Source organism: Crinia signifera, chromosome 1 (assembly GCF_055691185.1).
Source record: "Crinia signifera chromosome 1, ASM5569118v1, whole genome shotgun sequence".
Lineage (NCBI taxonomy): Eukaryota > Metazoa > Chordata > Amphibia > Anura > Myobatrachidae > Crinia > Crinia signifera.
In genome coordinates this window covers 163,968,743-164,257,100 of record NC_139217.1, presented here as the reverse complement: position 1 = coordinate 164,257,100, position 288,358 = coordinate 163,968,743, and the positions used below count along the sequence as shown (strand labels likewise).

Here is a 288,358-nt window from a genome sequence, read left to right as displayed (position 1 = left end):
ATTCTTGATTCACAAACTGGATGGTTCTCACCGTCCTATCCTGGATCTGAAGTCGCTCACTATTTTTCTGCGAGTGCCGAAGTTTCGAATGGAGTCCCTGCGTTCGATCATTCTCTCACTTCAGCCAGGGGACTTCATGGCCTCGCTAGATATACTTCACATCCCCATCCGACAGGAACATCAGCACTTTGAGGTTCGCCCTTCGGGTCGAACACTTCCAGTTCAGGGCGCTACCTTTTGGTCTAACTACGGCTCCCAGGGTGTTCACCAAGGTGATGGCGGTCAGAGCTGCACACCTGCACCGGCTGGGGGTTCGGATGATTCCATACCTGGACGGCCCACTGATTTTGGAAAGTCCTCAGACCTACTACGGAGTCATTTGCAGGTCGTGATTACACTTCTGTTATCTCACGGTTGGAGGATAACCTGGAAGAAATCGTTTCTTACTCCTTCCCAAAGGACACTTCACTTGGGAGCTTGGCTGGGCACTCGGTTGTAGAGATTATATCTTCCAGAGGATAAGATCCACTCCCTTCAGAGGAAGATTCATTCCCTTATAGGTCACAGAAGGGTCTCAGTACACAAGTGTATGGTGGTGTCTTCGACATGGTAGAGTATACACAGTTTCACTCGCGCCCACTTCGGCTTTACACTCTCAGCCAGTGGACAGGAGATCATACTCGTCTAAGGAGTCAATTGATCACACTGCCCCCGAAGGTTCGCCTGTCTCTCACATGGTGGTTAAAGACAGACAACTTGTCTCAGGGCCGCCCGTTTTGGATTCCAACCTGAGTCTTGCTTACCACGGATGCCAGCCTACGGGGCTGGGGAGCGGTTTGCAATTCTCAATCTTTTCAGGGTCGCTGGACGGCTCAGGAGAGTCGCCTTCCGATCAATCTCCTGGAATTGAGAGCAATCCTTCTGGCTCTTCAGAGGTTGGGGTCCCTCATCCGAGGGTGTCCTGTAAAGATCCGGTCCGACAGCACCACGCCTGTGGCCTTTATCAACAGGCAGGGCGGGACATGCAGCAAAGGAGCGATAAAAGAAGTCTCCAAGATATTCAGATGGGCGGAGAAGCAGATTTCTGCAATCTCTGCAGTCTTCATCCCAGGGGTTCTCAATTTTGAGGCAGACTTTTTAAGTCGACAAGATAGTGTACGCATTCCCCCTGTTTCAACTCCTACTTCGCCTTCTGTGGAAGTTCAGGAAGGAGGGAGGAATGATGATCCTAGGGGCCCCAGATTGGACCCGTCGAGGTTGGTACGCGGATCTATGGAACCTGTTGGTAGCCTCTCCTCTGAGTCTACCTCTGCGTCCAGACCTAATTTCACAGGGGCCATTCCGACACCCGGACTTGAGTCGCCTGGCTTTGACGGGCTGGCTGTTGAGGTGTCCCTCTTTAGAGGTTTTCCGGGCACTTCAATCGTCTCCTTTCGAGCCTCTGGAGGAGGTGGATCTGAAATGGCTATCCTGGAAGGTGGCTTCTTGTTGGCTATTTCCTCAGCACGAAGGGGGTCTGACATGAGTGCATTATCATGGAAACCGTCTTTTCTGGTATTTCACCCGGACAGGGCGGTTCTTTGTACCAAACTGGATTTTCTTCCAAAGGTGGTGTCTGAGTTTCACCTTAACCAGGAAATAGTGGTGCCTTCTTTTCCAGGTTCTTCTGAAGCTGAAGCTTCTCTTGATGTAGTCTGTGCGTTGCAGATTTATCTTCGCAGGACTAAGTCAACTTGTAAGTCGGGTTCACTGTTTGTGCTTTATGGGGCCAATAAGAGGGGCTGGCCCGCTTCCAAACAGTCCTTGGCGAGATGGCTCAGATCAGTGGTTCGCCAAGCGTATCTTTCCGCACTGATTACTCCCCCGGAGGGGATTACTGCACATTCTAACAGGTCTGTGGGTACATCCTGGGCCGCTAATCGAGGCTCCTCGGCTGAACAGCTCTGTAAGGCGGCTACTTGGTCCTCTTCCCAGACCTTTATCAAGTTTTATGCATTTGATACCTTTGCATCGGCTAATGCACAGTTTGGTAGACATGTGCTTTCCGCAGTCCAGGAGCGTCCCCCACCCGTGAGGGGACAGCTTTAGGATGTCCCAGCGTGAACTCCTGTGCCCCCTAGTGGACGAAAAAGAAAAAAGGATTTATGGTCTTACCTTGATAAATCCCTTTCTTTGAGTCCATAGGGGGCACAGGACGCCCTCCCAGACGCACCTGGTAGCGGGGCTTCCTATGTAGGAAAGTTCCATGGCTTTAGGGCCTGTATGCTATGTGGGTGTGCGTTTGCTCTTCCTTCTTCTCTGGCTCTGCTCCTACCTTGGGCTTGCTAACGAAACTGGTGACCCAGGGTCAGGGGGCGGGTTATGAGGGAGAAGGGAGGCAGGGAGCATGCTGGGTACATTTTTGTAACCCTTTGGTGCACGCTCTGCTACCTCGCCTCTCATACCCAGCGTGAACTCCTGTGCCCCCTATGGACTCAAAGAAAGGGATTTATCAAGGTAAGACCATAAATCCTATTTTTTACATTGGTGTAATCTTCCATCTGTATCTCTACTGATTTTAACTGATTGTTCGATTCAAGGAATATTGTCTATTACCACTATTGTCATTATCTGGATATCAGGCCTAGTTTGGCCATGCCATGCCCCTGATGAAGTCGTGTAGACGAAACGCGTCGGGCTTCTAATAAAGAGTTGCTTTTATGATCGAGGTCTTCGTTGTCATTTTCAAGTTTATGAAATCTCTTTGGAGTGAATACAAGTGGTTGTTGGATCACGTCCATTCGATACTACGAGTTTGCGGCTAGGTGGTACTACAAGAGCACACTGGACACCCCCCCCCCCCCCCTTTTTATTTATATATATATATATATATATATATTTTTTTTTTCATTATTTGCTTTTTGTTAACATAGTGGGCTTCGCTTTACCACATAAAAATGTATTTTAACATCTAGAATTGCAAAATCATTATTATTAGTAGTAGTTTATAAAAATAATAATACTACAATAATTGCTGTTTTCTCGTCATTGTCTTTTGAAAATAAATCAACACAACTAAACTATTCAAAATGACACAATTCACTGCATGTCAGCCTTAAGGTGTTTACGCACTATGCGATTGCCTTGTGATTTAATCATACAGCAAGCAAAACGCATTCGATTTTGACTATATAGTACAGATCTGAACTACATCTGTACTATGGAAGCGGTACATCTGTCAGAATGAACTTAGGTCTACAGTCATTAGGTCGACCCCACTAGGTCGACCTGACTTAAGGTCGACATGGGCCAAGGTCGACATGACTTAAGGTCGAATTTGCATGAAGGTCGACTGGTCATAAGGTCGACATGGGTTTTTCACTGTTTTTTGATCCGAATGTCGACACAGTCGACATGGACACAGTTGGCAATGAGAATCGGACCCTCGCATCGCTCGCTTCGCTCGCAATGCTTCGGGCACACTATTTTATTCTCCCACCACGCCCAAGTGGATGGTAGGGCATGAAATACCGCCTGTCGGCACATGTCGGCTCAAAAAACAGTGAAAAACCCATGTCGACCGTATGACCAGTCGACCTTCCTCATGTCGACCTTTATGCAAATTCGACCTTAAGTCATGTCGACCTTGGCCCATGTCGACCTTAAGTCAGGTCGACCTTCCTGCCAGTCAACCTAGTGGGGTCGACCTAATGACTGTAGACCTAAGTTCATTCTGACAGATGACCGCATCCCCTGTACTATATAGTCTTGCCTGCACAGTCCATTTTGCTGTGCGATTTCCACAAAATGGGAGCATGCATTGGGATCGAATGCGGCTGAAACCATTTGATTGGTCAAAATCACACCGTGTGCACAGAGCAATAGTATAGACTACCAATGTGATTCACTTCTCTTTAGGGAAAAATATATTTAATGAGATAAGAAGATTAGAAATGCATACAGGAACACATTTGATTTAACAAGACCCTGAATTATAATGCTGAAAATAAATTCCATTAATTCCAAGCCTGTAATATGCATTAATTGCCACAATGCTGTCCTCAGCATTTTCTTTTACTTATTAGTTTGAAGTAATGAACACAGATTAAAAAATGATTCAAAAGTCTTATTGGAGGATTTGGACTGAATAATAAGAAAAGAAAATAGGAATTTTAATATAGTACTGATAAGTCAAACTACTTTAAAATAGAAACTGCCAGTCTTATATAGTTAATGAATTTTCATTTTATTAACAAATTATCAAACTTAATTGTAAAAACAAAAATAAAAGACCTAGATCCTGTGTTAGTGCATGGGAATAGAGCAGGGGTAGCCAACTCCAGTCCTCAAGAGCTACCAACAGTTGCAGCAGGTGCACAGGTGTATTTATTATTTATTGACATGTTAAATGATCCACAGGTGGCTTAATGTGTTTGCCAATAGATGGCGTGGCAATTTTCCCAGTTGTGCATGTGTAGTGAACGGCTTTGCCTCCGTTTCTGCATTCCTGGAAAGTTGTTTTGCGCGGTCGGATGCACGATGGATACCTCCAGATCAGCGCAAAGAGCTGTTGTCTGATTTCTTTGCACAGAAGGCGAGCATGCTTCAGAAATCTATCACAGGATGAAGGCGGTTTATGGAGAGCAGTGTCACAGTGCACCATATTCCAATGGTACTGATTCTGATGAATAAGGTCCTCCACAGCTGAAATTGTGCCAGGGTTGGTGACAATCTGCGCCTGCCTAGGCCGTGGCAAGTCCTTGATGCTTTTGCAAAAAACAACAACAACAAGTTGTCCACTAGGGACTTGACAGACGCTGATAGGGGTTAATTCCCAGCTGCTGTGTGGGGTGGGATAGTCAGGCCCACTAGAAAGAGGAAAAAAGCGATACAGTAACACTGCGCTACTTTGAGGAGAAATTAAATCTGTTTACCACCATGTGATAAAAACATATAAACATTTATTCATAGATACTTTGAAAAAACAAGGTACTCTTGTATTAATAATAAAACTAAAACCAAGTAAAATGGTTAATTAGCAGCATGTAGTTGGCACTTTCTTTAGAAATAAATACCGTCTTTGGATTACCAGTCTCTCTGGGGATAGATGATTTTGGATAATGTCCAAGTCCAGTTCCTTTAGTGACCTCCAATTGTATAAAGGATGTGGCCCAAGGCTGACTTTTTACACTCACTATATGTAGATCCTCACTCGCTAGGCATTCATGTTTTAAGCAAGGGGTATCCTGGAGTGAAAAGGGGTTGTAGCTCAGAGAGCTTTTTCGGCCCTTACTTAGGGCTCTGTGGGTCCTGAATCAATTGTATCGGTCTGGTCCGGGGCTGGAAATTGGCTGTGGATGGATCCAGTTCAAAATTGTATCCAAGAGAGGCTGATTGGTGGCGGTGCTGGTAAACCTTTGATAAAGCCAGTTGAACTGGCGAAACACGTTAGCTTTACCAGCACCGCCACCAATCAGCCTCTCTTGGATACAATTTTGAACTGGATTCATCCACAGCCAATTTCCAGCCCCGGACCGAGCTGCCACTGCGGAGGGGCCATAGAGCATACAGAAATGCGGTTAAAAACCCTGATAACTGGGTTTTTACCGCATTTCTGCTTTAGAGAATCTCCCCCAAAATCTGTCTGCATTTTTGCTTGCATGTCATAGGTACTAAACCAGGGCTGGGCAATTGCGGCCCTCCAGATGTTGAGGAACTACACATCCCAGGATGCTTTGCATTAGTTTTGCTATGTGGCCATGCTGAAACTGATGCAAGGCATGCTGGGATGTGTAGTTCGTCAACATCTGGAGGGCCGCAATTGCCCAGCCCTGCACTAAACTGTGTAACTGCTTTAGAGCTAATTTACAGCTGGACATAAGTTGATGTTGTGATGACTGAGCAGTACATGCCATCTTCAGCTCCTCGCACACTGGTGTAGCATTCATATTCTTCCTGCATTGCTTTTCAAAAGCATACATGTATGCATTATACCTGTGCTTTCTAACCAAAGTTATTACTCTGTTCCTTCCTAAGCTTTGATAGGCTCTCAAACCCCATCTGTAATAACAGGTGTAATATTCCCATTTTTTGTACGTTTCCAAGACATTTGGTGCTGTTCTTCATTTCATCTTCTATTGAAATGTATGATCTTCGCTAAAGGAATTTCCCTCAGCAACTTTCATACAAAGCTGTTCAGTTTTCTTCCAACTTGTGCAGTGTAACAATATTTTCTGTCAGAGGGATCATATCGGCTTTATTCCACATTGCCTGATGTAAGCTCAGTCTAGACACATAGGGATTCAATTGAAGTTAGATTCTTTTTTTTCGACTGGTCTTTAGTTTCAAGACACCTTTCACAGTTCTTTCTCCAACAAATATTTCTATGAATTTCTTCAGGGAATAACCAATTTTACAATGAAAACCATAGATTGTTCTTTTAGGATTTCTGTGGCTATAATATTCACCCATAACATTCTTTTTAGGTCCCAAATAAGGATTGTTATTGTGTACTGGACACCACAGATGGAAGGGTGGCTGTAATAATCACAGTCTGTTGCATCAAGAACCTGTTAACATTAATATTTTAAATTACCTGACAGACAGACAGGAGGTGGAACTAGTTTAACCCCTTGACCAGAGCCGGCCCTAGCCTAACTGATGCCCTAGGCAAGATTTTGGCTGGTGCCCCCTAGCACCGCCACTAGTTCCACCTCTGACCCTGCTCCCCTTTCCCAGCACCATCAATCCTCATCATAGCAGTCATCATTTTGGTGCTCCTACCCACAATATTTTAAATAGAAACAGTGCACACATTCGGTGCGCGCCCAAACAGGGGTGTGTTCTTGCTGGGAAGGGGCATGGCCACACAATAGTACCCCCAATTCAAATTATGCCACACAGTAGTGCAACTTTATTCACATTATATCATGCGATGGTGTCCCTTATTCACGTTACATCACACAGTAGTACCACTTTACCTTATATACATTACTCGTCACATTATTCACATTATACCCTTAGGGGAGGAGGCCCGAGGCCCCCACTGGGCCCTTCCATCAGACTTTGGCCTGGGTAATTTGTACCCCCTACCCCTTTCTCTCGGCACCCCTGATAATACCACACAGTAATGCCCCTTACACATGACACACATTATTAATGTCCATATAAAAATAATGCCCTTACACATTATGCCAAACTTTATTAATGCCCGTCATACACATAATGACACACATAATGCCCCTTACACATATGCTGCACATTATTAATGCCCTTATACACATGACACACATAATGCCTGTTACAAATGTCGCACATTATTAACGCATTTATACATGACACACATAATGCCCCTTACACATATGCCGAACACTATTGCATAACCAACCCACCCGCAGACAGCACTCGCACAGCCGCTAACACTGTGACCTCTGCTTGGATACAGATGTTTCCTCATACATCTTGCCTCAATAGGCCATGCAGCTCCTGGCCAGTTCTGCTAACGTTGGGTGCCTTTTTTGCTGAAAATTTGTCTTATTTGCATTATTATGACCAGCACACACAAGGAGCTTCCAATGATTAAAATAATATGTGGCATGCCTATATTCTGTGAGCGACTGTGGCTTTACCTGCATACAGAATGCTATGTTACAGTGATTTCCATGAATACACTATTTCATATGCAGATACAGCCTCACTCACACACAGAATATAGGCATGCTGCATATCATTTTAATCAGCAGAAGCTGCTGCTGCCCCCAGGCATTCCAAATGCCCTAGGCAATTGCCTAGTTGGCCTATGCCTAAGGCCGGCTCTGCCCTTGACTGGTGGGTTTTACTCCGGTGATTGTACGCCGGAGCTCCTGGTCCCTGCCGCTGCCCCAGCCGACGTTCACAACAGGTGGCAGGCTCTGGGATGTTTGGGGCAGACTCGGGCGCCTAAACTCTGCCGCGCCGAACATCCCCAAGCCTGCTGCCTGCTAACTGCGACTAATGGCGGAAGGGGAGCTCCGGCGTATGAGCGCTGGAGTGGAGAGGTGAGGGGGCGCGACGGGAGGGAAGAGGAGAGCGTCCCCTGTGGAAGGTGCTCGGACAGGTGATGCACAGCTGCATATTAGTGGTATGCCCTGAAATTCTCTGGGACAGCCCGTTGCAGCAGCCTGGAAAATGACCACTCAAGTGGTTAATTTATTTATTTATTAACAGTTTCTTATATAGCGCATACATATTCCGCAGCGCTTTACAGAGAGCATATTTTTAAACATTCACATCAGTCCCTGCCCCAGTGGAGCTTACGATCTATATTCCCTACCACATGTACACGCACACACAGACATTCTAGGGTTAATTTTGTTGAAAGCCAATTAGCCTACCAGTATATTTTTGGATTGTAGGAGGAAACCGGAGTGCCCAGAGGAAACCCACACAAGTACAGGGAGAATATACAAACTATGCACAGTTAGAGCCATGGTGGGAATCGAACCCATGACCTCAGTGCTGTTAGGCAGTAATGCTACCTATTAATGCTCATTTGGTTGTAAAGCCTGGCATATAATCCCAATCTCATAATTTATTGTGTGCCCCAAGGGGACATTTTTAAGAGTGTCCTAATAAGGATATGGGGAATCAGGTGAGTGGTTAATTTATTTATTAACATTTTGTAATATAGTGCAACATATTCCATTGTGCTATACAATTGGAAATAATAGTAATAGAACAGAACTGGGTTATAAAGATAGGAAGGCCCTGCTCATACATTTTTGATCTATAGTGGTTTTCCTATACAGTATATCAGGGCAGATTTAACAGTAAAGGTGCCCATACACGCACTGATCCCGGCGGTGCGATCTGTGCTTTGAGGTGCACGCTCCCACGGTACCTCATCGCACAGTACAAAAGGTATGTGCTGCACTTGCTTTTGCATTGCATACACAACGCATGCATAAGGCCTGTGATGCGATGCTATTTTAGCCCAGAACGCATGCCGAGATCGGTGCGTGTATGGGCACCTTAAGTGATATTCTTGTTCTCACTTTTTACTAATCATAAATGGTGCTCCAGCCAATCAGCTCCTGTCATGTGTTTGAAATATGGCAGTTATGATAAGTTGATAAGTTGCAGCAGCATCTATCATTAGTAACAAGTCACTCGATGCAGAATATGATATATGTGATTGACAGAATTATGCGCCTTATTCTAGTTCACTCTTAGAGGCAAATTCCTTCTCAGATGGAGAAAACCATGTGCACTGCAGGGGGGGGGGGCAGATGTAACAGGTGCAGATAGAATTAGATTTGGGTGAGTTATTTTGTTTCTGTGCATGAAAAATACTGACTGCTTTATTTTTACACTGCCACATAGATCTCACTATGAAGAAAAACCCCACCCAAATCTAACTCTCTCTGCACAAGTTATATCTGCCCCACCTGCAGTGCACATGGTTTTGTCCATCAAAGAAGGATTTAGCCTCTAAGAGTGAACTAGAATAAGGCCCTATGTCACTGACCTAGGAGACAGGCAAAGGAATGGAGAGTCACATGACTCTTGGGCTAAAAATGATCAAGAGCCTTGTCACGGACCCACCGGTCGCCTGCTCCGATACGTCAATCTGAGCAGCTCCGGCCGTGACTGGGGTTCACTTAGGACACTCGGGTCCTTTCCTTGAGGTACACTGCCACCAGCCAAAACCTGATTTTAGCGCTTGAAACTGCGCAAGGGGCGGCTTGGCTCGCACCTGACCGCACAATAAAATATACAAATGGTAACACGCTGGAGCGTTCTCTTCTGAGGCTAATGAGTCTTAAGAACACAGAACCAGGACTGAGAATATGTATTATTTATTCCTAGAAATACTACAGAGCTTTAGAAAATAGTTACAAGATTTTACAATGATTTTAAAAGTACACACGAGTTTTAAATGCAATTTCAGAAATAAAATAAAAAGGGAAAAATGACAGAACCGTAGCTTACACTTAAGTACCAATCCTGACGTGGGGGGGTTCTCCACAAGAAATCTCTCGTCGCTTACAGCCTGTTTGCTAGACCCCCAGGTAGTGACACTGACTATAGGGAGAAGGGTCTTAGTTATACCTTGAAGACTCCCTCATCCCTCCCACCCTTGGGATTTTTAACCATTCCCTTGCTGAGCCTAGTGAAGGTCCCTAGATATAGGATCTTTCCCATAAAGAATTTGTCCCTGCTTTGAAGTAGATTTTCTACATTCCTCAAGTGATAAGAGGTAATTTAGTGCAGGGCCAGAGCACCTTTGGCCTGTTGGCTGGACACTATTGCTCTCCCCCCCAATCTGGTTTATGAGGGTTCTCAGATCTTATCTTACATCCTATCTCCAGAGGAGTCCACAGATGGCTACACTCCCTGGGTCACCAATAGTCCACACACATAATACATGACATGTTCTGATCTCCCACATAATAATCACAGGCGGCATGATTTTACCAAACATACCAGACATACATTGATTGAACAGATAATCATAACAGGAGGCATACGTTAATTTGATCGATCACCTGATCTGATCGTTACAAGCCTATTGTGATAGGCTGTGGCATGACCAGTGCTGTGTGGGTGTGGCCAGTGCCATGTTTTAGTGTAAATCCCCTACACTGTCAGCCTAAATTATAATAGTGATAAAACTGCAGCATATCGTGAGCAAAAGAGAATCATTATTGGAATACTTACAATTTATGTCTGACATCATGCTATGATGAGGATGGGCCTAGTTTTATGTGTAGGCCTGGGAGTAGTCCCTAGGGGCTTAAAGAGCCATGCCGGGCTCCATAATAAACATGGGCATGGCCAAAAAAAAGGGTGTCTCCATACCCATTAAAAATAATTTCTAAATAAAATAATAATTGCAGGGCTGCAATACAGCCCTGCATGCTCCACAGGGGGCTTCAGTGTAATCTGGGGGGATGCAGGGCATTTGTTTCCTATGTTGCTTGTGGGGAGCAGTTCCCTCCTCAGCCATACCATCTTCCCAGTGACATTTGAGAATGTGGTGTATGTGCCCTATAGCATATACTACACAGTCTTTCAATATGTGGAATCTTCCTGTAGATATCACTGGGAAGATGGCACAGGCCCAAAGTATTTGTACAGTATACTCTAGGGAAGTGGGGGGTTCAGTGAACCTGGACCTCCAACAGGGTGATTAGTATCCATTGCCCCTTTCTCTGTGCCACTGTTAGTGCCATCCTCCCAACTGTAAAGGTGCGTACACACGGGAGTAGATATATTGCTCAGCAACATATTGCTAGCAATATATTGCTCAGTTTCTCCTTTGAAAGGATGAAAGGGAACCTCTGCCGGACGATGCCACAGAGGTAATCAGCTGGTCGCAAGAGCAAGCTCCTGCAACCAGAGTTTAGAACGGGGCTGAAAACGGGAGCGCGCACCCGGCTAATTTATCGCCAGGGCACACTCCCATCACTGGCAATATGGTCGTCAGCGACCATATTCCCAGCGATTTCAGCCCCTATCGCCCCCGTGTGTACACAGCTTTAGGGTCCTGAGGACCAAGTTAGAGAAGCTAGGCAATGCTAAAACTGTGGCAAAGCATGTTGGGATGTGTAGTTTCACAATGACTGGAGATCCACAGGTTGGAGCATGTTCCTGCGACCACTACGGGGGAAAAATGGGAGCGCGCACCCGGCGATCTATCGCCGGTGCACACTCCCATCGCGGCCAATATGGTAGCTCAGCGACTATATTTCCAGCGATATTTTGCAATAATCGCCCCCGTGTGTACGCACCTTTAGATGTGTATTCTACTTTACATGTGATGTTGCTATGGGTAATCAATCAGATCCTGTCTACTATCTTCTAGAGCAGGGCTGGGCAACACCGGCCCTCCAGATGTTGATGAACTACACATCCCAGCATGCCTTGCATCAGTTTCAGCATGGCCACATAGCAAAACTAATGCAAAGCATCCTGGGATGTGTAGTTCATCAACATCTGGAGGGCCGGTGTTGCCCAGCCCTGTTCTAGAGGGTGCTAAATAAATAAGAAGTAGATTCTGATTGGTTGCCCATAGCAAAATCACATGTGAAGTAGAATACACATCTTAGTAAATTTCCCTCAATGTGTGGGCTTCCCCATATTGGAAACTGAAGAAATAGATTTTATGAAAAAATAATTTTACCTTTAAATCTTGCAGTTGACTCATGTTCATCTCTCACTCTTGTGTTCTGCACAGATGACGACACCCTAATGGTGAATTCTTTATTTGTGCTTGTTCTGTTTCCCATCATGCTATGTGTTCTTTCAACTACTGTGTACCATATTAGACCATTTGGTACTTGTGAGTTATCCGGGCGTCCGATTTTTAAATCGGGTCGGATCGGGACATCGCATCGCATCGCATGCGACCATCGGATGCGATGCGATGCGATGACCCGATTTTTCCATAGGAATCAATGTTAAAATGGACTGAGTCCATTTTAACATGGAATTCAATGGGAAAAAGGGGTCCTTTTCATACCCCTACTATCCAAGTGGGCATGGAGTTGGATATAAACCTGTGGCGAGCGTAGCGAGCCACCGAGCCCGAAGCGTGGCGAGCGTAGCGAGCCCCGCGAGGGGACACGGAATACCGTCCCCTCGCGGGGCTCGCTTCGCTCGCCACGCTTCGGGCTCGGTGGCTCGCTACGCTCGCCACAGGTTTATATCCAACTCCATGCCCACTTGGATAGTAGGGGTATGAAAAGGACCCCTTTTTCCCATTGAATTCCATGTTAAAATGGACTCAGTCCATTTTAACATTGATTCCTATGGAAAAATCGGGTCATCGCATCCGATGGTCGCATGCGATGCGATGCGATATCGCATCGCATCGCATCTGATTGTATGCCTTAACTTAAGGCATACAATCAAAAAATCGGACGCCCAGATAACTCACAAGTACCGACCATTTTCCTTTTTATTTGTTTCCCCTTTGGTCTAGTATGGTAAATTCCAATAGCAGTGTGGATTGCTGTGCTGTTGTATCCGCTGACAATAGCTACATGTTAACAGAAGTGTTTAGTAATAAATGAGGCCTTTTCATCAACATGACAAGTTGAGAAAAGATGAAATCTTATCTTTATCTTGCAGCAGATAAGGAGAGACTGCAGTAGATGTTATAGCAGAGGATACTAAGCAGATCCACATTACCTGGTGTTTGATCTCTGCTCCATAGATATTCTAACATAACTATTGTACGCTATTAGGAAAATGGCTTCTTATAGGTCTATGGAGTTAAGCGAAGAGAGAATAAGTTTGCTTGGTTTTCCCAAATACCTACCACTTTGAGCAATCTATGCAAGGATAAGCTAAACCTGGTCCTTATACTATAAATGAACTTTTCACTTCTACATTCACCCACAAATACACTAAACACTTGCCGATGCTGGCGGGGGTGAAAGATGTACAGACAAGGGAGGGGGATTTTAAACGATAATGTGATAACTAAATGATATAATAAAAGATATCGCTCAGAAGGGCTCTTCTGAGCGATATCTTTTGCTATCTTGTCTGCTTTCTCTGGCTTCATGACCAGCCATCACTCCAGCTAAAATCTGCAGATAACTAATGATGGCCACACATCAGTCCAACTTTCCTCCAACCATCCAACTAGTTGGTTGGTTGGACTGAAAATCTGGTACTGTGTGGGGGCAAATGCCAATAAGCAATTTGCTCAAAAACGCAGGCGAGTGGACAAAAACATTCAGTAAAATTGTCCAACTACAGTACATTGTCTGAGTGACAGTTATTGTCCATTTTCAGATTTGGGAAACAAATGACTTAATTACAAATTACATTTGCTCCTATCCAGTACCAGGTTTTTATTCCATCCGATCAACTAGTTGGATGGTTGGAGGAAAGTTGGTCTGATGTGTGGCCAGCATAACACTTTGGAGAAGTGTATAAGTCATGGTTGCCTACCTGACCCTCTCCTTCAGGGAGAAAATGCTCTGTTCCTGGGATTCCCTGGTAATGTATGATTGCCATCAACTGTGGTGAAACACCTTTCTTATCAATTACCCAGCTCCCCACAGGTGATGGTAATCATACATTGCCAGGGAAGTCCAGGAACAGAGCATTTTCTCCCTGGAATATGTCAGGCCTGGGCAACCTGTGGTTCCCCATCTGTTATCTAAGTACAAGTCAAGGCATGCATTGGGCAGTATTCAATGAGAAAAATTCGCTGTGATTTCTGGAGAGTTTGTGCTTTTCACGCGGTGGAGAGAGGTTTTTTCTCTCCAAAGGCGAGCCACCCTATTCAATGTGAAATATTCTCCGTCTTTCTAAGTGATTCTCGCCGTCTCTCTCCGTGTAGAAATTCTCCATCTTTTGATGGAGAGCAGGAATGTGAACTTTTAAACTAAAAGGGTGTTTTTTTAATTTTGGTGTCAAAAAATCAGGGTTTTTTTTCTGTGAAGGGCCATGTTATTTTTATTCATGTGCCTATAGCACATCAATATATATTTTATTTAAAAAAAAAAAAAAAAATTTTTTTTTTTTTTTTTTTTTTACACAGTGCGAGCCGCTCATTAGATATTCATATATTCACTGCACCCGATGCACGTTCGGGTACAGTGAATACTGGGTCCCCCGCTGGCTATAGGGGGGGCAGCCTGTGCTGCCTGGGTCCAGGGGAGCCCTGCTCCCCTCCCCATATCCCCTGCAGCAGCCAAGAGAGACTTTAATCTCTCTTGGCTGCTACGTCCCCCGGCTCCCTGACAGCTCCCTGCCGCGGACGCTCGTCCGCTGCAGGGGTTAAGACTCGCCGCGAGTGGCGGCGAGTCTTTAACACGTTGAATAGGGGGAGCAGGAGGCTCCGGAACACGGAGAGTGCATGGCGAGAGAAAAAATCTCTCGCCATGCACGGAGAATATTTGACATTGAATACTGCCCACTGTCACAGTTTTGATTCTAGGACAGTGGTTCTCAAACTCTTTCCTCAGGACCACACACAGTTTGCGTTTTCCAGGTGCACAGGTGCATTCAATACTCACTGACACATTTGAAAAGATCCACAGGTGGAGCTAATTATTTCACTTTTGATTCTGTGAGGAGACCTGTAAAACATGCACTCTCTCAAGGGCCTTCACTTGAGTAGGTAAGCTTGGTATTGCTTTGTAAGGAGTGCACATATAAATAATAAATGTGCACTCATTAATACTCAATACTCATTTTGTTTCCCGGAGACTTATAATAATGCTGGGCTAAAAATATAAATGTATTGAGGTATATTTCTGTTTTCTCTCTCAGCCACTGAATCTGGGTCATTGTTGTCAAGTTAAGCATTTACAATGAAGAGAAGGAAAAGCAGTGCAAATGCCAAACATAGCCGGGGAATCACTTTACTTTTTTTTTCCCAGCGCAATGTGAAAACAGATGGATCAGTAACACTACTCTCCGAAAGTTATTGCACATTTAGGTAATGCATACTGTATTGCAGGGTTGCCTACCTGACCCTCTCCATGAGGGAGAAAATGCTCTGTTCCTGGTCTTCCCTGGTAATGTATGATTACCATCACATGTGGGGAGCTAGGTAATTGATAAGAAAAGTGTTTCACCACAAGTGATGGCAATCATACATTCCCTGAAGGAGAGAGTCAGGTAGGCAACCCTGACTGTATGTAAAACACCTTTGTGTACTAAGAAATGTGAAAAGTGTGGACAGCATTAGAACTATGATGCAAATGTTTTGTTTCATTGTTTTATTATTTATTTACAGTTTCTTATATAGCGTGGCGGATTTTGTTGCGCTTTACAATTGTAAACAGAGATAAAACAAACTGGGTAACAACAGACAGACTTGGGGCAGTATTCAATGCTCCCATTTCACTTTTTTCTGGCAAAGTTTTTTTGGTGAGAAGGCCAGTCCTTTCTCCAAAAATGTTCCTCGCCCTATTCAACGCTCTCTGTTTGCTAAAAAAAAGAGCAATTTGCCCTGTTCGCCACTTGGTCATCGCCAGTGGCGGCTCTTACCTTTGCGGAGGAGGGGGCTGCCACGATGCGGGCCCCCCTCCGCTGCCACCGCCACTGCCGTGCTCCCTGCTGCTGCCGCAAATAATTGCCGGTCCCAGCCACGGGTCCCCTGCACGGGGCCAGCACATGCGCAGTAACTTCTTACATACTACGCATGCTCTGGCCCCAGCCTCCATGGGCTGCCTTTGTAGCAGCCCCCGGAGGCACATTAAGGGTTCCGGATCCGGCGCATGCGCAGTATCATCCGTGGTACAGCACATGCACAGAACCCATTTTGGGGGCTGCCCCGCAGATGCGTATAGAGAGGCATCCTGGAAGGAGGGAGCACCTCCCAATGGGACTGCCTTAAGTGACTGGCAAGTCGGACTTCCAATAGAAAGTCACTGCCAGTCACAGTGAAGCCAGTGCAGTCTCACAGACTGCATCTGGCTTCACTTAGCACAGAACAGTGGTGGATTTTACCAGCCCATAGGTAAAAACCGCCACTGGTCATCGCTGTTGCTTTCTTATGGGAAATTTGTCTACCTCGCCCTTTGTATATTCAATGCAAAAATGTTTTTTTTTTATTTGGGTGAACTGAACTTATGTACTAATTATTTCCTTTTCCTTTTGATGTCTGCAAATTTATTTTTTTCATTATTTGAAGGATCTATATTATTTTTTTCTTTAGAAGTGCCATGACGTGGATAGTGGGGGTATGAAAAGGTCAGAGGATGCGTGCCGCTGCCCCTCGCGGGCTCGCGTCCGCGCTTCGGGTTTGCATTGACAGTGGGGGTGCATTTAACATTGTAAGCACCCATCAGGGTGCTTGTACAATTAAAAAACGCATTGCATCGTATGCAGCTATATTGCATGCGATGCCCTACGATGGACATCGGGGGACAGCGATCCCACCTTGAGCTGTCCAGGACCTTCCCGGGCAGCAGGATCACATGCGATCCCAGCCAAGCATGCCTGGCTCAGAAGCAATCGAAGAGATTGCTTGTGCGACTTGTGGGCTCTGGTGCAATGCGCACAAGACCTGCTGTCATTCACCTGGGGAGTGGGGAGGTGGGATGGATGCATTTTGTGTTTGCAAATAACTGAACACAGTAGTGTTTTCTGCCCATCTGTGGTATTGGGAATTCTTTTTATTATTGGCGCTGTCACTTATGCCAGTATGTGGAGTGCATTGAATCGGGTCAGGTCATGACATTGGGGTATCCACACCCTCAGGGGTATTTCTAGAGTGTATGTAAGTGCATTAATTGCCCCCTTACACCATTCCCTCCACACATCTAATAGTTTCCATGCACACATTGGGGGTTATTCTAGTCCATTCTTTCTGACAAAATCCTTCTTAGATGGACAAAACCATGTGCACTGCGGGTGGGGCAGATGTAACTTGTGCAGAGAGAATTAGATTTGGGTGGGGTTTTTCTTCAAAGTGAGATCTATATTGAAGTGTAAAATCATGCAGTCAGTATTTTCCCTGCACAGAAACAAAATAACTCACCCAAATCTAATTCTCTCTGCACATGTTACATCTGCTCCCCTGCAGTGCACATGGTTTTGTCCATCTAAGAAGGATTTTGTCAGAAAGAATGAACTAGAATAAACCCCATTGTGAGGCACCAGCAGCAGAGCACTAGTGACAAAAACTACTGTGGGGGGGGGGGGGGGGGGGGGTGTTTTGGATGTTGGAGGAGACCCCACAGCTTAGGACTTTCTATATGAAGTAGCTGCTGAGTAATTGCTGATTTTCGTCCATTGTATCAAGTAATTTAAAATCAGGGGTGGGGGGCTTTGGGTGGAGTAGACATGAACAAATCTGCCTAGAACTCTGTGGTCAGATGGTGTATTTTCACTTTAGCCCAGTGTTTTATGTTTGCTCCCTGATAGTACACTGCAGATATTTGAGGTTCCCAGAGATTCCTGCAAGTTACTTTCACTTTCTCCTGTCTGCCTGTCTGAGATACGCTGCGCCAGAGCCGGCCTTAGGCATAGGCAAACTAGGCAATTGCCTAGGGCATTTGGAATGCCTAGGGGCATCAACAGCTTCTGCTGATTAAAATGATATGCAGCATGCCTATATTCTGTGTGTGAGTGAGGCTGTATCTGCATATGAAATAGTGTATTCATGGAGATCACTGTAACATAGCATTCCGTATGCAGGTACAGCCACAGTGGCACACAGAATATAGGCATGCCGCATATCATTTTACTCATCGGAAGCTCCTTGTGTGTGCTGGGCATAACAACAAACTGTAAGCAGAACTGGCCAGGAGCTGCATGGCTTATTAAGTCAAGATGTAGGAGGAAACATCTGTATCCAAGCAAAGGCAGAGGTCATATGTGTAACAGGCATTATGTGTGTAATGTGTATAAGGGCATTAATAATGTGCAACATATATGTAATGGGCATTAGGTGTGTCATGTGTATAAGGGCATTAATAATGTGCAACATATGTGTAAGGGGCATTATGTGTGTCATTATGTGTATGAAGGGCATTAATAAAGGTTGGCATAATGTGTAAGGGGCATTATGGTTATAAGGACATTAATAATGTGTGTTATGTGTAAGGGGCATTACTGTGTGGTATTATCAGGGGTGCTGAGAGAAAGGGGTAGGGGGTACAAATTACCCAGGCCAAAGTCTGATGGAAGGGCCCAGTGGGGCGCCCCGGGCCCCCTCCCCGTAAGTGACAGCAGCAGCTCTTCTCCTCTGCCCAGCACACACTGCTCTGTGCTGGGTTGCAGTGTGGCCATGGAGGTGCTTAAAATACAATATTTTCTCAGGATTTTTTTCTAAGGGTATAATGTGAATAATGTGAGGAGTAATGTACATAAGGTAAAGTGGTACTTCTGTGTGATGTAACATGAATAAGGGACACCATCGCATGATATAATGTGAATAAAGTTGCACTACTGTGTGGCATAATTTGAATTGGGGGTACTATTGTGTGGCCATGCCCCTTCCCAGCAAGAACACACCCCTTTTTGGGTGCACAGAATGTGTGCACTGTTTCTATTTATAATATTGCGGGTAGGAGTACCAAAATGATGACTGCTATGATGAGGGTTGAAGGTGCTGGGAAAGGGGAGCAGGGTCAGAGGCGGAACTAGTGGCGGTGCCAGGGGGCACCAGCCAAAATCTTGCCTAGGGCGTCATTTAGGCTAGGGCCGGCTCTGCGCTGCGCGGCAACAGACAGGAGGGTCACTGGACAGAGCGGCAGGCAAAGCTGGCAAACAGCTTCCTGCTGCCTCTGTGTGACAGCAGTGAGAGCCGGGTGGCCAGGGTTACAAGCGGCGGGGAAGCCGGCGAACAGCTTCCTACTGCCGCTGTGTGACATCGAGATGGGCAAAACGGGTCACTAGCGAGAGCTTGGATCCAGCAGAGCAGTCAGCGAAAAGATCCGTGTCTTTTAGACGGGTCAACAGTTCACTTTGAAAGAAGGGGTAATTTGTTAATAAGCATATTTTGTCTTACAATCATTTATTCCCATTATTTTTTACTTAAAAAAACCATTGAGCTGAACAAATAAGAACACACATAACCGAGTAAAACACTGATCGATGGCTGGGTGCAGAATCGGCCATCGATGGCAACCATCGATGGCATCTGCACCGATGGCCATCCCTAGCAGCAGCAGCCTTATTAATCTTTCTTTTACTTGCAGTCACAGCACTGAACTCAGTCTCTGGAGTCATTACATCTCAGCTGCCACAGGTGGCAGTGCTGAGATCAGGAAAATGCATTATAATTAAAAACGAAACTGAAAGTAAAAGAACGACGGATCACCTTTTTGGGATCGCCGGCTCACTCGTTCTTTCATGGGATACGTTCAAAAGATTTGCTTCGTTCGCGAATGACCCATCTCTAGTGTGACAGCAGTGAGAGCCGGGTGGGCAGGGTTACAAGCGGCGGGGGAAGCTGGCGAACAGCTTCTTGCTGTTGCTGTGGGACGTCAGTGAAAGCCGGGGCGGCCAGGGTTTCCAGCAGCAGGCGAAGATGGCGAACAGCTTCCTGCTGCCGCTGTGGGATGGCAAGGAGAGCCGGGCATCCAGGGTTTCCAGGTACTCGGTGGCTGTGGGACTGGCCTGGCTGGCCGGCTTCAGTGATCGCTCAGAAGACCACTTCACAGCAGAAATGTGCAGGGCCTTCTGAGCGATCACTATGAATTTACAAGCAGGTCGTTATAGATCGGTAGTTATAGATCTGTGCTAAGCAATTTTGCTAAGCAATCTGACTAGATTTTGACTGCATCCACTGAGTTAGTTAGCAAGCGATATTTAATCTCTGGAGCATACACACGGAGAGATCTGTGCTTACTTTCTAAGCAATCTAGTCAGATTGCTTAGAAAATAGCACAAATTTGCTCCAGTGTGTATGCCCCTATACTGAGCGAGATAATAAAATTATGTAAAATCGCTCAGAAAGTGTCTGAATATCGCTGTGTGTGTAGGTCCCTTAAGTTGTGGACCCCAATTGAGTAGTCCTACAAGTGGAAGATAAGATACACTTAATTAACTAATTACACCATAATGGTACCCACACACTGGCCTTTATTCAGATCTGATCACAGTACAAATTTGTTTGGAAAATGGGCAAAACCATGTGTACTGCAGGTGGGGCAGATGTAACATGTATAGAGAGAGTTACATTTGGGTGAGTTATTTTGTTTCTGTGTAGGGTAAATGCCGGCTGCATTATTTTTACACTGCAATTTAGATTTCAGTTTCAACACACCCCACCCAAATTTAACTCTCTCTGCATATGTTACTTCTGCCCCACCTGCAGTGCACATGGTTTTGCCCATTTCCCAAACAAATTTGTACTGCGATCAGATCAGATAAGGCCCACTGTGAGATGTGTGCTAGGTGCGATTTGAGCTACATACGATTTGGACTAGACTACAATATGTAATTTATATATGTAAAGTTCATATCTCATGGAACTCCTTAAGGTGCCCATACACGTACCGATCCCGGCGGGTCCGATGTGTGCTTTGAGGTGCGCACTCCAGCGGCACCTCATCGCACAGTACAAAAAGTATGTGCTGCACATACTTTTTGTACTAGCGTTTCATCGCATCGCATCGTATTCACAAGGCATACGATGCGATTGATGCATGCTAGTTAAGCACAGAACGCACGCCGGGATCGGAGCGTGGATGGGCGGCATTACACAGGGTGTGATTCAAACTAGACAAGATGTAGTACAAATATACCTGCCTGCACATACTATCTAACCTTGCAATATGAACTACATGGGAGCGCATGCCATAGCAAAATAAACACAGTGCGATTTGAACTGAAAAGTTCAAATTGCATGCGAGAATCTTAAATTTTTAATATTGAGAAATAGGTCAGCAGTGCAATATACAGAAAAAATAATGACAAGATGCTACAGGTAAATACATCTAGGATGTCATAGCAAAACATAAAGGGGCTTTTTAAATTGGCAGTAAAGTACACAGAAGTATGTGTCTCTGCAAGATGACGGTTTGGGTGAAGACAATGGCATGCTTATGCTACATTTACATTTCTCTCTGCTTTCCTGTGAAGGTGAATGCCTGCTCAGACTTGATAATGTTATTTCTGAAAAAAGACCAACACAATTTAAATCTGCACTGTCAGCTGCTAACATGCACCACCTGAGGGTAATGAATGAACATGAAATATGTGGACAGGAGCCAAGTAAATCAATAGCCATGTGCTTCAGTGCATAGGGGTTATTAGAGAGATAAGGCCATGAATTGTTTTAACAGAACATTAAAATGCATCAGACAAAATCCCCCAACATCTGTTACACACAGCTACACATAGATACTCTAAAGGCCCATATACACTGGGTGATTTTTAGCTGAAAGCAGCTCAGTTTTGTCGTTTGAGTTGCTTTCAGCTCAAAAGCCTCCCAATGTGTACGGCCTAGTGATGTGCGCTGATGCACGCTCCCGCACCATCTCCGGCCGCCAGCAGCCATTCATCTGCTGGTATTAGACTGAATAGCTTTTCATAGCATCCTGCCACGAAAAGCCATTCACCAAATGTATTTTATTATTATTAATAGTTTCTTATGTAGCGCACACATATTCTGCAGCGCTTTCCAGAGAATATATGAACACTCACATCAGTCCCTGCCCCAGTGGAGCTTACAATCTATATTCCCTACAACATGTACATGCACACATTCACTCTTTATATTTATAATGGCCTATTTCATACCTCCCAACTTTGGCCGGGCAGTAGACGGGACGCTGCTGCTGCGCGCCGTAGGCGCGTTTAAATTTTTGGGGAGCATGACCTAATTTGGGGGCGTGGCCTATACGCGCGGCTCCCCCACGAGGCCACGCCCCCATTTTGCCGCTATGGGGGCATGACCCAGAGGCTCTGTGAGCCTCTAGCCATGCCCCCAGCCCCCTGGCTGCAGGAATAGACGCTGTGCGCATGCGCACAGCGTTTATTCCCCGCTGCTTAGCATCTGACGGGGGGACTCCCAACAGCCCCCCCACACCGCGGGACACTGCCACCCGCGGGTGGGACAGCGGGACAGGCCCTGACAATCGGGACTGTCCCGATAAAATCGGGACTGTTGGGAGGTATGCTATTTTGCTGCGGTCTGTGCATAGCATGCAGAAATTGTGGAAGCACAGATGGCAGCAAAATGTAATCTTTTTCCTCATGCACAACTAAAAGGAGTACAAAATCAAGAGTTTTGCCACATGCAATAGTTAAAATGTATCTGTGAGCGATGTGCAATACAATATATCCACAAAAAATGCCAGCATCCCTCACATTTGTGAAAGAAATCCAACTTATGATGCTTTCAGATCGCAAAATGCAGGGTTGCACGGGATTTTGAAACGGTTCAGTCCAGATGCGACCCTGTAATTTGCTCACTAAGTCCCAGAGACCCGGCAATATTGTTGGTTCACTGATCGCATGCCGGGTCTGGGAGGATTATCATCAGGGTGTGGGAGGTGGCAGCGGCAGCACTTGAAGCTGGCGCTGCTCCAAGCACTGCCTCCTCCATCAGAGTGAACGGGAATCGGGTTAACCTGTTCACACTGCACAGCAACCCAGCAACAAACCGGTAAAACCCATTCTTTTTTTACCGGTTCCTAATGCTGGGTTGCTGCCAGATTGCTGGACCCGGTAAGCTCTTTCAGATCACACCTACTACCGGGTCATCGGACTGGCAACAAACCGGCATGAACCCAGTTATTAGGTGCGATCTGAAAGGGTTATTAGCAATTACCAAGATGTAATAAAAAAAAGCAAATTAGCAAATGACATTTCCAATTTAAATGATTACAATTATATATTTTTCCTATTTAAAGGGCTTTTCATCTGACAGACCAGTATGTACAGATATCTCTCATGCCTTATTCAGCAACCTGTTTGTGCAAAACAATGAAGATACATTTTGCTTTTAGGCAGACAAAATTTCCCGCAGTTTCTTATCTAAAAAAAATGTGCAAGCTGTGCCAAAGAAAAGTGAAATTGCTGTGTAAGCATCCATGCTGAGGAAAAAATTTCACAATTAAAACTAGCGTCCTGTTGCCTTTTTAACAATGTAGCAGACAACTTACAGCAATTCATCTATATTTATTTTTTATTCTTAATCATATATTTAATTCAAATGAAAAATTTATATATATATATATGTATGTATATTACCCAATAATCCACCACGCGCTGAAATTATAGGTCAATTATTATCAAATGAAATTGGCTGCCTCACCACAGTGTCCCCCGAGGGTTAAGGGACCAAAACAGATAGTATACAACACAATTGTGGTGTGGCGCCTAAATGTCCATACAGTGAATGATCCGCTGTCAAGTGAAGCAAGAGGAGACGATAAGTCCAATTTCTTATTTTATTGTAGTAGATCTTGTTGTCACAGATAACATATGTACATGAGCCCAACGCGTTTCATCTATAACGACTTCATCAGGGGAACATAGCAATATATCTTCAGAGGAGATAAAAAAACTCCCCAGAATTCCTTGAGGGATACTGGTCCCTTTAAATTTCAAATTTGGTCTAATGCTTTAATGAGTACTCGATATTAAATTCGATATTTTCATCCAAAGTGCATGTATATGCCGACAGGTAAAAACAACCCTCTAAGGGTTAAAAAACTGGGATTCCTTCCCTGTATTTAAGAGTCTCCAATATGAGCCAATACTAAAGTCTAACAATAGCTTCTCCAAAGTTTGGTGAATAGATCTCTCTCCAAGGGATCTCCTTTTCCTACAGGGAAAGGCTGCAGTCCCTCCGGCCAAAAGCATTCATCCCTCTGACCGGTCAAAATGGGCAGGGGTCCTGCGGAAGTGGGAACCCCCCCAAAGAAGAGCCCCCCCCTCCAGAACTTACCTGCCCATGTTGAAGTCCAGGGCTGTCCTCTATGCCCCTGGGCGGTGGGCATCGACCTATAAAATGGTGTAAAAAATAGAAAGAATCCTATTGTATATTGCTGTGGAACTATGCATCCCAGCAAGTCTGCACCGCATGCAGGGACTTGGAGAACCACAAGTCCCTGCATGCAGGGCAATAAAGGGACTTGTAGTACAAATAGTTAAATAAATATACACACACTGACAGTAAAACTTTATTGCACACAAAGCCCATTTATCCAATACTTACCAATGTTGCCTCGGAGCATCAGTCCCCTTATCCAGTAGTATTCATTTGGGGTACCTGTGGATAGAAAACATACTCACCAGCCGTCTTCAGGGCTTTTCCGGGACCCCTGCACCGTTGTACGCACTCTCCAGTCTTTGGTTTACTTCTGGGGCTCCGCCCCCCGACCAGTTTCTTTAAGCACAACAATAAAAAACAGTATCACTCACTCTTCTGCCTTATCTACTTTTTTATTTGTATTGTTTTGCTGTATTTGTGGCTATTAGCCAAATGGCCACATTACAGTTGGATCTTTTTAAATTAAATGTTTTCACTGAGACCAGTCCATTTTTTTCTTTGCCTTGTACACATGCTCATGAGGTAACATTTGGACTGACTGAGAACTGTGCTTAAAGAAACCGCTACATACTTGAAATCATGCTCGTTCGTACGAATGAGTACGGTACGCTTCCCTTGTGAAATTTGGTGTGGCAATTTCCTCTTGGTATATGTGATGATCCTTGGAGAGGCTGCTATAAGTTATAAAGAAACCTTTATATGTTTTAAGCATTCCATCACTATAGTGAGTACGGGACGCATTTTGAAGTTTGAAGATTACCACTATCCATGATCATCTGTTATTATCACATTGGGTGATCCTCTAAATGAAGATTTAGAGATACCTTTATGTTCATGTTTACACTTACCCCATTGTAAGTTTTGGTACGAATTTTGGGGTCCCTCTTGTTACACCACCGAGTTTATTATAAATATTGTGTTATTTATACATTTTTATTTATTTTTCATTTTTCTATACAGTATCACGAGAAAATTTACTGAATTCGGAGGCAAACGAAGTCCAGCACCAACAGATTCAACTTTTGTTTACGAATGTACAGTAGTTGGACCCATGTGATTTAAACAATTTCACTGAATGTTTTTGCCCATTCTCCTGAGTTTGTGAGCAAACTCCAGATGGTTGGAGGAAAGTTGATCTAGTGTATGGCCAGCATATGGGTATTTCTTCAGCAAATGACCTCCCCTTTCACTATAAGATGACTAGACCTGACAATTAGGGGGTCTTATTTTGTCTTTTCTCTATTTATATAAATATGATCCCTTTTTTCCCCTTCCTTTGCCGATGGTCCACTATCTTTCTCTTCTTCCTCTCTGCTTGTTGCCTTTCTTTCTGGTATTCCCATTTTTAATCATATCATGCAGAATCTTTTTTCCCTCTACTTCTCTATAAAAAATATAAGTTACTTATGTATTAGCCGGGCGCCCGGCTACGCTACGCTGACATCGTAGCTTTGGCTACGTTGTCAGCGTAGCCATTGCCGGGCACCCTGCTAATATGTGGGGAGTTACTGCTAGTTACTGCGGGACAGCACTTACTTCCAGGCGGCCAGTGCTGGAGTTACTGCGGGACAGCACTTACTTGCAGGCGGGCAGTGCTGGAGCTGCGGCCATGCGGAGGGGGATACAGCCAGCGGTGAGGCTGCTGGGGGAGCATCACATGTTTTCCCGGCTCCCCCAGCGGCACTACGCTAATTGCATAGGTTGATGGGACTGTTATGGCGGACCCGCGGGGAGCCAACTGCCGGAGTCATCGTTAATGGTAAGTATATTACACACTACACACACTACACACACACACAACACCCACTAACACAATCATATCCCCACTATCCACGTCATACCCCCACTATCCACATGGGCGTGGAGTTAATTTTAAAAAGTGTGGCGAGCCCGAAGCGTGGCGAGCACAGCGAGCCCCGTGATACGCGTCCCCTCGCGGGGCTCGCTGCGCTCTCCACGCTTCGGGCTCGGTGGCTCACTGCGCTCGCCACACTTTATAAAATTAACTCCACACCCATGTGGAAAGTGGGGGTATGACGTGGATAGCGGGGCTATGAAACATTATGTATTAGCACAGCTCCAAATATGTAACTTACGTAGATCACGTAAGTTACGTAAGTTACGTAGTTTATGTAAGTTACGTAGTTTACGTAGCCAGCATAGTGGTGTATTGGTATTCTCAATACACCACTATGCAAACTATGTAATAGGCGCCCTGCTAATACATAAGTACCAAATATAAATTAACATTTATATTGTAACGCTAAATAAGTTACTCAAGTTCTTATTTGATCTTCTGTCTATGACCTTGTTTATCGGATTCTCTGATTTATTGTGATTTAAAAAAAGTACAGTGAACTCCTTTGACTTTTGTCCCCCCAGATTTTTACAAACCGTACCGGCTCTTGAACCCGGTGCTGGTTGAATGAAACACTGGGGACCCCCACATATTCCCAGTGTTTCCTAAACCGGCACCAGCTCCCAAAGGTTACGGTGTTTCTTGTTTTGTTTTTTTACTATTTTTTACACCTTTTTTTCACTGACACCCAGAAGCACTGCACAGATCTCACTGATCTGTGCAGTGCTTCATTCTCATGCAGATTTTGTCTCACTGGTGTTCTGGACAAAACCCACTTGCTTTCACCATTCATCGTTAATGGTAAGTATATTACACACACTACACACACATAACACCCACTAACACAATAATATCCCCACTATCCACGTCATACCCCCACTATCCACATGGGCATGGAGTTAATTTTAAAAAGTGTTGCTACGCTCTCCACGCTTCGGGCTCGGTGGCTCACTGCGCTCGCCACACTTTATAAGATTAACTCCACACCCACGTGGAAAGTGGGGGTATGACGTGGATAGCGGGGCTATGAAACATTATGTATTAGCACAGCTCCAAATACGGAACTTATGACGTTTACGTAAGTTACGTAGTTTACGTCAGTTGCGTAGTTTATGTAAGTTACGTAGTTTACGTAGCCAGCATAGTGGTGTATTGGTATTCTCAATACACCACTACGCAAACTACGTATTTGGCGCCCTGCTAATACATAAGTACCAAATATAAATTAACATTTATATTGTAACGCAAAATAAGTTACTCAAGTTCTTATTTAATCTTCTGTCTATGACCTTGTTTATCGGATTCTCTGATTTATTGTGATTTAAAAAAAGTACAGTGAACTCCTTTGACTTTTGTCCCCCCAGATTTTCACAAACCGTACCAGCTCTTGAACCCGGTGCTGGTTGAATGAAACACTGGGGACCCCCACATATTCCCAGTGTTTCCTAAACCGGCACCAGCTCCCAAAGGTTACGGTGTTTCTTTTTTTTTTACTATTTTTTGCACCTTTTTTTCACTGACACCCAGAAGCACTGCACAGATCTCACTGATCTGTGCAGTGCTTCATTCTCATGCAGATTTTGTCTCACTGGTGTTCTGGACAAAACCCCCTTGCTTTCACCATTTGAAAACTCAATTTGTGAGTGTGGTTAGTAAAAACTTGTGGGAGTTCCTGCGATCCCACAGACAATTGTTAGTAAATTTACCTACAACACTTCATTTAGACTGACTACTGTACAATGGGCCTGATTCAGACCAGATTGCTGGGCTGCGATTCTTTGCAGCCCAGTGATCAGGTAAACAAAGACTGCAGCAGTCTTCTCCCGCCCCTCTGCATAGCTGCAAATCCATTTGCAGCAGTGCACATGGGGGAAAACTATTCACAATCACTCACCCTCGAATGGTTTTCCCCCATGTTTGCAAAGCTGAGTAGGTCTAAACTTACTCGGTGCTGTAATGGCCATGAGGAGGAGGCGGCCACTGATGACTCAACTTGTTGGGAGGCCCTCCCTCCCAACAACTGGGCAACAACTAAATTTTGGGCACTTCCAGAAAAGACCAGTGTGCCACCAGGGAAGTGCAGGCAGGGGAGGCAGTGCCTCCCCTGTCATTAATGATTAATAAAATAATACAAAGAAAATACTTATGACACATATTATGTGTCATAAGTATATGCTTTAAATTATAATAATCATTTTACCACTTTTTTTTATTTCTAATTGGTTACAGAGGCACCAAGAGCGGTGCCTCCGGGTGTCAATGTTAAAGTTCTGAACTATGGGGCGGGTAGGGGGCGGGGACAACTAGCATGCTATCAATGCCCATTAGAAAAAGCAATACAGGTGGCACTTATAGCAGTGCCTCAGTGACAGTCAGGGACATGCTTTCTGTATCTGGCTATATGAAAGCACGCCCCTGTCACTGAGGCAGATGTGATTGGGCACAGTGGCGCTGATTCAGTGACAGGAGCGTGCTTTCAAATAGCCAGAAACAGAAAGCATGTCCCTGACTGTCAATAAGGCACTTCTATAGGTGTCAGTATATATAGGTTTCAATGCGCTGGAGTAAAAAAGCAGCTCAGTTTTTTTTTTAAATGATTAAGAACAATGGGGGGGATGAGCGCTAATAGGGATAGATAGAGAGGTAAAGGATAGAAAGATAAGTGAATGAAAAACACCTGAAAAAGTAAAATGCGGATTAATGATAATGTTTACAGCTCCTTTGAGCTGTTTTGTAACGTCCGTGGTGTGTGCTGCCTACTGTCCCTACCTCTATGTCCCGGAGTCTGGTATGGATGGTAATGGGAGATCCGTGCGTGCCTGTTGTTAGTTGCGCCGCACGTCTCCTCTATCTCATCAGATGCTGGGATGCCGGGACCGGACCGGGGCCGGGTGAGGCGGGTAGGAGGTAGACGCATTGTGACTGATGGAGTAGCCGCACGCTTCTTCTCCGCTCCCGTCCGTCCATCCTTTCACTCTCTGCGGTGGCTAATGTAGCTGAGCAGAGATGAATACTTCGTCCTGAGGAGGAGGGCACACTTGGGGATCCACGGTTAAGCCTGTTCAACGCGTTTCATGCCTTTGGGCACTTTTTCAAGAATGGCTTTTTGCGGTTTTCTTTGCGTTTTTTATTCATAATTTTTTTTAAAAAACTTTATTTTTAAAACGGAAATGAACACTAGAATTAGGTGGGAACCTCATGCTGCTTTCCAGGAGGTTCTTATATAGATTTCGATGAAGCTTTGGACAAAAAATGTCTCAAGAAAAAATACAGGTGTTTGTTTAAAAATTTGAAAATAAGAGAGAAAGAGAAAAAGAAATTAGGGAGTGTAAGGTTTGTAATTTAGAAAAATATATATATATGGGAGAATGTATAATTTTTTTTAGATATATATGGAAAATTGCACAGAATGACACTAAGGAAGTAGGACATTTAGAGGAATGCATTAAGCTCAAAATCAATGTTCATGCCTTGCGGTAAAAGTGTTTTCATTTCATAGATCCACTTTGTCTCTGTTTTTTTGAGGGATTTAATGTAGTCTCCTCCTCTCCAGTATTGATCAACTTTTTTTATTGCCATGAACTGTAAGCCTGATGGATCTTTATTGTGGATTTGTGAGAAATGGTTTGATACGCTATGCGTTGTGAGTCCTCTTTTGATATTGTAAATGTGTTCGGAGAGTCTTATTTTTAGTTGTCTTTTTGTCTGTCCAATGTACTGGAGTCTACATGGGCAGTAGAGAAGATAAATAACTCCCTCTGTTTCGCATGAGATATGTTCTTTTATATCATATTCTTTTTTTGTGACATTAGAAGAGAAGTTGGTTATGGGTTTGGTTGTTGTAGTATTTAAGTTCTTGCATGCCTTGCACTTTAACCCCTTCCCGACATTTGACGTACATTTACGTCATGGTCGGGATGTACTTCCCGACACATGGCATAAATGTACGTCATGAATGTAAACTGTCACCGCGTCTATAGACGCGGTGACAGAGGGACGATGGCTGCTGTCCCTGACAGCAGACATCTTCCCTCATTGCCCAGGGGGGGCAGCGATGCCCCCCCCCATCGGCGATCGCTGTGATTGGCTTTTCAAATGTGAACAGCCAATTACAGCGTTTTCTGTGTACCGGCGAATAACGTCGCTCGGTAACACAGGGATCGGTGGTGATTGGTGCTGTTAAGTACAGCACCAATCACCACCGGGTGTAAAGGGCTCACTGGTGGTCACCCCACCTCACCCCACCTGCCCCCAAGGCTGTGATTGGTCCGACGGACCAATCACAGCCATTACACCTCACAGAAAATAACGGAGACAGCCCTGCAGCCGCCATTCCGGTCAGGAACAGCGTGCAGAGCGGTCTCCGTGCCCATCTGTCCCCTTATACTGACCTGATCAGCGTTGGTGGCATCCGTGCTGCCAGCTGCTGCTGCTTCCTGGTTGCTGTGGTTGCTGTTGCTTCCTGGTGCTTGTGCTGCTGCTGCTGCAGCGTCATTGTGTCACCCCTCACTGCTAATCAGTGTTGCATCACTGATCAGCAGTTTTTTTTTTTTTTTTTAGGGTGCTGTGGGTTTTTTTTTTTAATTTTTTTTACACCCACGGTGATTTTGTGGGTGTCCTGTGGCCGCTGAGCGCTGATCAGTGACATACATCACTGATCAGCATTTTTGGCACAGGGTTGATCTAATTTTTTTTTTTGGATCAAATTCCTGTTGCCTTTGACTCATCAGCAGTTTTTTTTTATTTTATTTTTTTGGAGGGTGCTGTGGGGTCTATTTTTTAAATTTTTTTTACACCCACGGTGATTTTGTGGGTGTCCTGTGGCCGCTGAGCGCTGATCAGTGACGTACATCACTGATCAGCATTTTTGGCACAGGGTTGATCTAATTTTTTTTTTTTGGATCAAATTCCTGTTGCCTTTGACTCATCAGCAGTTTTTTTAAATTTTTTTTTTTTTGGAGGGTGCTGTGGGGTCTATTTTTTAAAAAATTTTTACACCCACGGTGATTTTGTGGGTGTCCTGTGGCCGCTGAGCGCTGATCAGTGACGGACGTTACTGACCAACATCTGTGCTCAATTTTTGGCGCAGGAGCTTTTTTTTTTTTCTTTTAACTTACACGTGTTAAAGCACTACATACACACCCCCCGTGTTGAAATAAAGTTTGTACCCCCCCTACACTATACACGTGTTGAAACACTACACTTACACAAACACAAAAATAATAAAAATGTCCCAATCATCGCAAAGACTGTTTTCAGCGGAGGAGGCATATGCCCTTATTGCCTCTGACACTGACACAGCCAGTGAAGAAAGCGATGAATTTGCATTCGTCTTAAGCTCCTCTTCCTCCTCTAGTGATGAGGGACCCCCTCAAAGACGCCCCCGTAGAGCAGCTGAGACCCCCCCCAATGATTGATCTCGTATGGACCCCACCACCAGACAATTTTGAGCCCCAGGTTCCTGAGTTTTTGGCCAACCCAGGAATCCAATTTGATACTACAGGCCTCAAAGAAATTGACTTTTTCAAAGTCTTTTTCTCTGATGATTTTATAAATTTAATGGTGGACCAAAGTAATTTATATGCCCAGCAGTTTATTGCCCAAAACCCCACGTCATCATTTGCTAGGTGGACCCCTGTAGATGCAGTAGAGATGATGACGTTTTGGGGTTTGGTGTTACATATGGGCATAGTTAAAAAGCCAGAAATTAGACAATATTGGAGTACAGATGTTCTGTACAGCACCCCACTTCATCGTATGGCCATGACCCGGACTCGTTTTGAGACGATCCTTAAATTTTTGAATTACAACGATAATGCACAGTGCCCACCCAGAGATGATCCCACCTTTGACCGGCTATTCAAAGTCAGGCCGGTCATTGATCATTTCAGCGCCAAATTTGCTGAGATGTACATCCCCGAAAAATTCATTTGTGTAGACGAGTCACTGATACATTTTAAAGGAAGGGTTAAATTCCGCCAGTACCTTCCCAATAAGAGGGCAAGGTATGGCATAAAAATGTATAAGCTGTGCGAAAGTACCTCAGGGTACACCCACAGGTTTAGGGTATATGAAGGGAAGGACACAAGAATTGAACCGCCAGAATGCCCCCCCTCCCTCGTAGGTGTTAGTGGAAAGATTGTCTGGGATTTAGTGCACCCCTTCCTGGATAAGGGTTATCACCTCTATGTGGATAACTTTTACACCAGCATCCCCCTGTTTAAGGCCCTTGGTTCAAGAGGTACAGCAGCTTGCGGTACTGTGCGCAAGAACCAAAGAGGCCTCCCAAAAACGCACGTTGCCCAATTACTGAGAAAGGGTGAAAGCAGGGCACAATCCACCGAAAATATGTTGTTGGTCAAATATAAGGACAAGAGGGATGTCCTTATACTGACAACAATTCACGGAGACAGTACCACCTCCGTCCCTGTACGAGGTACCAGTACCCACACCTCAAAACCTATTTGTATCCTAGATTACAATAAGTACATGGGCGGAGTGGATCTTTCAGATCAGGTACTGAAGCCGTACAGTGCCCTGCGGAAAACAAAAATATGGTATAAGAAGCTGGCCGTGTATATCATCCAGATGGCACTGTATAACGCTTACGTACTATTCCGTTCTACCAGCCAGACGGGGACATTTATGCACTTTCAAGAGGAAGTCATAAAGGGCCTAATATTTGGGAACCAGCAGGCAGAGGGCCCCAGTACTTCTAGTACTGGCCCCAGTACTTCTAGTACTGGCCCCCGTATTGTATCAGGGCAGCATTTTCCTAACGAAATCCCCTCCACTGGAAAAAAGGGCAGGACACAAAAAAGGTGCAAAGTTTGCTATAAAAAGGGAATAAGAAAGCAAACTATTTTCCACTGTGAAACTTGCCCCGACAAACCCGGCCTATGTATGAAGGAGTGTTTTAAAATATACCACACATCTATGGATTATTAGGTTCATCATTTCACCGTGCTTCGGGGGTCTTGCTAATGCGACATAGCACCCACCATTCATTCCACCAGAATCTGTGCTGCAAAATCCAAATATCACTCCTTCCCTTCTGAGTCCTGCCATGCACCCAAATGGTATTTTTTGGTCACATATGAGGCATTGCCGTACTCTGGAGAAATTGCGGCACAGATTTTGGGGTGCTTTTTCTCCTTCATTCCTTGTGAAAATGAAAAATTTTGAGCCAGAACTGCATTTTTGTGTAAAAAAATTTAATTTTTCATTTTCACAGCCCAGTTGTACCAAAATTGGTGAAACCCCTGGGGGTTTGAAATGTACACTATACCCCTAGATGAATTCCCTGAGGGGTGTAGTTTGCAAAATGGGGTCAGTTGTCGGGGGGTTCCACTGTATTGGTGCTTCGGGGGTCTTGCTAATGCGACATAGCACCCACCATTCATTCCACCAGAATCTGTGCTGCAAAATCCAAATATCACTCCTTCCCTTCTGAGTCCTGCCATGCACCCAAATGGTATTTTTTGGTCACATATGAGGCATTGCCGTACTCGGGAGAAATTGAGGAACAGATTTTGGTGTGCTTTGTCTCCTTCATTCCTTGTGAAAATGAAAAATTTTGAGCCAGAACTGCATTTTTGTGTAAAAAAAATGTAATTTTTCATTTTCACAGCCCAGTTGTACCAAAATTGGTGAAACCCCTGGGGGTTTGAAATGTACACTATACCCCTAGATGAATTCCCTTAGGGGTGTAGTTTGCAAAATGGGGTCACTTGTGGGGGGGTTCCACTGTATTGGTGCTTCGGGGGACTTGCTAATGCGACATAGCACCCACCATTCATTCCGCCAGAATCTGTGCTGCAAAATCCAAATATCACTCCTTCCCTTCTGAGTCCTGCCATGCACCCAAATGGTATTTTTTGGTCACATATGAGGCATTGCCGTACTCGGGAGAAATTGCGGCACGGATTTTGGGGTGCTTTGTCTCCTTCATTCCTTGTGAAAATGAAAAATTTTGAGCCAGAACTGCATTTTTGTGTAAAAAAATGTACTTTTTCATTTTCACAGCCCAGTTGTACCAAAATTGGTGAAACCCCTGGGGGTTTGAACTGTACACTATACCCCTAGATGAATTCCCTGAGGGGTGTAGTTTGCAAAATGGGGTCACTTGTGGGGGGGTTCCACTGTATTGGTGCTTCGGGGGTCTTGCTAATGCGACATAGCACCCACCATTCATTCCACCAGAATCTGTGCTGCAAAATCCAAATATCACTCCTTCCCTTCTGAGTCCTGCCATGCACCCAAATGGTATTTTGAGGGGTGTAGTTTGCAAAATGGGGTCACTTGTGGGGGGGTTCCTAACTTTTAGCATCTTATGGTGCCTAGAAACCTACATGGTGCCTAAAAAATAATCTCATAAAAAAGGAGGCTCCAAAATCAAGTAGGTGCTCCTTCTATTATGAAGCCTGTGGTTTGGTCAACGTGCACACTAGGGCCACATATAGGATATTTATGAAAACAAAAGAATTGGGGGAATCAATTTTTAGTCACATTTCTCTAGTAAAATCTACTGTGTTCCTTAGAAAAATGTATTAAAATTGAAAATCAGCAAAAAAAATGAAATTTTGAAATTTCACCTACACTTTGTTTTAATTCCTGTGAAACACCTAAAGGGTTAACAAACTTCCAAAATGCTGTTTTGAATACTGTGAGGGGTGCAGTTTTTGAAATGGCATCATTTATGGGGGTGTCTCACATACAAGTCTCTCAAAGTCACATCAGAACTGAACTGGTCTCTAAAAAAATCAGTGTTTGAAATTTTCTTGAAAATTTGAGAATTTGCTATTCATATTTTAAGCCTCCTAGTGTCCAAAAAAATTAAAAGGAGGTTTAAATAATGATGGCAACATAAAGTAGACATATGGTCTTTGTTAGTTATTAACTATTTTGAGTGGTATGATTATTTGTATCACAAGCAGAAAATTTAACATTTTGCAAATTGCAAAATTTTCAATTTTTTTACGACATTTTGGTATTTTTCACAAAAAAACACAGACTGTATCGACCAAAATTTACCACTAACTTGAAGTACAATGTGTCACGAGAAAACAATCTCAAAATCACTGGGATAAGTAAAAGCAAAAAAAAGTTATCCCCACATAAAGTGATACATGTCAGATTTGAAAAAAAGGGCTCTGTCAGGAAGGCAAAAACAGGCTGCGGCGGTAAGGGGTTAAGCTGCAATGATGAAATCCCTTGGTCTGTTTCTTTTTCTGTGTAATTGGTTTAATGAAACTGGATACTAGTTCTTGACGCAGGTTTCTTGCCTTTTTGTATATTATTCTTGGTTTTTCTGTTAATAATGGTTTGAGGTCATCATCCAGTTGTAGTATGTGCCAGTTTTTCTTCAGTGTGTTTTCAAATATTTGATGTTCACTGTTAAATTGGGTGATAAAGGTTAGATATCTGTCGTTGATGGGTTTCTTTGGTTGATATTTTATTGTATCTTGGTGGTCTATGTTTTTCACAGTTTCAAGTTGGTTTTGCAGTGTGATTGCCTTGTACCCTTTTTGTATGAATTTTTGTGTTAGTTCTTCAGTCTGTTCAAGAAAGGTGGTGTCTTCTGTGCAGTTCCTCCGAAGTCTTCTATATTGGCCCATTGGTATGTTCTTAATCCAGTTCCTGTGATGGTTGCTTTGGACCGGAAGGATGTTGTTACCATCGACTGGTTTTGTGTAGGTCTGTGTGTTAATCTTGCCTTCTTTGATTGAAATTTCCAGATCTAGAAACACAATTTTTTCTTTGCTGGTTACGGTGGTAAACTGAAGATTTAGTTGGTTTGAGTTTAGATACTGGCAGAAGTCTTTTAGTTCATCTTCACTTCCGCCCCATACGAAGATGATGTCGTCGATAAATCTTTTCCACAGTATGACGTTTTTCCTGTGTTTGGTATCTGGCCATATCCAGTCATCTTCCCATTTAGAGACAAATAAATTTGCATACGACGGGGCGAATGGAGTCCCCATCGCAGTGCCACAGGTCTGAATGTAAAAATATCCATCGTTCCAAAAATAGTTATGGTGCAAGATGAAATCGATACCTTCCATAATGAAATTGATTTTATTGTTTGAAATGTCGGTTTTAGTAAGGAAATTAAGAGAATGTTCGCAGCCTTCTTTGTGTTGAATGGATGTGTACAAGGAAGCTACATCACTTGTGCACAGTATGTATTCTTCTTCCCATTGTAGGTTTTCCAAAATCTGTAGGATATGAATAGTGTCTTTGAGATGGCTGGATTGATCAAAAACTAAGGGTTGAAGAAAAGAATCTAAAAAAACTGATAAATTGGATGAGATAGAATTGATTCTGGAAACAATTGGACGATCAGGTGGATGTGTTGAGTTTTTATGTACCTTGGGTAAACAGTAAAAAGTCGGAATTTTCGGATGGGTAATGTTAATATATTTGTATTCATTTTGATTGATGATCCCCAGTAATAGTGCTTCATCTAGGATAGCAATCAGTTTGAAATTTGCTCGTTGGATCACCTGGAAGAATTTGGTATGTGGATGTGTCTGATAGAAGTCTTGTTACTTAATTTTCATACATTTTCTTGTCTTGGATTACGACTCCTCCGCCTTTATCGGCTGGTTTGATGATAATAGCGTCGTCTTCCCTCAGAGCCTTTAGTGCTTTTCTTTCACCCAGGGAAAGGTTTATTTTCCTGTTAGTTTTGTTTGGAATGTTATCGATGTCTCTCTCAATTGCTTTCTGGAAAGTCTCTATGTGTGAGCTTTTACAGAAGGTGGGGTTAAACGTTGATTTTGGTTTAAAATTGGTGGGTGCCTCACCAATTGGCTGTTCTGTCGCTGATAGAGTGTTCTTAGCGAAAAACTTTTTTAGATTTAGTTTTCTAATGAATTTATGGGTGTCTATGTAAAGGTTAAATTTGTCCGTCTTGGAGTCTGGAGCGAATTTGAGTCCTTTTTGTAACAGTGTGATCTCCTCTTCACACAATTCCCTCTTGCTGAGGTTGAATATTGTGATTCTGTCTTCAGAGTTGTTTTTTTCTTTTTATTTTGGATCCACCTCTACAGATTTTTTCTTTTGAGCTTCTTTGTTTTTTGTTCCTGGGTGTCGTATCTGGAGGTCTCTTGTGCCCCTGGGGGTGGTCTAAAAAATAATCTTCCTCGCTTTCTTCTTCAGATTCTTCTACGAAAACTCTTTTTGCTTGGGTTTTGCGTTTTACGACCGGTTCTTGTATTTGATCGCTTGAGATTTTTGTGAGTAGTGACCTGAATTCTTTGTTTTCTTCAGCTGCTGCGTCTCTTCTGCCTGTCGTTGTCTCCCCCCCCCTCCCCTAAAGCCCCAGCCCGGCTCCAGCGCTACTCAAGAGACCAGTGGGAGATTGACAGATCCCCCTCTCCCCCGGCGCTAGCCCCAGCTCCAGCGCTGAACGTAAGACCAGCAGGGGGAATAAATTGTTGGCTACTGCCCAGCACCGTCCCGAGCGCTGAATGTGACACCAGCGGCTCCCCCTCTCCCCCGGCGCTGGCCCCAGCTCCAGAGTCTCTAGTTGATACCAGCTGCTCCCCCCGGCGCTTTTCCTAGCTCCAGCACTGACCAGCAGCTGAATGGCACAGCAGCGGCTCCCCCTCTCCCCCGGCGCTGGCCCCATCTCCAGAGCCTCCAGATGAGACCAGCAGGGGAAGTGACATGGTGGCTGCCGCCCAGCCCCGGCCCAGGCTCAATTTCTGATGATGAGATCAGCGGGACTTGACGGCTCCCCCCTCGTGTGACGCCAGCACTGCTCAGCAGCGCAGCCGGAGCTGAGGAACTGCAATCCCCAGGTCAGTGCTTCCATCCCCCAACCCCCATCCCCAGCCCAGTGCCTTCCTATCTAACCAGCCATCCCCCTTCCCTAGCCCAGTGCACCCCTAACCAGCTACCCCATCCCCAGCCCAGTGCCCCCTATCTAACCAGCCATCCCCTTCCCTAGCCCAGTACCCTACTATCTAATCAGCCATCCCTGTCCCCAGCCTAGTGCCCCCTATCTAACCATCCATCCCCAGCCCAGAGCCCCCCATCTAGCCATCCACCATCAACAGCACAGTGCCTCCCATCAGCAGGGGATATAGAACAATGGGCAGACTCCATGGCGGCTTGATGGAGCCAGTACCGAGCAGGGAGCGCTGGGTCCGGGTAGGAGCTGCTCTGCCGGTCTCTGCTGCTTATTATGCAGGTGGCTGCTCCCGCACTTGCCTGTCAGCGCAGAAGCAACGCAGACCCAGCGCTGCCCACAGAGCTTGTCCGTGCTAGCTCCACCAAGCTAGTGCCTCACCATCGCCTAACCTCACCGCACATCACTGTGTGCCACCACCAAATGCCTGGCGCCTGTCACTCAACTTGCGAAGGCAATGGCTAGCCACTGCTGGTTGTGATGGCAGGAAGGCTCATGCATGTGCACTGCGGACTGTGCACGTGCCTAGCCATTCGATAATCACTTGGGCTGTGAATTCATAGCTGAGTGATTGGGTCTGAATTGGGTAAGCTATCCTAGGAGAGCTTTCATTTATACTTTGTATGTATAATATCTATTCAATTTGGAGATAAACACTTATATTGCAATGGTTTAAATAACAAAATGGTAAAAAATGTTCCATGTACTGTATATATTTTGAATACTCCTGCAAAATCCTGTCTTTGCCATGTTTTCTTATAGATCAGTTTCAAAGAACTTATAACATCAGATAAAAATTTATCATAGTCTTTTTCATTGCAGAAATGATGTTTTGGCAGCAAATATGACTGATCATTGAGAAAAGCCCAAAGGTTTTAAAATATACCAGGTTAATCTTGGCGAAAGATTAATAGCCTGTCTTATTTGTAATTCCTTTTATGATTTACTGGAAATAAATGTAACTTCGGGTCTTTCAGTGTTGGTTCACTCAAAATGTGTCTACAGAGAAAGAAGCACACTGTCATTTTTCATAATTATTGTAAGGAAGGAATTGCTCTTTCAGGAAGGCATTATAACAACCACCAGAAAAATGAATTTAGAAGAAAATGAACTTCTGTAAGTACTGCAGGATGACTTGTGTTGAGGTTAAATCATGCTTGACTCTGACAGTTCATATAAGAGCTATACAAATATAAGAGATATATGTTAAAGATCTGACTTAAACACTTAAGGCCCCCATACACTATGTTATTTGGGCCTGACAAAATCGGCCTATATTGCAAGTGTATGACATCCTCGGACTTGGTGGGTCCCCTTGACTTTGTGGGCACCTGGATATTTGCCATTAAAGCCACAAGTTTTAGCTACCCCTTGCCATGCAGTACCAACTACCTAGTGGAGTGCTGACAGTGTATCTGGGGTTTGGCAGCAGCAATGGGGTGTGGTATGCCATTCCGAACGTCGGGATCCCGACTTGCCGGACTCAGACAGCGTGGCTAGCGCAACAAAGCCCTTGCGGGCTCGCTGCGCTCGCCACGCTGCGGGCACGGTGGTTCGCTATGCTCGCCACCTATTCTATTCTCCCTCTATGGGGGGTCGTGGACCCCCACGAGGGAGAATAGCCGACGGCCGTCTGGAACCCGGCCGTCAGTGTTTTAACAGTCGGGATCCCGACGTCGGGTTAATGACTGTTGGGATCCCGACTGTCAGGACCCCGTCCAGCACCCGCATCGCTGTATTATACAGCTGCAAAGTGGAACCTGGGACTTGACATTAGGGTTCACTTTCCTAAACCTGCCACCAGACTCTGTGAAACTGGGCAATGAGAGTTTGGTGGTGGGCTTAGAAAAGTAAATCCTAATGCTTGCTGATTCCAGGGTTCACTGCCATGGATTGATGATCTTGTAGTTATGCCCAGTGTCAGACTGGGACATGAAGTGCCCACCAGGGGAATACAGTGGTAGGCATCCATGTTTAGGTGGTGTGAGTAGTCTCATATGTGGTGGGGCCAGCCTCCACATTGGTTAAAATAACTTTCATTAAGATTCACCTTGATGGGAAAATGGGTGCTACCTGTACCAAAGCAGCTTGCTAGCACACCCTTTGCTGGGCCTTCTCTTTGGATGCATGAAAACCCAATGTCATTCTAAGGGGGTGGAACTACCAGCACTATATAAGGTACAGAGAGCATACCAGTGGTACACGCAGGTGTGTGTGTGTGAGGGGGGGGGGGTTCTGGTTGCCCAGAAACCCCTCTGACAGGCTAAGTTTTTCTGTAGTCTGCCAAGCCAATATCCTGCCACTGCTGTTTCTGAGTGTCTGGAGGCTGCTTAGCACTGTAGAGCTCTCAGCTTTGAAAAGCACAGCTGTGGGCAATTGGAAGTGGCAGCAGAGGGACATCGGCAGTAGAGGGAGACGGGTGAGGACTTAACGGACCTCGGCAGCACTGAGGTAGGGATTTCAATGCTGTAACTAGTGTGGAGCAGCCTTAGCAGTGGCAGGGGGAGCCGGCACCAAGGGGGTGCATGGGCGCGGTGCATTCTAGTGGCTTGCTGGGCCGGAGGCAGTGGGAGCTGGAGGCAGGATGAGCACCAGGAGTGTAGCTGCTCCCTGGCAGTGTTTGAGCATGTGTGAGAGAGAAAGATGATCCTCTGCACAACAGATATACAGTAGCATCCTACTTACTGACACAAAATAAATAGGGCATCCTCTATATACAGTAGAGGCAGCATCCCAGCATGCTATAAATTGACATACAATACAAAGTACATTTAATGAATAATACAAAATAAGTAGAACATTCAAGTGACATTTATACACTAGAAATAATATTATTATGACCTGTACACAATATTTGTAGCATTCTAGAACTCTCAATGAATTGTGCAGAGCATGTTAATGGCAAATGCACACTATGAAGAGCATAGGCATGCGCAGCACATTTTATTAGGGGGTGCACCATCAAAGGTCTGTGCATAGCTCCAGCTATTGGGCGTGTCTAACACCGCCAATCGGGCGTGTCTTCCATCATCTATTGGCACTCGCTACAATATAAAACGTCTCTCAGCCACACCAAAATCTCCTGCCTATTTCAGTTTTAATCTTCTAATTACTCTGTGTAACAGTACATGCAAATACAGTCAGAAAACATATATGGATGATGCAGGTATTTAGTGATATGACAATGGTCTAGTACAGTGGTTCCTAACCCTGGTCCTCAAGTACCCCCAACAGTGCACATTTTGCAGGTCTCCACACAGAATCACAAGTGACATAATTAGCTCCACCTGTGGATCTTTTAAAATGTGCCTAAATAATGAGTGCACCTGCTGGGTGACCTGGAAAACATGCACTGTTGGGGGTACTTGAGGACCAGGGTTGGGAACCAAAGGTATAGCACAAAAAACAATGCAAACCCACATTATTGATTGATGGGTGCTTCTTTAAATGGAATACAGTTCTAAATAGCAAAAGTCTTTGGTTAAAGGTATAGCTGGTATTGCTAGCAGCAGGGGGTGTTCATAAGTGTGGGCACAGCATTAGTGGGTGCCTGTGCACCTCTAACACTCAATGTGTGCACACCTATGATGAAGAGTATTCAATCTGTTCTGAATTTTCCAACAATCAGAAAATCTGCACTTTTTACCAATGTTCATGCTGATTTTCCACTGTTGGAAAAATGTCATGGTTGTAAAACACGTGGATCGGCAAATTAGAACAATTTTCAACTATTTTCTGAATAAACTTTAAACAAAGTTGAACCTGCATTGACCGAAAAGCCGTCGAAAACAGCCACATTAAATAGGAATTTCTGGATTTTTTGGGTAGCCAAAAATTCAGACAACAAACATACTTGCAATATGTTTACAATATACTGAGCATATTGGGGTAATATACAATACTGAAAGCATCTTAAATAAAATATATAATAGTAATTGGGGTAAATTTACGAAGCTGTACAAATATGGCCAATGCCGGGTACGACTCCATACGACCGGCATTGGCTGTATTCTCGGGAAAATACAATTAGTAAATAGGGCAGATGTACAATGGTGGAGGCAGACTGGGGGGAACCAGTGATCACAGCTGCTCTTTTCTGCAAAGCAGCCACTGATCATCGCTGATCACTTGGCATCTGTCAGTGCAGGGAGGGTTGCTGGGGGCTGCCCAGCTGCTTAAGGAGCAGGGCTCGTCCCCAAAATGATGAAAATGGGGGTCGTGGTGCTTGGCATGGCTCTCTAGACAAGGCCCCACTCATCCACCTGGAGCCTCATCGAAGTTGCGGCATGTCCCACTTTCCAAAGGCGCGGCATATCTCACTTTCCAAAGGCACTGCATGTCCCACTTTCAGAGCATTTTTACTACCACTGAGGAGTAAAAAACTAGGTGTCAGGGCTCAGGTCTCTGGTGTTCCCAGCTGTGGCAGCAGTGGCCCAGTGGTGGATGCTAGGAACTGGCACACAGGAAGCTTTAATTAGGGACAGTTCAAAGAAGTATCACTGGCACTGCTGGCACAGCTAGGTGGGAGGAGTTGACAAGACTCTGGTCAGAGGCGCGGAGTCTAACACCACCAACGGTTTTCACCAGCGACCCCCGCAAGGAGGTTTGGACTCCGCTGCCTTCGGTGGCAAGGTCACAGCCCTCTGACCTAGGTTCCCCACAGCTAACTGGCCAGTTACGGGAGGTGGATGGTGACTAGTGGCAGTGAGCTTAAAGCTTGGAACTGAGGAACTTGGAACTTGGTACTGGATACTTGGTCTGCGCTGGCCTGGGAGGCCAGAGAGATAGCAGTGGCTTAAAAGTGTTGATGGCCTTGAAGCCGGAGGGAGTGTTGACGACCTGGAAGCCGACACGGTACTGTAGACAGCCTGGAAACCGGAGGGAGTGATGATGACCTGGGAGTCGACACGGTACTATAGATGGCCTGGGAGCCGGAGGGGTATTGATGACCTGGGAGTCGACAGGAGCTTGTTGACGACCTGGGAATCGACACTGGAGTTGGTGGCCTGGGAGCCGACACGGGAATTGACAGGAAACTGGAGAGTTGACGCCTGTGTTGACTTGGAAGTCAAAAGGTGGTATGGCCCTTTAAGGGCAATAGAAACTCTGCTGGAAGATGCTGGAGTGCTCTATGCTCTTCCCTTGGGAGCTGGTGATGGTAGACAGCGAGGAAGGTAAACCTGGCAGGTGAGGAGAGCAAGGGAGCTTTAATATCAGCAGCAGATGACAGCAGCAGATTGCGCAGGGTCTCTGGGCAAGATCCTGGAGCCTTGGACCGCTGAGGACTGAATATACACAGGGATCAAAAAAGTTGGTCAAGGCAGGGGTAATGGGCAAGAGGCCTCAGCTATATCCCCCTGCTGGCCTGTGATTGGCTGCAAGCCGCAGCAGCAATTAAGTCCAGGAAGTAACTGTGCACACCTTTAGTCACATGGTCAGTGCACAGGTCAGAGCAACAAGGTCACAGGGAAATCATTGGACAACAGAATCATGTGATTGCAGGTGTCATGACGCATGCATGTGGTGTGAGCCCGGCCCGGGACCAGCGTGGGACGCTGGCAATAGTTCAGCGTAATGCCTCTCAGATCCTGCCATGGAGAGTACCCAGGGACGGCACAGGACAGGGACCTGCGCCTCAAGACACAACAGTGAGAGATTAAGGAACGCGGACGCCGATGCGAATGCGCACCGCAGTTTCTGACACTAGGCTCTGTAGTCTAAGCGAAACGTCTGTTTTTCAGGGTGCACTTTGCACTTGCAATTTAGATATATATTAGATATATATTTTATTCAATGCAACATGAGCATTATTTTATCTAATCATGGCATTTTAAATATAAAATCTTCAATTCCTTAATTCAACGGCTCGCTTAACATTAAGGATAAAATCAGGCTTGAATCATAGACTGAAATTATATCTGTAATTCCTTTTCTAAATCTATCAGTTATGGCAAATCTAGAGGACTAATCAGTGTCAGCAGTTTCTTTAAAGTAAAAGTAATTTAAAGGTTCTACTCATGATTCACTTGCTTGATGACTACAATTGTTGGCAGGGTTTCATAAATAGAGCAGAAATAAGTCAGTTAATATTGCTAATTACTTGAAATGTAATAAAACCTTCCATAACATAGGTTTGGGTACTGTTTACAAATAAAATAAACTACAAGGCTCTACTTTCTCAAGATTTCAGATGGAAAGATTGAATTTTCCTTAATCTAACTGCACTGTTGTTGATACCTTTTCACCATGAACTTTTAATGTTTGTGGGGCATTGATTATACCTCTGCCTGTTTTCAATCATGGTTGTAATTTATTGTCAACAATCAAATACTAGAAATAGTTTTTTAGTGAAATTTATCTTTAACCACTTACCTGGTGTGGGTGCATCAGATGCAGCCATACCAGGCTGGGATTCCCCTGACTTGGTCGCATCTGATGCAACCAATCAGAAATGCCTACTGTGTGGCTATCATGAATCTTGTAGTAGCTTCTGCCAGGGGCAAATTTAAGGGTCAGGCTGACCCCAGGCACAACATTATCAGTTGCCTCTAATCATGTTATTGCCCTCCTTTATGTTGGGGCCTCCTGTCTGACAAAGCAACATCAACCTCATTTCCTCCCACCCAGGGCCGGTGCAAGGCACCAGAGCGCCCCAGGTGGGGGGCGCCCCGGTGCTCACCCGCTCCAGTTGGGGGGTGATGCAGCCGCTACGCTCCATTGGTGGTGGGGGGGTTGGTGTGGAGGGAGATGCGGCCGCTCCATGGGGGGGTATAGATGCGGCGATGGCCGCAGCTCTGGGAGGGCTGCAGGGGGGTCAGTGAGGGCGCTATCCATGGGCGGGCTCCATGGGTGGGAGTACAGCTCACTCACCTGCTCCCAGCTGCTTTCTTGCTGCTCTCCTCGGTGCCGACAGGAGCTTTGCTGCTGCTGCTTCTGCTGCTCAGTACCGCCCTCCAGTGGCTGGCACCCTAGGCAAATGCTTAAAGCTGCCTAGTGGTGGTGCTGGCCCTGACCCCACCACCACAATCTACTACCTATTGCCCCTTCTCCCTCACCAGTTGCAAAATTAAAAAAAGAATTAAAAAAAAAAAATAGAATCACCTATCCTCATCCAGTCATCGGAATAGCAGGGCTCTCCTGCAGTCATACTGTGCTGCTGCTCCCCCTTCCCCCAGCAAGTGTCATCTCTAGGCACATGCCTCAAGCGCCTAATGGGAAATACTAGCTGCTGCTCAAAGAGGGACTTCCTGGCCCCTCTGCTTCCTGTCTCCCTCCTCCAGTGACTCCCAAACAGCTGATAAGGCAGCCAGGTTGCACCACTACCTGCACCAAACTTTGAGGCCTGATAACATTATAACACGGAAACTGCAGCATCTGGTCTACTTGTCATATGCTGCTTTCACATTGCAAACCTGCTGTCAACCCGTTTTGTAAACGTTTCTTAAAACGGGTCTAAAGCCAGTTAAACCCCTTTCACATTGCATGTTGTAACCGGTATATTACAGTTTCAATACCGTTTTGGTACCTTTCACATTCAACCCGTTTCACCCATAGAAAACAAACAGTGGATGTCAGCAATACCACTGTCCCAGCAATATAGTAGCTGCGCACGCACACAAAGATCTTTTCAAAACAACATCCCAGATCTGCAGTAACCAACCCTGGCGGCTGTGAGTCGCCCAATAGCAGCCTCCTGCGGCCCACCAATGGGAGGCCGGGTTTTATCCCACACCTCCATGCAGGAAATGTAGCACTGCGGCCACCTGTGGGCTGGTGTCACTGTGTGTGCGGCGAATAGATGCGTGCAGCGACCGGTTTATGGGGACATTCCCGGTAGCAGCTCTGCCATCAGCCAGCGCAACAGTCCGTGTATGGGGAGCGGGGCATGAAGTGCCTTTATGCCGGAGACTGCTGCCTGCTGCTGTACAGACTCTTCTCTCGGCAGCAGCGCAGATCTCCCTGACGCAGGGGTTGGATATAAGGCAGGGTTCCGGAGTGGCACACCGGGCACCACTGCTCCTTAGGATGAATGTGGTTGGGTTATCTCTCCTGCTGCTGGCTGCCCTTGGTGTGGCAATGGCGGGGAAGGTGTTCCAGACCCTGTCCCATCTGAAGCCCCAGTGCCACACAGTGGCGGGGTCACTGCGGATGATGGGAACTAGTTTTTAGGTCCCAAACTCCACATGGACCCCGCCGCTATCTGCCCATCTGGTGCAGGGACCCCCTGGTTCACACTACACAGTGGATCGGCTCTGAAATGGGTAGGACACTGCTTTTAACCCATTTTGAATCGCCAGTTTTTTTAAACCGGTAAATTTTGAACTGACCTTTCACATTACAGCTAGAGCCGTTTTAAACCCCTTAAAATCTTCAATATACCGGTTTTTATCTGTAATGTGAAAGGGGTAATAGTGAGACAGAACTCCAGCCTGTTCAGAAAAGTGACTACATTTCTTTGGGGAATCAGGCCCACACATCAGGGAAATGGAAAAATATATGGATGCATGCATACACATAGTTGGTGGGTATATGAGGTCTGGGAAGGATTGAGGGTCTAATTGGTCTGGAGTTGAAAATGGGCTATTATAAAAAGTGGAGGAGGTGAGGCCAATGCCATGTAGGCATGTAGAACCCATACATTATACGACCCAATGTCTCCCTAAATAGATAAATGTACAAACATTGCATAAATGTGTAAAATAGGAATGCAATTGTAATATTTATGATTTATGACCAACCATGTGGCCAGCTGGTCTCTGTCTAGGGACCATCATGCTGGCATGATGTTGGGCCTATTTTTAAGTGGTTTCCTACAGCTTCAGCTCCCTCAGCCCATTGTGTCAATTCGCATCATCGGGTCCCGACTTGTGCTCTATGGTGGGTGGCAGAGGATGTTGCGGTTGGCTAGTGGAGAATATGGGAGGTTTGCCAACCTTTCCAGGTGAAGGAGAGAGCGCCACCTGATTTTTGGAAGCCTTGCGGACATTCTGGTAGGGTAAACAAGTATAAATATGCTTTTGAGAGAGAAGAAATATCTTTTAAAGCTGGGCATATATTTAAAGGTATAATGCAGTTTGTTTGTTTTTCTGTCAGAAACTAGGCCATTTAAATAAAGAATGATCTATTTTGAAAATGCAATGCTGGAGAAATCCTAGGAGTGGTTGTGGCATATTTCCTGCCTAGCAGCTGTATACTATTTGGATTAGTTGTTTTAAATATAATCATGCAATCTACTCCCTAAATGACGTATGGCAGTTGATCACATGTTCAGTGGCAAAAGTGTTTTTGGTGACAAAGATACAAATTAGAATTTGCTACTAGGAAACGGAATGGTAATGGATTTCTGAGCTGCTTCACAAGTTCTGGACATAACTTTTATAGTTTTGTATAAGACTAAAGTTAGAATTTATCAAAGTACCTTTATCAAACTGGCAATTTTTCAAGTGGGTTTATGTATCCTTTGCAGGCTATGCACAATCCATCAACAGCAAAGCCACACATCAAGGCACATAAATTTCAGCAGCTTCAAGTACATTTTGCAACAATAAAAAACACAAAATGTTCTATATACTGTATTATTATTTTAGATCTGGTTCTGCTCGTCAAAGCAGTAAACTCACATATAAAAAGAGTCTTAAAAATATTGTGCAAAATTAATAAAATCATATGTAAAATGAGTCTAAAAAAATATTGTATACATTATTGTATACTGTATGAATGTGCCTTTTCCTAACTAACCAGCTTCTACCCCGTGGGTAACATCCTGTATGGGGTCGCATCTCCAGAGTTTACTATTTCTGCAAATCATTCTTTGACGCGGGTCTCAAGTTTGCTTTAATGTATCCTGCCAAATTGAGGGTCCTGCGTGATGGCAAACCATACAAATCGTTCTGCAATAGTTTTCCTGGATTCTCTTTCTGACTCCTCCAGCCTACCAGTTGAAACAAGCAGGGCTGGCACTAGAAATTGTGGTGCCCGGGACTGATGTCAAGTCCAGGCCCCTCCTCACTTACTGTCCAGCTCTGCAGGGCCACCCCCCTTCTGCTGAGCTAACCCAGCTGAATACCACTGCTCCCACAGTGCAGTCTTCTCCACCAGTCCGGATGCTGGCGGCCATTTAAAATATGGAGCCAACTTGTAAGCCTGTTGGGGCTTGCGACTCGGCAGCCAATCAGAGCAGCTGTCCAGGCCCTTCACTCTCTGTCAGAGGGACCAGGCCCGTGACAGCTGTGCCCACAGCACCCCCCTTATGGCGGCCCTGGAGACAAGCTCCTGCTTGCTTTTAAGTCTATAAAAAAATTGTCATTATCAACTCCCCAAGTGATACCACATTTGGACTTTGAACTTTTCACTCCAGTCATTGCCCAACATTTGCATCGGATACTCCCTCATCTTATACATCCCTCACAAACAGGATTTATGCAGTAAAGACAAATTTTGGTGTGAACCACATCTGAGTGCAGCAGCCTATTAACATCAACCGCTACTAAAGGTCACCACCTTCAAAATCACAATAGATGCACAAAAGAATTGTAGTGGGATGTATATTGGCGCTATGATGTACACAATGTAAAGATAAATTAATGAACACCCTTGATGAGTGTAAATAATGTCCACCGATGGGGGATCTACCTTCACTCGAATTTTCTCAAGACGATAATTCAGAAGTTTTGAAAGCCTATAAAGGTATCTTTTCCAAACGTTAGGAACCCAAAATGATGCAAACCCAACACCTCCAAGAACTTATAAAAGAATGTAAAAAATGAACAGGTCACCCCATTGGTGGGTACAGGATTTTTCCACTATCAGGAACTTGAAAGCAGCACCCTACACCTGGAGATTGTGGAGAAGCCGACACTCCCTCTTCAGGTTGTTATTGTCCATCTCTGACTATGGTGTTCTTCATGTTTATCCTGTACCCACCAATTGGGTGACCTGCCCACTTTTTACTTTCTTTTATACGTTCTTGGAGGTGTTCTCCAATAAAAGTCTGTTTCAAGAAATACCTGACTCGTCTATCTGAAAGATACATTTATGGGAGACATCTACATCTAATTGAGTGAGTTGTCGGGTACGCATGATTTTGGTTTTTTAACGTTTGGAAAAAATACCTATATAGGCTTTCAAATCTTCTGAATCTTGTGAGTGATGGTACGAATTCTTCACTAAAAGATACCTTTATATGATTCAAACTACATGTAGCAAAGTGAGTGGGGTATGCACCAGCTCACTAGTTGAGAACCATACTATTTTGTTTATTGAATGGTTCAAAACTTTTCTCCATTTTAAGAATATGCTACACTATGGATATTTTGTTTGTTTTTCATGACACTACTGTCTTGAGAAAATTCGAGTGAAGGTGGATTCCCCATCGGTGGACAATTACACTCATCAGGGGACTTCATTAATTTATCTTTCCATTGTGTACATCATAGCGCCAATATACATCCCACTACAATTCTTTTGAGGATTTATGCAGTGCAGAAATTTGGTGCATAATGTGTATCACCTGGTTGCTTTGTTGACCAAAACCTAGCAAAACATAAACACACATTTATTGTCAGATGTGATGCTGACAAAGCCTTTGATAGAGTATCAAGGTCACACCTATTATGTATTTTTTACATACAACATTTTTGCTCCGTTTTTATAAATATATTTAGATTATTATATCTTTCTGCCATTGTCTCCTTTATTGTTCAATTGAGCTATTAATCCACTTATTTGTACTTTCCTTTCATATCCCGAATGGCAGGGAGGTGATATAGGAGACACAACACTACAAGTTTCAGCTTACGTTGATGATTTATAATTGTATTTTAAGAACCCTCATGTAGCGGTACCTAAACTACTTAGCATCCTAAAAACTTTTAATTTGGTATCAGGTTTTTTAATAAATTCTACCTAAATGGACACTTTTGGCCTTGCACTCAGATGTTACCAAAAATTGGAATGGCTCCTTCCCCTTTCACTGGGCCAAGCCCACTTATATAGGCCTTTATATAACTCCACGCCCTTCAGCTTTGTATTTGGCCAACTATCCTAACTAGCGGGGGTCTGGCGGTCGGATTGCCAACCACCAGCCACCGGAAGGGGGCGCGTGCACGAGATAGTTGCGCGTTACCTTCTGACGGAGCTCCTCGTCAGTCCTTTCTGCCTCCTGGCTGTCCCCATCAGTCCTCGCCACCTCCCTGCACCCCCCCTAACTCTGCCCGTCTCCCTGAAGTGGAGAGGTTCCTGTCCCCTGCTGCTGAAAAACTGGGAAGCGCATGCCTGTGAGATGCTTGCGCATCCCAGTCAGATGGAGCGCCTCTCCGCTGGCGATCCCCAGCAGGACATTCTGGCAATCCCTGGCGCTGAACGAGAGGCGCTCCATCTGTACTCTCTCACGTACAGTATTTTGAAAAATAGAAGCATCTTCCCTCTCATGCCTCATCAGATGCCCACTAAGTAAAATGATATCTTTCCCTAGGTTAGAGATGGTCTTCGTGTCTCAGTGAAATTCACTGTCTGGTATAATGAAGAAATACTGCTTTCTGGTGCCACCCCCCAACCCCATTTTAATGTTCTATATTTTGCAGTCCTACAATAAATTATTTTGAGAAATGTATATTGTGATGTTATTTAATTGTTTATTTAGGAAACATGCAATTTAATATTTACAAGTAATAGCAGAATTTTGCAGCCCACAATTTACATGAACCTGCAATTTGTGGTTAATCAGGCCCTGGGAGTTTATGTTACCTGCAATCTTGTATTTCCTCCCTATTCTCTCTGTTACTGCATTATTTGGCTGTGATACAGACATGGCATGCTGTTGTAATTATCATGTGTATGCTTATTATAGAATGGGCCATGGTGTGCCTCTGTACTAAGATGTGATATATATCATATAAAGTTCCTCTTTCATATGTTGAGAGCAGTGGAGGTGCCAGAGGTGAGGTTGCAACTTGCAACACATTCAAATAGGGGAGCCGCACCAACTGCCCCTCCAAATGCTGCCAAACATCTCTAGCCAATAATCACTGACAGTTGGTGTGACTCTTCTATATGAATTTTGGACCGCACTGCAGCCCCACCTCTGTATCTGCCACTGGTCTGCGAATTCAGCAAACATTTGGGTAAATGGGCCTGATTCTAATCGGTTCGCCCCATTGCAAATTCACAATGACTGATGTTAAAGATCTGCGCATGCCCATATTTTAATATGTGCATATGCAGGTCTTCCGCATATGCAGGTCTTCTCTTCGGGCGCCCTCTGAGACTTGCTCGCTGAGAGTGCTCGCAGCGGGGGCATATAGGAGGCATGCAGCGTTTCCTGGACATACCCACAAAATCCCTGGTTGCGGCCAGGAAAGTGTCCCCTGCAAACGGTTATGATTGGCAGCATGCCCTAAAGAATTTACAGATCATAAACCTGGAAGTCCTGTGATCACAAAGGACATCTCTTATATATGGGAGAGCGCTATTAATGTTAGTATGTACCACAAAAGTGTCAGGATGATTACACCGGTGTGGTGCGTAGTACAACCCGCCCAGTATGGCTGATAATTCAGTCTTTTTTATAAGTGTTGGATGGGGTTATATTGTTGTTTTTGTTTTTTCTGCGTGCCATAGCTTTCCAATTCAGTGCGCCTTTTCCTGAGAATGGGACATGCATTCATTTAAAACGCACTATTTGCGGTCACGCTGAGGTGGAAAGCTATGGCACACCCACGGGATGAACAAAGGTGGCATCTGTAACTGTTGCAGATAATAGAACTCCACTGCATTATACTAAATTGACAGGAGTATATTTTTGGGAATGTATGTAAATGCTGTTACATAAAAAGATGTATATTTTAGAGCTGTGTATGTGTAGGTCCAATGATGCAAGGGAAAAGGAATTTGATACATTTGTATGCATTACATTAGAATAACACATGATCTGTATATCAAAATAAATTCTGCTGCTATGTAATGAGCATCAATAATTTATGAATTTTAACAAGACCTGAAGATGGCATTGCAAGCCTGAGTCATCAGACATTGCTCGCAGCCACTTCCTCACACACAGCATGGCTGTGCTGTACTGCGCAGTGAAATCTCTTGTTTATTTTTCAATCAAGAAACACTGCGGTTGCAAATTGTTATTGTAGTAATATGGGACACTTTCCAGCTACTACAGACAGGGTCATTTAACTGTTTTGATGTATTGGACAAGTAACATACAATCCATTATTTCCACATAATTTATTTAACAGTACGGGGCAGTACGGATGGTGTAATGGTTAGCATTACTGCCTCACAGCACTGAGGTCATGGGTTCGGGTGCCGGACACTTTCCCGACAGTCGGGATCCCGACAGTCAAAACCCCGACACTCAGGGTCCCGACGGCCACCGGCTATTCTCCCTTGTGGGGGTCCACGACCCCCATAGAGGGAGAAAATAATAGGTGGTGAGTGTAGCGAGCCACCGTGCCTGCAGCGTGGCGAGCGCAGTTAGCCCGCAAGGGGCTTTGTTTACCCCGCTGTCTGAGTCAGGCCAGTCGGATCCCGACGTCAGGCTAGTGACTGTCGGGATCCCGACTGTCGGGACCATATACCACACCCATGGGTTCGATTCCCACCTTGGCTCTAAATGTGCAGATTTTGTATATTCTCCCCTTTCTTGCGTGGGTTTCCTCCGGGTACTCCGGTTTCCTCCCACAATCCAAAAATATACTGTTAGGTTAATTGGCTCCCAACAAATTAACCCTAGAATGTCTGTGTGTGCGTGTACATGTGGTAGGGAGCATAGATTGTAAGCTCCAGATGTGAATATTCAACTATACTCTGTAAAGCGCTGCGTAATATGTTTGCACTATATAAGAAACTGTTAATAAATACATAAATAAATAAATAACATATCATTGATGTATATACATTTATATACAATGAGCGCCTGTTTATTCTGGTTTTAGATCTAATTTGTGGGTATCTGAATGGTACGTCGATAATGTCTAGGTCCGCAGTCAATAGGTCTACACTATATGTTTGAAATACATATGATTAACATGATCAAAAGGTTGACACAAGCAAAGGATCTTTTTCTTACTTTACCATACACATGGACTACGATTGAAGTAGTCCAAGTGGATGGCAAAGTAGCTTAGCGAGGCACTTGGCCTGAACCTCGCCGTTATACACTAAGCGGAGTGCACATTGACAACAGAAAAGCTTGAAAACTCGCCCTTATCATGTGTCGACCTTTTCCCATGTTGAACTTTTGCTTGTGTCAACCTTTTGTCACAGTTTGTACAGGTCGACTTAGAAATTGTTGACCTAATATACAACACCCTCATTTGTTAACACAATGGTCATCTATAATTCCATGGGCGGGGTGCAGCAAGCATCTCAAACAACTGGCAATGCTTGCCACCGTTCTCCGTATGCTTACCGGTGTCTAGTAACGCCATATGCGTGTAGAATTTGGTAAAGGGTTTGTAGCAATAGCATTCTTTGCGATGACAGAACTTCCTTGTCTCAGACCCGGAGTCATATCTGCTCATGCATCCAGTTACGCTGTCGCTGCCAGGGGTGCTGTGAGGGATCCAGTTGGAACGCTCACAGCAGAAATCTGCTATAGAAGTTTCATAGGCAACTATGGGCAATGCTGATTTAAAAATGGCGTTGCCCACTGTATCCAAGCATGGAGCATATGCTGACCCCAGCAAAACATCTGAATACTGTATTGTCAGAGCTTTGGCCGCATTTTTATTAAATTAATCCAGCTTAGAATTTATAGATCAAACAGTAAATGGGTCAGGTGATGGGCTTCATCTGCTTATACTGTATGTTAAATCATCCACAAATCCAGGTGTAAATGGGAGAACAAAATGTTCTTGTAGATCTGCCTGGCAGCCATATGCTGTAGCTGCTCCGTACAATTTAGGCACTCATTTGTGTAGCTGAATTTCTTACATATTCTGATTAGTGGCCTTGTGGAACTATGGAATTGTAGTTTATGCCTATTGTAAAAGTCATTAATCTGGTCATCCTAGTTACATTATATTTAACTTTTATTATACATGCCATTATAACAATTTGCTAGTAGTCTCCTCTATTAAGCCGGGTACATACTGGGGGATATTCCACCCATCAAACGGATCAGACCAATTGCGATTACGTTTGATGTGCTACATATCAAAACTAGTAACATCGCTACCGACACCACACATATTAATGAAGGATAGAAAAGAGGCTGCCGGACGGGGTCCCGACAGTCGGGATCCCGACAGTCATTAACCCGACGTCGGGATCCCGACTGTTAAAACACTGACGTCCGGGTTCCCGACGGCCACCGGCTATTTTCCCTCGTGGGGGTCCACGACCCCCATAGAGGGAGAATAGAATAGGTGGCGAGCCCGCAGCGTGGCGAGCGCAGCGATCCCGCAAGGGGCTTTGTTGCGCTGGCCACGCTGTCTGAGACAAGGCAGTCGGGATCCCGACTTCGGGATAATGACTGTCGGGATCCCGACTGTCGGTGAATCATACCACACCCAGAAAAGAGACCATTCCATTCTTCATTAACATCACTCCAGTGTGTACGGGCAGGGGCGCCGAGAGGTATGCTGGACCCCGGTAATATTTTACCTGTGTGGTCTAATCACAGGAGGCGTGGCCACCGTCTGCGATTAGCTTACACCCCCAAAATATTTAGGGGGGGTGGAAAAAAACAGTCTAAAGTCAAGGGTGGAGTGTTATTGTCACATATCTCCCCCCCCCCCCCCCCCCCCTGGTCCCCTCGGCAGCAGCAGCACACACCTACAGGATGTGCTGTGCTGACAGCAGGCTCAGCATGAGCTCTCACGCTGTCAGTGAGACAAATGCTGAGCCTGCTGTCAGCACAGCACATGCTGTAGGTGTGTGCTGCTGCTCCTGGGGCCTGGGGCAGAAGGAGGGGGAAGGGGGGGGGGGGTAGGATCAGGGCCCCTCCAGCAAGCCTGGGCCTGGGTAATTAGTACCAAACCCCCCTCGGTGGCCCTGTGTACGGGTGAACTGGGATGACAGGGATATTAAAATCATTCTACAACAAACAGGTGATAGTTACAATCATTTATTAATAGTGTTTTAATATTTATGCGAAGAAAGGTTTTTGTTATTTTCCTTAGATTGCAAAGTTACCATGTAACAGAATTCTATTATTACCGCTATTAATATTCATTTATAATATATATTCCATTGTTTTTTTTTTTTATTAGACTAGTAGGGACTACCATATACAGTAGTAACTTAAACAACTGGTTTTACTGTACAAACAATGGCAGCCCATATAGAGGGAAACCACAGTATCATTTATAGTAACAGATCTCTCCGATGCTCTGTCTCACTTTCCAATTCAGTCATTGCAGCTTCCTAGCTCAGCCACATTGTGTTTTATATTCCCACCGGTGACACAAACTAATCATGCCTAATAATTTATCCTGCAGGCAGCATCCAGGCAAGTACAGATGTACTGGGTATATATTCAGTGCATATTGATCTGGAGATCTGTGTTATATAATACTTCTTCCACAAATAAATGGTACTATAAAATATGGACTAATGTACCACCTGTAGAAAAGACATTTACAGCATGGATGTAATGCTGTTTACAAAACTTATATTTTAATAAGATATAATAATGAATGGCCTATTTTCTAATCAAATAAAAATTAAGCACATGGAAAAAATACTAGACAGCTGTATATACTGTACATTTGTATTCTGTTTATTATGGTACAAGAGATGGACTTGTGATCTGGCACCTTTGGCATTGCCTGAACAGCTGGTGTGTTTGGGAGTATAAATGAGATTAAACTATTGTTTAAAACAGTTATTCATCCCCCTAGCCCCTCGTCCTACAATTACTTGGTTACTGCAGGCACTGTATTACTGCGTTTAAAACCAGCAGATGAACCACTTTTCTAGCGATGATGCGGGAGCGCGCATCATCGCTAGTGGGCAATCTCTGGGCCATACGCACTAGGCGATTTTGAGACGAAAATCGCTCAAAACTGCTGTTTTGACCGATTTTCAGCTGAAAATCGTCAAGTGTGTATGGGCCTTTAGCGTTAGTGACAATGCATAGCTACAACCTTAAGTATTCCATTGCGTTATATGTGACATTAGGCTGGGCAGAAAAAAAAAAAGGATTGTAGTTTCTATTCTAACAAACATGTACCTACTGTATATCATACTAGAGATGTGTGCAGAGTTTTTCGTTTTGGTCTTGGTTCTAATTTAATTGCATTTTGGTTTTGCAAAACCATCATCAAGTGTTTTGGTTCGAAATTCAAATTGAAAATAAAAACAGCTAAAATTTTCGAAACATAAATTTAGACACCAGATAAGAACCACTTGGCCAATTTAGTCTGCACATGTATAGGCACACAATACAGCCAATTAACCTACCAGTATATTATTCAATTGTGTATATAGTGGGGTGTATCGAGCTCTACTTCGGGTAGGGTAGGTAGGATAATGTTTGTAAAAGGTGGATGGAGGTTGCCCGAGTGGGTCAGGTAGGATTGGTGCTGCAGGTCTTGGGTCTTGTCCTTGACCCTGGTTTAGGCGTAACTAATGGGGGTGGACCGTGCACTCAGCTAAAGGTCTGGGTTGGTTGATAACATGTGTGTGAGTGGGATGCTTGAAAAATGATGGAGGTGCTGAAGTGGTGATAATAATATTTAATAAATCACAATTGTGGGGAATGCAAGAGGGGGGGGGGGATTAAGAGGGTGAGTGGGAGTTCCTTACTGAGGGTGGGGTAACCTGCTGGGGAGTGGGTCGGGGTAGTTCTGGGAGGCCACAGTTAGGATATCTCTACATTGCTCACTGGGGGGGCTGGGGTGTGAGGAGGGAGTCCTGGGCCGTACAAGGCCGGCACCACCACTAGGCAGCTCTAGACATTTGCCTAGGGCACCGGCCACTGGAGGGCGCCAGTTTGCAGCAGGGAGCAGAGAGGTGAGGGGCACCGGTGGCAGCCACCCCCTGCGCCCCCCACCCCCATGAAATGACGCGGCGGCCTGCATCATCCTACACCCCCTGCAAACCCACCCTGCCCCGGAACGCTGCGGCGGCCTGCCGCCACAATCACCGGCACCCCGCAATCACCGGCACCCCTCTTGCACGCCACAGTGAAAAAACCCATGTCGACCTCGCAACCTGTCGACCTAACCCATGTCGACCTAATGCATTTGTCGACCTAAACCCATGTCGACCTTGTCCCATGTCGACCTAGACACCTGTCGACCTTCACCCATGTCAACCTAGAACCCTGTCGACCTTGCTGCCTGTTGACCCAACAGTGTCGACCTAATGACTGTCGAACTAAGTCTGGTCGACAATACGATCCACACCTGCTGTATCCATGCAAAAGAGAGAAAGAAAGATAGCTGAGCTTGTAAAATGAATACATTTGGAATTAAATTGGACTGATTTTACAATTATGACTATAAATATGCTCTAAAGCAGGGGTTCTCAAACTAGTTTGCTCTTGGACCCCGACAAACAATAAAAATTATTACAGGACCCCAGCAATTAGAATGGCTGGTCCATGTCTCGTCAGCAGACCACACATGCACTGTAACATTGCAGTGGCACAAAACAAGCGAAGAGACTGCTAATGTGACTGGTAGGCAGTAGATAATGGAGGGTGGCTGATGTGGATGCCCCCCCCCACACACATACCATAAGTTTGTGATAAGTGCTGCCCTCCTTACGCTCCCCTGTTGCTGCTTTCCGATACAGTCCCTTCCGGTGTCCGTGGATCCCTCACCTCCATACTTCGCGGATTCAGAATTGTGCTTTCTTAGAGCTGGCTTCACTGAGTCTGACTATGGTCTGCCAACTTAGGGCCAGATTCTCTAAACTTCAAAAGTGATAAAATGGAGAGTGATAAACCACCAGCCAATCAGCTCCTACCTGCCATGTCACAGGCTGTGTTTGAAAAATGTCAGGCAGGAGCTGATTGGCTGGCTGTTTATCACTCCATTTGATCACTTTTGAAGTTTAGAGAATCTGGCCCTTTGGGGGTTATTCAGGTTGATTCGCAAGGCTGCGAATTCGCAGCCTTGCGAGTCCACCAAACCCCGCCCCCCTGCCCCCTCAAAGTGCGGCTTCGTCCGAACAGCTGCGAATGGATGTTTTGCATAATCATCCATTCGCATGGCTCGGGTAACCGCCCACATCTTTCGATGGTCACCGACCATCGAATGATGTTTAGCGTGCACACATATATAAGTGACTTTTTACTTACATTTGCGTGCACGCTGGCGTGGATATAGGAGGGCAGCTGACATCCGGTGATGTCAGCTACCCGCCCCCCCACACCCGCGTCACTGCCTCATTACCATGAGAACACCCAGCGTTCTCATGGGAACGCCCATGGAACGCTGAGCGTTCCCATATGGTAATGGGGCAGCCTGGCGCCCCCCCGCCCATCTCCAACCCCCCCCCCACGCCGGCATGGGTGCGTGCACCCGGCGACCCAGTGGATGAGAATGGTTATACCCCTTTTACACTTCCATAAACATCCCGGATTATTTCACATGAACCCGCAGCAGCCCAGGATACTGTGCAGTGTAAAAGCTCCTACTTGAAATTAGTGAGCAGGGTTGACCATGCATTAATCTCGGTGCAGTGTGAACAGGTAGACCGTGTTTCAATGACTCGGGAACCATTCACAATGAAACAGCCAGCACTGGGAGATGATCTCCTCTCCATTCTCTGGCTCAGGACTCGCCTCCAGTGTTGTCACCCACCCGCCATAATGCCAGGTCCAGCCACCAGTGTAAAAGTGGTCTCAGGCAAGGTGCACCGGGGTTGGAGCAAAATCCTGGGTGCGGCCCAGCAACACAGTGTAAAACGGGTATAGTTCTACTTTACCTATTTTCCACTTTCCACTGTCACAATAACTTTTATTTTTCTGGTCTTCCCCGGGCACAACTTGGTGTAAAATGGTCCTTGAAAAATAACCAAGGAATCCAATCCTGATAGCTACACCAGATCCAGTTAACTGTGCAGTCTAAACAGCTTGACCTGGGTTATCCAAACCAGGGTATGATTAAAAGCTGTTTAATGGATATGTATGCAGTGGTCTCAAAGAGCGTTTGGGAGTGACATGAAGGCCAGACCCAGGGACCACTGTAAATGGAGCTTTAACAACAAGTGATAAAGCTTACAAATAATAAATGGTACCCAGGCCAATCAGTAATGGTGGGGGAGGGGCCTAATGACATGCACACCCTGCAGCACACAGCAGTGTCTCCTCTGTTCATCTGCCAAATTGAAGCCATTAAAAGTTGATAAGTATGATATGTATACACACGAGGGGTGATTCTGGTTTATCGCCGCCCGCCACTCGCTCAGCCGCCCAACCCCCCTCGCTTGTTGTGTTCCCCGCATGGCTGTGAATAAACATCCATTGCAGAAATCCGTTGCATAAACATCCATTCGCAACCTTGGGTGCGGGGACCAAATCATTCGATGCACTCTCAGGTGCTTTGATTTTGTGTGCACCCTGTAGGGAACTGGGCAGGCAGCTGACATCCGGTGATGTCAGCTGCCCGCCCCCAGCAGCTGCGTCACTGCTGAATTTCCCTGGGAACACCCAGAGTTTTCATGTGAACACACAAGAAACGCTGGGCGTTCCCATGGGGGATGGTGAACATTGCAGTTCACTGTGCCTGATCACACCCAGCGCATGCACATGTGCAGAAATGCGCTTGCGAATTCGGAAAACATTGGTCCCCCGGGCGAATGCGTGGGGGGACCGCGCAAATTAGAATCAGGCCCACATGTATTTACTGAAAACATTGCCCACTTTTAACATTCTCCTGTAGTATAGTATAGTTCTTTCCATTGTCTAAAGCGGTTTATACCTGACAGCTATGGCTGAGAGTAGGGCATGTCATGTGATTTATCCTCACTGATTCTGTGGCAGGACTCTAGAGATGGTCTAGAGACAGATGTGAAAAAACCTGCGCATATCAGATTTCATGATTTCATCTCAGGTTCTCTAGCATTTTAAAGCCATCATAAATGATAATTTCTTACAGTAAAGTAAAAAAAAACAGAAGATAAATGTGTTTATTATTTACTACAGTACTTCGTACTCACATATACAGATTATAGATACATAAAACACTTTTGGTTATACACATTTTTTTCTCCTTGTTTCTGTGACATTTCCTGATGTACGCAGATGCAGAGATGTTTTACCTTGTTTGGCATTATAATGTGATAAAGTTACTCATACATTTTTTTTTTACTGTGATAGTGTGATTTACCTTCGCCTACAAAGTCATAAACTTGGGGAGGTGTCCTCTGCATACAATAATACAGTAACTTATGGCATGGGAAAACAGGCTTTTTAGCCTGATAGTACTATAGGGCTATTCAATTCTAGCCATTTTTACTATGCGGTAAATAAGTTAACCCATTGTCAAACGATAACACATATGGGGCCTGATTCTGGTTCACTTGCAAAAGGAAATTGAATGGACAAAACCATGTGCACTGCAGGTGGGGCAGATGTAATATGTGCAGAGAGAGTTCCATTTGGGTGAGTTATTTTGTTTTTGTGCAGAGTAAATACTGGCTGCTTTATTTTTACACTGCAATATAGATTTCAGTTTCAAGTACAAACCCCACCCAAATGTAACTCTCTTTGCACATGTTACCACACCTCCCAACTTTCTTTTTGCTGGCAGCGGAACTCCTTGCACGCCCATTCTTTGGGGGCATGACCTAGTGATGTAGGGGTGTGGCCTATGTCCGCGAGGTCACGTCCCCATTTTCGCCACTGTGGGAGCATGGCTAGTGGCTCTCTGAGCTGCTGACTATGTCCCCAGCCCCTCAGGCTGCAGAATAGATGCTGTGCACATGCATTTGCCGACCATTGAATGATTTCTTCAGACCACGCAAATTTAAGTTAGTGGAGACTGACTTATATTTGTTGGCTTCTGGCCGAAGACAGGGCAGGCAACTGATGTCATGTGACGTCAGCCGCTCATCCCTGGCATACCTCTTCCTGCCCGCAAACCCATGGGAATGCCCAGCATTTTCATGGGGATGCCCATGAAATGCTTGGCATTTACATGGATGACACCTGATTCCGCCGACACCCCCCCCCCCCCCCCCCCCCCGGCCGCTTTGGACCATGCAAAGGGATATCCAGGTCACCGGGTTTGTTTGCCCAGGGACCTTGCACATGCGCATCATTCATAATGCGCATGCGCAGATTAAAAACAATCAACCAAATTGACCCCCATTGTCTAGTCAGACAATGAATTGGGTGACAACAAAATATAGACATGCATTAGTTAGACTTTGGCAAAAGTTAGACATTAGGCATTAGGTAGACACTGACAAGTTAGGCTTGCATTAGAAATAAAGAAATGTTAGACATGCATTATTCCAACAGTGACAAAGGTAACAACACAAGTAAAATGTAGACATGGAAAATAAATACGTGTACCACGTACCCTTGCATGCTTCAGGCACAGTGCCTTGCTGCCCTTGGCACATTAAGCTATTCTCCCTCTATGTCCACTGGGATGGTAAAGTATGAACAAGTCAGTTGTCGGTATATTGAGTGCGTTGGCATGTCTAACTAATGCATGTCTAAGTTTTGTCAATGTCTAACTAATGCATGTCTAATGTGAAAAGGAGGCACAGACACGGGTTTCAAATAAAGTCTTCTGTCTGGTCAACTTCACAGGCAAGTGTAATTAATGCAAGCAGCATACAGGTAATCACAGAATAATACAGAGTCTTCCAAATGCTCCAGGTGTCCTTACTGTATCCCACACCCTGGCCTACTGCTTGGGCAGCTAGTCCACTATCAATTTACTCTATGCCATGAAAAACTTATATCAGGAGAGAAAACAGAAGATGTGCCAATCGCACAGGACACAAACTTGGTTGGTAAGTAGGACCCTCTATTGGAATAGGACAATAATATTTGTCTGTATGTGACGAAGGTGTGCAACCATAGGACAAAAAAAAATTGGTATAAAGAAGACGGGAGAGAACAGTATGTCCTTTTTCTGGTGCACCTAAATTATTAAAAATTAACCTTTATTAAGTATTTATAAAATGGCTGCGAAATATAAAACACATGTAACACAAAGTGATATAAAGACACAACAAGACAATCAAGTGTTTTTAAAAACAGGTAGCGAGCAGTTGGCACATTATAATACACAGTTTTGACTTATATAATCTTAGTAATTGTTCTTTATTATTTGTGAACTTGTTTTGCTGTGATGTGTGATTTGTTTTTCACGTTTTTCCCTTTAATGATGGCTAAATAGCCTGGGAATCAATGGCAACAATTTTAAACCTTCTGTGTCATATTTCATAGCAGAAAGAAATTTGCAACATTCTGTTGCAAATGCTGAGCTTAGGGAGTGACAGACCAATTAAGAATGTTATTAATGTCAGTTCTGGGTCTCACTGAGTTCAGATTGATCCAATGATCTTATAGTGTGTATGGTACAGCTGTAAAAACCGGCTTACAATAAATGTGTGTTTAACACTCAAATGTCATTAAGCATAAAACCTCCAGAACTATTCTTGTGGTTTAGGTATTATTAATCCTGCTGTAATTTTATCACAAGACAATAGTTTGGTACAATATTGTTTGTGTGTTCAATTATCAGACACACAGCGGGCAGCACTTGCCCGTGGAAAAAGGACATACTGTTCTCTCCCGTCTTCTTTATATCAGGAGAGCACAGGTGCTGCTGATTACACAACCCTGCTGATGCTACTGCTTCCAAAACCTGGTCTGGATCCTCCACATTACTCTCACGTGGAGAGATGCTGTCTCTGCCAAACTAAAGGTGCGTACACACGGATAGATTTGGCAAACGATCTGAGTGTTCCCGACTGATTAGAAAGACCAATCGCTCAAATCGTTCTGTGTGTATGAACGATATTGATGCTGATGTGCATATTCACCGGTCATTGGTAGAGGTCTATGGTCTTTCCTGCATGCAGAAAGATCATACACAAATCTTTAGCGATGTGTATGCATGATGAACGATTGGTAAAGCTGATTGACTGGCTCCCACTCCCCTCCACCATTGATCAAATATCAATCGTTCATGTGTAAGCATTTGTACAATTGTTCCCTATTTGACACCAAATCGTTGGTCCACGAGTTCTGAGGAAGTCGTTAATGAAATTGGATAATTTGCTAAATCTTTCCGTGTGTATGCACCTTAACTTTTGTCAATGTCTAACAAATTCATGTCTAACTTTGTCAGTGTCTAATTAAGGCATGTCTAACTTTTTGCAATGTCTAACTAATGCATGTCTAACTTTTGTTAATGTCTAACTTATGCATCTCTGACTTTTGTCAATGTCTAATTAATGGATTTCTAACTTTTGTTAATGTCTAACTAATGCATGTCTACCTTTTGTCAATGTCTAACAAATGCATGTCTAACACTTGTTAATGTCTAACTAATGCATGCCTAACTTTTGGCAATGACTAACAAATGTATGTCTAACTTTTGTTAATATATAACTAATGCATATCTAACTTTTGGCAATGTCTAACTAATGCATGTTACCATGTCTAATGCATGTCTAACTTTTAGCAATATCTAACTAAGGCATGTCTAACTTTTGGCAATGCCTTTTGAATGCATATCTAACTTTTGGTAATATCTAACTAATGCATGTCTAACTTTTGTAAATGTATAACTAATGCATGTCTAACCTTTGGTGTCGACCTATTGACTATCAGCCGTCTGGAGCCCATACTGAAATATTTTTCTAAATGCTGCTTCTAATTTCTTCTCTGTTGAACTGTTTCTCTGCTAATTGCACAGACAAATAAGCAAGTTCTCTGGTTCCCAACTGCTTGAGATTAAATTATGCTTAATTAAATATGAGTGACACTCAATAAAGCTGAACATGATTGGATTTTCTCACAGGTGCTTTGGATCTCTGCCCATAGAACTCACTCTGTAAGTAACAGTAGACATCAGCAATGATGTCAGAAATAATTTGCACCTAAATCTTGACAATTGGTTTAAAACATATTTTATGGCTATGTTTGCGTTAATCCGAAACATGTACTTAAATAACAATGGAAATCATACTGTATTCTTTTAAAGACTATGATCATTAATAATAATAATAATAATAATAATAATAATAATAATAATAATAAAATAAAAAAAATTAAATGTCAATGTGAGAGCAAAAATAATCCGGTCTGATAATTTTTTTTATAAACAATTGAGATTTACGGCAGTCTTTGGGTTAGTTGTATGGGAGATGCCATGATGATTAGTGTGTAAGCTGTAAAATGTCTGCTGTAACGTACAACGACTAAACAACAATTGATTAGGAACTTTATATATATATATATATATATATATATATATATATATATATAGTTAATATGTAGCTCCTCTAAAATATTCTGAAGCAATGAGTGTGCCTCATTCTGATTAACAGAACATTCTAGAATTCCACATCTGATCATTCTGTCCTAGTAACCCTGTAATGAACTCACAGGCACATGCCATGTCATGCTTGAATGAGAATAAATCCCTAATTTACTTTCGAGAACTTCAGTGTCTTATCAATGCCCTTGTAGCAGGCAGTAAACTACGGTAGGTCTAAATTGTCACATTGTATAATGATGAACAGATTATATTTCATTATTTTTTTAAGGATTGCAAATTTTATATATCGGAGAATGCACAGTACTACTGTAACACCCTGCTCAGTGGGTGAGATGTAAAGCGCTCACCGGGGTCGCTGGTGTTAATCGCCCCACCACACAGGTTCTTCTTTTGCCTTGGAGAGTTAGTAGAAGGAATAGTAGCTCGTAGAGCCGTATAAACACAAATTCAAACTTAAAGGGACATGCATATCTTGGGCTTTGTCGACATCACATCAGTAGGCACCAATACTTGGTGTCAATATCTCTACTCGTGTCGACTGAACCATAGGATGTAACAAATATATATACATTTTTAAGTTTGTGCAACTGTTATGGATTTTGAGATACAATGTTTTAGATTGAATATAGCTGCCTTTCATATGTTAAGAAAGACAGGAACTGCAGCCATTAAAATGCCATAGAATGACTTGAGAAAACACACCTGTGTACAATCAACCGATGGGTATAAGACCATCCCCCAACTTCAACTCCCCATTCCTAAAATTGAAAAAGCCACCTGAGCGCGGCGAAACACGTCTTTTTGAGGAGTTCACCTACGAGCATTGTCAGCTGAGGACCTGCGGGGTACACTGCGGCACCTGACCAACATTATTTGTCTGCCGTCTGACTGAACCACACTCCCGGCAGCTTGGTCCTCACTGCACACACGTGCAGCCGGCTAGGAACGAGATCCAGCAGCCGCTTCTCACACAGGAGGTCTGGGCTGTATACGACAGCACACACAAGTGCTGTTTGCTCCCCAGTTGTCGGAGATCCGCACACCGCAGCCAAGAGTCGGATTGTTGGCCGGCATAGCGCCTGGAGAAGCGCTCAACATCGCAAGGTATTTTTGCCCAGCGCACACACCAGGCAATCTTGTGCATGTCCCACTGATTGCAGGAGACAGAGCCGATTACTAATAAGGAACTGACACCTTTTGCCATACCTGTCACTGTGCATCTGGCAGTGAGAAAGGGATCTATTCCGTAAACCCCAATTCCACCTGGAAGGATTTACAAATTATTGCCCACAGTACCACTGTGTGTTACGAGACTAAAACATCTGTCCACACTCAGCGACTTACCTGCCCAACCAGGAACTGGTAACTATTAGTTACACCACTATGCATATGCAGTGAAATGGCTTTTTATATCTTTTTTTAAATTGTGGTTTTGCATGCATGCAAATTATTGTTCTATGTTTTTTGTGTTATTTGTGTAATAAATTGTGTTCGTTTACAGAAGGCGCCCACTAATTCACAATTTTGCCTAAGATCACAGCCATGATAAAGAATGGTACAACAACATCCTTCAAAAGCAACTTTGCCAAACCATCCAAGAACAGCTTACTGATGAATAATGCTTTTTCCAGCTTGATGGACCACCTTGTCATAAGGTTAAAGTAATAACTTTAGTAAGTGGCTCAAGGAACAAAACATTAATATTTTGGGCCCATGGGCAGGAAACTCCCCAGATCTTAATCCCATTGGGAATTTGTTGTCAAGAGGTAGATGGACAAACAAAAACCCACAAATTCTGCCAAACTTTAAGCATTGATTAGGCAAGAATAGACAGCCATTACTTAGTATGTGGACCAGAAATTGATTGGCAGCATGCCAGGGCGAATTACAGGGGTCTTGGAAAAAGAAGGGTCAACACTGCAAATATTAAATATTTTTAAGCCTTTGACACTTATGAAATGATTTTGTAATTTTTAACAGTATACCATAGACACATCCGACAAAAATATCTAAAAACATTTCAGCAGCAAACCAATACTTGGATCACTCCAAAATTTGGTCATGGCTTTACTTGCAACTTTGGGGGTTATTCAGACCCGATCGCACAGCTGCTAATTTGCAGAGCCCTGCGATCAGGTAATCACCGCCCAGCCAGAGTGAAATCCTGCCCTGTGCAAGCCTGCGAAAATCTTGCTAAAGTATAGTAACACTGTGGTTAGCTACAAATCCGATTACAACTCACCATCAAATTATTTTTTCAGTGTGTGCAGCCCAGGACCTACTCAGCCTGGTGCACTAGAAACAGGCTGATCGCGGCCTGAGCTGATGTCACACACCCTTCAGGAAAACCTGGACATGCCTGCTCTTCCCTGACACTCCCAGTAAACGGCCGGATGACACCCACAATCACCGGTTTCCTGTCAATCAACTTTCGTATGGGTTTTATTGCAGCATGAACCTAGCGCATACGTGCAGCAAGCCGTAGACACGCAAAGTTGATCGATTATCACCTGGCATGCGAATTTGCAGCCGTGCAATCAGGTCTGAATAACCCCCTTTAATGCATGAAGAAAAAAGTGCTTATTTGAAGCAACATAAACAACATCATGTTTTTCAGGGTTAATCATTTTTAAAGGTGAGTTGCATACAGGGGCTGATTCAGTAGCATTTGCTAAGCAGTGGGCGTTCGTTGCTTAGAGAGAGGCTTAACGCCTCCCAGATTACCCCCCCCCCCCCCCCCCCCCGCCACCAAATTCCCTCAGTAAAATGTAAACACATCACCTTGCATGCTGGAAATAAGTAAATCTACAGTATATTGACTTTTAGTTCCGTCGAAGTCTGATAAAGAGGGAGTGGGTGCTGACGTCATGTGACTTCAGCACCCGCCCCCGTCAGGCATCGGCCCAGCGTTTTCATTGAGACTCCCATAAAACACTGGGTGCTCCCCTGCTCAGGCCCGGTGACCGCCCCCCTATGGAGCAAAAGTCGTTCACTTCCGGGGTCTGCACATGTGAATGCACAGACCCAAGGGTGTAACTACCATAGGCGCAGGGGGTGCAGCTGCTATTGGGCCCAGAGCTGAAGGTATCCCATCTTCCCTGTTTAAGGTACATGTGTAATATACAGTGGCGTAACTATAGAGGGTGCAGGGGATGCAGCTGCTACGGGGCCTGGGGGCTTTGGGGGGGGGGCGAGGATCAAGCAGGCACCCTGCACCCTTTTAAATTTATTTCTTCACATAATAGTGCCACTGTGTGCAGGTTCTGGGCATTTTTTGACCTGAGTGGGAGGGAGGGAGGCAGGCGATGCACACTGCTGCTGCGGCTGCCCCAAAGGTCAACTATAGTGAACGCGGAGGGGAGGGAGGAGCTGCCGCAGGGAGGAAGAAGGTGCTGCTGTGGGTGGCTGGACTAGTCCTCGGAACCCTGCCCTCAGGATGCTCCATGGAGGGAAGGGTTGAGGTGCCGATGCTGTTGCTGACCGGACTCTGCCCTGGAGACACTCCGTGGAGTGGAGGGAGGAGGTGCTGCTGCTGCCCGGACCCTGCCCATTGGGAGGGGAGGGAGGAATTGCCGCTGTCCGGAGCCTGCCTGAAGACAACAGACCCAGTGATGGTAAGCAAACCCCATCCCAACACTCATCACAACACAAACACACTCACACATGACTTCAGTCTGTCACACCCCTGCATGCCCATCTGTCTATATTGCTCCCCCATCCATCTCTACCCCCATTATGGTGCCCTGTCCCCTCTCTATGCCCCCCATCCGTCTGTCAGTCTGTCTTCCCATAAGTTGCCCCATCTGAATATAACCGCTGTCCACCTGTCCCCAATAGCCTTCTATATGCCTCCCAAATCCATCTGTCAGTCTGTGCCCTCATATGCTGCTCTTTCCATCTATGCCCCATTATGGGGGTCATGCATGTCCGTATGTCTGTCTTTGTCCCACCATATGGTGTTTTGTCTGTCTATCCGTCAGTCACCCCATCTATGCCCCCATATGGCACACTGTCTGTGCATACTTGTCCCCTCGTCAGCCAAGCCCTCCGCAGCCAAGCCCTCCGCATCCATCGTCTGTCTGTCTATGTCTCTCACTGACACACTGTCACGCCTTGACACTCTTTTTTCCATGATGCCCCTGACCACCCCTTTCTCTCTCTTCCTCTTGCTCCTCACTCTGTTTTTATCTCTTTTTCTCCTGACGCCCTCTTTGTCTCTCGCTTCCTTCATCCCCCTCCATAAGGAGCATTGTAGTAATAGCGGTAGGGGAGCCCTTTCCAAAATTTTGCTATGGGGCCCTCCAACTTCTAGTTACGCCCCTGGTAATATACATTTATCACCACTGGTTGCCAAATATCAAATATCTAGTTATGCCCTTGCGCAGACCCCCAACCATTGGAACGGGAATGAATTAGGCCCCGTCCGATTGTTCCTAATCACCCCCATAGTCCAGAGCCATCAGAGGTAAGACTCAAATAACTGAAGTTTTTTGGGGGAATGTGCTTTTTGATTATAAGAACATAATGTACACTGATAAAGCCAACATAACAAATCCTCATTAATGTTGAAGAATCTTATTTTTCACCTGTTTCATTTTGCTATCACTGTTTCCTCATAGTTCAGGAACCATTCTCTATAATATCCATAACTTATATGCCGTCACATCATTCTGCAAAAACATACAAAATTCCTAAATAGTTTTTTGTTCATTTTGAGTTAAAACAGTTTGTTGACTGATGCATATGATTGGAAAATGGAAGGATATCCAAGTTTTCTCATTCTGTTTATTGACCTATGTTCAGAGGTACTGTACTGCCAGTACAGTCTGTGCTAGGTCAAACTCCCCTTCAAATCATTCTCCTATCCAGTTAGGTCATTTGCCATTTTCTAAAAAACATTGGACAAAACATAACAATTAGAGTTTTATCAACTCAACAACCACTTAAACTTTACATGTTACACAATATAGATAATGTGTTTGCGTGTCTATATATATACTGTATGTGTGTATGTGTGTATATATATATATATATATATATATATATTACAGGGCTATTTTTCAGTAGGCTCCAGCAGGAACTGAGGCCCTTATTCTAGTTCACTCTTTCTGACAAAATATTTCTTAGATGGACAAAACCATGTGCACTGCAGGTGAGGCAGGTGTAAAACCCCACCCAAATCTAATTATCTCTGCACAAGTAACACCTGCCTCACCTGCAGTGCACATGGTTTTGTCCATCTAAGAAATATTTTGTCAGAAAGAGTGAACTAGAATAAGGGCCTCAGTTCCTGCTGGAGCCTACTGAAAAATAGCCCTGTGTATGTATATATATATATATATATATATATATATATATATATATACACCTACATAGAGGATATCACCGCACTCGTCATTCCTATGAATGGGGTGCAAACAGCACTCGCCATTACCAGGTTGGGGTTCAGATGCCCTAATAAATACAGATATCTGGGGCTTTACACATCATAGCTAAAATGAACATGTGCTTGTTTTCTGGTTTAGAGCTCTTCTGTCAACTACTTTCAGGGGGGTATTTAATCGCTGGCAACCATCTCCCCACGGGGGAGATGGTCGCCGGGCCCTATTCAATGCTGTCTTCCCCGACTGCATTGAGCAGGGTTTCTCGGCAGAATGAGCCTGACTTCACTATCTGTTAGGCTCATTCTGTTGAGAACGGCCGGGAAGTGACAAGCTGTTGGCTGCAGCTTGCCTCTTCCCGGCCGCAAGTCGCGGCAGTGCCCCCTTCTCGCTCCCCAGCAGGCAGGACATTGAATCCCGTCTGCATGTTCTCGGTCGAGCTGACCTAAACATTGAATACCCCCCTATGGCTTTTGAAGGTGAGACATTCACCAACACAACTCCTGAATTAATACTAAGGCAGGGCTTGACAAATTTATTAAAAATCTAGGAGCCTGGATGAAAATGTAGGAGCCAGAAAAAAAATAGTGACAGTGTGCGCCAAAAAGTAACAGTATAATGCCTATTGCACATGTCACATACCCATTACACATACCCACATGCCACAATGCCTATTACACATTGTGCCACACACCAAAAAAACTTTTGATTACTATACCACACACAATAATGCTCATTACATATACCACACACACCGTAACGCCCATTACCCAGTAAACCAAACACCGTAATGCCCATTACATATAATACCACACGCTGTAATGTCCATGGCCAGGGGCGTAACTAAAAGAAAGGGTGTCTGGGAGAGAGAGGCAGCATCAGGGAGGGAGAGAAAGAGAGTGTCAGAGAGCAAGAGAGTCAGGGAGAGATAGGGGTAGAAAAAGGAGAGTGAGCAGGAGAGACATTGCCAGGACAGTTAGGTAGGATGGACAGTCAGGTAGGATGGATGGATAGAGGTACAGTACAGATTGGGGAAAATGGTTGGAATGAGCACCATATGCTGCATCTATGAATATATGGATGGACTGGGGCAAAGATGGACAAATGGGCAGACAGTATGGGGGGATCACACAGGTGAGGCAGACTGGCACTAGAGGGGGTGCAGGCCACACAGGTGGGGCAGGCTGGCACTTGCAGGCCACACAGGTGGGGCAGGTTGACACTTGCAGGGGGGTGTAGGCCACACAGGTGGGACAGGCTGGCACTTGCAGGAGGATGCAGGCCACACAGGTGGGACAGGCTGGCACTTGCAGGAGGATGCAGGCCACACAGGTGGGACAGACTGGCACGTGCAGGGGGTGCAGGCCACACAGGTGGGGCAGGCTGGCACATGCAGGGGGTGCAGGCCACACAGGTGGGGCAGGCTGGCACGTGCAGGGGGTGCAGGCCACACAGGTGGGGCAGGCTGGCACTTGCAGGGGGGTGCAGGCTACACAGGTGGGGCAGGCTGGCACTTGCAGGGGGGTGCAGGCCCACACAGGGGGGGGGGGGGGGGATGACATATGTATGCTGGTGGTTAGGGCAGCATATCCCCTTCCCTATCCCCTTGGGGTTACATACTTTTCCAGGGGTTAACATTCTCTGCAGGGGTTAACATGTGCTTACACGGGGCAGAGAGGAGGCACCGAGTTCTTTAGCAGCAGCTGCCGCACTGAAGTGGTCGACGGTGCGCTGCCGCTGCTGACTTCCTGCAGACTCCGTGCGCTGCCGCTGGTGGTCCCTTAGGAGGGGGGATGGTTGGACACCCTGTCCGCGCTGCTAACTTCCAGCAGGTGGGGTACGGGGTTGGGCACCACTCAGTGCGCTGCCGCTGGTCCTTGAGGGGGGAGTCGGGCACCCACCAGCCCGCGCTCCTGACTTCCAGGGGACGGGGGCGGGCGCCGCTCAGTGCGCTGCTGCTGTTCCCTGAGGGGGGGTCGGGCACCCACCAACCCGCGCTGCTGACTTCCAGGGGACAGGGGCGGGCGCCGCTCAGTGCGCTGCTGCTGTTCCCTGAGGGGGGAGTCGGGCACCCACCAGCCCGCGCTGCTGACTTCCAGGGGACGGGGGCGGGCGCCGCTCAGTGCGCTGCCGCTGTTCCCTGAGGGGGGGTCGGGCACCTAGCCCGCGCTGCTGACTTCCAGGGGGCGGGCGCCGCTCAGTGCGCTGCCGCTGGTCCCTTGGGAGGGGGAGAGGGGGGTCATGCACCCTGGCCACTCTGCTGACCTCCAGCAGGTGGGGGCTAGGAAACGCTGCCACTGACCTGCCCAGACCAGATTCTGCTTCCTCTCTCCCAAAAAATCTGGTCGCCAGGAAGCAGAATCTGGTCGCCATGGCGACCGGTAATTGTCGAGCCCTGTACTAAGGGGCAGTATAATATATATATATATATGTGAAGAAGGTATTTTGGCCCCAATAATGCGCATTGAGAAAGCAGCACCCCTATAGTACCTCGCTGTCAATAAAGGCGCAGATGGAAAAAGGAAATAGAAACAAAATAGAGGTGCGCTAAATAGAATCACCACTTAGTGGCTATGTACATACAATAAATCAGATACCGATTAAAAACAAATTGACATTTATAAAAAGTTTTCCAACAAATAGAATTTCATCAATATTATTTCATGTCCTTATAAATGCCACTTATAAGATAACTCCACATTCCAACGCGTTTTGTCCATTCAGGACTTCATCAGGGGCAAAGAATCAATCCAGAGGTAATGTATCTTCTGCATGAATGAAAATATATTCTTTAGACAGATACAATAATATGCTGGTGGTAATTGGGACAGCAATGATGGTAGATGTTTGGACCATCTATTTGACAAATGATCAAAAGAAATTTCAGACAAAGAACGCAATGACAAAAAAGTGACAGTTGCCGGATAAAATTTTCCTTCTGTCCACAATATATGGATATGCCCCTCAGAGTATAACAAGTGGGGAATCACGGGTTCTCAGGGAGCCACTGGCTAGCTGGCTTGCTCGCTGGTAGCGATTTCGGTGGTGTCTTGACAAAGGCCGCCTATGGCGCGGTCGAAACGTTGACAAATGACCTGCAGCTGTCGCTGTGACCTATGTGAGAAATAAAAAGCTTTTATTGAAGTCCTGGTAAGTGCATCCATGAATTGGATGGACACCCTAGGCAGTTGCTGTGAATAAGAGGAGTGTGCCAACCCACTTAACTGGTGTATGTATATATATATATATATATATATATATATACATATAGTAGAACAGGGTCCGGCACTCCAAGAAACGGATTCTGTAAGTGATCGGTGCCTCCACTGCAGGTATGCTTGTATACAGATGTGGAAGGTGCGGCACTCACGATAGCAACTCAGGAACACAGCATAACGCCTTCATGTAACTTCAACGTTTCAAAATTTTATATATATCCTGATGAAAAAATATAAAATTTTGAAACGTTGAAGTTACGTGAAGGCGTTATGCTGTGTTCCTGAGTTGGTATCGTGAGTGCCGCACCTTCCATATCTGTGTATATATATATATATATATATGGGGGATGACTGGCACTCCATAATCCTATGAAGCTCCGAGACCGGGGTGCAGCTGCCAGGAAAATAGGTACAGGGGGGGATGGGCGGCACTCTCACGGATTTCCTTCAAAAAACACTACCACACAGGTAATGAGGTCGACGTTTCGGACGTCACTCCTTTATCAAGACAAGAAAGTTCTGACATTGCAGGGAAGGGTGTACCACCTTCCAAAAACTTTTTACAGAAACGATGGGGTTGCTATAAATGCTCATGCACTACCTGTAAATTCTTAATTACTGGTGACAAATTCCATCATCCGCATGATGGGAATGTATACCAGATCAGACATCATTTAACTTGTGAGAGCACCCGCGACTCCCCCCCCCCGCGCGATTTGTGGGACCCGCCGCGATTCCCGGCACCACCGCACCCTCCTTCCACGATTTGAGCCCCCCGCGTACCCCTCCCGCGATTTGGTCTCGAGACCATCCAATACGGTCTTTAAACCTCCCGGCTGTTACAGCTGTTTTACGTGTGCCACTTGTAGGCATATGGTCGCTTGTCATTCCTTTAACACCTGTTGCTCACCACTTTGTTACTATGGGTCACTCCATGGAGTCTCTGAAATATTTCATGATAGACCATGTACCAGAGTCTATGCGTGGTGGCAATCGGGCTAAACAGCTATTGTTGCTAGAGTCAATATTGATTATTCGACTGGGTACTATTCAACATGGAGGATTAAACGAAAAACTAAACTGGAATAGTTTACTGTAACTTTATGCCGGTATATCATGTATATTATGTATTTTATACTCATTGCTGTTCTTTCACTGTTTGCATGCATTATTCTCTTATAGTCACTGTTTATTATGTTTTTTGTTTTTTTCATTGATAAAAATGTATCCAATGTTTTTTTAGCATTGGTCCGCGCTATGTTGCCCATGGCAACCACAGCAGTGCTGGCTTGTGTGGCTGCATTCCTGTTATGGCTATGCTGAAACTTGCCGATGCATAGTGTGTGGTTGCTCCTGGAAGTTCAGCGGTGCTAATAGTGAACATTATCTGTCTGCCTAGTTTCCAGTGAGGCCGATGTGCGCATGTCCGCTTCAACCCAGGTTGATGGCTGCTCCTTCCTAGTTACTGGAACACAAGCCTGTTGCTGGATAGCAGCAGTGCCGGCATCCGTGACCGGAAGTGAGTCGCAGCCACTTCCATATTGGCGTGACGTGGCGACATGGTCCGTGGAACGGGCAGAACACCCCTGTATAGGTATATATATACCCTACCCTGTATCATTGAATACATTGTTTGATGCAACCTGTCTGACTCAGAGTGACGTTTTTTTGTCCCATGCTGTGGGACTTGGAGATTTAGTTCATGAATTGATCAATGCATTTAAGCCTGCAGCCCCCTTCACGGGACCCCACATTTCTGCAGGTCCTAACACTATTGCTGAAATTGGCATAATCTCCAACATGACCCATTCCATTAGGTACAAAATACTCTGTTCCTGGACTGCCCTGCCAGTGGCAGTTATCGAGTTGGGGCTCCAGCACAGTCCAAAATTCAAAGAGGATGGGTCACATCAACTGCCAGTGAGTCCAGGACAGTGATGCTTGGAGTGGCAATAGGTGTGGCTCCCCTTTTTGAATATTGGACTGTGCTGCAGGCTCACATCTGTAACTGCGACTGGCAGGGAAGTCCAGGAACAGAGCATGTTGTACCTAATTAAATGGGTCATGTTGGAGAGTATGAAATGGTTACAATACACATAGCTCTCACATTAATGTTTGATTCCAGGCATGCTATCTGGTCTAAAGCTCACAGGAGACTATGCTTTTAAAGGTGAGCAGTTACCAACACACCTGTCACTTTTCATCTAGGGAAATGGTTAACATACTGTAAGCTATGGAATCTAGGTTAAAACAAGGTGCATGAGAGAATGTGACCACAATAAGACTGATTAAAAAATTGGGTACTCTTTACCTAGAACGGCGCCCACGATTGAAATCGCGGGCATCGCGGGTAAAATCGCGGTAATCGCGGCATCGCGGGTAAATCGCGGGTAAATCGCGGGTACATCAAAATCGGGTACCCGCGATTACCGCGATTTTCCCATAGAGAACAATGTTAAAAAGCCTGATTGACCGCGATTTTAGCGTTAAATGCCTCAATGCCCGCGATTTTCCCATAGGAATCAATGTTAAATGGGCTATAGAGCACAAATAGCCCCAATTAACCCTTAAATGTCCCCCCAATTTTTGTACGCCACCCCACGATCCACGCCAACCCGAAGCGTGGCGAGCGCAGCGAGCCCGCGAGGGGCGGCGGTACGCGTCCTACGACCTTTTCATGCCCTACTATCCACGTCGGCGTGGAGTTGAGAATAGAATAGTGTGGCGAGCGCAGCGAGCCACCGAGCCCGAAGCGTGGCGAGCGCAGCGAGCCCCGCGAGGGGACGCGGATACCTTCACAGTTATACGCGTCCCCTCGCGGGCTTCACAGGTGTCCGCGTGGCCACGGACACCTGTGAAGCCCGCGAGGGGACGCGCTTACCTGTGAAGGTATCCGCGTCCCCACGCTTCGGGCTCGGTGGCTCGCTGCGCTCGCCACACTATTCTATTCTCACACCACGCCGACGTGGATAGTAGGGCATGAAAAGGTCGGAGGACGCGTACCGCTGCGCTCGCCACGCTTCGGGTTGGCGTTGATCGTGGGGTGGCGTTAAAAATTTGGGGGGACATTTAAGGGTTAATGGGCTCTGTAGCCCATTTAACATTGATTCCTATGGCCAAATCGGGTGGATTGAGGCATTTAACACTAAAATCGGGTCCATCGCGGCTTTTAACATTGCTTCCTATGGGAAATCGGGAGCATCGCGTCGCGGGCATCGCGGGTACGTTTATGGCCGGCCGCGACGCGACCGACGCGATTTTTCAGGTTTAACATGGTTTTCAATGGGAAAATCGCGGGCATCGCGTCGGTCGCGTCGCGGGCAGGCATAAATGTACCCGCGATGCCCGCGACGGGCGCCGTTCTAGGTAAAGAGTACCAAAAATTGTTCTAATGTTTCGGAATTTAATCTCTGATGACGGATTAAATCCTGATACCTTACAATATACACTGTGGTTGCAGTTGTTCTTTTTTAATGGCTCACTGGTGGATCAAGTAATCTTATGATTGTGTTCAATGGATTCTCATATCTTACATAAATTAGAATAGCAACATTGATTACTGCATTTCGCTAATGAATACAATCCTTGTAGCAAATCAGCACAATTACGTATAGATGATAATTAGCTGAGTTATTATTTCCTGTGCTTTTCACAGCTAACATAACATAAGCAGAAATAGGAAATGTTAGGGTACATGCAGGTCATATGATAAAATCAGTAGAAGCAATATCTCAATGGATGGATGAATGGTTGACTGGTGTGTGAAATCCAAACCTCTTCCGTTAGATCTGTAGTTAAGGAGCCCATGTTTATGAAAGCAAAGGCCAAAGCTATAAAAATTCAAACAAGATATTCTTTAATCACAATGTCATTTGTACAGAGTTCTGGCCAAATTTCCCCTGGGACTGTGGTTGGATGTGTTCTGGTAGAAATGGAATGTGCCTTGTTACAAAAAGGAAAAAATACAATTTATTTCCAGGACAAGGACCAAATGCAATATAGATTTTCTATGTGTTATTCAGTCTCTTTTATTGAAGTACCTACCAATTTTTTCAAACGTTTCAAGCATTGTCTTTTTGCCAAGCAAAGTAAGTTTAGCAATTATTTGTGCCCACATCTCTGTAATAGAACATTAGTGATGGATCTGGGAGCCATATCACTTGGGTGCCTCGCAGGACCAGACCAAATCAGGAAATACCATTTTTTTTATCCACCTAAGTTAAATCCATGTGTATTTTTACTTGCATTATTTTTATTATTATTATTATTATTATTATTTTTTTTTAAATAAATATTTCTATACCCGCTGCTAGTCACATTTTTTTTTTACTAAACTACAGGCTATTTTCTATTTTAAAATTACATTTGAATAACTTTACCAAAGGGAATTGCGCTGCTGTTGGACTGCTCTGTGCCAATGTGCAGCCTGCACAGGAATTAGCAAGCCGTATTGCTCTTGATAGACCATGTACTGTACCATTTACAATATATTAGAAACACATATCCCAAAGCATTTCTTCCACAAATCAGAATGTACAGGCAAGCCAGGGCTTTAACACTTATTTATTTATTTATTATTTTTTTAACAGTTTCTTATATAGCGTACACAGATTCCAAAGTGATTTACAGAGAATATATGAACATTCACATCAGTCCCTGCCCCAGTGGAGCTTACAATCTATATTCCCTACCACATGTGCATGCACACACAGACATTGTAGGGTTAATTTTTTGTTGGAAGCCAATTACCCTACCAGAATATTTTTTTGGTATTGTGGGAGGAAACCTGAGTACCCAGAGGAAACCCACGCAAGCCCGGGGAGAATATACAAACTCTGCACAGTTAGGGCCATGGTGGGAAACCTGAGTACCCAGAGGAAACCCACGCAAGCCCTGGGAGAATATACAAACTCTGCACAGTTAGGGCCATGGTGGGAATCGAGCCCATAACCTCAGCGATGTGAGGAAGTATGCTAACCATTACACCATCCATGCTGCCCACAGCACTATTTTATAATAAAACATTTAAATTGTAATCTTTTATTTGAGTTACATCATGTGAGCCAGCCTTTAGCCTGCCCATGACATACCAAATAAAGACGCTAGAATGATTTGCTTGTTAGTATTAAGTTTTAAACTACAGATACATTTGTTAAATAGGCTTAATTTAAGCAAGGCGAGCAGGTTTGAACTTGTTTGGGGCTAAATGGATACATTATGCAGTTCCCATGTAACAGTGAACTTTGACAAAACAATGTTCATTAAAAAATCATTAATATGCTACATAATGGGCCAAATGTAATAAAGTCTGAATTTGGCGGCCGTATTGGATGCTGGTTGATCTCATACTTTTTTTTAAAGAGGCAATCATTTGCAAGGCTTGGTTTTGCCCCTTTAAAAAACATCCGAGATCGTCCACCATCCCGCACGGACGCAGAACTCGGACTCTATTACATCTGGCCCATAATAGCCATTCAAATTTGAATAGGCAACATTGCTAAGGAGGACCAGACACTGGAGAACTGTTAAAACATCAACTTGTTCCATGGTTACCAGGTGCTACCTTTCCTAAAACACTTTAATTTTGTGGGTCAGGAAGGATTAGTTAAACTACATGAGAATGGTTGGAGAGTTTTTTAGGGACCTTACTAGTTAAATGTAATAATAAGTGAGCATGATAGGAATGCTAGATGGAAACCAGTGAAGCCTTGTATTAATCTGAGCTACATTTGTAGACATCAAGGGGGAATGTTTCATACAGAAATTTGCTGAAATTTTGCACCCAATTTATCAATGAATAGCTACCAGAACATCACATTTGTAAACATGTTTAGAATCAGTCACAGTCCTTTAGGGGGAAGGGGAAGCTGTACACAGTCCTTCTCTGTTCCTTGGCACCGAACCCTTTCTTAGCCGGCAGCAGCAGGATATTACCACCCTCCCCCCTTGCACTGAGGACTTTGCCTCCAGCACCCTGGTGCTGCCGACTTCACCATCAGCCACACATTAGGAAAACCTCTGGCACAGCTGGCACCCTTGCACTGCAGACACAGCCACCCTGCAATGTTGACACCTCCGGCACTCCTGCACCGCCATCTCCCTAAAACTGATGAAACTGTAGCCACCCTCGAACTACGTACACCACCAGCACACCTGTACTGCCAACACACCACTCTGGAGACACCACCAGCACCCCTGTACTGTCAACACCCCCTGTAACAGTAGGTGCACTATGGGTGTATTCAACCAATACTGTATCCAACCTGCACAGTATCCAACCCACGCTATATAATGCACTGTACCCAACCTAATCTATATCTGACCTGCACTACTGTATCTGACCCACACTGTATCCATCCCACACTGTATACCTCCTGTGCTGTATCCATCCCACATTGACATTGTATCCACCTGTATCCCACACTGTATCCATCCCACATTGTATCCAGCCTCCACTGTATCCTGAACTATATCTAATCTGCACTGTATCCAACCCACACAATATACAGTATTGTATTCAAATCACAATGTATCCAACCTGCAAGGTATCCAAACCACACTATATCCTGCACTGTGTCTGATGTGCACTGTATCCGACCCACACTATGGACCTTATTCAGGTCCATATGCTCGCATGCGAATTCGCATGCAAGCACAATGTTTTGCATATGTGCATGCTCAGCCGCTTTTCTGCACATGTGCATACGCCAGGTGTGTGCAGCCTCGGCTAAACGGTTCGCCAGGTTCACGCACCCAACATTGCGGCAGGTGTGCGGGATGGGGGTGTGGGACGGTTGGCTGGGGGACTCACCCATGACAAACGCTGGGAGTTCCCTTGGAAATTGCCCGGTGACGTGGGCACCAGGGGCGGGCAGCTGACATCACCAGATAGCAGCTGCCCGCCCACTTCCTTCAGATTCTCCACGTACATCTAAGTTTGCTGTGGGCAACCTTAGATGTGCGTGTGCCTTCAACATCATTCGATGGTCGGCAACAATCGAATGATGTGGGTGTTCCCCCGCAGGCTGGAAATGGATGTTTATGTAACACATCCATTTGCAGTCAGTGCGTGCAAACACACACTGCAAATGGGTGGCGGCCAGGCCACCATTCGCAAGGCAGGGTTTGTTGGACTTGCAAGGCTGCGAATTTGCAGCCTTGCGAATCAACCAGAATAACCCTCTATATCCCACTCTGTATCTGACCTACACTATACAGTATCTTGCACAGTATCTGACCAACACTGTATCCAATGCACACTATACTGCACTGTATCCAACGCACACTGTAACTGGCACTGTAACCCTGTGTTTGTGCTGCTGCAGTGTGCTGTAACCCTATGTGTATGTCCATAGGTGCTGATTCTGTGGGTGCTCAAGGTCCCCAGCACCCACAGGAATTAATGAGCACCCACGTGCCCGTAACTCCAGAGTCCCAATGCCGGGCCACTGTATTTACTTGTTGAGCCTTTCAACAGACTTGAGCACCCACCAGAAAAAAACATAAATCAGCACCTCTGTGTATGTCAGTGCAATGTGGTGTTACCTTGTGTGTGCTGCTGCAGTGTGGTGGGACTGTGTGCTGCTGCAGTGGAATGTGTATGTGTGGTGTAATGTGAATAATGGAAAATACTATGTGGTGTAATGTGAATTGGTACTAATATGTGGCTACGCCCGTTCTCCAAGGAGCCATGTACCTACTTTTGAGCAGTGTCTCTATTTGGAGTGGAGGGGGGGGGCACCAATTCCCTTTCTTGTATGGGACACCAAAATGTATAGTTATGTCACTGTAGATAGGGGTGATCACAGTGTGAGTTTTGTTTTGACAAATACTGATTGGAGAAAGGTTTGTAAATATAATTTGTAATCCAGCAGCACCCCTGAATCCCCTCAGAGGGTCCAGTTCCTTCTACAAAATAGGTGTTTCTGAAGTTGTTTCTACTGTTTATGGCTAAAAATTGAATTGTCATTGTTGCTGTTCTTGGTGTGGTGAGAGAGAGAGTGTGTGTGTGTTTGTTCGTCCACTTGTTAAGGATCTGCAGAGTAAAACTTTGAAGCTATAAAACATGTACCTGCAACAAATTTACCTGCTCCAGTTTGTAAATATTGTACAAGCAGCAGATAGAAATCAGCAATGAATCAATGTAATGTCTTCTTGCACTTCTGTATTTCTAGACGTATCTTTTAATAGTTTCTTTTTTCATGAAAAACTAGGGCCCAGACTGCACCTCTCCTAAAAAGATACAACTCTAAATAGCTTATATTTTCACCTTCGTGCCACTTTATAATTTTGTGTGATTGTTAATTCCCACTGCTTGCTGCTGCAGTTTTATTGCGCTATAATAAAATCTTCTTTACTTCTCTTTATTAAATGTTACTATATACTATTTTATTGTCTAAATAGTTAAAAAAATATTCAATGTTATTGTCATTCCATTGTATGATAAATCAAAAGTAGTACTGAAACTTGCATTGCCGGAAACTTTGCATTTCTAATCAGTTCCAGTGTGCCGTTTTGCTGCGGGATACGGTCATTAGGTCTACAAGCATTGGGTTGACAGTCATTAGCTCGACACCATTAGGTCGACATGCATTAAGGTCGATGTGCAGTAAGGTCAACATGACTGTAGGTCAAGATAGTTTAGGTCGATAGGGTCATTAGGTTGACACAAGCATTAGCTCGACATGGGGATAGTTGACAGTCAAAAGTCGACATGGGTTTAAAAATTTTTTTATTTGAGCCAACATGTGCCGACAAGCGGTATTTCATGCCCTACCATCCACTAGGGCGTGGTGGGAGAATACAATGGTGCCAAAGCATGGCGAGCGCAGCGAGCCATATGAGGGCACGCAGTGCTACGATGTTGACTGTATCGAAAATAGGGACAAAAAATGTGAAAAACCTCGTCAACCTTTTGACTATCGACCTTCCCCATGTCAACTTAATGCTTGTGTTGACCTTATGACCCTGTTGACCTAACCCATGTTAGTTAGTCTACAGTCATGTCAACCTTCCTGCATGTTGACCTAAATGCATGTTGACCTAAATGCATGTCGACCTAATGGTGTTGACCTAATGACTGTTGACACACATGCAGGAGACCTAATGATCCACACCCTTTGCTGCAGCTTTGACCATTTCTAGCTCTTCCTTTCATCTTCTACAATATTGTTCATTGAACTTTATCGCTCCATGACAGAGAGCAGCATGCACGGTGTATAAATTCATATGATAATACACCTTGGCCAACATTAACAGGAGGAAATGGGAAAATGATCTGTTACAAGATACAATTAGAGGGTGTCATTAACTGAAATTGAGAATTATTAAATGAACTGAGAGTATAATAATCTGATGAATATGAATTAGCTGAGGGTGTGTGAACATGAACTATTTGCAATGTAACCTGCCTGGGGCCTACTTTACTGATTACAAATTATTTGCAAATGATTACATACTGTAATAGTAAAGGATGCTGTAGTGTATATGATGTTTTTTTTTTTTTTGTTTTACTAAATTTATTCTAATTATGCTGCATACGGCAGAGTAAAATGATGGCAGAAATTAAGCCAGCTAGCATTGTTTTTATTACAATCTGATATGGCTGATTTATTAGTCTGGCAAAGTACAAAATTAATATGTAGAATTTTTGTTAGTACAAAAAAGGAATATACAACTGAAATGCTACCCGAACGTTTCTATTTTCTCAAAAAGAAATGTGTCATTTGCGGATGACACTGTACGCAGCGAGCAAGAAAATAGACCTGAAAAACTATTTAGAAAAATAAGGGGTGTGCACAGGCTTCCACCCCAGCGGCGGTCCATACCGATTCGGTATCAATGGCCGCCAGGACCTGGCTACAAGAAAAGAAGAATCGAAGCGTGTGTACACCCATATATATATATATATATATATATATTATATATATATATATATATATATATATATATATATATATATATATATAGGTCTCTGTTGTGGAACAATCAGCGGCACTCCGACGGGCTTGTGAAAAGAAAATTTATTGCACAATGGTGACCGACGTTTCGGGGACAACGCTCCCCGTTTTCAAGGTGTACAAGACACCTTGAAAACGGGGAGCGTTGTCCCCGAAACGTCGGTCACCATTGTGCAATAAATTTTCTTTTCACAAGCCCGTCGGAGTGCCGCTGATTGTTCCACAGCAGAGACCTACATTCCCCCTTGCCAGAGGGCACCCACGGCAGCTGCACCAGCACCCCGGGAGTGCCAGATCCGAGCAGGCTCGGGAGTTCCCGCCTGAATTCCGGACCAATAACGAGGCCGAACGTCATCATCGCGCTGTCGGATTCTCGCGGGAGCGGGATCTTATAAAAGACGCACACGTGTCCCGCCATCTTCACTCCAATCTTGGAGAGGGAAGAGGGTGGTTGGGAAGCTCCGTGTGCTCCGTGCTGCCATGTGCTCCGTGCTGTGCTCCACGACCTGCCCTGTGCCCTCACTGCCCTGTGCTGTGCTCCGTGCTGTGCTCTGTGACGTGCCCTGTGCCCTCACTGCCATGTGCTGTGCTCCGTGCCATGTGCTCCGTGCTGTGCTCCGTGACCTGCCCTGTGCCCTCACTGCCCTGTGATGTGCTGTGCTCCGTGACCTGCCCTGTGCCCTCACTGCCCTGTGTTGTAGACTTGAGAGTCATTGACTGTTTATAGGCCTGAGCCCTGTAGTGTGATTTAACTAACTAGGTGCTGCAGTGCTCACACGCAGGGGCTGCAGTGTCCACTGTCCAGGGGCTGTCCTGTGTGATTTATTTAGCCCTAAGCCCTGTGTTGTGATTTATTTAGCCCTGAACCCTGTGTTTTTTGTGATTTAACTAACTAACTCAGTGCTGCAGTGCTCACACGCAGGGGCTGCAGTGCTCACACGCAGGGGCTGCAGTGCTGCTGAGTAGTACACTGTGTACAGGGGCTGCAGTAATACAAGGGGCTGTGTCCAGTGTGATGGCATATACCTTATCCATTGTCCAGTGTCACGAGTCACTCACGACATATATCCTGTGTCCTGTCCTGTGTGACGACTGACGACATATCCTGTGTCCAGTGTGACGACATATATCCTGTGTCCACTGTGACGACATATATTCAGTGTCCAGTGTGACGACATATATCCTGTGTCCAGTGTGACGACATATATCCTGTGTCCAGTGTGACGACATATATCCAGTGGCCAGTGTGACAACAATATATCCTGTGTCCAGTGTCACAAGTCACAACATATATCCTGTGTCCAGTGTGACATGTAATGTGTGCCGGCATATATCCTGTGTCCAGTGTGACATACTGTATATCCATTGTCCAGTGTGACGACATATATCCAGTGTCCAGTGTACAGGAGCTGTGTCCAGGGGCGGTGTCCAGAGGCTGTGTCCAGTGTGACGGCTGTGTCCATTGTCCAGGGGCTGTGTCCAGTGTGACGGCTGTGTCCAGTGTACAGGAGCTGTGTCCAGAGGCTGTGTCCATTGTCCAGGGGCTGTGTCCAGGGTGACAGGCTGTGTCCAGTGTCCAGGGGCAGTGTCCAGGGGCTGTGTCCAGGGGCAGTGTCTAGTGTCCAAGGGGCTGTGTCCAGTGTGACAGGCTGTGTCTATTGTAACGTAAGAAAAATAAATAAAAGTAATAAATAAAATAAAAACACATTTTTGGAGGATGATGGAGGAGGAAATAGTGGGAGTGCTGAAGCTGCTACCACCAGTCATGACAAGGCCTCTTTGTATTTGCTGTTTGGAGCATTTCTCTTTTTTTGGGATAGTTTATTAAACTGCCACCCTGTCTGCCGCTCTGCCAGGTTAGAAGTGTAAGGTCCACATGTATGTGATGCCGACTGCTGTCGCTTAGCTTAGTCATCCAGCTACCTCGGTATACCCTTTTGGCTCAACTACAGTAAATGAAAACAATTTTGTAAGCTGTGAAGTGATCAAAATTGACTAGAAATGAGTGGAAACTAATGTTATTGAGGTCAATAATACTTCAGGGGCAAAAATAGGCCCAAATTCTGTTATTTTAGCCATTTTTAGCATTTTTTTATAAAAATCCAGATCCAAAACCAAAACCCACAAGGGTGGTTTTGCCAAAACCAATCCAGATCCAAAACACGAAGGGAGATCCAGATCCAAAACCAAAACCCGAAAAAGTGGCCGCCGCACATCTCTAATATACTGCTGTATCGCATGTTCAGTCCTGAGGAAAATGGCTACACGCCATTGAAACGTCGACTGTACTGACATGTCGACTTTTTGCAAATAAATTCACTTAAACTGAAAATTCCCTGGAGTGACGCCAATCTTTACCACGTTATTACTGATCTGTGGATGGCACCCGGGGTCCCTTTATTATACCACTGAGGAGTGCCGGCTCGCACAGCTCCATATATATATATATATATATACTGCTGGCAATATCTGTCCTCTCCCATCTCTTCTCCTGAGGTCACTTCTGGGTATGTAGTAGCAGAGAGAGTACTAGGAAGGTGGCACTTCATTGGTGCAGAAGGCTTGTTTGGGCAGGTGTGCCGGTGTGATTCTGTAATCGTAAAACTCTAGCATTGCACCAAAGCATGTAGCAAATGATGCAACCTTGTGCAGAATTATAGTAGCAGGACCATTTCTAGACAGTTTGGCACCCATGCAGCCCCCACATGGGCATTTTAAAACTAAAACATATGCATGCTCAAAAAAGGGTGTGGAATTGCTTTAAAATACTTCCTTACACTCCAGTTTTTCACCCTACACCCCCCAGATATTGGCCCCCACAGAAAATAAAGATCCTGATTCATGCTCCTTACACCCTTAATTATTTTTAATTTTTCCTCCATATAGTAATGCCATGTATACATTAAGCCCTCCAGTTATGCCCCTGTCACCATTATATGCCTCACACAGTAACATCCTGTTACCATATTATGCCCCCACAGTTATGCCCAGTTACCATATTATGCCCTGCACGGTAATAGAAGAGAGCTGACTTTTCTTCTGGATATCTGTACAGCATTTGATACCACGGACCAAGGGGTTTTGTTGGAGCACCTGCAAAATTTATGTGGATTGGATGGCACGATCCTTAGCTGGTTCAAATAATTTATCCACTGGAATTCACTCTTCGTCACAAGTGCCACTGTCATGTGGAGTCCCACAAGGTTCTATACTATCCACAATGCATTTTGCAGTATACATGCTACCACTGAGTGAAGTAATCAGATGCCATGTTCTGGTATACCACTGCTATGCAGATGATACACAACTGTCCCGGTCCTTTGCTCCAGGTGCTGAGAACCCAGATGGCTGTGACTGAGGGGGGAATGTTCTAACATCTGCGCCCCATTACCGCCCCCTATCGCTGCCCATCTCATTCATAATTATCGCATATGCACCAACATATGCGATAATTATGGCAAAGGACAGCTCTTGCGTTAAGAGCTGTCCTTTGCAGTGAGTCAGCGGGTCGGACACAGGTGAGGGGGTGATGCAGGGCGGCGGGGGTCCATGCAGGGCTGCGGTGACTCGGTGCTGGGCATCGCGTTAGAAGCCCATAGGCTTCTATGGGGCATCGCCAGATTTTTCTGGCGATGCCCCGCCGCGGTAATCCGATGAGGGATGCTTTGTGCATCCAAAAATGCAGTTTCAAACCCCGGTAACGGGGTTTTAACCGCATTTTTAGCTTAGAGAATCTACCCCTGAATCTTATTGCTAGGGGCAGATTTAATGGTCAGGCCATCCCTAGGGTTAATGGCCGCCTGCCCACCCCCCACAACCCCAAACAAGGATGGGGGAGTTTTTTCCTCTTCACCTGGTGGGTGGCACCCTGTAAGCTCTTTTGCATGGCCGCCACCAATCCAGGACTTCCAAGGAGTCTTCAATTTTCAAAAGCTCTTTAACGCTCCTCCTCTCCAGCTCTTGCGCAGACTTATCAATGCAAGGGGGCGGAGTGATGGATTGTCTCATCGTGATCATATTGGGTTTTAAAAAGACATAATTCTGACTGCTAACACCCATTCTGTCCTTGTGACTCAAAAGATGCATTAAAACATCAAGGTGATAGCAAGGAATGAATCTGTAAACCTTAGATGTACAAACACTGTAAAGTTGTTCATCTTTTTGAAAGAAATCATTTTTCAAGTAGACTGAATTTATTGCGTCGAGCAACCACAGCATGCCATTGCAGATTGAGTGGCCTCCAGTTGAAGGCGGGTAACCAAGGTCACTGTCACAGCAAAACATCTGAATAAATCATTTTGATATTTATCAAGGCTATCACATCACTACTGAAAAGAGATATAGCAGAGGTCAGGATCTATTGCAGAAAATACTATCAATCATTGTAAATATAAAGAGACAATATTGCAGAACTTGTAAGACCCACAGAGTTACTACGAAATAAAATGCTAAAATTCAAATACTATCACAAACGTCTATTATTGTCCCCTAGTAGTAAATTTACTGAAGCTTCTAAAAATGAAAAGCGGTGATCTGGTTGCTATGGGCAACATCACTGCTTTTCATTTTTAGAAGCTTTAGTAAATGTACCCCTTAGAATGCCCCACATTTTCTGCCTATTCTATAACCTGTAGATTATTAAGGTTTGGGCATAGATGATAGACAATGTCTAGGCCAACAGTCACTAGGTCGACCACTAATGATCAACAATGACCAGGTTGACACCGAAAAGGGGTTGACATACCTTAGGTCGACACTGCCAAAAGGTTGACGCAAGCTTATGGTTATCATAGGCAAGTTTGACATGAGGTGTTCATGATTTTTTGGTGTCTATGTAATCGAATGTCGACATGGAGACCATATATATGTACCGCGTCCTCTAGCATGGTTTGCTTCACTCGCCATGCTTCTGGCACAGTGCCTCGTTGCGCTGGGCACACTATTATATTCCCCCTCTATGCCCACTTGGATAGTAAAGTATGAAAATCCTTTTTTTTTAGAGAAAAAAAAACATGAAAAACTTGTGTTGACTTTTTGACTGTCGACCTTGCCTGTGTCGCCCATAAGCTCGTGTCGACCTTTTGGCAGTGCCGACCTAAGGTATGTGTAGCCTTTTTTAGGTGTTGACCTAGTTATTGTCGACCATTCGTGGTTGACCTAGTGACTGTTGACCCTGACATTGTCTATCCTGACTGCATACCAACTTTTATTAAGCCAGGTTTTTCTTTTGTGTAAAAACAAAATAAAAAGTGTAATCATCTGAAAAAGACAGTGGTTGTGGAAAAATATAGCTATATTGAAATAGGACATTTTTCATAGCATTTGGCATCTACACAAAAGAGCTTGTCCCTTCCCTGCTTTGTGGGATTATTTAAAGTTCCAGTTCCACAGATGCCCTACCGACTCCGAATGGGTAAAATTAGGTCAACAGGGAAAAATTGTTGGGTGCTCATTGGCTAGAGGGTTCTTCCCAACACACTAGCCTGCACAATGACATTTATCATGGTCTTTCACTCGTTTTACCCTGGGTACTGTGGCGGCGGTGCTGGGACATGGGAACGCCCATTGTTTCATGGGCACTCCCCATGAAAACGCTGGGCGTTCCCATGGGTATGTGGGCAGGCCGAGGCCTGCTGGGGGCGGGCGGCTGACAACACATGGCGTCAGTCGCCCGCCCTGTCTTCGTCCCATGCGCCCAAAAATATAAGTAATTTCAAACTGACTTATATTTATGAAAGCAGTAGAAATCATTCGATGGTCGCCGACCATCAAATGATTTCTCCTGTTGCAGGCACATGCGAGGGGATGAGTCTTCATAACACAGCCCCTCGCATGGTTGTGAGGGGAAATGGCGATGGAGGGCAGGGATTCGCCAGGGCGGCGTCACATGGACTTGGTAAGCTGCAAGCTTCGCAGCTTAGAGTCAATTAGAATGACCCCCTCTGCTCCGCTAGGCAGCCTTTGGCATTTGCCTAGGGCGCCGGCCACTGGAGGGCGGTACTGAGCCACTGAGCAGGGGTACCATAGAGAGGTACCATAGAAAGCAGGGAGCGGGGAGCAGGTGGGTCAGTGAGCAAACCCCCCCCCCGCCCAGATCCCATCTGTGAATCAATGCTGCCCCCCCTGGACACAGGGGGGGTGCGAGCACCCACCGCAGTATCGCCCGCACCCCCCTGCGCTGGTCAGTGGGAATCAAGCACCCGACACCGCCCCCACCCCCCCGTGCCGCAGTATCGTCCGCACCCCCCCAGAGCGCGTGTAGAAACCCTGAAAGCTGAGGGGGGGGGGGGGGGGGGGGCGGGCGGTGGGGTGGATTGCCTGGGGCGCAGACAGGGTTTGCACCATCCCTGGATCCAATATGTCCTCAATGTGCTCTTCTTACTCTCCAAACATACTCAATCAACCTCCTATTTCCTACAAGCTCTATATTGTCTGCCATTCCCTACAGAACCCAATTAAGGCTACTCACTCTCATTTACAAAGTCCTCAACCAATCCCCTTGCTCATTTACATCTCTGACCAAATATTGATTTATAGTCAGTAGTGGCTCTTACCTCGGAGGAGGAGAGGGGCTGCCGAGATGCTGGGCTCCCCCCTCCAGTGCCACCACTGCTGGTCCCTGCAGGTCCCCGTCGCCTCCATCTTCTTGTCACGGCACCAGAGCATTTGTGCAGTAGCCTCTTCGGTACTGCACATGCGCTGACTCCAGCCTCTATGGTGCTGCTTTGGGAGCAGACCCCTAGAATTGTATTGATGGTCCCAGGTCCGGTGCATGCACACTATCGTCCGTGGAATCCCAGAGGAAGGGAACACCTCCCAATGGGACTGCTTTGAGTGACTGGCTGATCAGACTGCAGCCCATAGGTAAAAACCGCCACTGTTTATAGTACTCCTGCCTGCTCTCCTCACTCCACATATGCAGTGTCTCTCCTGTCTCCAGATTACTTCCTTCAAATTCCACCTAGAAAAAAGTTGTCCATGCTGCTTCCTGGAATTTTATTTCTTCCTTATAAGACTCTCTCCACATCCCTACCAAACTTCAAACAGGCTTCCAAGACCCACTTCTTCATCAAAATCACCTCTTATACTAATCCACTGCCCTATACTGCTCCATCAATCTGATCTGCGTCACCCCTGTCTGTCTGTCCCTCCCCTTTAGAATGTAAGCTCTTATGGGCAGGGCCCTTTTCCTCCTATGCTTCTCCTTCTTTTTCTTATATTATGATTTACTCCATACGCCCTACAATGGAACCTATCCGCTGATGCAGCAGTGTGTATAAACCATGCCTAGTTTTTTCTGCAATGTTTTGTATTTTAAGACACCCTTTTCTTGTTTTAATCATATTTTGATGTACTTTTATTTTATTTACTTTATTAGGTGCTATGAAACCCTTGTGGTTCCATATAAATAAAGGAATATGCTGTGCTATATAAGAAACTGTAAATAAAGAAAGAAATAATAATAATACTACCTATCTTTTCTGTTGGTACGTTCAGATGCTGAACATTTTTACCTTTGACAAAATCTGAACTTTAATGATTTTTTTGTCGTTAAATGACCAGCTATGTTTTTTTTTGTATATTTTGTACATGTAATGGCTTGCTATTTTTTTGTCATTTCTTTACATGTACATGTTTCTTGAATAACTAAAAAGACTTAAAAAAGGGAAAATATTGTACTGTGCATCAGCCAGTGCATTATTATTGTATCTCCTACAGTAATTGGGAAGGCCCTCAAGCCATTATCCTTTGCAAAATCTGCTGCATCCATACTGTATTTCTTGGATCAAAAGAAATGTAACGGGAGTTATCCCTGCTAGATTTTGAATAACTGTAATGTGCCTCCACCCAAGCCTCAAAGGTATCATAACCTTTGAGGCTTGGGTGGAGGCACATTACAGTTATGAGTCTCATGAGTAGGCTTGGGACAATCGCCTGAGGTCAATTAATATGCAATGGTAATCAATGTAGTACGTAGCATGTAACAACAATTTCATTAGTATATTAGACAGGTAATGATGAATAAATAAGGTTTTATTTTCTCAGGAATTCTTCTTAGTCCTCGACTCCTTTAAATGAAACCAGAAAATGTAAATGAACATTAACATACTTTGTTACAGAACATTTATGCACACAGCATTGCTTGTAGTAATTATCATTTCTCAATTACTGACACTAAACCCTTCAATACCCACTTTGACCCTTCCCTGAAGGTATTTCTCTTATGGCCACCTACCCCTTATAGCTTCTCTATGCCCACGTCACCTCCCCCAACTCTCCACACTCACACTCACACTTAATATTAGTTTTCTGACACTATAGTTTAACAATGGCAAATACATGTCAAATTATTTGAGATCTCAAATTATCCCTTTTTTAGTTTTGTAAAAGTGCACTTTCCATGTTAACTCAAGCCCGGGCTGAGGATGTCCTGCAGGAGTTCATTTAATGGCTGATGTAGTTACTGTATTAGTCGAATTTGAGGCAAATGGGAGTTATACACCCATAGTCCTGCAAATTAGCTATATTGTACAGCTGCTTAGTAGTTTGTGTCTATACATGGAACGTTCTAGGTATATAACAATCCTTAATGCTGGTCGCTGGTTAGATAACTTAAGCCATTGATGATTGTGGAGAAGTAATAGGCAATCCTGTATATTTAGTGATGATAACCTGTATACTGTAGCTCCTATTAGTCTCTGTCTATGGAACAAGGCAGATTAAGGGGTCAGTTTACTTTCCTCCTTTCTCTGTGCTCTCTGATAAAGAACTGTCAGGGGTGTTCAAGAGATGGCAGTTCTGTCAGTCATATGGAAGCAATATCCAATCAGGGTAATATGATGGATTAGAGCTGCAGAAAGGGGGTACTATCACTAGTATAAATGCTGTTTTTGCCTCAGCCGAGGTGAATTGTAGGATCAGCTGTGCAGCACTGCTTTACAGGATACACTGTCCAGGGAGCATATAGACTGTGCCTGACTCTTATACACACTGCTGTATACACTGTCCAACGAGCATATAGGCCGTACCTGTCTCCCTCTCCCTGAGGTAGTTCAGTTAGTGAGGGGAGTCCTGTGACAGGGTGCTGCTCTACATGGTAATTAGGAGTCCTGAGACAGGGTGCTGCTCTATGTGGTAATTAGGAGTCTGTATAGACAGAAGGTATGACTAAGGGTCTTGTTGATGAAGGAAACAGCGCTTTGGACTGCTGATAACACCTAACTCAATGTGATTTGTGGTGAGGGTTACCTTAATGTCCCTTTGTTCCCTCAGGATATTCCCTCTGCCGGCAGCTACACTGATAGTCTCTTGTCCAAACTCTGTCTTACTACCTCAGTCACCGTATACTGGTCCTGATAAAGAATTCAGGACTGGTCAGCTGCTGCGATCAGGCAGGGAAAGGGTGCAGAGCAGGACCTCATAATCAGCTCGATACAGGTCACTGGCCCCCTGTCACCAGGCTGTTGTACTTCCTCACAGGATGGTTCCTCACCTCTATTCTCTCATTTCTCTAGTGACAGACACAAACAGGGCTGCCTTCACTGCACAGTAGCCTGTCAGTCCCTCATTATGCTGCTTTGAGCAGTTTCTCTCAGGACTCCTCCCCAAAGGTCACATGCTGACCTCTCTGACTGACTTTCGCCTGAGGGTAGGGGGCTAAGGCTCAGATGTTTGCCGCCCAGCACTCACTCCATCAGGGAGCATTGAAAAAGCACACAGTCCCAGATCCCACCTCTGCCAATGGTGCATGGGCTCCTAACAAGCCTTTAATGTTATTAATTGAAGCACCAACCAGTCACATAGTGTTTAACAGGAAAATACCTATAACAATTATTAAACAATTTAAATATTCCTGTATCCACCACTATGTGAATACCTCCTATGCCATATTTACATATAATTTATATATTTTTAGAATGTAAACCTAACAGGTGCATAAATGCAATTAACTGGTTACAGAAAGTAATACTGGATACAGTATATACTCTTAGGAGGTTATTCTGGTTCATTCTCCCCACTGCAAATTCACAACGGGGAGTGATGGCATAGGCCTGCACATGTTCGCTTATGTGCATGTGCAGGCCATCTGTGCCAAAGGCTGCGGCGACTTGCAAAATCGTCGGTCCGTTCTCACAGAGCAGTGCTGGCAGGGGGCTTGGGACAGAGTTCCATGGGCGTCCCCATGAAAATGCTGGGAGTTCCCATGGTGATTTGGCCGTGACGCGGGTGCCGGGGGTGGGCAGCTGATGTCACCGGATATAAGTTGCCCACCCTGTTCACTTATCAGTGCCCCGCAAATCTGAGTCACCAGAGAGTGGTGTAAGCACTTTAGAAATCATTGATGGTCGGTGACCATGGAATGATTCTGGTTAGATTTTGGGACATTCGACGTGCAAGCAAGGGGTGGGCATTCGTACGAGCAACAGGCGGCGTTTAGTTAACTTGCAAAGCAGCTTTGCGAGTCAACCAGAATGACCTCTGTAGTAGTTAATGCATGATTTTAAACAACATTTTGAAGACCATATATAAAGGGCCTGATTCAGATCTGTTTGCTAGGCAGACCCCCACCATCATATATGAGGCCGAATTAGCTGCTCACCGAGCAGGCCTGAATAAGCTCCAACATATCAAAACATGACTGTTTTGTAGTAGCTGTTTGGGTGGCAGCCTTATACTCTTTTAATTGGATACCACGCAATACAACATGATAAGGCATTATCCTTCTGTCTTACAGCATACCTGTGCGTTCTGATTACAGCATTGGGCGTGACAGCTGGCAAGGCTAGAGGAGTCATAGATTGTACAAAGCAACACAGACCTTCAGGATATTCCTGGCTATAGATAATTCTATAGCATTCCAGGAAGTGATGTCAGATTATGTTATGTTTCTTCTCTACATTTCATCAGGATAACTGGCATCAGATGCTTCATTTCTTTTACTCATTCCACTGTCATTTATTGCTAACTGGAATTCACATTAAATAAAAAAGTGTGAGAGAAAATAAATAGATTTCTTTATATTATACGCTGGGCTTTATCATGGTAATGAGCTGATGAAGCGGGTGCAGGGGGTGTCAGCTGCCCGACCACTTCCCTCAGAATTGCTCAGAGCAACCTTAGATCTATGTACACGTTCCACATCATTCGATTGTCGGCTACCATCAAATGATGTGGGTGTTACCCCGCAGGCTGCAAATGGATTTTTATGTACAACATTCATTCGCAGTCAGTGTGAAAGTACGGGCCGTGCAAATGGCCCATTCTCAAGAGACGGGATCTGGTTCACTTGCAACGATGAGAATTTGCATCCATGCGAATCAACCAGAATAACCCCTGTGTGTACACAGCGTGACACTTTAAAACAACCAAGTTAGTTTAGTTAGTTAGTTAGTTAGTTTTGTCCTTAAAATAATTATCGCTATTACACAATCACAGCCTATTGTATTAGCATTTTAGCATGTAGATCTGTGGAACGCAGGTTTTCATTTATACATGTGTCCAGTTATACAGTATGTTGGTAATGTTTACATTGTGATGGTTTAGCAGAGTGAGAGTACACATTAGCAGAATGTGATTGACCCAAGGACCAGTCCAGTTTATCTTACCCAGGCAGTGTTGTTCACTAATCATCACCATATAGGGGCACAGTTTTTTTTGGAGTAGTTGTTTATGAAACAAGTGGTAGCACAGCCATACGTTGGTTGAAGCGCATGAAGCAGAGGAGCTCAGACAGATCACCAGCTGGTGACTCTAAGGGCTATTTCACACGCTACGGCTCCTGCTGGCTGTCGAAACCCTGCACAGCAAAAAGCTGTGCCGCACACCATAGTTAATAAGGCTGTGGCATTCCCTACCATTGTTAATTGCTGTGTGCAGCACGGTTTGCTGGCCGTGCGGGGTTTTGCCGGCCGGCAGGATCCTGAGCATGTGAAATAGCCCTAGCTTGGATGCAACATTGGCGCAGATGTTGGAAAAGAGCTCCACACAGGTAATAATGTTGCAGGTCTCAGTATGTCTCTCATACACAGTAACCAGGGCCGGTACAAGGTTCTTTGCCACCGTAAGCAAACTTCAGCTCACTGCTGAAATAGCCCTTTGTGCCATTATTAACTACGGTGTGCGGCACGGCTTCCTGGCCGTGTGGGGTTTCGCCGTCCGGCAGGAGCCAGAGCATGTGAAATAGCCCTAACTTGAATGCAACATTGGCACAGATGTTGGAACAGAGCTCCACACAGGTAATAATGTTGCAGGTCTCAGTATGTCTCTCATACACAGTAAGCAGGGCCGGTACAAGGTTCTTTGCCACCGTAAGCAAAACTTCAGCTCACTGCTCCCATCAACACCCACACACAGGCCTGGATTTCCCACTAGGTCAATGAGGCACCTGATGGGGGTTGCTAGGCCTCCCCTCCTCGAGGGTTGCGGGCAGTCGTGATTCACCAAAGGGGGGGGGGGGGGGATGTGGCAAATTGTGGAGAAGGATCATGAATCCGGGAAGGGGGGGGGGGGGGTCACGGGGAGCTGCAGATCGTGGGGAGCCGCAGATCGCGGGAGGAGTGGTTATGAGGATCTGTGAAACGGGCAGGGGTCTTTCTCTCTCTCTCTCTCTCTCTCCGCTCTTGCTCTCTCCAGGGCCGGTGCAAGGCTTCTCAGCACCCTAGGCAAAACTTCAACCTACCCCCCCCCCCCACAGATCATGGGGTCATCCAATCACCCCCCCCCCCCCCCCCCCCCCGGGAAGGTGGCCAAGTCCCTTGCTTTTCCTGGAGGTCCTCTGTACCCTCCCCTTTGCCACCCACAACAGAGTGGAGGAGGGTGCAGCAATGTAGGAAGTATGACTCAAGGGAAAGTATAGAGGTGAGGTCTTAGAAGTTCCACAGCCAACACCTGCATTAAGTACAGCAAGGATCCTCATAGACAGCCTTGCTTTTTTGATTTGCAGACTTGGTGGCGCCCCCCAGAACCTGGCTCCCTAGGCAGCTGCCTAAAGCTGCCTAGTGGTAGAGCCGGCCCTGGCTCTCTCCCTCTCTGCATTGGCCCCTCTTTTTCGGCACACCCTCTCATTCTCTAAGCTCGCTCTCTGCAATCATCTCTCATTGAGCTCCTCACTCCCTCCTCTATGCACTCCCCCTCTTCCTCTCTGTGTACTCCTTCTCTCTGTGCTTCCTCTCTCTCTGCACTCCCTCTCTCTCTGCACTCACTCTTTCCCTGCGCTCCCGCTCTGCTCTACCTCTCTCTGTGCTCCCTTTTTCTCTCTCTGTTTTCCTCTTCTCTCTCCTTTTACCTCTCTCTTTACTTCCCTTTGGATCTCTCTCACTTTCTCTCTCTCCCTTTCTCGCTCTTTCTCTCTCTCTCTCTCTGTCTTGCTTTCTCTCTCACGTGTAACTTAATATTGAAATTTTTGGGGTGGGTGGATGACAAAAATGTTGTGCCTAGGGGTGGACTAACACATTAATCCAGCACTTCCCACACACAAATACCAGCTTTCCAGAACCTCTGGTCAAAGCTTGGAGGTGGCATCTTAGAGGACCTTATTCAGATCCATTTCTGCGCATGTGCAGACACAGGGTGCGTGCACCCATGGTGAACATTCTGAACGCACCACACCCTACACGGTGAGCAGGGGGCAGAGAAGGGCGGGGGTGCTGGGCAGCTACATTACCATATGGCAACACCCAGCGTCGGATGTCAGCTGCCCGCCCTGTCATTGCACAGGGCGCCCGCAGTTTAGAGTCACTATACAGGTGTCTCTGAACTGCGAGTGCTAGTGAAATCATTTGAATGATTTCTCCTCACCTGTGAATGGATGATTATGCAAATCATCCATTCATAGCTGTGCGGGGGGTCATGCGTGCTTGGGGGGGGGGGGGGCGGCCGGCACTGAGGGCAGCGGGCAGCATCTAATGGGCTCACAAGGCTGCGAATTTTGCACCCTTGTGAGTCAATTAGAATAAGGTCCGAAATTCGACAAGGACGTCTCTCGCAGAGTAATGCTTCATTTTGTGATAGATTCTCTTGCCCTCCAGATTCTCGAGTCTCTAGAAAGCTGCCTAATGGTAGAACAGTAACTTGATGACAAAATGCATGAGCAGCAATAATTGTGGTGGCCAACTTGGCAAGGGACTGAAATATCATCCCCGGAGGAACCATTTTGGAGACTGCACAGTAGCACTTTCATAACATACGAAGTATTACATTTATTAATCCTGACTGTCTCTTACTTTAAATATTCTAATAGTTACCATTTCACACTCTGCTGTTAGACCTTACAGATTGTGGTTTCATGTCATATGATGCATTATTTAGTGCACAGGTAATTTGCCTGTACAGTGTCTTGATCTACTTTACAAACTAATACATTTTCCCAAGGAGCCTGTTTAAAGTCTAGCCAATTTTGTCTTGGAAGACCTCGTTCAACAGTACAGATAGAGCTGGCCTAGTTCTTGCGGGGGCTGGCGAAAGCATCACCAGCCCCAGCTAGCGTCCGGCTCCCGCCAGGGGCGTGCCCCATGTCAACTGAGCTTGCCCCGGGTCCCCGCCGCCTCCCCCGCCATTGCCGCCAGAGACTGCCAGAGAGACGCTGCCCAGCCGCCGTGATACTGGGACGCATGTGCGTCCCAGTCCCTATCGCCGGCGCTCGCCAGAGGAGAGGATCTGGCCGGCTCCGGCCTTGAATATATAGTTGACCCTGTATATAGTTGGCATTTCAACCTTTTCTACTATGCAATAACTACAAAGATGATACCATTCCTGTAACGGTTCATCATAGGCATACACAGGACGTCAATCATTGCCAGGTTACCTATGTTGTTTATCACTCATTCACATTGTTACATATATATCACACAATGTAAAATGTCCACAGTATACCTATATCCAGGGCCATTTTTCAGTAGGCTCCAGCAGGAACTGAGGCCCTTATTCTAGTTCACTCATTCTGTCAAAATATTTCTTAGATGGACAAAACCATGTGCACTGCAGGTGAGGCAGGTGTTACTTGTGCAGAGATAAATAGATTTGGGTGGGGTTTTACACCTGCCTCACCTGCAGTGCACATGGTTTTGTCCATCTAAGAAATATTTTGTCAGAAAGAGTGAACTAGAATAAGGACCTCAGTTCCTGCTGGAGCCTGCTGAAAAAAAGCCCTGCCTATATCACTGTGTAGGCAGCAAATATAGTCATCAAAATAATAACTGTCACCTTCCCATGAACTTCCCATGATCAGGCATCTGCTTAGCATTTGCCAAGTAACCACTGTACACCAATCCAAGGCCTCACTAAAAATGACAATATACAATGTCTAATTTTTGTTCTTAGCTTCAAAGCATAAGACTGTTTCACCCAAATAACTTCTCCAGGGTGGAATGTTTCACATGACAGCAACGTTTTTTTCAAAGTCTGCTACAAAATGAGAATAAAGATGTTATTGATGTTAAAATGCCTTTAGAAACAGACATATACAGTCTATATACTGTAACTACACTAAAAGATGTTTTGTAACAATGATTTCTTTCTCTCTATCTTTCTTCCTTCACTTCTGAAAATCTGTGTATATCTATCAAAATGAAGTTATGAGGTATTATTTTACATTTTTTTTTTTTTTAGAAGTTTTTTTTTTTTTAATGGCATTAATACAATGCTGATATTCATGCTGTAAAGGTGATCATAATATATCAGCTTAAATGCTCAAGTCCTGCACTGATATAATCTGCTTACTAAAGATTTTACAGAGCTCAATATATTTTTTGCAGCCATGTTTGCTTGTTTTCCCTACTATAACTGTTTATGTAGTATGCTATAATAGTTAATGCAGTTGATATATTTAACCTTTTATGACCCATGGCATGTTGTGCAGTTGATATATTTAACCTTTTATGACCCACTGCATGTTGTGCAGTTGATATATTTAACCTTTTATGACCTAGGGCATGTTCACGGTGGTTTTCAGTGATGCCACTGGTAAAGTAGACAACCGAGGCCCTAAGTAATGCAAAAAAAAAAATGGCTTGATCATTTTGCTCATTTTAATTTTTAGTACCTAAAGCATTGTAGCGGTGTACACCAACACATTGCACTATATAACATGTATATTATAAAATGTGGTATTATCAGAACTGCAGAACATTTTATTATCACCACTTGTATATCAACATATTTTACATTTGTTACAAGGGAAACATCCATTAGTTATGGTTAGCCAACCTTCATCCTTCAAAGTTACTGAATTACTGGGAGCCAAACTGTTCTTTAAAGGTTTTTCTTTCCTAAATACCATTTCTGGTACTTTAGGGATTATATATTTTAGCACAGGATCTAAAGATAAAATATCCCAGTGTCTAGTAAGAATCTCTTTAATCTCTATTCCTTTCATATAAATAGTAGCAATAAATGGAATAGCTTCTTTTCTCTTATTAAATCTTTGTTTTTATACTCTTGGCAACTTTGAGCTATCGATTTCCCTTGCTCTCTTTACCTACTTCTTTTGAGGGATATCTTTTCTCAAGGAGCCTTTGAAATATATTTCAGGTTATTGTTCGAATTCAGACTGATCCGAGATGGCTATCTGACTCATGATACTTCTATTCAGTTTTGTGATATAATCATCACAGCTTAAGATGGCCATAGACTAGTGCAATTCGGTCACTTTCAGTGACAGCTCCTGCCTTTACACTTAAGGGGGGCTGCAAATGCCTGGGTATTGCTTGTTGTAAAAGGTAGACCACATACAGATGATCTACTTTAAATCACCTTTAAAGTAGATCATCTGTACACAAATTAAAGTACACAAAATTATACTCCTAATAAAGATCTACACACAAATAACAGTTTAAATAAATATTCTTCACGGTAGCTGAAATATTATTAAAATAAAAACTTCCATGCTCCTCTCTGGTGCAATGCATACCTTCCTTCAGTTGCATCACACTGAGTGACTCACTGAAGTCTGGGCATGCTCACTGTAGAGGAATTGCTTCTGGACTGCACAGGCAGCAGCCCATAGAAGCACTTGCACAGAATGGCTTCCTGTTGGAAGCTATTGCTGTCATTGCTCCATGTACTGGCAACCCAAGAGGAGGAGGAGTTTCCAGCCCTGTGTATGATGAGCAGCAGCAGCTTCCAATAGGAAGCTACTACATGCTGAACTCCTCCCCACAGTTGCTGTCACATAATTTGCTCATAGTGGACATTAGAGATACCAGGGTATACTTTCATGTTCTACTCTACCATGCTATATACTGTAGATAAAACCATGAACAATACATGCTTTTTCTTAACATCTATTATTTTAGAAGGTTGTACTGTTTAAAATGTAAGGGCTGCATTGAATAAGCAATGGAACCCAATGAGGACAATATGTGGCTGTCATTCCCAGCACAAAACGCTAAATGTAAACTATATGATCTCGTTTGTCAACACAAGCTGTGTCTGGTAAGTGTGCTGTATGTGCTGAAGTGTGTCCATGACTAGTATTCAGAGACAGATGCCAATCCACATAATGGCCGGAGGGGATTTATTTCTATCATAGGATGGTTATTTGTCCAGAAGATCAAGTTGTCATAGAAAGAGAGAGAAAATGAGACCTTTAATCTGACCAAGCTGTGTTTCAGAGGAAGTATGTGAGACTAAATATTTAGAGAATGTCATGTTTTATACTTCATTGCGCTCTCCTACCTGTCTCCTCACTTATCTCTTCTTTAAGTATTAATATTGATGTGACAGTGTGACATTTTAATTAATTGCAATGATATATGGAGTCATTAAAGATGAATCACTGAGAAAAAGGCTCACTGATTGTTATTAAAGAAAAGTATTACTCAGACATTTGTATTCTAAGTATTATTAAAGAAGTCAATCTAAAAAGAAGTACATGACAAATAATGCTAAGGATGATAGAGATAAATTACCAATCAGCTCCTAACTGCTATGTTACAGACCAGATCATACTTCTTTAAAGCCCTTTCCCAGACTCCTGTGGAACTAGCTAATGGGAGTCTGAGGTCGGGTTAGTAAGGAGTGTGATGATGCCTTATGCTGAGTCTTGGGTACCGCACGGCATTTGATGCACACATTGCTGCCATTTGCAGGGGGAACCGGCTCGCACATATATTATAAGCATCAGAACATGTATATTAATATGTGCTAAGCAATTCCCCCCTGCAATATACAGTTGACGCCATTGTTTTTAAGTGCATATTATGTATGCTGAAACCGCTTCTCCCTCTTGTATATGTAATATAGCATGCTAATGTGCGGGGCAATGTACGAATGGTCAGTTTCCACAGTTGCAGGTGTTGTGACCTCATTGTAAATCCAGGCTGTGCATGGGAGACCTTATTATAGTTGCTGTGGGGGCAGTCAGGGATCGTCAAAAGGGTGAAGTTTCACTATTTCTGTGCAGAGTAAATACTGGCTGCTTTATTCTTACACTGAAATTTAGGGCCTTATTCTAGTTCACTCTTAGAGGCAAATTCCTTCTCAGATGGACAAAACCATGTGCACTGCTGGGGGGCAGATATAACAGGTGCAGAGGAAATTAGATTTGGGTGAGTTATTTTGTTTCTGTGCAGGGTAAATACTGGCTGCTTTATTTTTACACTGCAATATAGATTTTACTTTGAAGAAAAACCCCACCTAAATCTAACTCTCTGCACATGTTACATCTGCCCCACCTGCAGTGCACATGGGGGTTTATTCTAGTTCATTCTTTCTGACAAAATCCCTCTTAGATGGACAAAACCATGTGCACTGCAGGGGGGCAGATGTAACATGTGCAGATAGAATTAGATTTGGGTGAGTAATTTTGTTTCTGTGCAGGGAAAATACTGACTGCTTTATTTTTACACTGCAATATAGATATCACTTTGAAGAAAAACCCCACCCAAATCTAATTCTCTCTGCACAAGTTACATCTGCCCCACCCGCAGTGCACATGGTTTTGTCCATCTAAGAAGGATTTTGTCAGAAAGAATGGACTAGAATAACCCCCTTGGTTTTGTCAATTTGAGAAGGAATTTGCCTCTAAGTGTGAACTAGAATAAGGCCCTTCGACTTCAATATGAACACACGCAGCACCCAAAATGTAACTCTCTCTGCACATGTAAGATCAGCCCCACCTGCAGTGCACATGGTTTTGTCCATTAAAGGAGTTTGTTTTGCAAACCAACCAGAATAACCCCCTAAATACAAAACATAATCTATTGGAATGTTACAATTACATATTTCTATGCTCCATTCCCCTCTCTTTCCTTACTGCACAGCAATACTTTTCCTGGGACCTCAGATATTTACACATATTCTATAAAGCTTTTCTTAATTATAGTCTTTAGGTAACTGACTGATTACATTTTTTAGGAGAAAAAATCTTGCATAGTTCAAGAAAAACTGTTTCCGATGCATATGCATATATTCCACTAAAAACATCCCTATTTGTCACAAGAAATCTAAAATTACCTTGGACAGGAACTGGCCCAAAACATGAACATGATGCTATTAAGGAGCAAAAAAAATAATCTAATTTGCAGATGAGAAGAATTGTAAAAAAGATAAGAAATGTAAGAAATGTAAAAATGTATTATCTGATCCAAACAGAGCAAACGCCCAGCACAATATTCTTTTCAAAACAGATGTTGATCCAATTTGCAAATTGTGACAGTTTTTATTTCACACCAATTATGTGATGCATTTTTATTGGCGGTCACTAAGGGCCTCATTTATGAAGTGTAAAGCTACTGTTTTGTAGTGATGAGCTTAGATGTCCTCCTAGCACACATCACACAGGATGTCCCCGCGGACTGCAAGCCTGCCAAGTGTTCACATACTTCAGCAACTCATTTGGTTAAGTAAAAGGTTTCATTTAATCCTGTAAAACACTGCGCCTAATATTTGCCTAATTTCTGCATCAGGTGACTATGGAGACATGTGAACAGTGGGGCCGGTTCAGACACATTCATTTGGGTCTGAATTCGGTCCCACCCCCAATGTTCTGGATTTGCGCATGTGAAAAACCTGGGAGGGAGCGGTTTTGGTGTGTTTCACACTCACCGAGCTGTTCACTCCATGAAAGAAGGGCCGGGGGTCGGCAGGGGTAGGCAGCAGGGTAACACCAGCATTTTATTGGCGTCCCCATAAAAATAGTGTCTAGACTGACTTTCACTACCAAAGTGGAGATAAATTGGTACTTCCTCTTCTTTATGGCCACCGCTTATGCTACGGAACTTATGTAGCCCATGCCACTCTCCTGAGCCCATGCCACCATCTATTATCTTTAGCAATGTTGTCGCGAGCGAACCTGCGAGGGGACGATGGTGCTGCCTGAAATCCTTAAGTAGCGACTAATCTAACCGGAAATACCCAAAAATTATTTGATGGCAAGCAAACAGCTAATGACTTCTCTCCTATTCAGCTGCATGCGAAGAGATGGGTTAGCAAACACATCCCCTTGCATGTTAGAGAGGGGATTCAGCGGGGAAGGGGGGGGGGGGCCCGTTTCCCTGTTCACTAGCAAACTTGTCTAAATTAGGCTCCGTGTTTGATTCAGGGGGCCCACATTGTACACAATGCATGTTCTTTAACACTTACCCCTCCAGAGTACCTCATCAACACTGCACAAAATATCATGGAATCCATTCTGGCAGCAATTTCTGCATGTAGAAGAATCGGAGGGAAAATAATTTGGTGGCCATATTACTAGTAGTGTTTCTGCTGTAGTGTAGAGTACATACACAAGTATGTGGCCCTTCTGCTCCATGGGGGGGCTTATGTCCCCTTTATTTAATTATTACAGTTAGTGTGACGTATGAATGGAATTACCTAGCATCTCCAATTCCAGACAGCTAGTTAATATGAGAAAAAATAAGCTCATATTGCAGTTGGAACTATTATATTGGATAATGTTCATTGTGTCAAAATGACAGATATCAGAAAGTAAAAGGGAACATGAGAGAAAATATAGAAAAGTTCAAGGACTGCCACAGAGACATACAGTAGCCATTGTTGCCAAGTCTTGACAAATTGCTACTAATTATTTTTTTTGTATAAAAAAAATCTACTGGCAACCAACATTTGAATAACGACTTATATTTATATTATTTAGAAGTCAGTACAATTATATATGTAATTTGAATACGTGAATGGTCATAGTCGGAATGGACTATATTTATTCAGTTGAAGTTTAATATTTCCTTTTGTAATTAGTTAATGTACTTATACTGTATAAGGGCTACTTATACCTGTATGATAAAGGGTGCAACCAGTTACATGGAAGTATGCCCATGTATATGTAATAATCAATTCTGCTGCCAGCTACTCTCCACAGCGCCTCATTTAGATTTAGCTGTAAATATTTTACTGTAGTATCTATCTTATATGCAAAATAAAAATACATTTACAGCCCTGCAGTATCACCTGGCTGTAAATAAGGCCCACTGTCAGAAACACAGTACTACTGCTAGACTCCTGCAAAGGTGATAGTCATAGATGAGTGGTTCCAAAACTGTGCCTTGGGGGACTTGCAGGGGTGCCCTGGATTGGTGGTCCATGATCAAATTTAAGTTGTGAGTCCTGATAATTACCACATAACTGACCCTAAGGATGAGCTATAACACACAATTTTATTAACTTAATATTTTTCCTGACTTTCTTAATGAGAAACTTTTGGTCTTGGGGTGCCATGAAAAAGTTTATGATACTCTGGGGTGCCGTGATTCCTCAAATTTTGGGAACCCCTGTCATAGACTATGACTATGCTTATTGTCAGAGGCTGAACTACCATTGGTGCAGTACATGGGGCACACTGCTGCCCCTGTCACCCTCTCCTGTCACCTACTGTTTTACCCTGTCACACTCTGCATCCCCCTGTCACCTACTGCCATGTTGCTTATTGTGAATTTCAGTTGGGGTGGAGGAGGGGGTCCCAAATTATATTTAAAAATCTGGGCTGAACACCCACAAGTTCTGCCACTGCTTATTGCTTTTCCTTTATTGCATCATGCATTACAGTACATCATACCCAATATCACAGATGCTAATTCCAAAGCAGCGGCGTAACTATAGCACCGCAGCCCCCACCACCGCGCGCGGGGGGCGCTGTGCATGTAGGGGCGCCGGGGGCTGCGGTGCTATAGTTACACCCCCCCAATCCCCCGCAGACTTACCTATCTCGCTGGTCCCGGCGGCTCCGTTCTTCTGCTGAGGACCACCACAAAATGGCCGCCCCCATATAGCACACAGTTCTCTGAAACTGTCTGCTGAATGGGGGCAGCCATTTTTTGGTGGTCCTCAGCAGAAGAACAGAGCCGCCGGGACCAGCGAGATAGGTAAGGCTGCGGGGGATTGGGGGGGGGTTTGCATGGGCGGCAGGGGGGGGGGTGTGCTTGGCAGGGTGGCGGTGGGGGGGCGCCCCCCCTAACGGCGAGGGGCACCCATAACGTAGCTACGCCACTGTTCCAAAGCATTGTAAATTAGACTAAAATAATAAAAAAGTAGTAGAAATTATCTGTGAAGACTTGCTTCCATCACCAAATTCCATCTGTGTCCTACTGTAATCTGTGATTCCAAGCAATGGCACCTAGCAGTAAATTTACTAAAGGACAATTTTTTATCAGTGTCAAATAAATATATTTCTAGAATGATCCCCTAGAACAAGACAATTTTCATCTGTTGTTATATCAGGTTCGGGTACAGGATCCCGATATAAGTACTGCAACCCTTACTCTTACCCTCCCCCTAACCCTAGCCACCCCTTCTGCATCCTAACCCGCCCTCTCACAGTCTAACCCTCCCTCTCACTGTCTAACCCTCCCTCTCCCTTCCAAAGCCCTTCTGCAGCCTAAACATTCCCTCCTGCAGTCTAACCCTATCCTCCTTCCCTCCCAACCCACAGCAGCCTAACCCCAATACTTTCTGATGGAAAGTATTGTGATGTTAACAGTTGGGGTTCTTCTTAATTGTAGGTATCTATGGAACATCTTTTTGGAAAGCCCGTATTCAATCTGAAGTTGCGCGAAGGATTTTAATACATTATTATTATAGAGCTGACCAACAGAGTTAATTTCATACTGGTTCTATATTTTACCCCCTTGTTCTATATTCAGTTTTTTCAAATGTTTTAAGGAAAACAGGTACGTATCTGGATCAAGTCCCTCATAATTTATCACTTTACCTACTCTCTTCCAAACTTTATTTGCCTGTACCAGGATTGGCGGCATCCCCCGACCACACTCAGTTCTCAAGGTTAATTGAAGTGGGATGTGCCCGGGAGCAACCACTCCAATAAGATCTACCAGTCCTGGCGGCGCTTCATTCTCCCTAACCCAATTGAATATATGAGCTAGCTGGGCTGCAAGGTAGTAGAGCCTGAAGTTTGGCATCGCCAGGTCCCCGTATTCTCGTTCTCTGGTCAGCGTATCGCTTTTAATTCTAGGGCGTTTATTTCTCCATATAAAGGATATAATTATACTATTAATCTTTCGAAAAATATCATTGCCTACAAAAATGGGAGATTTTTCGAAAATATACAAGAATTTAGGTAAGATTACCATTTTTTATTAGATTCATCCGACCCGTGTCAACGGCAGCTTCCTCCAGCATTTACATTTGATTTTGATTTCTTCAATTAAAGGGGCAATGTTATCAGTAAAGAAGTTTTTTGAATCTTTGGAAATAATAATTGCAAGATACATAAATTTATTTGACACTGGAAGGGGAGTATTGATCCGATATCCACCCCGGGTATCCTCTTGCATTATCAATAGATGGGATTTATTCCAATTAACAGTTAGCCCTGTAAAACGCCCAAACTCATTAAGGATCTCAATCACAGTTGGCAAATCCCTACCATAATCCGATATCCCAACCAGCAGATCGTCTGCATGGAGGGAAACAATATTATAGTTCCTAGGCCTTGGGATCCTCTCAACCCCCAGAGAATCCCACTGCTTGGCTTCACTTTACATGCCGCGTTCCACAGCAGGAGGAGATCACAGGAGGCTCCGGCGTCCCGTCAGTACATCGGCGCATGCGCCGTTCGCCCGTCCCACCTGCTCCGTCATCTCCGTCATCTCCATCACCTCCGGGCTCTGGGCTCCACCGAGTGGCTGGTGCACAAACACTGGCCAGACTGCGGCAGACAGGAGTCCACAGGCACCAGCTCAGCCACCAATCAGTTCCCCCAGGTATGTGCTCTGGGCAGCGGGGAGGGAGAAAGCAGCATGCGACGCTGGAGAGGCTGGAGAGCCGGACCTCACTCCTCACTGCCTTGGCCACACCCCCCTCAACTACATCCTGTTATATGAGTTCTATTTACTTGAACATGCTCGACAGTACCATAATGCTCTAGTAGGGTATTATTCAGTGTGGAAGGGAGCAGAATGGCTGCTTTCACTACCATAAAATATGGTGCCATCCACCAGAGACAGTGACCCCGGCTAATGACAGAATGATTATTAAGTAAATAACATACTATGCTGCATGGAAGCTAATACACATTGCTGCAAAGGTAAAGTAGTAGATTCTGTCTTTTTTATAATTTACCAATGTTTTTTTGACACTCGTGTGTACAAAACCTAACTGTGCCAATCTTGCTATGCCTCAAGTAAATAAAAACGGATTCTCACTGTCTAACCCTCCCTCTCCCTTCCAAAGCCCTTCTGCAGCCTAAACATTCCCTCCTGCAGTCTAACCCTATCCTCCTTCCCTCCCAACCCACAGCAGCCTAACCCCAATACTTTCTGATGGAAAGTATTGTGATGTTAACAGTTGGGGTTCTTCTTAATTGTAGGTATCTATGGAACATCTTTTTGGAAAGCCCGTATTCAATCTGAAGTTGCGCGAAGGATTTTAATACATTATTATTATAGAGCTGACCAACAGAGTTAATTTCATACTGGTTCTATATTTTACCCTCTTGTTCTATATTCAGTTTTTTCAAATGTTTTAAGGAAAACAGGTACGTATCTGGATCAAGTCCCTCATAATTTATCACTTTACCTACTCTCTTCCAAACTTTATTTGCCTGTACCAGGATTGGCGGCATCCCCCGACCACACTCAGTTCTCAAGGTTAATTGAAGTGGGATGTGCCCAGGAGCAACCACTCCAATAAGATCTACCAGTCCTGGCGGCGCTTCATTCTCCCTAACCCAATTGAATATATGAGCTAGCTGGGCTGCAAGGTAGTAGAGCCTGAAGATTGGCATCGCCAGGTCCCCGTATTCTCGTTCTCTGGTCAGCGTATCGCTTTTAATTCTAGGGCGTTTATTTCTCCATATAAAGGATATAATTATACTATATTATACATATATTATACATCCTGTTATATGAGTTCTATTTACTTGAACATGCTCGACAGTACCATAATGCTCTAGTAGGGTATTATTCAGTGTGGAAGGGAGCAGAATGGCTGCTTTTACTACCATAAAATATGGTGCCATCCACCAGAGACAGTGACCCCGGCTAATGACAGAATGATTATTAAGTAAATAACATACTATGCTGCATGGAAGCTAATACACATTGCTGCAAAGGTAAAGTAGTAGATTCTGTCTTTTTTATAATTTACCAATGTTTTTTTGACACTCGTGTGTACAAAACCTAACTGTGCCAATCTTGCTATGCCTCAAGTAAATAAAAACGGATTCTTAAAATATCACATTTAAAAGTGTTATTTGCAGATTACTGTACATCAAACTTGCTGTCTGAACATCTATCTTTCCCTGAATGTAATTACAGGAGGAGAAGCCAATCTTCCTTTTTCAGAGAGAGAGATATCATGCAAATGTTTTCTGCAAAATGATTTAATTACTTCTCTAGTCATTTAGTTAGCATATCATTATAGGTGACATTATCATGTGGAATGGCTAGCAGAAAATAGAGAGGTAAGCCATAATATTAGGCAATGATGAAGAAAGGAGGAAATCCCTGGAGCAGTAGAAATTAAAGTGTTAGTCTGCCCAAAATAGCATCTCCAATCAAGATTGACATCTTTCATTTAATTACATATTCAATGCTGTTACACACAGGGAAAACATCACTATATATTATATGTATTATCACCATAATATTATGGATTAAGGAGGTCATTCAGGTTCATACTCACTGTTGCGAATTTGCAATGTGAGAGATGTTTCGCCACTGGGCATAAAAATGTATTTGCAGCCGCTTGGTGCGAGCAGCCACGGCAAATTGATTATTCACCAGCCGCTTGCACACAGCAGTGCGGGTGAGGGGCGTGGCGGCGTGGAAATTTGCCCGTAACGCGGGTGTGGGGGGAAGGCAGCTGACATTAGCCCGCCCTCTTCCCGTACAGGGAGCTTGCAGATCTAAGGCCAACCAAACATCATTCCTATGCGTGTAGGTGGTTTTCGGACCTTTGATTGGCGTTTAGATGACCTGCGAATTTTGCAGCTTTGCGGGTCAACCAAAATCCAGAATCCAGCGCCAAAGACAGTTATCTGGGCCTGAGGTTTTTCTTCAATATCTTGTTCTTCTTTACATTCTTTTTATATTTCTTCATGTAAAGGAAATAAATTAAACCATCTTGCTTACTTCCAGAAATATTACAATTACTGAGTATCTTAGCTTCCATACCGGTAGCACAGCACGCACAGGCAAAATCATTTTGCTCACCAAGAGCACAGTAGATAAAGCACATATCTTGACCTCACAAACAAAAGGTATACTACAAAGGAATGGCATTTAGCCTCAAAAAGGAACTATCAACCAAACGGAATCATGAGGATCTAAGTGAAATATTTCCACAAAATCCCACGGACACACAAACAAAAAATTGGGACGAGGATCTGAGGAAACTCAAATTTATACTTCAAAAACAAGTTAGGTCAAACTGGGAGATCGCTACCTTGGAAAACTACAGTAAACAAAAAATATTACCTCGTGGATTGCACCCAAAAGTCTTCCCCACATTTGAACTAGCTACTGAAACCCTAAAAACAGACTGGGAAAACAGCTTACTTAAATGCGCAAATGAACTGATGACCATACTAACCAAACATAGCATGCTAATACTGACAGAGTGTGAAAAATAGATAGAAATCTTTGGCTCAAAACTAGAGGAGTGGGAAAAGGGCATCAATTTCCAGAAAATATTTGAAAAGTGTAAGGAGGAGCTTCAAAATTATGAACAAACACTAATAGAGAGAAAGAGAAACACATTTCTCAGAGATAAGAGGGACTTCAACACAGGGAATATCTTCAAGTGGGTTCACACTGCAACAAACCGAGAGAATAAAAAATACTACTCAAATTATAGCTCATACGACATGGACCAGTCTGAAACTAAAGAACAAGGCAATACTAGACCATCATTTTCCTCCTCATCACTGTCCTCTTCTTTTTTAGGGGAAGGAGCAGCAACGAGAGGAAGATATCCTACCCCAAGAAGAGGAAATTACGGAGGGGAAAGAAGAAGAGGAAGAGAGATAAAATCATGGGATACCCCACTGCCACGACGCCAGTCCCCCAGATTACCGAGATAACATCAACTGGGAATGATAATAAACTACAAATCGTAAATCTCTCCTCCACGAATATTGACTCCCTCACAGACTGAAGTATTGAGTAAAGGCCTGACTTTCTCTCCTAGTACATCCTTTAATCGTTTCCATTGGGAAAAGGACTTACATTTATTCTGTCGCAAACTCCTCCTGAAAAAACATTTTGCACAAAAACCTTCAATGGTACCAACAACATCAGAAAACCCAGACATGGACCCACCCACTAAAATCATACCACCTCTTCTGACAGACGAGGATCTTGATACCCTTCAGATTCTGGAGGAACTACAAGAGGACAGGGATCCAATGGACCCTACACAGAGGGATCTTATGGATTCCGCAGTCCCTAACAGGGAGATATTAAAAAGGAAAAGTAACTTCATGGCTCTAGTGAACACATGCCCAGAGGTTAAAGTATTTCTGGACCTAGTCTCCAATGACATGGATCTACTCTACTTACAATCAATTAAATCAGTATCGGAACATAACAAAAGAAGAAAGGACAACCTCACATCAGAAGAACGGGAGATGGTCCAGGAAACAAATGGGATGATATCCTGATCAAATCTTAGGACAAAGAGGGAAACTTTGTTTTATGGCCCATATGTTAAAGTAGCCCTGAGACAACTACATGATCCAACCTGCTACTGGCTCCTTATGTTAAACCCCACAGACAACTATAGGCTGATGTACAATAGAAACATCAATAAAGGTAATGAATACTATACCAACCAGATCACCACATGGATAAGATATATAGATGATATATTTATGATCTGGCATGGGGCTGAAGAAGATTTGAAAAAAATCATCAGAATTCTCAATACAAATACAATCAACCGGAAACTAACCCATACCATCAGCAAGGAAAAAGCCACATTCTTGGACCTCCAAATTTACCCCGCCGGCGATGGATACCTCCACACAGAGCTGTACAGAAAAGAAACGTCTACAAACAGTATACATTACAACAGTAGCTTCCATTTCCCACCCACTATCAAAAATCTACCTAAGGGAGAATTCTTATGATTACATAGGACTTGTACATCTAAGGAGACCTTTGAAAGAAAAAGTTTGGAACTAGAACAAAGATTTAAAGAAAGGGGATACAGCAAGAGGCTTAAAAAATCTGCAAAATATCATGCACTTCAAAGTAACAGAGAGAAACTCTTCTTCCCAGATAATGTATCCAAGAACGAACAACCCACACTACGTTCTGTCACAGATTACTCTGATGAATGGAAAAAGTTACAGTCAATTGTTAGAAAACATTGGCATATACTCCAAAACGATAAAGACCTACAAACAACAATCCCCCGACACCCCCAATTCAGCTGGAGGAGAGCCAAGAACCTCAAAGATAAACTCATGCAAAGTCACTTTGTAAGGACCACAAAACCAGCACCAAAACTGAAAGGTACTTTTCCATGTCAAAAATGCAAAGCATGTAGCCACATCCTCAAAAGAGAACAAATCGTAGACAGATACGGGAAAATCCATAAAATCCGCCAATTTATGAGCTGTAATACGATAGGGGTGATCTATTGCCTGGAATGCCCATGTGGGCTAAAATATGTGGGGATAACAACCAGAGCATTACAACTCAGAATCTTAGAACCTCTGGGAAATATCAGAAATGCCCAAAATGACTAAACCTATTTTAAAAAAAACTTACATCAGTAGCACGCCACTATCTATCCTTTCATCAAGGAAAACCCTCAGACCTCAAAGCGTATGGACTGGAGCAAGTAAGACTGGGGATCAGAGGAGATCTCACCCAGGAACTACTTCGTAGAGAATGTCAGTGTACATTTCTTTTGAACACCAATCCTAATGGACGCAATGAGAACATTAACTATAGCCCTTTCTTAGGTTGAGTTCTTTGATATACCTACCTTTTTAAGTCTAACAATATTATATCACAGCACTTCTTCTTTTTTAACACGATCAAGTAAGCTCTGTACTTTATCATCAATTATCAAATACTACACCAAATCACTACCTTATCACTTCTCACACACAACTGGCAAATTCTGACACTTAGGGGGAAATTTACTAAAGGAAATTTGTAAAAAAATTGGTGTATTTGTATCCAGAAATACACTTATTTTTGCCATTTACTATCCCGAAAATACGGCAATTCGTACTCGTATTGATGTGCTATCAATACGAATATGAATTACTATATTTTCGATATAGTAAATGTCAAAAATAAGTGTATTTCTGGATACAAATACACCTATTTTTTACAAATTTCCTTTAGTAAATTTCCCCCTTAATCTACATGACACCCTACCATCAGTATCCTTATATACAGTACACTACCTCATTTAATTGTTCTCACTTACATGTTTTCACCAGACACAATATATAAACCATCATTCCCCTTTTTATATTCCCACTTTTTAAACTCTAAAAGTGTCTATACACTATTAATTACTATACACAACAAAACACCCTTATGCCTTCCAACTAACACAGGTTTAGAGCACAATCATCACGCCTCCACCATATTTCTTTTCATTTTTCTTATTATTTTTATTTTTATTTTCATTTTTCATCTCTTCCATTTTTTCATCTTTTTCATATTTATCATTTTTTATCATAAATTTTTATTAATATTTTTTATTTTGTATTTATTTATTTTTTCTCATCTTATTTAATTTTCTTATTTTAATTCATAAGCATCTCTGTCATTAACTGGAAAATCCAAAGTAACACAATCTATAAATCCTTCCGGTTAAACTCAGCTAATATATTTTTAGTATTATAACCTTTTTGTCTTCTGTCTCTCAGTGTATCAACCGATTTGTATCCATATTGCAAGGCATTTTGTTACAAGGTATCTTTAATAATTGACTATTTTTTGCATACAGTAGTAAAAATATATTCTCCCCATTGTCCTAGTTTTGGTGGCAAGCCTAAAATAAGCAATCTTAGTCAGATTCTCGACAACCCAGCGTGTTAACTTTCATTTTACAGATTTACCTTTACATCATCAATTTCAATGATAATTTACATGTAGAGTATATTGGCACATATGTATATATTAAAAAAAATATATGGATATATATATATGTGTGTCACATGATTCTATATCTGTATGTGTATATTGAATTTTTACACTATCTTTGCATAGACAAACTTTTTGATCTGTTTGTTAATTATTCTCCACTAAGGATATTAATAATAAGGCACAAAATATAATATTAGGGGCATACTTTAATCTAACTAAATAATATCATTATACAAAACTTGCGTTCTTCCTCTCAGGCAAATTCTATGCCGCACACACTTTATAATAGTATTTAGGACATTAGATATTCATCCCCACTTAAACCACCAATTATTAACAATTAACAAACAATTATAACAGGCTTAAATAGAAATCTGGGAGGAAGCAAAAATCATCACTGACGATGCAGCCATGCGAAACGACCGTCTGTGAATTATTATTATTTATTTATTTATTAACAGTTTCTTATATAGCGCATACATATTCCGCAGCGCTTTACAGAGCATAGTTATTAGCAAAAACACATAACGAATTACAGCACAAGACAGTTTAGGACAAGTACATCAGAGGCGTAACTCTGGGAGGCAATGGAGTCATCTGCTGCCGGGCTCTTGCTCCCAAGGGGGCACCTCTCCCCCCTGCAAGTTTAAATCAGTTAATTGAAAGCTGTCGATATGGCTTCTATGGCTGACTCCCCCTCCTAACATCATTTTTGCAAGTGGCACAACCTGTATTAGAACCCATGACCTGTCTTACTGGAGACAGACACTTACTACTGAACTATTTAGGGGGCACCAATATTTATCTTGCCTCCGGGCCACAGGGACAAACTTATGCCACTGAAGTACATGGTTAATATGGATAGTTGCATCAGTGGACTGGACACCGAAGCAAGCATCAGGGTGGCAGAGGTTTATATATTCTAAGAAAGGCACATGAGGAGAGAGGGCCCTGCTCGTGAGAGCTTACATTCTCCTCCCTCACCGTCATAGGCAGCATCATGATCAGCTGTTGAAGGCATGTATCTCTCTCTGCAGCACCACATCTGAAGCTGAGCTACTCTTCTTCTAGTCCGGTGGAAGCAGACACGCACCACACGGATCACCGTGCTGACAGCGTGAACCACCAGTGTTACCGAACACTGGCAGGTACCTCTCTACATACCGCCACTAGCACCAACCTCCACCTCTGTAATTTCATTTTTTTCTGACTATGGGACCCTGCACAGCAGCAAACGCCAGGCAGTCGGTCCCCAATCTTTCTTCTATCCTCTCCCCAGGGTTTCCCCTGCTCTCACCAGGGTGCCGCTCACTCTCCACCTCTACACCCAGTAAGTTGGGAGCAGCAGCTCACACCCGCCCGTTCATCAGGGATCCCTATACTCACTTCTCCTTACACATTTTCCGCACTAGGTACACACTCATCCAGGGTGTGCGGTCAGAGTCCCTGCGCTGGTTCACTTACAGGGACCCCTACATACTCTAGGACAGCAGTTGCAACTTTCTTTTCACCCATTAACTGTGACCATATGAACCGCTCACTTGTAATCGCAAAGCCTGTGTTTGTTACAAGAAGTAGCAGTCCTGGAATCAGTGGGCTTATCTCTCACCACTTTATCACCCTAACCTTTTCTCCCCCTTCTTTCTATCTATCTTTCTCCCTCTCTATCCTAGCTTACCCAGGAGTTATTCATAAATTAATATATACACTTAAGAGCCAGCTTCTACAGTAATTACCCTAATTCACCTGCCTGAAGATATAATACAGACAGGCAAAGGATTAATAAATTAATTGCGGTTTTTTTGCAGTATGGTATCAATACCAGTTTAAAATTTGTTTTCACTTACACTAATTAACTTGGTTAATTGCTTCTATTACATAAGCAATAGTGTTACATATTCTATTTAACAATATTGCTAATACTTATTACTAGAACAGTGTTTCACTTTATAAACTATTTCAAATTGATCCTCGTGTCATTTGAATGTGTATTCACTGTCTAAATATTTTGTTTTTTTCAAAGTAATACTACTCGCTATATCTGTTAGTAATCAAACCGTTGATACGAGATAAGAATCCTATGTTGTTTGATTCAATTTATTATTTTTTATTTGGCTAATACAAAATTAGTTATTGATTCATTGCTTAGCCACTGTGTAATATCTCGTTTCCTAACAGCATTTCAGCTTAACCAAACATTACTCTTACATTACATTCTACTGATAAATTATTTCGCAACGTGCTGCCAAAGGATATCTTAGAATATCCACCAATGTGTGCCAATTTACCTTGTCAGAAATCTGAGTGTGCATATTGAATTGTTGTGTACACTATATAAGTGACTAATATAATATATATTTCTGAAAGGCAGTATTTGGGTAGAAACGTCTTTTCATTAATTTCTACCCCTTATGTGTTTTTTTGTATTGTCAGTGTCTTTGTGTGTCCATTTTATTCTGCTAAAACATTTTGATAAAATTAAAAGTTAAGTTTTAAACTAATTTTCAAAAGCAGTGCCCCCCAAAAAAGACAGTACTTTTTCTTTCCTCTATTTGTACATTTATATACTCTCGAAGGAGCACCTCCACTAGCCATTGTATGTACCTAGGCACCCCATTGCGATATTTTGTATTTTTCATTTGTTTAAAATATCATTGTCTCTATTCGTGTTTAGTGCTTGTGCACCAGTATCTTCCCAGTTCCCGTTTCCTGTGAATTATTACGTGTCAGTTTCAGAGCCCTCTTCAAAGTTATTTACTTACCAGAGCGTGACAGTAATGTTTTAATAGTGCACCTGCATTCTTTCCCTTTGTGTGCAGTTTGCTTGCCTGTAAAGGGCTGAAGAGATACCGTGTGTGTGGCAGGAGATGATGAAATTCCGAGGTGCTACATTGACAGAAGGGGCCTGGCTGGAATACACTTCAGGCACCCAGTGGGGTTGTGGCCAGCTGCCACAGAAGCTTTGCTAACTCTTAGAAAGTGCAATATAAATGTATATATAGTAAATACTACTAGTGCATGTATGATAATGTACCAGATCAATAAAGGCAATGGGGGCCCTACCTCCTCCAAGAGGAGGTAGGGCCCCCATACAATGGTGCCCCCTGTGGGCCAGGCCAACCCTGTGGAATCCCTTAAATATTAAACATGGGTGTAGTCAGCAACAGATTTACCACAATGTAACCTAAACAGCTGTTTATGGCCTTACAAAAGTAAGATCTACTTAGCTAGCAGTTACATGGTAGGAAAAATCTTCTTTGTCGAGTGTGTCCAAGGTAATATACCCCAAAATGAAGAAATGGGGAATAATTATGAAGTACAGTAGGTTTCATTCACATACAATTTAAAACATATTGCAACAAACAGCAAATTATCAAATGCCGTGTGAACTGTAGATGCAAGCATTCAGAAAGTCTGGGGTTCAGTGGTAACAGCCCGAGTAGTAGTCACTGGTCCCAGCTCAGATGTTCACCGCTATTTCGGATCCGCCGTAGGTCGCAAGTAGTCACGGTACACTGACGGAGTACACTGACGGTCCTTATTAAAGTCTTGAATGGTGTAGTGTGGATGCTGCTATGTCACTTCCAGTATAGACATCCATATTGTAGTTCCTAACCATCCTTCGGACTACAATTCCCATAGTTTCACTTCTATATATTTGTGTCCCTTGGTATAATATAAAAAGTAAGATTACACCAATGGATGCAAATATATGGAAGTGGAACTACTTCAAAATCCAAGCAGATCTCCCATACCATATAATATCAACTGTTATATTCCTCTGTCAGTGATTGTATTGATTGTAGGGCAGCCGTGCCCAGCAATGGCTTTTTTTTTTTAAAGGCTGTAATCTTGCCCAGTGCCCTAAAGGGCCTGTAGGGCACTGGGCAGGGCACTGGGCAGGGCACTGAGAAAGATTACAGCTTTTTTTTTTTAAATAAAAGCCATTGCTGGCCACTGGGCAGGGCACCGAGAAAGATTACAACCTTTTTTTTTTGTTTAATAAAAGCCATTGCTGGGCACTGGGCAGGGCACTGGGAAAGATTACAGCCTTTTTTTTTTTAAATAAAAGCCATTGCTGGGAAATGGGCAGGGTACCGGGAAAGATTACAGCGTTTGTTTTTTAAATAAAAGCCATTGCTGGGCACTGGACTGGGCACCGAGAAAGATTACAGCGTTTTTTTTATTTTAAATAAAAGTCATTGCTGGGCACTGGGCAGGGCACATAGAAAGATTACAGCGGTTTAAAAAAAAAAAAAAAGCCATTGCTGGGCACTGGACAGGGCACCGGGAAAGATTACAGTGTGGATATTGTATGGCTCCGACGAGGGAAAAGGCAACCCCAGGCATCTGCATTTGTATAAGTGAGTGCCAACCTGTTCCAGGATATATATATATATATATATATATATATATACACAGTGGCAACTGCAGGATTTCGGTGTAGAGGGATCGGGTATGCAGGGGTTGGGGGAGGGGGAAAGGGGTGGGTGAAGGGGGTCAGGGGGGATCAAAATTTATTGTTACGCCACTGAGTCCATGTATTTTTCATCCCAAACACAAGGCACCCATGTTTGGCACACTACAATGTATGCAGATTGAGCTGCTAGTGGACCCTTCGTTTTGACTTACCCATCACTCATATTTATCACTCACCCTGAATGCTCAGGCATATGAGTTTGCAAAAAAATCTAAATGCAACTAAACATGATGGTAACCAAATTGTGTAGCTATAAAGCATAACAGGATGTGATTACATTGTACCTCTCTCTGATTTCCACCAATTACAGTTCAGTTAGTGGCCTTACTCATCTCAGTCAGTTCAAATATATTTATATCAGGTTTTATCAACCACTATGGGGCCAAACATTAGTGTAGCAGGAAAAGGTCATTTGGAATTATCTGCATTATTAGTAAGAATGTTACTCTCTTTACACAAATACTAAAATACTGTATTTCTGAGGCAAAATTGCCCTAACAGTGTGGATATATATATATATATATTTTTCCCATATGTTTGTGTGGGTTACATCAGGCCTCTACATAAAAATAGGCCCATCACCATGACAACCGTGAGGATAACCAGACAGACACCAGCTGGCCACATGGTTAAAAATAAATAATGAGTATTAAAATTGCATTTCTATTTTACACATTTCTGCAATGTTTGTAATATATATTTGGTTGTATAGAGTATGGGTTCTATTTTCCTACATGGCATTGGGTGTATAGATTCTACATGCCTACACGGCATTGGATGTATGGGTTGTACATGCCTACACGCATTGGGTGTATGGGTTCTACATGCCTACACTTCATTGGGTGTATGGGTTCTACATGCCTACACGACATTGGTTGTATGGATTCTACATGCCTACACAGCATTGGGTGTATGGGTTCTACATGCCTACACGGCATTGGATGTATGGGTTCTACATGCCTACACAGCATTGGGTGTATGGGTTCTACATGCCTACACGACATTGGTTGTATGGATTCTACATGCCTACACAGCATTGGGTGTAAAGATTCTACATGCCTACACGGCATTGGATGTATGGGTTGTACATGCCTACACGCATTGGGTGTATGGGTTCTACATGCCTACACTTCATTGGGTGTATGGGTTCTACATGCCTACACAGCATTGGTTGTATGGATTCTACATGCCTACACAGCATTGGGTGTATAGATTCTACATGCCTACACGGCATTGGATGTATGGGTTCTACATGCCTACACGCCATTGGGTGTATGGGTTCTACATGCCTACACGGCATTGGATGTATGGGTTCTACATGCCTACACATCATTGGGTGTATGGGTTCTACATGCCTACACGACATTGGTTGTATGGATTCTACATGCCTACACAGCAATGGCAGTATGGGCTCTACATGCCTACACGGCACTGGGTGTTCGGGTTCTACATGCCTACACAGCATTGAGTGCATGGGTTCTAAATGCCTATACCGCATTGGCCTTACCTCCTCCACTTCTCATAATAGGTCCTTGAACATTTTCAGCTCCAGGCCCATTAGGCCCTTAATCCAGCCCTGACCCTAGTGTGTTTGTGTGTGCATGTACATGGACAGACAAGACGGGACAGGTGATTCTTATCTGTCATCAAATTCTACAGTATGTTTCTATGTTTAGCGGAATAATAAATCACATGGAACTGTAACTGTATATTATATACTTAAATTCCAGGATTTAACATAGCAGTATGTTCTTCTTCAACTCAGCATGCCGGATTCATTCAGACCTTATTTACTGGGGTTAGAGCAACAATTATCTTCTTTTCCTTGAACTTTTAACATTTTAGTTTGTAAAATACTCAGTACGTTAGCAATGATTACATTGTATGTGACATGTTAACTTATGTACAATGTTCCTGGATGTTAAATAAATAAATAAATCTTAGCAGTGGTTCCAAACAGAGGGCAACTGCTCACAGCAGCTATGAGAGGAAATGTCTGCTTTCACAGCTGGTTAAAGCAGAGAAAACGAGAACAATATGTGCATTTTCACACTGATGGATTGCATTTATTCTCAAAAGCATACTAATGGGAGAAGATACAAGATTGGATGTACTAATGGCTAATATTGCAGTAAATCATGCTGACCACATTGCCCATTAACTCCCACAATGTACAGGTTGTGTATCCCGTATCCAAAATGCTCGGGACCAGGAGAATTTTGGATAACGGATTATTCCGTATTTCGGAATATTTTAATATTTCAATGATGTATTTTGAAGTATCTTGCATGTATGCTGTATAAACACATAATATACACACAAATATATTTTATTACCACATAAAATACACACAAATATATTTTAATTGTTCAAAAAACAAGGTTTCAAAACGTGAAACAAAATGTGTGTACTATCTCAGCACTGAATTTGAATGCCAAGCAATCATTGTCTTGCACATATATAGTGCCAGTTACATATCATGTCCCCAGTGATGCTGTTACAAATGTCCCCAGTGAGTTTTTAGCAAAAAAAAATATTTTTTTTTCACTTTCTGGAATGTCCGTATTTCGGAATAATTCGGATAACGGATACTCGGATACGGGATACTCGACCTGTACTAATAAAGTTTTACACAAAAAACCTACGAAATTTGCTAAATCTTGCTGTGTTTCACTCCCCATAGCCGCCTGCAAGCATGCCATATGTACTGTTGCTAACCCCAATTCTTATCATGACTCCTGTTGTTGTTATTATTATTATTATTATTTAACCCCACCATTAGCTGTTAATGGAATAGTTTTCTTGTCCTAATTACTTTACAATGCTATATGGACCAGGCGGAGCGGTGATATTGGATAGTTGAACTGGGTTGCGCAGAGATGTTTCTTACCAGGATTTGGTGCACTCATTCTAGGGTAGATGCACTGCCGGATTAAGGGCCTAATGGGACTGGAGCAGGAAATGTTTAAGGGCCTATTATAAGAAGTGAAGAAGGTGGGACCAATGCCACGTACACATGTAGAACCCATACACTATACAATACATCCCAGTGTCTCCCTGAATAGATAATATTACAATAATTCCATGAATTGGTAAAAAAGGAATGCAATTTTAATACATATGATTTAGAGCCAACCATGTGGCCAGCTGGTGTCTGTCTGGTGATCATCAATCTGTCATGATGATGGAGGTCTGGAGCTCCAGCTCCATAATCTGGCTCTGGGTAGATAGTGCTGACTATGATGCTGAATATCTCCGTGCCATAAACCAGCTTGCTAATGTTACTGCCAGAAACTAGACACCCCCCCCCTTGAGCGCCCCACACCCCCATTTACAGTGGAGCCATGTAGAAGACTGAATATTGAAGTTTTCTGTCACAGCTTGCTTACCAGGACTTATGTCACTGAATTACTGGTCATTGATTGTTCCTGACTTGGTGTTGGTGAATTTATAGACAGTGCATGTGGAGATACAACTGCAGGGGGAGCCATTGTACATCGCGGTCATAGCCTGTGCTCGCAACAGACACATAAATGGTTTAGTTCATAACGGAAAAATAAAAATTGAAATAAACAGAAATTCAGCACAAAAAATGCAGCAAAATACCAAAACATAAACGCTGTATTTAGTATATGCCCTACAGTATCTATCATTTCTCTCTCAACAGTGGTTAAAGAGAATGCCACCCAAAACAGAATATTTAGTTTTAGGATAAATATCAAACTACAACATGGTCCCAGTGATGTGTCCCTACATTTAAGATATTAAGCAGCATCTCATTGCCTTCAGCATATCTCCCAACTGTCCTTATGTCCTCATTTAGATGGGACAATCCTGACTAATGAGCAATGGATCAGGAGACTTTTCTCCCCCAATTATGGGGTCTATTTACTAAACCTTGAATAGAGATAAGGATGACGGAGATGAAGTACCAACCACGCAGCTCCTAACTGTCATGTTACAGGTTGTGTTTTGGAAATGACAGAAACTGATTGCCTAGGAATTATCTCCATCCAAGGCTTAGTAAAAAAGACCCCTATACCTGGATTGCATTTCATGAATGTATTGAATTACTGGTGATTATTTGGAAAGTTCTATGTGTCAGATAAATGGTAGTCATGAAACTTGATACATCGGGTCCATTGTGTTGTCATTAGTATATAGAAGAACAGGGTGGGTATTCTATACCATTGCTATTGTCATAATTTGAACCATTGCCAAGAGGATGATGGTTTCTGGGCAACCAGAAACCCCCCTTGTGTTTGCCTATAAGTATATATATATATATATATATATATATATATTTATTTATATTGCATCTAGGAATATTTTGGGTTTATAACTGTATTTATAGCTAAGCTTACATCTTTTGAACTCTTGCTGTGTAGCTCAAGAATTCAACCAGAATAGAAACTTATGGTTAAATAAGGCTGCCTACCCCTTCCACTACCATGTTTTCTCCATATTCTTCCAAACTGACACATAATTTAGGCACAGTAGTATTTAGCACTTTTCTTTTTCATCAAATTGAGAGAGTAGAAGCAGAAGGGAAACGGTAGGTGCGAAAGGTAGTACGAGGCGAACAAGACAACATCAGCATGCATTATAAAATAAAGAGAAATATATTACAATACATAGCATGCATAAGTAGATGCATAGAAATGTGGGTATCGGGGTAAGTCTACTCCTTCTGCTCATTAATATCAAATGGAGGAGAGGCATCTAGTAGCACATAGGGTAACCAATCCTGCTCCACCAGTAACATAATCTGGCCACTTAACCATTATCAGGGGCAAGGAGGCCCAAGTTAAATAGGGCAGACCTTATAGTCTACATTTCAATTATAAAATTGTATCTTAGATATGATTTTCAGAATAAGGGGGGTAATATATTTTTCCAGGATTGGCCCATAATTTACTTCCTGGCAATCAATGTATGGCTCAACAGATAGTGGTCATAGAAACAGAAAATGGCAATAAACAGGTAAGCACAATTGGGTAGGAAGAACAAGTACTAAACCAGCTACTTTATCATTCAGGGGTCTGAACATGGGTGCAAATGCAAAAGTCACCAGGTAGTAAGCAGTTGAGCTAGCATAATTTAGTAAAATGTGCCACGTTTTGTATAGTCTGACAGGTGTCAAATACAATTGGGTCAACATTTTCATATGTGTTTCTGTTGGTTGCAACATTGGGACATGTGATGTGTGGAGCTGAAGACAGATTCCTATTGACAGGCAGATAAGGACATTTCTATTTCTAATTCCCACAAAAATTGAACACGAGATTTAGCAATGGCGATCCACATTATAAACAGGAGTTCCATAAATGTTATGCCACCTTTACTGCCATTCCTAGTAATTCAGGATAGGACAAAGGCAAGGTGAACCTGCAGATAACACTTAACCTTGATACATCACACACTCAATGACATTTCAAAATAATTGTAGGTGTCATGATGTATGCAATTAAAGGGACTTTCCAGACTTTTAATTCATGTTTTCATTAAAATCTTTTGGTCTAGACCAGTGGTTCCCAACCTTTTTTTGAATCGCAGCTGGCTGAAACTATCAGCTTTTTTTAGGATAAAACTTTCTAATTGATACAGTTGGAAAAAAGTATTTAATTAAGTAAATTGGGCCTACTTGTCACCCATAGATACAGTTGTGTGGTGGTGTATAGTTGTGCTTCTGATTGTCCATGTGTTATATGACTGCCAGTTGGTTTTACCTATCACACTAACCATAAATAATTAAATTTGATCCTGGACCACCAACCCAAGCCACCCATGTGAAAACCTATGGGGCCTAGGTACACAGTTTGGGAACCAATGGTCTAAAGACTTTGACGATGTTAAGTACTCTGAGGATACACAGCACAATAGCATATATTACATTCCCCCATGAACATATGTAGACCTGCAATGTACATAAATATTTATATTCACTACATCCAATGTCATTGTTTACTAGTATCTTATTTTTTAAGGGATAACTGAAACCAAAACTTGTACATTTCTTAGAACACTCATTTAATCTTACTTAATGCTGTGTTCCTAAATGAAGGCAGTCAGGGTCGGCGCCACCACTAGGCAGCTTTAGGCATTTGCCTAGGGCGCCGGCCACTGGAGGGCGGTAGTGAGCCGCCGAGGAGACAGGAAGTCGGAAGAAAGCTGGCAAGCTGCAGCAGTACGGGACACCCAGCCAACTCAAGGAAGCAAGGAGCAGGTGAGTACAACAACCCCCGTCCCCACCCCTGACTGGAGCCTACCCGCAGTCAGTGCCCGGCGCTGCCCTCCCCCCATGCTGAACAGCAGCAACCTGCTGCTTCCCCCCCTGGTGCGCGGTAGTTAGCTCCCGGCGCCCACTGCCCTCCCCCCCGTGCTGAACAGCAGCAATCAAATCCGTCGGCAAGGGTGAGGAGGGGGGGGTTGTCGGAGCGGGTGAGGCGGGGGGGGTCGGAGCGGGTGAGGCGGGGCGGGCGGCGGGCTGCTCGCCTGGGGTGCTGACAGGGCTTGCACCGGCCCTGAAGGCAGTATCCCAAGATTGGTAGGTCCCAAAAATAGAATAAACTCTAAAACTAGAAAACTAATGCAAGTTTTAAATTACGTTTATATAAGGCAATCATAAAATATAGGCATCAAGAATAATGTACAATTTATTATGTTTATCATGTTGATATAATCAGTTTTAAAATTGCATGTTCTTTATAGATGTTCTTTGTTATTGGCAGAATGCTATGTTCTTTACTATCATATGATGAGCTCTGTTTTTCTTTTATATGGTGGACAGAACAATGGCATGTATTCATAGCTGGGTTTCTTTGAGATGATCAAACAATGTTATGTATTTTTTTAGAACAACAGGAGCAGGGATGATCTATTTAAAAAATAAATAAACATTAGAAGTTTTTTTTATGTTACATTAATATAAAGTATATGACAAATAGAAGTAAACATATAAGCAGCTATACTGGAGAGGAAATAGTGCCTATCCTAGACAAAATCCAAATGGATGTACAGTCTAGGTTAGATGTATACAACGTCTTCTTGGTTCCCAGAACATGTTTTGGCTACTTGCCCTAACTAACACAAATCAAAGTCTGCAAAGGCCATGACCATTGAAGTTCTTCCTTTGTACAATGTTATAGGATAACAGTGAATAGAATAAGCAGACATTGATCAATTCTTTTAATGGGACCATGTCACATTTTATATTGGAAGCATGTTCATATGTGCACTTATACTAAAAAATACTGCAAATGTGGTGGGAAACCAACTAATATGCTTTATTGTAGTCTTCTACCATTTGGCATATTTTTGGCTCAAAATCTTTGAATGGCAAACAACGTATCTCTGATTAAAAAAATAAGAAGTAAACATAATTAATGAGACCCATTTGGTGGAGTGCGTTAACTACTACTACTAATAATAATTGGTGAATTCTGGCCACCTGTAAATAAATATTGAGCAGTATGTCACCCTCCCATCCTCAGCCACCTACAGCGCTAGAGAGCATGCTTTGCTCTGGTTTATATAGGGTGTCTCCAAGGAGTGAGCAGTTGGTCAGTACTAGCAGCAGTACATCCACATTTGGAGCAGAATTAACTTCATATCCATCCGGTTAATTATCATTTATATTTTTCAGGTACAAACCAGAGGGATATTAGTATGTTGGCTTAAATGTTTATATTTTGAGATAAACTGTTGAGTTGTAGTCTGCTGTGATGCTTCATGTTTTATGCTTTCAACTGATAATGAAATTACAAATGTGATGTACAGTAATTTACAATATTTGGTAATGATGCTTGCAAGTGAAAACAACCTAGTACCTTGATGGCTAACCTTGACACTCCAGATGTTTTTAAACTACACATCCCAGCATGCTCTGCTTTAGTTTTGCTATTTTGGCCATGCTAAATCTGATGCAGAGCATGCTGGGATGTATAGTTCAACAACAGCTGGAGTGTCAAGGTTAGCCATCAAGGACCTACATTGTAGTACATTGTTTTCTATTGAAGTTTTATTGTGTCCATTCGGGTATAGATCATTGGATAGACACCAACTAGGTCGACACCACTAGGTCGACATGCAGGATGGTTGACATGACTTAAGGTCAATATGGGTTAGGTTCGACTGGGTCATTAGGTCAACACAAGCATTAGGTCTGCATGGGGAAGGTGGACAGTCAAAAGGTCGACATGTGGTTTCCCCCTTTTTTTTTGGCCCAAATGTCGACACAGTTGACATGGACACTGAAGCTTGGCACCGCGTTCCTTCGCTGTGCTCACCATGCTGCACTCGGCACACTATCTTGTTTTCCCACCACGCCCTAGTGGATTGTAGGCCATGAAATACCACCTGTCGGCACATGGAAGCTCAAAAAAACCTCATGTCAACCTTTTGACTGTCGACCATGTCCCGGCAAATAATATTGTAAGGATTCAACTGCCCCGATTTTTTCATTACATGCCACTACTTAAGGCATGCGATGCGATTTTTCATTGTAAAGACCCGGTTTTTAATTGTATAGTCAATCATGGGTGATTTCATACCCCCACTATCCAACTACGCATGGAGTTGATTTTATATAGTGTGGCGAGCGCAGCGAGCCCTGCGAGGGGACGCAGATTACTTTACATGTATTCTGCGTCCCCTCGCCACGCTTCAGGCTCGGTGGCTTGCTGCGCTCGCCACACTATATAAACTCGACTCCATGCATAGTTGGATAGTGGGGGTATGAAATCATCCATGGGTGACTATACAATTAAAAATCGGGTCTTTACAATGAAAAATCGCATCGCATCGCATGAATTGTATGCCACTATATTGCATGCGATGCGATGCGATGCAATGCGATGAAAAAATCGGGCGCCCAGATATTACATAAGTACCATATATCCCCCCCCCCCCCTCTGGTTAATTTTGAAAATGTATCAACTCCTTTTGAAATGCTGATTTATATTTTTATATGCATTTTAGTTACAGATTTTGTATTACTCCATTCTTTAGATTTGTCTTTGCATTTTTTGGTATTTACAATAAAAAGCATTCATTAAAAAACAACAACAATATAATTCATATATACTGGCCAAATGTGATCACTGTACTAATTGTCTCAACATAATTCCCAATGGCCAGCTAAAAAGAATAAGGTTAAACACTTAATAAAGGTTACATATTGTAACTGCCAACAAGGCATTGAAATAAACAGTCGATTGACAATAAATTTACTAGTCTATAACATAAAAAAATTACCAATTGTAACACAATATCAAGAAAAAAGTAAAAGCAAAAAGTAAAAGCAAAAAAAAAAGCAAAAAGTAAAGGTGCCCATACACAGTTCCGATTTAGCCTGTTTTCACCCAATTCCGACTGATCGGGCCAACGGATCGAAAGGAAAGTGGCCAGATCCGAGCTGTGTTGACATCCGATAAGATTCAATGCGCAGTCCTGTGCAGGGAACAGGGATCACATGCGATACGTCACATGCAGAAGAACTAAAGTCTCAAAACTCATGTATTTTTAAAAAATCTATTTTTTTATTTAAAGAAAAACAAACAGCTAATCTGAATATAGGTATCAGTAAGTACCGTAATAATTCCTTCTGAAGTAGGACAAATAAGATTTGTCTCTACTGATGTTGATTGGAATGTTAAACGTTAGTAGAACACAAGAGAAACATCAAAAATGAATTTGATCAACACAAGCTCTTAAGACTATTTAAAAAAAACTTCTGTATAATTATAATTAATGTAGTGGAAAATCATTAAATAAAGACTTACATACACTTTTTCTTATATAATAATGTGCAGAAAATCAGACGTTTTGATAAGTGCTGAATTTTTTTATTTTAATTTAGTATCAATTATTTGATTAACATTTAATAATATTTTAATAGTTCTACTGTTACATTCACTAAAACTCTTAAATAGCTTTACTGTTGTTTGATAACGCTTTTGATCATTTTACTTTCTTGTGTATACAGATATAAGATTTGAGTGCTTACACTTTTATATTACTTATATTAATGTTCTGAGAGACATACAGTAGGGGGGACATTTGCTAAGATGGGAGTTCTATTGGGGCCAACAAACATATCGATTTAAGGGCATTTCTAAGCGATCTCACTAGATCGCTTAGAAAATGCCCCTTCATCGCTCCCTGTGTAGGGGCATAGTGCCAGTATCGCCGGGTGATTAATATCCAGCATGCTGGATAAATCTAGTTAAGCAACGCGGTTGCTGCGGTCAGGGCCATTGTTCTCAGTAGAGAACACTGTCCCTAACAAATCACTCAGCACACTTTGCTGGCACATCGATGTGTGTTGAGCGATCTTACTGTGAGTTCTGAGCGATCTAGCATTGTTCAGAACGCTCAGCAGTGTGGCTATGTGTGTAGGACCCATAATTAGATTGAATGTTGCTATGGGCAACCAGATACTATTATCTTCTAGGTGCTTAATAAACAAGAAGTAGATTCTGATTGGCTGCCCAACATCACATGTGATATAGAAAATGTCAACATGAGTTTTTCACAATTTGTTAAAAAATTACTTTACCATCCACGTGGACTCCAACTGAAAACATTAAAGTGTGCTGAGTGCAGTGAGGCACCTGGCCCAAAGCCAGGTGCACTAATTGGGGGTTCATATTGACCGCTTTGACACAGTGGGTGCAAGGTGCACACTGGGTGCAAGGCCTCTGTAAAGTCAGCATTCTGGGTGACACCCAGTGTAACCCACACACCCCTAGTCACACCATTGATTTAACCACCTCTGGTCAAAGGCATAATTAATCTTCATAGAATGCTTCTCACAAAGGGCAAGATGTACTAAGCCTTAAAAAGTTATAAAATGGAGAGTGATAAACCACCAACCAATCATTTTTCAAACTCAGCCTGTGACATGGCAGGTAGGAGCTGATTGGCTGGTGGTTTATCACTCTCCATTTTGTCACTTTTCAAGCTTAGAATATCTGGACCATATTCTGTTGTCTTGATTAAACCCCTTTTGTGCTAACTGTCATAGATGAAGACTCACAGGAATGATTCTTATTCACATATACAGTATAGTGAACTGTATCCTATTCCTCAACTTTGGAAATGGAATTCTATCAAGTTATTACACATTTCTGGCTTGCTTATATGTTAAAAGAGATTTATCTACAGATAAAGGAAAATGCAAAAGCTGCTTTTTTTAAATTAAAAATATACATTAATCTATTGTGTTATAAGATTAAATGAAGGAGAACTTTGGCTGAAGATGGAAAAATAAAATTATTCATCTTTGGCAGAACCATATAACAATTTATATTTTAGATAGACATCACACAGAATGTAAACGGCAGGCCTCATTCTGATTTTGAAGTACTGTAAATAATTAAAAACAAAAGCAAGTAACAGCGAACATGCGCAAATAAAGATGTCTAACATATGTCAGCTACATGCAAAAGCAGCCGGTATTTACTTTTTTCCACAAAAAAATATATAAATATGCCAGCAGTGATTACCCATTATTTCCCAGTGATTATTAATTTTATTCAATGATACATTTTCTTCTTTCCCCTTATTTAAGAACACTCATCTGTTAATATGTTTTTGTTATTTATTTGAGTAATATTTATTTTAGCAATTAAATTCCGTTTAATTAAAACCAGATATCTTATCAAAAGTGCAAAGATGTTGTAATATGCAAATTCTTAACGATCACATGGACACATCCGTTGCATAAGGCGCAGACTAGCACAGTGCCCAAGCAACCGGGAGCACTATAGATGTAGACTTCAGTTTGTCTCACTTGTACACGTTTTGTCTTTATCGAGTTTGTGGTCATGGCGATGCAGCAATAACGTATACATGTATAGGTGGATTCCAAGGAAAGTGCCTCCCGATCCCCCATAATTTAGGAAAGTCTGTATTTTATTCAAGTTATTAACCTTAACAGTTATGTATATAGTGCACACATTTTTTACAGGGAATATTAGATCATTGACATCAGTCCCTGCCCCAGTGGAGCTTACAATCTATATTCCCTACCACATGTACACAAACACACACACACACAGACATTCTAGGGTTAATTTTTGTTGGGGGCCAATTAACCTACCAGTTTATTTTTGGATTGTGGGAGGAAACCGGAGTACCCAGAGGAAACCCACGCAATCAGGTTATTCAAGTGCAGCCACATACTGTGCAAAAATGCATGCCAGAGTGAGCCTTGTTTACCCATGTGTGCTTCTGCCAGTACACCCCCCCCCCCCCCGTTACCCATGTGTGGCTCTGATTCCCACATTACCTGCATAGTGGCACAATGACAGAGTCAATTGTTTGCTGTTTAGCCAGTTATGATAAAGATGAGATATATATTTAAAACATAGATAATGATGATGACTACAGACACCTTCTTCAGCATAAGCATATTTAGACATAGAGAGTGACATAGAATTTAACAACTAATAGTGTGACCTTTTTAATTCTTCAGGCAACCTACCCCCTATTTGATCCTTAGGGGGGTATTCAATCTCCCGCATTTATCTCCTGATGGGGGAGATGGCTGCGGGGCCCTATTCAATGCTGTCTTCCCCGTCAGCATTGAACAGGGGATCTCGGCAGAACGAGCCCGACTTCATAAGCAGTCGGGCTCATTCTGCCAAAAAACGGACGGGAATTGACGAGTTTCCGGCTGCAGCTCACCTCTTCCCAGCCGCAGCTCGCGGCTACGCCCCCTTCTCATCCCGCCGCAGTCGGAAAATTAATCCCGCCTGCAAATTCTCGGTCGAGCAGACAGAGAATGGGACAGGGTCACGGCTGTCGAGCCAGCTCAACAGCCATGGCCCAAGATTGAATACCCCCTTTAGTTCATTGTTAAGATATTCATATGCATATCCCAAGAATGTTTGAAATGCTTTTCGGTCATAGCATCTACCACATGTGAGGGTAGATTATTCCACTTATCCACTACAATTTCTCTGAAGCAATTCTTCAGTTGTCTCCAGTTTCAGTGTTTTCCCTCAAGTTCTTGTATTAATTTGTGTTGAGATGCAGACTCTGCTTTGGTATAGAAAATACTTCTCAGATTTTACAAACTCCATGTTAGTGCAGCCATCTGCTTTCAGTTAAGAACAGGTGGTTCCTGGCTATTACAGATAGACGTAGAGCTGGTTGATAATGCCAAACTGCAAACATCACATTTTAAAAATATACTGGCATTAGATTTAGAACAAAAACACATTTTAAAAGATATTCCCTGTTGGATCCTTAAATCACAGGTATCATCAATGGTTCTAAATACTATTTATGTAGAGTTTTATGGCATTATGTGACCCAGGTTTTCTGATCTTCCATAAACCTTTACAAGCTTGTATGAGCCTCGACAAATCCAGGTAAGAAGTCATTTCTACCATCAAAGGAGTACACGTTTATCTTCTACTTGCAGGAAAAGAAGACAATTATTAAAAGTAATGTATTAAACTATAGTTGGAAATGGTGTTAGTGAATTGAGGTCAGAAAACTGCCCGACTACCCCCACCCGTGGGATATTGCCACCCATGGGAGGGGCAGCGGGACAGTCTCCAAATAGCAAGACTGTGTAATTGGGACAGTTGGGAGGTATGTCTCATTTATTTTTAGATGCTTTAGTAAATGTAAATGTATACCTAAATGTGACTAGGAATTATAACTACTGATCTGGGAGTAGTTAAGGTTAACCAAGCTAATGGCTGATAAAAGGCTACTAACATACATACTATGGGCCTGATGGTTGTACGCTGTTCCGATGTTTGTGCAACTGAGCAATTATCAGTGGTCAGCACATGCATCACTGCGTCATTGCACATGTGCAAATATTGAATTGTGATTACGGTCACAGTAAAGATTCATTTGTAAGTAATTAATCATTTTGTGCGATGTCATGGGGAGTGTCAGCAGAAATGTGGGCATGTTGGGACCATGTCCAGGCTCGTATCCGCCAAAGACTGGGATCCTGTACGTAACAATCATGTCTCCAGCTGGTGTGGTATCACACAGGTGCAACAGGGAGGATCCCAATGGTCAGTATCTCGACTGCCGGTGCTCCAACAGGGGGGCAATAGAAAGATGCTCCTTGCAGGCTCATTGGCTCATTTCGCTTGGCACAGGTTATATTCTCCCTCTATGGGGGTCGTGGACCCCCACAAGGGAGAATAGCCTCTGTCAGTCAGGATCCCCCCTGTCAGAGCATTGGCAGTCGGGATTTCGACGTCAGGATACTGACCGTCGGGATCCCCCTGTTGGGCAGTCATCTGGCATCTGTCTCCAGCAGCTCTGAGTGGCCATAGACTCAGTCAGCGAATCGGTTAATTTCCTTATCTACCTCAATACTTTGAATGTTTACCAGTGGTGCAAGTAGAAAAAATGTCTTAGTGGTACTGTGCTGCGCGCCGAAGGCTTTGGTTACATATACCTGCGCAGGTGTATGACCTGAGAGCCCAGTCACAGTGACACAGGGAGGGGAAGGAGAGATGCGTGATGCGCTCCCCTCCCCTCCCCTCGGCTCCCTTCCCCTGGCGAGGAATCAGCTGTGGAGGGAGGCGGCGGAGGCCACGCCCCGCCACTTAAATATGCGTGCAGGCGCGTTAAGCAATTTGCAGGGCATTTGTTATAGCGGTACTGGATACCGGCACAATATGTTTTACCGGTACGCCGTACCACCCCATACCGCCATACTTACAGCCCTGATGTTTACATGCTTGCAGGCAGCTGCGAAGGCTCCAATCCTGGCAGTTGGTACATTGGCATATTTTCACACAGATATCTAGTGTGACCGTGCAGCATTAGAGAGAAAATAGCTCAAAATCATATGGTCAACATGTCTAAGGTCGGCAATTTTTAAGGTAAAAAGGTAGACAGTTTCTAAGGTCGACAGGTTGACATGACAACAGTCATCACACAAGAGTTTTTTTTCTTTTTCATAACTTACTATCTACGAGGACTGCAATTGAGAATCAATTTATATTGATATATATAGTGTTGAGTGCAGAATCACCTTTTGCTGATTAATGCAAGCTGTGTAAATTACAAGATGGTCTGGTTAAAGAAGATTTTCCAAAACCAGTAAAAGGCAAGTGGCCACCTGATATGCCAGTCTCTGTTGCCAGTTAGCGCTGTGGCATCTCTCCCATAGATGAGTGTAATATGGCACTCTGGCATCTGTCTCCTGGATAAGCAGGTTATAAATGTAGTGCTGCTATTATTTGGGCTCCAAACGTACACTAGGAAAATCTCATGTCAGACTCGAACGGAATTATAAAAAGTATGAACCAGATTGAAGAAATACTGAAGCATTTTGCACCCATTATTTGGAGACTTTTACTTTTTGTTAACATTTTTGGGCCGTAGTCTTTCTAAAGCAGCTCTTACTTTTAAAACTGTGCTCTCTTTCATACCAGTGGTCTCCAGAATGGCTGCTTCTCCTTCCCTAACAGCACACTCCCTCAATTTCCATTTATCATTTTCACCTAACTGATCTTTCTCTATGGGCTCTGATGTCCCAGTATTTTGGGTCTGCTGGGGACTATCCCCATAACTTCCTCTCAATCCACTTCTGTCTCTCTAATGCAGGGGAACATGTATGATTTAATAAAATTTCAATAATTTCGACTGATTGCCCATACTGTACTAGCTACATATTATTTATTTATGTTTTATTTATTAGAAGGTATTTATGTACCACACAAATATTATGCAAAGCTTTAAGTCAGGCATGTCCAAACTCTGGCCCTCCAGCTGTTGTGAAACTACACATCCCAGCATGCCTTGTCATAGTTTTTGCATTCCCTAATAGCAAAACTGTGGCAAGGCATGATGGGACTTGTAGTTTCCCAACAGCTGGAGGGCCATAGTTTGGACATGCCTGCTTTAAGTGAATATTTGAACATTCACATCAGTCCGTGCCCCAGTGGAGCTAACAGCCTATATTCCCTACCACATGTACATGCACTTTAGGGCTAATTTTTGTTGGACGAAACCAAGAGTAAACATGCATAGTGAGAGGATAAAAGGCAAAACTAGAATAGATACTGTATGAGGGAATAATGCATATTTTGTTTGCCCAATTTCTACAGAAACTAACTGAAATTTTTGGGAGATTTTTTGCATGGATTTGATCACTATCTCATTGAATTGAAGAAAGTGATCACATCAATTGCTTTGCAAAAACACCATTTAGTAAATAAACCCCCTATTAATATAATGATATCAGTAGATAGCAACCAACTGCTTATCAACCTCTCTAGATTATAATCATAAACTTACTGCGCTAACATTTTACATTTAAAACAGAAACCATGTTTGTTGAGATCAATTTTTACTTGACAGTACTGAAATCATAAATAACTGTATGGACTGCATATAGAGCTGACATGTAATTCTGTCTTTTTACTCATTACAAACCTTTTTAATCATAAAACATACAAAAATGAACATTAAATACACATTTTAAAAAGATTTGTGTTCTACTTGCCAGATATAAAGATATTTATGTAAATATGTCAGTGTTCAAAGCATATTGCACTTTCATGAGTAGGTAGGTTATAGGTTTCATGGTAGGGTTAAGGACATCTGGTGATTATGAGACTCCATTTCTGAAGAAAACACTAGGTAAGAGCCCCTGACCAATAGTAAACTTAGATCAGGGTTGCCGACTTTAATATTCTCCTCTCCGGGAGAAGCCCGGAGAGGAGAGTTTCAGCAGCTGCTCGGGGGCGGGGCTTGAGCGTGATGCCACTAAGCCCCGCCCCATGATGTTAAACAGTGAATTTGCATATCTCTGTGGAGGGGGCGGAGCTAAAATGACGAGGTTTTGCCATTTTAGCTCCGCCCCCTCCTCTGAGATCCGCGGATTGCGGCATATAAATGCCGTGATCAGGGGCGCAGCGGGGTTCCCCCCTGAATTTTCGGGAGACTCCCGGCCATTCCGAGAGGGTAAGCAACCCTGACTTAGATGTTGCTGGGAGTTGGAGAAGTAAAACTGCTAGCCTCTAGATCAGTGGTGTCAAACTCATGGCCCTCCAGCTGTTATGGAACTACATATCCCAGCATGCCCTGCCACAGTTTTAGCAATCCATTATATAAAATCTGTGGCAGGGCATGCTGGGATATGTAGTTCCACAACAGCTGGAGAGCCATGAATTTGACACCACTGCTCTAGATGATAACTGATGTCATCTCCATTGTTCTATATTTTTCTGTTCAGTTATTGTATATTATATCTACCATGTCTAGGTCCACAGTCAAAAGGTTGACCACTATTGTCGACAGGACCAAGTTTGACAGTCATAAGGTCGACATGGTAAAAAGGTTGACATTCAAAAGGTATACATGGTCACGAGGTCCACATAGAAAAGGTAAACATGGAAAAGGTCGACATGAGTATATCATTTTTGCCGTCTATGTCGACATAGGCCGGTATAGACACGTCTAAGTGTATCGCGTCCCCTCACATCTCGTTATGCTCGCCATGCTTCGGGCACACTATATATCCCACCATGCCGTAGTGGATGGTACGGTATGAAATACCGCCTATTGGTTCAAAATTATTTTTTAAAAAAAGGTCTTTCATGTAGACCTTTGCAAGTTGACCTTTTGACCATGTCGACCCTTTTGACCATGTCGATCTTTTAACGCTTGGCCTTTTAACCATGTCGGCCTTTTCACTGTCGACCAATAGTTGTCGACCTTTTGACTGTCGACACTGTAGATATAATGACTGCATACCGCTTTATTCATTCCCATGCTAGGATATAAAGTAGTTTGTCAACAGCACAACTCAAAAAATACATGCTGGTAGTACCGATGACTCTGCAGCAGTTGCAGTATTACACTATTTTGAGTATTATCTTTAGTTAAATTACAGCTGGAGAACCATATGTTGTCTAAGACTGGTTCTGCCAAAAAAAGTAATGAAAAGAAAATAAAATGAGAAAAAGGACAAAAAAAAAACCAAGCGAACACACAGAAAGACCCCATTTGTAATATCTTTAGACCACTAGACTAGTCAGTCATCATTAGCAATTTATTTTAGCTATAATCTACAGCATATGCTGTTTGAGGCTCTAATCTTTTTTGATGTGAAGCAGTACATAAAAGTGTAATTCTTTCAAAAAAGAAATAAAAGTCAAAGCAGAGATTACATAAGAGTTTTTCCTTATTGTGAATCCAAGATAAGTGCAAAAGCACACTGAAACCACCTGGCATTGGATCTCTAATAATTGCTGTATATTTTGATAGTAAAACAACAAGAAAAAGAAGAACTATGCATAGCGCTGTAATTACTGACAATATATGACGCTTCTTACCACGTGGAAATTGCAAAACCCAAAGTCAGGTTACTGTATATCAAAATAGATATTTATATTTAAAAAATTGTATCTTAAATACACATTAAAAAACATAATACAAAAATACAAAAATAATATCACACACAGTATATAGCAATTTAATCATGAAGGATATAAAGGTATACAGTATATTGATCAAATTTTAACAGCTAAAATATATTATATAGTATCCTCGTCAAAAAGTTAAAATACACAAAAGCTGGCGTCCCAGCTATATAGTATGTTTGTATATGACCCCGGTCTGTTTATATAGTTTAGATGTTTAGTTAGTCATAGCAATAATATGTTAGATGGTAAATTTTAGGTAGTTGTTCGTAATACCCGTGCAGACTGAGGAAGCCACCGATTGTAACAGTAGGCGGAGAAACGCGTTTTTGAGCCCCATCTGTGCTGGTCCTGTACATCATCCTTCAGCGCGATATCCGTGGATTACAACATCTAGCTGGCTGGTCCAGCAGAAAAAGGTCCCCAAATAGCCTATTTCCGGAGTGCAATTCTGGTAAAACAACTTGGAGAGACTGACCTGATGTTATATCCCACCACTAAAAGCGCAGCAATTAAAGGAGTCAAGTGTATGCAGGACTGGTAACTATATGAAACTGTTCATTGCCTCTAAATAGATTCAATCATACAGCCTCATATATGCTCTCACTGACACAAAAAAAGGCAATCCCAGCTATTAGTAGCTTTTATCATATGTTACATGTTGTTTGTCTGTTATATTGTGCACAATTGTTAATGAATTGTTGTATTATATGGAAGCTCTTTCCATTATATGTGATATTTTAAATAAATGATTTATACTTTGTACTAAAAACTTTATGGACATTCAAATTACTGGGCAGGACTGCGCTTCTTAAAGTGCCAGACACCTATGGTCTCTGACACTAACTTTCCGTTCGTAATACCCAATAGGTATAAAACACAGATACCGTGGAATGGAAAAACGGATGCAGCTGAGTGCTAGGTTGAGAGCCATGGCCAGACTAGCCATCTGGCACTTCTGGCAAATCCAGAGGGGCCGATAGCCAGGTGGAACGATTTCTTCTTGTAAGGTGGAGGCTCCACCTCACGATCAGTACACAGAGAGAGCCGCTGGACTTGCAGCGGGTCTGGCGTCTCTCTCTATGTGCAGCTGAGGTCCAGGAGAGAGGGGGGCATTACACGCCGCTATACCCCTCTCTGCATGCCGGGAGAGGCAGTGCACATGCGTGGTACATTTGATTCAGTGGCCCAGTCTGACGTTGTTGATCTGTGATCTGGGTCCCAGGAATTGGAAGGGACTTATGGAGGATCCTGTTGCAGGATAGTCTCGTATCTCTGGGCAGCGTGCCCGAACTGGGTCCCTGATCTAGGAGAGATCCCAGCATTCCAGTGGTGGTAGAGCTCAGGTTATTGGATAGCACGTACAGTATATGGAGAGCAGGAGCAGGAGGTTAGGCATGCAGCTGAAGATAGTAGAAGCAGCTATTTGAGGCTAATGCCGGAGATGACAGCTGTGTAGTAACGTGGATCCAGACACGGGTTAATAGTATGAGGATAACGGAGGTTGACAGACAAGGTCACGTTACGTGTTTTGTCTCCCTTAGCAAAGGAGACTTCCTCAAGACCTATTTTGGTAGTATTCTAAAACCATTTGTACTGAAACTTCCCTTGTACTTAAGAGAGTGTAACATTGTTCAGCAAGGAGGTGATATTAATATAATGCAAAAAGTGCCATCGTGCCCTTTTGTGCTGAGAATCCTGTAGGTGAGGACCAAGAATCTGGAATGTGGGAATTAATAAGGTATGTATACCTTTTAAAATCATACTTTATAACATAGGGGTAAATCAGTTGGTCACAAAACAGGAAATTGGACTTTACAGCAACTTATTGCCCAAAGGTGTTATAGGGCAATTACATTGAGTCCTGTTCTTTTTGAGAAAAATTTACATATTTTCATGTGAAAAACACCAGATTCAAGATAAATTCCTGGATTCCAATCTTTTCATGTTCATGGCCATAAAAACAGGTCAGTTATCACGGATATTTTTCTCCTACCTCCAGGCAGGTGGAAAAAAAAATCTGAGATACTGATGACTGATGAAGACAATTGAATTACCACCTGGGGATCAATTACAGTAGCTTCAGTAATTTACCAGGCCCAATTTATTTTGTCCATAACCTGTTACAATAATATAGAGGTAGACAGCAATCAACCAAACCTTACCGATAAAACAGCAATTACTGTAGTGGAAAATCCAACTCATTAGTCCCTCTAAATAAACAAATTTTACAGAGCAGCTGGCGCATAACACAGATTGATCCATTGCTTAAAAATATAGTTGAAGATTCTAAAAATATAATTAAAAAACATATTTAAAACAGTTACTGCAGCAGTTCCCAGCTATTTTCATAAAAATTTAATTTACGGGCATTTTTATTCTATTATAAGACAATGGGGAAATTTACAGAGATCAAATGGGTACAAATGCACTCATTCCTACGGATTCGATCTAAAATACGATCTGGTCCATTGCTACTTTACAATCTGTGGTATTCAGCTAAACTGACGTATTTTTGTACGGCAAGCTCAGACGATTTAGAGGAAACGAATGAATACACCATGGATAGAACTCGGCTGTATTTCTCCATACACTTCAATGGTTTGAGAAAATTTACTATGTATTTGTATTCCAAAATGCATACGTATTTTGCATAAAAATGTATATAAATATACAAATTCGTATGAAAATAGGAATTTCAAATATGCCATGTTTTTGAGGCGAATTTCACATGTGAAACTACTTAAACATATCACTTAACACTGTTCCTTATAAAAGCCCATTAAGCTCACACACACTTCTACAATAAGGTAATCATATGCACACATTTTTTTAAGCAAACTACATGCATGTGTTTATCACACTATTACTTTATGCCTCAACACGCATTTACATTGTTTTAAAATTACTATGTTAAACCACAATTATGCGACTGCAGACACACATGATAACAGCAACAACAACCACGCACAGGCTCTTATGTAGAGATTAATATCAAGGAGAAAAAAATAAATAAATATGTACATACAGATGAATGACACTGCAGCATTACATACATAATACAATGTGAGTACAAATAATCCCCTGACCTTGAGGCATCCGAGTCAATGACACCTGAAGGGTTGATGACATCAGCGGGAATGAGGAGCTTCATGAGGGCCTCCCACTCGGTGAAGGTCCTCTATGCAGATCTGGCCTCTTTCGCCATCTCAGTGGCGTAACTACTGTAAGGCAGCCCCAGCAGCCGCTTGGGGAAGCAAGCAGCAGCAATGTCTGTGTGGGCGCCGGCACCCGCTCGACGCACTGACATGCTGCTGCCTGCCACTGCCCACTGACTGAGCACTGGAGGAGTGTCAGCCGCAGCACGGGTGGGGCCATGGCAGAGATGTCAAATTCCCCCACTGATTCAATTGACTGTGCAAAGAGCCAGCTATTGGCTACTGTGTACAGGATGAGCGGGCACATGTGTGTGCTAGGGCGGCCTGATGCAAGCAGCAGTGTCTGCTGGTCTCTCTTCCTCTCTCCTGCTTCAGCATTATGCGTGTGACATCATCACGTCACATGCTGGGGAAACATGCTGGAGAGGAGCCTGGAGGGGGGGCGCCACAAACTTTTGGGCAGGGGGGAGCAAAATTTATAGTTTCGACACTGTGTCATCTTCTTCTTAACAAGCCGATTAATGTCATAGAACCTCTTGCGACATCTATGGTCCTGCACATGGCCCCCTCAGCATTGACTGCCATCACTGCCCTCTTCCACAGGCGATTCTTCCTACGTACTGGCGCTTTCCCAGACTCACACCAAAGAGCTTGTTGAAGTATCTCATGAGCTCGGTAACAAGGGCCATATTCTCTGCATGGGTGAGCTTCTTAGTCTTGGGCACACTGAACACATGAGGTGTAGCTTCAGTCTCCTCCCCAGATGAGACTGGCTCCTGAACATCCAAATCTACCTCCCCACCCTGAATAAAGTCACTCTCTGACATGACCCACACAGACACAGAGACACTTAAAATAAAGAACACACAAACACAGAACACACACCTCGCCTTCACACACACACACAAACAAACAAACACTGACAGAGGACAGGAAAAAATTACAACAACTAAATAGAAGACAAACTTATAAAACTACAGCACAAACAGTAACCACAGGACAACATGCAAAACTAGAACCAGCACTCAGAAACTAACCAAAACCCACCGTAATCACTCCAGCAACTTAGCACACCTCTACTCTCCACACCTAACTAAACCCACAAGAAGCAGGAGAATGGAATGTGTTCTATATATGCCTGTGTAATGCCCCTTCCATGTTTGAAATATCAGTCACAAGAAAGAAGCATGAATGGTAAAACCCTGAATGAATTTAACAACAATACATACGTGTTTAAAATATACATAAATTTGTATAAAAAATTACAAATGATTACGAATAGGTACAGCATCGGTAAATACGAATTACGGAAACTCATCAACTTCGTAAATAGTGTGAAATATGACTTCTTAGCAAATTCTTCCCAATGCTTCTTTTATGTCCATTATCTCCAAACAGTATTTTTCTGTCAGCTATTTTATGAATTTCAATAAAACATATGTAAAGCTATTTGATTGGGGTTTCCAATATACAAATATTTCACAAATTAAAGGACACAAATTAAAATGCTAATTGCCTAGGCAAGGCTGTCCACATTCCCCACTCATATTGATGGATTTCTTTGCAGCAAAAATGAGAAGTATCCTGGACTGGTACAGTATTTGTGCTTATCCCAGGGACTACAGGATTGCGCTACGCAAAAGGTAGTCTAATATCGGTAATGATCTTCATTATTTCTCTTCCTCATCTGATTAATGAATTTAATATTTTGGAGAGGACTGACATTTAATAAAGAATTAAGAAAAGGGTGAAAGTTTAGATTAAAATTTGATGTCTGAAATAAAATTGAGACTACACTCCCATTTAAATTATTCTCAAATAAGAATCTCAAAGAGGTGAAGCACAAACTTTCAAAGTTAATTTGTGCTCCTCGATGTATAGGAATGGGAATCAAGGACCTACACAAATCCCAATGGAGTTCCAAGTGTTAACGCCGTCTTTTCTAGCATGCAGAGAGTTGACACAGTTAATAATATATTAAGTATTCGTAAACTGTTCTGTTTGAATCTGTCTATGGCAACATGTGTCTACTACATTGCCAGAGGTCCATGATCTGCAAATAGTCTGAAAGGTGTTAGCTACAGATAGGGCAGGCCTTATGCTTGCTGGCGAATCGCCAGCAGCATGCTGCTGGCGATCCGCCAGCAACACGGCGCGCCATCTGACTGAGACGCGCGTGCGTCCCCCACGCACGTGCGTCTCAGTATCCGGGCGGCCGGCGGGCGAGGCGGACGCAATACTGTCCGCCTCCCGCTCGAGGGGGGCTGGGGGGACCCGAGGAGGCTGTGGGGGGGTGCGGGCGCCCGGTGTGGGCACCGGGCGACCGTCGGAAGGGGACGGCAGCACCGTCGGAAGGGGACGCGCGCGCACCTCGTGCGCGCGCGTCCCCTTCCGACACACAGATGGCGCGGGAGCAGGGAATGGCGAATGGCGTCGCCATCGCCATCCCCTGCAAAGATGAGCCCGGCCCCATCTGTACCTTGCCAAAGGTCCAGGAGGTGTCTGCTGGCTTGCTAGAGGTCAAATGGTGTGTACACAAGGTGAGATTCCTTTGCTATTCGACTTGCTATGAAATCTTTGCTAACTCATGCTATTTACATACAATTCATGCTATCTGCATTAGATTTCCACTAAATAGTCATTGCTGCCATGTCTATCTGGGTTTCAATTTGTGCTGCCCCGGGAGCGCACATCGGGATCGCAAGGTAATAAACCTGTGCGAACTGCATACGATCTGCACGCAATCCCGATGCGATGACTATAAAGTCAAAATCTCATGCTGGATTGTACCATGTGTACACACCATAAGAGGTGCCTAACTTGTTAGAGGTTCGAAAGGAGTTTGCTACCTTGACAGAGGTTTGGAAGGTGCTTTCTGTTGTGCCAAAGGTTGTTGTGCTAATGATTCAACCCTCTGCTACTTTTAGCATGACCTGTGTTGAATGGTATCCGGACCCTAGGTTGACCATGTCTAGGTCGACATTCATTAGGTAGAGACCTTATGGTCGACAGTCAGTAGGTCGACACCATGTTCATGCCCTAACATTCATTTCCATTTCATGCCCTACCATGCAAAACTCGTGTTGACCTTGTGGCTGTTGAACATCTCATTGTCGACCTAAAGCTTGTGTCCACCTTTAGACCCAGTCCACCATGAGTATTTTGACCATTCAGTGGTGTCATTGAATAACATGGGTCCAGCTTTCACACAGCAGAGTACACGTCTGGGTACTTGTGGATTATCACGGCTCCCATCGCATGCCATCGCATGCCATCGCATGCCATATATAGTGGCATGCGATGGCATGCGATGTGATGCGATTTTTACAGATTTTTGCGTTTTTTGTCAAAATCGCATGCAATCGCATCGCATGCGATCGCATACGATTTTTCGCTGAAAAGCATCCAAATGCATTGGAATTAGTATGAAACATTTTCAATGGCCCCCAAATGGCATTTTTGAGGCTGTACCACCCCCACTATCAACGCGAACCCGAAGCGTGGCGAGCGCAGCGAGCCCGCGAGGGGCGGCGGTACGCGTCCTATGACCTTTTCATACCCCCACTATCCACGTCGGCGTGGAGTCGAGAATAGAAAGTGTGGCGAGCGCAGCGAGCCGCCGAGCCCGAAGCGTGGCGAGCGTAGCGAGCCCCGCGAGGGGACGCGGACACCTGTGAAGCCCGTGAGGGGACGCGGATACCTGTGAAGGTATCCGCGTCCCCTCGCGGGGCTCGCTGCGCTCGCCATGCTTCGGGCTTGGTGGCTCGCTGCGCTTGCCACACTTTCTATTCTCAACTCCACGCCGACGTGGATAGTGGGGGTATGAAAAGGTCGTAGGACGCGTACCGCCGCCCCTCGCGGGCTCGCTGCCCTCGCCACGCTTCGGGTTGGCGTTGATAGTAGGGGTGGTACAGCCTCAAAAATGCCATTTGGGGGCCATTGAACATGTTTCATACAAATTCCAATGCATTTGGATGCTTTTCAGTGAAAAATCGTATGCGATCGCATGCGATGCGATGCGATTTTTTCGCATACGATGGCCATCGTGGGAGCCGTGATAATACACAAGTACCCACGTCTGTCCTGGCTGTGAACCGGGTTAAATTCCTGAGTCACTAAAATAGAGTAGTCACTTTCAAAGCAAGCAAGGTGGCTCTGGCAATATCTCTGGTCAAAGGCTTGGTGTGAAGTATGTAATAATACTGGGCCCTGTTCTCAGCTACTGTACCTGCTAAGCCTCTAGTGCAGTGGTTCCCAAACTGTGCGCCGCAGCTCCCAGGGGTGCCGCGGCGCTGTCACAGGGGTACCGCCAGCGCAGCCTGGCTGCTGCATGTCTTTTTTTTTAGTGCAAGGGGGCCGGGCAGTGTGCAGAGCTAGCCGGCGCCAGGATGGTACACTGATGGTCAGCCGTCGGCTCGGGTGTAGGGGGCAGAGCTGGCGTGCGGCTACCCGCTCAACAGCGGATGCTAAGCAGGGAGGCGAAGAGGCGCTGTCCCTGCTCTGCATCCCTGCTGCTTCCGCTTTGCCTGTCAAGCTGTAAAACAGGCAGTGGCACCAGGAGCATGAAGTTGTAGCCGCGGCCCCCTGTCTCCCTATCACAGCTCTGAGGCTGAGCTTAAAAAAGGTGGTACCAAAGAGCCGCTGCTCCCCTGCACCCTGTCACACAAGAGTGGGCAGCACAGCAGCCGTGACATACAGGAGTGTGCTGTGGAGGGGGTCTGATTAGCACATGGAGGTTAGCCACTCTCCTCATGGAATGCAGAGAATGATTGATGGCAAGGTGAGCCATGGAGGGGGAAAGGGGGGGGGGTTATTATTACAGTGCTGCCCTCTCCCCATCCGTGTCCCACCTTTCACTCCCTATTGCTATCCCTCTTTCTGTCTCTCTCTGTCCCTCCTCTCTCTCCCTGGCACTGTCCCTCCTTTTCTCTCTTTTTCTCCTCATCGCTGTCCCTCCTCTCTCGCTCTCCGCCCCTGTCACCTTCTCTCCCCGTCACTGTCCCTCTCTCACTCTCTTCCCATCGCTGTCACCCTCTCTCCACATTCCTGGCCCTCCTCTCTCCCCATCGCTGTCACCTCTCTCCCCATCATTGTCAGTCATTCTATCTCCCCATTGCTGTCGCCTCACCCCATCGCTGTCCCTCCTATCTCTTCCCACCACTCTCACCCTCCCTAATGCTGGCCATCCCTCTCTCCCCATCCCTATCCCTCCTTCTTTCTCCTCCGGAAGCTGTCTCTCCTTCTTTTGCTCCCCGACATTGTCCCGTGGGGGCCCTTTTTGTATTTAGCTATGGGGCCCATGAAGTTCTAGTTAGGCCCCTGGTGGTAGCACTGTGATTTAGCAGCCGTAAGCACTATAGATGTGGCAGTTTAACACAGCCTGTTATGTCCACATTCTCACGGCTCTGCCCCTTATGCCTTACCTCCCAGTCACAGCTCCGCAGTCCTGCTAATAGCCAGAATGACAGCAGCTGCCACCAAATCCAGCCCCTCATTTTTTGATGAATGATGGCGGTGCCAAACTATTAGCAACTAGCACCTTGCCTTATGATCAGTCAATACAGGAAAGAGGGCCAGTGTTCCTGTATGACTGTCCAGGTGTTATTACCATTTGCCTTGTTGTCAGTGCTGACAGGGACTGGGAACCTGCACTGGCTCTAGGCAGGACCAGATTTAGGGGTCAGTGCCTCCTGGGCCAGTGGCGTAGCTACAATAAAGGCAGCCCCCGCGGCTGCTTGGGGGAGCTGCCTGCGGTGAGCGCCCGGCGTACTAAACAGTGTGCAGGGAGAGATGACAGGCAGCAGCGCCGGCTGGGATGAAAGCAGCAGCTGCTGCTGGACGGGACTCAGGAGCGGAGGCTGAGACAGGGCAGCAGCAGCAGCAGAGGAAGTCACTTTACTTTCAGTTTCACTTTCCACGCTGCAGTTCTGAGCCCCGGCCCCCGCCTCCTCCCTCCAGTCACTGCTGAGAACAAGCATGGATTCCTGGAGCTGGAGATGCTGCCTCTTCTCTGCCAGTGGACAATTAAGCTGGCCCCAGCAAACACCTGCTGCTGGTCTCCCTAGTGCTGCTGCTGGCAGGCCCTCCACCCAGCGTCAGTGGTATGTTACAATATTAATAATATATTGGGATATATGTATGGATGTCATTTTGGGGACATATGGATGTATGTATGCATGAGGGTGCAGTGCATGTATGTATGTATGTATGTATGTATGTATGTATGTATGTATGTATGAGGGAGGCAGTGTATGTATGTATGTATGTATGCATAAGGAAGTCAGTGTATGTATGTATGTATGTATGTATGTATGTATGTATGAGGTAGGCAGTGTATGGATGTACTGCATACCTCCCAACTTTCGTGCCGAAGAAATAGGGACACTCGCGCGAGCGCCCGAAAAGGGGGCGGGAGCATGCAAATGAGGGCGCGGCTTATGCTAATTAGTCGCGACCTCATATTTATACGAGAATAGACGCTGTGCGCATACGCACAGCGTCTATTCTATTAGATTGGGGGGTCTCCCAACTGCCACCCCCTGCAGCATGACAATGCCTGCCGCGGGTGGGACAGCGGGACAGGACCCGAAAATCGGGACTGTCCCGCTGTAATCGTGACAGTTGGGAGGTATGGTACTGTATGTATCAGGGATATGCAGTGTATGTATGTATGTATGTATGTATGTATGTATGTATGTATGTATGTATGCATGCATGAGGTAGTGTATGGATGGTTGTATGTATGTATGTATGAGGTAGGCAGTGTATGGATGTACTGTATGTATCAGGGAGGCAGTGTATGTATGTATGTATGTATGTATGTATGTATGTATGTATGTATGAGGTAGTCCACACTTTTCTAGAAACCTGCATGAAACTGCACCCCCCCCCCCATTTATTTATTGTAGTGCCCCCACTGTCATTTTTTCTGGATCCCTGTGTGTGTGTATGTATGTGTACATGTGTATATATATATATATATATATATATATATATATATTTAGTTAGTGGGGGGGGCGCCACAACTTTTTTGGCTTGGGGGAGCAAAATTTATAGTTACGCCACTGTCCTGGGCGTAGTGACAAATCCGGCCCTGGCACTAGGTACTGTGCCAGCAGTTTGTTTACTATTTTTATAGTATGTGCAGCATTACTACTGTGGGTGTTACTACTACTGTGGCCGTTATGTGCGGCACTACTACTGTGGCCGGTATGTGTAAGGGGCATTACTACTGTGGGCATTATATGTGTCACTACTACTAGACTGCTGGTGTGAGCAGGCTGGCAAAGGAGTGCTCTGGGCAAGGGTCCTGATGGCTGATTGAAGTTCTTGCCGCTGTCACAGGAGCTGGCTCAGAAAGTGACAAAAAAATGTATGCGTTATATGTGAGATGCTGCATAGGGAAATCTATACCCCTTTCACATGGAACAGCAAATTTGCTGAATAATGGAGCCTACACACGTAGCGATATAGAGGCATTTTCTAAGCGACCCTCCTACATCGCTCCGTGTATAGGGCCCATGGCGATGCGCAGCCCCGCATGTCACTATTGACGGTCGATAATCAGTCAGGGCCAGTGTCCTCACCGGAGAACACTGGCCCTGATATATCATGCTGAAAAAGGGACAATTCGGTAAGTATTTTGGCTTAAGGGTGCCTGGAAACAGTCATGGAGATCCAAAGGGTGCCTTGGACTGAAAAAGTTTGGGAACCACTGCTCTAGTGGATTGCAAACCTCTGGGACAAATCTCTCATGTAATTTTACATTTCCTGACTCCTGAAAGATGCATAGCTCCATACTGAGCTGTATATTGGTCTACCAGTCATTGCAACTGCACACCATTGTAATCTACCTTCCAGCGCCTGAACAGGTGGCAAGTTAGTGGCAGCCAACAACAATATGATTTCTGTGACACTTGTAGTATATATGAGAATCGATTTCAAGAAAATATTATTAGAATGACCCAGCAGTGAAATCCAGAACCAAGTCCCTAAAACCAAGACCCTAGGCTGACTTTGCCATAATCAATACCAACACCAAAACAAGAATCAAAACCAAAACATAGAATGGCCCCTTCATCTCCAGATGTTTGTTTCCTTTCAATGTTTTTATTGTGAGATACAGTAGCTTACACCTTCTATCAAAAGGAAGAAAAAAACAATAATAACCAAATAAGCAAAAAAAGTATACAGGAATGTAAATATATAACAACTAACAAATATGTGAAAACATTTTGACATAAAACATGTTATTGAGTTAACAATTTATTCTCATATTCAGAATAAAGCAACCCATTCACCAGAGTCTAATTAGATGTATTATTTATTGTTGCTTCCAGACATAACATTTGCATAATGTATTTTATGCCAACACAATATCATTTTTTTATTTTAATAAATGCTGACGACACAAAGGTTAACATAGGTTTCATGTAATTCTTTACATTCACATATATATATATATATATATATATATATATATATATATATATATATATATATATATATATATATATATATAATTTCAACAAACGAGGCGGCACTCATCAGGCTTGATATGGAAACAATCTTGTTTATTCCAACATGATTCGGGAGTAATGTCCTCCCGTCGTCAGGGATAAAACAACAGTGACCAAGATCAGTTTAAATACATCACCAGTACTACCTCCACCAATCAGTTTCACCCAATCAAAAGGCCTCACCCCTCCACCTGTGGGTCCACAAAGGTGTACGCCTCACAGGGAGTTTTAGTTACCGGCACACATTGATTATATATAAATATAAAAATACAAAACATACGTGCAAATAATGAAAAGAAATTTTTTTTAAAACACAATGCACTGTATTAGAAAGAATGGTATACCTGAGAATGATGTTATAAGGTGCAACACCGACATTATAGCTGATCAACAATATAATTTTACAAGAAGCAATGTAGACCTAATTTTTCGTTTAACCCTTTAGGGGCCATAGCATCAAGTTTCATTATCCACATGCTTTCACATCTGAGTAGACGTTGTCCCCGATTACCCCCTCTTTTAGATAGGGGGATATGGTCTATAATCTTGGTTCGTAAGCTGGATACTGAGTGTCCAGCTTCAACGAAATGACGTGGAACTGGCATATCACCCCTACCAGCTAATAACGCTGCTCTAATGCTAGCCCGGTGGTTAGCCATCCTTTCCCTAAAGGTGGTCTCAGTTTTGCCCACATATATATAGCCACATGGACAATATAATATGTAGACAATGAATTTGGATGTGCAATTGACCACATGTCGAATAGAGATTTTTTTTCCACTATAAGGATGCACAAAGCTGTTTCCCGTGAGCAGGGAGCTACATGTTGTGCATCCGACACAGCGATAACAGCCGGGAGCTTTAGTTAAAAAATGGGTTGGTGCTTCAGGTTTAACTAGATTGGTAATGTCAAGTTTGACCAATCTGTCCCGTAAATTGGCGCCTCGTGTGTAGGCGGGCATCAATCTGGCTTTGTGTAGTGTCGGAAGGTCCCGGTCGGTATTAACAGTTGGCCATAGGGATTTAATGTACTTATTGATATTGTTACTAGATTCTGTGAACCTGTTAACAAAAGGGACAATTTTAGCCGCTGAATCAATAAGTGTTTTATTAGTTAGGCATTCCAAGCGTGTGATACCCAATACTTTATTTTTGGCCCTGAATAAATCTGGTTTGGGGTACCCTCTATCCAGAAAACGTTCAATCATTTTGTCTAGTGTGCTAATGGTTTCTTCATGATCGCTGACTATCCTTCTCACCCTTAGCATTTGCGAAAAGGGTAAACCTCTACGCAAAGGTAAGGGGTGGCAGCTACTATGAAATAACAGGGAATTGCGGTCGGTTTCTTTAATATGCAAACCAGTGGAGATTTTACCCTGTCTAGATCGAATACATACATCCAAGAAAGATACCATTTCATGGCTGGTGATAAACGTAAATTTTACCGGGTGTTGTACAGAATTATGGACTGAGAGTGTATCCAGTAACTCACATTCTTCACCAGACCATAAAAATAGTAAATCGTCAATAAAGCGTACTGACAATAACATATGACCAGTATTCAATAGGGGGGCGAACAAGTGTGTTTCTAATGACCACATAAAAGCATTAGCATACGATGGGGCCACCGAGGACCCCATCGCTACCCCAAGTAGCTGTAAATAATATTGGTCATTGTAGTAGAAATAATTCTTAGTAAGCACCAGCTGTAAAAGTTTCATAAAGAAAGAGACATTAGGACCAGTGTATAATGGGTTGTCTGTGATGAGGCTGCACACTGCCTGCATGCCTGCCTGATGGGGAATGCAGGTATACAACCCCACCACATCAGCTGTGCACAATATTAAATCCGAATTGGCTTCAGGAAGAGCCATTAGACGGGTTAATAAATCATTGGTATCTTTCAAATAGCTAGTGGTAGCCTGTACACACGGATTGAGAAAACTGTCAAGGTACACAGAGACTGGGTGGAACAACGACCCCCTGGCAGATATGATGGGTCTACCAGGGGGGTCGATCAGTCTCTTGTGTACCTTGGGCAAGGTGTAAAATAGCGGGACCACAGGGTACTGTACACTCAAAAGATTTAATAAATCACCCGAAATAGTGCCATCATTATAAGCAGTTTTTAGGACATCATCCAATTCAGATTTGAATATCACAGTGGGATCATGATCTAACAAGGCATACACATTTTTATCTGCAAGTTGGCGTCGGCATTCATTAGCATAAGCCGAGGTGGACTGCACCACCACGGCTCCGCCTTTGTCCGCCGATCGCACAACGATATCAGTGCGTTTACTGAGGTTATTTAACGCCAACATCTCATCCTTGGACAAATTAAAGTTATGAGGAATGTCTTTTGGACAAATATCTGGGGCCTCGGCCACCAGTCTTGTAAATGTCTTTACAGATGCCGACACCGCCTGGGGATCAAAAGTTGATGCCTTTTTCAATTTTAGCAATTGAGTAGGAATAACATTGTCACTCACCAGTGGCTGGGATTGTCCAAAATGTTCCTTTAGTCGAAGTGATCTCGAAAATCGATAAGAGTAAATTTTCCACTGGATCGGATCATGATGGTTTGTAGGAATAAAGGATAACCCTTTGGTAAGTAGCGCCGTTTCAGAATCCGTCAGTGGGGTATCTGTCAGATTAAACACCAAATCATAGGTCGGGTTCATTTTTGACGACCTCTCCCTCTTATTCTGCCGCCCCCGCCTCGTCCTGCGTTGGCTACGGCCTGTGCTCTCTTCAGTACAACGGCGCGTTGTGGACGAACCCCTAAAGGGACCCGAGTTGGGGCTCCATTGTCGGGGCTTCTATTGTCTAGGACACCCTCACTTTCACTGAGGGAAGTGCTAGACCCGTTGGGTGATGGACGTGGTGGACGGCCGTGCCTAGATCTGTAGTTGGATCTGCGTGTATGTTGGGGGTTGAGCCATGGATAGACATTGTTGGTGTCATAATCGGCTTTGACTTTCTGTGCCTTGTCCCGTTTGAACTTAATCAAGTCCTTAGTATACTGGTCAATAGCAGTGTTCATTTTTTCCAGCCAGTTGACATCTTTGTTATCAAGCAGTGTCGATTTTTTGCTGGCGTCAAATGCGGCCAAATCTGCTTTAGTAATAGCCAGTTCACGAGCCGATTCTTCTACCACAAGTAGGAGTAGATCCATGGAACACTTATTTAATATTCCAATCCACTTGCGGCAGAAGTTCACATTTTGCCGGCCGATAGTGGGGACATTGTGCACACGGAAGCCTCGAGGAATGTGCTTTTGTCGATAATAATCTGATAACGTGATTCCATGATAAAGAAAGTCTGTTTCACGTTTTCTCAAACGGAACCATTCGTTATATAATTCTTTGAAATCAGTTGGTATTGTTTCATTGCGCAAAGATCGGGTAAACAATATCCCATCAATCTCTACATCGGAGAAACTGAAGTGGTCTCCTGAATCCAGATGTGCAAATGAATTGTCGATGTCCACGCCTTGAGCCATAGTGGGGGTGCCGCACACTTAGGTTACAGGTATAGAGCAGAGGAAGTCCCAAATGACAAAATCACTTTCAGGTGAACGGTGCCTTGATAGAAACACAGAAAAGATGTCTGTGTATACTCAATATAGTCCAGTAATCCGGCACTCAATGGGTGAATATAACGAGATGTTAAGTGCTCCGGTGCCTTCCTTAAACCACGAGAGTCCAATATAATTTCAACAAACGAGGCGGCACTCATCAGGCTTGATATGGAAACAATCTTTTTTATTCCAACATGTTTCGGGAGTAATGTCCTCCCGTCGTCAGGGATAAAACAACAGTGACCAAGATCAGTTTAAATACATCACCAGTACTACCTCCACCAATCAGTTTCACCCAATCAAAAGGCCTCACCCCTCCACCTGTGGGTCCACAAAGGTGTACGCCTCACAGGGAGTTTTAGTTACCGGCACACATTGATTATATATAAATATAAAAATACAAAACATACGTGCAAATAATGAAAAGAAACATTTTTTAAAACACAATGCACTGTATTAGAAAGAATGGTATACCTGAGAATGATGTTATAAGGTGCAACACCGACATTATAGCTGATCAACAATATAATTTTACAAGAAGCAATGTAGACCTAATTTTTCGTTTAACCCTTTAGGGGCCATAGCATCAAGTTTCATTATCCACATGCTTTCACATCTGAGTAGACGTTGTCCCCGATTACCCCCTCTTTTAGATAGGGGGATATGGTCTATAATCTTGGTTCGTAAGCTGGATACTGAGTGTCCAGCTTCAACGAAATGACGTGGAACTGGCATATCACCCCTACCAGCTAATAACGCTGCTCTAATGCTAGCCCGGTGGTTAGCCATCCACGTCATTTCGTTGAAGCTGGACACTCAGTATCCAGCTTACGAACCAAGATTTTAGACCATATCCCCCTATCTTAAAGAGGGGGTAATCGGGGACAACGTCTACTCAGATGTGAAAGCATGTGGATAATGAAACTTGATGCTATGGCCCCTAAAGGGTTAAATGAAAAATTAGGTCTACATTGCTTCTTGTAAAATTATATTGTTGATCAGCTATTATGTCGGTGTTGCACCTTATAACATCATTCTCAGGTATACCATTCTTTCTAATACAGTGCATTGTGTTTTAAAAAAATTTTCTTTTCATTATTTGCACGTATGTTTTGTATTTTTATATTTATATATAATCAATGTGTGCCGGTAACTAAAACTCCCTGTGAGGCGTACACCTTTGTGGACCCACAGGTGGAGGGGTGAGGCCTTTTGATTGGGTGAAACTGATTGGTGGAGGTAGTACTGGTGATGTATTTAAACTGATCTTGGTCACTGTTGTTTTATCCCTGACGACGGGAGGACATTACTCCCGAAACATGTTGGAATAAAAAAGATTGTTTCCATATCAAGCCTGATGAGTGCCGCCTCGTTTGTTGAAATTATATTGGACTCTCGTGGTTTAAGGAAGGCACCGGAGCACTTAACATCTCGTTATATTCACCCATTGAGTGCCGGATTACTGGACTATATTGAGTATACACAGACATCTTTTCTGTGTTTCTATCAAGGCACCGTTCACCTGAAAGTGATTTCGTCATTTGGGACTTCCTCTGCACTATACCTGTAACCTAAGTGTGCGGCACTCCCACTATGGCTCAAGGCGTGGACATCGACAATTCATTTGCACATCTGGATTCAGGAGACCACTTCAGTTTCTCCGATGTAGAGATTGATGGGATATTGTTTACCCGATCTTTGCGCAATGAAACAATACCAACTGATTTCAAAGAATTATATAACGAATGGTTCCGTTTGAGAAAACGTGAAACAGACTTTCTTTATCATGGAATCACGTTATCAGATTATTATCGACAAAAGCACATTCCTCGAGGCTTCCGTGTGCACAATGTCCCCACTATCGGCCGGCAAAATGTGAACTTCTGCCGCAAGTGGATTGGAATATTAAATAAGTGTTCCATGGATCTACTCCTACTTGTGTTAGAAGAATCGGTTTGTGAACTGGCTATTACTAAAGCAGATTTGGCCGCATTTGACGCCAGCAAAAAATCGACACTGCTTGATAACAAAGATGTCAACTGGCTGGAAAAAATGAACACTGCTATTGACCAGTATACTAAGGACTTGATTAAGTTCAAACGGGACAAGGCACAGAAAGTCAAAGCCGATTATGACACCAACAATGTCTATCCATGGCTCAACCCCCAACATACACGCAGATCCAACTACAGATCTAGGCACGGCCGTCCACCACGTCCATCACCCAACGGGTCTAGCACTTCCCTCAGTGAAAGTGAGGGTGTCCTAGACAATAGAAGCCCCGACAATGGAGCCCCAACTCGGGTCCCTTTAGGGGTTCGTCCACAACGCGCCGTTGTACTGAAGAGAGCACAGGCCGTAGCCAACGCAGGACGAGGCGGGGGCGGCAGAATAAGAGGGAGAGGTCGTCAAAAATGAACCCGACCTATGATTTGGTGTTTAATCTGACAGATACCCCACTGACGGATTCTGAAACGGCGCTACTTACCAAAGGGTTATCCTTTATTCCTACAAACCATCATGATCCGATCCAGTGGAAAATTTACTCTTATCGATTTTCGAGATCACTTCGACTAAAGGAACATTTTGGACAATCCCAGCCACTGGTGAGTGACAATGTTATTCCTACTCAATTGCTAAAATTGAAAAAGGCATCAACTTTTGATCCCCAGGCGGTGTCGGCATCTGTAAAGACATTTACAAGACTGGTGGCCGAGGCCCCAGATATTTGTCCAAAAGACATTCCTCATAACTTTAATTTGTCCAAGGATGAGATGTTGGCGTTAAATAACCTCAGTAAACGCACTGATATCGTTGTGCGATCGGCGGACAAAGGCGGAGCCGTGGTGGTGCAGTCCACCTCGGCTTATGCTAATGAATGCCGACGCCAACTTGCAGATAAAAATGTGTATGCCTTGTTAGATCATGATCCCACTGTGATATTCAAATCTGAATTGGATGATGTCCTAAAAACTGCTTATAATGATGGCACTATTTCGGGTGATTTATTAAATATTTTGAGTGTACAGTACCCTGTGGTCCCGCCATTTTACACCTTGCCCAAGGTACACAAGAGACTGATCGACCCCCCTGGTAGACCCATCATATTTGCCAGGGGGTCGTTGTTCCACCCAGTCTCTGTGTACCTTGACAGTTTTCTCAATCCGTGTGTACAGGCTACCACTAGCTATTTGAAAGATACCAATGATTTATATTAACCCGTCTAATGGCTCTTCCTGAGGCCAATTCGGATTTAATATTGTGCACAGCTGATGTGGTGGGGTTGTATACCTGCATTCCCCATCAGGCAGGCATGCAGGCAGTGTGCAGCCTCATCACAGACAACCCATTATACACTGGTCCTAATGTCTCTTTCTTTATGAAACTTTTACAGCTGGTGCTTACTAAGAATTATTTCTACTACAATGACCAATATTATTTACAGCTACTTGGGGTAGCGATGGGGTCCTCGGTGGCCCCATCGTATGCTAATGCTTTTATGTGGTCATTAGAAACACACTTGTTCGCCCCCCTATTGAATACTGGTCATATGTTATTGTCAGTACGCTTTATTGACGATTTACTATTTTTATGGTCTGGTGAAGAATGTGAGTTACTGGATACACTCTCAGTCCATAATTCTGTACAACACCCGGTAAAATTTACGTTTATCACCAGCCATGAAATGGTATCTTTCTTGGATGTATGTATTCGATCTAGACAGGGTAAAATCTCCACTGGTTTGCATATTAAAGAAACCGACCGCAATTCCCTGTTATTTCATAGTAGCTGCCACCCCTTACCTTTGCGTAGAGGTTTACCCTTTTCGCAAATGCTAAGGGTGAGAAGGATAGTCAGCGATCATGAAGAAACCATTAGCACACTAGACAAAATGATTGAACGTTTTCTGGATAGAGGGTACCCCAAACCAGATTTATTCAGGGCCAAAAATAAAGTATTGGGTATCACACGCTTGGAATGCCTAACTAATAAAACACTTATTGATTCAGCGGCTAAAATTGTCCCTTTTGTTAACAGGTTCACAGAATCTAGTAACAATATCAATAAGTACATTAAATCCCTATGGCCAACTGTTAATACCGACCGGGACCTTCCGGCACTACACAAAGCCAGATTGATGCCCGCCTACACACGAGGCGCCAATTTACGGGACAGATTGGTCAAACTTGACATTACCAATCTAGTTAAACCTGAAGCACCAACCCATTTTTTAACTAAAGCTCCCGGCTGTTATCGCTGTGTCGGATGCACAACATGTAGCTCCCTGCTCACGGGAAACAGCTTTGTGCATCCTTATAGTGGAAAAAAATTCTCTATTCGACATGTGGTCAATTGCACATCCAAATTCATTGTCTACATATTATATTGTCCATGTGGCTATATATATGTGGGCAAAACTGAGACCACCTTTAGGGAAAGGATGGCTAACCACCGGGCTAGCATTAGAGCAGCGTTATTAGCTGGTAGGGGTGATATGCCAGTTCCACATCATTTCGTTGAAGCTGGACACTCAGTATCCAGCTTACGAACCAAGATTATAGACCATATCCCCCTATCTAAAAGAGGGGGTAATCGGGGACAACGTCTACTCAGATGTGAAAGCATGTGGATAATGAAACTTGATGCTATGGCCCCTAAAGGGTTAAACGAAAAATTAGGTCTACATTGCTTCTTGTAAAATTATATTGTTGATCAGCTATAATGTCGGTGTTGCACCTTATAACATCATTCTCAGGTATACCATTCTTTCTAATACAGTGCATTGTGTTTTAAAAAAAAATTCTTTTCATTATTTGCACGTATGTTTTGTATTTTTATATTTATATATAATCAATGTGTGCCGGTAACTAAAACTCCCTGTGAGACGTACACCTTTGTGGACCCACAGGTGGAGGGGTGAGGCCTTTTGATTGGGTGAAACTGATTGGTGGAGGTAGTACTGGTGATGTATTTAAACTGATCTTGGTCACTGTTGTTTTATCCCTGACGACGGGAGGACATTACTCCCGAAACATGTTGGAATAAACAAGATTGTTTCCATATCAAGCCTGATGAGTGCCGCCTCGTTTGTTGAAATTATATTGGACTCTCGTGGTTTAAGGAAGGCACCGGAGCACTTAACATCTCGTTATATTCACCCATTGAGTGCCGGATTACTGGACTATATATATATATATATATATATATATATATATATATATATATATATATATATATATATATATATATAGGGGTTCCCCAACCTGCGCACAAAGATGAAAGGAGCAGCACCTCTGAAGGATCCTCTGTTAGGAAGAATCCGGAAATATTTATGAAAAGAAAAGAAGGTTTCAGAGGGCGCTATATAATGATATATTTATTTTGACAATACTCAATGTCAAATTTAGAAAACATAAAAATACTTTAAAACATGACATAAAAGACACATATATGTGTATTACAAGAGTAAACTGTTTTGGTTATACGTAGACACTTCAATTTTGCACATGAACACTCCTTTGACAGATTGTTAGTCGCTGTTAGTACTGTTCTTTGACTGTTTGTTAGTAGGAGTTTAGTCGGTTAGGATGTAGATCCCAACGCGTTTCATCAGTACGACTTCCTCAGGGGCGAAAGCAAACCTATACTCTTTTATGTCATGTTTTAAAGTATTTTTATGTTTTCAATTTGACATTGAGTATTGTCAAGATAAATATATCATTATATAGCGCCCTCTGAAACCTTTTTTTCTTTTCATTCACATATATCTATTGTCTATTTTACTTACTATAAAATGGGCAGCAGAAAGATGGGGGTCCTATATCTGGAATACCTCTTACTGGCTTACCCCACTGCTTCGCATCCCTACAGAACTCTGGGGCAGATTTATTAAGCTCAGCGAAGTGATAATGTGGCTGGTTTGAAAAATGACAGGTAGTAGCTGATTGGCCGGCGACAAAGACCAGACAATTTATTACTTTACCAAGCTTAATAAATCTACCCCTGGTATTTATCAAAGCATGAAGAGTGATAAAGTGGAGACATGGGCCCTTATTCTGGTTCATTCACAGTGGCCGTGAATTCACATGGGGACCGATGTTTTGCGTATGCGCATGTGCAGCAGCATTTCTGCGCATGTGTATATGCTGGGTACGTGCAAACTCAGCGAAAAGTCTGTTTGCCAGGTGCATGCACCCAGCCTTGCGTGCGGGGGTGGAGAGGGGTGTGGGGTGCCAGCCTCGGCCATTAGCATATGTGAACGCCTAGCGTTTCATAGGTGTTCCCATGAAAACGCTGGGCGTACACATGCTAATGCATCCGTGACGCACATGTGGGAGGGCACATGTGTCAGCTGCCCACCCAATTCCCTCCATTGCTACACGCATATGTAAGGGTGGTCTGTAAGGCGCTGCGAAATATGTATGCGTGATATATATAACTGGTAATAAATAATAAAGTGCTGCACACACATTTGAATTTGAAACTAAGGGCCAGATTCTGCTTCACTCGGTATGGACCAGATTTGGTTCAGTGACCAATGTTGAGGGTCTGTGCATGTGTATTGGTGAAAATACACATGTGCAGAACCACTGTGCGAATGTCTTCGAGGCAATCACACATGTAGGGGAGGGGGACAGCTGCAGGGGAATGCCCAGCATTTTATGAGTGCCCCATAAAAACGTTGGGCGTTTCCCTGGGAACACAGGCATGGTGTTCTCTCCTCGGGGAGGGCAGCGGCCGTTACATGACATCAGTGCCAGCCCCGTCTTCGGCCAGCTCCTAAAAGTCATCCTAGACTGACATTAAATTTGTGACCAGGGAAAAAAACATCTGATGATCATCGATCATCAAATTATTTTTTTCACCCGCATGCAAATGATTGTGTAAGCGTACACATCCATTTGCATGCCGGCGGTGACATTCATGGTTGCAGGAGGCATTTACCTGCTCGCTAAGCAGCAAATGTACTCTGCATAGCAAGGGAAGCATAATCTGGCCCTAAGTGATATCATGCAAATTACCGGATTAAGCTGGAGATCCTGTATCATATGCAGAGATTGAAATGTATTGTTATGATCAGTGGCAGACGCCAACCATCATGAATAGATGCTGCAAGGACAAGTCTTCTTCATTTATATTCTTTGTTATTCTTTCATCATCCAATTTCATTCCAATCTTCAACCCAATCATCCCAATCATCCCTTCCACAATCCAATCATCCAATCCTCAATCCAATCATCCAATCTTCAATCCAATCATCCAATCTTCAATCCAATCCTCAATTCAATCATCCAATCTTCAATCCAATCATCCAATCTTCAATCCAATCCTCAATACAATCATCCAATCTTCAAATCATCCAATCTTCAATTATCCAATCTTCAATTATCCAATCAAATCCTTTCTTCTTAATTTATTCTTCAACTCTTCAAGCAACATTACAATATTCTTTCAAGTACCAAGCATCATCATATTCTACAATAACATATTGGACTATTGACTTTACATTTGCATAATCTGCCATATATCATTTGTGCCATCAGTATCATTGTCTTGCAATATCTTTATTAAACCAAATTCATTTTATCCTATTTGTATCACTCCCTTCTGTCGTGGATGCAACCCCATACGTTAAAGCACCTAGCCTCCGTTATTCTACAGCTGGTGCTTCTAAGAACTTGACACCACCACAGCGCCAAAAACGGGGAATGGCCTTGCAGGAACGTTGCATGTATAGGCCATGCCCACTTCCTGTTAGGCCATGCCCGCAAAATTTCAACCACGCCTCTGGCATGCACAAGCGTTCCTCCTCCTACCTCCTTAAAGTTGGGAGGTATGCATTATTTTTGTTTGGGGATGGGGCAAGATATAATTAAAATTTTCTGAATTGTATCCCCTCAAGGACAGCTGGATTTACCCATTATACCAACTGGTTTAGACTCGATAGATACAATTTCTTATTGCTGCTATACGGGCAATAAGAAATTAATTTTCATCCAGATGTCTTAAAATCACATGCAGGGACGGGATCTCTGATAGGAGCCCATCCCAGCAATGTGTAAACTAAAGTGATCTGCTGCAGAACTATTGTATAGGTGTGGTCATTACACAGTGCATGCACCACTAGCTTTGGCCATGGAGGGATCTGGGCAGTCCCTCTCCAGGTAAATTGCTATATGTAGGCAGTACACCACAACAGTTAACGCCATCGCTATTACTAGGGGAAACTAGATATTTTTATAATACTTTCAAGGGATACTTACATTTTAAGGGTATGCTATGAAGGAAAGGGATGGGAGGACAAAGGGGAGCTGAGGGTGAAGAGGTGAGGAACATATGAAGTAGGAGGTGAGAAGGGCACATGGATGATCTCAGAGGAGGGGCTATCCCACAGTAAGTAGTCACACAGTTTCAAGGAAGAGGCGGACCACGGCGCACGTTGCGTAGCGCGGGATGACGCGCTCCCATCTCCCTCCCCCTCCGGCGTGTATGGAAGCCCGATAATGGAGCCAGGCAGCCGATACCTGCCGCGGGCTATGCCATTCCCTTAAGCCTCTTGAGCCGACCCGATTTGTTGCCCGAGTCCGGGGGGAGAGTAACGCTCCGTGTGGAAGATCCCGGTTAAGGAGTGAGCCGCACGTGGACACATCATCAGCACGCGCCTGCTGAAAGCACGGGACATTTGGCGTCCACGTGAGCGGCATCTCTCCAGTGCAGCTGGCGTATGCGAGGACATCCCAGCCTGGATCCCGGGTGCCCGAATAGCCCGTGATTTGCCCCCCAGTGGAAGAATTATTGCGTGACTCATAGCCTGGCGTGGTGTTTGGTCAGCTCGAAGTTTGTGACTGCCGTGCCTGAAGATTGTGGCCGCCATTCGGTGTCTGCTGTAACCGTGAGTGCCCTGATTCAGTGTGATAAACGGATGTAGGGTGCACAGACCGGACCCACTATGCCCTTATGAGTCGGTGACCATAAAAATAACTGGCACCTCCGGGGAACTAGGGCGTGATAAAGCTGGTTAGAGCATAATAACCCTGGACTGTGACACTGGCCCCCTGCCCATTGTATTCTCTGGGCTAACGGTGTGTGCGGTTTAAGGCTGGTGTTAGTGACTATCACTTATATTATCAGGGAAGCAGGCGGCTCCAGTTTTGATTGATGAGTATGGGAAAGACAGGGCAAACGGCGGCCGCTGCCAGGCTGGAGAGGTACGCCAGAACCCAGGTTCAAACCCAGCTGGGAGGTAGCTCTCGTACATCAACCCCCACATCCTCCCCCAGTAAGGGAGATGGTGCCCAGGCTACGCCGGACGTTACCTTGCAGCAGGTTATTGAAGCTATAAATAAATGTGAAACCCGCCTTGCTGAACAGCTGGGCAAGGTACAGTCGGACATTATGTTAATTCGACAAGACGCTGAAAAAATGAGAGAACGTATGACAGAGGTCGAGGCCCGTATTTCATCCCTAGAGGATATGACCACCCCTCTAAACTCACAAATTAAAAGCATCTCTTCACAAGTGGGGGAGTTGAAGTTAAAACTTACGGATATGGAAGGGCGGTTGCGAAGGAGCAACGTACGATTCCTAGGTTTCGACGAAAGAGTTGAGGGCAAAGAGCCGGAAAAGTTTCTAGAGGACTGGCTGGTCCAAATGTTTGGAAGACAGGCTTTTTCCCCCCAGTTTGCGATTGAGCGGGCCCACCGTATTCCAGGGAGACCCCCTGTGCCAGGGGCATTACCACGAATAATCATTGCCAAGTTCTTACATTTCAAGGACAGAGATACTCTTTTGCGGCTGGCCAGGGACAAGGGGGACTTGGGATATAATGGGAAGAAGATTTCCACTTTTCCCGATTTTCCCTTGGAGGTCCAGAGGGATAGAATGAGGTTCAAGTTGGTTAAGGCCCGCTTGCGAGACTTGAACATTCAGTTTAATATGTTATATCCCTCCAAACTGAGAGTGGTGGTTGATGGTGTGGCTAACATTTTCTTCTCCCCAGGTGATGTTGCGGAATGGCTAGACCGCTCATATCCAGGAAAGCGTCAAGTTTTGGTTAGCTAAACCGGTGGGGGGGTTCCCTATGTGGTGACTTGGGGGGCTATGTTTTGATATTGGCTTCGCTGGTGGTCTGATAGTAAATTAGGCCGGGGGAAGGGGGGAGTTGGGAGGGGTCTTTTTGTGGTTGGTAGACTAAGCCTCAAAAAAAAAGGGGGGGGGGTACGTGTTGATTTGGGGTAGGTATGCCCTCGGATGGGCTTACAGGGAGGGGGGAGGAGGGTGGGGGTTGTGTATTTGTATGTTTTAAGTGTGTTGGGAAACCTACGTGGTCCGGTCACCTCCAAGAATGTTTAGATCTGTTGTTGGGATCGTTACTATTGCTACTGGCTGTGGTGGAAAATAATTTCTCTGAATCCTTATGGGAGTGCGGTTTTTGTCATGGAATGTCAGGGGCCTGAATGACAGGGTCAAGAGGGCGACTGTTTTGGGTCAATGTAGGAAGTATGAGGCAGAGATAATATGCCTCCAAGAGACCCACTTGTGTGTTGAAAAGTCTTCCGCCCTGAAACGGCCCTGGATTGGTTCAGTCATTCATGCCCCATTTACAAATATGTCTAGGGGGGTTGCTATACTAATTAAGAAGTCCTTAGCATTCTCTCTCGGTAGCCATCAAATTGATCCGGGAGGGCGGTATATTTTTATGGAGGGCCGTATCGATCAAATTCAGCTGTGTATATTGGCGGTCTACATTCCTCCCCCTTTTTCCTATGACGTTATCAAGAAAGCAGTGGAATTTGCGGCTTGCTTCCCTCGTGCCTCGGTTGTATGCCTTGGCGACTTCAATAAAGTCCTAGATTCTAGACTAGATAGATGGAGGCCTGGTGTGCAGCCGACGCATGAGGGCAGTAAGTTTAGGGATTTCATCCAGGAGGTGGGTTGGTGGGACCCGTGGAGGCTAAAATATCCCGATCGTAAACAATTCTCATGCTACTCTGACTCATATGGGGTATTCTCGCGGTTGGATTTAGTGTTTCTGTCCAAAGACCTTTTGAACAAAGTTCAGTTGGTCGAATACAAGTCACGTGGTATTTCGGACCATTCCCCGATTATGTTGGTCCTGGAACTGGCTAAGCAGGCTGGATACAGGAGTTGGAAATTGCAGCCTTTCTGGCTTACACAAATGGGCGAGGGGGAGGAAGTGGAGCAGTTAATGGGAGAGTTTTTTCAGCTGAACTCGGGTACGGCATGTGATTCCATCGTATGGGACTCCTTTAAAGCCTATGTGAGGGGGGTGCTCATCAAGAAGATTGCCTATGTAAAAAAGAAATATCGGGGGGAGTCGGATAGATTGGAGGGCAGGGCAGGGGAACTTGAAAATAACTATGTGTCTAGCGGGCAGGAGGTGGACCGGACGGAATGGCAGGTGGCTCTTAATGAATGGCGTGACTATGTCCAAGACGCCGCATGTCGGAGAGTAAAAATAGGGGACCATAGGCGCTACGTAGAGTCGGATCGGGGTGGAAAATGGCTAGCGTTGATGGCTAAGAACGAACGTCCCTCCAATCTCATTTCTGAGATTAAGGAGGACAATGGTAATATTGTGACAGATACTCCCACTATTGTATCTAGCTTTGTGTCGTATTATAAAAAATTGTATACGTCCCAGTCCTTGAACAGTAGTGAAACGGTGGCTGATTATCTGGGGTCATTGGAACTCCCGAAACTGGTCGGGGCCTCCAAGGATATATTAGATTCTCCTATCACATTAGAGGAGGTAACGTCGGTAATCCAGGCTCTCCCCCGGAACAAGGCCCCGGGTTTAGACGGGCTACCAGGGGAATTTTATATAAAATACTCTAAGGTGCTAGCAACTCCACTGTGGCAGCTGCTGGGCGACGTCCAGGCTCAAGGTAGGCTTCCGCCCTCTATGGAAGAAGCATATATAACTATGATTCCAAAGGCCGGGAAAGATCCCTCACGGATTGAATCCTATCGACCGATATCTATTATGACCACGGACGCAAAAATTTTTGCAAAAATATTAGCCAATCGCCTGGGGAGGGTGTTGGATGAAATTGTACATCCAGACCAAACTGGGTTCCGACCTGGTAAATCGACCGCGGTTAACCTCAGGAGGGTTCTATCATATATTCAAATTATTAAATTGGGTAAAAAATCAGCGGCAGTGGCGTCATTTGATGCTAGTAGAGCGTTTGATGTAATTGAATGGGAGTACCTATGGCCTGTTTTAAGAGCCTATGGCATAGGGGAGGGGTTCATTGGTTGGATTAAATTGTTATACCGGCAGCCATTAGCCCGAATCTCAATCAATGGGTTCACTTCCCCCTCGTTTTCACTGGCTAGGGGCACTAGGCAGGGGTGTCCGCTGTCCCCGCTGTTGTTTGCGGTGGCAGTGGAGCCCCTGGCTCACATGCTTAGGAGAGAGCTGGGTTGTCATAATAAAGTTGGGAGCAAACTGGTATCTTTGTACGCCGACGATCTCCTTATTGGTACAGATAATCCGGATGTTGACCTACCAGTAGTTATTGATCTCCTGGAGGAATTCGGGGGGATCTCAGGCATCAAAATGAACTGGGACAAGTCCCATGTTATGTACTTGGGCCCTGCGACTCCCGGTATCCAGCCTGCTTGTCTGATTAAGTCCTCCAATAGATTTAAATACCTGGGTGCTACGATCTCTGATAACCCGCGGGATTACATTGCAGATAATCTGAGGCCATTAGTAAGGGAAATTAAAACTAAGTGTCGCAGATGGGTGGGACTACCTCTATCGCAACTCGGGAGGGTGAACCTGTTGAAAATGTGTATTCAACCGAAACTTCTGTACCTGCTTCTCCAATCCCCGTGCTATATAAGTATAAAATTCTTCCACGAGTTGAACAGCGTGCTCTCGTCGTTCATTTGGAAAAACAAAAGTCCAAGGATTAGATTATCTACTTTAAATCGGGATAGAAGTGAAGGCGGTCTTGCCCTCCCGGATTTTAGACTTTATTATTACGCGTCCCAGTTATGCCATCTTTGTCCATGGTTGCAGGGAGGGGAGGGTGTAGAGGAATTTAAAGTCTTGGCGGCGGGTGGGCAGGGAGGGTTGTCCCCGCTGCAAATGCTTCTGGCGGGGAAAATAAGGGGAAATGTACCCCCCTTGATGGATCAAGCCATACGCATATGGCGACAGGTACAGAGGTGGACCAATTTTGTGGATACAGACCCTCAGACCTCGATCCTTTCCCTGACAGAGGTAAAAAAAATGAAAGATCAAACCGGGGGTGTGTGGGAGGATCGAGGATTGTTGGCAGTAGGATCATGGGTACAGGGGGGGAACATCCGATCATTTGAGGATCTACAAAGGGGGTATGACCTCCATAGTAAATTCCGCTTTAACTACCTGCAGGTTAGGAGCGCTTTAGGATGCATGTTAAGGAATGGATCGTTGAATATAAGTGAAGCACCCTGCAAGGTATTTGTTAAAAAATTGGGCGCCGGGAAGCACCTCTCAAAAATTTACAAATATCTTCATTCCTATAAACAAGAAAGTGGATTGGACAAGCTGAGGACCCAGTGGGCCAGGGTTATTCCCCAGATCTTGTCAATAGACTGGAGAGAGGTTATATCAGCTCCAAGTAAATCCTCAATGGCCCTCTCGGTCCAGCAGGTCCAATTCAATGTCCTCCATCGAATTTATTTTACCCCAGAACGCCTGAGGCATATAGGGAACTCCGCCAATTCCGGGTGCCCGAGATGCGGAACCGAGCCGGGTACATACTGGCATTTAATGTGGGAGTGTGCGGATGTCCAGGCGTTCTGGTTGGCCATTTGTGATGTTATGACGGAGCTGGATGTTTCCAGTTCCCTTTTTAGTCCGATATGTCTGGTAATGGGGGTGGTGGATACCCGACTAAGCGGGCAATGGACCCAATTGATTAGGATCTTAACATCTTGTGCTAAAGTAATTATTGCAAGGAAGTGGATGGCCAAGGAAGGGCCCTCGGTGGTGGAGTGGATTAACTTAGTTAACGCTACCTGCTCTCATGAAAAATACGTATACGCCACACGAGGGTGCTTTGCTAAATTTTATGGGATATGGGGTCGGTGGACGACCTCTAAATTCTATATATCAGTATAAATACACTCTGTTTCACTTGTGTTATTTATTTATTTTTAGTTTTCATATTTTATTCTTTTGTATGAGTAATGGCTAACATGTGTAGCCCCTGATCACATTTGCACCTTATTCACGACAAGAATTGGGATCTGGAGGTTTCCGCAACAAGTTCATAACACTTTAAGGACAAGAGTTATATTAAGAGGGTAGTTCACAAAAAAATATTTAATAAATACATTGAGCAATAGGTTAGTGGGTGGGTAGGAATAATTATATGTTATATTTTTCTATGCATATGCGTATGATGATAATATGGGAGCAGAGGAGGAAACATGATGTGGTGTTACCCGCAGCCTTAGTTCTTTTAGCATATAGGTGTAGATCTCTGATGTTTAGCGGGGGGTGTGACCGGCCACGGGGTTGTAGGTGTTTATTGTACTGTATGTAATGTATTGTATTTTAAATGTTGTCTTTGTGAATTTTGTAAAAGTAAATAAAAACTTAATTAAAAAAAAAAAAAAAAAAAAAGTAGTCACACAGTTTAGGCGTTGGAGCTGGGTACAGAGGGGAGTAGGGCCTTGGAAGGAGTCATAGAAGGGCTGTGGGCAGGGAGGAGGTGGAGAAGCTAAAAGGGTATTATCTTCATAGTGGCACTACCTTATTAACTGTAGAGGGCGGCCACACTACACCCCACAATACAGTACTCATCTCTCCTGTCTCCACCGCTGGGCTTCTGGCTGTGCCACAGTCACCACTTAGATGTCCACCTCCATTTTACCAGTACACTCTGTGTGGCCAGTGTAGCATTCACATTACAGTACATGCTTTACAATACGACATAAGTTTTATCATATGAATAAATATTGCGTGACATGTGCCCTGTCATTGCAAAACAACTGCAGTATATTGGATGAACAATGAACACAACACAGTAATCATATGATCCTTTCTCGTGGTATAATAAAGAGCACGCAGCATCATCGTATACCGAATCTCAAGATAAAAACTTAAAAATATGTTGTTAGGACAAACTTATAATTAGAAATTATTTTGCTATTTTAAGAAAAGAATCCAAACTAATGTGCATTTGTTTATTTGCTAATATTATTTAGTGCTATAACAATATTCATGTGAGTTTGAGGGCCGGATTTAGTAAAGCTAAAAAACAGGTCATTTTGTGCGGGAAAAACCTTCAGTTTGAACATGCCCCACCCAGTGTGAAATAATAATAATGAAAGACCCACGGGGATGCAGTCATAGGGGCCCTGGTTTAAGGGTGTGGTCAGTCTCCAGAGGGGGTGTGGCCACCTCTAACAGAGGTTTGGCTAACTATTACAGAGTGCACGGTCCAGGCCCCTTATACCTTGTATAGTAAATACTACTAGTGCATGCACGATAATGTACTAAATTAATAATGGCAATGCACTGTAGACAATACACCATAGTCCAGTGCAGTATATGGATTCCTAGTAGAGGCAGTGGGGCCCACTGAGGATTTTCCTGTGCCCAATCCAGGGCAGCCCAAATCTAAACCTTTTTTTGCAAATTTTACATCTGCCTCACCTGCAGCACAACATGGTTTTGCCCATTTTCATTCTTTTTTGCTTTGCTAACCAAACTGAATCAGGCCCAATATCAATTATCTCACCCTCAAGCTCCACTTTCTACCCTTTTATAATTTTCTTCTCCACCTAGTATTGCTTCCATTTCTTGCCATAGGGGATGATTATGTAAATCTTCCATTCACAGCCATGCGGGGGGTGGTGTGTGCAAGGGGGGCGGCTGGCATTGCGGGCAGTGGCCGGCGTCTGACGGACTCGCATGGCTGCAAATTTCACAGCCTTGTGAGTCAATCAGAATAAGGGGCGAGATTCACCAAACTAAAAATGCCGTTAAAACCCAGTTTTCGGGTTTTTACCGCATTTTCATATGCAGCAAAGCCCCACCGTCGGGGCTTCACTGTGGGGGGTTACGCCAGTTCTAGATCTCGTAACCCCATGGAAGCCTATGTTCTTCCCTTCGCGTCCCCCGCCGCCCCATGCACCCCCCGCCGATCCGCGACGCACCCCCCTCACCTGTGTCCGGGCAGCCTCCTGTTGTGCTGCCCGGACCAGTGACCTCCTCCTCCCTGCACCTCTTCCGGGTGCAGGGAGGAGGAAACCGAGCCCTTACAGCTGGGTAAGGGTGCAGGCAGGGTGGGGGGAACCCGCTACACATCGCCGGCTATCGCCTTTGAGTTAATAATCGCATATGTTACTACATATGCGATTATTAACAATGCGAATGCCGGCGATGTGCACCGGGGGTTATTAGTGAATCCCGCCCATTGTCATTTGTCACATAGTAGGGCTGCCAATACACATTATTCCACACATTATCCCCAATTCACTTTATGACATAAAGTTTCCCCAGTTCATAATTTGACACATTACAGTGCCCCCTGAGCAAATCCTGGTCAAATTATGCCATGTTACAGTGCCCCAGGTCATATTATGGCACACTATAAAGCCTCCATTTTATATTATGCCACATTAACATGGCCCAGTTGTTAAAATGGATGGGATGCACTCACATATAAATGCGGTAAAAACCCCATTATCAGGGTTTCAGACAAATTCAAATATACCACCATTATATCATCCACTGCACACTCCTCTTATTGAGGGGGAGATCCTCTAAACTAAAAATGTGGTAAAACCCCATTATCAGGGTTTTTACCGCAGTTTGGGATGCTCTAAACATCACCCATCAGGTTACCACGACGGGGGGCATCACCAGCAAAAGCTGGCGATGCCCCATCGAAGACTATGGGCTTCTACCGTGACCCAGCGCCGCCCAGAGCTGCCCGGACCTGCACTGTGATCCTCTTCCGGGTGCAGTGAGGAGGAGGAGAGACAGCCCCCCCACAGCAGCAGCACCAGTGCCGGGTAAGGGAGGGAGGGGGGAGCCGCCGGGACCCGATGGGACCTGCCGGCTCACCGCAAAGGACAGCTCTTTCGCAAGTGCTGTCCTTTGCCATAATTATCCCATATGTTACAGCATATGCGATAATTATGTCGGGGGAGGGGGGCTGCGGATGTTAGAACATTCCGCCCTGAAAATGTAATGTCACACACTTTTGGGTTTTACATATGGTCACAGCAAGCTAGTAACTTCATTATGATAATGCCAAAATCCAACCATGCATTCCAAAGATCTGTATATATTGTTATAAATTATATATGTACCTTATTCCTCCACACATATTACATATTCAACCGATTGTAACTTACGTAGTGTTTCCAAGATGGCTGTCTCACACAGTTCACAAAGGCCCTTATTCTGGTTGGTGCGGTAATATCCGCGTGCGTTCGTGCCGCCGATGTTTTGTGTCTGCGCATGTGCAGAGGCGTCTCTGCGCATGTGCAAGCGGGGCGTACGGCCAAATCCCGCATGAAATGTGAACACTCCGAACAGGGGGTGGAGAGGGGCGTGAAGGGCTATTTGGGCTCATTACCATATGCATACGCCCCGCGTTTCATGGGCGTTCCCATGCAAACGCTGGGCGTACGTATGGTAATGCGGCCGTGACGCACGTGTAGGGGCCGGACATATGACATCGCCGGATGTCAGCTGCCCGCCCAGATCCCTGCTTTTGCACGGAAAAATGTCCGTGTGGTCTGAGGTTGCGGGAGCTGGTGGACCACTCGGTCCTGCATTCGATGGTCTGCGACCATCGAATGATGGGGGAGGTTCCCTCAGATGGAGGAGGCGTATTCCATGAAAAATACACGTGCGGTCCGTTCGGCCAGCTTCTTACCGCGTATGGACGGAGTTGGCGATCCGTATGGAAGGCGGGGTTTCGCACGCACGGTCCTGGCCGCATATTCGGATCCGGCCGCACCGATCAGAATAAGGGTCAAAGTGACATAAGGTCACAGGTTAAAAAGCTAGACAGTGGAGGTATACTAGGTAAATAGTTGTGTGAGGGGTAAATAAAATGAATAATATTTCAGGTGACACTTGGTACAGGTGAAAAAGTTAGTGAACTGTTTCACTTGTAAAATGCATTTGCTTAAAATCTGTTTTTTTTTTTTTCATATAATAATTTACTCCCTACACTGAGATTTTTGTCTCCCATACATGTAATTTAATGTACTCAATTGTATTCCCACCACAGTTAGTAGCTAAAAATACAACTTCATTATCTGTGCTATCTCAGTTTATGATTATATGCATTTATTTTACTTAATCTCTTTCTCTCCTGATTACATTCCCAATCATTGTTTTTGAATCACTGAAATCAATGTACATTCATTGCTTTTATCAGTTTATCTATTGCTTTTATCATTTTGATACCTATTCACTTTACCAATTTCTCTTGTTTCAACTGTCCAACACCAGAAGGTTGGAACCAGTGGCGGAACAAAGGGTCCACAGACCCTGTGGCAGCTTGGGGGAGCCAGTGCCGGCAGGGTCTGCGGGGAGTGCTGGGTCTGGGACGCTTGCTGTGCCAACAGGCAGACGCAGGAGCACTGTGCACTGTGTCACTTCTCCCTCCCGTGTTCAGTGTGTGAGGCGCTGGAGAGGGGGGGGGGGGGGTGCTGATGTGCTCTCCCCCTGCAGCCGCCCCACTCAGCCACACAGTAGGCGAGTTCGCTCCACACTCCCCTGCCTGCCCTTCAGACAACAGGACCCAGTGGCTGTATTACCCCTCCTCCCCTTCCATGCTAAGGCACCTGCCTAGATTAGAAGCTGTGTTCTATCCACCCCTTGCAGTCAGGCACACTGCGTCTGCTATCCCCCTGCCCTGCTCAGACACACAAAAGGAAAGCTATCTGCGCTCCGCATCCCACCCCTCTTCCCTGGCACCATGACCCGGCGGCTGTGTCCCCCCCTCTCTCCCCCCCATACCCGCTCAGACTGATGCTGTGCCGCCCCCCCCCCCCACCCCCTCATCAAGCATCCCGCTGCTGATGAGGGGGGGGGGAGAATTATAAGCAAATTATTTATATTACAAACACAATATGGGCAGAGGTGCGCCAGAAACATTTTGGCAGGAGTGAGCAAAATTTCTAGTTACGGCACTGGTTGGAACACCTACACTCACGGACGTAATAACACATAGGCACACTAGACAGCTGCACAGGGCCCAGGAGGAGGATTGAGGACTAAGAATGACCTAAAAAAATGTATAGAAGTGGCCTCACTTGGGTGGTACCAAATTAAATTTAGGCGGAGCCAACACCATATAAGAAGGATTAATACTTCAATACACCTGTGTGGAAGCCATTGGTTGCAATATGCTTATCAGTCTAGTGGCCCTAGACTTTTAAGCTGCTGTGACAAACCACAAACCTCCACATTTCACATATTGGGCCAGATGCACTAAGCTTCAAAAGTAATAAAATGGAGAGTGATAAACAACCAACCAATCAGCTCATGTCTGACATTTTTCAAACACAGTCTGTGACATGGCAGGTAGGAGCTGATTGGATGGCTGTTTATCACTCTCCATTTTATCACTTTTTAAGCTTAGTACATCTGGCCCAATACCTGATCTCCCCCCACTGAGACTGAACACAACTTCCATAAAGCAGATAACAATTCATTACTATAATCCCCTGAATATCACAAATATCAGCATCTCTCCCTCCAGTGGAACCCAGAAACACCCCAGAAATTCTTACACCCCCAGATAGCACCCACTCCTGTCCCTTTAACAGATGTCACAATGCATATAGATGGACACCCCATTATTTTGCTGCGTGGGGCATCCTGTTTAAAGAACCAGCAATGGCTGTTTGTGTGGGAGATAGGAGGGGGAACAGGATCACTACTCCATGCAGGGCCACATCTTAAAAAAAACCTCACTGGCTAACAGGCAGCCTCACAGGTATGTCAGCCTCCTGGGTATCTTCCTTATAAAGTCTATGAACAATCCACCCCTGCCAGTGGCCCCACAATTTTTGGCCCCCGGTTTTGCGTTGTAAATTATTGTTGCTTTAAAAAACTCTGAGGCTGTTACATTTGCCCCATATCTGTTTTGATAGACGATATATGATAGCTGGGACTAATGACGCCCACACATTTGATCACAACATTTTTTTTTTTAATTCTAAAATTATTTTATTTACAAATGAAAAAGAAAACCTGTCCTTGAGCATATGTAATCATTTAAAAACATCGCTATATAAATGAATTCAAGCTGTCTGTCATTTTCTAATCGAGTTTCATGGAAAGGTCCCTTAGAAGTTTGAATTCACAATATGGAAACTTCAAAGTCCTAAATATTATTGTAGACTGTTTGGCTCGGGGAATTTTCTGTGCATTAAATCATATTTGTGCTGCTGTTCTGAACTTATCTTGCAGAAACATACGTTGGACTTTTGTGGTTGTTTGAAAAATATACTGCATGCAACAAGCGCTAGAAGCTTCTCAGTAATTCCCTAAGACACAGATGCGCTATTGTTATCTCCAGGACATGCAATAGCATCTGAGTATTCATTTACAAAATAATTGCAAACATTCATGGGTGTAGCCTGGCAAGCACCACATAGAACATCTCAAAGTACATTTATAAGGCAGGTTTATTAATTTTTGATGAACTTAGCCTAGATACAGTTTTAGCATTATCAATAGGAAACAGAAGAAGAAACAGACCCTTTGTTGTAGACTATATAATGCAGGGCAGGCATACAATGTACCTGGAGAAAGGGTATGAAACATATTTAGATCTTATCTTTATTTTGGTAATATTTATTTTATACTGAATAACATAATTATACATCACATTTTCCTAATTATATTTCAGTATATGATATAGCTTATTGTCTTTAATAGAAGAACTGGTATGATATATCATTTAAATTATTCATTTAATTCTTTAGAAAAGGAACTGAAAATAAGGGATCATTGAGTACTGTTCTCTGAAATCACATTATTAGTTATATTATAGCATAGCAAGTGTTAATGCATCAGTGTGTCTTGTTTACTGCAGAATGTTCCAGATTCCTGATTAGTTTCTATTAGGTATCAATCTGTAATGATGTAAAGAAACTGAAAAAATAGCAATTCAGGGGTAGATGCTCTAAAGAATCAATGCGGTAAAACCCCAGTTATCTGGGTTTTTAACACATTTCCGCATGTTGTAAGCCCGCATGCAGGGCGGCGCTGCGGAGGATACCCTGTAGAAGCCTATGGGCTTCTCCCTGCAGCACTTTGTGAAGGATCAGTCACGGTTCTCTCCCAGCATGCCCCGCGGCTGGACCGTCACTCTACGCATGCGCAGAGGGACTCCCGGATTTCAGACCCAGAAGCCCAGGGATGGCATTGCATCCCAAAGGACAGTTCTAATTGCAAGAACTGTCCTTTGCATTACTATAATCTCATATGTTAGAGCATATGCGATTAGTAAGAATGCGGTACCCAGCTGAGAGGAGAGAAAATGGGCGTGGATGTTAGAACATCCCACCCTCAGATAGATCTCATTGGACCAATGAGCCTAAATCAGCATGGATCGCTAATATGAGAATTCACAATCCATTTGATTATTGAGAGGTTATACGTGTGCAACTTTTGCATGGCGCTTGCGCTGCTGCAATTAGCAAATAAATATCTGTACACATAGAAGACGCAGAGAATTCACAGTTTGATTGACAGGAATCCAATGTTTAGGGGCAGGAAACATGGTGGTTTTTGGAGTGCTTGTGAAAAAGCAGGTGTGCCTGCAGGCCGATGGATTGGATGAAAACCAAATCAGATATGATTTGATTTCCGATTCAATGTGCATCGGAATGGATCCAGACATCATATGTGCTGCAAATATGATCTCCAGATTTGGCTTTGGCAGCGGGGAACTGGGTCGCATGTGATAGATCGCATGTGAAAGGTCCTGGGCAGCTCAAGGGGGATCGGACAAACATACACTGCTGCAAGACATTGCAGTAATGTTTTGTATGGGCACCATAAGTGATCCATACTTTAGGCCTGTGGTTCTCAACCTTTGTCCTCAGGGACCCCCAACAGTGCATGTTTTCCAGGTCTCCACACAGAATCACAGGTGAAATAATTAGCTCCACCTTTTAAAATGTGCCAGTGAGTAATTAGTGCACCTGTGTATCTGTGAGGTGACCTGGAAAACATGCACCGTTGGGGGTCCCTGAGGACCGAGATTGAGAACCACTGTTTTAGACCAACTCTGCTATGGTGTGCCTGTGATGTTAGTGACCTGCATATTGTTTTTTTGCCTCATTTATTTTTTGCACTTAACTGTGAGCATTAAGTTGACTTGTTTCCATTATCCCTCTAGACTTGTACATTAATAATCTTTGTTAGATTTAGTAGTAGGTACATAAACCTTGTACCAACTTGTAGACCTCATCTGTAATGTTTATGCCAAACATTTGTTTCTCTAATCTTATTAATAATTACTGAAGCTTCAAACTTGAGCTATGTAAATCCAAAACTGCATCTTAGCATTTCCAGGCCTACAAGACATGAATTTGTCAATAAGTGCACAGCAATAATTCCTCCAATTGGACACAACCTTTTTAGCTGAATATTATTGGCACCTATCCCTCTGGCATTCCAGTACATGCCACTTCTGACACCTTGCCTAATGACTAGAACAAGTAACAGATGCTCATCAATCTTTACTGCATATGACAGTGCTCCTAATGATTTCCCAGTAAGACCTAATCATGTAGTGGGGTGCTTACATCACAGGGGAGCCCACATCACAGGGGAGCCCACATTGCAGGGAGGAAAAGCCCACATCAGAGGAAAGAGGAGCCCACATCACAGTCAGTGTGAGCTCATGCCACAGGGAGGGGGAGCCCACATCACAGAGAGGATGAGCTCACGTCACAGGGAGGGGGAGCCCACATAGCAGGGAGGGGAGCTCATGCCACAAGGAGGTGGAGCCCATGTCACAGGGAGGGGGAGCCCACATCATAGGGAGAGGGAGCCCACATAGCAGGGAGGGGAGCTCATGCCACAGGGAGGTGGAGCCCATGTCACAGGGAGGAGGCGCTCAAGTCACGGGGGGGGGGGAAGGTGGGGGGAGCACATCACAAGGAAGGGGAGCACATATCACTGGGAGTGGGAGATCATATTGCAGTGCACATTGCAGGAAAGGAGAGCCCATTTTGCGGGATGGGGGAGCACACATTGCAGGAAAGGAGCCCATGTATCTAGATTTCGTTTTTGTTGAAGACTTACAATACTTTATATTAAATGCTTGCTACAATAAATGGCAATAAAATTATAATTATCAGAACCAAGTCCTGCATTTGAATAAATGTGGCGGTACTTGTGTATTATCAGGGCGCCCATCGCATCGCATACCACTATTTAACGTATGCGATGGGACCCGATTTCCAGGTCCAAGGACCCGCACTGTAAAATAAAATATCGCATCGCATCGCATGCCATTAAAAATGGCATGCGATGCGATATTAAATTGTACAAGCACCCTGATGGGTGATTACTATGTTAAATGCTCCCCCATTGTTAACGCCACCCCCACTATCAACGGCAACCCGAAGCGTGGCGAGTGCAGCGAGCCCGCGAGGTGCCTCGGTACGCGTCCTCCGACCTTTTCATACCCCCACTGTCCACGTCAGCGTGGAGTTGACTTTAAGTGTGGCTCGCGCACGTGGATTACATGTGAAGTAATCTGCGTCCCTTTGCGGGGCTCGCCGCGCTTCGGGCTCGGTGGCTCGCTGCGCTCACCACACTATCTAAAATGAACTCCACGCCGACGTGGATAGCGGGGGTATGAAAAGCTCGGAGGACGTGTACCACCGCCCCTCGCGGGCTCGCTGCACTCGCCACGCTTCGGGTTGGCGTTGATAGTGAGGGTGGCGTTATGGGGTGTGCATTTAACATAGTAATGGGGGTGCATTTACCATAGTAATCACCCATCTGGGTGCCTGTACAATAAAAAATCGGGTCAAATCGCATTGCATCGCATGCAATCGGATTGCATGCAATGCGATGCGACCAAAACGATGTCGTACGATGGAAATCTTGGGCGCCCTGATAATACACAAGTACCAATGTGGCCCATAGTTAGTATACAGTCATGATTTAAGAATATCATTCTATAAAAAGAAAAGGTGAAAAGGACAAATTTATTTTAAATATACAACTTTTCCAGTATTTAAATAGTATATTAGAATACCATGCAACATTTTAGAAGAAAGGGTGGGCAGACACCTGGGTGTCTGTTAGGGGCGCCTGTATGAGCAGTTGGGCCTGCAGCAATCAAGGTAAAGGGATTGTCAGTCCCTACAAGTAACAAGAAAAAAAGGGGTGGAGGAGATTGCGCAAAATTGATGACAGAAACAATAATAGGTTAAAAAGTACAATATTAATTTATTAAAACATACATGTGTACTAATAATCTATGCAATTGCACGGGGGAAAGGGTTGAGAATGGTAAAAAATGGGATATTGAAAAAGCTGCGTCCAGAACTAAGTAATGTCACCTGATCAATTGGCAAAAGGGAATGAGGTAGATGAGCAAATATTGTATCCTCTTTGACCCTGGGACATTAGCCTTTTTGCAGAGTGTCCTCCAATAGGAACTTGAGATGGAAAAGTCCCCAGTATGGATTCTCTGTGATGTGGGTTCTGCTTTGAACCAGGTGTGGGTACCTTAAAAGGTGGCGTTCCTTTAGACGTGGGTACTCCAAGATGTAGGCAGGTGAATAAAGTCCCAGGTCTGGTTTTCCTCTGGAAAAGAAGTAAAGCAATGGTGTCTTTTCCTGTGCCAAGGTGGTGTCTGGATTTGCAGCAGAATGGAAGGGTGGGTGGCTGGGTAGCCTGGCCAACGCGTTTCACTGCTTAGGAGCAGCTTTTTCAAGGTAGCTTGACAGGCTGGGAGTAGGGGTATATATACCCATATTAATTGGTAAAGCAGGTGCACATGTGTAAACATTATAAATTTATTCACAAATATAAAACAATTATATAATAGGCTTACTGTGAGCAGGAGACAGAGTGCATTTATAAACAGTGTATTACAATAAAAAACGAGCGGTACTAAACCGCAAACAGTACGTTTAAACTTTCTGACAGATGATAATACAGCCGGCGTCTTCCGACTTCCGGCTGTGTACTTCCGGATTTTGCAGTGGAACGCAGGTGAGACGCATAGCGCTGTCTCATACTGCGTTCTTTAATAGTCAAATGGCTTGGTCTAGATTTATAAATACATTTATACGTGCGCTGGGTAAGATATAATGAGGATATTTTTGGGGGAAAGGCTGGTTATATCCGTGTAACATATAATAAAGAAGGGAACTGGCCGGGTGTAACAGAAAAAGCCCTCCCCGTCATTAGGAAAAGAGGCAACATCTAATAAGTGCCTAGGTCAACATAGTTAGGCATGCACGGATGTATGTTCCACTGAAAAAAAACGGAAGTAAATATTTATATGGAATTAACATAGCTTTGTTGTTGGCTGTTAAGACATACATTATATAAAGCATAAGGAAAACTGCTTCAATGTTTAACAGCCAGCATCCATAGGAAATTAGAATTGTTGATGGTAGTTGGTATTCACAATTTATACAAAACATTGGGATCAATTGTGTACAGACACAATATTCAGATACAGAATTAATCTATCATAGAGGTATATAATTTAACAGAAAGAGTTTATTATAGCATTAGATATTAATCCTAACAGTTATATGCAAAGCTATATAAGAAAAATCATACACAAAACTCTATAAATCGTGGTGATATATTTTGGATATCAATTAATAGATAACAGACAGACAATATGAGGCTTAGATAGAGGCTTTTTTTTTTTTTTTTTTTATATTATTATTATATTATTATTACAATTGAATCAATATATAGTGATATGTATGTGTGAAGTGTTCATTATAGTAAAATATACTGTGTTATATTTTTCAAAAAGAATGTTAAGTATAAATGAAGCATGTTAATAATGTATTAGTGCACTTTGTTTCTGCATAGTGCATTATATATGACGCTTGTTATATAGTGAAGGAATGAATCCAAGTAGAGATGTGCCTGGTGTATGGTATTATTGTGTAATGCATTTATCCATATATGGCATGCATTGATGGTAAAGGGATGAATCCAAATAAAAGGGGTAAATGGTTCTTAGGTCACATAATTATTTACTAGCAAGAAAATGGAGGGGCGAGGGGGATGAAGTGGAGGGAGAGAAGAAAACAAGGAGGGGGAAGTGAAAAAAAGTTAAAGTACAGAGTTAAGCTCAACGGCTTCATTAAGGCCCTCGGGATAAATTGTGTGTAACTGAAACATCCAAAATACTTCTTGTTTGCTGAGCTTTTTAAATCTATCGCCGCCTCGGGCAGTGGCTGGTACTGATTCTAGGCCTACAAGGCTTAGTCCTCTAGGGTCTCCTGCATGTACTTCAGCAAAGTGCCGAGGTACACTGTGTGTCACAAGTTTTTTGCAAATGTTGCGGCGGTGCTCTAAGAAACGTATTTTGATAGTCCGGGTGGTTCGGCCTACATAGCCGAGACCACATGGACACTGTAGGAAGTAAATTATATATTTGGTGTTGCAATTAATAAAAGAATTAATTTTATAAATTTTACCTTCTTTGTTTGTTATTTCATGGGTGGATCTTCTGGGGATATGATCACAAGTTATACAACGATTGCCTCCACACTTGAAAAAGCCGTTGGGTTTTTCTTTTAACCAGGTGTTAGAAAGAGTTTCTTTAGTAGAATTTTTAATTGGCCTCAGAAAACTGGGAGCTAACATATTTTTTAATGTTTTATTTTTCTTAAAAATGTGTCGGGGATTTTGTGGTAACAAATCTACAAGTAACGGATCTTGTTTAAGAATATTAAAGTTTTTGTCTATGATGTTTCGAATTTTATTGGAATGAGTATTAAATGTTGAAATAAACATAATTTGTTTGGAGTCAGTGTATGTATCATTTTGTTTTTTATTTTGATATGTCAGGAGATCTTTTCTATTGAGGGATGTTACCTCACAGAGGGCCTGTTCAACAAGGTCCTTTGGGTATCCTCTTTGTAGAAAAGACTCCTTCATATCTTCAGCTTGTTGGCCAAAGGTGCTGATGTCAGAACAGTTCCTATAGAGTCTTAGGAACTGGCCCTTTGGAATGCCTTTTTTCCAGGGCGGGTAATGAGCACTGCTGTAATGCAGGTATGAATTGGTTCCAACTTCCTTTGTGAAGTTGGAGGTGGCGATTTTGTCACCAACTGCTTCAAGGGTCACATCCAGGAAGGAAATCCGCTTTGCATCTAAGTGATGAGTAAAGGTTAGATTATATGTGTTGGTGTTAAGGTGTGCGACAAAGGAAAGTGCTAAAGAAGGGGTCCCATCCCAAATAATAAAAAGATCGTCAATGTAACGGCCATAGAGTACCAGGTTCGCCCCGTAGGGACTATCCCAGATAAGATGTTGTTCTACCTCCCCCATATAGAGGTTGGCATAGCTCGGGGCGAACCTGGTCCCCATGGCCGTTCCCATCACCTGTAAAAAGAAAGTCTCCTGAAATAAAAAATAATTGTGCTCAAGGATATAGCTAATGGAGTCTGTGAGGAAGCGTTGGTGTCTATCCCCCAGGTCCCCATCAAGTAAAAGTCTTCTCGCTATTACGTCTCTTCCGAGATTGTGGGGGATGTTCGAGTAAAGACTCGCAACATCTAAAGTAAGAAATAAGTAGGAAGTTTTCCATTCTATATTTTGAATCAACTGTAAAAAGTGGATGGTATCTTTGATGTGGGACCTGAGGGAGGACACCCTGGGCTGTAAAAAAGAATCAACATAAAAAGAAAGGTTGGAAGAAAGAGATTGGATACCAGAGATAATGGGTCGACCAGGGGGTGAAGTGAGGGATTTGTGTATCTTAGGGAGGTGATAGTAGATTGGAATGAGGGGGTGTTCACAGTAGAGAAAACGGAGTTCCTCCCTGGAGATGACCCCGTCATTGAATGCAGATTTAAGTAATTCGAAAAGAGAGGCGCTAAAGATCTTAGTTGGGTCTTTTGCAAGTACAGTATAGAAAGATGTATCTTTTAGCTGTCTGTTGGCCTCCAGGATATAATCCTGGCGGTCCTGAATAACAATTCCCCCTCCTTTGTCGGCCTCTCTTATTATAGTTGTTGTATCCTTCATCAATTTTTTGAGGGCCTGTTGTTCATTCTTTTTCAAATTTGACTTTTTGAGTTCTAGTTTGGGATCGATATTTTGGCACATATTTTTGAGGTCACTCAGGGTGGTTTTGTAAAATGACTCCACACTCGACCCTTTCGACTTCAGGGGATAAAAATCAGATTTTAGTTTAAATTTGTCTTTGGAAATATCGTAGATTTTTTTAGGGGTTGGTGAAGTGGTACCTATTTCTTCTAATAACTCTGTCAAGGCTGCAAGTGCTGGTGCATCACCTTGATCGAGGATTATGGCTGCTGCCTCATCCCGATTTTTGTTAAGGATTTGGCGAGCAAAATATCTCTTTCGACAAAGACCTCTGATGAACCGATTGAGTTCAACAAAGAGGTCAAACATATTAGGTGGGGCTGTGGGGGAGTACTTCAAGCCTTTCTCCAGGAGGGCCAATTCTGTGGGTGAAAGGATTTTTGAAGAAATATTGAACACAGTTTGTTTTTTAGCGGATCTAAATTTTAGGTTTAACTTCTTCTGTCTCTCCTTTTTTCCTCCCCTTCGCCCCCTGAATCGTAACTTCTTCCCCTTTTTGGTGTACCTGGATTTTGTTCCCTGTAAGGGTTTGGATCTCCCTGTGTGGTGTATCTCAGGTCTAAAAAAACCTTTTCCTGTTCTGTTCGATTACTTTTTGATGATAGTAACGGATCTTTCGGACGTACAAACAGGGCACAGTAAGAACTTATAGAGACAAAAACAAAACAGAAAGAACCGCTCCTAATAATATCTCCCATCACAATGAAAGACGTTTCTCAAATAGACAGCAATATAGAAAAAAATCTTTCTCCAAACAACCATATGGGAGAAGAAAGGATGGGGGTGGATATACGGGGAGACAGAGAGACCACTCTGATTCCCGGATACTCGACCTCCATCGCCAAACTATTTATGGCATAGAAAACCCCTCAACACAAATAGAAAGAAAGAATCCTCCTCCCTTATGTCAGGATCAAAGACCTCTGGGGGCACGTCCGAAAGATCCGTTACTATCATCAAAAAGTAATCGAACAGAACAGGAAAAGGTTTTTTTAGACCTGAGATACACCACACAGGGAGATCCAAACCCTTACAGGGAACAAAATCCAGGTACACCAAAAAGGGGAAGAAGTTACGATTCAGGGGGCGAAGGGGAGGAAAAAAGGAGAGACAGAAGAAGTTAAACCTAAAATTTAGATCCGCTAAAAAACAAACTGTGTTCAATATTTCTTCAAAAATCCTTTCACCCACAGAATTGGCCCTCCTGGAGAAAGGCTTGAAGTACTCCCCCACAGCCCCACCTAATATGTTTGACCTCTTTGTTGAACTCAATCGGTTCATCAGAGGTCTTTGTCGAAAGAGATATTTTGCTCGCCAAATCCTTAACAAAAATCGGGATGAGGCAGCAGCCATAATCCTCGATCAAGGTGATGCACCAGCACTTGCAGCCTTGACAGAGTTATTAGAAGAAATAGGTACCACTTCACCAACCCCTAAAAAAATCTACGATATTTCCAAAGACAAATTTAAACTAAAATCTGATTTTTATCCCCTGAAGTCGAAAGGGTCGAGTGTGGAGTCATTTTACAAAACCACCCTGAGTGACCTCAAAAATATGTGCCAAAATATCGATCCCAAACTAGAACTCAAAAAGTCAAATTTGAAAAAGAATGAACAACAGGCCCTCAAAAAATTGATGAAGGATACAACAACTATAATAAGAGAGGCCGACAAAGGAGGGGGAATTGTTATTCAGGACCGCCAGGATTATATCCTGGAGGCCAACAGACAGCTAAAAGATACATCTTTCTATACTGTACTTGCAAAAGACCCAACTAAGATCTTTAGCGCCTCTCTTTTCGAATTACTTAAATCTGCATTCAATGACGGGGTCATCTCCAGGGAGGAACTCCGTTTTCTCTACTGTGAACACCCCCTCATTCCAATCTACTATCACCTCCCTAAGATACACAAATCCCTCACTTCACCCCCTGGTCGACCCATTATCTCTGGTATCCAATCTCTTTCTTCCAACCTTTCTTTTTATGTTGATTCTTTTTTACAGCCCAGGGTGTCCTCCCTCAGGTCCCACATCAAAGATACCATCCACTTTTTACAGTTGATTCAAAATATAGAATGGAAAACTTCCTACTTATTTCTTACTTTAGATGTTGCGAGTCTTTACTCGAACATCCCCCACAATCTCGGAAGAGACGTAATAGCGAGAATACTTTTACTTGATGGGGACCTGGGGGATAGACACCAACGCTTCCTCACAGACTCCATTAGCTATATCCTTGAGCACAATTATTTTTTATTTCAGGAGACTTTCTTTTTACAGGTGATGGGAACGGCCATGGGGACCAGGTTCGCCCCGAGCTATGCCAACCTCTATATGGGGGAGGTAGAACAACATCTTATCTGGGATAGTCCCTACGGGGCGAACCTGGTACTCTATGGCCGTTACATTGACGATCTTTTTATTATTTGGGATGGGACCCCTTCTTTAGCACTTTCCTTTGTCGCACACCTTAACACCAACACATATAATCTAACCTTTACTCATCACTTAGATGCAAAGCGGATTTCCTTCCTGGATGTGACCCTTGAAGCAGTTGGTGACAAAATCGCCACCTCCAACTTCACAAAGGAAGTTGGAACCAATTCATACCTGCATTACAGCAGTGCTCATTACCCGCCCTGGAAAAAAGGCATTCCAAAGGGCCAGTTCCTAAGACTCTATAGGAACTGTTCTGACATCAGCACCTTTGGCCAACAAGCTGAAGATATGAAGGAGTCTTTTCTACAAAGAGGATACCCAAAGGACCTTGTTGAACAGGCCCTCTGTGAGGTAACATCCCTCAATAGAAAAGATCTCCTGACATATCAAAATAAAAAACAAAATGATACATACACTGACTCCAAACAAATTATGTTTATTTCAACATTTAATACTCATTCCAATAAAATTCGAAACATCATAGACAAAAACTTTAATATTCTTAAACAAGATCCGTTACTTGTAGATTTGTTACCACAAAATCCCCGACACATTTTTAAGAAAAATAAAACATTAAAAAATATGTTAGCTCCCAGTTTTCTGAGGCCAATTAAAAATTCTACTAAAGAAACTCTTTCTAACACCTGGTTAAAAGAAAAACCCAACGGCTTTTTCAAGTGTGGAGGCAATCGTTGTATAACTTGTGATCATATCCCCAGAAGATCCACCCATGAAATAACAAACAAAGAAGGTAAAATTTATAAAATTAATTCTTTTATTAATTGCAACACCAAATATATAATTTACTTCCTACAGTGTCCATGTGGTCTCGGCTATGTAGGCCGAACCACCCGGACTATCAAAATACGTTTCTTAGAGCACCGCCGCAACATTTGCAAAAAACTTGTGACACACAGTGTACCTCGGCACTTTGCTGAAGTACATGCAGGAGACCCTAGAGGACTAAGCCTTGTAGGCCTAGAATCAGTACCAGCCACTGCCCGAGGCGGCGATAGATTTAAAAAGCTCAGCAAACAAGAAGTATTTTGGATGTTTCAGTTACACACAATTTATCCCGAGGGCCTTAATGAAGCCGTTGAGCTTAACTCTGTACTTTAACTTTTTTTCACTTCCCCCTCCTTGTTTTCTTCTCTCCCTCCACTTCATCCCCCTCGCCCCTCCATTTTCTTGCTAGTAAATAATTATGTGACCTAAGAACCATTTACCCCTTTTATTTGGATTCATCCCTTTACCATCAATGCATGCCATATATGGATAAATGCATTACACAATAATACCATACACCAGGCACATCTCTACTTGGATTCATTCCTTCACTATATAACAAGCGTCATATATAATGCACTATGCAGAAACAAAGTGCACTAATACATTATTAACATGCTTCATTTATACTTAACATTCTTTTTGAAAAATATAACACAGTATATTTTACTATAATGAACACTTCACACATACATATCACTATATATTGATTCAATTGTAATAATAATATAAAAAAAAAAAAAAAAAAAAAAAAAAGCCTCTATCTAAGCCTCATATTGTCTGTCTGTTATCTATTAATTGATATCCAAAATATATCACCACGATTTATAGAGTTTTGTGTATGATTTTTCTTATATAGCTTTGCATATAACTGTTAGGATTAATATCTAATGCTATAATAAACTCTTTCTGTTAAATTATATACCTCTATGATAGATTAATTCTGTATCTGAATATTGTGTCTGTACACAATTGATCCCAATGTTTTGTATAAATTGTGAATACCAACTACCATCAACAATTCTAATTTCCTATGGATGCTGGCTGTTAAACATTGAAGCAGTTTTCCTTATGCTTTATATAATGTATGTCTAACAGCCAACAACAAAGCTATGTTAATTCCATATAAATATTTACTTCCGGTTTTTTTCAGTGGAACATACATCCGTGCATGCCTAACTATGTTGACCTAGGCACTTATTAGATGTTGCCTCTTTTCCTAATGACGGGGAGGGCTTTTTCTGTTACACCCGGCCAGTTCCCTTCTTTATTATATGTTACACGGATATAACCAGCCTTTCCCCCAAAAATATCCTCATTATATCTTACCCAGCGCACGTATAAATGTATTTATAAATCTAGACCAAGCCATTTGACTATTAAAGAACGCAGTATGAGACAGCGCTATGCGTCTCACCTGCGTTCCACTGCAAAATCCGGAAGTACACAGCCGGAAGTCGGAAGACGCCGGCTGTATTATCATCTGTCAGAAAGTTTAAACGTACTGTTTGCGGTTTAGTACCGCTCGTTTTTTATTGTAATACACTGTTTATAAATGCACTCTGTCTCCTGCTCACAGTAAGCCTATTATATAATTGTTTTATATTTGTGAATAAATTTATGATGTTTACACATGTGCACCTGCTTTACCAATTAATATGGGTATATATACCCCTACTCCCAGCCTGTCAAGCTACCTTGAAAAAGCTGCTCCTAAGCAGTGAAACGCGTTGGCCAGGCTACCCAGCCACCCACCCTTCCATTCTGCTGCAAATCCAGACACCACCTTGGCACAGGAAAAGACACCATTGCTTTACTTCTTTTCCAGAGGAAAACCAGACCTGGGACTTTATTCACCTGCCTACATCTTGGAGTACCCACGTCTAAAGGAACGCCACCTTTTAAGGTACCCACACCTGGTTCAAAGCAGAACCCACATCACAGAGAATCCATACTGGGGACTTTTCCATCTCAAGTTCCTATTGGAGGACACTCTGCAAAAAGGCTAATGTCCCAGGGTCAAAGAGGATACAATATTTGCTCATCTACCTCATTCCCTTTTGCCAATTGATCAGGTGACATTACTTAGTTCTGGACGCAGCTTTTTCAATATCCCATTTTTTACCATTCTCAACCCTTTCCCCCGTGCAATTGCATAGATTATTAGTACACATGTATGTTTTAATAAATTAATATTGTACTTTTTAACCTATTATTGTTTCTGTCATCAATTTTGCGCAATCTCCTCCACCCCTTTTTTTCATGCAACATTTTAGTATTTTAGATACTAATCCCAAGGCAAGAGAGATAAAATGTACTTAAATCGCCTTAGAAACATCAAATCTGAAAGTGAGACACGTTTTGTATTAAATTAAAATTTGTCTCATGTGACATTTCAAATCAACAGTTTATAAATGGCTCAGAAATTGAAATAAGGTCAGCAAGTAAAATCTGTGTGTTGCATATAAGTGTATTTTAAGGTGATATGGTAATTAGTGGCTTAGTGAAGACCAGTGATCAAAGCTTTGCAATTTAAATTCTGTACAGTTTGTAATTATTAAAAGTGTTATTAATGCGAAAAATCACCATGTTGCTTATATTTAAAATACACAAAAATCACAAGCAGTAAAAAAATACTTTTATAGATATTGGGGAGAAATATTACTAATATAAATTGTAAAATCAGTAATATATATCAGCCAACTTTCAGGTTACTGAGGGCCTTATTCTGGTTCACTTCGAGGGCAGTATTCAATGCTCTAGATTCACCGCTTTTTTCGGTGAATCGGGCTCTCTCTGCGGTGAGAAGGATTGGAGTGGTGCGCTATCAACAGCAGCTGGCACTGGGTTGTCAAACCCAAAATAATAAAGTTAAAAAACAAGAGAATGTACCAGCGCTGGCTGTTCCAATGATATAGACAAGACGGTTCTCAATAAAATATAATTTAATAATATATACCGATGTACATCTATCACAAATATAAAAAATCAACAAAGAAATACATCAAAAATTGAGCAATAATAGTATAATATCACAGGGATATATATTAGATTGTTGAGATCTCCATGTTAAATGGCTTTATTTAAGATGACCAGTTTTCTGGTGGAGTTTGTATGTCCAAAAGGAGTGACCAACGATTGTCCTTGGTTTCCCTATAATTTCAAGGGCTCAAGTCTCCCTATTTGGCGTATTTGTCTTCCTTTGTAAACTGGATTTAATTAGGAATAATGTAGATATCCCAGATTTGAAAGTCCAGATGAATCAGGAAAGATAGACGTCAGTGGGAGAAGGGACAGGTCAAGCTGGATGGATACAGGAACAGCAGTAGTAAGCTCAACGCGTTTCGTGACTCCTGAGGAAGCCGGAAATACAATATCCGGGGAAACGCATTGAGCGTACTACTGCTGTTCCTGTATCCATCCAGCGTGACCTGTCCCTTCTCCAACTGACGTCCATCTTTCCTGATTCATCTGGACTTTCAAATCTGGGATATCTGCATTATTCCTAATTAAATCCAGTTTACAAAGGAATACAAATACGCCAAATAGGGAGACTTGAGCACTTGAAATTATAGGGCAACCAAGGACAATCGTTGGTCACTCCTTCTGGACATACAAACTCCACCAGAAAACCTAATGGATGGTAATATACCAATTAACATCATCTTAATTAAAGCCATTTAACATGGAGATCTCAACAATCTAATATACTTTATATCCCTGTGATATTATACTATTATTGCTCATTTTTTTTATGTATTTCATTGTTGATTTTTTTATATTTGTGATAGATGTACATCAGTATATATTATTAAATTATATTTTATTGAGAACCGTCTTGTCTATATCATTGGAACAGCCAGCGCTGGCACATTCTCTTGTTTTTTCTCTCTGCGGTGAATCTTTTCGCTGAAAATCTGCTAGGATGGAGAACTGCTTTCAGCATGATTTTCGCCATGATTCACTGTTTTGCATTCGACATCTTTTTAAGGTGAACTGGAATGTGTTCTTTTAAAATAATTTTTTTAATTTTATTATGTGCAGGGGCATGCTATTTGGATCCATTTCTTTAATTTTAAAAAAAAATGTTGACATGACGTCAGCAGGGGGCTGCTTATTAGATATTCACTGCACTGGTCCCGCTCATTACATATGCACGAGCGGGACCAGCGCGGCGCTCCCTCCACCTCCCGTCTGCCCTGTCTCCCGGGTCGGCAGCTTTTGCTGCCTGTGTCCCCGCCAGCCCTCCTTCTCCCCCACACAGCATCCAGCGCAGGCAGGGAGGCTTCCATCTCCCTGCCTTTCGCCGCCCCCCTGGCTCCCTGCAGCATTCACCGGGGGAATTAAAATTCATCGTCAGGGGCAGCGAGCCCCTGATGCATTGAATAGGGGGAGAGGGAGGGCTGGCAGCGAATGCTCCAGCATTCCGGATGCCGGTGAATGTGCAGCAAATCTTAAATAGGATTCGCTGCACATAGTGAAAATTGAATATTGGCCTGAGAGGCAAATTGCTTCTCAAACCGACAACACCATGTGCATTGCAGGTGAGATTTCGATTTGGGTGAGATATTTTGTTTCTGTGCAGGGAAAATACTGGCTGCTTTATTTAAAATTTAAAACCCCACCCAAATCTAATTCTCTCTGCACATGTTATATTTGCCCCACCTGCAGTGCACATGGTTTTGTTCATTTGAGTAGGAGTGAACCAGAATAAGGCCCTTAGTGCTGGCCTTAATGCTTTCAGTAGATGAGGCCAAATATATATATGAACATATATTGTTTAGATGTTATTACTATATATTAGTAATTAGTAATAGTTTGTGAGGCTGAGAAAAAAAAGACAATTGTCCATCGAGTTTAACGTATAATTAAATATATATAACTTAACTGAGTCATTTTAAGATAGACAACCCCTTAATAAGAGGCCAATATATCACTTACCGGCCCCTATGCATACTCCTCAAAGTAAACAGAGCTCCTGCAAGTTCCCTATACTGACCCCTGATATATTTGTAGATATTGATCATGTGCCCTTGTAAACGCCTTTTCTCCAATGTACACATACCCAACCTGGATAACCTCGTAGCTCAAGGACTGTAGACGACCCCTGATCAATTTAGTTTTCTGTCTGTGTACCTTTTCCAATGAAATAATATCTTTTTAATGGTGTGGTGCCCAGAACTGTACACTGAATTCCAGGTGGTGTTGAGAGGGGGTGGGGTAATATTTACCCAGACCCGGGTCTGCTGGAGGGGTCTGGGTCCCGCTCTCTCCTCTCCCATTACAGGAAGCCCAGCAGTGGGGAGAGAGATGACAGACTGCCACCAGATCACATAGCGATAGCACATGCTTGCTTCTGGAGCTCAAGGGGCTTCCTCCTCCCAATAATTTTTCTTAATTGACATTCCTTTTTGTATTTGCTTCAAGATACATTGTAAAACAGGACAGTATGAAAATAATACAATATGGTAGACAACAAATGTAACAAATAGAATGACAACACACAACACAGCCACTGATACAAGGGCTGCAAAGGAAAGATTTGGTGAAAGTGGAAACCTATTAGCATTTGCAGATAAAAGATCTACTGTAGGTCATCTGAAGAAATAAAGAACACAAAAAAGGACTGGGGTATGGGGACAGCGAGCCCAAGGAGGACGTGTAAATTGTATCTGATGTCCAAGAGAAGTAAGCAATAAAGACAAGAGGACCTTGCTCATGAAGCATACAGTCTAAAGGGTAGGAAAAAAGACACATGAAAGATGGAAGTCCATTTACCATTAATGGTATATTCAATGCGATCTGGACATGACGCCGCTAAATTGCATTACAAAATGCAATTACAACAGCAGCATGTATAATCAGGCACTCTCAGTGAACCATCCAGAACTACATCTTTGGTGTGTAGACTATGGGGCTATATTGGGCTACCACTATTTTCGGATGGTGGTAGCTGAAGGGGCTGATTACTGGAATGCTTTTACATTCCAGAAATTGGTACAACTGGCAGCATCACATCCCCTGCAGCTGCCTGTAGAAATGGAGGGATCTGCTGTGATCCCTTCTACAAACATACAGGGGATAATTAATATTTGCAGGTAATCCAAAAAAGATTGAGTGGAAATGTAAAATGTCAAATGGGCCCCAGAAGGAGTGAGACAATGTAAAGGGAGGCAAGGGCAGGGGAGGAAGATTTGGAGGATGTGTTTAGATTATATGGGGACATAGGGGGTTATTTTGGTTCACTCTTTTTGACAAAATCCTTCTTAGATGGACAAAACCATGTGCACTGCAGGGGGGGCAGATATAATATGTGGAGAGATAATAAGATTTGGGTAAGATATTTTATTTCTGTGCAGGGAAAATACTGACTGATTTATTTTTACACTGCAATATAGATCTCACTTTGTAGTAAAACCCCACCCAAATCTAATTCTATCCCCACCTGCAGTGCACATGGTTTTGTCCATCTAAGAAGCATTTTGTCAGAAAGAGTGAACCAAAATAACACCCATAGTTATGTGGTGAAAGGGTATGCCTTTATGGACAGATGGGGTTTCAGTGTATGCTTGGAGCAATAAAGTCTGGAGGATAGTCTAATTAGGCAAGTGTTCTCAACCTCGGCCCTTAAGTACCCCCAACAGTTCACGTTTTCCAGTTCACCCGGCGGATGCACAGACGCACTCATTACTCACTGACACATTTTGAAATATCCACAGATGGAGCTAATTATTTCACTTGTGATTTTGGACCAGATGCACTAAGCTTCAAAAGTGATAAAATGGAGAGTGATAAAAAACCAACCAATCTGCTCCTACCTGATATTTTTCAAACAAAGTCTGTAACATGGCAGGTAGAATTTGATTGGATGACTGTTTATCACTCCATTTTATCACTTTTGAAGCTTAGTGCATCTGTCCCTCTGTGTGGAGACATGGGAAATGTGCACTGTTGGGGGTACTTGAGGACCGAGATTGAGAACCACTGCTCTAAGGCAATAAAAGGGATTGTTCCAAAAGCGGGGATCAACACGGAAGAGATTTGGGATTCTGGAGTGAGATGTGGAAACCATAGGGAAGAAAATTGGGTGGTCAATAAAAGATAGATAGATAGAACCATTATCTTGCCTGGGGCCCAATGTGGTATTAATTCACTTTTAAGCATGGTTGCCTACCTGACCCTCTTCTTCAGGGAGAAAATGCTCTGTTCCTGGACTCCCCTGGTAATGTATGATATCCATCACCTGTGGGGAGCTAGGTAATTGATAAGAATGGTGTTTCACCACAAGTGATGGCAATCATACATTACCAGGGAAGTCCAGGAACAGAGCATTGTCTCCCTGAAGGAGAGGGTCAGGTAGGTAACCCTGCTTTTAAACCAAGCAACAACATGAGCGTACAGAGATCTGTCCAATTTTTGAAAGATCTCCATCACCAAGGACTTGACCTGGTAATGATGATGACTACTTTCTAAAATGACTTCATAGGTGTAGTGAGACCACATAAAGGCAGCCGATACTCAGATCTATTTTCAAGCAGATACAGCCCAATTAGAATATAACTCTGAGTACCTCCATAATGTTCATAACCTTGTGCTGCCTGAAATCTATTAAATGTTTTTTTTTTTCTATCTGTTAAAGTGTTGTGAGAATGGTATAAGCTTTAATATAATTGTTGATCTGTATTCATACATAAACAATATTGGAAATACCTGTGAATATTGCTGATTGTCAAGCCAGGAATACAGCCAGATAAATGCAAGGCCAGGAAAATATATTATAGTTAAGACAGGCCATTAAATACAACAACATGATATACAGGGATATATAACAGCAAACACTTTACAGAGAGGAATAGAGATAGCAGCAGTTCCCAGATCATTGTGAATTTATAATGGTGTATCTTTTAGTTATTTCCGCTCAGAAATAATTTTGACTCTTATTGTTTCTCCTGAGCATTATGAAACACTGTTACGTAGATTAATGTTTAAATTAAATAAAGCTAAATGTATTTAGTGTACTAGAGAAATAGGAATTGTTAATAATACCCAGTGAATTGTTATAAGGTTAAAGAGGGGACAGACAAGCTGAGAGTAGAAGGTCAAACCTGACAGACCATCAGTATGATACGATTGGGAGCAGCTGTTTATGATATGCCTGCAGAGAAAGGTAATGCGATTGGTAATAACTCATATTTCAGAACAACATAGTAAAAGAAAAAGATACATCCTGACACTAGAAGAAATGTTATACAAAAACCACTAAAGCTAAAGAATATATTGTAATGAAAAATGGATTTCTTTGTTGAAAATGAATCTTACCCAAAATATTGTTTTGGCTAAAGTTTATTACATTGAGCTTACTTACATACAAAAAGTTTTTGTACACGAGTTGGTCTCCTAATGCCTCAGGCATCCTTTGTGCTGCTCTGCTTTGTGCTGCTGTTAGTTAGCTGTTTCAGACAGGGACGTGCAGTCAGGGGGAGGTGCCTCCCCTGTCATAGATGATAAAAAAATAAATACAAACATGATACTTATAAAACATACTGTGTTCTAAATATCTTATTGATTTTTTTTAAATTATTTGTGTGTGGGGGACACTATGGGTTGGCTGGGCGACAGCGGGAGCTGTGCCTCCCGCTGCCAATTGTAAACTGATGGAGCAAGGGGGGCAGGGCTAAGCTGTGGGCAGAATCAGAGGCTGCAAACCCCATTGAAAATCAATGGGGAAGAGGCACCTGTCCCTCTGCCTCAGTGACAGGGACACACACCCCTCTCACTGAGACAGATGTGATAGGACAGCGGATCAGTCTGTCACACACATACAGACTGATCTGCTGTCCTGCTCAGTGTTAGTCTGACACTGACAGCCTGCTCATCAGTACAAATTTGATGAGCAGGCTGGCAGAGGTGCAGGGCAGGCTTGCGAGGACCTGTAGTCCCACTGTAAAGGACAATATTATTATTTTGAACCTGCTATCAACCCCGCACCCACCGCCCAGGGGTATGGGGGATAGCCCCAGGCTTCAGCCCAAGCCTGGGGTGCACTGGAGAGGTGCAATGGAGACTCCTTTATAGGGGGGTCCCAACCACCTCAATAACTCCTGGTCTGAGCTGACAAGTTAGGGTGGGTAAGGTTTTGGCCACAGAACCCCGTCATGTGTGTCCCCTGGCTATGGCATTACACCCCCTGCTAGTGGAGCCTGGCGCTGGTTCTTGAAATATGGTGGACCCCTACTTATTTTGTCCCTATATTTTGAGAACCAGAGCGAGCTCAAAAGCCTGGTGCTTGTTTCTAAAATACGGGGGACTCATACTTACTTTGTTCCCCATATTTTAGGAACCAGGGCTAGCTCCAAATAGGATGGGTGGTGGATGTGGGTGCCTCACCAACCTCTCCACACATTACTGGTTTCAAAACTGTTTTTAGAACTCAATAGTGCCTTGTAACCTTCTTAAGGAAGTAGCATATACTGTACAACGCAGTGGTCAGGATAAAAAGTCTGTCCTTATCAGCTGTCACAGGGACAGCATAAATGTACAGTACCTGTTCATGGATGTGGAACAGCAGGGTGTGGAATCAGCGTTTATTTTGTCAGGGATTTTCAATTTAGTTTTAGTCTTAGTCACTTTCCTAAAATTTGACGAAATTAAACGTCACATTTTAGTCAAATTTTAATGTTGTCTTCATCAAGTTTTAGTCAATGGATCTTGACAAACATTTTTGTCTAGTTTTAGTCATTGAGTTAGTCATAGTTGTGCAGTTTATTGATACTGTCATTGATTTTGCTGAAGATCATTTCTATATCATTCCCTTGAATACTTTGTTTACCTTTCACGTGTTTCAGGTATCAAACACGTGCAACACAATTGCTATTTCCGTCACAGCCGGTCACTTATTTTCGGCAAATATCAATTCAATAATACAATGTTTTTTTTTAATTAACAATTTTAATTTACATTATTATAAAAAAAATACAACCTGCCTGATACAAGTAGGTAGTACAGTACTAGTCTACTGCAAAATAAAATGAAGCTGTAAGTATGCATATTATAATATATACAGTAGCTATTTTTTTTTTAATGCAATATATTTTTACTGAATGAAGTTACAAACAACATCACAGTGAAACAATACAATATGTAAGTTGAGCAAATAGTAGTTGGTTACCTAAGTAGAATGTCACTGTTAGCCATAAAAATGTGATGCAATATTTGAGAATATTCATCAGATAGCACATTAGCATGGTATATACATCTTTCTTACAATACGGGTGCACATTGCTGACAAAGTAGTAGTAGTAGTACGTTTATTTATAAGGCGCCACAAAGTGTCCGCAGCGCCGTACATAGCAAACAAAAAAAACAAATTACAAGGTAACGTACAGGGTGTGTTGAAAGATACAGTATAAATAGGGGTATAGCTGGTAGAACTAAAATCAGCATCAGTTCAGAAGTAGGTGTCAAAATTGTCAAGGAGACTGAAGATGAAGTAGAGGAAGGGAAGAACAGGACAGGAGGACAGGTGAGGTAATGAGGTAGGGTGAGTACGTGAGGAAGGAGGGCCCTGCTCATAAGAGTTAACATACTAAAAATAGGTGGGTGGACGAACGAAATACAATAGGATAAGTAGGAACGGAGGGGAACGGAGGCAGGATAGGAGGATCAAAAGAGGTTAGGAGGAGGGATAGGCTAGTCGAAAAAAGTGGGTTTTGAGGGAGCGCTTGAAGGAGGTAATGGAATCAGATAGCCTGATGTGTGGCGGGAGGTTGTTCCAGTGCAGGGGGGCAGCGCGAGAGAAGTCTTGGACACGGGAGTGGGAGGAGGTGATTAGGTGAGAGGTCAGTCGGCGGTCAGCGATGGAGCGAAGAGGACGGGAGGGAGTGTGGATAGAGATCAGTGAAGAGAGGTAAGGAGCTGTGGAGGAGGAGAGAGCCTTGTAGGTGGTGGTGAGGAGTTTAAAGAGAACTCGGAAAGGAATGGGGAGCCAGTGAAGAGATAGACAGAGGGGGGAGGCGGAGGTAGAGCGGCGGGAGAGGAAGATGAGCCTAGCAGCAGCGTTAAGAATGGATTGGAGAGGTGCGAGGCGGGTGAGGGGTAGCCCAGAGAGAAGGATGTTGCAGTAGTCAAGGCGGGAGATGACAAGAGAGTGAATGAGAATTTTGGTCGCGTCAGTGGAGAGGAATGGTCTGATGCGTGAGATGTTGCGTAGGTGAAATCGGCAAGACTGTGAGAGAGCACGAATGTGGGGGGTGAAAGAGAGGGAGGAGTCAATGATGACACCGAGGCAGCGCGTTTGGTCGGTGGACGTGATCAGCGGTTTCTTGGGTACACATTAGAATGCCCCATGCCCGTCTCATGCATGCCCCCTTGCTGTGTGCTCCTCCAAGACTATGCAAGTCTCCAACGGCACCTGCATTGAAGACCTGCACGTGCGTGATTATGCAATTATGCACATGCACAGGCTGTCACCATCGGTCCCTGCCTTGTAAATTCAGGCAGGACAGTTGCTCATTACAAAATCCACCTTGTTGCTAAGGTATATATCCAAAGATAGGGAATTGGTTATGGAGAAATCTACTCACCTGTTGTGAGGTATAGCACTTTGAGGTTAGTAATTGCCATTGCTACAATGTATGATTTATTCCAAAAATTATGGCCACTCGATTGCAAATTATTTTGCCCAAACTACTACACCCAGCACAAACAGGTTTTTTTATGAAACAGACAATCAGTACACAATGTTCGGACATTGTTAGCTGCCATAATTAAAACTCATGACTTCTCTGAAAAAGGATATAAAGTAGTAAGTTGTGACACAGACAAAGCGTTCGATAGGGTCTCTTTGACACACCTGACTAGAATTCTGCAAATTCAAGTAGATGTTATATGAACTAGGACTTCTTTACCACAGTGAGACCATCAACATTGCGTCTGATAACAAGGGAGCAATTGATCTGTTTTTCCGCACCAAACATTATGGATGATCCCAACACATTGCTATTAAAATCACTTCATTCCTGAGTTAGTGGAGACAAAGTCTGTTCATGTAGATTACATAGCAAGTGATGATAATGGTTCTGATATGTTAACCAAAGGACTGTCATCACTCCTACTAAATGTGTTCCTTGAAAAATATGTATTGGAATATATTTTATGTTGAATTGTTCTTACTGTTTTACTTCATAACCATATGTTTTTGTTAACAGGAAGGAGTTTATTGAAAAATTAGTTTTTTGATAAAATGTCATTTATGTGATCTGAGACCGCTTTGAGCGAGGGGGAGTGTTGGAGACTTGAGTGCTCTTCAGCTGGTTTCCAGTGTCCATTAGATAGCACTGAGCATGCCCTAGTGAGTCCCCCAGTGTTAGGTCTGTGCAGGAAGGAACCTGATGACTGATGGACAGATTTATTAAGCTTGGTGAAGTGATAAACGGTCTGGTTTTTATCACCGGCCAATCAGCTCCTACCTGTGAAGGTACAGGCTTAGTTTGAAAAATGACAGGTAGGAGCTGATTGGCCAGTGATAAAAACCAGACAGTTTGTGGGAAATTTACTAAGATGATTTTGTAGAAAAAAAATCGTATTTTCCTACGAAAATACGATTTTTTTCGGTGTATTCGTATTTTTGGCATTTACTATGCTAAAAATACAAATATTCGTATTCATATTGATGGGACATTCGTATTTGTATTTACAAGTACGAATGTCTACACCATTGATAGAATACGACAGGAATCACCATTCAAAAGAATGATGGTTCCTGATTCACTAAGCAGACGTATTGAAAATGTAAAACTGTGTAAAACTGTAAAACTGCCACGAATATACCGGAGCGGGTACCAGCAGCCGGGAGCAGCGCGACTTGAAGAGAAGATGCCGGGGTCGTCGCCAGAGGAGCAGGTGAGTAGGATTTCCTTCCCCAGGTACCCCTTTGGATTACAACGAATCCTGGACCCCGGACTCTTCAGCCCTGGAGCCCCGGACCCGGACCAGCCCCGGAACCAAGCCACCGGACCGGACCCAGGGACCTACCAACGGGCTCAAGATAGGTAAGTATCAGTGTGTTTGTGTAATGTATGTATTAAACTTTTATTTTTCTGGGTTGTCAGTGTGTTTATTCAACTATTTCTTGTACTGTGGAACTACAAGACCCAGTGGGCCCTTGAATGCCCCGCATGCTGGGACTTGTGGTTCTCCAAGTCCCAGCATGCGGTGGAGGCTTGCTGGGACTCATAGTTCCACGGTATAAGACAATCGTTTTTAATCTTTTTTTTTTACACCATTTTATCAGCCTGGTGGCCACTGCACAGGGCCACCGGGGACAGCACCAGGCTTCAGCCTGGTCAGGTAAGTTCTGGAGGGGGGGACCCCTTTATTGGGGGGGTCCCCACTCCCCCAGGACCCCTGGCCAGGCTGACTGGTCGGTAGGGTTAATGTTTTGGCCGCGGGACCTTATATAATAAGTGTCCCCCGGCTGTGGCATTACCCTGCTGGCTGGTTGTGCCTGGGGCTGGTTCTTAAAATACGGGGGACCCCTACTGATTTTGTCCCCCGTATTTTGGGAACCAGCCCCAGACCTGGAGCCTGGGGCTGGTTGTTAAAAATCGGGAAACCCCTATTTGTCGGGTTCCCTGATTTTTAATTACCGGCCCCGGCTCTGTCAGCCTGGTGCTGGTTACAGCTGTGTGGGGGGGACCCCACGCCGTTTTTTAAATTTATTTATTTTTATTTCTATTTTTTTTTTACACCTTGCAGCCTGCACGGATCTGACTGATCCGTTCAGACTGCCTGTAGGAATTCGTATTAGCGTCCGTATATACGGCCAGCTAATACAAATGTATATGACTTTGGAGGGTTACAAAGCAGTCGTATATGACTGCTTTGTAAATCCCCCTCTGGAACACGACTTTTCATACGAGGTATACTGTCGTATTCATTCGTACCAAGAATACGAATACAATTATTTGTATTCGTATTCTTAGTAAATTTCCCCCTTTATCACTTCACCAAGCTTAATACATCTGCCCCTAAGTTCCTTCCTCCACTATCTGCGAGAGAAGTGTGGTGTTGCTGAGCAGTAACACTGTGGAGTTGAGCCTGGCGCGATCTCACTGCCTATTATACGTGGTATCAAACTGCCTGGACGTGCATTCTGTCACCACTACAAGCGTGAGTCATTGTCTCATACCCGGCGCATTACGCTTAGTACAAGCTGCTGCATAGTCACTGTCTCTGGCTTGCTGTGTGTGTGTGTGTGTGTGTGTGAGGATCCTCATGCTGCTGCAGAATCTCTTGTATCTTCTACCTCTGTTATCACCTGAATAATTAATAAACCAAAGTTCTGATTATTCTGTTGTGTGGATTAACATCACCCAAACACTGCAACACTCAGCCAACATTTATCATACACATAAGCTGGGAAAACACTTAGCAATCCCCTGTACCACCGATATTGTTAATTATATTGGTGGTGGTGTGGTAGAACTATATTGGTGGTGGTGCGGTAGAACTATATTGGTGGTGGTGCGGTAGAACTATATTGGTGGTGGTGTGGTAGAGTGATCTAGTGCATACCGATATTGGTCAGTGACATCACCCCTGCTCCATACATGAAAGCTCTGACAATATTGTTGTATTGAGCTGCATGTACAGACAACAGGGGGGTCATTAACGATGGGCAGGAGTGTGCATTATTCATGATATAGTGGATACACACAGAGCAATTTGCGGTACTCTTTACTTAGAAGGGCGCCCACGATTTTGATCGTGGGGATCGTTAGTAAAAAATCTCGGGCATCTCGGGGATTGAATGCACTAAAAAATCGGGTGCGATCAACCGACGAGATGCCCGAGATTTCCCATAGGGAACAATGTTAAATGTCTCAATTGACCCAATTTTCCTGTTCAATGCCTCAATTGACCCGATTTTTCCATAGGAAACAATGTTAAATGGGCCACAGAGGCCAAATAGGCACCCTGAAGTGTATAATGGCCACCCGAATTGTTAACGCCACCCCACGATCAACGTCAACCCGATGCGTGGCGAGCGCAGCGAGCCCGCGAGGGGCGGCGGTACGCGTCCTACAACCTTTTCATACCCCCACTATCCACGTCGGCGTGGAGTTGAGAATAGAAAGTGTGGCGAGCGCAGCGAGCCACCGAGCCCGAAGCGTGGCGAGCGCAGCGAGCCCCGCGAGGGTACGCGGACAGCTGTGAAGCCCGCGAGGGGACGCAGATACCTGTGAAGGTATCCGCGTCCCCTCGCAGGGCTCGCTGCGCTCGCCACGCTTCGGGCTCGGTGGCTCGCTGCGCTCGCCACACTTTCTATTCTCAACTCCACGCCAACGTGGATAGTGGGGGTATGAAAAGGTCGTAGGACGCGTACCACCGCCCCTCGCGAGCTCGCTGCGCTCGCCACGCTTCGGGTTGACGTTGATCGTGGGGTGGCGTTAACAATTCGGGTGGCCATTATTCACTTCAGGGTGCCTATTTGGCCTATTTAACATTGTTTCCTATGGAAAAATTGGGTCAATTGAGGCATTGAACAGGAAAATAGGGTCAATTGAGACATTTAACATTGTTCCCTATGGGAAATCTCGGGCATCTCGTCGGTTGATCGCACCCGATTTTTTAGTGCATTCAATCCCCGAGATGCCCGAGATGGGCGCCCTTCTAAGTAAAGAGTACCCAATTTGCACTACATATCATTAATAATATCAATATCGTCCATATCATTAACAATATATTGCCCAATGTGTACCCAGCTATAGTCTCCTCAAGCTTTGTAAACTGAATTTTGTTTTACACAAATTAAAAGTAAAGCAAAAAACAAATGCTGGAATGTAATATAATTTATTCATTTAATTGCAATGATGCACTATATTTCTTTCTATTTATTCTTGGATATTTGAAGATATTATCATTAAAAAAGAGGTTCTTGAAATAATGCCAATTTTAGTTTCTATTTCCTGTAAGTCAAGTAAGAATACTGTAGGAAAGCCAACTGGTGTCCAGATTCTTTATTATTATTATTATTATTATTATTATTATTATTATTATTATTTATTTATATAGCACCACAAAGGTTCCACAGCGCCTAAGAGTACAAAGATGAGCAAAAATATAAAAAAATTAACTAGCGAATTACAATACAAGACAATTTAGGACAAGTACATGGTAAATAAAGACCGTTGCATCAGGGGACATGACACTAAAGTAGTTATTAGGGTGGAGGAGAGAGAGGGCCCTGCTCAGGAGAGCTTACATTCTAACTCAACTCTTCTCTCCTGGTGGTAGAAGCTTAACGGCAGCACTATTTTTTTTTCTTTGTTTTATTGCACAATGAAATAACAGAGGCATAAGTTGATCTCAGTCACAGGTTGTAATTTGTTGCCCCACACCACCACTCCCATTAAAAAAGATAACGGCCATAGTCCAGGGTCAGACTCACAAGATTCAGCCAGTGGATTCCATATTACAGTCCATTACTTGCTGGTCCCGCTGAGTGGTACCAGGCAGGGGCTGCCCATTCCCTAATTGCAGGTGTTAGCATGGCTCCTGGGGCAGCTGGTGCACTGCAAAGCTCCATTTGAAGTGCAGCAGTCATGCTTGTTTCCCACTAAGAACGACACAGGTGCCACTATATAAAATATTCATGTACTCCTTTAGCGCCTGGTGACTCCATTGCCTCTGTGATTTACACCTCTGTGAAGTAGACTTTTCTCTTAATCTACAATATACTATGTAGCATATTTATCACAATCTGCATTTTCATTGAGGATGTGATAAATACATTTCTCCAAATTTATGATGTGATAAGAGCCTGTCCCAGCGAAGAGCGCTATGGCATAATTCAGGTATGCGCATGCACAGGCGGAGGCTCTTTCTAATATGCAAATTAGTATCCCATAGACTACTATAGGGTAACATTACATAGCTCGGTAAATCCATTAGCACTGCAGCCTTCATAGAAACCTATGGGGGCTTCATTTGCTCATGAAAATGGAGAGACAGTGACAGATTTCGGCGATACTACATCTTGAGTATAGTTATAATTTGCAGGTACCCTCCAAAAATAACTCAATATTCTGGGAATTAGTCATTAAATTTTCACTACATTTAGAGGTAAATTTACTAAGAAGTGAATTCGATTAAAGAGGGATGTTGCCCAAAGTAACCAATCAGATTATAGCTATTATCTTTTAGAATGTGGTAAATAGATAAATAAGACGTAGAATCGGATTGGTCAGTATGGGCAACATCACATCTTCTATAGAACTCCCATCTTAGTGAAAAAAATAAAAAAATGACCCTTTATTTAAACAGATAAGGTAATTATATTACTGAGCACAGTACACCATGTACTTCAGAGATGTAATCAGTATTTTCTTTATGCTTTGTTAATTTGCTTAACTTACAATTTTAGATTTTTTAAATGGCCCTGCTAAATCATTAATTAAGTGAGATGAATATATTGGTTTTCTATTTAGAGATGCACTGTGTTTATAATTAGTGTTTGTAACATTCAGCTTTCACAAGTGCCAATCTTTGCTGCACCATCCAAATAAAGTGGCAGATGTTTTATGTCAAGCATGTAATACTCCTGCAGAGTCTTCTCTTATAACAACATATTTTAAATCATTTTCACATTTTGTTCAAAATGAAAAGGTAAAAACACAATAAAGGTATAGTAAACCAAAAACTGTCAAATTGCTTATTGGTTATGGACTCAAAAACAATATATTTTAAATAAGTCTTATTTCTATATCATTATGATTCATACTGTATGTCTGCACAAGATTATACTGTATTTCCATAACAGGACAAAAAAAGTATTACAGCATTTTCTCTACATAAAATAAATAACAACATATTTTTAGATGCTGAATCTAGTTTTCCTAATAACAATCTAATTAAAATACAGTGTCAAATACCAGCAGATGTTTAGATAAATTAAATTAGACATACAAAGCAAAAAAATTACAAAACAGTACTGCTATCCAAAAAGTAAAAAGTAATTTCCATAATATGATAGAGAAATTTCATAAAGCCCCATATACACGGGGCAATGGATGCAGGGAGCCTGAGCGACAGGCACGATCGATCAGCACACATTGCGGTACAGCTGCAATGCACATCGCAATGTGTGTTGAATGATCTGTATAGCGCAGAGCTTTGCCTATTGTTTATAAGCACTGTCTTTCCCTGCGGGCGATGGGGCGTCACGCATGGGACCGTGCAAGAAACCCCTGGCAATGAGCAAGAAAACCCCTGGCAATAAGCATGTAACCTCAGGCAATGAGCATATACTGTATATCCCCAGACAATGAGCAAGTAACCCCTAGCAATGAGCATGTAACCCCTGGCAACAAGCAAGAAACCCCTGGCAATGAGCATATAACCCCATGGCAATGAGCACAAAAGCCCTGGCAATGAGAACACAACCCCCGGCAAAGGGCAAGAAACCCCTGGCTATGCAACAAGCATGTAAACCCCTGTTGATGAGCACAGAAACCCTGACAACGAGCACGTTGTGTAGGTAAAAACATTATAATTAATGTATGGTGGGGTGTGGCCACTTCTGTATTAGACTAGGGTGGCTGGATCACTTAATCAGGCCCTGAAGTTATATCTATAAAAGTGACCACTAGAGGCCACTCTATGGACCAAATTGCTCCTTAACAGAAAGTGAAAGAAAAATGATCTGTTTCAAACTTCCTGGATATGGAGAGAGGGAGCTGTGAAGACAGAGATTAGCGGTAGGGGCAGATAGGAACTAAGTTGACATTTTGACAGGCTTTTAACTAGTATATTATATTTATTCATGCCACAGCCCCTTTCATATTCTTTAAGACAAAGAGGGGTTTTGGCATGGATAAATCAATCTCTTGTGATTTAGATACCACATACAGTACAACATCTCTCAAGGAGCCCATAAAGGCTCCATTCTGGGTGTCCGTTCTGTACTTTTAAAGTACACATCATATCGTATTGCATGCCTTGTGCATGCATTGTGCATGCAATGTGATGCGATACGATGTAAAGCTAGTACAAAAAGTATGTGCAGCACACTTTTTGTACTGCACTGAGATGCGCGGGAGCGCGTATCTCAGTACAGAACGGACGGAGCACAGAACAGAGAGTGTATGGAGCAGTGATAAGGGAGGAGCTTATAAGTGTCATTTGCTCACTCTTCCAATAAATATTAGCAGTAGTCAGTTACTTGTGGTACATTAGGAGAAGAGGGGGCCTGTGTGCAGGTTGGGCCCCCTTCTCTCCTCAGAAAATCTTGCATTGTTACCAAGTCTACTGCACTTTGTCAGGTCTCCAGGAACATGGCGCTGTGTTTCCAAGAACACCTCTATTATGCATGCACAAAACACCAGAAAATGGACAAACTAAAAGGTGAGTACGATTAAAAGGGTGCAGGTCAGAGCCAGATTAAGGTCTAAATGGGCCTGGAGCTGAAAATGATCAAGGGCCTATTATGCGCAATAATAGAGGATGTGGCCTAATAATGTGGGGGGCGTGACCAGTGTTCTGTTTGGGTGGTCTGATCATGGGTGTGTCTCTATTTGTGTAAATACTTTCAGCTAATTATATATGCCTGGAAAAGGTAGGTGGGTGCACTCCAAAGGTGCACCCGCAGTACCCCAATGTCCTAAAATACTTGCGGGGTGAGGCAGCACTTGGTAGACAACATTTCAGCGCCTTTTATGTGGTCACCTAAGTTTACCACACTACAGTATATACCCCTTATACAAATCATGTAACACAATAGTAACCCCCTTATACTGTACTTATACTGTACTTGCCTCTTACACATTATGCCACATGGAATGAGCCAAAATTCACACCGATTGAGTCAAAATTCCCGTTATGCCACACAGATTAAGGCAAAATTCACATTTTGCCACATGGATTGAGCCATAATACACACTACACCAGGCATGTCCAAACAGTGGCCCTCCAGCTGTTGTGAAACTACACATCCCAGCATTCCTTGACATAGTTTTAGCATTCCCTAATAGCAAAACTGTGGCAATGCATGATGGGACTTGTAGTTTCACAACAGCTGGAGGGCCATAGTTTGGACATGCCTGCACTATACCAAACAGATTGAGCAATAATGCACAATATGCTTCATAAATAGGGCTAAAGGCGTGCATTAAAAATTTACACCATAATGCCCATTACATGTTAAGCCACACACCATAATCTCCATTACATATTATGCCAAACATCATAATGCCTATTAAAATGTATGCTACATAAGTGTTGCTTACCTACATGTTCATTGCTAGGGGTTCCATGTTTATTGCCAGGGGTTCCATGCTCGTTGCCATGTGGGATTACATGCTCATTGCCAAGGGGGAATACATGTTTACGGTAACTGGGGGACAGCCGCCGGGCAGAAATGACAGCCATTGACAGCCGGGCAGAGAGCAGGGGGCTGCCCGGCTGTATTCAGTGCACTGCATGTCCCGGCTGTTTGAAATAATACCCCTTTCACACCAGAAAATGCAGGAACTTACCTGGGAAAATGGTCCCAGGATCATGCAGGGAGATTCCCGGACTGGCCCCTTTTACACCAGCCTAGTCCCTGCATTTTCTGGTGTGAGGGGGAGAGAAAACCACCCCTGTCCCCCTTTAAACAACCAGCTATATCTATGGAACCAACTGACCCATTTACATGTAGGCTTCGAATGATTTCCGTCCCGTGAAACTGGGCCGTTTGGTTCCAGAGAAATCTGTCCTCAAACAACATGAACAGCCATGAAATTGCATTTCAGAAATGAAAAAAAAAATTGGTTTACCCGCAATATCTCTAGAACCAATGTACCCATATAGAACAGGTATCTGATTAAAGGCCCAGCGATTTGAGTTCGACTGAGATCAACCTCAAGCTTCTGTGATGCTGGAGGGGGAACTGGCAGCCGTTGGAACCGTGTGGAGGTCAGAATTAGCGTGTCCCATGTTATCCTATAGGGAAAACGTTCCAGCTTTGCCTGGCGGTATCTCCGGTTCCCGGGGGGCTAGCGACCCAGGGCTGGGCTCGTTGGAAAGCCCTGGCCCTCAGCTACAAAATGAGCCTATTTGGAGAGTGGGCCTGGAGCTGTAGCTCCATCAGGCCCATTGTTAATCCGGCCCTGGTGCAGGTGGGTGGGCTGACTGGCCCAGGGGCTGTGTGCACTGCACACCTTGCACCCATTATAGATATGCCAGTACAGTTACTACAGCACCATACCGGTATAATATGGCTACTTCACATTAAAAGCATAATTTTATCACTGTAAAAGTCTATCTTAGATAACAGTGGCAATATTTTCTGATCAAGTAAGCTACAAAATCATTACCTCACACAACATGACTCTTACCTAAAGATATATGCAGCTCACACTTCACCACTGACACATTTCACCTCAGCAAGAGACTTTATCACAGCTTACTATGGCTTTGAACTTGCTTAAATGGTATATATATATATATATATATATATATATATATATATATATATATACACACAGTTTGAGAATTTTGCAGCTAGTCAACATTTAATTACTATGGGGTAGATTTATTATAGAGGCGCTAAGAGCGCCGCTATAACAGTTCCTGCTTCACCTCATTAGCGAGGCGAAGCAGGAGGGGACACCGACAAGATGTATCAACATCTTGCCGGCCGAAGTGGGGGAGCGCTAACTTCCCCCTCCGGCGATGTCCCCTCCAGCTGACAGCGCGTCAGTTAACACTGACTCGCTGCCTGCTTCTCCCCCCGGCTGGCTCACTGCACATGCACGGGATCTCGCTACTCACGCGAGATCCCAGCGCAGCTCAGAGCCAGCAGCAGGGACAGCGCTGTCCCTGCTGTAGGTATAGGGCATCGCCGTTTGCAGCTGTCGAAGTCGACAGCTGCAGGCGGCGGAACGATCAGCGATGCTGACCGTTCATAAATTAGGCAGGAGGCAGGCGCGCAGCACGAAATATCGTAGCTGCGCTATGCCTCCTGCCCCGCACCGCCGCACAAAAGACACCCGCTCAGCGGGTGTCATAGATAAGGGGAAGCGCTATCCCCTGCTTTAGCGCATGGGGATAGCGCATATGCCCCTTATCGTCCATTAATAAATCTACTTCTCAATTAACTGAAAGCTCTGATACACACTTACGTTTCCCCAAGATGTTCAAAAAGAGAGAGAAAGCATATATATATATATATATATATATATATATATATATATATATATATATCATGCACACATTCTTTCTATATAAATTAATCATCATCATTATATGAACTTCTAATCACAAAGATGACAAAGACAAATACATCAAAACATGTTAAATAAGCAAATCATTTAATTCCCTGTTTACTATAACATGAGTTCAAATCATTGTATCCAATCTATATTGCATGAATCAGGTGCCTTTGCATTTTCTGTCCCAAATCTGGTTTTAGAATATTTTTCTATCAGGCATAGTTTTTGAGAATCAGAATAATTACATTTTACATACATTTTATTATTTTGCAGAAGGAACATCCCTCTTCAGTGTCCAGCAATCTAAGTTTCCTTGGTACCACATTTCCATGTTGAGGATATCCTGATGAAATTGCTTGCCGTGTTCATAACTGAGTGCTCCAAGATTTTCTTGAAAATAGAAGGTGTGAAAGTAGAAGGTGTGTATGCATGGTTCGATTCTGCCTCATGGCAGATTTTGACTATCCAGTTTTGACTATTCGATTTTAACTAACTGCACTTAAGATGTACTATATACAGTATATAGACTATATTAACATTTATCCCTAGTCCAAATACATTATACATGCGAGATAGTCTGCCTGCACATCGGGATCTATTCTGCATCGAATGTGGCTGAATACTGTATAATTCTGATTAACTTTCTACTAGATTTTGACTATATGGTATATTTTGCTACTATTTTAGTTCCAAATTTAAAGATCTTTTGCTGGAAGAAATACACTGTGGTCGTTAGAAAAATTCGGAAACCATATTTGTATTCAGCATGGAAAAATTAAAGAATTATATTTAAATAAATTAAATAAATTAAATTATGGCTTAAACAAAATCGGTACTTGTTTCCTAGCACGGCCACAATCGCGGGCATCGCGGGTCATTTCTAATGGTATGCGATGCGACCGACGCGATGCCCGCGATTTGCCATTGAAATGCATTAAAAATGTCAAAATCGTGTCGGTCGCATCGCATGCGGCCAAAAAAAGCATGCGATGCGACCGACGCGATGACCACGATTTTACATAGGGAACGATGTAAAATGCCTCAATTGACCCAATTAAACATAGGGAACAATGTTAAATGGCCCACAGACCCCAAAAATCCCCCCTGAAGTGTGAAATGGCCCCCCAAAAAATTGTTAACGCCACCCCACGATCAACGTCAACCCGAAGCGTGGCGAGCGCAGCGAGCCCACGAGGAGCGGCGGTACGCGTCCTCCGACCTTTTCATACCCCCACTATCCACGTCGGCGTGGAGTTGAGAATAGAAAGTGTGGCGAGCGCAGCGAGCCACCGAGCCCGAAGCGTGGCGAGCGGACGCGGATACTGTACCTGTGTAGCCCGCGAGGGGACGTGGATACCTGTGAAGGTATCCGTGTCCCCTCGCGGGGCTCGCTACGCTCGCCACGCTTCGGGCTCAGTGGCTCGCTGCGCTCGCCACACTTTCTATTCTCGACTCCACGCCGACGTTTGATAGTGGGGGTATGAAAAGGTCGGAGGACGCGTACCGCCGCCCCTCACGGGCTCGCTGCGCTCGCCACGCTTCGGGTTGACGTTGATCGTGGGGTGGCGTTAACAATTTTTTGGGGGGCCAGTTCACACTTCAGGGGGGATTTTTGGGGTATGTGGGCCATTTAACATTGTCCCCTATGTTTAATTGGGTCAATTGAGGCATTTTTTATTTTTCCCTATGTAAAATCACGGGCATCGCGTCGGTCGCTTCGCATGTGATTTTTTGGCCTGCATGCGATGCGACCGACGCAATTTTTTTACCTGCGATGCCCGAGATCCTAATTGTTGTGGCCGTGCTAGGAAACAAGTACTACAAAATCTCTTAAATACCATTATATCCTTAACCCCTTGAGTGGTGGGTTTTCCTGGGGCAGGTTTGTCTTGCCCAAGAAATACTCTCCACAGCCTTCTGCAGCAGAAACTGGTCCTCTGGGGCTGCTGCTGGTTTTGGCTGTATGCAGACACTCAGGGATGTTCGAGGCGGCCCCGTACTTTACAGAGCAGGGCCTGCTCACTGGTATGAATGGCAGTGGGGGCAGCAGCAGAGGAGCCCTGGAGATTCGGTCAGGGCGGTGTCTGGAGGGAGGTGAGGAGCAGGAGGGGGAGCATTGTGGGGGGGGGGGGTTGTTCCCCTAGAGGTGGTGCACAGCTGGAGGCTCCATTGGCGCACACCTACTTAGTGGTGGTATGCCCATAAATTGTCCGGGAGAGCTCCTGCTTTAGGCAGTGAAATGGATAACACAGGTCGACAGACATAGGTCCCGTTCACAATATAGGGAGGAGGCAGCAGCAGCTCCAGGCACTGTCTCCTCCCCTACCCTCCAATGAGGCACCGCAGCTTCGCTCCACCCTTTCTTGAGGTCTGCGACAGGTAGCTGCAGGAACTTCACCTTGCAAATGTGACCGAGGATTTAAGATGTGAAAGTGCTATTAGTTTATGGTACTTGCCAATGAGAAAAGTCAAGGGTTTAGACGTGCTTTAGACCAGTGTTTCCAAACTCCAGTCCTGAGAGAAACCTAACAGTGCATGTTTTCCGTATTCCACTGTGTTTACAGACTGACACATTTTTTTTAAATCTTTTTATTAAGCACTTTTGAGTACATACATTACAATAAATGAACGTCACTTCGAAAGAGATATATAACATGGTTTGACAGAGTTGACTGACACATTTTTAAAGATGACAAGGTAATATTTATTTCACTTGTGATTATGGGGGTTATTTTGGTTCACTCTTTCTGACAAAATACTTCTTAGATGGACAAAACCATGTGCACTGCAGGGGGGCAGATGTGACATGTGCAGATAGAATTAGATTTGGTGAGTTATTTTGTTTCTGTGCAGGTTAAATACTGACTGCTTTATTTTTACACTGCAATATAGATCTCACTTTGAAGTAAAACCCCACCCAAATCTAATTCTCTCTGTAAACGTAACATCTGCCCCACCTGCATTGCACATGGTTTTGTCCATCTTGTCACATAGGGGGGTATTGTGGTTCACTCTTTCTGACAAGTTCCTTCTTAGATGGACAAAACCATGTTCAATGCAGGTGGGGCAGATGTTACGTGTGCAGAGAGAATTCGATTTGGGTGGAGTTTTACTTCAAAGTGAGATCTATATTGCAGTGTAAAAATAAAGCAGTCAGTATTTACCCTGCACAGAAACAAAATAACTCACCCAAATCTAATTCTCTTTGCACATGTTACATCTGCCCCCCTGCAGTGCACATGGTTTTGTCCATCAAAGAAGGACACTTGTCAGAAAGAATGAACCAAAATAACCCCCTATGTGAGGAGACTGTAAAACATGCACTGTTTGTGTTCCTGAGGAAACCATGCCTTATAAACTTTAGAGAAAATATTTCCAGTTTTTTTTATTTTTTATTTCAACAATTCTGTAAATATTAATTGCTGTATTCAAAATGTCAAAACAAAAACAAGATATTATCTCATACCCCTTTCACAACGCACTTTTAAAACGGTATATTGTCGTTTTTTTTCCATTTTAAAACGTTTAAGGCTGCAATGTGAAAGTGCCAGAGTTGATTTACCGGTTAAAGTTAACCGGTATTTCAACACGGTTAAAAAGCAGAGTCCTACACGTTTTAAAGCCGTTTTTTTGGCAGTTTGAACAGCTCTATTTCAATGGCTTTAAACGTGTCCCTTGGGGGTTAAACGGGTTGAATGTTTGAATGGTATTAAATTTTTAAAATGGTTTTCACCTGCAATGTGAAAGGTCTCAAGGCTCTGACCCGTTTTAAAGTCCCATTTAAGAATACCGTATCATTACCCATTTCTGCAATGTGAAAGCAGTATCAGAGATCACGCTGATATGTTTTCTGCAATTCATAACCTGCAGACTTCGCTTTAGACAAAAAACTCTTTGGAAGGTTTGAATTGGTGACAGCTTAGGAATGTAAACAAACTAATTTGCATTGTAACAGACTTTTTAGTGTTCCCTCTGTAGCCAGATTCCCTCTAAATCAGAGACTAACAGAAATGTGTCCATACTTGATTATAAAGCACATTTTCTGTTCCCTGTTGTTGTATGTGTAACCATGTTTAGTTCATGTCAAATGCAATCCACTCTTTCAGCACCTTCTCCTGTGCAATGTCCATGGCTAGTGTAAGACGTCTTGGCACCCTAGACAAAAGATCAATTTAGTGCCCCCCAAACGCACACTGCCCCTGATAACCACTTTCCAATACCTCAAGTGAAAGTGTGGAGGTGGCATCTTAGAAATTCCACAGCTACCACCTGTATTCAGTGCAACAAGGATGTCTTCAACAAAGAAAACTGTATTTTTGTGATAGCCAGAATCCGTAATGCCCCCTCCCAGATTGCAGCACCCAAGACAATTGCCAGATGTTAGCCGTCCCTGGCAATGCTGTAAGGAGGACTCAGGCAAGTCATAAACATGTTATTCAGAAAACTCTTTATGCACTTATAATAGAACACTGCTACTGGCTCTAGCGAAGAACAGGTCCGACTCCTTACATAGTTAGTAGTCGTAAAGCCAATAAACGCATTTGCATTTTTGGTCCACAAAAATCTGTGCTCAGAAGTCCTTCTACAGTATCAGTAGCATTAATTATGGTGGCTTTCACCAGTTTCAGCAGCAGTTTCTTATATAAATTCATTAATCACTCCTGCAATTTGTGGATACAAAGTAAACAGTTTTGGCCTCATTGAATGTGCAAAGTACTGCAGGAAGGATCAGGACATACAGCTCAGTAGAAGAATCCTCAAACATTTCAGATAGCTTGTCTAGTACTGGCATTTTTCTGACTATGCAGTATAGCATCAGAGGCAGAACTCTGGGAGGCAATGGGGTCATCTGCCGCTGGGCTCCTGCTCTCAGGGGGGCACCTCTCCTCCCCTTCAAATTTTAAATCCATCAATTGAAGGCCACTGATATCACTTCTGGAGTTCTATCTCTCTCTCTCTCTCTCTCTCTCTCTCTCTCTCTCTCTCTCTCTCTCTCTCTCTCTCTAGATATAGATATACTGTATATATGGCTGTTATATTTCATAACAGACATACACTATAAACTTAATATAAGGTTTTGTGTGTGTATTGGGGGGGGGGCAATACACCTCTTGCCTTTGGGCAACTGGGACGAACTTACGCCACTGGCATCAGCATCTAGTGAAAGTTCTTTGTTTCATTTGCTTGCAGCAAGGTGCGTAAAATGGCATGGATACTCTTCTGTAAAGACGCTTTTGTTGAATTAAAATCTTTACAGAACTGTGTCTTTCCATGTTACAGAGGCATTATTTAAACAAAGACCAATGCAATATTACCAGGGAATGCTTATTTAAAAAAAAAATAAAAAACACATCATCAACTGCATTTGCGATATTAATACCTGTACAATATTACATACCCAAAGATCTAATAGCTTTGGCTTAACTTTTCCATCTACTTCAAATAGGACAACAAAATGGGAAATAAGTTCTCCTCCGATTCATTCCTGCCATCCAGTGCTAGAGTAAATGGCAAGCTATTCAAGGCCTCTGTAGCCAGCTTTGTGCAGTGTGGAGCAAGTGCGTGATTAACCCCTTCCTGACACAGCATGTTTTTGCCTTCCTGACAGAGCCCTTTTTTTCAAATCTGACATGTATCACTTAAGTGGGGATAACTTTTTTTTGCTTTTACTTATCCCAGTGATTTTGAGATTGTTTTCTCGTGACACATTGTGCTTCAAATTAGTGGTAAATTTGGGTCGATACAGTCTGTGTTTTTTTGTGAAAAATACCAAAATGTCGTAAAAAAATGGAAAATTTAGCAATTTGCAAAATGTTAAATTTTCTGCTTGTGAGACAAATAATCATACCACTCAAAATAGTTAATAACTAACATAGACCATATGTCTACTTTATGTTTCCATCATTATTTCAACTTCCTTTTAATTTTTTTGGACACTAGGAGGCTTACAATATGAATAGCAAATTTTCAAATTTTCAAGAAAATTTCAAACACTGATTTTTTTAGGGACCAGTTCAGTTCTGATGTGACTTTGAGGGACTTGTATGTGAGACACCCCCATAAATGATGCCATTTCAAAAACTGCACCCCTCACAGTATTCAAAACAGCATTTTGGAAGTTTGTTAACCCTTTAGGTGTTTCACAGGAATTAAAACAAAGTGTAGGTGAAATTTCAAAATTTCATTTTTTTTGCAGATTTGCAATTTTAATACATTTTTCTAAGGAACACAGTAGATTTTACTAGAGAAATGTGACTAAAAATTGATTCCCCCAATTCTTTTGTTTTCATAAATATCCTATATGTGGCCCTAGTGTGCACGTTGACCAAACCACAGGCTTCATAATAGAAGGAGCACCTACTTGATTTTGGAGCCTCCTTTTTATGAGATTATTTTTTAGGCACCATGTAGGTTTCTAGGCACCATAAGATGCTAAAAGTTAGGAACCCCCCCACAAGTGACCCCATTTTGCAAACTACACCCCTCAGGGAATTCATCTAGGGGTATAGTGTACATTTCAAACCCCCAGGGGTTTCACCAATTGTGGTACAACTGGGCAGTGAAAATGAAAAATTAATTTTTTTTACACAAAAATGCAGTTCTGGCTCAAAATTTTTCATTTTCACAAGGAATGAAGGAAACAAAGCACCCCAAAATCTGTGCCCCAATTTCTCCCGAGTACGGCAATGCCTCACATGTGACCAAAAAATACCATTTGGGTGCATGGCAGGACTCAGAAGGGAAGGAGTGATTTTTGGATTTTGCAGCTCAGATTCTGGTGGAATGTTGGTGGGTGCTATGTTGCATTAGCAAGACCCCCGAAGCACCAATACAGTGGAACCCCCCCACAAGTGACCCCATTTTGCAAACTACACCCCTCAGGGAATTCATCTAGGGGTATAGTGTACATTTCAAACCCCCAGGGGTTTCACCAATTTTGATACAACTGGGCTGTGCAAATGAAAAATTACATTTTTTACACAAAAATGCAGTTCTGGCTCAAAATTTTTCATTTTCACAAGGAATGAAGGAGACAAAGCACCCCAAAATCTGTGCCCCAATTTCTCCCGAGTATGGCAATGCCTCACATGTGACCAAAAAATACCAGTTGGGTGCATGGCAGGACTCAGAAGGGAAGGAGTGATTTTTGGATTTTGCAGCTCAGATTCTGGTGGAATTTTGGTGGGTGCTATGTCGCATTAGCAAGACCCCCGAAGCACCAATACAGTGGAAGCCCCCCACAAGTGACCCCATTTTGCAAACTACACCCCTCTGGGAATTCATCTAGGGGTATAATGTACATTTCAAACCCCCAGGGGTTTCACCAATTGTGGTACAACTGGGCAGTGAAAATGAAAAATTAAATTTTTTACACAAAAATGCAGTTCTGGCTCAAAATTTTTCATTTTCATAAGGTATGAAGGAGAAAAAGCACCCCAAAATCTGTGCCCCAATTTCTCCCGAGTATGGCAATGCCTCACATGTGACCAAAAAATACCAGTTGGGTGCATGGCAGGACTCAGAACGGAAGGAGTGATATTTGGATTTTGCAGCACAGATTCTGGTGGAATTTTGGTGGGTGCTATGTCGCATTAGCAAGACCCCCAAAGCACCAATACAGTGGAACCCCCCCACAAGTGACCCCATTTTGCAAACTACACCCCTCAGGGAATTCATCTAGGGGTATAGTGTACATTTCAAACCCCCAGGGGTTTCACCAATTTTGATACAACTGGGCAGTGAAAATGAAAAATTACATTTTTTTACACAAAAATGCAGTTCTGGCTCAAAATTTTTCATTTTCATAAGGTATGAAGGAGAAAAAGCACCCCAAAATCTGTGCCCCAATTTCTCCCGAGTATGGCAATGCCTCACATGTGACCAAAAAATACCAGTTGGGTGCATGGCAGGACTCAGAAGGGAAGGAGTGATTTTTGGATTTTGCAGCTCAGATTCTGGTGGAATTTTGGTGGGTGCTATGTCGCATTAGCAAGACCCCCGAAGCACCAATACAGTGGAAGCCCCCCACAAGTGACCCCATTTTGCAAACTACACCCCTCTGGGAATTCATCTAGGGGTATAATGTACATTTCAAACCCCCAGGGGTTTCACCAATTGTGGTACAACTGGGCAGTGAAAATGAAAAATTAAATTTTTTACACAAAAATGCAGTTCTGGCTCAAAATTTTTCATTTTCACAAGGAATGAAGGAGACAAAGCACCCCAAAATCTGTGCCCCAATTTCTCCCGAGTATGGCAATGCCTCACATGTGACCAAAAAATACCAGTTGGGTGCATGGCAGGACTCAGAAGGGAAGGAGTGATTTTTGGATTTTGCAGCTCAGATTCTGGTGGAATTTTGGTGGGTGCTATGTCGCATTAGCAAGACCCCCGAAGCACCAATACAGTGGAAGCCCCCCACAAGTGACCCCATTTTGCAAACTACACCCCTCTGGGAATTCATCTAGGGGTATAATGTACATTTCAAACCCCCAGGGGTTTCACCAATTGTGGTACAACTGGGCAGTGAAAATGAAAAATTAAATTTTTTACACAAAAATGCAGTTCTGGCTCAAAATTTTTCATTTTCATAAGGTATGAAGGAGAAAAAGCACCCCAAAATCTGTGCCCCAATTTCTCCCGAGTATGGCAATGCCTCACATGTGACCAAAAAATACCAGTTGGGTGCATGGCAGGACTCAGAAGGGAAGGAGTGATTTTTGGATTTTGCAGCTCAGATTCTGGTGGAATTTTGGTGGGTGCTATGTCGCATTAGCAAGACCCCCGAAGCACCAATACAGTGGAAGCCCCCCACAAGTGACCCCATTTTGCAAACTACACCCCTCTGGGAATTCATCTAGGGGTATAATGTACATTTCAAACCCCCAGGGGTTTCACCAATTGTGGTACAACTGGGCAGTGAAAATGAAAAATTAAATTTTTTACACAAAAATGCAGTTCTGGCTCAAAATTTTTCATTTTCACAAGGAATGAAGGAGACAAAGCACCCCAAAATCTGTGCCCCAATTTCTCCCGAGTACGGCAATGCTTCATGTGTGACCAAAAAATGGCAGGACTCAGAAGGGAAGGAGTGATATTTGGATTTTGCAGCACAGATTCTGGTGGAATGTTGGTGGGTGCTATGTCGCATTAGCAAGACCCCCAAAGCACCAATACAGTGGAACCCCCCCACAAGTGACCCCATTTTGCAAACTACACCCCTCAGGGAATTCAACTAGGGGTATAGTGTACATTTCAAACCCCCAGGGGTTTCACCAATTGTGGTACAACTGGGCAGTGAAAATGAAAAATTAAATTTTTTTACACAAAAATGCAGTTCTGGCTCAAAATTTTTCATTTTCAGAAGGTATGAAGGAGAAAAAGCACCGCAAAATCTGTGCCCCAATTTCTCCCGAGTACGGCAATGCCTCATGTGTGACCAAAAAATGGCAGGACTCAGAAGGGAAGGAGTGATATTTGGATTTTGCAGCACAGATTCTGGTGGAATGTTGGTGGGTGCTATGTCGCATTAGCAAGACCCCCAAAGCACCAATACAGTGGAACCCCCCCCACAAGTGACCCCATTTTGCAAACTACACCCCTCAGGGAATTCATCTAGGGGTATAGTGTACATTTCAAACCCCCAGGGGTTTCACCAATTTTGATACAACTGGGCAGTGAAAATGAAAAATTACATTTTTTTACACAAAAATGCAGTTCTGGCTCAAAATTTTTCATTTTCAGAAGGTATGAAGGAGCAAAAGCACCCCAAAATCTGTGCCCCAATTTCTCCCGAGTACGGCAATGCCTCACATGTGACCAAAAAATACCAGTTGGGTGCATGGCAGGACTCAGAAGGGAAGGAGTGATTTTTGGATTTTGCGGCTCAGATTCTGGTGGAATGAATGGTGGGTGCTATGTGGCATTAGCAAGACCCCCGAAGCACGGTGAAATTATGAACCTAATAATCCATAGATGTGTGGTATATTTTAAAACACTCCTTTATACATAGGCCGGGTTTGTCGGGGCAAGTGTCACACTGGAAAATAGTTTGCTTTCTTATTCCCTTTTTATAGCAAACTTTGCACCTTTTTTGTGTCCTGCCCTTTTTTCCAGTGGAGGGGATTTCATCAGGAAAATGCTGCCCTGGTACAATACGGGGGCCAGTACTAGAAGTACTGGGGCCCTCTGCCTGCTGGTTCCCAAATATTAGGCCCTTTATGACTTCCTCTTGAAAGTGCATAAATGTCCCCCTCTGGCTGGTAGAACGGAATAGCACGTAAGCGTTATACAGTGCCATCTGGATGATATACACGGCCAGCTTCTTGTACCAGATTTTTGTTTTCCGCGGGGCACTGTATGGCTTCAGTACCTGATCTGAAAGATCCACTCCGCCCATGTACCTATTGTAATCCAGGATACAATTAGGTTTTGAGGTGTGGGTACTGGTACCTCGTACAGGGACGGAGGTGGTACTGTCTCCGTGAATTGTTGTCATTATAAGGACATCCCTCTTGTCCTTATATTTGACCAACAACATATTTTCGGTGCATATTCCCCTACTTTCACCCCTTCTCATTACTTGGGCAATGTGCGTTTTTGGGAGGCCTCTTTGCAGTGGCGGAACTACCGTGGGTGCAGGGGATGCAGCTGCTATGGGGCCCGGCGGCTGGGGGGGCCCGATAGACAGCAAGCACTCCCCTGCACCGTGCTTAGGTTTTGTCTTTTTTTTTTGGGAACCGCGGCCGCCTATATTAGATGAAGCTGCTCGCCGGAGGGGAGAGAGGAGAGCAGCGAGCAGAGTAAGAAGCCGGGCGGGGGGATGGGCGGGGGCGGCGCGCTAGTCCGGAAGAGTGACTGCGAGGGAGGAGGGACTGTCTGCCTAGCGCAGGGCCGCAGGCACGGCAGTACAGTGGTACGGACGTTGATGTGATCATGATGTGCGGTGGTGGCTGTGACTGTGTCCACAGAGAGGCACGGCCGCCACCTCCTGCTCCCCGCCGGCTGCCGCCGATACCCTCCCCGCCGCCTACAACCCCCACTTCCCTCCAGGCTCCTAGTGCTTCAGTACAGTCCCCACTAGGAAGCCATGGTAGCAGATACAAAGCTCCTGAGCTTCAGGAGACTGCTGCTACTTTCCCCCGTAGTACTCGCTGTCTCTGCTCTGACAAGCAGATCGGGGACTGACAGCCAAACTTCTGGAGACAGCGCAGGGGCATTTTGACTTTGCTGCTGTCAGTGAGTGCTCACAGATAGGCAGTCGCTCATCCTGATTGGCTGCCTGTACTGAGCTGTGATTTACTTCAAGAGAGCGGCACATTCAAAATGCTGCTGCGCTGTCTCTACAAGTTTGGCTGCCAGCCAGACTCAGTCAGTCCCCAATCTGCTTGAGTCAGAGCAGAGACAGACAGTCCTAGGGAAGTAACACTGGCCTCCTGAAGCTCAGGAGCTTTGTATCTGGCTCCACGATCTGCCGCCCGGGGGTCTTTGGGCCTGAGACACCAGTCCCATTTTCCATCTCCTGATGGTGGCCCTGCAGCAGCACGCACACCTGCCCCCCACTCCTGCTACTGTTGCATTATTAAATGGCCTCTCATACTCCCACATGCTGGTGTACAGGCCTCTCATACTCCTACACCTGTGAAGCAGAGAGGAGCCGCGCTGCCTGAAGAGCAGCGTGGGACAGAAAAAGAATTAACGCGGTAAGTTTGTAATTGTTGCCTAATGTGTAACGGGCTTTGAGGTGTGTCACTTAATGTGTAACGGGCTTTGAGCTGTGTCACTTAATGTGTAACGGGCTTTGCGGTGTGTCACTTAATGTGTAACGGGCTTTGAGGTGTGTCGCTTAATGTGTAACGGGCTTTGCGGTGTGTCGCTTAATGTGTAACGGGCTTTGCGGTGTGTCGCTTAATGTGTAACGGGCTTTGCGGTGTGTCACATAATGTGTAATGGACTTTGCGGTGTCACATAATGTGTAATGGACTTTGCGGTGTGTCACATAATGTGTAATGGACTTTGCGGTGTGTCACATAATGTGCAATGGGCTTTGCGGTGTGTCACATAATGTGTAATGGACTTTGCGGTGTGTCACATAATGTGTAATGGACTTTGCGGTGTGTCACATAATGTGTAATGGACTTTGCGGTGTTTCACATAATGTGTAATGGGCTTTGCGGTGTGTCGCATAATGTGTAATGAGCTTTGCGGTGTGTCACATAATGTGTAATGGACTTTGCGGTGTGTCACATAATGTGTAATGGGCATTGGGGTGTGTCACATAATGTGTAATGGGCTTTGCGGTGTGTCACATAATGTGTAATGGGCTTTGCGGTGTGTCACATAATGTGTAATGGACTTTGCGGTGTGTCACATAATGTGTAATGGGCATTGCGGTGTGTCACATAATGTGTAAGGGTCTTTGCGGTGTGTCTCCTAATGTGTAACGAGCTTTGCGTGTGTCTCATAATGTTCCATGGGCTTTGCGGTGTGGCATAATTTGTGAGGGCTTTACCCTTTGTAGCGAGGCCACACAATTTTTTATAAAATGTGTCCATTCTTTATTTTAGAAAATATCTATTGGAGGGGCACATTTTTACTGTTCACACTAATGGTGGCCACACACCGCGGGATGCGCTCTGGTAGAGACCTGAGTTAGGGGGGGCCCCATTATAAATTTTGCTATGGGGCCCACAAAGTTGTAGTTACGCCTCTGCCTCTTTGGTTCTTACGCACAGTACCGCAAGCTGCTGTACCTCTTGAACCAAGGGCCTTAAACAGGGGGATGCTGGTGTAAAAGTTATCCACATAGAGGTGATAACCTTTATCCAGGAAGGGGTGCACTAAATCCCAGACAATTTTTCCACTAACACCTACGAGGGAGGGGGGGCATTCTGGCGGTTCAATTCTTGAATCCTTCCCTTCATATACCCTAAACCTGTGGGTGTACCCTGAGGTGCTTTCACACAGCTTATACATTTTTATGCCATACCTTGCCCTCTTACTGGGAAGGTACTGGCGGAATTTAACCCTTCCTTTAAAATGTATAAGGGACTCGTCAATACAAATAAATTTTTCAGGGATGTACATCTCTGCAAATTTGGCACTGAAATGATCAATGACCGGCCTGACTTTGAATAGCCGGTCAAAGGTGGGATCATCTCTGGGTGGGCACAGTGTATTATCGGTGTAATGTAAAAATTTAAGGATTATCTCAAAACGAGCCCGAGTCATGGCCATACGGTAAAATGGGGTGCTGTACAGAACATCTGTACTCCAATATTGCCTAATTTCTGGCTTTTTTACTATGCCCATATGTAACACCAGACCCCAAAACGTCATCATCTCTACTGCATCTACAGGGGTCCACCTAGCAAATGATGACGTGGGGTTTTGAGCAATAAACTGCTGGGCATATAAATTAGTTTGGTCCACCATTAAATTTATAAAATCATCAGAGAAAAATAATTTGAAAAAGTCAATTTCTCTGAGACCTGCTGAATCAAATTGGATTCCTGGGATCGCCAAAAACTCAGGAACCTGGGGCTCAAAATTGTCTGGTGGTGGGGTCCATACGGGATCAATCATTTGGGGGGGGGGTCTCAGCTGCTCTATGGGGGCGTCTTTGAGGGGGTCCCTCATCAGCAGAGGAGGAAGAGGAGCTTAAGGCGAATCCTTCAAATTCCCCGCTTGCATCACTGGCTGTGTCAGAGTCAGAGTCAGAGGCAAGCATGGCATATTCCTCCTCCGCTGAATACATTCTTCTGGATGACTGGGATGACATTTGGGATGACATTTGGGATGACATTTGGGATGCCATTTTTATTTTTGTGTTTCTGTAAGTGTAATGTTTCAACACGTGTATAGTGTAGGGGGGGTACAAACTTTATTTCAACACGGGGGGTATGTAGTGTGTAGTGTGTATGTAGTGCAGAAAAAAAATACTTTATACAGGAATTTGATCCCAATAAAAAAAATAAAAATTGAAGGGGTTAAAAAAAAAAAAAAAAAAGGTCCTGCGCCAAAAATTGAGCACAGATGTTGGTCAGTAACGTCCGTCACTGAACAGCGCTCAAAGGCAACAGGAATTTGATAAAAAAAAAAAAAAATAGATCAACCCTGTGCCGAAAAAGCTGATCAGTGATGTACGTCACTGATCAGCGCACAGTGGCCACAGGACACCCACAAAATCACAGTGTGTGTAAAAAAAAAAATTAAAAAAAGACCCCACAGCACCCTCAAAAAAAAAAAAAGGTGATCAGTGATGCGACACTGATTACCAGTGAGGGGCAGCAGGTGCACAACCTTTGGTGCAACTGACAGTGCAACTGGCAGCAACTGACAGGTATATATAAAAAAAAAAAAACCCTGCACCCCCAAAAAGTTGCTGATCAGCACAGATATACTGATCAGCACAAAAGGGGGGGTAGCAGACACAAAATATAGCACTCTCTATCACTCTCTGTCACTATCTCTCACTCTCTATCACTCTGTATCACTCTCTATCACTCTCTATCACTCTCTATCACTCTCTGTCACTATCTGTCCCTATCTCTCATGATCTGTGACTCTATGACACTGCTGCAGCAGCACACACAGAAGTCACAAGATCCAGGAAGTATCCAGCTGCTGGCAGCACGCTACCAGCGGTGATCAGCGGTGATCAGGTAAGTTTCAGGCAAGGATCAGGTATGTATCACGACAGATTGGCATGGTGACCGCTCTGCACGCAATTCCAGACCGGAATGGCGTCTGCAGCGCAGTCACCGTTAGTTTAAATCACGCGCCTTGGCTGTGATTGGTCCGTGGGTCCCACGGACCAATCACAGCCTTGGGGGCAGGTGGGGTGAGGTGTCGTCGTCACCGATGACCCCCTCATGCCCCCTGACGCCCGGCGGTGATTGACACCTGTGTTACCGAGCGTCTGATTCGCCAGTAACACAGGAAAACGCTGTGAATGGCTGTTCACACTGAACAGCCAATCACAGCGATCGCCGACGGGGGGGCGGCATCGCAGCCCCCCCTGGGCATGCAGGGACATGTCTGCTGTCAGGGACAGCAGACATCGTCCCTCTGTCACTGCGTCTCGAGACGCAGTGGCACTTTGAAGTCATGACGTATATATACGTCATGTGTCGGGAAGTACATCCCGGCCATGACGTATATATACGTCAAATGTCGGGAAGGGGTTAATAATTGCAGTTGTTTTCTCCAACAACCACATTTTTGTACTGCAACCTCACTTGAATTTGATATCATCAATGTCCCTACATCATCAGAGGCAAACATTAGAAATAATATGTTCAATCATAAAGCCAGTTAAAAAAATAGTTTCTGTATGAATTAGAGCAGCAATTAATTTCATGGAAAAATCAACCTGTTTTTTCTGTGTAAATGATTGCCACTTTATAAAAATGGGACAACTTTCCCAACATCTCTCACTTTCTGATTCTCACACCCCATTTCATTTGACCCTAAAATGTTTGTTTGTCCCTGAGAAGATACAAAGCAAAAAAAAGGTTGCTTTTCCTTTCACCTTAAAAAAAAAAAAAAAAAAAACACACACACATTACAATTACAGGTGACATTCAATTTGCCAAGATGTTACATTGTAATGTAATTCAATAATATCACGCTGGGTTACCCAGGCAGAGAAATCTTGCCTGTTGCTTATGAGCAAGAAACAGATTGGGGGCAGATGTATGAAGCAGTAATAAGGGAGGAGAAGTGAGTCAGAGGAGAAGTGGCCCCTGGCAACCAATCAGCACTGAAGTAACATCTATAATCTGCATAATAGAAAATTATACAGAGCAGCTGATTGGTTGCCATGGGCCATTATTCCACTTTATGGCTAATTACTGTAAATCTGTCCATGTGTGCACATTGTCTTCATATAGGCCAGGGGTTCCAAATCTTTTTCGAATCGCGGCACCCTAGAGTATCAGAATTTTTCCAGAGTACCCATAGGCCCAAATATATATATATATATATATATATATATATATATATATATATATATAAAATAAGTAGATTGTGTTTATACTGTATGTGACTATTATCACACATAACCACATTTGCCTCTGCCTCCTCCCTCCCCCTTACTCCCTCCTAGTATGCAAAGGGACAGGGCCCCCACACAGTGCTGCAGCAGTAGTTAATGATAAAACAAATCTAAAATAAAAATTTAAAGGGTCTGACCTGTCTGTCTATTCACCCTCCCATTCGTTAGTCTATGCACTCGCCCATCTGTCCATCTTTCCCCATCCTGTCTGTCCAGATGTCAATCTATGCCCTCTCTCATTCATATATCTATCCCCCTACTGTCTGTCCAACTTTCCGATTATGCCCTCATATGGGGCTCTATCCATCCATATGTCCATCTATGCCCCCTCACATCCATCATCTGTCCCTCTATACCCCCACTCATCTGTCTGTCTTTGCCCAGACTCATCTTCTACATGCCTAACATGCTCTCTTTCTCTTGCTCTCCCTGACACTGTGTCTCTCGTTTTCTCTAATTCCATCTTTTTCCATGAAAACCCTGTCTCTTTGCTCTCGCTCCCTCTCTCTCTCTCCCTCTCTCTCTCCCATCTCTCTTTCTTCTCCCCCTGACACCCTGTTTCTCTCTCACTCCCTTCTTAAGGGGCATTGTAGTGACAAAGGCTAGAGAAGGGGGGGGGGGGGGGGCATTTCAAGACTTTGCTAAGGGGGCCCACAAAGTTCTAGATCTGCTCCAGATTATCACATACTGGGGCAGATGTATTAAGCTTTGCGAAGAGATAAACTTGAGATAAAGTGGAGATAAATTGGAAAGAGATAACGCACCAGCCAATCAACTTCCAACTGTCATATTTCAAACACAGCTGATTGGCTGTGCGTTATCTCCTTCCAATTTATCTCCACTTTATCTCAAGTTTATCTCAGGCTTAATACATCTGCCCCACTGTATGTAAACTAACTACACGGGAGCTATTTTAAAGGATTGAACGAAGTCGAGTTTGCGATGAACTACTGAAACTATTTTTCTGTTTGCTTGCCATTCGCAGGGTGATTGACAGGGAGTGGGTGTGTGGGGGTGGAAATCACCATTTTTTGGGAGTGTCAAAAACCCCCCACTGGGCATGCCAAATAAAATGCTGGGAGCATCAAGGAAAATGCAGGCACGCCAAAGCCTGTTAGGGGAGGGTGTGTGACATCAGAAGCAGGCCGGACATGCCTGTATTCATTGCAGCCGCTACGTAAGTCCTGGGATACACAGCGGCTGTGATGAATTTCGGACAGTGTAAAAATCATTCGATGATGAGCCTGTTGTGATGGTCTTTGGACATTTTCGCTCAGGTGTGGACGGATGTGCAGCCATACGCATCCATTTGTAAAGCGTACACATTCAATTGCAAGGGGGAGTTTCAATGGAGGCTAAACTGATCACTGACCGTGCAAATTCATGGGCGTGCGATACGGTCTTAATCAGGCCCTTACTCTGATGGGACTGAAATAGGTAATCCGCTTATATATTACACACCCAACTGTGTAATATATAAGTGGATTACCTATTTCAGTCCCATCAGAGTAAGGGCCTGATTAAGACCATATCTTAATCAGGCGCTCAACTGATTTAACGATATAACTCAAGTGCATGGAAGGAAGGAAAAGATACATTATTTCACCACCCCCCCCCCCCCCACACACAATGATGAATAATATCAGTAACCAGATACAATAGTACATGATAATAGAATTCAGAGACCTTGGTTAAGAGACCTTGAATAAGCCCCCAAGCCATCATCAAGGCTTCTCTATGTATTGGGGGTCCCTATTGCTATATCTAGGTGTGGGGTGCGGCATAAGCCATAAACCCAGAGAAACGCACCAGTGAAAAAACGAAGTGTCAATAAAGTGTTTAGAAGCCAGAGGTATTACAGAAAAGTGTGCAAATAAAATGAATGTAATTAAAATATTAAAGAAAAAGGGGTATATTCAATGTATATCCTGCTGCGGGCGGTGAACATCAATCAGCGGGCAAATCCGACATATGGATTTGGCCGCTGCATTGAATAATGGATGACAATAAATTCCGGCAAAAGAATTTCAGAATGGATCCAGCATCAATTGAATTAGTGATAACACTTAGGCCCTTATTCAGATTTGATCGCAGTACAAATTTGTTCTCAAAATGGGCAAAACCATGTGCATTGCAGGTAGGGCAGATGTAACATGTGCAGAGAGAGTTAGATTTGGGTGGGGTGTGTTGAAACTGAAATCTAAATTGCAGTGTAAAAATAATGCAGCCAGCAGTTACCCTGCACAGAAACAAAATAACTTACACAAATCTAACTTATTCTATACATGTTACAACTTCCCCACCTGCAGTGCACATGGTTTTGCCCATTTTGAGAACAAATTTGTACTGCAATCAGATTTGAATAATGGCCTTAGTGTTAGTGAAAAGATTAGTAAGTGTTAATTAGGATGTAGTAGTGGGCCTCCTCAAAGCCATCCAGCCACACCAGTCAAGGGACTCCGCACCGCACACCCATTTAGTGCAAAGCAACACAACTGTAGCACATCCAAATATTAGAACCACCAAGAGAAATGTAACAAGTTTAAAAGGTGACAGCATTCAATATATATATATATATATATATATATATATATATATATATATATATATAAACACTTGGAAGACGGCACACTCGCACAATTTTGTAGTAGTGGCGGGTGCCAAGCCAAAAAGAGAAACCTCAGAACTGGAACTCCACGAATACGATCATATAGGCGGCACACCAGCAAATAAATGGAAGTAGGCTCTGCTTTCTGCAACGTTTCGATGCTTTATTCACCACATCGTCTTCAGGCAATAAAAAACACAGCAAACTCATGTACCTTATATCCCCACCATAAGACACGTGTTACAGGTAACCCAGCCCACCGCAGGGAGGAGGACACCTGAAAATGACGTCACTCCCACACCTGGTCAGTGACCATGGCAACCAAACACCGTGTAATTAAAAACAAGGATTCCGGCACAAGACATCAGACAGGCTTTACATATAAGAAATGTACATGCTTGAAAAGCCAGTGACACAATGGCGCAGTGGTAGAATAAGTCACTAGATAAACCAAATACATTCTAGCAACATAGAAGCTATAATCTTGAAACATATATATGAAACAAGTATATAAAAAAATTACAGAACATTACAAAAATGCATGAAGACCAAGATATTAATTTAAACCATAAGGAGACAAGGTGTTTAAACGAAATATCCACCTTGACTCGCACTGCAATAATTTAAAAGAACGGTCACCTCCACGTATATCAGCTGGTATGTGATCAATAATAATATATTTAAGTACAGACAAATTGTGTCCTGCCTCCAGAAAATGCCTGGAGACTGGTTGATCACTATGCCCGGTTGAAAGTGCCGTGCGTATAGCATGCCTATGAGCAGCCATGCGAACTCGTAATGTACAGTCAGTTTTCCCTATATAACTGAGTCCGCACAGACAGGTAATCATGTAGACAATGTATGGAGTCATGCATGACACGCGATGTCGGATAGTGTAACGCCTGCCACTATAGGGATGGCAAAAACTATCGCCAACCACTAGTGAGCGGCAGGTCGTACAATTCAGACATCTATAGCAACCTTTACGATTGCCCAGTGTAGGAGCCGCCGTAGCCGCGAGAGAGGGACGGGCAATATCTGCCCTCATCACCCAATCACGGATATTGCGGCCCCTAGTATAACAGGGCATAATACGGGTAGTATTAATCCCAAGATCGGGGTCAGATTGGACAATGGGCCACAGTTTTTTACAAATTTTATTGATACCAATGCTGGCAGTGTTGTAATGGTTAACCCAGGGCAGGCGAGGGGCTTCTGAGCTAGATCTCTTTAGGTTGGACAAAAGTTGTTGTCGTGGGATCAACATGACCCGACATTTAGCGGACTTTAATAGCTCAAGATCATAACCCCTATCGGAAAACCTAGTCAGCATGGCATCAATCTGAATATTGGCTTGTTCATCAGAACTACAGATCCTGCGGGCCGGCAGGAACTGGGAAAAAGGGAGACCCTCTTTTAGAGGTTTGGGGTGAAAACTGGCCGAGTGCAAAATAGTGTTCCTATCGGTACTCTTTTGGAAAAGAGTAGTGTGGAACCGACCACCCTGTAACGTCACTGCCACATCAAGATAATTGACAGTATGCTCATCAATATTATACGTCAATTTAATGGGGCTATCTGATTTGTTATGACTATCGATGAAGTGCTCAAACTCAAGACGAGAAGCCGCCCAGAGCAAGAACACATCATCGATATATCGAACAAAAATTTTTACCTTCCCAGCAGCAAGAGGGTTAAGAAAAAATATATCCTGTTCTACCCGCATCATGTAGGTGTTGGCGTACGATGGGGCCACATTGGACCCCATCGCACACCCCGACACCTGTAGGAAGAACTTCCTATCAAAGAGGAAGTAATTAGAGGTGAGGATCATATGCAAAAGATCGCAAACAAGATCAGAATCAGGGCCTATATACGCCTGATGTGAAGTAATTAAATTTCATACAGCACAGATCCCCTCATCGTTAGGTATTACAGTGTACAAACTACTGATGTCGATACTGCACAGTAGACAGTTTTCAGGCAAATTCTCAATGCTAGCTAACTTGTTCAAAAAAGCAGTTGTATCAATCAGATGATGTTTATAGTCAACAATACAGGGTTGCAACAACGTGTCAATATACACAGCACAATTTTGGAACAGAGACCCGCAGGTAGCAATGATGGGGCGCCCAGGAGGATGTTCAAGGTTCTTGTGTACCTTCGGCAACGTGTACATAAGGGGTACAACCGGGCACTTGGGTACCAATGCGTTAGCAAGAGATTGATCAATGCACCCATCATTGACAGCCACCGCAAGTCTCTGCTCCAGGCGTTTCTTAAACACAGCAGTAGGATCACCGTCAAGGGCATGGTAAACTGAGGCATCGGTTAGCTGCCGCAAAATTTCATTGCGGTAGTCCTCAGTGTTCTGAATGACGATCGCCCCGCCCTTGTCGGCGGGACGAATCACCACATCAGTATAAGTCGACAATGAGCGTAATGCAATATATTCTTTATTAGGCAAGTTATGAAACACCCTGGTTTTGTTAGAAGAACCAATCATATTATGCACCTCAGAGTCCAATATACGTGAGAAAGTCTTAATAGAATGGTTAGTGGACTGTGGTTCAAAGTTTGATTTACGCTGCAGTTTACGCAGCTGAGGTGGTATGATACTGTCCGCTCTGGTGTCAGGTAAGTTCTTAAAATGTTCATGTAACCTGAGCTGGCGGTTAAGGCGAAATTTCTCTATCTCCCAGTCAAAAGCTCTAAATTGACTGGTCGGTACATACGATAAACCACGTCCCAGTACTTTAGCTTCATCTGGAGTAAGACAACGGGAAGACAAATTAATTACCGGTTCCTGGGGAGCGGTGGCCGGCCTCTCTTCCTCTCTCCTCGACCGCGCGCGTTGGCCGCCTCTCCTGCTGTGACGTCTGCGGCGGCGCGGCGGTGACCACGCACCCGTGGTCCTAAAGGGAGTGATGTAGCATTCTCCTGGGAACCACCGATATCATTGTAGTGAGAGTCGCTTGTGGATGTAGTATCCCTGCCAGAGAAACCCCTCTGACCGGTGCGACGGAATCTGCCATCAGCCCGGTAATTGCCACCACGTCTGGACTCAGTGTTCCCTCCACTGATCCAGAGGTACACCTGGTTACGCTCATAGTCCATGCAGACTTTAGTGAGTTTCTGCTTCTTAAATTGTAATAGATCCTGACGATAAGCAGCAATCTGTCTGCTGAGTTTAGAAAGCCAGTCCTGCGAGTCATCACGGGTGAAGGATATTTTGTGCGTTTTTTCAAACTCCGCGATTTTATCACGGGCCACACTCAGCTCTCTGCTCGCCTCCTCAATAACGAGCAGCATCAGGTCATAGCTGCATTTATTGAGGACAGCTATCCACCTCTTACAAAAGTTAGTATTAAAGCGGCCAATCGTCGGGCAATTCTTAACCCTAAATCCTCTTGGGATCATTTTCTGTTTATAGTAGTCGCTTAGTGTAACGGCATGCAGATGGAAGTCCACTTCTCGTTGTTTAAGAAGGTTTGGAAGGTAAAATTTTTTGTTCGATATATCGATGATGTGTTCTTGCTCTGGGTGGCTTCTCGTCTTGAGTTTGAGCACTTCATCAATAGTCATAACAAATCAGATAGCCCCATTAAATTGACGTATAATATTGATGAGCATACTGTCAATTATCTTGATGTGGCAGTGACGTTACAGGGTGGTCGGTTCCACAATACTCTTTTCCAAAAGAGTTCCGATAGGAACACTATTTTGCACTCGGCCAATTTTCAGCCCAAACCTCTAAAAGAGGGTCTCCCTTTTTCCCAGTTCCTGCGGGCCCGCAGGATCTGTAGTTCTGATGAACAAGCCAATATTCAGATTGATGCCATGCTGACTAGGTTTTCCGATAGGGGTTATGATCTTGAGCTATTAAAGTCCGCTAAACGTCGGGTCATGTTGATCCCACGACAACAACTTTTGTCCAACCTAAAGAGATCTAGCTCAGAAGCCCCTCGCCTGCCCTGGGTTAACCATTACAACACTGCCAGCATTGGTATCAATAAAATTTGTAAAAAACTGTGGCCCATTGTCTAATCTGACCCTGATCTTGGGATTAATACTACCCGTATTATGCCCTGTTATACTAGGGGCCGCAATATCCGTGATTGGGTGATGAGGGCAGATATTGCCCGTCCCTCTCTCGCGGCTACGGCGGCTCCTACACTGGGCAATCGTAAAGGTTGCTATAGATGTCTGAATTGTACGACCTGCCGCTCACTAGTGGTTGGCGATAGTTTTTGCCATCCCTATAGTGGCAGGCGTTACACTATCCGACATCGCGTGTCATGCATGACTCCATACATTATCTACATGATTACCTGTCCGTGCGGACTCAGTTATATAGGGAAAACTGACTGTACATTACGAGTTCGCATGGCTGCTCATAGGCATGCTATACGCACGGCACTTTCAACCGGGCATAGTGATCAACCAGTCTCCAGGCATTTTCTGGAGGCAGGACACAATTTGTCTGTACTTAAATATATTATTATTGATCACATACCGGCTGATATACGTGGAGGTGACCTTCTTTAAAATTATTGCAGTGCGAGTCAAGGTGGATATTTCGTTTAAACACCTTGTCTCCTTATGGTTTAAATGAATATCTTGGTCTTCATGCATTTTTGTAATGTTCTGTAATTTTTTTATATACTTGTTTCATATATATGTTTCAAGATTATAGCTTCTATGTTGCTAGAATGTATTTGGTTTATCTAGTGACTTATTCTACCACTGCGCCATTGTGTCACTGGCTTTTCAAGCATGTACATTTCTTATATGTAAAGCCTGTCTGATGTCTTGTGCCGGAATCCTTGTTTTTAATTACACGGTGTTTGGTTGCCATGGTCACTGACCAGGTGTGGGAGTGACGTCATTTTCAGGTGTCCTCCTCCCTGCGGTGGGCTGGGTTACCTGTAACACGTGTCTTATGGTGGGGATATAAGGTACATGAGTTTGCTGTGTTTTTTATTGCCTGAAGACGATGTGGTGAATAAAGCATCGAAACGTTGCAGAAAGCAGAGCCTACTTCCATTTATTTGCTGGTGTGCCGCCTATATGATCGTATATATATATATATATATGTATATAACATATACGGGTGCTGCGAGCCGGCACTGCCTCAATGGTGATCAACCACCCGGGTGCCTTTGATGAATAACGATAGCAAAAGAGAGTGGGGTCTGAAGCTAATCAGAGACCACACCACGGCACTCCAGGGATTTTTAAAGAAATGCAAGAAGCTGTTTAATGACGTTTCGGGGGTCTCAGCCCCCGTCTTCAGATAACAGTACTGTTATCTGAAGACGGGGGCTGAGACCCCCGAAACGTCATTAAACAGCTTCTTGCATTTCTTTAAAAATCCCTGGAGTGCCGTGGTGTGGTCTCTGATTAGCTTCAGACCCCACTCTCTTTTGCTATATATATATATAAAATATAACTCTGAAAATACAGTCATAAGGTATACAGATACTGTACGTGCTTAAATGAGACTTATGTGTAATGAGACTTATGTAAAATGTTTCTGGTAGGGGCTGCAGACATAAAACAATAGAGATGTCCCTTGGAACAAGACACCATGTTCCCAGGAACTAGCACATGCGCAGCAGACCCGGGCATTCACTGTGCGGTCGTAAGATAATCGCTAGGGCTGTATCAGGCCTCCTGTCTCAGACAGTATGTGTGTGTAAGCTGAATTCTGAATACTTCACTCTGTGAGGGAGTATTGAACCTTGGAGAGAGATAAAGTGGAGGGCGAGATATCATCTTCTGTCATTTTTCAAACACGGTTGGCTATATATACTAAGCCATTAAAAGGGATAAAGTGGAAAGTGATAAAGGACCAGCCAATCAGCTCCTAATATGCCTGGTTAGGTACTTGTTTCCTAGCACGGCGCCCATCACATCGCATACCATAAGGCATACGATGGTATGCGATGCGATGCTAGCCGATGTTTTACAATTTTAAATTGTATACCATCGAATTGTTTGCCATTGTATGGCATATACAATGGTATACGATTTTAAATTGTATAAGGACCCTAATGGGTGTTTTCAATGTTAAATGTGCCCCCTATAAGATAAATAATTGTATAAGCACCGTAATAGGTGCTTACAATGTTAAAAGCACCCCCACGCCACCTGTACTATCAACGCCAACCCGAAGCGTGGCGACCGCAGCAAGCCCGCGACGGGCGGCGGTACGCATCCTCCGTCCTTTTCATACCCCCACTATCCATGTCGGCGTGGAGTTGATTTTATATAGCGTGGCGAGCGCAGCGAGCCCCGCGAGGGGACGCGGAATACATGTGAAGTAATGCGCATCCGCTCGCCACACTTCGGGCTCGGTTGCTCGCTGCGCTCGCCACACTATATAAAATCAACTCCACGCCGACGTGGATAGTGGGGGTATGAAAAGGTCGGAGGACGCGTAACGCTGCCCCTCGCTGCGCTCGCCATGCTTCGGGTTGGCGTTGATAGTGGCGGTGGCGTGGGGGTGCATTTAACATTGTAAGCACCTATTAAGGTGCTTAAACAATTAAAAATCCTATAGGGGGACCATTTAACATTGAAAAAACCCATTAGGGTGCTTATACAATTTAAAATCGCATCGCATTGCATTGTATGCCATTGTATGCCATATACAATAGTATACAATTTTAAATTGAATACAGTGCCATACGACTGGATATCGTGGGCGCCGTGCTAGGAAACAAGTACCCCTTGTTACAAGCTGTGTTTGAAAAATAACAGAAGCTGGTTGGTTGGTATCTTTAGTATTAAAAGTGACAGTATTTATGTGCTATTTAAATTACTATGTGTGTGTTTACTACATTATTAAGGCATAATCATAACCAATTTAGGCTTCACAATAGTTAATGTATTGTGCTGGAGCAGTAATTCAGGCAATAATTAAAGTACTGTGTTTTACTTTTAAATACTAATTATATTCACCTTGCAATTCAGCCATGAAAAGTGAAATCAATAAACTCTAACAAGATTGAAAAGTGCGCTGAGTCACAGGTTCACAGGTTCACTTCAGCACAGGTGAACAGATGTTACAGTTAAAATAAAAGGGAATTATCCACTGTTCTCTCTTTCATTACAAACTAGCTTTGCTTTACATAGCAATAATGAAACAATATTAGTTACTGCATTCAACAGAAAAAATTGAAAAATACTGTATGTATATATTTTATTGAAGTAATTTACAAAATGAAAGTGTTATTCATTCAATACTGTTGTCTAGACCAAGAGAGAAAACTATTAAGCAGTCATGTGGGTAAGGTTTCCATGGCTACAGTTCCCATAGTATCCAATGTCAAAAATAAGACATGCCATGAGGACAAAAGTGATTTTCTGAGCAGGGCAGGAACATTTCACTGCTACATACCTCTTAACTGTAATTCTCTATTTGTACCTTGACTAGGTAAAAACAATAAAAATCTAAATTAACGATAGGATAATAGAAAATAATAGTAATAGTCATATACAATAGATTTCCAGAGTAGTAATTGAAATTTATTGTATAAATAGCCAATGGCATTCAGCTATTATATATAATATATTTTAGGAAATATTAAAAAGAAAGTATAAAATTTCATCAACCCAAGGTAAAATAAAACAAAATGACAAAAAATCTTATTGGTTTAATATAGTGTTTCCAAAACATGGTCTACAAGGCACCCTGACACACTATACAATACAATAATAATTGGCTCAAATCAGCCTGTTTCATTGCATAGTATGTAAGCATGAGCATTTTGGCTATAAAATGGTCAGAAATCAGCTTCAATTATCCGATTGATCAATCTTGAGTAAACAGATTGGTCAGAGGATCCATATATTATGCAGTGTGTGTGCATGCTTCATGATTGGCTCGTATTTAGGGGGTTATTCAGTCAGGATCTCAAAAGCAAAATCTTTTTCAAATGGACAAATCCGTGTTCACTGCACTTGGGGCAAATGTAACGTGCAGAAAGAGTTAGATTTTAGTGACGTGTGTTCAAACTGAAATCTAAATTGCGGTGTAAAAATAAAGCAGCAAGTATACATTATACGTTACATTTACCCCACCTGGAGTACAACATGGTTTTGCCCATTAGAGAAAGATTTTGCTTTTGAGATCCTTTCTGAATAACCTAAAAAAAGAGTTGAAAGAGTGCAGATAGCAAGGTCTATGAAAGTTGATTTAATAATTAGTTACAAACTGTTAAGTGATTGGCAGTTTGTGGGGAAAATATTGCATCTACTGTATTGTTTCACTTTCAGTAGCCTATTCATTTCCAGGTTAAACAAATGGTGATTGTTAAGCGCTCACCTAGGTTGTGTATTTCTATGAGAATAAATCACAATGTGCTGGTGTTCTGAATAATATGTTTATTGTTCATAAGACATAATATACAGTATACATATATTAGGTATAAAGCAAGTCTGGGTTTGTGGACGGTGGGGGTGCCTGAGATGAGTTCCGTGACTGAGATGGGGGTGCCAACAGGCCCCTTTACCATAAGCCTGTGTGGATTATGTCTCATTCAGCGGTGGGTATATGTGCAGTGGCCTGTGGTGAGCCCCGGAGGGTATGAGGGGTCAGCAGAACCCTTTTAACCATAAGCCCTTGGGCTTATGTCTCACGAAGGCTGTGGTGTGGATTGGGGAGGGTGGAGGGTGTGGGACGCCCCGTGGGCGGGTGGGTAAACAATGGGGGCGGACAGTCCAGGTAGCACTCTTTGCTGCAGATGGGAAAGTCTGATGCTGGGTAGCGGCGCCCCGCTCCCAGAGTTCTTACCGACTTGGTTGCAGAGTAAGTGCAGCGGTGTTGATGCTGGGTTGATGCTGGGTGTCACGTCCTTGCTGTTTGGGCAGTGGTGAGAAGCGTTCACCTCGCTGCCTGAGGTCTGTGAGCCCTTCCGTCGGTGTGGAAGCGGCTTCCACAGTTCCCTGACCCGGACGCTAACTTCCGGGTTAGCGCAATGACGTCACCGGGGGGAAGCTGTGCGCTGGACTCCGCAAGGAGGAGACTTGGGTGATTAATTGATGGTAGTTGCTGTGGAAGCAGCGTGTGTGGGTCCAACGCGTTTCAGCCACTGTGGGCCTTTATCAAGGATGTTTTAGGTTGAGGCTGGAGTGTTTATATGATGGATGGGCGTGCCAACCGATCTGCTCATTGATGTGATTGGTCCGTGGTGTTCGCCCCTGATTGGACATGGGTGGTTGTCACTCACAGGAGGGGAGGGGGGGGGGGTATGATGGTAGTGTGTAACTGAACTGGGTAATTAACCCTGTGTGAGCTGGATGTTATAGCGGTGTCAGCACGCAGTTAACAGTGGTGTATTATGTGTGCATAGTTTGTATATTGCAGTATTAACTGTAAATTTTCATGTGAGTTGTATTGTTAATGTTGCTATGGAGTCCTAGTGTGCCGTTTATTGTGGATGGTTTAAAAGGAGTTATTGACCCTTCTGGTGTTGCGGGTCTGTCAGCTCTAAGGGGTGTGTGTGAGGAGGTGTTTGTGCTGCAGCAGAGTGTCATGTGTGTAAGAGGTGGTATGGAACACAGCGTTTCCTTACATTATGGGTATACACTTAATTTACTAGCCCAGATGGCTATTGTGGAAATCTATGTTCAATCCTCTAGGGGTAAGGGTTTTGATTGTGTAAATCCAGAACAGTTCTCTTTTGTTAAGGGTGTCCATGTGGTTACCTCCTCTCCAATTTTTGGGGGGGATCTCTATTCCTATGAAGAATAGGTCCTTGGGGTTGCTATTGTGTTTTGTCTTGTAATGTAAGGAAACGCTGTGGTTCTCATATCCTATGTGAATGTTCCTGATGTGTTCGTAGATACGTTGTTTAAGTGTGCGTGTGGTCCTTCCTATGTATTCGAGACCACAGGGGCATCTGAGAAGATAGATCACCCCTGTGTGTTCACATGATGTCTGATGGGTGATTTTAAATGTTTTAGCTATGGTTGTTGATGTCCATGTTTGTATTTTCTTGGTGGTTTTTGTGGTTAAGTTTTTGCAGCCTGCACATTTTCCACAGTAATGGAAACCTGTGGTGTGGTCTATGGTTGTCTGGGTTGATGTTTTGGGTTTGATGTGATTATGTACCAGTCTTTTTCTGATGTGTGTATGTCATTTTGGGTCTGTCGGGTATTGCTGGAGTGAGGTCAGGGTCTTGACCTCACTTGTTGTAGAATGTGCCAGTGTTTTTTGAGGATGTTGTGGAATTGTTTAGCTGATTTGTTGTATGTGGTGATGAATGTTACCTCATTGTTCTCTGTCTGGTTGTGTTTGGGTTTAATTAGGAGTGTAGTGGACCTGTTGAGTGCTGTGATTTCGTTCAGGGCGGTTTTGACTATGTGCTGGTCGTACAGTTTCTCATGGAATTGTTCCATGAGTTCCGTGCTTTGTGTTATGAATTCTTCTGTCTTGGAGCAATTCCTTCTAATGCGTCGGAATTGCCCCTTCGGGATGTTCTGCAGCCATGGTCTGTGGTGTGCACTGGTGTAGAGTATGTAGCTATTAACATCTACATTTTTCCTGTATGTTTTTGTGTGTATGTTGTTGTTTTCAATGTATATGTCTAAGTCCAAAAATTGGACTGATGTCTTGCTGATATTGGTGGTGAAAGTGAGGTTTCTGTTGTTGGTGTTCAGGTAGTAAATGAAATCATTGAGTGAGTCAAGTGTCCCTTTCCATATGAATATGATGTCGTCAATGAAACGCCGCCATAGGATCAAATTGTCCTTCCAGCCATGCCCTGTCTGTATATGGTCCTCCTCCCACTTACCCATAAACAGATTAGCATAGCTGGGTGCCACTTTTGATCCCATAGCGGTCCCGGTGGTCTGTAGGTAGTAGGTGTTATTGAACCATGTGTAGTTGTGGTGTAGGATATAGTCGATGGCGTCAATGATGAAAGTGGTCTGTTCCGGTGGGAGTTCTGTGTCTCTATCTAGGAAATGTTTTGTGCTTTCTAGACCTTGGTTGTGGTTAATGACTGTGTACAGTGACGTGACATCACTGGTGGCTATCCAGTAATCTGATTCCCATTGTATGGTTTGTAAGTGGTTGATGATGTCAGTGGTGTCCTTTATGTATGAGGGTAGTGTTTTTACATGATCCTGTAAGAAGTTGTCTGCGTATTGAGCTAGGTTAGAGGTGAGGGAATTGATACCTGAGATGATGGGTCTTCCTGGTGGATGTGTCTGATTTTTGTGGATCTTAGGGAGGTAATAGAAGACGGGTATAATGGGGTGTTCCTGTTGTAAGAACATATGTTCATGTTTGTTGATGATACCATTGTCTCTGCCTGTTTTAAGTAGTGTGTCAAGTTCTTTTTTGAATTGCTGTGTGGGGTCACCCTTCAGTGGTTTATAGGTGTTGATGTCATTGAGGAGGCGCTGTGCCTCTGTTGTGTAGTCATGTTGGTCCAGTACCACTATTCCACCCCCTTTGTCTGCAGGTTTGATTATAAGCTGGTCATTCTTTTCCAGGGTTTTGAGTGCTTGTAGTTCTGGCTTAGTCATGTTATTGGTGTCATACTTGTTTGGTTTGTCCTTCATGTTGTCAAGATCCCTAGCCACAAGGGTCTCAAAGGTCTTGATGTGGTGAGATTTCATGTGAGTGGGGTAGAAGGTTGATTTTGGTCTGAGTAGTGTGTGTTTGTATTTATCGACTGAGTCTGCATGGTTTCTGATTATGGGGTTGGAGTTGAAATATTTTTTCAATGTCAGTTTCCTAGTGAAGGATTGTAAGTCACAGTATATGTCGAATTTGTTGGGTTTGTTTGTTGGTGCGAATTTTTGTCCTTTTGAAAGTACCTGTTCCTGTAGTTGTGTGAGAGGTGTGCTGCTTAGGTTGAAGATTGCTGTGTTATCAGTGTGGACGTTGTTGGGTTTCTCTATATCTGTTCTGGTGTGTGTTGTTTCTGTTTCTTTGGTGTTTTTAGAGGAGCCTCCTCTGCATCCTCTTCTGTTTTTTGTCTTTTTTTGGTGTTTTGTTCTGGATGGGGGTTCTGTTGACTGGGATTTTTTAGACAGGCCAGTCTGCCTGTCTCTGTGTCTAAAAAATGTTCCCCCCATTCTGCTGGTGTTGTGGTGTTGTTTGGTATTGTCGCTGGTGCGGTATTCATTTCCAGGGGCATACCGGCAGAGGTGGCACTACCCGCTCAGCAGAGTATACAAAGCAGGAAGATGACGAACTGAGGAGGTCTCTCCCTGCTCTGTTACCCTGCTGCTGCTGTGCCTGTCACAGATGCAGACCCCTGGAGAAGGCAAGAATCATAGCTCCAGTTTGAGGGTGACACCCAGCAAGTCGAGGACAATAGGGAGTATGCAGTATGAAGTGACCTGGCATATTCCGAGACATCTCCATACAGGACAGAGTGGCAGCAGGGGCGTGATACAGGAAGAGCCAACACAGTGGAGTGGCAGTGGTGTGGGGCAGAACAAGCCTGTAACAATGTTGTGAGGTATAAATGTATGCTATATATATATATATATATATATATATATATATATATATATATATATATATATATATATATCAGGGTCGTATTCTGTTGTTGGATCATTCTGTTGGATCTACTGATCAAATTTTATGTAAAACTGTTCTTTTATGTACTTATTGCTGTAATAAATACAGATATTTTAACTGTGTATATTTGTTGTGGTGTAAAACTATTCTTGGGGCGCACTCCTATTCTTTTTCCCATATATATATATATATATATATATATATATATTTATATATATATATATATATATATATATATGTACATGTTTTGTCATCTCAGATCACAGTAAAGGCTCATGTACACATGGGACGATGTGTATGAGCCTGGTGTGCTGAGCAATATAGTCTTGCCACATCATTCAGCACACAGGCAGATGTATTAAACCTGGTGAAGAGGTAAAGTGGAGATAAAGTGGAAGCAGATAACGCACCAGCCAATCAACTCCTAACAGTCCTATTTCAAACAGCTAATTGGCTGGTGCCTTATCACCTTCCAAATTATCTCCACTTTATCTTATCAGGCTTAATACATCTGCCCCACTGCTTGCTACTGTCGATCACCCATACACACATAGTAATGTGTGTATGGGCGATCTGTGCTAACCAGTATTCTCTGATTAGAGCAATGGTGAGTTGACTTGATCTTGACTACATGGTTTACTCTGGCGATGGCGACACGCGGGACTGCGCATCGCAGTCGCTCGGGAGCATACACATGTAGTGTTCCGTGCTGAATTTCTAAGTGCTTAGAAAATGGGCTAAAATTACCCCTTGTGTATGCCCCTTAATACACAGACAGCACCTACTATATGTATGTGAAAGGATCTTGCGGCCAGCAGAAAACTAATGAGAACTGAAATGTTGTGTATATATATACATGTTTCTTTACTTGGACTGAATATCATTGACCTCCACAGAAAACCATCAGGGTAGCAAAACAAAACTTTCATAAAAACATCCATATTTGAAACCACTTCAAATAAGGTTTTACAGGGATTTTATCTGAAAGTTGGATGCATTTCAAACATATGGAAAAAATAAATGTCTGGCCAACAACAGTGGTCATTTGCACAATCGTAATAGACTCATCCTGATTTGTGCATTGTGGCAAGTCATGGGAGCAGAGGCCAAGAATTAGCAAATAACCTGTAACCAGACTAAAATGCAGATTGCCTTCACAGTACCAGTCAGTACAAAACAATAAACTACTGTAGGCTTCCCAGAAACATGATTAATCTCTGCAAGTTGCTGTTTCAGCTGAAATAGCCCACTGCTATAGTTAAGACAATATTCAACAAAATGTTAGCTAGAGACTTTAATGCAGATGCAGACAGAGGTGGGAAATGGGAGAGGAAATATGTTTTCATTTACACTGTGTACAGTAATGGAATTGTGCAAATAGAAATAGATGCAGGCAGGGCTACAGATGCTTACACACCTGAGAAATCGGCATTACTGCAGGTAAGCAGCGGCAAGTGCAAATAGCGGATGATGATGATGATGATGACAGCAGTCACCTTTCCAAAACAATATATCCAGTCGACAATGTCTAGGTTGACAATCACTAGGTCGACCCCTAATGGTTGACAGTGAGTAGTTCGCCACCTAAAAATGGTTGTCATACTCTATGTCGATATTGGCATAAGGTCAACACAAGCAAAAGGTTGACGTCAGTACATGAAAAGGTGGACACAAGTTTTTCATGATTTTTTTTACTGACCTGTTCATACTTTACCATCCCGGTGGATGTGGTGGGGAATATAATAGTGTGCCGACAGCAGCGAGGTACTGTGCCTGAAGAATGGCAAGCGCAGAGAGTCATGTGAGGGAACACGGTACACGTATCCATGTCCATGTCACCTATGTCGATAGCAAATGAAATACTTGTTTCAACATTTCCATGTGTCATCCAGGTCAATGTTGACCTTTTGCTTGTGTCGACCTATAATATGTTGAATATGTCGACAATTTTGAGGTGTCAAACTACTCACTGTCGACCATTAGTGGTCAATCTAGTGATTGTCAACCTAATCCTAGACAGGCTACAGTTTATACCAGATCCCTAAAAAAAAATCACGTGTGATAGGCGAAGGCACCACTTCTGCTATGTTAGAGATTCCTAAAAGCAGATGTGTAATTTACAAGTCAAACCACTGATTAAAAACATAGGATTAGTGTATGTTAGAACCAAAGTTCTCTAACTATTTTGCTCTGGGGCACTGTCAGAAAAGGTACTTATTTATTATCTGGGCGCCTAATTTTTTGATCAGGTCGGAAAAATCGGGTCGATCACATCGCATTCAACCAAATCGCATGCGATGTGATCGACGCGATTTTTACATTGGATTCAATGTTAAATGGTCCCTGAGACCCGATTTTGCATTGGGTCCAATGTTAAATGCCCCCCAGACCCCATTTTTTATTGTATACCCACCCTGTTCATACCCCCACTATCCAAGTGGGCATGGAAGCGCGGCGAGCGCAGCAAGTGCCCCGCGCACATCACGCCTTAAGGTGCCCCGCGCACATCACGATGCACAGCACAAAAAGTATGTACAGCCCATACTTCTTGTGCTAATTTGCATCACATTTAGTACAAAAAGCACACTGCTGTAGCACATCACATGTTTTTTGTACTTGATACGATAAGATCTAGTACACAAAAGTACAGAGCACATCGCTCCATGTACACATAGAGTGCCTCTCAGCCAGCGCCGGGGCTCACCAATTTTTACCCCGCTGGCGAGATGGTGCTCCATCTGACTGGGACGCACGAGCATCCCACACGCACCCGCTTCCCAGTTATCAGCGGCCGGGGATGCAAACCCCTGCCTGTCTCCACTTCAGCGAGAGGGGCAGGGTTATGGGGGAGAGCAGGGAGATGGGGACTAGCGGTGGGGACCCGCGGCGAGGCGGCGGGGAGCTCCATTTGAAGAGGCTGTGCGCACGTCTCCCCTTCCCACGGAAGCCCCCAGATGGAAGAGAGCGGCTCCATCTACTGTATATGCGCACTCTACTGTACAGTATATGCGCACCTTTAGGACTTCTCTGATCTCCAAGGAGTCTGAAGTAACAGACAATTAAACTGGTTTTTCAGACTCCTTGGATGAATGACTGAGAGGTCAGAGAAGTCATGGTTGTGACACAGTTTGAGAACCACTGAATTAGAAGAATTAAGCACAATACAGTGATGCCGAGTCGCTTGCACCTTACTGTACATGCACCTCATTATATGGCTATAAAACCAAAATTTTGAAAGCACATTTTGTAACCATATAATATAAATATAAATTGGGGTTTACTAAAAATATACATACAGTGTAGGATAAAACTTGTTAGATTACAGATACTTTATTTCCTAAATAACCCTATTTGTATATCAATAGACTGCTCGTAGATAACAGCCTAATCAGGTCTACACACATCGCAGTTTTTAGCCATTTTTAGAAAATGACTGTACATTGCTGTGTAGGTAAGGGCCATAGCGATAGTGATGCGCGACCCTGTATGACCCCGCACGACACTATCACTGGCAGAATTAGAATGAGCAGGGACCATAAATCTAGTCATCGCCAGTGTTCTCTCACTGGAGAACTCTGGCGCTGACAGCTCACTCAGCACACATCGCTGTGTGTGTGCTGAACAGCGCTGTGTGCTGAGTGATCTGAGCGATCTAGCATAGCTGAGATGACTCAACACAAATGCTATGTGTGTGTAGGCCCCCTCAGTGTCAGTGGGGGATTTCTCACTAGGTACATGCAGAATATGACTAGGGGTAACACAGAGAAACGAGATGTGTGTTGGGCATGTTCAATGTGTTGGTTCAAAGGGGGCAATAATGTTGTGTCTAGGGGAGGCCTGACTCCTAAATCAGCCCCTGCTAAGTGTAGTGTGCCAATATTACATTTTAAGCTTCAGAAGGGCCAATGTTTGTAGTGCTTATACTGCTGCTAGTTACAGTAAGTACTGCATCTTTACACCTCGCAGCTTATGAATATCTGCTCTAAATGATAACATACAGTATGTGAAATGGAGACAATTATCACTAAGCAGTTTGGACGTGTCCAGAACACCGATGTCAGCATTTTGGAAACCACTTGAGTTTTGCAATTGTTTGTGTCACATCCTCTCATTAATTATTATCATAGGCATAGGGCCTGATAGAGACATGCTTGCTAGACACGTGTATTCGCTGCCTAGTGAGCAGGTAAATGCCACCCCGCCAAACCCCCCCCCCACGCCGACTGAATCCTGGCACTAGCATGCGAGCGGATGTGTACGCTGGCACATCCAATTGGATGTGGACGCATGGAGGAGAAATCATTTGATGGTCGCTGAATATCGGATGGTTCTACAGCCTTCGCACTGAAAAGTAAGTCTATATTTATTGGGAGGCGGGCGCTAATGTCATGTGAAGTCAGTCGTCTGCCCGAGGATGCATGTGCACGCCTATGTTTGCGTTCCCATTGGTGTGCGCTCACTGTTTTTGTCGACATGCCCATAAAACACTGAGTGGTCCCCTGCATCCACCCAAGCCACGCCTCCTTCCTGCCCATCCTATTGTGAATGCCCCAGCGAGTGTGAAACTCGCTGAAGGCGTTACATCCCGGGGCTTGCACCTGTGCATATTCACACATGTGCAAACTCCCAGGATCTGAATCACCCCCTTACCGAGGAAGTGAGCATTTACAAAACAAAGAGTATAAACAGGCCATGACTCTGCCCGTGCTTGCAAGCCTGCAACTCTGGTTATTGCTAACCCATCGTAAAGTAGGTAATATGGTACTTGTGTAGTTTCACGGCGCCAGTCTGAGTCCCCTTGCGGGGCTCGCTTCGCTCGCCCACGATGCGGGCTCGGTGGCTCGCTACGCTCGCCACGCTATTTAAGATCAACTCCATGCCAACATGGATAGTGGGGTATGAACTATCCATGTTGGCATGGAGTTAAGTTACTTTTTTTAACATAGTTTGTGGCGAGCGTAGAACCCGGAAGTAGCACGGCGCCATGCTGGCGCAGTGAAACTACACAAGTACCGGTAATATATATAACTGGTTTATGTTAATTGTCGGAGGATGACCTTATAAATCCCTACATTCAGTTTGAAGCTGTATGGATTTTATTCCCCTTTAAGGAATATTCAACTTTCTGGAACTTAAATTGTTCTAAATCATTTACTGGCAAAGTTCCAATCATTGTTTTGGAATTAGGTTTGGCATCCATTGTTCAATTATAAATTAAAATGCCTTTCCTTTCCAGCATTTAATATTAATGGTCTATTTATAGTAATTTTCACTCTTGCAAAACTCAAAAAATATAAATAATAAAAAAATAATGCTAAGCAAGGTTGTCTGCCCTTCTGAATTCTACAAGTTTTTTTACTGCCCCATGTGAGTAGGAGAAAATCAGTGATTCAATATGCCATATTCAATGCCGGGGGCCAGCGGTGACAGCAAGCTGGGCTGTCTGCTCACTTTCACCGCTCACCGGTCAGTATTCAACTGACCTTCCTGCATATGCCGATTCCTCCTCGCTCCATTTTTGGAGCAAGGGGAAATCAGCGTATTTTGCATCAGAAACAGCGAGAGTCACGGCTAAATGCAATGGCTCCCTGCATTAGCCGCAAGCCTTGCTGTTTGGGGGAATCCTCGCTGTCCTGTGACAGCAAGGATTTCCCTGTAACATTGATTATGGTGAGCGGCCGGTGAGGGGGTTAAACAGACTCACACATTGGCCCGTATTCAGAGCGGCTGGTGAGGGGGTTAAATGGTGGGGATCGCCAAAAACAAATGATCCTCGCCGTTTAACCCCTGCGTCAGCCGCTCCCCCTATTCAACATTCCAGGGCAGTCGTCGCTGTCAGATGTCGGCGAGGATTCCCCCAAACACGAGGCTCACGTCTAATGCAGTCTCGCTGTTTTAACGCCAATTCCCCCACGCTCCAAAAAGCTAGTGAGGGGGAAACAGCTGTCACAGCTCACCCTTCACAGTGAATACTGCCCATAGACTGAGTTTAACCTGGCCATACATCAGAATGATATACACTATGTATGCAAAAGTGATTGGACACCCCTACTCAAGTAAAATGGTGTGCACCTGCAGCAGATTTGTGTTCTGAAGGTATACAATGGGTAGAGGAGCATTGATTAGGTAATTTGCTAATGAAATAGCTTGCTAGGATGAGCTAATCCAGTTTAAAATGGAGATCATCGTAGGCTGTTCGATCAGAGGTATAAGTGTGAAAAGCATTGCAAATGTTAGGAAGGTAATTATTGCAGTGATTCCAAAACTGTATGCCTAGGTATTCTGAGGTACTGTTACGATCTGCCTCCAGCGGATCGGTGTAAATGTGCAGTTTATATACTCTGTTTGCAGTTTGTATGTTTTCCCTGGATCTGTACTCCGGATTTTGTGGATCCAGCTCCACAAAACCCGGAGTACAGATCCATACCCTGCATACCCTGCTTCTTGGATGTGGCTGCATGCAAGGTTATTTAGTTAGGTTCTCAGCATGCAGACCATGCCGGTTATAGTTCTGTTTAAGTTTTCAGTTCTCAGTGCAGTGTTCCATGTCCTAGCCCTTGTATCCAGCGTCCTGTACCCTGCCTTGCTGGTGTAACAGTGTCTGTGTTCCTGGTTCCAGTCAGAGCTCCTCGCCTTCCTGTTCCTGTGCTACAGTCTCTGGAGATTCCATCTGCAGTCCTCACCGTCTACCCAGATAAGTCAGAGGTCTCCCTGCAGCCTTTCTTTGTTTACTGTGTATTATTCCATCTCTGCATTGTTGCAGCTGTTGCACTTGGGGTACGGTTGGCCCTCCTAGGGTCCTTCCATCTCAGTGCGGTGCTTTGGGGTTAACGTGTATTTAACACCTTTTGTGCATTGTTGCACCAGTTTTGTTTATATACCACCTTAGTGCATTGTTGCACAAGTGGGGTTATTTTTCCCATGCATTGGTAGGCTTCCCTCTCTCCTGCAAGTTGGGAGAGGCAGCGCACAAAAGCATGGTACATGCATGCGCGTGCCCGGTGTGTGCATGTGTTCGACCTTTGTGCACAAATGCCAGGACTGATTCGGTGGCCCAGTCCGTTGCTGTGCATGGCCCATTACATTGCTTGAAGCTTTTTTCCCCAACAAGGTGAGACACAGCATTTGTGACATCCTGACTTTTAACCTATATTACTTATACAAAACTGTGAGACTGTGCACCCCACCCCTGTATATCTCACATTTCACAGAATCACAAGTGGATTTTTTAAAATGTGTCAGTTAGTAATGAGTGCACCTGTGTACCGGTGAGGTGAGCTGGAAAACCTGAACTGTTGGTAGCTCTCAAGGACTGGAGTTGGCTACCCCTGTTCTAGAAGGTGCTAAATAAATAAGAAGTAGATTATCATTGGTTGCCAATAGCAACATCCCATGTAAGACAGAACTCCCATTTTAGTAATTTTCCCTCTGAGTGTTTCAGGTATTGTGGTAATGGTGCAGCCGCTGGAACAGTGGTCATATGTGAGTACTTGTTTCAGGAGCTAAGGGGGAAGAAAGCCATCCTCCACTATATCACTCTTACACAGTGAACAAGATGGCATCGCACATGCGCAAATAAAGTATCGGTGACCATATTGGAAAGTGAAATAAAGCATCTTTAAAGGAGCCACGTTGCTGTACACCTTGGAGTAGTGCACACCACTTATAACACCAGGGCCAAATTAACAATGGGTGGGATATGACTACAGGCCTCCACATAAAAATAGGCCTATCATCATGGCAACATTATAATAAACTGCCGCTCAGCTGGTCATGGTATGACAATTATATTCATATTTTCCTCACAAAAAAGATGCAAATCTATTGCTAAATATTTAGGGAGACATTTCTGCTGATAGAGAAGGGGATGTACATCCCCTCCACTTCTTACAATAGGCCTTGATCATTTTCAGCTCCAGGCTCACATAGGGGCGCATTTATCATCATAGAGTGATGCCGGTGCGGTGACATCGCCAGACATCGCATTGCGGTACTGTGCAATACCGCCGAGATGTATCAATGTAAGGGCGCAGGGACAGGGCTCCGAAAGGAGCACGTCCCTGCAAAGCCCTGACCCGGAAGCCGGGGGGTCTGCGCATGCGCGGTTATGCGCTGACCCCTGCCGACCCCTCTGACTGCACTGCCCCGCTCGGCAGTGCGATTCCGCAGCCATAGGCTACAATGGGCTATCGCCATCCCAGAATGGCGATAGCCCAGGGATGCGAAGCGGGCTGCCCGATGTTGATACATCGGCCAGCTTCGCATCCCCCATAGGGGGATGCGGCCGGCGTCGCTGCAGGGGGGAATCACTGTAGGGATCAGAGATTCCTGCTGCGGTCCCCCTTTGATACATTTGGGGGATACTTAATACAGTGGTTGCTTAGGCACTCGCAGCAGCATGACTTGGTACACATAAGGCCCCACATTATTTATCCCCTTATACATACAATGCCCCATACACATATGCCTCACATTATTAAATTGCCTTACACACATAATGCCTTTACATATGCCCCAATTATTAAAGGTCCCTAACAAGTGTGGCCCCTGGCCTCACACCGTTAATGCTGTGCTTGAACTCTGACGCTAGTTGAATCCCGCTGGCCCGCTAGTTCTACCACCATAGTGAGTAAGCACAGTACTGGCCAGCAGTGGCGTAACTATAAATTTTGTTCCTCCCTAACCAAAAAAAATCTGGTGCCCATCCACCGTAATGCCCATTACATATTACGTCACACACAGAAATGGGCATTACACATTATGCCACACACCACTCACAGTCAGCAGCACTGCACTGCTCACCCCTGAGGACAGCCAGACAACACAGCATCACCTTATGAGGGATGGGGGTCTCAATCAGTAGCACTGCACTATCACTCCCCCCTTCACTTCACCACACCACCACCACCTCCCACCCAGGACAGCCTCACTGCACAGTATCACCATATGAGGGATGGGGGTCTCAATCAGTAGTACTGCAATATCAATCCCCACTTCATACCCTTCCCCTGCAAATAATATAAAGCATATAGCTATGACACATAATATGTATCATAAGTATTTTCTTTGTATTATTTTGCTATGTTTATCATTAATGACAAGGGAGGCACTGCCTCCCCTGACTGTACGTCGCTGGTGTGGGGTGACATAAGCTGATTTTAGTAAGTTTTCTTGCTACAGCAATAATGACTGAAAAATTGCTTTATGGCATCACATTTGTGTATGTTAATAATGTCTAACTCTTCATCCTAGCCCAGTCTCATATTTCCTTTCGACATGATATAAAGATTCTAGGCTTTGTTTGCTGTGGAGGAAGAGCATCATCAGAGCTGTTAAGAGGCTTGTTACCATACATCGCTACTTTTCTTGCTCTGGCATTATGCCAGAGCCTACTGCGCATGTGCAGGTCTCCGGAAACATGGTACCCACCGTGTTCTGGAGAATAATTTCACTACTGCGCATGCGCGGTAGCCATATGGCTGCGATTTTTGCCACTGCTGCAGCACTCGAAGCAGGACTCCAGAAAGGTTAGTAGAAAAATATGGAAGTATGGGCTTCCATGGACTCATGTCCCCTGCTTGTTTGACCTGGAAAACCTTAAGCTGTGTACACGCGGACAGGGCAGCCGGGAGAAATGCTGGGCCTCCGGTAAAATTTTGGGGCGTGGCCAAAGTGTGGGGGTGTGGGCACCTCCTGCAATTAGGCCATGCCCCCAAAATGTTTCTAGGAGGGTGAAAGAAATCTGTAAAAACTGTAATCTCAGCAGCAGCACACACCTACAGCATGTGCTGTGCTGACAGTAGGCTAAGCATGACCTCTAACGCTGTCAGTGCGACACTCATGCTGAGCTTGCTGTCAGCACAGCACATGTGGTAGAAGTGTGTGCTGCTGTTGCTACCCGGGAGGGTTGGAGGGGGAAGGGAGGGGTCGGATCAGGGCCAATGCGGGCACAGGCGGATTCAGGGGGGGGGGGCACCTGGGCACGTCCCCCCTGTCATTTGTAGCTGAGGACCAGGGCTTTTTAACAAGCCCAACCACGTGTCTCTAGCCCCCTGGGAACCGGAGATATCGCCTGGCAAAGCTGTATTGTTTTTCCCCATAGGATAATATGGGAACCGTTAATTCCGACCCCCACCTGGTTCCGACGGCTGCCAGTTCCTCCCCTGGAATTATAGAAGCTTTTGGTTGATCTCATTCAATTATAAATCGCTAGGTCTTCAATATGATACCAGACTGGTCCATATCGATCAATCAGTTCCAGAGATATTGTGTATAAACCAATTTTTTTATTTTTGAAATGTAATTTAATGGCTGTTCAGGTTCTTTGAGGGCAGATTACTCTGGAACCAAATGTTCCAGTTTCACTGGACCAAAATCATTCAAAGCCCACTCAAAAGTTCTTCAATATGATACTTGTCTCATGTAAATGGGTCAGTTGGTTCCGAAGACATAACCGTTAAATTAGATGACTGGTTAAAGGGGGGGGGGGGTTCTCTCCCCCTCACACCAGAAAATGCAGGGACTAGGCTGGTGTAAAAGGGGCCAACCTGGGAATGCATTTTCTGGTGTGAAAGAGGTATTATTTCAAATAGCCAGGACCTGAAAACAGCCAGGCACTGCCACTGTCAGTGGCTATCACTTCTGCCTGGCGGCTGTCCCCCATTTACCGCGAGCATGTATTCCCCCTTGGCAATGAGCATGTAATCCCACATGGCAACGAGCATGGAACCTCTGGCAATGAGCATGGAACCCTTGGCAATGAGCATGTAGATAAGCAGCACTTATGTAGCATCATTTTTAATAGGCATTATGGTGTTTGGCATAACACATAATGGACATAATAGCGTGTAACTGAACATGTAATGGACATTATGGTGTAAATGTTTAATGCGCGCCTTTGGCAGACAATGTCCCTGTTTATGAAGCGTATTGTGAATTTTGGATTAATCCGTGTGGCATTATGTGAATTCTGGCTCAATCCGTGTGGCATTATGTGAATTTTGGCTCAATCCGTGTGGCATTATGTGAATTTTGGCTCAATCCGTATGGCATTATGTGAATTTTGGCTCCATACGTGTGTTATTATGTGAATTTTGCTCAATCCATGTGGCATTATGTGAATTTTGACACAATCCATGTGGAATTATTTAAATTTTGGCTCAATCCATGTGGCATTATGTGAATTTTGGCTCATTCCATTTGGCATCATGTGTAAGGGGCAAGTATAATGGGGTCTAGTATTTTGTTGCATAATGTGTAGAAGTTGTATATGGTGTGGTACACTACACTCAAGGACACGCCCCCTGTTGAGTGGCCACACCCCCTTTTCCGGAGCCCGCCTTCGGCGCGCGCACAACTACATCCTTCACTTTTGTCGCCATGGTGGGACTGCATACTTTAAATGCCAGGGCCTATTTTTAATCCCATTCCCACCCTCTCTCTGCCACTCTCTTAGCATGTACACTGGCACCACTAACACCGCCCCTCCCCCACCCAAACCCTCTTTTATCATGGTGCCCCCCCCTGTCATTTTATCCTGGATCCGCCCCTGCCTGCGGGGCCCCTCCAGCAAGCCTGGGCCCAGGTATTTAGTACCTGCCCCCCCCCCCCTCCTGGCTGCCCTGCACATGGAGCAATATATTGCTCAGTGTCATATTTTTAAGCAATATATTGCTCAGCAATATATTGCTCAGTGTCTCCTTTTCATCAGCAGCCAGAGATGATCGCTGATGAGAAGGAGAAATTGCCTGGGGGAAACAGCTGATTGCCGGGGAAAGCGCTGGTGACCGGCGACCATTGCAGGGCTGGCCACGGGAGCGCGCTCCCGGAGATTTATTGCCCATAGCACATGAAATCACTGGCAATATGGTCGCTCAGCGACCATATTGCCAGTGATATGTGCTACATATCTCCCCGTGTATACACAGCTTAAGGTTATAAGCACACAAAGGACCTTCAGATACTTAGACACAATTCTGGTTTTGAACAGGTTACAAATTCGTAAGAGTGGGACAAGAATAGTCCAGGACAGTCTGAGGACAATTTGCTCTTTGTGTATTACCTAAGGAGAGGCAGCTATGTAATGTTATGTTATGACTGCTTATGACTAGTTATGTAATCACTGCTTCTAACATGACTCCTTCACATCAAGGGTTCTCACCTTACGCAATTTTAGTACTCTGAATTTTTTTTTATCCTTTTTTAATTTTCTCTATAATCTGTGTGCACTTCTAAAATAATCATATACGCTGTAAACTCTGAAGCTATTATTGAAATTAAAACCTAATTTGTAGTTCTGATCTTCTGTGTTATAGACCTACGGCCCTGTGTGGCTCATGTTACATGTTTTGTGAAATATTAATAATATATGTAGAGCTAAGGCTACCTAGTCTCATAGAACTGAATTCCTCTTGCTGGTTGCAATTAACAGGTCTGAAATTGCCATAAAGCGGCTGGCCAGTTGTGACAGGAAGAATGAAACTTAATAGGCGTTTTCTTCACTATACACTGAAGTATTTTTTTTTACATCAACATTGGTTTCTGCAATTGATCTAATATCATACTTGCCTACTTTTGGAAACTAGTTTCAGGGAGATTCTAGATGGTTTGATTTATAAGGAAAAGGGGAAGTGGAGAGACAAGTGCACAGGAGTAGGAAATCTGGAAATGTTAGGTATGAATATGTTGGAGGTGCTCCCGTGAGAGTGGAATTTAATGAGAACAGAGGAAGAGAAAAAAAGGTCTTTCTTTTTGTTGAATAGTTAAAACTTCTTAGTGATTGGTAATTGGGGGTGATGCATGCTTGCAGAGCATGTCCTACTGTATTTATCCTAGGCGGAGTCAGGTGGTACGATCCAGTAGGGGCCTAAGTCTGTAATAGCCTTCACTGTGCTGCCCACTAACATTAGCTGTGAGTGTATAGCAGCACAGTCCAGCAGAACAATTGGCAATGACAAAGAGTAGACTGATGCTGAAGCCCCTCTAGCTGCCAATACAGTGCTGGGCTGCACTGTTATACAGGTGGACCCAGTAATAGTGGGGAGAGAGGAAGCCACCCTCCACTCTTATGGAGCAGCCCCCTATGGGGCATGGTCACACCTTCCTGGATTAAGCCACCCCCTTACCACCAGTTCCAAGGCCAATCAATGCTCATGGGGTGCCGGATGACCTCCCGATAGTCGGGATTCCGTACTCAGTACTCTGACATCAGAATCCCGACTTTTAAATGTCCGATAGTCAGGATCCTGACTGACAGGGGATTTTCTCACTCGTAGGGGTCCATGACCCCAATAAAGTGAGAATTAAACTTGTGGTGAGCACAGCAAGATCCTTTTGGAGTACTGGCAGTCGAGATTTTTACTGTTGGCGTGGCATACCACAATGAGCTTCTAAGGACACTGAGCATATAGTATATATACCCCTCCTATGTCAGCAGCTCTCACCTCCATGATGACTGACTGGTGCCATCTGCTCAGGTCAAAGAAGCATGTACTTTGCTCGACCAATCACAGTTCAGCACAAGCTAATCTGACTCTGGATATCTCAACAACCATTATGCATTGCAGCAGGAAGGAAGTACTGTTGAATCCCACACCATTTTCTCTTCCCCAGAGATGTCTCAACCATTATGCGGGGTATGTGGATCAGTAGAGTACCACAGTGAGGAAGGTGCCAGGCAGCCATGGACACAGGCTGTTGGACCACAAGCTCTGATTGTCTCACAAGCTGGCGCCACATTTGAAATGCCACTGCCACTGTCAATCTCCCAATGGCTGCTTTATGTCCCCACTCCATCCCTGGCTCTCTTACTAGATAAATGAGGAATGCTGAGTCTCAGCTGATGCTATTAATCTCAACAATGTATACAGCAAGTCTCCAATCAGAGAACTGAGAGGGCTTCGGTCTCATCCAGCCAGCATTACCCAACTTCTACCTGCCTGACTTTGATGAGCCTGCAGGAGATTCTAGAGGTAAGTTGTCCCTCATGTGGTTCTGGCTTTTTCAATGTATTTAGTCGATCAAGAATATTAAACATGTTTCAAAATCTCAAACAAAATTTTTCTGGATAAGGGGAATCAGATATTTTAAACATGGTAAATTTCACCAATCCCAGGACAGATTATCTGGGTATCGGGGTATTGTGCATCCTGGTGTATAGGCACCTTAAAATTTGCCGTCAAAAAGTTATTTGTAAAGTTCCAGCACATTATTTATTAACTGTTACAGTAAGGTAATGGTAACCCTGCATAGTACATTCAATTTCATGTTTTATTTATGAAATATTAATTTTGGGAGGAGTTATAAGCTTGTATTTTCCCTAGTAAGTCACCAATGCCGCCCTAAATTGCAAAAAATATTTTACATTTAAAACCTGTTTGTTCTTTATAACAACAGATTGTATACTTGTATTCTCAAAGGCTGTAATCTTGTGATGCATCATGTTTCTGTTCTCTACTTTGTAATTAGAAATATAATAATGCAGAAAACGATGCCCTGTGAGAAGAAAGCTGGACACTGCATCAGGATTATCATTTTTGTTAACAAGTCATTGCCTCAACATGCTCTCTTGCTAAATGCAAGCTGCCTACAATCAGCTTCAATCTTTCATACACAAGCCTTGCAGCAATTGTGTTTATGTAGCAGCAGCGATCCATCATAGTGATGTTTTGCATTCATATTTCATCTCCATGCAAGCTGTCTACAGTACATTCCCATGCAGCATATTCTTTGCCTGGTCTAAATAAGTGCTGAATAAATCTTAGCCTAGCAACAGCACTACAAATATAACAGGTTAGATTTATTAGGTGGTTCTGCCTTGTAATGTAAAACCCCCAAATCATTTACAAATTATGACTTTTCACCTACTATAAAGATGGTAATTACAATACCTGTTTTATATTACTTTTGCTCTAAGTCATTATGTTGTGGAATTCACTTGGGAACATCCTGTGCCTATATCAAAGTTGCCTACCCTCCAGCATTCTGCAGGAGACTCCCTGAAATAACAGCAATCTCCCTCTCTCCCTCATTTCACCTAGCCCACATTACACGTAGTGTGGCCAATCCCGGGATTGGCGGGATCCCGGGATTTGGCCTCAAAAAGTCTGGGATTTGAATCCCGGGATTGGAGTATCCATGTGCATGCGCAGTCTAATGCCGGGCAGTGTCTGAGCACCCACTCAGATGCTGCCCGGCTGTTCCCGAATACCGACCCCAGCGTGCGGCCTGCGTATCGTGACAGTAGAGATCACACTGCGCAGGCCACACCATCACCCAGTAGCAAACGCAGGGGGGTTTATGAGTACCCAGAAACCCCCCCAGGAGTCTAAGAACTCTAGCCTGAAAGCTGAGGGTCTCCTCTTTCCATGGGTACAAGAATTTTAAAAATCGGCCCTTGGGAACCGGAGATATCTGACTTCAAAGTAGTGGTCCCCATCTAAGCCTGTTAATTGCTCTTCCCAGTCAGATATTTCAGGTTCTGTCTGATTTAGAGTTTTTCTGAGGGTATATCCCAAAAGCTGGGACTCTCCCTCTTTAACGGACACTAGTAGCTTGTCTCTACTGTTCCCAGAACCAGAGATATCAGCCTTCCAGCAGCTGGTTACTGCTCCAGCTCCACACACCTGGTATGTAGTTTTATATGTTCGTTGGCAAATTGCTCTGCCTCCTGAACTCTGATACCCTAGTCCCCAGTACCATTTGGTAGGTGGGATTCTCTAGTTTTTAATTCCATTAAAATCTAAGAAACCTATTTCCGGGAACTGGAGATATCTGCAGTCAAGCAAGCTGTCCTCCCACCAGAAAATTATGAATAAAAAGCCAACTCCACTATACACCCCTCCTCTGCGTATTACACATCCTCTACCACCCTGGAAGTTATGTATCAGGGCCCCTTCATTCAGCCCAATGCCCCTTTCTCCCACGTTATCTCCCACCATCTGTGCAGTAAAGGGGTAATTAGTGGAAATTACTGATCCAGGCCCTACATGCAGAGCAGTTGATATAATACCCCCTACCGCCCATGGGACATCGAAGCTTCCCCCACCCCTACCGCTGGAGGATCGGTAGGGGCCCCAATACATTGCTATGCCCAGGGGTCTACACTGCTGCTGCTGCCCCTGTATGTGTGTGTGTGTGTGTGTATATATATATATATATATATACAGGTTGAGTATCCCCTATCCGAAATGCTCGGGACCGCGAGCATTTCGGATAGGGGAATTTTCCGGTTTTTGGAATATTTTTTTGTAGCCATACTTACCTGTCCCCTGATGGTGTCCGGTGGTCCCTCGGCGTCCGCGCAGTCCCCGGGCGTCCCCTGATGGTGTCCGGTGGTCCCTCGGCGTCCGCGCAGTCCCCGGGCGTCCACAGCAGGCCTCCGGCATCTTCTCCTGGTCTCCAGCGGTCCCAGGAATGCATTGCGCGAGTGTGCGCGTGCACCGGTGACGTCACCGGCGCGCGCGCACACTCGCGCAATGCATTCCTGGGACCGCTGGAGACCCTGGAGAAGATGCCGGAGGCCTGCTGTGGACGCCCGGGGACTTGGTAAGTATGAAAAGAGGGTTAGGGGGTTAAAAAAAATAATAATAATTTGAATGATTCCAAAAACCACGGTTTTTGGAATAATTCGGATAAGGGATGTCCGGATACCGGATACTCAACCTGTATATATGTTTATTATTTTTTATATACATTTGGTCTATCTATAATACTTTAACAGACCAGGCACATACTGGGTCACCTAAGTGTCCATCTCCATGCTTTGCTCCGCCCCTCTGGAAACCCCCTTCTGAAAATCCTGCGTATATGCCCCTGTCACCGCCAACTCTGATGCAGCCTCTGTTCCTGTGCCCGCCCCCTTTCACTCTCCTCCGCCTGCCCGACTCTTCTCCACCGCCCTCCTGCCTGCCTCTTCTCCTCCGCCCGAAAAAAAGGGGGGGTAGGATGCGCTAACAAGTAGTTATAACATTAATTTTGTATAAAAGGAAATTCTGGTCAGGTGTAAGAAAAGGAATGTACAATTTATTATACAACACAATAAAACACAGTGTAATACACAATATTAAATTTAAAAAAATTAAGAAAATTTCATTTAGGACGGAAGGTTAATAGTCACCCATTTAGATGTCCTTGTGCCAGTCCTTGCGAGGAAAAACCCACGGGGGTATCACTTGTATATTTGTCCAGGGGACATGAAATTTGTAATCCAAGTGGTGAACACTCTTGGGAGTGATGGAGGTATTTGAGAGGTTCCACACCAAAGTGCCGGGCCTTTTAGGAGGTGGCGTGCCTCCAGGAAATTTTCGTGTGCCACGGATGGTAGTGGTATGAAGAGTGGAGATATTCTGGTGCTTTCTACAACGAGGTGCCGGGCTTTAAGGAGGTGGCGTACCTCCAAGAGATTCAGTATGCCACGGATAGAGATGGTATGACCAGTCCACTATATTATCCCAATACAATTTAGGTGATGAGCCACTTACAAGTGGGGTTCCTTAGATTTTAGTGGATGTAGACACTGGCAAGGATGATTGCTGGCAAGGGTGAGATTAGCCAGGGTCCTATTAGGGTAGTCACCAACGCGTTTCGCTGGCTACAGCAGCTTTTTCAAGGTGATTTACTTTGATAAGTGATGGGGTTTAAATACCCTCCTTAATTAATCATGTTATACACCTGACCAGGATAATTGACATGAAATAGATAAAAATACGATGTAAAATACATATCAAGTTGAATGAGAGGAATTATAGGAGACAGACTTACTTCTATACATAATCGGTAGTCAGAAATTATAAACAAAACACCGTTTCTGCATAAAATAAGTTACCGGGTATATACGAATATACCGGAAGTGTACGAAATCCGTCACTTCCGGGCGGTGGAACGCACGCTATGAAGCTTTGGTTTCCCGCTATTATTATCAATGTGCAGCGCTGATTACAGTGTGAGGCGCTGTGAGGTGACGTCTGCCAGCGTGCTCTATCGGGCAGGATGTCACAGAGAGACGTAAGCTCTCACAGGGATCTCGCGTGGCTCAAGTTGCGTTCTGCCGCCGGATATCCTGTATGTGGAACGCTTGTGAATGGAACGCAAGCGGCGCTATCTGGAGCGCATATCTGGAATACCATAACTCGGCATCTTATTGGTCAGAAACAAGTTTACAATATTTTGCTCGCGATATACAGAAATAGTCACTATACATATATATACATAAAGAGATATTTTTTATTTTTATTCTATACATATATTTTATTAACAGTGGGTGTTTTACGTAGAGCCAGTAATTTAGATGGTAAGAGATAAGACAATAGGGCAATAATTAAAATAAGATGTAATCGATAATCATGATATTAAATAATGATGCATGGTAAATAAAGAATAAACAATAACACTAATTAATAATGAACATACTAATAATAAATATTGAATATATATAATATATATAATGGGTAAAAAAAGAGAGAGGATTTGCATAAAGAAATTAAAATCTAAAGGATTTCTTTTGTTTTTCTATTTTTTTATTTTTCTATTTAGATGAATGCAAAGGATGGTATCGACAAATATATCGGCAAAAACATTTTCCTATCTTCCAACTGGCTTTGACCCTTGTCATAATGTGCTAATTGTACACAGAATCTTAGTAAAAAGAAAGAGGGGGGGGGGGGGGGGCAATGCGTCTGGTTTATTTCGGAGGTGACAGGAAAAATTCTTTTATTTTTACTTTTTCATTATTACTATTGTATTATTCGCTTTTTTTCCATATAAACTCCTATATATACCCAATTAGTTTTTTGACAATACATATTTATAGAGAGCATAGGTGTAGTACATATTCAAGATGGCAGATGATATGAATGGAAGTATCACGTAGGGACGTTAGGAGGGTCTAAAAAACACAGGATGAGAATACAAAGAATTTTTATATGATTGAATTAAGTTCAATGGCTTCATTTAAACCGTCTGGATGGATGGATTGCATTCTAAACATCCAGTAAACTTCTTGTTTACATAATTTTTTATAACGATCCCCTCCTCTTATAGTTTGTGGAATGTGTTCAATACCAATTATAGTTATACCCTTGGAACTACCCTGATGTCTCTCGAGAAAGTGTCGAGAGACACTATGGTTGAGTACTGTTTTTTCCACATTCCGTCTATGTTCACAAAAGCGGATTTTTAATTTTCTAGTACGCCCGATGTATCTATAGCCACAGGGGCATTCAAGCATATATATTACGAAATCAGAATTACAATTAATAAAATTGTTAATTAGATGTATCTTGCCTTCATGATCAGTAATCTGTAAATTAGATCTTTTGGGTATGTGAGTGCAGGTTATACATTTTGTGTGTCCGCATCTATAGAAACCTTTTGGTGCGGGATTCAACCACATTCCTGGTATTGTTCCTTTAGGTTCTGTTTGTTTTTCTTTCCGAATAAAGCTTGGTGCAAGAGCATTTTTCAGGGTTTTATTTTTGCGGAAAACGAACACAGGTTTTTCAGGTAAAAGTTCAACCAGGTAAGGGTCTTGTTTCAATATATTATAGTTTTTTCTAATAATTTTCTGTATTTGGGATGAATGGTTATTATAAATGGATATAAAAGCCATTTGATACCGGTTTTGTTGGTTATTTTTTGAGAATGGGTTTTTTATATGGGAAGGTGGAGGGCTTTCTCTGTGCATTGCTAGAATTTGTGTTCTATCCAAATTTCTGACTTCATTAAATGCTCGAGTAAGTAGAGATTTTGGATATCCTCGAAATAAACCAGACGCATTGCCCCCCCCCCCCCTCTTTCTTTTTACTAAGATTCTGCGTACAATTAGCACATTATGACAAGGGTCAAAGCCAGTTGGAAGATTGGAAAATGTTTTTGCCGATATATTTGTCGATACCATCCTTTGCATTCATCTAAATAGAAAAATAAGAAAATAGAAAAACAAAAGAAATCCTTTAGATTTGAATTTCTTTATGCAAATCCTCTCTCTTTTTTTACCCATTATATATATTATATATATTCAATATTTATTATTAGTATTTTCATTATTAATTAGTGTTATTGTTTATTCTTTATTTACCATGCATCATTATTTAATATCATGATTATCGATTACATCTTATTTTAATTATTGCCCTATTGTCTTATCTCTTACCATCTAAATTACTGGCTCTACGTAAAACACCCACTGTTAATAAAATATATGTATAGAATAAAAATAAAAAATATCTCTTTATGTATATATATGTATAGTGACTATTTCTGTATATCGTGAGCAAAATATTGTAAACTTGTTTCTGACCAATAAGATGCCGAGTTATGGTATTCCAGATATGCGCTCCAGATAGCGCCGCTTGCGTTCCATTCACAAGCGTTCCACATACAGGATATCCGGTGGCAGAACGCAACTTGAGCCACGCGAGATCCCTGTGAGAGCTTACGTCTCTCTGTGACATCCTGCCCGATAGAGCACGCTGGCAGACGTCACCTCACAGCGCCTCACACTGTAATCAGCGCTGCACATTGATAATAATAGCGGGAAACCAAAGCTTCATAGCGTGCGTTCCACCGCCCGGAAGTGACGGATTTCGTACACTTCCGGTATATTCGTATATACCCGGTAACTTATTTTATGCAGAAACGTGTGTTTTGTTTATAATTTCTGACTACCGATTATGTATAGAAGTAAGTCTGTCTCCTATAATTCCTCTCATTCAACTTGATATGTATTTTACATCGTATTTTTATCTATTTCATGTCAATTATCCTGGTCAGGTGTATAACATGATTAATTAAGGAGGGTATTTAAACCCCATCACTTATCAAAGTAAATCACCTTGAAAAAGCTGCTGTAGCCAGCGAAATGCGTTGGTGACTACCCTAATAGGACCCTGGCTAATCTCACCCTTGCCAGCAATCATCATTGCCAGTGTCTACATCCACTAAAATCTAAGGAACCCCACTTGTAAGTGGCTCATCACCTAAATTGTATTGGGATAATATAGTGGACTGGTCATACCATCTCTATCCGTGGCATACTGAATCTCTTGGAGGTACGCCACCTCCTTAAAGCCCGGCACCTCGTTGTAGAAAGCACCAGAATATCTCCACTCTTCATACCACTACCATCCGTGGCACACGAAAATTTCCTGGAGGCACGCCACCTCCTAAAAGGCCCGGCACTTTGGTGTGGAACCTCTCAAATACCTCCATCACTCCCAAGAGTGTTCACCACTTGGATTACAAATTTCATGTCCCCTGGACAAATATACAAGTGATACCCCCGTGGGTTTTTCCTCGCAAGGACTGGCACAAGGACATCTAAATGGGTGACTATTAACCTTCCGTCCTAAATGAAATTTTCTTAGTTTTTTTTTAATTTAATATCGTGTATTACACTGTGTTTTATTGTGTTGTATAATAAATTGTACATTCCTTTTTTTACACCTGACCAGAATTTCCTTTTATACAAAATTAATGTTATAACTACTTGTTAGCGCATCCTACCCCCCCCCTTTTTTTCGTGTGTATACTGTATTGGAGGTGACTCCTCCTTTGATTGGATTGCTGCTTCTGGCCAAGCACACCCATACCAAGCGCCTTTTTTAATATAGTTTATCTATATTTACTTCTTCTTGGTTCTTCTCCTCCGCCTGCTGTCTGCTAAGGAGGAGGTGCACTTGCCGCGAGGCACCATGCACCACCAAACCCACTCCCGGCCGCCCACCCGCTAATGTAAGTAAATGTGTGGGTCGGCCGGTGTGGGGATGTGTATGGGACATGCCTATAGGGATGCCAATCCCGGGAATCCCAGGATTGAGCATTTTTCAATCCCGGATCCTGGGATTGAAAAAATGCCCCGGGATTGGCATCCCTAATTACACGGTCACATTTTTAGGGGAAAAAGGAATGAGAGATAGATACATTTACATTGAATCATCAGCGCCATTTCCCAGCACTTTACTTAGTATAGTAGCTCTTACTAACTGCTTTGGGGCTCATTTACATTTGGATATGTAATTTTAAATTATACACCCACGCTTCTAGGTGCCACATTCACAGTATTTTTTCACAATCTCCCCATATATGGAACTAGACACGCCCTTTGGGTGGAGCATGACACGCCCCCTCAATGGGGTGCTGTGCAAAATTCTGCTACCAACTATAATCTCCCTGAAAGTAGTTTTCAAAAGTAGGCAAGAATGGCCTACATTGTTGTCTGAGTTGAAGCTGCTATGATACTAAAAATATATAAGGAGAGAAATTGGTCTATTTATCAGGCAGTTACAATGGCTTTCTAGGAAGAAATGGGTTATCACCGTTACTGCCTATTCAACTAATTTTACTTGTATTTAACCTGTATTTTCCTGTATTATCAACTTTTAAAAACCTAAGCAGTATGCAATTAAAACAGCGGCATCTCAAGATGGGATTATAACCAGTAACAAACTGCCATTGAGTTGCCCAGTGTTTTATGGAGTGTGGGAGGAAACCAGATCACCCAGTTGAAAACCCATGCAAGCACTGGAAATCATAAAGATTCCACACAAACTCCACGTGGTTCTTTCATTGTTGGAGAATTGAGTAGCAAATGAATAACTTTATTGAACAGGAGTTAGATCCATCCAATCTGGAGTTACATTTACTGTAGTACAAACCTACCACTTTAGCAAATGAAATCAATTAGACAGTTCAGGTTCCAGCAAATTACACATGTTTTCCCATGCTGCCTTTTTCTGATTGGCTGCTGGTGAAAGTATCTCATGTGGAATTAGACATATTATTAGGCATGATACGGAGAATCCTGACAGGCGCTCAATTAGGTACCTAACCATCTCCGCCTCACCCTCCCCATTCCCATTAGTGCCTAAACCTAACACTTAGCCACAAAACATAACCAACCCGCCACGCAGAATAACCCTACCCACCTCCCTCTTCTTGATGCCAGAGCTGATAAAGGAAATGTTGTTTTGTTTATGAATTAAGAAATACAATAATTGTAACTATGACATTATTGGAGAAAGCGAAGAGATAAGTGTCCACACACTCTCTAGTTTACACCAAAATTCGCAACTATTCATGCAAACTTAGTAAGACCGTATTGCTGGGACATTAGCTCCAATACGAGAACATCCTAATGTAGAGCTGTCGGCACATGTCGGCTCAAAAAACAGTGAAAAACTCATGTCGACCTAATGACTGTCGACCTAAACCCATGTCGACCTTGGCCCATGTCGACCTTAAGTCACGTCGACCTTGACCCATGTTGACCTTTAACCCTGTCGACCTTGGGGGCAGTCGACCTTCCGGGGTCGACCTAATGACTGTCGACCTAAGTGTGGTCTGACAGATGACCGTTTCCCCTATAGGCTAATGCCAGCTATAAATACCAATGGGAGCCTCTTTGTGGTCAGAAACTTAGCTCTCTGAAATCCTCCATATTTGTGGGTAATTCCCACACCCACCTCAGCCCACTCCAGCAAATATCCCAAAAACATTTTTGTTTTTTATAAAAATGGGACAATGATCAGCAGCAACAACAGCATTCCCAAAGTATTCCAAAATGTAGTTTTCACAATTTAAAAGGAACATGATGTGCAAGCATTCAAAGACCCAGAGACAGTCTTTGGGAACCAGAGTGAACCGTGCCAATGAACTGTTAGAAGCGAAGAGTGTACATCAGTCTGTCAATGATTTCATCTCAGCAATAAATAAAACTAAAGATTTGTATGACCTCTGAATATGGTAATGAGATGTGGTGCTATTTCAAAAAGATGTATAAATAGTATCATTCCAATAAAATAGTTATTTTCTGCTGACAAAAATCTAATATTCAAAATCAATAAAGGTAATAGGCACCTACAGGCTAAAGAGGCCCCAACTTCAAGATATAAAAGTAGGAGTAACATAGAGCCTGATTCAGGGTTGCCTACCCTCCCGGAATGGCCGGGAGGGTCCCCGGAAAGGTGGGCAACCCTCCCGGATTCTGGGGGGACCCCAGCCCCCCCCCTCCCCCCGTTTGTGGCTTCCTCCCCCCCTCTGAGCATTTAGCTAACCTGATTTTCCGATCTCCAGGAGGGGGCAGGGCTAAAGTGTCATAATCTCGTCATTTAGCCCGGCCCCCTCCGCAGAGATAGGCAAACAGGTCAAATCCTCAGGATTATTTTCCCGGATATGATCTAGAAGGGACATGTAGGAGCTATCAGGCCTTTGCAGTAACCAGGCCCTCGTCCAGCATGATCTCTCTCTCCTCCTTTGCTCATCAGAGCTTGAAATTGAGCCAAATCCATCTCTATACACAGCAGTATAGAATCACTTTGTAATGTAAAGTGTATGGGAAACATAAGACTTACAGTATGGTATAAAAGCAAATCCAGTATCTGGTTAGTTGTTATGCATTACTAAACTTTTGTCACAAGAGGATATTTAGTATGTGAATTCTGTTTTTTTCATAGAGAAAAGGAATTTCTAATTGATTATGCTAATGTTATTCATAATTTATTTTAACACTTAATTACTTTACACTTTTTTTTTTACCTGCAGGTGTGTGCAACAGCAACTGTGGATGTATTTGCCCCATGCTATGTTAATCTACAAATGTGGCAATTAGCTATTTCTATATACAGTAATGGCTGAGAGCCCAATGTCCTCTCAGATTACAGTTTACAAGAAGTACATTGATGATGCGTTAATTATATGGCAGGGCAGTCCTGAATTATTTGAAGACTGTATGAACCATATTTAAATAAATGCTTCCATTGTGGAATTTACCTAAATATCTACAGTATCAGCAAGAAGTATACTGCTAAAAGGGAACATGCAGAACAAGTCCTCACAAAAAAACTTTTATCAAATCAGTTGATAGTAACAACCTTTACTATTTAAAGCAGGTGCTAGGGTGTTCGGCGCCCCCCCCCCCCCCCCCCCCCCTGCAAACTATAAATTTGTGCCCTCCCGTACTTTACAAATAGTGCGTGATAATTGTGCACGCTTAAAACAAAGGGTGTATAATGCACGTAGAAGTAGTGCCTCTTATACACGTTACCAGTCGCAGCAGTGTTGTAAATAAACATTTTGGTACTTGTGTACTATCTGGGCGCCCGATATATCGCATCGCATGCCACTAATTAAGGCATGCGATGCGATGGCACACGATTTCAGGGTTTTTAAAACCCCTCTGTACAATTTTAATATCACATCGCATCGCATGCCATTATAATGGCATGCGATGCAATGCAACGCGATCATGCCCGATTTGGGCTTATTCCCATATTAAATGCCCCCCCAGACCCAATTTTTAATTGTATACCAACCCTGATGGGTAATGAGTATGTTAAATGCCCCGCCCATTGTTAATGCCACCCCACTACCAACGCCAACATAAACCGTGGCGAGCGCAGCGAGCCCGCAAAGGGGCGGCGGTACGCGTCCTCCGACTTTATCATACCCCCATTATCCACGTCGGCGTGGAGTTGATTTTATATAGTGTGGCGAGCGCAGCGAGCCACCGAGCCCGAAGCGTGGCGAACAGACGCGGAATATATGTGAAGTAATCCTCGTCACCTCGCGGGGCTCGCTGCGCTCGCCACGCTTCGGGCTCGGTGGCTCGCTGCGCTCGCCACACTATATAAGATCAACTCTGCGCCGACGTGGATAGTGGGGGGGGTATAAAAAGGTCGGAGGACGCGTACCGCCGCCCCTCGCGGGCTCGCTGCGCTCGCCACGCTTTGGGTTGGCGTTGATAGTGGGGTGGCATTAACAATAGGGGGCATTTAACATACTCATTACCCATCAGGGTGGGTATACAATTAAAAATCGGTTCTGGGGGGGCATTTAACATAGGAATCAGGCATCTGGGTGCCTGTACAATCAAATATCGGGTCCTATCGCGTCGCATCGCATGCGATATGATCGCATGCGATGCGACCGATTACAATGCCCTATGAGTAAAAAATCGGGCGCCCAGATAATACACAAGTACCAACATTTTAATGCCCTGTACTAGAAATGGAATTGGGTCCCCCCCCCCCACACACACACACACATACACACTCTTCTCACACAAACAGCAAAGACAGGGGCAGAATTTAGTGTCTGTTATTCACATTAAACCACACAGTCGTGCCACTTTTACACATTGTGCCAGCTAGAGCTCCTTAGGCACACTGTGCCAGAAGGATTACGCATATCCTAATGCCCCTTACACATTATGCTGCACACTGTAATGACCATTACGCATTTTGACACACACTGTAATGCCCATTACACATTATGTCACACAACCTATTGTCCATTACACATTAAGACACACACCATAATTCCCATTACACATTATGACACACACCGCAATGCCTATCACATATTATGCCACACAAGTGCAGATTACCTATATGTTGTTGCCAGGAGTTACATACTCCTTGCGGTTTCTTGTTAATTCCAGGTGTTTCATGCTCCTTGCCACAGAGGGTTTCATGCTCCTTGACACAGGAGGTTACTGTACATGCTGGTTGCCATAGGGGGTTACATTCTTGTTGCCATGGGGAATTACATGATTGTTGCCAGGGAGAGTTACATGCTCGTGGCCCAGGGGTAATACATGTTCTTGGCCCTATGCCCCCACTCACACCCATACAGTACCTCCTGTATACCCATTAAACATCCCTCCTGTGCCAGTGCCCCACAATTATACACAGGTGTAGGTGATGTGGGAGTAACTGACCTGACACAGGCAGAAGATGGAGTGTCAGGGTCTCCTGAGGCTGAAACTAGCACCCCTGTGCCCCCACAGATGGACAGCAGCTAGCCTGGGGGCCCTGGCAGAAATTATCTGTGCTTTGCTCAGCACTCAGCTAATTCAGTCTGTGGCAGCCTTTATAATCAATCTAAAAGCCTCCAGGCAATGTAAGCAGTGTTTTGCTGTGAAGATTTTAGATTGATTATAAAGGCTGCCACAGACTGGACGTGTAGAGACTCGAGGATAGAGGAGTCTGTGCTCGGGGCAGCAGTGGTGCTGCTAGCTCTACATGCTGCTGGCGCTGCTGCCTGTGTCACAGTCAGACAGACGCAGTCTCCGGAGGCCGGCAGCAGCAGTCCACATCAGCAATATAGCAAGGCGGGGAGAGTGTCTATCCAGCTTGGTGCCTCACTTGCTGAGCTGGTAGCGCCAGCCCTGATTCAAAGCTTCTATTTAAATAAATTAAAAATGATATCCCTCTCGCTCTCAATTTGCTCACTTTAAAGGAAATGGTACTTGTTTCCTAGCAGGGTGCCCAGTAGGCTAAATGCGTACTGGGCTAGTCTCCGTAGTGAAATCGCATTGCATCGCATGCCACGTTATAGTAGCATGCAATGCGATACAATGCGTTGTCCATGAAAGTGCACGAGTGCTTATACAATGAAATAGTATCAGTGCACCAAATATGATGCGATGGGATATTTCATTGTACAAGCATAGTATGAGATGTGATGTGTGCTTACAATTGTAAGCACCTGCACTTATGCCCTTGTTTAGTGTCAACCCCAGTATCAACACCACCCCGAAGCGTAGCGAGCGGCGGCAGAACACGTCCTCCGACCTTTTCATACCCCCACTATCCACGTCGGCGTGGAGTTGATTTTATACAGTGTGGCGAGCCACCGTGCCCGAAGTGCGCCTCGAGCGAAGTGAGCCCCGTGAGGGGATGCGGAATACATGTAAAGTGATCCGCGTCCCCTCACCACACTTCGGGCTCGGTGGCTCGCTGAGCTCACCACACTATATAAAATCAACACAATGCCGACGTGGATAGTGGGGGTATGAAAAGGTCAGAGGACGCGTTCTCCGACCTTTTCATACCCCCACTATCCACCTCGGTGTGGAGTCGATTTAATATAGTGTGGCGAGCACAGTGAGCCACCGAGCCCGAAGCGTGGCGAGCGCAGCGAGCCCCACAAGGGGACGCAGAATACATGTAAAGTAATCCGCATCCCCTCGCCACGCTTCAGGCTCGGTGGCTCGCTGCACTCACCACACTATATAAAATCAACTCCACGCCGACGTGGATAGTGGGGTATGAAAAGGTTGGAGGACGCGTTCCGCCGCCCCTCGCCAAGCTTAGGGGTGGCGTGGATAGTGCTGATGTTTTAGGAACACATACACACCTGCAAAATCATACAGCTGACACAGTAAAGACGACATGTGTTAACTAAGAACTGTGAGGATCTAACGGGGCGGGAATGACAGGAAGCGGGAACGGGAAAATCGCATCGCATTGCATGGTACTATAACGTAACGCAATGCGATTTCAGTACTGGGCGCCTTGCTAGGAAACAAGTACCAAGGAAACTATAGTTTAAAAGAGGATTTTGGTAGGGCTTTTCGTAAATGTCATCACACATTTCACAGTTGGGGAAACAAGCCAGGTAAACTTTTGGCTCGTGCCCAAAAAATCCTCGACATATATCATCAAACTTAAGGATGTAAATGGAAAGCTGCATGCCACTGAAACTGAAATGGCCCAGATTTTTCAGGCTTACTACTCTGATCTATATAATTTAACCTCAAAACGCCCACTTTCTACATGAATAGCACATAAACACGAGATACAGAGATACCTAGATAAAATAAACTTTCCATCCCTATCTGCCGAATCTACGCAGGCCCTAGAAACACCTTTTACAGAGGAGGAGCTTTTGCGGGTTCTTAAATCAACATCCAATGGCAAGAACCCAGGCCCAGACGGCTTTCCGGTAACACACTATAAAGCCTTCCAAGACAAACTTACACCCCTCCTTTTACATGCCTGTAATACAATTTCATCAGAGAACCCCCTATCTGCCCAATCTCTTGGAGCCCATATAATTGTAATACCTAAAGAGGGGAAAGACCTGACACTCCCATCTAGTTATAGGCCAATTTCTCTATTGAATATGTATGTGAAACTGTTCACGAAACTTATGGCCAATCGTCTTGGACCTTTGTTGCCAAGAGTCATCCACTCGTATCAAGTTGGTTTTGTTCCAAATAGAGAGGTGGGGGATAATACTATTAAAGTCATTGATTTGATAGCACATGCCCAAGCAACAAACACACCTATGATGCTTCTTTCCACAGATGCGGAGAAGGCCTTTGACTGGGTGGATTGGGACTTTATGGAGGCATCTGGGTTTGGGTCATACCTTCCTACAAAAGGTTTTTTCATTATATAGGGCTCCCTTGGCACAAGTAAGGGTTTAATGGAATTTTCTCTGTCCGCCCTCACCCTTAATATTTTGTGTATGGAAACTTTAGTGAGGACAATCAGGAACAACACCGACATAACAGGTTTACAAATTAGCAAAGTAGATTACCGCTTAGCCCTTTTTGCTGACGACTTACTGGCGGCCATCACCAACCCTGTTATCTCTCTGCCCAACCTTATGGCAGAGTTCACGCAATTTGATAATCTGTCCAACTTTAAAATTAATTATTCAAAATCCATGGCGCTGAACGTCACTCTCCCTGCTGCTACAGTCTCACTACTATCAAGGACGGTCATTCCCATTCGTGTGACAACCCTCCCACATTAAATATTTGGGTATTTTGGTCCCCACACAACTCGACACGATGGTCGCTATTAACCATACCCCCCTTTTCCGCAAACTGAAACAAGAGATGATGCACTGGCTCACACAGACATTTTCCTGGCTAGGTTGCATTAATATAAAAGAGAATTGGAAAGCTGCGCTATTATAAAAACTCAAGGCACGATGGATAAACACACTTTCACAAAAAGTTATTTTGGTACTTATTTCCTAGCACGGCGCCTGTCGTGTTGATCTCATGCCTTAAGTTTAAGGTAATTAAGGCATGCGATCGACGCAATGGACCCGATTTTATGTCAATCACCAGTGTATTGCCGGTGAAAGACAAAATGGCGTTGATCGGGTCCATCGCGGCCCATTATAATGGGCCGCGATGCAACCAACGCGATCAACTCGATTTTCCTATAGAGAATAATGTTAAATTATTCTTAAAGTTAAAATCGGGTTGATCAACCCGATTTTACATAGGGAACAATGGGAAATGGGCCAATATGGCCAATTTCTCATTGTATATGGTTACAAAGTATGGTTAATGCCCCCCCATTGTTAACGCCACCCCACTATTGACGCCAACTCGAAGCGTGGCGAGCGCGGCGGTATGCGTCCTCTGACCTTTTCATACCCCCACTATCCACGTCGGCATGGAGTTGATTTTATATAGTGTGGCGAGCGCCACCCCCACTATCCACGTCCCCCACTACCCCCACTATCCACGTCGGCGTGGAGTTGATTTTATAGAGTGTGGCGAGCGCAGCGAGCCCCGCGACCTGTGAAGGTATGCGCGGCCCCTCGCGGGGCTCGCTGCGCTCGCCACACTATATAAAATCAACTCCACGCCGACGTGGATAGTGGGGATATGAAAAGGTCAGAGGACGCGTACCACCGCCACTCGCGGGCTCGCTGCACGCGCCACGCTTCGGGTTGGCGACAATAGTGGGGTGGCGTTAACAATGGAGGGCCATTTCAACCATCAGGGGGGAGTTTGCTATTAAAATGGGGGGTTTTGGGACTTTTTACATTAAAATCAATGTAAAATCGGGTCTCAGGGACCATTTTACATTGATTCCAATTTAAAAATCGTGTCGATCGCATCGCATGCGATTTGGTTGGCATGCGATGCGATCGACGCAATTTTTCCGACCCGATCAATACAATCAAAATCGCGGGCGCCGTGCTAGGAAATAAGTACCGTTATTTTTTATAATGATCAAATATATATCATCATCATATAAAATTAGCAACAATATATAAAATTATATAAACAATTAAGACTATACATGAAATCTATTCACTTAAAAATATATTTTTGTTGTGCACCTTGGTACTATTCAAAGACTTGTGAATTTCACTAACTGTCAGCAGTTTAAATTAGTACAGTCTTGTTTTTGCTGACTGAATAGAAGACAGTCTCCACTTTAAGCAAATAGGTATACACTGTATCACTGTTTTTATAGATTATGAAGTGAAGAGGTGTATGCAGACGCACGATAGCCGCGTCTCTCAACTGCGCCTCTGTGCGCTGTTGGTCTGGCTGATGGTAAGAGTTAGAGTGTCCCTCCATTACAAGGGGGCATTGAGATGGTTAGCTGCAGGTGTAATAACCTTTTCCTCTGTTGTATCAGATGATATAAACAGTTTTTCCACTGGTATTCCAAGGTGTCATAGGCTGGGTGTACCTACTAACGCGTTTCGCCCCAGACAAGGGCCACATTAATATAGTAAAAATTAACATACTCCCGAGAATATTATATCTCTTTCAAACCATCCCACTGAAACTCCCTCCTCAATTCTTGCCAGAACCCCATAAAGCTATAAGCCATTTTGTCTGGGGTGGGCGTAAGCCTAGATTCAAACATACTCATTTATCTTGCCATAAATCAAATGGTGGCCAACAACTACCTATGATTTCAGCATACTTCCAAGCCACGGTATTACACAGGGTCTTGGAATGGTCCCGACCTGGCCCCTGCAAGCAACAATGGGTGGAACTAGAAACTTCCTCTACAAATCTCAGTTTATTCTCAATACTGTGGTCTCCCAAAATTAAACGCATATTACACCCTACAGTAGGGCCCTCTCTTGCATTATGGAAGACAATCCATCACAGACCAGAGATAGCTTCAGGAAAATCATCACTTACGCCTAAATTTGACAACCCACTGTTTCCATCGGGTCTTATGGGTGGGGTAGCCTTGAGATGGAGGAAGGCTGGTGTGACTAGAGGAAGTCACTTGATTGCAGATGGTAAAATCAAAACTTTCTCAGAAATTCAAGAAAATGAGAATATACAACAAATGATTATTGGTTTTATCTCCAATTGAGACATTTTATTTTCTCTCAGAGAGAATGGATAGACCAACATAAGGGTCTTATGCCTTTTGAGTCCATGTGCAGTCAAGTAGTACCACCCACCCATGTAATATCAGGCATCTACAAAATTCTTATACATGGTCATTTCCCTGAGAAACCCTCCTTTTGAGATGTTTGGGACAAAGACCTAATACATTGTGGTATTAAAATCAAATGGGAAAAGCATTGTGAAAAAATGGCTCGCTGTTCCACTAGCCTAGAGGTAGTAAAAACACAATATAAACTACTGACACACTGGTATAGGTGACCATCTCTATTGCATTAATTCTATCCCTCTGTTTCTCCCCTATGTTGGCGATGCGGTAAAGATAAAGGCACACTAATCCATATCTGGTGGGATTGCCCATTACTTATCCCATTTTGGAATAAGGTTATGGAACTGACTGCAAAAATATTGAGACTCCCATTCCCACATGGCCCCGACTTCTGGCTGTTCTCTCACTCCAACATTCCCCTGGCAAAGTACAAAAAATCTCTCTTGAAACACCTAAATAACACTTTGAGAGCTGTCATTCCAGTACATTGGCGCTCCATTGACCCACCAACAATATGGGAATGGTTCCAGCGTATAGATTTTTATATGTGTATGGAAGACATCTTCTTTGCCGCACTGGAGGAACATTCAGATTATACTTCCACTTGGTTTAGTTGGTTGGAATTTAAGACCTCCAAGACCTATGCCGCTTTTGCACCCTCTTAGCTTAAATTAAGATAGAATCACATTACCATGATACCCTTGCCTAGGGACTCTCCTTCAGTGCCTGAAATTACTCCCAACTCACCCCATCCTCCCCCTCTCTACCCTTACCTTCCCCGTTCAAGTTATTGTTTGTCAGATACCTCGTTTTTGCTTCTGTTTTTGTTTTAGATCTCAATAACGAGGTTACCAACCTGTTTTATTTCTACATCCATATCTTGTATAAAGATGTGTTTTTTTCCGTTGAGGTGATGATTTAGGACATGCATGTATATTTTTGTTGCAATCTCTCTCGTTACTGTACAGTGGAAACTCTGATGTGACATCACTGTAATGTATTTGGACCATGCTACGTTTACAAAACAAAAATAAAGAGTTTATAAAAAAACAAAAAAGAGGATTTTGATCAAGTTTTATTGTATGGATAGGGTCTCACATATAGGAAACTAGTAAGCCCGCTCGAAGCAAATGCTTCGAAAGCTATTCTACTACCTTGTGATTGCCTGTGGAGCGTGGCTACGGAGACGCTCGCTGCATACTGCCCAGGCTGTCATCCTGCTGTCTGTTCCCGAACGAGGTTCCCGGCACGCTGTGTAACCCCTGGAGGGGAAAGCAGCGTGGGCTGTGTGTTCCTGTCGGTGCCCCGGACTGAGGTTGCAGTTTTGCTCCAAAGAGAGACCCACTGGATCCATGTGTTGGACACAGTGGCTCCTCGAGGTTTGAACGAGAAGACTTCTCTTAACGTATTTTTGTAATAATTAATAATAATGTCATTATAAGAAGAATATTTAGCTTTGCCATATTGCCCCATTTAATCTACAACTATTGTATTACGCTGTATAGCATCTTCAGCTCATTCAGAAATAGATCCGCACTAAGTATTAGCGCTCTTCTGGCAATCTTAGAGGGATGCATTATTAACCATTAAGTATTATTAACTATGTTGAACATCAGCATTGCCGCTGTGCAACTATCATTTGTTAACAGTGTAAATAATATCTTATATTATAGATGTGTTATATAGCCTGTATGGCTATCCATTACCATGCTGTATGTTCAGTTTTTGATTGATATACAGGCTCACTTGCGTGACCATTTGATTAACCCCTCTTCGTACAATGTTATTCATGTTTTTTATCTCCCTTTTTACCTTTTTTTATGTCATTACTTTTGCACAATGCACTATGCACTTTAAAATATTTGACACGCATTGGTCTCTAAACAGACCAGCACATTCTCGCTTTCTTTGTAAATATTGAAACGCCTTCTATTTTTATCCCTGCACAGATCCCGTCCAGGCGCCAGGAGGGACACCAGCGGGTTGCCGTGACTACTGGCCGACGTCACACGTCACCAGCACACGCCGCCGGAGGTCCGCCCCGCCACACAGCTGGGCAGTTACACACGTTGCTTCCCGTCCGGTCGCCGGGTGAGACGCCAGCGGGTTGCCGTGACGACTGACTGACGTCACACCCCGCGAGCACACACCGCCGGAGGTCCTTCCCGCCGCACAGCCGGGCAATTACACTGGTCACGTAAGTGAACTCTACCTATTTAAACACTTGTTGTTATACATTCTGGTTACTCTGCACATCACTGTTTGAATTGTCTTCACGTCAGTTGTCCTGATGAAGGGGCTTTATGCCTTGAAACTAGTCGACACTTTTTGCTGACATGCTTGTTTGATACTTTGAAAATACAGCGTTTTTCACATTTTTATTGGAGAGTGCCGCCTCCTGTCTTCATTTAGCCTAAACCACTACCTGGAGATTCGCGTATATATATATATATATATATATATACAAATACAGGGACTCAACACTCTCCATAATGAACTAACTCACCTTAGTATACAATTAATCAAATAAATAATGGGGTTTTAGTTCATGAATTGATCAATGCATTTAAGCTTGCAGCCCATCGCCAAGGGACCCCATTTCACTGCAAGTCCTACACTAGCATTTGGTTCTCAAGAGCCTGCCAACTGCTGACACATCATAGCTAAAGTGGACATGTGTTTTTTTCTGGTTTAAAGCTCACCTGCCAAGTGCCTTATGGCTTTTAAAGATGAGGCAGTCACCTAACACAACACCTGACTTAGAATTAAAGGGGCAGCTGTAACAGGTTACAGATAAATTAGCTCATCTGGGGTGAAAGAGAAAGCTATGATCACAGTAACAAAGGTTAATAAAAATTAACCCACATATATACACACATACAGAGTACCACAACACTCGCCATCCCTGCGAATGGGGTGCAAACAGCACTCGCCATTCCCAGGTTGGGGTGAAAGTGGCCTGTGACCACATGCTCTAATACATACAAATACAGGGACTCAACACTCTCCATAATGAACTAACTCACCTTAGTATACAATTAATCAAATAAATTGATCAATTCATGAACTAAAACCCCATTATTTATTTGATTAATTGTATACTAAGGTGAGTTAGTTCATTATGGAGAGTGTTGAGTCCCTGTATTTGTATGTATTAGAGCATGTGGTCACAGGCCACTTTCACCCCAACCTGGGAATGGCGAGTGCTGTTTGCACCCCATTCGCAGGGATGGCGAGTGTTGTGGTACTCTGTATGTGTGTATATATGTGGGTTAATTTTTATTAACCTTTGTTACTGTGATCATAGCTTTCTCTTTCACCCCAGATGAGCTAATTTATCTGTAACCTGTTACAGCTGCCCCTTTAATTCTAAGTCAGGTGTTGTGTTAGGTGACTGCCTCATCTTTAAAAGCCATAAGGCACTTGGCAGGTGAGCTTTAAACCAGAAAAAAACACATGTCCACTTTAGCTATGATGTGTCAGCAGTTGGCAGGCTCTTGAGAACCAAATGCTAGTGTAGGACTTGCAGTGAAATGGGGTCCCTTGGCGATGGGCTGCAAGCTTAAATGCATTGATCAATTCATGAACTAAAACCCCATTATTTATTTGATTAATTGTATACTAAGGTGAGTTAGTTCATTATGGAGAGTGTTGAGTCCCTGTATTTGTATGTATTAGAGCATGTGGTCACAGGCCACTTTCACCCCAACCTGGGAATGGCGAGTGCTGTTTGCACCCCATTCGCAGGGATGGCGAGTGTTGTGGTACTCTGTATGTGTGTATATATGTGGGTTAATTTTTATTAACCTTTGTTACTGTGATCATAGCTTTCTCTTTCACCCCAGATGAGCTAATTTATCTGTAACCTGTTACAGCTGCCCCTTTAATTCTAAGTCAGGTGTTGTGTTAGGTGACTGCCTCATCTTTAAAAGCCATAAGGCACTTGGCAGGTGAGCTTTAAACCAGAAAAAAACACATGTCCACTTTAGCTATGATGTGTCAGCAGTTGGCAGGCTCTTGAGAACCAAATGCTAGTGTAGGACTTGCAGTGAAATGGGGTCCCTTGGCGATGGGCTGCAAGCTTAAATGCATTGATCAATTCATGAACTAAAACCCCATTATTTATTTGATTAATTGTATACGAAGGTGAGTTAGTTCATTATGGAGAGTGTTGAGTCCCTGTATTTGTATGTATTAGAGCATGTGGTCACAGGCCACTTTCACCCCAACCTGGGAATGGCGAGTGCTGTTTGCACCCCATTCGCAGGGATGGCGAGTGTTGTGGTACTCTGTATGTGTGTATATATATATATATATATATATATAAATAAGAGAGAGCGAGAGAGAGAGAGCGAGAGAGAGAGAGAGATGATACCCAAAATATCTAATTCAAGATTCAAAAAATAAATCATAGGACTTGGTAAAAGAGACACAGGGGGTTATTCAGATATGATCGCATAGCTGCAAATTCACAGGCCACCCAATAATCAAATGAATGCACATAGTACATAGAACAGCTCGTAGTACGCATGTGTGAGGCCATCCAATGATCAGTTCCTGCTACTTTTTTTTTATTGCTGGATGCAAGCAAGTTCATTGACAGAAAGCCGTTGTTTGTGGTTGGTAACCGCCCATTTTCTGCCAGTGTCAGGGAAACTTCAGGCGTGCCCAGGTTTTTGAAGAGAAGTTGTATGATGTCAGCTTTGGCCCCGATCAGCCTGTTACTATTGCAGGCGTAAGTCCAGGGCTTTTCACAAGCCTTGCACAGCCATGCGCAATCTTGCATATGGCGGGATTTCATTCATATTTTTAAAATTTACTATGGCCGAAATATGGCCGTTCATCTTCATATTCTAGTCTTATTTATATTCCTATTCAGGAATACAAACGCTTACGCCATAGATAGAATATGAATAGCAATCACCATTCATTCTAATGGTGATTCCTAATTTACTAACCAGCCACAAAAAGGTAAAAGATAAGCAGTGCTAACAATTACTGGTAAATGTTAAAAATCAAGTGGAAAAGCTGATGGTCTATAACAAGTTTAATAAAAATACTAACATATATAGGACAGAATATAATAAAAAGATTCACCCACGATGTTAAATAAACATGATATCCTGGAGAGTCTGTTCCTAGATGTACCCCAATCTAACAGGTAAGTACGGATGGATAATTACAGTTCCTGTATTGGTGTGCATACAAATGGCAATTGAGTCCAGGTGGTTGGCCCAAGAGGGGTAGTAGTCACCGACAGTCCACTGGAAAGAATTGGGTAAGTGGTGTAACACTGATCTTTGTATTCCAAGTAGGGAGTGGTGGTTTTTGGAATTATGTTAAACAGTATCCGTTTTTGCCTCCCATGGATATAGGCACAGGGTAGGTTTCCTGTTGGGTTGGTTCAGACTACAATCCAGGTAGTAAATAGGTAGGTGGGTGTAGCGGCAGTCTCTGACAAGTTTTGCTATGCCTACCTTTGATAAATCAGGCATAGAGAAACACGTCAGGGACTCCTGCTACACCCACTTACCCATTTACTGTCTGGGTCTCTGTAATGCTGTCAAAAACTCTGCGCCTCTGCGAAGCCACTCCCCCCTTCCGGCGCGTGGTGCCCCATGTTAACAGTGATAAAAAGTGATGGCACGTTAACACCCTATTAACGCGTTAATGTGCCCAGCAATTATTAATATAATTATTTTTCTACAAATTTTGCCATGGATTTTTATTAGACTAAAAGAGGCACAGATGAGTCGTATTAGACTAATTTGTGCACAGTGCTATTGAGAATGCATAATACACCATGTGTTTGTGGATTGGTCATTACCCTCCTGTTGATGACCACGCCTACCCAATTGTATTTTTCTGGATGGTCAATGATGCCAAAGACTAAAGGTCCGTACACACTGGGCGATTATGCCCAGCGTGTATGGACAGCAATGACCACTCAGTGCATACATGCTGAGCCGCTTTCCCCCTGCCTGGCGCTGTCAGTGGGGGGCAGATGGCTTTGCATAGCGCAGCAATGATGTGGGAGCGTGCATCACCGCTTACTGCTCATCGCCGGGCCATACACACTGGGCGGCTCTGAGCTGAAAGCCGCTCAAACTTGCTGTATGGGCCTTTACACTGAGTTTGTATATCACACATTGGAGTGTCTATAATGGGTGCAATGTGGTCAAGAGTCCCACCTCAACGTTGTTGCCACGGTAAAAAAATCAACAGCTGCACCAGCGCATTAGGGATTTCTGGAGACCTGAGCATGTGCAGAAGGCTCTGACACAATACAATAGTCTACAGGGGGCACGGGACCTACTTGAGACTGCACAAGGACCCCTAAAATTACATGGACACTAATTATATTACTTTTCTTTTATACAAAAATTTTTAAATGAATTGTGTTCAAATGGACTAAATACTGAAATATATTATGTAGTTACATTAGAAATTATTTTTTATCACACTTTTCACAGCAATATCAAATTGTAATCATGACTTCTAACCTTTGTCACCACTCTCAAGCCTGCTGTAGCATGAACAACACCCTTGTATGTTTCTTTAGCAGATGGGACTTTCCAAAACATTGTAGGTTTTTTCCTAAATTAATATGTAACTTGAGCAGCAATATATAGTACAGTTTAACACTTTCCCTTTTAACTGTCTTTTATATCAACACTACTGTACAGTATATCAACAATATTATGCTACATACTGTACAAGCAGTAAAATTGAGAATAGAGCCGATGATTGTGTAGCATAATTCAGTGCTTCCATCAACTTATTTATGTATTTTTTATTAGATCTGCCAACAGTTACATTGATTTTTAGTGGCCTATGGGAGATAAATAGAATGCCATCAAAAATGGCATATTGGTATGTATAATTTAATTTTCTGACACAAAGGGATCAGAGGGAAGAGTGATCAAAGTGTCAGAAAATTAAATTATACATACCAATATGCCCTTTTTGATGGCATTCTATTTACAATAGATCATTTGCCATAGGCCATGCCCAGGTGCAAGTTCATACCAGGCACCAGTATGGAAAATAGAAGGTGCAAAGGGGCGTAACTAGACTTTTCTAGACCCCACAGCAACATTTTTGAGGAGGGTGGTGGGAGACAGCATGGGAGATAACATGTAACAGGGGCTGGTGCTTGGCAAAGAAGGACAAACAGCAGAGAAAATTCCTGGAATTTAATGCACACGCACACCAGGTGAAAGCAAGGCAGAACACACAGAAAAATACAAACACACATACACCAGTGGGAAGGCACCACACACACACACACACATATACATATACAAAAACACACATACCAAGGAGGAGGTTGGCACCACACACACAAAGATGGGGGATTTGGCACCACATGCACCCAGGGTGTAGTGTGGCACACAACCACACCATGAGCAAGGCTGCCACCACATACATACCAGGGGGAGGCTGGCACCACAGACAGACAGACACACACACACAAACAACCAACAGGGGGCTGGTGCTGCACATGCACACCAGTTGGGAGGCTAGCACCACACAAACACGCACGCAAGAAGGGAGGGGCTGTCATCACACACATCAGGGGGAAGGCTAGCACCACACACACACACACACACACACACACACACATCCACTGGAAGGCAGGTACCACACATGCTAGAGGGGAGGCTGGCACCACACACACCAGGGGGCAGCTGGCACCACACGCACACAGGAGGGGGAGGCAGTCACTAGGGTGGGTGACTGGAACTGTGTGGCTGACTCGGGGAAGGGTGGGGTAAAAAGGGAATCCTGTCTACCATTGCAGAGGGGTAAAAGGGGGTGAACTTGTCACTGACTTTGGATTGGGGGACTCAGTGACTTCCACTCACCATTGCCGAGGGGTAGGATGGGGCACCAGGACCTCTGCCTGCCTCAGCAGACCCCACTCAGAAGGGGGATGCTATCACCTAGACAATCAAGTGGAGCTACTTTCTCCATCAGTAACACCACTGCAGATCTACTTCCAGACTCGCAAGATAATGACATCATAAGTCTTTCTCTACAATAGGCAGCTCCAGGCACACATTTGCATTTCTGTACAGTCCAGGTGGCACCGCTCCCTCCTGCCAGGAATTAATCCACTGGGTCAGGAACCGTCAGTCTCTGAATTACCAATAAAAAAGGCTGGGCTGGGATCACATGTGCTTCCCCAAGCAGCTGGGTCCCGTAGCAATTGCATCCCCTGCACCCTCTATAGTTATACCACTGGTGGTGTCACCCCCTTCCCCAAGATTGCACATGAGCTGATGTCGGTAGCACAGTTGATGTGGCAAAGGGGGAATTAATGTGATTGCAATGGAATCACATTAGTTCTCAGTGGTAGCCAGGACTGGCTGTTATTGGGGGGCCTGTCCCGGCGACTCACCAGTGGTACAGATGGGAGAATAGAAATTCCTTATTACTGCTAACTGCATTGATAAGGTATCTGTATTTTCAGATGCTGGCTGCAAATGATAATAAATAGTGCCGTAAATATTTTATTTTAATAATTAATGTAGTTCCTTAACATAAAATCCGCTCTCCTTCCTTTCATCATCAGAGCTATCCCTCATTCCAAGATTATTTAGTTCAAAGAGGGCTTGTCAGCAGTGAGTGACTGCAGCAAATCACAATGAAATTAGTGAAGAGTTATCCAGTTCAGCAGCCCCCCTAAGTCTTTCCTCTGTATACATATGGATGACCAGCATCCTAAAGGTGGGAATCCTGACAGGGGTCAGGTAATTATACTTACCCTCCCCCTGCCAACCAGGGCCGCCGAGAGGTATGCCGGGCCCTGGTAAAATTTTGGGGGCGTGACCACCTAACGTGATTAGGCCACGCCCCCAAAATGTTTTAGAGGGTTGAAAAAAAGTTTAAAATCAAGAGGGAGTGTCATTGTCACCCGCCCCCCCTCAGCAGCAGCACACAGATACCTACAGCAGGTGCTGTGCTGACAACACCCCCCCTCCTCTCGACGTCCCTGCCTGCCCCCCTAACCCTACCATCCAGCAGCCTAACCCTAACCCCCCACCTGCATCCTCATCTTAACTCTTTCTAGTGCCTATACCTAACCCCCATACCCTACCACCTAAATCTAACCCCCCGCAGCCTAACCATATCCCCCTTCCCCGCAGCCTAAACATAAGTCCTCTACTAATGCCTAAACCTAACACTCCTTCCCCAGCCACATGCTAGCCTGCCCTGCATACTCACCGATGCCAGCTGTCAGTATTAGGGCGGAGTGAAAAAATTTAAATTGAGATACTGTATTCAAAATTGGCTAGTGTGGAAAAGTTGTGACTTGACCTGAATAAGAAACGTGCAAAAGCATTTGATCTGAGTCAACATCTTCTGTCCTGGCAATAGACCTAAAGTTTCACTTTTTAGGTGAAAATAATGAAACCTATAAAGAAGCTCCGATCTAGTTAAGATTATGGCAGGATATCTTAGAGTGGTTCATTAATATACTTTAGCATAGTAAAAGAGAGTACGAGCTTGTCCTAGTGCAAAGTGACTGACTTTGGTGGTAGAAAAAATCCCTGATAATTGACCCATTTTCATGGTCACAATTGTGAATATTGTGTGTTTTCTCCTGAATGTGTTTATAATAGAAGAAGCACAAATACTATAAATGGAATTTCAATGACACTGTGTGATATATATCTTACAGTAGACCATAAATTCAGGGGAGTCTAGGTTTGACAGCAGTGTAGTAGGCACGTTATAATGGCTAGGAGTGTTTGGCCTGCTATACTCCAAGACTTCTGGGTTTAGTGGGGCACTGGTAGCAGTACTGGAGGCAAAGCTAGTGGAAGTGTTGGGGGTGTTGCTAGTGATAGTGCTTGGGGAGCATCTAGCACCAGTGGTGGGGTTGTAGGAAGTGGAAGTGCTTGGGGCATAGCTAGCACCAGCGGTGTGGGCGTAGCTAGTAGCTGTGCTGGGGGTGGCTACTGGGTCCTCTATATTGTGGGCGCTCTTGGTGTGGTTGGTGCTCAGACGAAGTGCTAGGGGCGTAGGGAGTTGGTCCTCTACTGAATTGTCCATATCCATACTCCTGGTGTGCTGGGGCCTGTGGAGCATGTGGCGGATAAAGTGGATAATGCGGATGAGGCATATAGCCATGACCAAATATCCATTCCAAGAAGGCCAATTGTCTGTCCTGCATGCAGGGCCGTTTCTAGACAATTTAGCTCCCAGGGCGAAGAAATAAAAATGCGCCCCCCCCCCCAATACATAACATGGTAACATAGAAATTGCGCACGCCTGAGGCGCGCGCCGAAATAGGGGGTGTGGCATAATTTTAAAGGGGGTGTGGTTTAATATAAGGGTGTGGTCTAGCAGGAAAACAATAGGTACTTATGTATTATCTGGGCTACCATGTTAAATGCACCCCATTTTTTCATACCCCTACTATCCAACTACGCATGGAGTTGATTTTATATAGTGTGGCGAGCGCAGCGAGCCACCGTGCCCGAAGCGTGGCGAGCCCTGCGAGGGGACGCGGTCTCATAAGAAAAACGGGAGCCCAGATATTACATAAGTACCAAACAATTAGCTTACATCACACTTTTGCAACCTGCATGACCAGACATTGGTTACCGCCACTTAAGTTGGCGGGCTGAAGGCCACACAATGACCTAGTACGCCTCACAGATCAAGGCCAAACAATGACAGGCTACTTAAATCATTATACACTATTTATCCGTGATGCCAATTACACATTACGCCGTACACTGTGATGACAATTACATATTACGACGCACACCGTGATGCTCATTAGACCCCACACTGTGATGGCAATTACACAATACTCCCCACACCGTAATGCCCATTACACATTATGCCCCATGTGCCGCTGCCGCACAACTGATGCCGTTTACTAATATGCCCCCACAGTGCCAGATATGCCCCCACAGCGCCACACATATGCCCCCACAGTGCCACACATATGCCCCCACAGTGCAACAAATATATGCCCCCACAGTGCCACAAATATATGCCCCCACAGCGCCACACATATGCCCCCACAGTGCCACACATATGCCCCCACAGTGCAACAAATATATGCCCCCACAGTGCCACAAATATATGCCCCCACAGTGCCAGATGTGCCAGATATGCCCCCACAGCGCCGCACATATGCCCCCACAGTGACAGAAATATATGCCCCCACAGTGACACAAATATATGCCCCCACAGTGACATATATATATAAATACATATGTTTATATACATATATTATATATATATATATATATATATATATATATATATGTATGTATGTATGTATGTGTATATATATATATATATATATATATGTAAGGTGGAGGGGGTTTGATCGGCACTCCACTCCTATGGTGTTTGTTAAGTCCTGGGTGCCTTCCTGGGTACAAATAGACACGTAGTAGCGGGGGTTTGGCGGCACTCGCAGGTTTTTGAAAAGAAGACACAACGCCTGTTGTTTGCTTAACGTTTCAATTCACCAATAGAATTTTCATCAGAAGCCTCTGATGAAAATTCTATTGGTGAATTGAAACGTTAAGCAAACAACAGGCGTTGTGTCTTCTTTTCAAAAACCTGCGAGTGCCGCCAAACCCCCGCTACTACGTATATATATATATATATGTATGTATATATATATATATATATATATATATATATATATATATATATATATATATATAGTTAGGGTCAGTGTGCAACATTTTCAGGGTGCGAGTTTATTTCTAGACATACCGTCTGGGGTGGTAGGGCTCTGTCTGTGCCTTATGTTATGTGGTGGGCACTGGGTTAGGAAGGTGGGCAGGCTCCGTCCTGAGTAGCTCTTTATGCGCGCTGTGCGGCGCCAGCGTCTCCGTCTGACGTCAGGCACCAGTGCAGCACTTTATACCCAGAGGCAGAGAACACGCTGGCTGGCACCCGGCTCCAGGCTCCACTGAAAGGGGAGTGAGCGGCGGGCGGCGGACAGTAGTGCGCACTATTAAAATGTTTGTGCGCACCCAGGGGCGGATTGGGGACTAAAAGTGGCCCTGGAAAATTTCTGGAAAGTGGCCTCATAAAAAAATGGGTGGAGCCAATATAACAGAAGGCGGGATTATTACATCACCAATAGGATAAATGAAGTGTGGCAAATTATTCTCCAACTTCTCCTGTATGCAGAGGTATCAGAACATATTTTGATACTTGTTTCCTAGCACGGCGCCCATCGCATAAGATTGTATGCCATAGTTAATGGTTAATGCGATCCTGTACGATTTGTGAGATTTTTAATTGTATGTACAATATCGCATCGCATCCGATATATCAGATGCAATGCGATTTTTAATTGTATAGGAAGCATACACCATTTTTAATGTTAAAAGTACCCTTATGGGTACTTAAAATGTAAAATGAGCCCCCGATATGAACGTCAACCCAAAGCATGGCGAGAGCAGCGAGCCCGCGAGGGGCGGCGGTACGCGTCGTCCGACCTTTTCATACCCCCACTATCCACGTCGGCATGGATTTGAAATTATATAGTGTGGCGAGCGCAGCGAGCCACCGAGCCCAAAGCGTGTCGAGCAGACGTATATTACTTAACCTGTAATACGCGTCCGCTCTCTACACTATATAAAATCAACTCCACGCTGTCATGGATAGTGGGGGCATGAAAAGGTCGTAGTACGGGTACCGCCGCCCCTCGCGGGCTCGCTACACTCGCCATGCTTTGGGTTGACGTTGATATCTGGGGGTATTGGGGGCTCATTTTACAATTCAAGTACCCATAAGGGTACTTTTAACATTAAAAATTGTATATGCTTCCTATACAATAAAAAATAAAAAAAAACTGGATATTTCTTACCAAATCTCTCACTTTCTGAATCTCTCATCCTATTAAATCTCACCTAGAGAGTGTTTGAAATAGCCCTGATACACAGTAGAGAAACTTATGCACATTACATCACACAGGAGAGCTGTTAATACACGCTACGCTACACAGTAGAGCCACATATACATGTTATGCTATAGTATAGCTGCTTATACACACACACACACACACACATAGCACAATGGTAGAGCCCTGTATACATGTTAAACCACTAAAACACATATTACTCATTTCACCACAGTACAGTACTGGTGCAAAAAAAGGTATATTTGTGTTTCACACATATTTTACACCAGTTCCCAAGTGCCACTGCTTTGGCCAGGGTCTGTGATATATCTGGAAACACAGAAAAATTTAAGGATTTCCTAACATAAAATCAGTTTCAAATTCAAATTATATGTTACCAAATTTGTGTTCCCTACCTCCCGTGTCCATCATCCTATTTCCCATATATTATCTGTTTTATTCCCCTTTTCTGAATGTCTCATTTCACCCCTGATTCTCTATTTTCCTCCTTTCCTTTCTCCCCATGCACCTATCATACCCTCTGTCCTTCTATGGCCCTTCACTTTTCACTCCTTTCCATCTATTACCCCAGCACCTCACTCCCACCTTCCATATCTGCACCTCACTCCTTCCATCTTTCACCCTTGCACCCCACTCCCTCCTATCGCTCTTTCTCTTACCCCTGCACCATACACCTTCCTTTTCTCACCCCCGCGCCATCCTTCTAGCTCTCTTATCCCTGCACCTTACGAGCAAGATATAATCTTAATTTGGTGCCTCTAAATTGCTATATGTCGCCCCCTGTGTTATGCCTCATTTGACAACCATAAAAAGTCCAATTTTTACCTAGTACAGCAGCACCCTTTGCACCCATAGTAGTAACATAGTAACACCACTATTTTAGCAAACAAAGAGCCGCATTTATCAACTAATATTTGTGGCTAAATCCCCAAAAACACCCGTTTTCGGGGGTTAACCGCAAAGATTAAGTTTCACCTAAATGTATTAAAGGGTCTGCAGCAGGAATCTCTGATCCCTGCTGCGAGCCCCCGGGAGCGCCGCCGGCCGCATCCCCCATAGGTTTCAACATCGGGCAGCCCAGCTTCGCACCCCTGGGCTATCGCCATTCTGGGATGGAGATAGCCCATTGTAGCCTATGGCTACACATCGCACTGCCCGAGCAGGGCAGTGCGGTAAGAGGGGTCGGTGGGGGTCAGCGCATAACCGCGCATTCGCTGACGGGCAGGGACGGGCTCCTTTCAGGGCCCTGTCCCTGCAGTGCCAGGGATGATACACTTCGCAGGGACGGGCTTCTTTCAGGGCCCTGTCCCTGCAGTGCCACGGATGATACATCCCAGTGATTTGATCACATTTTACAATGCGATCCTGGGCGGTAATATTCCGCCCAGATCGCATTGTAAATGCGATCATTGATAAATGTGCCCCATAGCCTGCATGTCTGTCCCCTCTGCTGCAGTGTCACTGTCAGATGCAAGCAGGGAGAGCTTGGGAGAAGGAAGCCCAGCATCTCGGTACTGGTGCCGAGCCTGTCCCCAACAGTGACGGTGGTCGCTCAAATAAATTTTGTGCCCTAAGTGAGCACACTGGAGACTGCCCCGCCATTCCCCGATACAAGCCAGGGACTTCGGCGGCTGGGGGGATCCGAACTGTGGGAGCCAGAGTAGCAGCGGCGGTTCCAAGCCAGCTGATATAGCTGACAGCTGCTCTCAGCTGGGGGAATCAGCGGCGGGCCAGCACGGCAGAGGGGTACCTGGAAGAGCTGACAGTCGCTGACAGTCGCCGAAGTCAGCTCTAGTACACATTACTTTGACACTCTCTCCCACCAAGCCAGCATTACTGTGACATTCTCCCCCTACCCCAGCAAATATTACTGTGACTCTTTCCCCACTCCCCCTAAACATTAATGTAAACCATAATGTGACACGCCCACCCAAACCTTAATGTGACCCTCTCCCCTTCCCCCTCTAAACCTTAATGTGACACCCCACCCCCCCAAAGCTTAATGTGCCACTATCCCCTTCCTCCCCAAAGCTTAATGTGCCACTATCCCCTTCCTCCCCAAAGTTTAATGTGACACTCCCCCGCAAACATTATTGTGACACTCTCCCCCCCACACTTTAATGTGACACCCCCAAACCTTAATGTGACACTCTCCCCTTCTCTCTCCAAACATTAATGTGACATCCCCCCCCCCCCCCAAATCTTAATGTGACACTCTCCCCCCTCCCTCCCCAAACATTACGGTATACGGTCGTTTTGTAGATCACACTTAGGTCGACAGTCATTAGGTCGACCACGTTGGGTCGACAGAGGGGAAGGTCGACAGGGTTGTAGGTCGACATGGGTCAAGGTCAACAGGCGCTTATGTCGACATGGGACAAGGTTGACATGGGTTAGGTCGACAGGTAGTTAGGTCAACATGGGTTTTTTACTGTTTTTGAGCCGACATGTCCCGACAGGCGGTATTTCATGCCCAACCATCCACTAGGGCATGGTGGGAGAATAAAATAGTGCCCAAAGCATCACGAGGGAAGCGAGCGTTGCGAGGGGCTGTGGTTCACCTCCAGCTGTGTCCATGTCGACTGTGTCGACATTCGGGTAAAAATACAGTGAAAAACCCATGTCGACCTAACTACTTGTCGACCTTGTACCATGTCGACCTAAACACCTGTCGACCTTGACCCATGTTGACCTACAACCCTGTCGACCTTCCCCCCTGTCGACCCAACATGGTCGACCTAATGACTGTCGACCTAAATGTGGTCAAGAAAATGATCCACACCCAACATTAATGTGACTTCCCCCCCCCCCCTCCAAAGCTTAATGTGACACTCTCCCCCCTCCCTCCCCACAGCTTAATGTGACCCCCCCCCCCAGGCTTAATGACACACTCTCCCTCCCACCCAAAGCTTAATGTGACACTCTCCCCCCCCCCCCCCCCCCAGGCTTCATGTGACACTCTCTGCCCTCCCACCCCAAAGCTCCCTCCCCACTCCCCATCCCCAAAGCTTAATGTGACCCCCCCAAGGCTTAATGACACTCTCCCCCCTCCCACCCCAAAGCTTACTGTGACACTCTCCCTCTCCCCCTCCCTCCCCATAGCTTAATGTGACCCCCTCCCAGGCTTAATGACACACTCTCCCTAGTCCCTATACCTCCCTCCCTCCCCCCCCCCAAAAAAAAAAAAAAACAAAGCTTAATGTGACACTCTCCCCCGATTTTTAAAAGCACTTGCCTGACCTGTCTGCTCCTGTGAGTGTCCAAGAGGTGGCTTCTGCTGCTGCTGCTCTTCTCACTAGTTAGTGGGCTGAGGTTGAGCAGGGCTCCTCCAGTGCACACAGTGTGTGTGCACCATGTGACTTCCTGTTAGATCAGGAAGCTGGGGCCGATGACATACGCTGCCTAAAATATCTGGCAGGGCAGCACAGCGCAGAGGAGAGGGAAGAGCAGGTGAGGGGATCGTGCTGCTGGCTGTCATACAGTATGACAGGCGCAGGCTAAGGCAGCCAGCAGCACACCTGACCTTCCGCTGCGCCTCTGCTGAATTGTCCTCTCCTGTGGTGCCCCTGTGCGCACCTTATAGGGAACATTGCCGGGCGCCCTGGCTGTTTAACAGAGGCGGACAAGCCGTGCAGCGCCCCGGGCTGCTGCACGGCTTGTCCGCCTCTAGAAACGGCCCTGCTGGCAGGGCAGCACAGCGCAGAGGAGAGGGAAGAGCAGGTGAGGGGATCGTGCTGCTGGCTGTCATACAGTATGACAGGCGCAGGCTAAGGCAGCCAGCAGCACACCTGACCTTCCGCTGCGCCTCTGCTGAATTGTCCTCTCCTGTGGTGCCCCTGTGCGCACCTTATAGGGAACATTGCCGGGCGCCCTGGCTGTTTAACAGAGGCGGACAAGCCGTGCAGCGCCCCGGGCTGCTGCACGGCTTGTCCGCCTCTAGAAACGGCCCTGCCTGCATGTCCTTTAATTGATCCAAAAAAGAGTGTTGCAGTCTTTCATTCTCTAAGAACTTCTCCACCCGAGCCTCCTCCTTGGCCTGCATGTCGGACGGCTTTGCTCCACCATGGACTGTGCGGTGTCAGACAAGAGAGACATACAGTAGGAGCAAGTTTCATCTTTGCTCCTTTGGCCATGGCTAGCCATGGCTATTCTATTGTTCTCAGCTGCAATACGTATTGTATTGCAGCTGAGAACAATAGAATAGCCATGGCTAGCCATGACCAAAGGAGCAAAGATGAAACTTGCTCCTACTGTAACGCGTCCACTGCACTCTTCACCACCATCAGTGGAAATCAGGAGTGGAGAAGTTGGGCAGCACGGCGACATTGCCATGGAGGACTGCATGTCAGGTGGCTCCTGGCTACTCTCCATCTGGCTGGCCAAAAAGGATTACAGTGCCACAGGATTACTCAGAGCTGTGTTGCCGGACGCACTGCAGCATAGATCTTAATGCACCCAGTCGACACGTACGGCACCAATTTTTTTCCTGTTCTGGTCAGAGACTTTGTTGAACTGCCTCGTCAGTGCTTTTAATTTGTTAAGCACTTGCTGATGAGAGTGGTGTGTCCCCCTAGATGTCAGCATCTGGGAGATATTTCAGTACACAACCATGTCTTTTACGGTACCAGTCACCTGGCGTTTGATTTCATCCTCTGCCCTAATGAGCAGCAGCTCATTGACTTCAGCGTCAGGCTAATTGCTGGCAGCCATATTGATGTTGTGCTGCAGGCTGAACAGAAGTGTGCAGTAGGACAGCCTGTGGTGCTGTAGGTAGAGTGGAAAATGGCTGCTGCAGGGGAAAGTCAGGAGGACAGACATGCAGCACATGTGCACGCTGTCCTCCCCACCATGTGTGCTGTCTGCGGGGCTCTGAGTGATGACATCACTCACCAGCGCCCCAGCAGCACCAATCAGAGCAGATTTTTACATTCCCAGTCAAATAACCCGGGTAGGGAACATTTCCACTGCCCTTGAATCCCGGTGCTAACGGGTACAACCCTGGATGATTACCTGGGTTGGATTTCTGGGGAATCCAAACCAGGTTATACTGTATGACATGAGAGCATTTCCACTAGCAGAAAACCCGGTTTGATGCGCATCCCCACTGAAATTATTAGGTTATTTATGCTAGTGGAAAGGGGTATAAGGTGAATTATGTCTGACCTATTTCTACTTTTATATGACCTTGCCACCAACAAAATTCAAATGGAACACCAATAGACAATGTCTAGTGGGACACACTTTCACATTGGGGTTGTAGCTATTTTTAGTATTAATCGCTCACAATCCAAATCATGTTAAAACATAGTTAGCAGCTTAGCAAACACAAGGTAACAGTCACGTAGCTGCAGGAAGGTGTTATAGCTGGAAATGGTCACTCCCTGTATGTGACGGCAATCTGTCATGTTCTGCACATCTTGGTTATCATGGCATGTCAAAAGTCATTACTCACGAAAATAACATCCATACCCATGCAGAAAATCTCAATGTAATTACCCCAAACCATGTGTGAAATGGCTTAGGACTAAGGCTGAATATTTTGACGATAATTTAAAAGACATGTTTGGCAAAACCACAACACAGCTCATCACCCAACAATGTAAGTACTGTAAAGCATGATGGTAGCTAAAAAAACGCTTTGGGGCTGCTTGTCTTCCTATACGATGGGGACTCTAGTCAGGTTAGGGATAGAAGAATAAAGGGAATCATTTTTTTTTCCAGAAGACGTTATGTCAGCATGAAACCTGAAGAGACACCCACTTACCTGTACATGCGGTTTCAGGTAAAACTATTGGAATGGCACTGTTGTAATACAAAGACAAAGTGGCAAGTGGAAAAAACTCATGACTTCTTTGCTAAACCATTTGCTTTAATATATAAAGTTCAAAGAAAGGCTGAAGGCAACACTGGAGATGGAAAGGTTGAATAAGGATCGAAGCCTCCTTGAAGGAGCCATAATGTATTATGCACAGTAGCGTTTTCTGGCTTCAACATGTAGATCAGTGGTTCCCAAGTACCCCCAACAGTTCAAGTTTTACAGGTCACCTGTGGATTTTTTAAATGTGACAGTTGGTGATACACAGTGCTCCTGGCTGGTAACTTGGAAAACTTGACCTGTTAGGGGTACTTGAGGACAAGGGTTGAAAAATGTAGATCATACTTTCCTATTTTGTTGTCCCCTCCTCTGGGAGGGAGCAGTGTGAAAGGGAATTAGGTATGTGACCAAGTAGGAAGGTGGGATGTTCCAGCCCTGGCTTTACAATAACATGGCTCCGCCCCTACCACAGTTGAGAAAACCAAGCACTCTCTATCGGGGGCAGGGCTACAAAGACAAATCATATCATCGGATCCCCTTTGGGACTGCATACTTATACTCGCATGTGTTCAGCTGAGAATTGAGGGGTGTGGGGGATGTGCAGGGCCTCCAGGAAAAGCTGGGGACTTTTCCACCTTTTCGGGAGCATCCAGGCCATTGCGGGTGGATAGGCAGATATGATATAAATCACCCAACTGTTCTGCGGTACAATTAAATACAAATTAAATAATGTTTTGTTG

The 288,358-nt window shown here is 43.8% G+C and overlaps 1 long non-coding RNA gene across 1 annotated transcript; it reads right to left on the bottom strand.

Annotated features, from left to right (window-relative positions):
• Window positions 1-127,543: 127,543 nt before the first annotated feature.
• LOC146026775 (uncharacterized) lies at window positions 127,544-285,100 on the bottom strand. Its single transcript, XR_014454538.1, has 3 exons — window positions 285,044-285,100; window positions 191,827-191,953; window positions 127,544-127,664 (listed from the first exon to the last, which is right to left on the bottom strand). It is a non-coding gene; the product is annotated as an uncharacterized LOC146026775 (long non-coding RNA).
• Between the last annotated feature and the right edge of the window lie 3,258 nt (window positions 285,101-288,358).